The sequence below is a fragment of the Notamacropus eugenii genome, chromosome 7 (genome assembly GCF_028372415.1).
Source record: "Notamacropus eugenii isolate mMacEug1 chromosome 7, mMacEug1.pri_v2, whole genome shotgun sequence".
NCBI lineage: Eukaryota > Metazoa > Chordata > Mammalia > Diprotodontia > Macropodidae > Notamacropus > Notamacropus eugenii.
Window position 1 is genome coordinate 120109188 of NC_092878.1, and position 267493 is coordinate 120376680.

General features: G+C 38.6%; 1 protein-coding gene across 2 annotated transcripts; it reads left to right on the top strand.

The window, feature by feature from the left end:
• Positions 1–88295: 88295 nt before the first annotated feature.
• Positions 88296–243004, top strand: ELOVL6 (ELOVL fatty acid elongase 6). 2 transcript variants are annotated; one of them, XM_072623375.1, is made up of 4 exons: positions 88296–89005; positions 179522–179653; positions 233138–233289; positions 240550–243004. In XM_072623375.1, exons 1-4 carry the CDS (start codon positions 88917–88919, stop codon positions 240972–240974), a joined length of 798 nt encoding a protein of 265 aa, XP_072479476.1. In that variant the 5' UTR covers positions 88296–88916; the 3' UTR covers positions 240975–243004. The 2 variants fall into 2 exon arrangements, with proteins under 2 accessions (XP_072479476.1, XP_072479477.1); XM_072623376.1 differs by lacking the exon at positions 88296–89005 and adding an exon at positions 149669–149956.
• The last annotated feature ends 24489 nt before the right edge of the window (positions 243005–267493 follow it).

Below are 267493 nucleotides of genomic sequence, written 5' to 3' on the forward strand. Positions count from 1 at the left end.
TTTTCTCCATTTATTGAAATGATCATGTGGTTTGGGATGCTTTTATTTTTAATATGATTAATTATATCGGTTGTTTCCCTAATGTTGGACCATCGTTGTATTTCTGATCTAAATCCAGTTTGGTCAAAATGAATGATTTCTTACATGAAATACAGCAATCTGACCAGATTATATTTAAAATTTTTGGATTCACATCCACTAATTACATTGGTCTATGTTTCTTTCTTTGCTTTATAATTCCCTGGTTTGGGTGCGAGAACAATATTTGTTTTGCTGAGATTGGTACATTGGTAAATTACTTTCTTTTTCAACTTTTAAGAATAATTTGTGTAGCATTGACATTAATTATTCTTCATAGGCTTAAAGAATTCCCCTGTCCAAACTGAGAAGTTCGTTTATTTTTAATCTTTGGTGGTTCCTCTGTAGCTAAATTCTTCTTTTTCTGAGATAAGATTATTTAATATTTCTTACTTGGCCTTACTTTGGGTAATTTATATTTCTGAAGGAACCCAGTTTTCTTTTCAGCTTTCAGTTCACTGTGAATTTGATGAAAAGTAGTGTCATCACTGGCCTTCCCAAGCTACAAACTCTTGGTTTTTATCTAGTCAACAGAACTCAGACTTTGCTCTGGGTGGAGTTTCAGTAGATCATTCCCGGGCCCTGTCACCTAACTGAAAGGTTCTGTGGATTCAGTGTGACAATGCAACCTGCTCACCCTGTTCTTTTCTAGGAGCTGACTCTGCAAATCCCATTTCTTGAGTTAGTTCAACCATTCTGAGCACCCTAAGGCCACAGGATGAATGTACCATCTCTTCTCTAACTCAGAGGGACCAAGCTGTGACTATTTTCTGTGTCCTGCTACTGGGTCCCTGATCTCCTCCCTGAAAGCATCTCAACAATACTGTGGCCCTCTTTCCCCAGGGTCTGGTTCTTGTTCCACAGTTCCTGTCCTGGTTGTGATTGTACAGGAAAAATGACCTACTGTGGTTTCTCCTTAGATTTCTGAATCACTTATTTGGCCTGGTACTCTTCTTAGATTTTTGTTGAGCAGTTATGTCAAAAAATCAGGCTCTACTGTTTCCCTTACTCCACCATTTTGACTGATTTCATTTCTTTTAAAAAAATGTTTTATTGATGCCTTTTATTTTTCCATTTAAGCCACTGATGAATATACCCTCCCATCCTCTATACTTATGAGCTGTACAACCTTAGGCAAGTCACTTAATCTCTATTTGTCTCAGTTTCCTCATCTGTAAATGTAGATAATAGCACCTATCTCCCAGGGATATTGTGAGACCCAAATGAGATACTATTTTTACATACTTTGTGACCCTTAACCTACTATACAGATGCTTGTAATAATAAAAGCAATACTTACCATTATTATCATCTATTTTTTAGTATCAAGACTAGTCATTACGGTTACTCAGGGTTTGACTTCCTTTTAATATACTTTTTCTTATCATTATGTACCTCATATATTGTGTGTTTTAATTCTTTTCTCTTTCAGTTCATACAAGCTTGGCCCTTTGCAATTTGTACCCACTTCTCTTGATTCTATCCTCTGGGGCCAAAAGGATTCTCCCTGAGACAGCCTACCAAATTCTTAAATAAAAAAAAAAAGCTATCTCATCCTCACTCATTCTCTAGGCAAAAATATCCAGTTCTTTCTGCCGAATTTCAGATTACATGAAGTCATAACAAAATCCATGGGAGCTGTGTATTTTCTCCTGCTAAGAAGCCCTGATCACTAGATAGGCTTGTCATGTGGACTAAATTGAGCAAGGACTCTCTAGGGTGAACCAAAAGGGGCATGACTTTTATCCTCTATCCTCTGGCTTGTACTTCTGCCTCTGATAAGAACATGTAGTAACAACAACGTTCAAGACTTTGGCTATAATTTGGGTAGCAGGAAATCTTCCTGTCTTTATGTGGGTGTCAAGATTTGTGGGAAAATATAGACAACAATGAGACAGAATGTGAAGGCGTGAACGGACTGCAACCTTCATTAGTGGAAGGAGAAAAGTAGGCTCTGCTGAGGATACTGAGGGCTTATGGAGGACATGATGTAAAAATTGACAAAAGCAAAGAATACAATGAGATTTAGAATTTCTTATTCAAAACAATCAACAGCAAAGAAAGTGAAATTAGAACAGTATACAGATGAAATCATGTACACAGATGAAAAAGATATCAAAGGCAGGAAGACCAGAAGCAAAATACTGTTGCAATCACTTTTTCTACACATCCTTTTTTTGGTTATTTTAAATGGTTTAGAGACTAGATAGATTTTAACATTTTATTGGAATATTTTATTTTGTTGATTGTTATTGAAATTATTTCATAATAGGAGAGTAAAGGATGTCATCAGGAAAATGCATGACATAAAAAGAAGATGGACTTGCTATATAGAAGAAGGAAGGATTACAGGTAGAGAGTCTAGGTGCGACTGATATCCTCATGATGTTCAGAGAAATCTAAGAAGGAACCCTTCACCTTAGGAGGACCCCCTGGGGATGAACACGTAGGAGGACACAGAAAAAAATTGCTCAGAGTGGGCAGGTACAGGAGGGTGGTGGGCTTAAGCAGTCAGGAGACACTGGACTTAAAATCATGATAATCTGAGTTTAAATCCTGCCTCAGATATTTCATAGGTGTGTAATCATTGGCAAGTCAATTAACTTCACTCAGCCTCAGTTTCCTCATCTGTAAAATGAACGGGGTTGGACTTAATGGTCTCTAAATCCTTTTTGAGCTAGAACCCATGTTTGCAACTTGCATTGTTGGGGGAATATCCAGAAGGATGTGATGAAATATCTATGAGTATCAAGACTGTTATTGTCATTGCTTATAGAAAACGTTATCTTGATCTTATTTCTGACCACAGAAACCTATGGCAGTAAAGAATCTGTCTTTTCCAATGAAATAGGCATCTTTCAAAGGCTTTAATGGAATTGTGACATACCTGCAGGTGACTTTAGAAAACTGCAGATACAGACAGTCTTTACCAACGAACTACACAATAACAAGTTGTACCGACAGCAAGAGCTTACCTTTACTCTCTATACTGTATCAATGCAGCAAGAATAACCATTATTTATATCCTGTAGGTTGACTAGTGTCAGCACCTTAAACATAGAATATAAACTCCTTGAAGACAGAGACTTTTCATTTTTTTGTTGTCGTACCCTCTGCTCCAAGCACAGTGCCTGTTGAATACAAAGCATTGAATAAATGCTTATTGATTAAGCATTTGTCCATCATTCTTTCTGGAAATAGTACTCTATTTCTTTGCTGTTACTGTTTTCTGTCTGACTCTTTGTGACCTCATTTGGGGTTTCCTTGGAAAAGATATTAGAGTGGTTTTCCATTTCCTTCTCTAGCTCATGTTACAGGCAAGTGAGGCAAACAGAGTTAAGTGACTTGCCCAGGGTTACACAGTTATTAAGTGTCTAAACTCAGATTTGAACTCAGGTCCTCTTGACTCCAGGGATCACACTCTATCTACTGCCCACCTAGCTTCCAGTTCTACTTCTTAAAGATCTTAAATGTTTTACATTTACATGATTAAATGATTTACATGTTATATATTTACAAATTATACAAAGTACTTTCTCATACAGATAATCCTCTAGTCTACAATAATTCTATGAGATAAGAACAATCTGGATTTGATGCATGGTCAGATCACCTAAAATAGAGGAATTTACATGGTTGCAGAAGAACAACAAGGTTATGGGGTGGTATCTTGACTAGTGCATGAAGTGGATTTAAATGAGGCAGAGTTACACAAAGTCGTCAACTTCATTCTCTCTTCCACAGTCATCAAGGTCCAGGGGTAAGACACAAATCAAGATGGCTGCCAGTGGCCCAGGATATAGTGGGTAACCTTGGTATCTCTGATGTCTGATCAAGCTTTAACAACTCCAAGGCACTTGCTTCAGCCATCTTCACAGCCACTGGAACAAACTGTTCTCATCTTCCCCTTTCTCCAGAGTAAGTCTCCATGTGCTTGGAGTAGGCACCTTCCTAATTCACCTATCGGTCTGAGCCCTGTCAGTTACTCTAACCTGATTCAGCCCATCTACTGAGATGGTTTACTGGGGTGTGCCTGCTGTGAGTGATACAGCTTCTTGGTGACACAGGTGAGAACTGGGTAAAGATAGACACCAAAAGTGAATGAGTAACCCTGAAAAGGACTCAGCAAGCCCTCACATCAGGTGCCAGTCCTCCCTGAACACCCCATACATGCCACCTCTCTGATAGGCAAACATAGAATATCTTCTTCCAGAAGCAGGTTTCTGACATCTCCCATATGGGTGCATTTGTATTAAGTGAACTGAGCATACATTAAGGCCCAATTATATAAATCAAGTATTCCCACTAACTGCCCAATAATTTCCTAACCTGAACGAGGAGATGGATAAGTCCTACAATCTATTGTTTCCAAGAAGAGAGCCAAACCACTCAGATAAGTGAAACATATCGCTAGAAGTTGTAGCATTTAACCTAATTAGAACCCTCTTCCTTTCACCTTGTTTCTTTCATATCACCATGTTGTAATCCTTTCCTCCAGAGTCCTGATTTAGCCTGAGCCACTCCTGGATGTGATTCATTGCATCATGACTGAACCCTCACCTGATATATAACAATTTCCATATGAGCTCTGGTTGTTCTCTTAATGTGATTTGCCCAAGTCCTCTCCACCTGGAGAAGCAAAGGCAGTTAGGATCTTTACCCAGTATCCCTGGCATCTCACCCTGGGCAGAAGCAGGTGGCACAGGATAAGCATTCCTCTTTCATGGATGAGGAAGTAAGCTCAGAGTAGTCAAGTGACTACCAAAGGAGTTCATAAGCTGCAGAGACAGTCTTGGTCTTTTGACTCCAAGGCTTATTTCTATTATACTCAATGCTTTCCTGATCTTACTGATGTAGTTCATGTGATCTAGTAGAAAAAGTGACAGTATCAATGTAAAGGAGATACAAAACGCTTATAAAAATGTTTTTAATGAAAGCAATGGGCCAACAAAATAACTCAAAATGTCAGGACAAATGCTAGTGTTTTTTCTCCCAGAGCTTTAAAAAATAATAAATATACTTAGAATAAAAATAACAACAAAGAAACTATACCATAAAATCCAGATGGCGTTAGCTTGTAGCACATATTGAAGTGACCATTTTATTTGAAATGTGTGTTAACATGGCAAAGAATCAGCTATGGAGAAATATGTGCATATTTCAATCGGCCACATTTCTTTTTTTTCTTCCAATTTTTTAACATTTTTACTTAAAGTTTTGAGTTCCAAATTCTGTTTCTCCCTTCCTTCCTCCCTTCTCACTTCCCTGAGATGGGAATCAATCAGATACAGTTATACATGTGCAATTATGTAAAACATTTCCATATCAGTCATTTTGTACAAGAAGATTCGAATAAAAGAAAAAATGAAAAAAAATTAGTCTGTATCCAATCAATATCAGTTCTTTCTCTGGAGGTGGATAGTATGCTTCATGATTAGTCCTTTGGGCTTATCTGGGATCATTGTATTACTGAGAACAGCTAAGTCTTTCACACTTCATCATGTAATATTGGTGTCACTATGTAGAATATTCTTGTGGTTCTGCTCACTTCACTTTGCATCAGTTCATGTAAGTCTTTCCAGGTTTTTCTGAAATCATCCCGCTTGTCATTTCTTACAGCAAAATAACATTCCATCACAATCCTATACTACAGGTTTTTCAGCCATTCCCAGCTGACGGACATCCCTTTGATTTTCCAGTTGGCCACATTTCAGTCAGATATTTGGTAGCAGTGTTTACAAACTTGTGATAAAACCTGATTATAATTGAAGTAGTTTTCAGTTGCATCATCTACTGCAGCAATGTTGTCAACTGGAGGTATAGCAGGCATTCTGTAAAGTACACACACAGAAATGCCATGAGCATTCTCTGAGATACGAGATACAGCTGCTTTCCGAGACTTCCCGGAGGGAGCACCAGATGGGGGCAAAATGAACCAAGGAGAGAATTATTTGATAAGATAGCCTTTAATCAAAGATGTAAACAAAGGATTCAGGGGAATTACATTTTGTTGAATAACTTACACTCCTAAGTAAGAGAGCTCCCCTGGCGCAATTCTCTTCCCAGAAGATCCAATTTATTCTACCTCTTTCTTTTTTACTAGCCTTATTAAAAATTGTGAATATAGCTTTTAGGGTAAAATTTTATTTTCCTCATGATTTTAAAATGAAAAAGGGAAGAAATGACTACAATTTTTGGCTTGGAACTCCTAGCTTTCCTTATGAAATATGTTTCATTTCATTGGTCCCAACTTCCTTAATGTAATTTGGAATTCCTATGTGTTTAAATATAATAAGGAGCTAAACATAAATGCTTGTCAAACACTATTGGAGGAGGACAGATCATGGGAGAGAACAGAATAAATGAAAGGCAGGGTAGCACAGAGGGAAATGTGGTTAGTCTTTCACAGCATAACTATTATGGAAGTGTTTTGCATGGCTAGGTGTGACCTATATGGAAATGCTTGCTTTCTCAACAAAGGCAGGTGGAGGTGAGGAAGGGAGAGAATATGAAACTCAAAGCTTTAATAATGAAGGTTAAAAATTGTTTCAACATGTAACTGGAAAATAAAATGTACAGACAATGGGGTATAGAAATCTATTTTGCCCTACAGGAAAATAGAGGGGAGGGGGATGAAAGAAGAAGGGGGGGGTAACAGAAGGGAGGACAGACTGGAAGAAAGGGTTGATGAGGTAACATTGTCCTGGGGTGGGGGTGGCGGTGGGGAGAGATGGGGAGAAAATCTTGAATTCAAGTTCTTGTGGAAATGAATGTTGAGAAACTGAAAAATAAATTATATTTTTTAAAAATAATAAATGCTTGTTGAATGATTTATTGATTGATTTCTATCTTTCCTAGTATGACAATTCCATGCTATTTGATTCTCTAGTTTGACCTTTGCCCAGAATTCTGACTGCTCCATTGTTTCTCTGAGTTTTCACCCTTGACAAACAGCATCATTCCCTCAACCCCAACTTTCAATGCACCAGATGGCCACCTGTCTACTGGTGTTTGGTCATATAATCACTGTTTTGGGGGTTTTTGTTGTTGATGTTGTATAAAAAGTAAAATGAAAAGTTTCCAGCATTGCATGCCCCCCACCCAAAAGCACTACATTCCTTGCAAACTATTCCTTGTCTCACACTGACATTGAGAGATTAACAATTACTCTATAACATCCCTCAAAGACCTTTGCTCTTTTGAGATCATCCATGTGTTCCATTATTGTTGTTTTTCAGTCATTTTCAGTCACCTTTGTGACCCTATTTGGGGTTTTCTTGGCAAACATACTGCAGTGGTTTTCCATTTCCTTCTCCAGTTCTTTTTACAGATGCAGAAACGGAAGCAAAAGGGCTTAAGTTACTTTCCCAGGGTCCCATAGCTGGTAAGTATCTGAGGTAAGATTTGAACTCAGGAAGATGAATCTTCTGGACCACTAGGCCCAGTATGCTACTCACTGTGCCACCTAGCTGTCCCTCCATTATGACTACCTTCATCTTTATTGCTATAATATATCTTGAAGTCATTTGCCCAGCTTTCACAAAATTTTCAATTCCTGGTTCATGAGGTTCCTCTCCATTCTGCTTTCTGCCATCATCCTTGGGGACATTAGTATTACCGTGGACAATCCCATAGTCAACTAGACCATATAATTTCTCAAATTCCTCAACTACAACATACTCATTTCATTCTGCTTCAGCCTCATGCCATAATGGCCATACTTTATGCTCAACTTCTTTTCAAACTGTACTACCTCCAAGATCCTGAGTTTGGAAACTCACCCTCATCCTGGCCTTGCTCCATCCCTTATTCACCCGATATATCTCCTCCATTTATAGTTCACCATATGTAGCTTTGGCCATGCGATCTACCAATATAATGTTTCTTTACTTTCTACATCAGAATCCTTTGCTTCCCTGAACTTTTGCCATTCTGAAACTGCTAAGCCTCATCTCTTGGTAAACCCAATCTTCTGATTTTTTTAATTCCTGATCCAAGACTGCTTAGACACATAGAAAAAGTGACAAAAAATCAAGCTTATTTTACTCTTTTCAAATTTATGGTACACAAACTCAAACGGGTTCCTGATAATCCTTCTCTACCCTTAGTGACTTTTCTATCTCATTACTTTAAGTCAGTTTTCCAAATCTTTGCTTCTCTCCTGACAGCTCTCAACTGCACACCTGCCTGCCAAACTTACAATAGATGACCCAGCCGTTTATTAAGGCAATCTGTTTCCCTCAGATCTTCATCATCATCATCATCATCATCATCATCATCATCATCATCATCATCATCATCATCATCATCTATTCTTTCCTCTAATCACCAAAAAAGAGATATTTTTACTCCCAGTATGGTACAGAATTCTGGTTTTGGAGTTTTGGATGTAATTCCTGATCTTGTCACCTTTTATTTGGGTGATGTCACTTGACCTTCTTGATCCTCAGTTTATGCTCTTTAAAAGCCCTCATGGGATGGTTTCAGAAAAACCTGAGAAGACTTATATGAATTGATGCAAAGTGAAATGAGAAGAACCAGGACAACATTTTACACAGTAAGAGCTACAGTGTAACAATGATTACCTGTGAACAATTTAGCTATTCTCATCCATGACAGTTCCAAAGGACCTATAATGAAAAACGCCACCCATCTCTAGAGAAAGAAATAATGATGAAGCTGTTTTTACTGTTTTTAATGATACCATTTTTAACTTTATTTTTCTTGCTTTTTTTTGCAACATGGCTAACGCAGAAATGTTTTGCATAATTTTACATGAAAAAGCCCCTCACAAGCATAAATATATAATTTTATGAGCTTAATCCCATTCCTTTGATTCTATTTTCTCACACCTTCTCCAAAACCCTGTTCTCTTTCATATATTTGCAATCTCTCCCTGACCAAATAGCTCCTTCCTACATGCTTAAAAATATCCTCATGCCACTTAATTCTAGATGTAGGTGAAGTCATTTTAATCACCATGGTTGAACTGAAATTTCACCTTTTTCCAGGCTGTAGAGCCCCTTCACTCTTATAAATTGTATCACCTAAACTAACCTACGTGGTTTCCACATTAGTGTTTTTACTTGCTTGCTTTGATAAATATGTTTGTTCACAATTTGTATTTGTCTTTGTGTAATAGGTGCTCTATAGGAGGAAAAGCTAAATTTACTGAGATTAAACTGCCACTCTCCAGGTCTGAGACAGGTACAATTGCTTTTCCCTGTGTTCACTCTCTAGATGATCTGTGCTGCAGTTAGACCACAGAACTGGATTATACCAGTCCTAGGAGATCCTGAGGTTGGGAAAGCATCTACAGGAACCATGGTCATGAAGCCCTGCTTGAACAGACTTCTTGTCTCCAGGCAAACGTGCCACATTATGGCCATTCTTTGTCCTGCCTCATCTATATGTATCAGGGCTTAGCCTCACTGCTTTGAGTCTCTTCAGTCCTAGACCAGACCCCATCACACATGTCTAATTTTCCCTCCTCCAATGAGATAATCATATAACTTTGCATATAACTCTGTGAGCTCTTTAGTATTTTACTTTTTCAGATTAATATCTCTTACTCAACATTTATCTTCACCTCTTTTTCTCTTCCCTCCTTTTTCAGAGCAAGACATATCCCTTCCTCTTATAAATGTAAATCCCTCCATGCCTTCCCCTTCCTCTGCTGGAACTTCATGCATTTATAATTATTCTCAATTTTCTCTTCTTTCTACCTACAAATTTGCCTGAACTTTGTGAATGAATGAACAAAAACAATTCATTAAATGTTTGTTATGTGTCAGAAAGTGTGTGTGAGGTACTAGGGATGCAAAGATTAAAAAAAAATTGGATAGTCTCTTTCCTTAAGGAACTTATATTCTAATAAGAGGAAGCAACACACAGAGAAGAGTGGTGTCCAGGGAAGGATGTTCTGGGAGTCCCAGGGATGGTGAGTGACATATTGGGGCTCCTCTTTGCCATAGCAATGATTATATGGATTTGATTGCTGTCCTCAGAACAGGAGCAAAAGGTTCCCAGAATATATATACTGGCAGGGCAGATGGCAAGATGTCTTCATTGGTTAGACTCTAGTTTCATCTAGATGGTTATTACAAGATGTGAAGCCTAGTTTGTGGCCAGCTAGATATAATGGTTTGGGCGAATTTTAACTGACTTACCATTCAATACAGCTCAACTCCAAGGCTTCAGAATGCCTATGTAATTTTAGACCCAATTAATTGTACATTTGTAGTGTTTCATTTAAAATATATAAGAATGGAATGGATAAACTCTATACATTCCACTTAACTTTATGTCACAGTCTAGACAAGAGACATTCTTAATCTACTTGGTTTTTCATTTATAGAATAATTTCTTGCATTTGTATAATAAAAATGTTTTTCTTATCTCCATAATTGAGATAATTATATTTTTTAATTATGATTTTGTTTTAACTCTAGAAGAATTAGACATATCAATATCCACAAAAGATATCAGAATTTTACTTTGAAACAAAAATATTCATTCCCTTCTCTTTTTCTTTTTTTGCCTTATGGATAAAAAAATGCACTATCTTAATTGATACAAGTTGGTATTTTAAGATATTCTTAAGTACCTCAAGTGATTCCTAGTTCCCTCTAGTGATCCAAGTAAAATTTATTATAGTTTGTTTTATAATGTGAAGAAGTAAACATATATATGTTTATATATACATATTATACATATATAATACAACTGCACTACTTTTCGAATAGCATTTATTCAGCAATATTCCATTCTTTAGTGGCTTTTTTAAGTCTTTGCCTTATCAAATTCTAGTTTCTAGTTTACTTGCTATCTTGGTAAACCCAGTTCAGCTCCACTGGCCTCTTTTTTCTATTGTTGATCCAGTTTCCATAATTCCTACTGATGATAATATGCTTTGAAATCTTGCATGGTAACACTCCCTCTAGCAATTCTCTTTTTTCAGCCTTCACCTGGCTAATCTCTGCTGACTACTTGGCTATGTGAATTTCATTTTTGCTCTATCTAATACCAGAAAGTAGCCTAGGTACTTGGTTTGGTATTGCATTAAATCTATGTTAATTTGGTAAATAGGAATATTTTATATTTAATTCATCTTAAACTATATGTAGATTTTAAAAAATCAAAAAAGAGAGTAAGACTTGGAACCTGAAAATATGATTTCAGATCCTGGTTCTATTATTTACTGCCTATGTAGAATCCTTATGCCTCCCCTCCTTAAGGATCAGTTTTCCCATCTGTAAAATGAGGAGGTTGGAATAGATGAATGGATGAGTCACTGAGTTTCAAATAGAAACATCCCTACAGACCAAATATTGACTTATAAAATCACAAATTAACAGTATTTTTTTTTTTGGTTAGACATATTCCAGTTTACATTTTAATCTAGTTCCTGCACATACTCATTTTTTATGCTCCTCTAGATTAAGTGACCTCTGAGATCTCTTCCAATTCTTACTCTACGATCCTATTATATTATTATCCTATATGAGCCTATTAATCCCATAACTCCATAGTTGGAGGGGACCTGAGAGGGATCCTAGTCCACCTATACTTTAACAGGAAAGCCATCAACCATATATGCAAGTGGTCAGTGTTGCTTTGAGACTGTTAATTAGTGGGAATCCACTATTTCCCAAGGTAACTCATTTCACTTTTGGATAGCTATAATTTGGGGGGAGATTTTCCATACATCAGCTTTGACATGTTGTTCCTAGCTCTTTACTAAATGCTCAAGCAAACAAAATTAATTCCTCTTCCGTATAATAGCCCTTCAAAAATAAAAAGAGATATACCTAGTGCTAGTCATTCATCTCAAAGACATCAAAGATGAGGGGAGAAAGTGCATAACACATATAGATTTTTTTTGTAGTAGCAAAGTGATTAAACAATGTAATGGAATAGTACTACACCATAGGAAATGATAACTATGAAAATTTAAAGGAAGCATGTGTGGACTTTTATGATCTAAAGAAATTGATATAAGCAAAAATTTTTTACACATAGATTTTGGAGGGGGGAGCAGAGCCAAGATGGTGGAGTAGAAACAGGGACCTGCTTGAGCTCTCCCCCCAATCCCCTCAAAATACCTGTAAAAAATGACTCTACACAAATTCTAGAGCACCAGAATCCATGCAACGATGGACCATCTGAAAGGCTGATGGGGAGGGTCTATTGCACTGGGCTCAGAGCAGAGCACAGCCCAACATGGACCATGCTGGCAAAGACCTCAGGGTGCTGAATCACTGGAGGCTGAGACATTTTCCAGATTTCAAACCCACAAACACTAAAGACAGCTTCAAAGGTCAGTGGGAAAGGTCTGTCACCTGGGTGAAAGAGGAACCTGGTCCATCCCCAGCCTCAGCCCCAGCCCCATGGGAGCAGGTGGCTTCTTCTAGAGCTCTTGGTCTACAGACAGTGGGCAAATCAAGAGGCTGATCTGGATAGCAGTCACGTGTGGCAGTCCTGGGGTGAGGAGGAGTGCTGGTGTGGCAGAGCTAGTAGTGGCTGTGGAGAGGGAATCCTACTTGCAGTTCCAAGGCAGAAAAGAGTGCTTGTGGTTCTTCACAGACCAGCAGGCAGGCCAGAAGAGGAGTAAACACCTCTCCTTTGATCATACTACTTTGGAGGAACTTTGAAGTTAGAGGTCCCTAATCTCTAAAAAAGCTACACAAAACCCTGGAAACTTGGGGCAGTACACCCTCCACTTAACAAAGAGCTCAAAAGTCAAATAATTATTTGGGGAAATGACCAAAAGAGGGAAAATAAGACTATAGAAGGTTAATTTCTTGATGAATAGGTATTTTGTTATGATGAGGAAGATCAAAGAATACAACTGGAGGAAGATCAAAGCATACAACCAGAGGAAGACAGCAAGGCCAAGGCAACTACATCTAAAGCCTCCAAGAAAAATATGAAATGGTCTCAGGCCATGAAAGAGCTCAAAAATAATTTTGAAAATCAAGTAAGAGAAGTAGAACAAAAATGGGGAAGAAAAATGAGAGCAATACAAGAAAATCATGAAAAACAAGTCAAGAGTTTGCTAAAGGAGACCCAAAAAATGCTGAAGAAAATAACACCTTGAAAAATAGACTAACCCAAATGGCAAAAAAGATCCAAAAAGCCAATGAGGAGAAGAATGCCCTAAAAAGCAGAACTGGCCAGATGGAAAAGGAAGTCCAAAAGCTCACTAAAGAAAAAAATTCCTTAAAGATTAGAATGGAAAGATGGAAGCTAATGACTTTATGAGAAATCAACAAATTATAAAACAAAACCAAAAGGATGAAAAAATAGAAGACAATGTGGAATATATCACTGGAAAAACAACTGACCTGGAAAATATATCAAGGAGAGATAATTTAAAAATTATTAGTCTACCTGAAAACTATGATCAAAAAAAGAGCCTAGACATCATCTCTCAGGAAATTATCAAGGAAAATTGCCCTGATGTTCTAAAACCAGCAGGTAAAATAGAAATGGAAATGAAAAGAATCCACCAATCCACTTCCTGAAAGAGATCCCAAAAGAAAAACTCCTAGGAATACTGTAACCAAATTTCAGAGTTCCCAGGTCAAGGAGAAAATATTACAAGCAACCAGAAAGAAACAATTCAAGTATTGTGGAAACACAACCAAGATAACACAGGATTTAGCAGCTTCTACACTAAGGGATCTAAAGGCTTTAAATATGATATTTCAGACATCAAAGGAGCTAGAATTAAAACCAAGAATCACCTACCCAGCAAAATTGGGCATAATACTTTCAGGGGAACAAATGGAATTTCAAATAAAGTACTTTCAAGCATTCCTGTTGAAAAGACTAGAGCTGAATAGAAAATCTGACTTTCAAATACAAGAATCAAGAGAAACATGAAGAGGTAAACAGGAAAGAGAAGCTATAAGGGGCGCATTAAAGTTGAACTTTTTATATTCCTACGTGGAAAGATGATATTTGTAACTCATGAGACCTTTCTCAGTATTAGGATAGTTATATATAATGCAAATACACAAATATGTGTTTGTATTTCATATATATATATGTAGGTATATGTATATGCATGTATATATATGCATAAATATACATGTATGTATGTGTGTATATACATGTACATATATATATACACACATATGTAGACAGATGGCACAGGGTGAGCTGAATATGAGGGGAGGGTACCTAAAAAATAAAAATAAGTGTTGAAAGGAATGTACTGGGAGAAGGAGAAAGGGAGAGGTAGAACGTAGTAAATCACCTCACATAAAAGAGGCAAGAAAGAGCTTTTACAACAGATGTGAACAGGGGAGACATGAGAGGGAATAAGCGAGCCTTACTCTCATTAGATTTGGCTTAAGGAGGGAATAGCACACACTCAGTTGGGTACGGAAATCTATCTTACCCTGCAGGAAGGCAGCTGGGAAGTGGATAGGAGAGAGAGGATAATAGAAGGGATGGCAGATTGGGGGAAGGGGTGATTAGAAACAAACACTACTGTGGTGGAACAGGTCAAGGAAGAGAATGGAATAAGTGGAAGGCAAGACAGAGTAGAGGGAAATGTGGTTACTCTTTTGCAACATGACTGTTATGGAAGTGTTTTGTATCACTACACATGTATGACCTATATCGAACTGCTTGCTTTTTTCAGTGAAGATGGGTGGGGAGGGAGGAAGGGAAAGAATGTGAAACTCAAAGCTTTAAAAATGAATGTTAAAAATTGGTTTTGCATGCAACTGGGAAATAAGTTGTGCAGGCAATGGGGTATAGAAATTTATCTTGCCCTACAGGAAAATAGAGGGGAGAGGGATGGGAGAAGAGAGGTGGTGATAGGAGGGAGGGCAGACTGGGGAAAGGGCATGGTTGGGGTGCATGCTGTCCTGGGGTGGGGGAGGGGACAGATGGGGAGAAAACTTGGAATTCAAAGTCTTGTGGAAATGAATGTTGAAACTGAAAATAAATAAATTATACATACATATATATTATATATGTATAATGTGTGTGTATATATATGTATATATACACACAAAGACTAAAATTATAAGTGGAAAGAATAACAACTGCTAAACTAATCTAAAAGCTATGTAACTATAATAACCAAAATTATTCCCAGAGAAGAGAAGAGAATGCAACTCCCTCCTCTCTCAGCTGAAGTGTGAGGGGATTCTTTCATGTGGATCATTGCATACACATATTTGACTAGTGTATTGGCTAGCTTTTCCTGAATTTCTTTTTTATTCTTTGTTATAAGGATATTTACTGAAAAGTTATAGAAAGACCCAAAGTACAAACACTTCCAAAACTAGAGGCGTCCTCACCCTTCTTCACACCCCTCAGTCTCTGGAGGGATGGGAGGTAAACGCAAACTATAAGTCATTTCTACATGGGTTGACAGCAGGCATAACACAGTGAGCATTCTCTGCAAATTGGGCCACCATTGGCCAGTCCCCTGTTACATTTCCCCAATTAATCAGTCTAATAATGGAATTTTTCTGGCTTATCTGCTATTGGTAAAGGCACACCAGTTCTATGATCACTGCTTCCTATTTTCAACTCTAATCATCTTTTAAAATGTACGTTCTCAAATATTGCCAGGAACCTATGTCAACTATACTCATTCATACTTGCAGATTCTACTTTTTACAATTCTTCTGAAAATTGAAACAAAATTCCCCCCTCTACAGCACTTTCTCCCATTGTCTATGATCTATCAGTGATGATGGAGAGTGGCTTAATAACACCATCATCCACATTCTTTTGGTACTGAAAGCTATGTTTTGTTCCTTAATTTCATACCATTTATTTGATTCAACGTTAATAATTACAAAGCAAATAAAATTAGATGTATTGATTTTCAATATTTTAGTCTATAATCAATCATTTGAACTTTTAAAGATATTATATATGTGTGTGTGTATATATATGTGTGTATGTACACCTCAGAGTAAAGTGAGCACAATAAGTAGAACAAGGTACACAATGACGACAGTAATATAAAGAAAAACCACTTGGAAAGATAAGAACTCTTTTCAATGTAATGACTGATCATGACTCCAGAAGACTGATGGTGAATCATTTTTCTGACCTCAGGTGTAATATAGGACATGTAATTTCAGACATGACCAATGTGTGAACTTCTTTTGCTTGATAATTCAAGGAAGAGGAGAGTACTATAAGGTGAGGAAAAATTGGATGGAAGGGTAAGAATATATTTTTACCTTTTACTACATACTGCCAAACTAATCTCGAAAAAAATCAACAAGTTTGTAATTCCACCAGGAATGAATGAGTCAGTGATGGTGAGAAGGAGAAGAAAGAGGAGGAGGAGGAAGAAGAAGAGGAAGAAAAAGAAGGAAAAGGAGGAGAAGGAGGAGAAGGTGGAGAGGAGAAAGGAAAGGGGAGGGAAGAAGGGAGGAAAGAGACCTAGTGAAACATTATTTTAAATACACAAAAATGAGAAGAAACTTCAAAAAGGAACACAGAAAAGCAGTGCCATATTATAATCAAGTTAAATTTAATATATACTTCAAAATTATTTAATCAAATCATGATTTCATATACAAACCTTTTTTTTGTTCTTCTTTGTATATTGAAATACCTATATTTGCTAGTTTATAAAAAAAACAGAGATTTCTTTTAAAAGGTACATCACCAGAAGTACAGACAACAGGATTGTTTGATTCAATTTGACTCTGTAAAGCTCTGACCTTTTCTTATTACGGGGTACCTTGTTTGATAAGAAGGTTAATTCATGTGCCAACATCAACATCAAAATTCCTTTTGCCTGAATATTTTTGAGAAGTTATGGGAATGGATATTCTTCCTGTGAATCCATCTATTAAGAATGATCTCCCCTTTTAAAGAAGCTAGAAAGGATTTATCCTTCTCCCTTGATTTGGTCCAAGCCCTCCTACATAACTTTATTTTTTCCCTTTTTAGCTAACATATTAGTCTAGCAACAATTTTTGGTATAGGAACAAAATTTTCTATCATTTTCTGTTCTATGAGATAGAGGTAAAAATATGATGATTCCTAGAACACAACATCCTGTCCATGTTTCAGTTAGAAAGGGACATGGCCAATTATTCCACATTCTTTTCCACTTAGTACATGAGTTCCTTTTTCTAAATTCTAAATTCTACATTTATCCCTCAATAGCAGCCCTAAATATTGTACATGTTGAAATTTTTGTCTGGAAAACATTTTTTCCCAAATGGTTTATTATATTGCCTTAATATTCCTAAGGAGCTATTTAGAGAATAAGACTTATCAAAGCAAGAAGAAGGCTGATACAACATCTATACCACTCACAATGGGTTTTTTCCCATTTCCACCACTTCCAGAAGAAACAAGTCAATTTATAAAAGAACAAACTGAGATTGAGATATTAAGTTACTTGCTCAAAAAGAGGCATTTTAACCCATCAAATGTCCTTTCCCTTTCACAAGATGGATTCTCTGAGATAGATATTAGGTAGATAGATAGATAGATAGATAGATAGATAGATAGATAGATAGATAGACAGAAATATAGATATATATGTGTATTGTATACACACATATGTATACGCACACACATAAGGTGAAGGCTACTTTCCACCTTTGGTGTCCACTGGATCAACCCAATTCTCACCTGCAGCTCTAAGGAGCTATAGCAAACACAGTGGCCCCCTCCCGGTAAACCATTTTGGCAGAAAGGCTAAACCAAGATGAGATAACTAAGGGGTTTCAAACCCTCCAGTGAGTTAGATGGGTGTCTACACCAAACATGGGAAGACTTCCCACAGTACAATGGGTGGATAAGAATAACTTGTTCCAACAGGCCATGAAGGTAGCTGAAGCAGGTGCTGTGGACTGCTTAAAGCTTGGTCAGACATCAAAGAGTCATCCACGGCATCCTGATCCATCGACCATCATCTTGACTTTGTCTTGCCATTATCTGGACTTTGATGGCTCTGGAAGACAGTGAGGCTAATGATTTTATGTAACTCTGCCTCACCTAAATCTAAATTATGCATAAATCAAAAGACATCACCCATACTATTTTTACCTATCGCAAAGTCCTATGGCAACAAGCAAGTGACAAAGAAGCAAGTGCAGATACACTGGAAGCTGCAGTCACAATCATACACAAAGGTAGCCCAGGCCATAGGGTCATCTTCTCACTGGAAGATGCAGTGGAATTTGGCAATTCCCTGGATGTCTGAGAAGCCTTCTTTGAGGGTCACACTTCTCCTGGTGTGAGGAGGTGGCTAGAAAAGGTGCTCTAAAAATTGTCTGGTTCCCTAAACCATGGTCTGCTTACCATGGCAAGGAGATATCCCATGCTCTGGTCAAAAGTGCACCCATACACACACACATGCACATGCACACATGCATACACACAATGTACAAACACTTCTGCAAAGATAATTCCATTTACCATCAGTACATTTAATGTGTGCACACTTATGCACAACAAAATATCTCATAGACCTGAAACAGAAAACGCTCTTGCTGTGAGGGACCTCATCAGATACTTCATCTAAATAGCAGCCTTGACTGAGACAAGGTTGGCAAATGAAGGCCAGTTTACTGAAGTTGGAGGTAGATACACATTTTTTTGGAGTGGCCACAGTAAAGGGGAGCTCTGTGAAACTGGTATAGATTTAGCAATGAAAACTAATCTAGTTAACAAGTTTGTATGTCTCCCCCCAAAGAATGAGTAACAGGCTCATGACAATGTGACTGCTGCTTGCAGGAAGCACCATGCCACCATAGCCAGTGCATATGCTCTCACCATGATGAATCCTGATAAGGTCAAAGAAAAATTTTGTGAAGACCTAGAGAACTCATCATCAGTGTTCCAAAAGAGAACAAGCTTGTAACTCTGGGTGACTTTAACACCAGAGCAGGCACAGACTATCAGACATGGCAGAGAATCGTTGGGAAAAACTGAGTCAGAAACAGCAACAGCAATGGTCACTTATTACTGAAGACTTGTGTATCTCATCACCAACACTGTCTTCTATTTACCTAAATGCAATAAAACTTTATGGATCCACCCTCATAGAAAACATTGGCATTTAATAGGCTATGTGATTGTAAGGAGAAGAGACAGACAGGATGTGAGAGATGAAGAAAATATGTGAGGCAGAATACTGGACTTATCATAGACAATCTCTCCAAGCTAAAAATTTGTATTCAACAAAAATGGCAGCCCCAAGACAAGATGACTACCAAAAGATTGAATGTCTACTGGTTAGAGTGCTTCTCCCAGCAGAAAGTTTGTTGCTAACTTGGAGGAAAAGAAGAGCCAAAACATAGTTGGCAACAACCAACGAGTGGGCAGCTTCCAGAGATTTGATGTATAGCACCACATTTATTCATCTGGGTTGGAATGCTCACAAACATTAAGACTGGTTTGATGAAAATAATGGGGAAATTCAGAAGCTACTAAATGAAAAACAAGAACTCACTGTTTACCAGCAGGATAGTTCATCTGTCTCTAAGAAGACAGAATTTAATTCCATCAAAAGTACAGTGAAAGTGAAGATTAGAGAGATGCAGGATCTTGGCTCAGTAAGAAGGCAGATGAAATTCAGTTTTACTCTGACAGTTAGGCGAATGATATCTTGAAGATTATTTATGGACCAAAGACCCATGGTGCATCTCAACCATTCAGTGCTGATGGAGCCACATGGATTAGTGATAATGACATGACCCCAGAGAGATGGGCTGAACACTTCCATTGGGTTCTCAACAGACCCTCATCAATCAATGCTGAAGCCATTGACCATATACCTCAGGTTAAAGTCAGTCCCTAGCTAGCCAAACTTCCAACTGAAGAAGAGGTTTTGAATGCCATTAGGCTCCTATCATATGGCAAAATGCCTGGTGCTGATTTTCTTCCAGCTGAGATTTACAAGGCAGGGGCTCCACTGCTCACATAAAAGCTGAATGGAATTTTCCAGGTTATATGACAAGAGGAGGTTATCCCCCAAGAGTTCAAGGATGCCTCCATTGTCTCTCTCTATAAAGGGAAAGGAAATATACTGTTCTGTGAATTTCACAGGGGGATGGGGATGGGTGGGAGGGGGTTGTCTCTCTTTTGGTCATTGCTAGTAAGATTCTTGCCAGAGTCTCCCTAATAGGTTAATCCTTCATCTGGAAAATAAGCCTTCAGAAAGGGCTGAGGAATGGTCAGTGTGGCATTTGCTACTCAACAACTGGGGGAGAAATGCCAGGAATAGAACAGAGATCTGTATCCAACATTCATCTATCTGACCAAGGCCTTTGGTACTGCCAATTGTTAAGGCTTATGGAAAGCCATAGAAAAATTTGGTTGCCCAGAGAAGTTTCTCAGTATATCATTTTCATGACAGCATGCTTGCCCAGGTTCTAGATAATGGATTGATGCTCTCTCACTTTCCCAGTCACTAATGGAGTGAAATAAGGCTGTGGGCTTGTTCCCATGCTTTTTAGCATGATGTTCTCATACTAAAGTTGTTCAGCAGTGTTGTCAGATACTTCCTTTTCTCTTTTTATCTACTTAATAGTACTTTATTTTTCCAATTACAAGTAAAGTTAGATTTCAACCTTCAATTTTATAAGACTTTGAGTTCCAAATTTTTTTCTCCACCCTCCTCTCCCCCTTCCCCAAGATGGCAAGCAATCTGATAGAGGCTATACATGTACAATCATATGAAACATATACTCATTTGAAAGAAAAGTCACATGTTTTCAGTGAGGAAGAAAATCACATCAGGATCAGCTACCATACAAATGAATTATTTAACATGAAAAGTCTACAAACCAAACCTAAAGTGGAGGGAGAGTGGGTGCATGATTTTTGGTTCACATATGAGTGTGCACTCAGTATAGCCTCTGAGGCTGAGATGCAACAAACTATGGATCAGTTCTCTGCCACTTGTGCTCATTTTGACCTGACAATTAACACCAAGAAAACTGAGGTTCCCTACCAGCCAGCACCACCCCATCTACACATGGAACCACTGGTTAGAGAGAATGGAGAAATTCTGAATGCTTTGGATAAGTTCACTTACCTTGGAAGTATACTTTCCAGTGATGTACACATAGATGATGACGTTGACATGCACATTGCCAGAGCTAGCTCAGTGTTTGGGAGGCTTCAAAGGAAAGTGTGAGAGAGAAGAGGTATTAGACTGCCTACAAACTGAAGGTCTACAAAGCCATTGTGCTGACCTCATTATTGTATGACTGAGAAACCTGGACAATAAACCAGTGCCATGCCAGGAAACTGGATTGCTTCCATTTGAATTGTTTTAGGAAGATGCTGAAGATCACCTTGCATGATATGGTTCATCACTGAACCCTGAGGTTTTTTCTTGAGCTAAACTAAGAAGCATTCAAATGCTGCACCAGAGAGGGCAACTCTGATGGACTGCTCACACTGTGTGGCAAACGTACATTTTCCTAAGACTATTTTATGGATAACTCAGTGGAGGCAAGCAGAAATGATAGAAGGAGACGTTCAAGGTCCCTCTGAAGAACTCTGTGATCAATTGCACAACACGGGAGACGCTAGCAGAGGACTTCCCAGCACGGTGTGCCCACATCAAAGAAGGTGCTGTGCTCTATGAGCAAAGCAGTTTTAGTAGCTCAAAAGAAATGTGATATGCACAAATTTAGCAACATCTCCGCTCCAAATGTTCATATGAACTACTCATGCCTGACCTGTGGTAGAGCCTTCCAAGCTCCTATTACAAGATCATCCAAGTTCTGGTCAACCACAATTGTGCACACTGTACCTTGACTCCAACAGAGTGATGTCATCTTGGTCCTCTTCTAGAACGAAGGATAACCACCAGCCAACTATATGTATGTGTGTGCGTGCATGCATGCGTGTGTGTGTATGTGTGTATATACACATATAGACACTACCGCAAATCATCAATATGTGTAATGGTTTTTCTTTAGATCACTTAAGTGATGCCTTACCTCCCATTGATCTATCAACAAGAAAGTTTAGATTTTTTTAGAAATATATTAAATTTATTTAGAAAAATTTAGAAATCAAAGTAGAAATCACATTTTGTCATGTCCCTCTCGTAATCCAAATGAATCAAACAGAACTGAAAAATACCTAAGAAACCATTACATGTAGGCCTATCATTTTACAGATGAGGAAAGAGGATAAGTGAGTTTAACTAAGATCACAGCATTAGTCAATAGCAGACGTGGGGGTGGAATCCCACTCTCTTGGCTCCTAGTGAGTCATTTACTGCATTGCAAAATGAGACATTTAGATGTTATGACCTCTGAGGTCTCTCCAGTCCCTGTATCTATGATACTACATCTGTAAGACATGACTCTTGGTAAGAGCCACTTACCTGCCTATCTCTAGAGGAATCCTTACAAATAACTGAAGCACATATTTCCAGAATATGATCTCCTGAGGTCCAGCTTAGATGTCACCATCCCTCAAAACATTGGTATACCAAAAGTGTGGACCCTAGAATTTTTGACAGAAAGTCCTTACCACCGTGGTTGGTTGTAGCTTGGGTTAGTTGTAAAGAAGGAAATAAGACAGCATCATCTGTTGTCAATCCAATGATTTTACTAGTCCAATTTGTACTTGAGGCCTTCAGTCAGTTTTTCGTTTACACTTTGTTCTCTCCCAGAGTTGGGATATTATCCCAGAGGCTATTACACAGTACATTTTCCCTGAGAACTTAATCACCTAATTCACCTTTGCAACTATGTTCTAAGAACATGGTTACTGCCCTTCTGCAGTTGCTGAAAGATATGAAATAAAGTAGGAAAGACCCAATAGACCAGCTCAGTATATATAAAGCTCTGTCTTTGTGTGTGTGACAGAGTTTGCCAGTGATCACGAGATGCTTGGTTTGGCAGTCTTAACCTGGCAGAAATGAGACAAGTGAAGCTTGTAGGAAAAGCCTGTGTGAATTTTTGTTTGTCTCTTGGAGACCATCTTTGTGTTTGTTTAAATTTCAAAAGCAAAATAACAACAACCTTGCTCCCTAAAATTATCCAGTTGGCTCGTTTAAGAAGAATTAAGTAAAAAAAAAAATAGTTTCTAAAAACTCTAATTGTTGCTGATTCATGACTTACTTAGGGAATTTACTAGAGAATCAGCATAGATACCAATTGAGATAAGCAATAACTTTAGGAAAGGTACAAGCTATAAAATAAGCCCACAAAATTCAATAGCATTTGCATAGAATAATAACAAAATCAAAGAGCCAATAATAGAAAGGGAAATCTTATTCCAAATAATCACAAAATATATAAAATATGTGGGCATCAATTAACCAATACATGCAAAGTGCTCCTAAATGAAATGAATAACTTAAATAGCTAGATGAATAAATGGTGCTCATGGCTGGGTTGTGCCAATGTAATGAAAATGGCAATACTAACAAAGCTTATGAACAAATTTAATGGTATGGTAATGAACAACTACTAAAGGAATTCTTTACAGAATTCAGTAAAATAATAACAAAATTCTTTGGGGGGAATAAAAGAACTTGAATATCTTGGAAAATATTGGGGAAAAAAATAGGAATGAAAGCGGAAAAACAATTATAGATCTCAAACTACATTCTAAATCAGCAGTCACCAAAACAATTTGGTATTGGTTAAAAAAAATAGAGAAGTAAATCAATGGAACAGGCAGGACAAGGGAGAATCAGAAATAATGGAACTCAGAAATCCGGTGTTAAAAAACCTAAATCTAAAAACATAAATTACCTTGAAAAGAGTTTCCTATTTGATAAAAACTGCTGGTAAAACTAGAAAGCAATCTGGCAAATTAGGCTTAGATAAACACCTTGCACCACAAACCAGAATAAATTCAAGAATAAATAAAAATATATGTTTCAAAAAACCTGATGTGTTTGGTATCCAAGGAACAACTAACAGGTATACATTTGTATACACACACACACACACACACACACACACACACACACATCCATATATAACCAAAAACCATTCCCCAGATAAATAACTGGTCATAGAATACATTTTGCTACAGAGTTTCTACTGCTAGGTATGTACTCCAAAGAGGTCCTTACTTTAAAAAAAAAAAAAGTGTTTATATACACCAAAGCATTTATCAATCACATTTTGTGGTGGCAAAAAATAAATTGATATGGCAATGGCTAGCTAAATTATGGTTCAGTAATGTAATGGAATACTACCGTGGTAGAAGAAATGACCAATAAGTCAAATACAGAGTAATCATGGAAAGACTTGAATGAACTGTTACAAAGGGAAATAAGCAGAGTAAAGAAAACAATAAATACAATGACTACAAACATGTAAATGTAGAAATAGACAACCACAAGACAATCAAATGTTACAAAATTACAAAGAAGAGATGTCAAAAGATCTCACTCCACTCTTTCGCAGAGGTAGGGGCAGGGAGGGAAAGACATCAAACACTATGAGCACTGTCACCTCTTTAAAGAAATTTATTGATCAGTTTAGCTGGTTTTTTTCTTATTCCTCTCTTTTTTCATTTAAAAATATATTATTTGTTATACGGAATAGACTGAATAGCTGTCTGGAAGGAAGAGAAAGGATATGAGGAAATGCAGATGGTGTAAAACTAACAAATATCAATGAACTTCATTTGTTAAAGAATGAAGTTAATTGTCTAGTTCAATGGTTCCCAAAAACCGTACCAGATGCCTGACCTAAGTTTAGGCTAGATGTGTGACAGATTGTTGAGAATTCATACTTGCAATCATATGAACAAGTGAAGTATCCCAACTCTCCCACAGTAAACCCCAATTCCTCACGACAAAAAAATAGTAGTGTGCCAGGAGCAAAAAATGATATTGAGAATCACTGATCTCGGCCTCAATTTAAATACAGAAGTAAAGAGCAAAAAGAAAGCTGTCACCTACAATGTTGAGATGGGGTTTTTCTGAGCACACACACAAATAAATAACAAATTCCAGTGGATTGTGGGCTCCTTGAGAGCAGGGACTGTCTTTTGCCTCTTTTTGTATCCCCTGTGCTTAACACAGTGCCTGACATACAAGGAGTGCCTAATAAATGTTGATTGAACAACGTCCTTTGTTTAGAATTATCCCCGGATAAGTTTTTCCATTGATATTAAATAATTCATTTGGGAAAAGGAGATAGTGTTCTTTGGGGTCTGTGCTTTCATCAGTATAGGTAAACACCTGGTAAGAAAATTCCTCCAAACTATGGCCAAAGGGCTACAAAAATGTGCATACCCTTTGACCCAGCAATATCGCTTCTAGGACTGTATCCCCAAGAGATCATAAAAAATGGGAAAGGGTCCCACATGTACAAAAATATTTATAGCAGCACTCTTTGTAGTTGCCAAAAACTGGAAGTCAATGGGATGCCCATCAATTGGGGAATGGCTGAATAAATTATGGTATATGAATATAATGGAGTACTATTGTGCCATAAGAAATGATGAACAAGACTTCAGAGAGGCCTGGAAGGACTTATATGATCTGATGCTGAGTGAAAGGAGCAGAACCAGGAGAACTTTGTGCACAGCAACGACCACAGTGTGCGAGAGTCTTTTCTGGTAGACTTGGAATTTCGTAATAACACAAGAACTTATTAAAAAAAAAATCCTAATGGTGGCTTTCTAAGGCAAAATGCCTTCCACACTCAGAGAAAGAAATATGGAAGTCATTCGCAGAGTGTAGCAGATCATGTTTGTGTGTGTGTGTGTTTTTGTGTATCATGTTTTGATTTGTTATATGATTTTTTCCATTTATTTTAGTTCGACTACATAGCATGACTATAGTGAAAATGTACTCAATAGGAAAGTATATGTAGAACCTATACAGAATTGTATGCGGTCGTCGGGGGGGAGGGGGGTAGTGGGGGATAGGTGTGGGGGGGATAAAATCTTAATTTTATGGCAGTGATTATAAAACATTAAAAAATAATAATAATAACATAAAATTTTAAAAAAAAAAAAGCAGATCTAAGAACCTGCACAGCAGTCCCTCCTGTGTATCCCAGAGTCCTTGCTGTTATGCCTCCTACTACCACCAATGCCAATGTGCATTGGAAATCATAACATTTAAAATGATGTTTTCCTTGAACATGCTAATAATAAAGTCATGGAGAGTGGTTCTAAAAAAAAGAAAAAGAAAAAAAAGAAAATTCCTCCAAGCATGCAGATGAGCACCTTACAACATCAGCAACTCAACTCTGACTTACAGTGTTAGGAAGTTGCCCGGAGCACGGAGAGTTCTGGCACTTGTTCTTACTTGTTCATCTGGGCAATATGAGCCCCATCAAGATTAAAACCAGCCCTTCCAGCCTCCGCAATCAGCAGACCTCTGTGGCAGCACATTCTCTCAAGCCCAGAAGTTACCGAATGCATTTCCCTTTGCTTTCAACGCTGGAAAATCAACACTAAATTTAGTTTTCGATTGCAATCCATGTTTCACATAATTTAAATCTAATGATATTAGAAATTACTCATCCCCCTAAACTGAAAAAAACTTTTATATCATTTTTAATATCAAAGGAAAAGTTAAAAAAACTTTGATATTTTCAAACAAAAAAACCAAGGATATTATTTCAGTTTGGATGCTCTCTCTCCCCAGTAATAGACTGAACACCTTTGCTGATTCCCTCATTCAGCTGTTACGTTCCTTGGGAGCAGGCACTACTTCCCCTTCTCTCTTCTGTATCACCCAGGCTTAGCACAGTGTCACTTAGGAATGCTCATTAATTTGACTCAATCAATTAATTAGGAACTATTCATTGAGTATCTGCTCATTCCTGGCATGGTGCTAGGCAGAGGAGATACAAAGAAGAAAAGGCAATCAACAGTCCTCAGAAGTGTTGTGTCCAAAAAAGGAATTCCCCCTGCTGCCAACCTGGTGATAAGGCTATATGACCTTCCCCAGTCAGTTCCTCAACCTTACCCATCACCAAGCCTTCATTCAATGACTTTCTGCCTTGGGGAAGTCCATTCAGAGCATGTTTTCCACTGAGGCAGCTTTGGAAAATGAAGTCAACAAAACGTGCTAGTAGAGGATTAGTACAGTGCTTTTAATAAAGTGTGTACATGTGAAGGGAGGGGGAGACAAATGCCCAGTGGTTGTTACAATTTATCCTTTCTTCTTGAAGAGGACCATGACTTCAGGAAGGTGATGCCATGACTTCCAAGTGAATTAGATTTAAGTGAGGGAGGGGCAAGTGAAGTCCTCAGCCTCTCTTTCTCCTCTGGAGCCATATGGGTTCAAATCCTGTTTTTGACACATTCTGATTGTAGAACTGTAGTAATTTAGACAACTGATAAATCACTTGTAAATAGTTAAGACTGCCTATATGACTTTTTCAGGAAAAGCAGCATCCATCCAGGGTTTTTTGTCCCAACTCCAAATAATTAAGAAATTAATAGTACCATAGTACCATAACTTTAATGGTAGAAGGGATCTTGGGAGTAAATCTAAACTAATCCTCCCATTTTACTGATGAAGAATCCAAAGCCAAGGGTCACACAGGCAGAGCTAGTGTCTAACTAAACCCAGTTCTGACTCCCAACCCAGACAACTAGGTAGCACATTGGATAAAGCACCAGGCCTGGAGTCAAGAAGTCTTGAGTTTAAATCTAGCCTCAGATACTAGCTTGGCCACCCTGGGCAAGTCACTTAATCCTGCCTGCCTCAGTTCCAAGTCAAACACAAATTGCAAGAGCAATGCGGGTAGGTGGGTGGGTGTTCTATTTGCAATCATAAAAGTTTTTGCTTGAGTTCTTTCCGCATTTTTCCTTCTGAGTCTTTTATTTCTAAAGAGGGCCTTGAGCAGAGGTATTTGCAATATAAGGTTACAAAATATCAGTCATCCATGATCTCTTCAGTGGGAATCCACTAACAAGATCATGGAGCAATCCAAGTACTTAGCAGTTCTCTAGTCCAGATCACAAATCATGCGTATTTCCTTACTTTGTGTGAATCTTGTTCAAATTTTGCCACATATATCCCATAAAACTCTACTCAATATGCTGGGTACCATTCTCTTAACCTTTTAGTATTTCATGAAAACCAGTACAAAACTGGGATTATCTATTACCTTTCTCATTCGGTTCATGAATGACCCACCTGCTTTTCTGTATAAACATATTATGAAGGCAAAAATTTTGTACATGCCATCGTTAATTCGTACACTATTGTGGCCCTTTCTGTTGCCCTTTAGATAACCTGGGATTTCTTTTCTTGTCACCTTGTGGCATTGCCTGACTTATAGCCATAGACAAGGCCCTAGTGGAAAGAAAGTTGACTTCAGAGCTAGGGAAGTCTGGGTTCAAAGTCTGCAACCAGCACAAACTAGTTGTATGATTCATTATACCTCTGAGTGCCCACAAATTATTTCTAAGACTACATTATTCAAAGTAGGAGCAGATCTGCTTTGCAATAAAGTAGTTCTCTATACCAATGAAATTACAGGTCCATTCCAAAAAGAAAGAACACACTGAAATTTTGGCTGTTTTAAAAAACAGTGCATTGGTACAGGGAGCAGCATGCCATCTGTGACAGAACCATTTACCAGCATTTTTCTTTCTCCTCTAGCCATAACACAACAAGGTCCAGGCCCCTCTTCCTTCCCCAAATCCCTAAGAATTACCTTTCCCTAAAAGCAGACAAAGCTGCTGCTGGGACCTGATTGACCCTAACTTTCTTTGATACAGCTTCTTTCTCCTAACTTCCAATATGGTACAAGCTCAAGCCCTTCCTTAGAATGAGATTAGTTTTTCCTAAAAGCAGACAAAGCTCTCCTGGGACCTGACTGGCCTCAACTGTGCTGATGGATCTTCTTTGTTACCAAAAGACATAAAAAAATCCCTCAAACAGGAAAGTCTAGGCCTTTTAGACTTGGAAGGTGTCTGAGACCACAAAAGTTATCACATCCTTCACATTCTGTCCTGATAATCAGATGCATTTCCATATGGACTCAAGGGTAGCCTCATCCAGAGAAGCTAAGGGTCATTATATCCCTGTTGAATATCCTTGCTACGTTTGGGCAAAGTAAACCTCTTTTTGTTAACTATTATTTCATGGCTTTAGAGTACTTCATTTTGTCCCAACATTGCACCTGGACTAGGAGAGTACTGACATTACAACTATCTCCAATAGCACCACTGAAAGTATTGCACAAATAAATCAGGTTAAAAACCAGCCTTTTACACACCACAATAATCTCCAAAAAGATATGTGACCCAAATAGAAAGGATCACCTCATTTAAAAAGAGAGAGAGAAGAGAAGGAAAGGATGTGTCTCTTGCAACTATTGCTAGGGGAAACATTCTTAAACCAACAAGAGATTATAGAGAAAATCACAAACAAAAAAAAAAAATAAAAAAGAGACCATTTTGATTACATATAAACAAAAGTTTTCACATTGATAAAATCAATTCAGTAAGTATAAACTATCACAAACTATCAATTAGGAATTCTTCTTTGCCCCAAATATCTGATACTAATCTGTTATCTCAGATGAACAGAAAACTGAAATCCATTCCCATAAGATAAATGACCAAAGGAGAGGAACAAAGGTGTTGAAAACATAATTGCAAATTATCAGTGATCAGGTGGAAAGGAGACTGCTTGAAAAGCATTATTAGCTGCTTACTTTGTGCCAAGCACTGTGCTAAGTATTTTGGGTAAAAATAGAAAAGTGAGAGGACTCCACTCCTCTCAAGGAGCTCCATTCTAATCAGGTAAGATAATTGTTCCAAAAGGGTTCAGCACCAGGGGTGAGTAAAGAGGGCCAGAAGGACTTGGAACCAATAGTATCAGCAGCCATGTCCCTGACTAGGTAGGGAGCCCCAGGATTGGAAGGAAGTAGGACTCTAAGTTATCTCTAGTCACAGTGGGAATGGAGGGCATCAGTATCCAGCCAATAGCGGGTATCCAGTGCCTGGTGGGACCTGGGTAATGGAGGCAGGGTAGTAAGGGAAAGATTCATTACAGCCTGCTCTTTCTAGGCTCTACAGCCTATATGAAAAAAAAAGTTTCCAAGCCCCAATAATAATCATCACAAATAAAAGAAGTAAATAAATAAAGCAACTCATTTCATTCCAAACACTTCACATTTGAGAACATGATAAAAGACAGAAACAATCAAGATAAGACAAGACTATAGAAATACAGGCATGCTAAAATGTTGTTGGTTTATTAATGTCTACCAATACAATAGCAGAGACCATTTAGTATTTCAGTATTCCCAGCACATAGTAGACACCTGCTAAACGTTGATTGATTGATGGATAGAAGGAGCTATGAATTTAACCCATCCACTCTGGATAAACATTTCTTATTATTCAAGGATGTTGGCCAAACTATACATACCCTTTGACCCTGTAATTCCTCTACTTTGCTACGCATATGTACTCAAAGAGGTCAAAGACAGAAAGGCTCTCTATATACCCAAATAGGCAATAGCATCAAGTTTCTTTTTGTAATATAAAAAAAAAAAACCTCAGGGGAAGGAGTGGGGGGAGAGAGAGAGTACCCACTGAATAAATACTGGCTGAAGAAATTGGGGTATATGAATGCAAAAGGATATTATTATGGAGTAAAATAAAAATGATCAGACTAATGAAGGAAGAATTCAGAGAAATACAGGAAGACATATGAACTGATGCAAAGTCAGCAAAGCCAGAACAAGATACACAGTGATGACAATAAAGTAAACAAAAGAACACTAAAGGGCAAATCAACTCAGATTAATCATAAAGTTTATTCTCACACCTAGAAAGTAGATCATTAAACTCACAAGCCCTTTTCACAGAAAAGAAGTAGAGGATTACAGATACAAAATATAATGTCAGATGAGGTCACTATTGGTTGGCTTTGCATAGCTGTTTTTCTTCTTTGAAAAAGGGATGGATTAATAGGAGGAATGGTCATAAGGAAATTACTATGGCGGAAATACAAGAGGCAAAAATATTGTTTTATGGTGCCCTATGATTCCTTAGGAGAGAATTCAGTACAGCTAGATTATTAAATTAGATTATTCAAATTAGATTAGATTAGTTGTAGTTGCATTTTGTTTGAGACTGGGTCTCCTTAGTGTGGAAGTATAGCAACCACTCACAGGCCTGATGCCACTGCTGATCAGTAAGGGTGCTTTGATTGGGCTGGTTCATCCCACCTTGTGCAGCCTGATGGTCCTCTGTTCCCCAGGGCCCTTCATATGGGGTGCCAGCTTTAGTGTGGATGCCTGATTGGTATTAATCCATTGCTGTTGCTTAATCATGTCCGACTCTCCATGACCCTTCTTGGCAAAGATGCTCGAGTGATTTGCCATTGCCTTCTCCAGATCATTTTACAGATGAGGAAACTGAGGCAAATAGAATTAAGTGATTTACCCAGGGTCACACAGCTATTAAGTGTCTGAGGCTGGATTTGAACTCAGGTCTTCCTGACTCCAGGCCCAGTACTCTATCCACTGTGCCACTAGCTCACTGCAGCTTAAAACTCCTGAGCTCAAGGGATCCACCAATCTCATCCAACTCAATAGCAGAGGATTGCAGGCATGATCCACCATGCCTGGCAGCTCCACTGAATTTATATGGCTATCAGAGAGTGAATTATATATTTGAAAAATGTCTGAACCTATAGTGAGTACAAAGGGGTGGCTTTAGAAACCTACTTCACTTTTGCAAAGTTAATGATTCCAACATACCATGCTGCAAATAAAACTACCTTTCCCTTTTACTATCCTGCTTTTACAAATTAGTATTCCTCCCTATTCTTCAGCATGTTTGCACATCACCTAAAGCAAATAAAGGTATCAGGACACTAAGCATGTTTACTTAGTCTCCAGGCAATCACTGACCCAGAAGTTGGTTTTCAGTTTCAAGTTTTCTTTTTTACTGAGAGATTCAGATTCACATCACTTAGGATCACAAATTACAAGATCACAAAATCATTGATTGAAAAGTCATCTAGTCCTACCTGGTTACATTGACAGCTGAGGAAACTGAGATTAAAGCAGCTTGTTCATTATCACACTTGTAGTAAGATATAGTACCTTCGTAGCTAGGTAGCACAGTGGATAAATTGTAGGGCCTGGTATAAGGAGAACTTCAGTTCAAATCTGACCTCAGACACTAGCTGTGTGACCCTGGGCAAGTTTCTTCACCTTAGTTCCCTCATCTATAAAATAGGGATAATAATAACCCCTATGTCCCAGAATTGTTGTGAGGATCAAATGAGATAACAGTTGTAAAGCTGGAATATAGTAAATGCTATATAAATCTTAGCTACTATTATTATTAGAGTCAAGGTTTGAACCTTGATCTTACAATCAGTTCAACTCTAGGACTTCCAAAAGAAACCACTCTTACTAGAAGTAGCTCCAATCATCAATATGGCAAATTGACTTTGAATCTATTACATTAGCAATCATTTATTAAGCACTACTCGATCCCAGGGACTTTGCTAAGAAGCAGTGAGGATACAAATGCAAAGAATGAAAAAAAATTCCTGCTCTCAAAAAAGGGCATAGTGACAAAAGCACTTACCCTGCAATCAGGAAGAAATGAGATCAAATCCTGCCTCAGTCATTTGCTGGCTATATAAGCATAGCATGTCATTTTGACTCTGTGTCTCAATTTCTTCTTCTGTAAAATGAAGTAGGACTTGATGACCCTGGTGGGTTTTTCTAAATCTATAATTATACAAATGTTAAAAATTGCTTTCACATGCAACTGGAAAATAAGACACACAGGTAATGGCGTATAGAAATCTATCTTGCACTACAAGAAAAGAGAGGGGAATGAGGATAAGAGAAGGGAGAAGTGTGATAAAAGGGAGGGCAGATTGGGGGAAGTGGTAATCAGAATGCACACTGTCTTGGGGTGGGTGGAGGGGAGAGATGGGGAGAAAATTTAAACTCAAAATCTTGTGGAAGTGTCTGTTGAAAACTAAAATTAAATTAATTAAAAAAATAAATCTATGATTATATATGTGAACGTATATACATATACATAATAGAAAGAATCAACACAAAATAGTTAACAAGATTAAGTATTCATCTATGAATGCAGTCTATTTCCCTCATGACTCAAAGTTTTAGCCATCTTTGAATGGACTGCCATCAATCAATTTCTGAAATATGAAGACTGAGAAATTCAAAGGAGGCCTTCTATTCTTCTTTCATTTATGTAGTTTCCATATTTTCCAGAATGCTGGCAAAAGTACTTTGTCCAGAAAAAAAAAATCACACTGGACCTTTGGGAGATTAGCCAAGTAGCTTGGTAGGTTTTGAATAACAATTCAGAGGAAGCAGCTGTCTTTGGAGAAGTATGTATAGTAGCTCCCACTCTATAAGAATGACAGTTTCCTTGGCAGGGATGGAGCGTACCTAACAAAGGCTGGGAGGAGTCTATATGTCTGGTATCATGAAAATCTAATCAAAAGACTGATTGCACCCATTCACTCATCCACAAACTGCATCAAAGTGTCTATTTTTCATACAACCATTCCAGCATTTATCATTTTCCTTTTTTGTCATCTTTGCCAATCTAATAGGTGTGAAGTGGCATCTAAGAATTGCTTTAATTTGCATTTCTCTAATTAGTAGTGATTTAGAACAGATTTTCATATAATTATAAATAGGCTGGGTTTCTTTCTTTGATAACTCTCTGTGCATATCCTTAAACCATTTATCAATTGAGAAGGGGCTATTATTCTTATAAATTTGAATCCCTTCCTTTTTTTCTTAGAGACTTTATCAAAGAAATTGGCTGAAAAGATTTTTTCTCAGTTAATTGCTTCTCTTTTAACCCTGGCTTTTATTATATTTGTTCCTGCAAAAATTTTTTTCATCGTATGTAATTAAAATTATCCATTTTCTCTTCTGTGATCCTTTCTGTACCTTGCTTAATTATGAAACTTTCTTCAGAACACAGATGATAGGTAATAGGTAATTCCCTAATTTATTCATGAGGTGACCCTTTATTTCGAGGTCACATCTTCATTTAGAGCAGGGCTTCTTAAACTTTTTCCAATCTCGATCCCTTTTCATGTTTTGGCAGTGTTGGTTGGTGTTGCATGGCGTGAGAGTACGTGCAGTACAAAGTGCGCGTGCTTTTGTGCTCAGAACCAAGGCTGTAGCGAAGTTGTGATGCAACACAGGCAAGCACTGCCAGAAACACTTTGGATTAACTGCGCTTTTAATTTTTAATTAATTTTTGGTCATTGAGTATTCAAAAACCCTTTACTGTTGCCAAATTTTTCGCAACCCCACGTAGGGTCATCACCCACAATTTAAGAAGCATTGGCTTAGAGTTCATCTTGGTACAAGGAGTGATATGTTGGTCTAAATTTAATCTCTTCCATACTGCTGCCCAATTTTCCCAGTATTTTTTATCAAGTACTGAGTCCTTACCCCCAGTAAGTGGGATCTTATCAAATACTAGGCTATTAGATACATTGACTTCTTTCCGTATGTCTTGTATCTAATCTGTTCCACTTATCAAACTCTCTATTTTTTTAAGCAGTACCAAACTGTTTTGAGAAGTTTTGGTTACCTCTCTGTCAGGAAGTGGCCAGTATGTTTCATCACTGATCCTTTGCAATCACAGATGACCATTGTATTGATCATAGTTTTTATAGCTTTCAAAGCTATTTGTCTTTACAATGACGTTGTTGCTCCTCAAAAGACAGCCAAAAGATAGGAATATCTTTCGTAGGAAGAAATCTAAACTAAGAATATAGCCATATTAAAAATGACCTGAATTACTAATAATTTTAAAAATTGCAAATTAAAACAACTCTGTGATACTACATCAGACCCATCAGATTGGCAAAGTTCAAAGAAAAGAAAAATGACAAATACAGAGCCTGTGGGAAAACAGGAATTGTTGATAGAGTGAGAAACTCTATTTGTAAATTTCAAATAGCCATTCTAGAAAGAAATTTGGAACTATGTCCACAAAGCTACTAAACTGTGCAAACTCTTAGACCCAATGATACAATCACAACATCTATATACTAAAGAGATCAAAGAAGGAGGAAAATATATGTACAAAGCATATTTGTAGCAGCTCCTTTGTGATGACAAAGAATTGGAAATTGAGTAGAATTAGAGATTGGCTGAACAAGTTATGTGGTAGAATACTCCAGTGCTATGCAAAACAACGAAGTGAATGATTTCAGGGGAGACACGTCTGAAAAGATGGAAGTTGAAGTAAGAACCAAAAAGCCGAGCTATATAATAACAGTGATACTGTAAAAGCAATTAACTTTGCCAGACTCATCACAGTGATGAACAGAATAACCACAAGTCCAAGCCTCATGATGAAACATGCTACCCACCTTCAGATAGAGAGTTGATGAACTCAGAGTGCAGACTGAGGCATCTTTTTTTTTGTGGGGAGGAGGGAGGAGGAATGATGTGGTTAATGCAGAAATTTGTTTTGCTTGGCTATGCATGTTTGTACACATCTATTTCTTTCTTAATGGGGAGAGGGTTGGTAGGAGGGAAGAATTCAGAGCTGAAAACAAAATAGATACTTTCCCATTTATTTATGTCTGTCTTTATTTCTGTAGTTAAATTTACATAGATCTTGTAGCTATCTTGAGAGATTCCCAAGTATCTTACATATTTTGTTGTTATTTTAAATGGAATTTCTCTGTCTCTTCCTGCTGTTACATAGAAATGCCACTTAAAACCATTATCTAAAACCATTTGGAATCATACACAAAACGTTACTAAACAGAGCATGCTCTGTGATACAAGTATTCCACTGCTAGACCAAAAGAGGTAAAAGAAATAGTAAAAGGTCCTATATGTACAAAAATAATGACAGTAGTTCTTGGGACGGCAAAAAGTCTGGAAACTAAAGGGAGGCTCATCAATTAAGGCATGGCTGAATAAGGTGTGGTATATGAATGTGATGGAATACTATCATGCTATAAGAAATGAAGAAATAGACTATATTAAAGATAATGTTAAGGCTTATATGAATTCATGCAGAGTAATATAAGCAGAATCAGAAAAATGATTTATACTAGAACTCAATATTATAAAAAGGAACATTTTGAACACTTGAGTAAACTTGTGAAGAACAAAATGAGCAAAAATTGAACAATTTATACAATGACAACAAGAAGATCATTGCAAAGACAAAAACTTTGAAAGCTATAAAAACTCTGATCAACACAATGGTCACCCATGATTCCAAAGGGTCACTGATGAAACGTACTAGGCACTTCCTGAGAGAGAAGTAACAAACTGAACATACGTACATACATATACACATTTATCACAGCCAATGAGAGATTTCATTTTAACTATGAATATTTATTACAAGGAATTTGCTTTTCTTTTTTCCTTTTTTTATAAAAATGGGATGAGGTAGATAGTAGAGAAAGTAGATTTATGTTAATTAAAACAATTTTAAATAGAGAGGTTCAAGGGGTACTGCCAAAGGAGAAGGTGGAATGTGTTTTCAGATGAGCTCATTGCTTATTTTTTTTTTTTTTTGCTTTGGTACAAGAGGCCTCTCAGGGTGTGGAAGCAATCTGCAAATGTTTGTAATATAAAAATAAACCACATCAATAACACATAAGAAAAAAAACAAATCTAATCGAATGAGCATTAAATTTTACAAGGGAAGGGGGTTAAGGGAGAAGACAACTTAATCATCTCTACCATGTTAAAGGGAGACTACCTAATCATCTCTACTAGGTTAAAGGGAGAAGACTACCTAACCATCTCTAAGAGATTAAACACCACAGAATGAAGCTACTCTACAATGTAGGATGTATTGAGGCACTTAAGCTAATCAGAGGCAAAACTCAAGAGAGAAGATAGTAGTAGATTGATACCAATCCCCCAAACTGAATCAATGAGCAAGATAAACTAAAGGTCTTGATGAAAGACATTTTTGAACTCACAGGTGTCACCATGATTTGGTGAGATGTTCCTGGCCATTACTTTGATTCCTGCATGTCCCAGAAAGCTCCAGGGTTTGAAGTCATCACGGAATAAGGCACCATTGATTCTATCCTCTTCCATCGCTCTCCCTCATGGCTTCTTTGCAGAAGTCCCTTCCAAAGCTGCCAGAAACAGGAAGGAATTGCTGTGGGTTTCTGTTTTCTCTGCATGCTCTAGATAGTGGCCCTGCCTCCTCTACAGGACAGCATCTCTTGGACAGGTTATACTGACATCAGAGAAAAGGCTTAGCCACTTTTAAATTTAGCTTCTGTTTTCTCTGCAGAGGACAATGACCTTTAAAGAAATGGAAAGAAAGAACAAAAAATGACTCTCTATCTTATCAATGACCTTTCTAAAATATGGTGCCCAGAACCAAACACAATAATCCAGGAGTGCCAGACCAGGACAAAGTGCAACAAGACTATCTCCTCCTCATTCCTGCAAACCTTTCATGGAGGCCCAAGGTAGCATTAGCTTTTTGACTAATAGACCATATTGTTGGTTCATGTTGACCTTTCAATCTAACAAAACCTTTCCTTATTGGGACTTAAAACCTAAGATAAGTATGGAGATAGATAGTAAGGGCACACTTAGCTGTTCTCGATCAATTCAAGTCACCCAACCCAGATAACCTACATCTTCTGATATCTGAAAGATCACAGAAAACAGGATATCCCAGAAGTGAAGAAGGGGGAGGTACTCGAAATGTAGGGGTTGGAGGAGGGAAGGGGAAACAAAGAAAAATCTCTTGTAGAAGACAAGATTTGAGCTAAGTCTTAAAGGAAGCCAGAATGTAGAGGTAAGGTGGGAGAGCATTTCAGATATGGGGAACTTTCTGGGTTTCCAAACCAATCCTCCTCTATTCCTGGATTTTCTGGAACTTTCCTCAGTGCCTCAGGCCTCCTTGCCTTCTGTTGTTCAGTCGTTTCAATTGCTTCTGGCTCTTCGTGGCCCCATCTGACCAAAAATGATGGAGTGGTTGTCATTACCTTCTCCAGCTCATTTTACAGATGAGGAAACTGAATCAGAGTTAAGTGACTTTCCCAGGGTCACACAGCTAGTGTTTGAGCCTGGATTTGAAATCAGGAGTTCCTGATATTTCCCCTGAGCCATCCAACTGGCCCCTACCACCAGCTTGCATAGTCTGGAATATTCCTCCACAAGGTCTGCCTCCACCCCTCTCCCACAGCAAGTTCCTCCTGGCGTCTCTACTTTCTAAACGGGCTAATTGGCCTTCATTCTCATTAGGGTCCTGTACTATGCTCCCTAGGTGCTTTCAATTCCCACACTCCCCACAGAACTCACCCCTCCATTTTTGGCTCTCTTTTGTGTCCCTATCATGTACAGTGTAAGCATTTAATAAATTCTTATTTTCTTCCTTTCTTCTGCCTAAGAAACAGCAAGCAGGCTAATGTCACTGGATTGTAGAGTATTCATAGTGGAGTACCCTCTGAGACTGGAAGGGGTGAGACTATAAAATATAACCTTGGGAAGGCAGGAGGAAGTTATAAAGGGCTTTAAAAGGCACATACAGAATTTTACATGTGATCCTGAAGGTAGGTGGGAGCTACTGGAGTTTATAGAATGAAGAGTGGCATGATCAGACCTGAATTTTAAGGTTACTTTGGCATTTGAGTAGTGGATAGATAGGAGTAGGAAGAAGACTTGAGGCAAAGAGACCAACCAGAAAGATACTGCAATATCCAGAAATAATGTGACTGGGGCTAGGCCTGGTTGGGGATAGTGGGAGTGCACCGAAAGGGACATATATGAAAGATGTCATGAAGGCAGAAAATGACAAGCTTTGGCAACAGACTGGATAGAGAGTGAGCATGAGAGAGGAAGCTCGTCAGATCTGCAGATGACACAAAACAAGGAGGGATGGATTAACACAGTGGAAGGTAGTTAAGAGGCAAAGAGATCTTGATGATCTAGAATGGACTGAATCTAGTCAAAGGTAATTCAACAGGAATAAATATGAATATATAAGTAAATATATCAGGTCTAAGAAATCAACTTCAAATATACAACAAAGGGAAATTGCGGTTAGATCGCAGTTTATCTGAAGATCAGTAGGTTTTGTTGGACTGAACAGTCAATACAATCCATCAGCATGATAATTCTAGCTCTGAAAAGCCAATGCAATCCTGGGCTGCATTGAGGGACATAGCTTCCAGGAGTAAAGGAAGGACTGTTGTGCTGAACTTTGCCCTTCTCAGACCACACTACATTCTGGGTACCACTTTTTTAAGAAAGGTCATTGATAAAAAAGAAAGGAACTGGGGATATTTAATCTGAAGAAAAGAATTCTGAAGGAGGACAAGATAGCTGTCTTTAAGATACTGTCATTCAGAGGAGGTATTCAACTTATTCAGTTTGGCTTCAAAAAATAGAACTATAAGAAATAGGTGGGAGTCACAAAAAGCAAATTTAGAGCTGATGACAACTTTCTACAATGAGAGCTATCACAGACATGAATGGACTACTTTGACAGGTATGGTTGCCCCTCACTGGAGATCTTCTGACAGATACTATATGACTACTTTGGGGGTATTTTGTAATCAGGATTTCTTTGCCAGAATGGATGAGACTTAGAAAGTCATTCAGATCCATCCCAGTCCTGAAAGTCTATGATTTTGTGATTTTGATTCTGGTTCTGTCACTACCAAAGAAAGCATTTCTCCAGTGAGTTATCCTTTGACATTTTGTTTGGGGGCTAAGAATAATCTTTACTTAATTTTGTTTACCTTTATGTGACAATTCCTCTGTGACATCTACTACTCTCCTTACTAACTGGAGTTCCTTTTAGATCTATTAACTTGAGTTTCTTTTGATGTTCCCATGAAGCTTTTCCATTAGAGAATGATGTGTCACCCATCCTTGCTAACATGATCTCCTACCTATTTTGAATTAGGATAACTAATAAACAAGAACTGTCCAATTGTATGCAGTTCCTTGTAGTTCATTTATCTGAAGCTTTTAAAGTATTACAGGATTTAATAACTTAAAACTACACTAAGACTTTAGGAACAACCTGCTATGTAGTCATATTTTTTCAAAAGAAAAATAAAGTGGTCACCCTAACAAAGACAATTTTATGAAGGAAAGTTTTGTTGTTCATTTCAGTCGCAATTCAGGACACATTCAGACATCACTCATACTAGACAGGAAGAGCACCTCTCCCACCTCCAAAATTAACAAAGAAAGTTTTTTTCAGATATATTCTCTCAGCTTACATAAAATGACCCACAAAGAGGAGCACTGCAGTGGAAAGTCCTTCTTAAATGAGACTTTACTATTTGTAAAGCATATGCCTGGCATATAGTAGGGCAGTATATAAAGGTTTATTTCCTTACCTCTCCTCTTTGCTAAGCTCAGGTATAACTGCCAACTACCTCAATGACTCTGAGTAAAGGTTCTAACCATTTATTTGGTTGACATCACAAGCAAGACTTAAGTGCCTACATGCACTCTATACATTTTTCATTCTATGTCTATCTGTAAATTCTCTATTGACGATCTACTAGGGGAACTTACTCTGGTTCTTTTAACATCTTGGTAGTAACAACATAGAATTCAAGTTATGTATCTTCTCTCTCTTACTCTTCTTCTATGACCACCTACTTTTCCAGTCATATGTTTCCTTAAGGCTGCACTTTATGCCACTTCTCATTCTAAAGTTGAGCTGTTACTATGCTACAGCCTACTGACATTCCCTCTGTATCTTTCTATTGCCCTTTGGGTCACTTACAATTTTGATTCTTCTGAGAATATGATGCCTACCATGATTTTCAGTCATCTAGCATCACTGAGAGAATATTGATTTTAAGGAGATGGAATTTGGCAGTAGGGAACCACTTTGGATGAATGAAAACACTACCTAAGTTCTTAATTAGCCCCATCTTCTTGATATCAAGTCCAGGCCACCTGTAACGCTGGAAGGGAGGCGAGGAGGAATTAGTATGCTTCAGTCAGATAATACCAGTTCTTTCTCTAGAATGTTTCATCATGGATCCTTTGAGATTGTCTTGGATCATTGTATTTCTAAGAATAGCTAAGTCATTCACAATTCATCATACAACATGTTGTTACTGTGTACAATGTTCTCCTTGTTCAGTTCATTTTACTTTGTATCAGTTCACGTAATTCACCCTGCTTAACATTTCTTATAGCACAATAACATTCCATCACAATCATATGCTACAATTTACTGAGTCATTTTCCAATTGATGGCCATCTCTGCAATTTCTGATTCTTAGTCACCACAAAAAGAGCTGCTATAAATATTTTTGTGCAGATAGGTCCTGTTTTAATTTGTAGTTCTCTAATCAATAGTGATTTAGAGCATTTTTTTCATATTAACTACAGATAATTTTAATTTTGTTTGTCTGAAAACTACCTGTTCATTCCTTTGACCATTTATCAATTGGAGAATGACTTGTATTCTTATAAACTTGACTCACTTCTCTATATATTTTAGAAATGAGGCCTTAATCAGAAACATTGGCTATAAAAATTGCTTCCCATCTTCCTGCTTTTCTTCTAATCTTGGTTGCATTGGTTTTGACTGTGCAAAACCTTTTTAATTTTATATAATCAAAATTACCTGTTTTATATTTTGTAATGCTCTCTATATCTTGCTTGGTCCTAAATTCTTTCTTTATCCATAGATCTGACAGGTAAACTATTCTATGCTCTCCTAATTTACTTATGGTATCACCCCTTATGTGTAAATCATGTACCTATTTTGAATTTATCTTGGTATATGTAGGTGTGACATGTTGGTTTATACTTAGTTTCTGCTATATAGTTTTACGGTTCTCCCAGTAGTTTTTGTCCCAAAATGGTTTATCATACACTAGATTACTATGATCATTTACTATATTGTGTACTTAATCTATTCCACTGATCTACCACCCTAATTCATAGTCAGTACCTAAACTTAGAACCTATCTTCATAATTACTGATTTATAATACAATTTGAGATCTGGTCTGGTTAGACCACCTTCCTTCATATTTTTTTCATTGATTCCCTTGATATCTTTGATCTTTTTTTCAGATGAATTTTGTTATTATTTTTTTCTAGCTCTATAACACAATTTTTGGTCATTTCATAGGTATGGCACCAAATAAATAGATTAATTTAGATAGAACTGTCATTCTTATTATGTTGTCTTGGCCTACCCCTGAGCAATTAAGATTTTTCCAAGACTTTGGATTTGACTACATCTCTTTATTTACTGGCTCCTTCCCTTTTCTCTACAAATATGCTCAGGTTTCTCACATTCTTAAAAAATATTCTCACTTTTAAGATGATTTTGAAGGATCTAGAAAAGTCTATGAAGGCTTACACAAACTGATGCTAAGGGAAGTAGCAAAACCAAAAAAGCAACATTCACTGCATATATAACTATATAAATGAAAAGAATAGCAGTAAAAAAATTAGTAGCTTAAAATTGCACTAAGACTTTTGGGACAGCACTTTTTATGATACTAAAGAATTTCAAACAAAGTAGATGCTTATCAATTGGGGTACTGTTAAACAAATTGTGGTCTATGAATATAATGGAACATTACTTTAAGAAAAATATATATATACACATATGATGGCTACAGAGAAGCATGGAAAGGCTTGCACTAACATAATGTGCAGTAAACAATCAAAAAAACAATATACACATTGAATTCAACAACACACATAGGAAAAACAACTATAAAGCAATGGATAAATAAATGTTGCAAAATTACAAAGAGTAAGTTTCCTAGGAGCAGATTTGGGAAGACATTTGCCCCCATCCTTTGTAGCAACGGAGAGTCCACAGGTATGAAACATTGCATGTAATGTCAATTTTTTAAAGAACTGTTCAGTTTTGCTGAATTTTTATCTTTTTCTTTTAAAAATTTTTATTTTTTTAATTTAAATTTCTTTAAATCCTTTTTTTTTTCTTTTGGAGAGAGGAAGGCAAGGCAATTGGGGTTAAGTGACTTGCCCAAGATCACAAAGCTGGTGAGGGTAAAGTGTCTGAGAACTGATTTGAACTCAGGTCCTCCTTATTCCAGCACTGGTAATTCTTTAAATCTTTTTTAAAAATTAAAATTCTTTTAAAGAATTAAATATTAAATTTGAATACGCATATATGTAGGAATATGTACATATGTATAGAAACACACATAGACTAGCTCTTTGGAAAGTAGAGAAAAGCTAGCATATGGAGATATCAGGAAAAGCCATGTAGGAGGGGGCATTTTATCCGAGCCTTAAAGAAAATTAGGGATTTCAAGAGAAAATGGGAAGGAGAGAGTACATTCTAGACATTGTGGAAGAGCCAGGTCAAAGGCAAAGAGGTCAGAAATAAAGGGGTATGTATCAGACATAACAAGAAAACCAACATGCCTGAATTTCAGTGTGCCTAGAGGTGGGAGTTAAGGGTAATAACACCAGAAAATTATGTTGTAACCACATTGTAAAGCCTTTTAAACCAAAAAGAACAACTACAACACAGACAATTGTCATTTCCCAAGGAAATCTAACCTATGTACATGAGGAGGAAATATAGGCTAGGGATAAGCTTAGCCACAAAACACTTGGTATCTTCACTGACAGGAGAAATAAGGCAGCCCAGGTCATTAGGTCATTAGGTATTTGAAACATAAACATGTTTGTAAATTTTTATGCAGGAGATTGATGAAAGATTATAAATAGTATTGCCTCATAAATCAGTGAAGGAAAAGGTAACGTCATAGGACTTAACCGTATCATTCTGATGTTATTTAAGGATGAAAATGGAAGTAGGAGAATGAAAAGATTAAAAAGTATAAGAAATGCATAGTTTTCTTTAAGCATTTATTAAGGACTTGCTATAAGCCAGGAATTGTGCCAAGCCCTGGGATACAAACACAAACAAAAGGAAAGATGGTCCCTGGATTCTAATTCAAGAAGAGAACAAGTAAAAAGGAACTGAAAAGCAGTGATATTGGGAAGAAGGCTCCTGTATGAGGCATAGAGATAAAAATCTAAAGAGTTATGAAAGAGAGCTGAGAAATTAAGGGTGGCCACCTGGGTCACTTACTCAAAATAGAGGTAAAGGGGAAGAATTCACCAATGAGGGGAAAAATAGCTGAGGCATGGTGGTGAATTCTGGAGACTCAAAAGTAGAGCCCCCCCCCCCAAAAAATAAAAAGCAACTCTTTTCTCCATCAATGACCTTGGCAGCACCTTAACTGGATTCTAACATCAGTTCTTGAAATACAACACGAGGAAATATAAAGGTGACAAATAAAATAAGATGAAAAGAGTAGCTGAACCAGGCTAGGTATAAACAGAGAAGGTTTGCACTAAAGAGAATTCTAGGGTTTCAAGGGATCAGTTCTTAAGATATATTAACAAAGAAAGATACCAAATGCTCCAGAAAAAAAAATCATGGACATAAATTCTACCTAAAAAAGGAGTCAAGAAAATAGCAAAAATTACTAATCCATTTTCCATTTATGAAAAATCTTTGTGAGAATAATTTGCTCATTAAATGAAGGCATTCTGATCAAGTATAAGAGGTAGGAATAGGCAAGCTTTCAAAGATATCAAACGCTGATACTCAAACCTAAACTAGATTAAAATATAATTAGGAAGTGTTTAACAAAATGAATAAAAACACAATACAATTTAGATGATAATGTTAATATGTGGTTTTCTAAGTCAATATGTAGCTCACAGGAATCTTTATGTAAGTTTCTATTTGAATTTGACATCAGTGCTGTATAATAAGCCATAGTCACATAACTAACTATAAAGGATAGAGAATACAATATGCCATATAATTATTTTTGTTATTTTTTAAGTACCTTATTTTTCTACATTTTTGAAAAGCATTTTATTGAAAAAATTTCATTTTCTCAATTGTATATTAATTCAATTAACTCAATTCAACAAATGCTTATTAACAACTGAGAACATTAGGAAAGACTAGCTGGAAGGAATGGTATGTGAACCGAACCTTGAAGAAATCTGGGAATTCAAAGAGACAGAGGTGGAGTACATTCGAGGCATGGAGAAGACAAATGCCAAGAAACAGCAAATAGGTTCCTTTTGATGCAATGTAGAACTTCTCAAGGGGAACACTGTGAAATAAATCCATAAAGGCAGGCTGAAGTCAGATTATCATGGATGTGAAATGCCTAGATGAGGAGACTGTATTTTATTCTTGAGGAAATAGGGACTCACTGAAGATTATTGAGTGAGAGAGAGACATTAGGTATTCTTGTGCTTTGGGAAAATTATTTTGACTACTCTTGAAAAGACTAATGTTGCTATTTAATTGTGTCTGACTCTTTGTGAGACCATTTGGGGTTTTCTTGGCAAAGATACTGGAGTGGTTTGCCATTTCCTTCTCTAGCTCATTTTACAGATGAGGAAACTGAGGCAAACAGAGTTAAGTGACTTGTCCAGGATCCATAGCTAGTAAGTGTCTGAGGTAAGATTTGAACTCAGGGAAATGAGTCTTCTTGACTGCAGGCCCTGCATTCTATCCACTGAGCTACCTTAGTTGCCTGAAAAAGTGGATAGGAGGAGGAAAAACTGAAAGCCAGGAGTTTATTAGTATGCTGTTGCAACAGCATAGGTAGGTAAGGCAGATGTTGTTATTGGCAGATGACAAACTACACAAAAGCCAAGAGACGTTAAGGGCCTTGCTAAAACAGAACAGTTAAGTAAATGACTGAGATAACATTAAAACTGTTTTTCAGCTTACTGCCCAGCTGTCTTTCCATTACACCATACTACTGCATATCCTCATCAGTTAGTAAGGGTGACATTCCCTAACATTTGAAAAATAGGTCTTGGTCATCCTGTAGGGACTAAGGTGTACTGAAGCATTTAAGATAACACTAAATATTCCTGAAATTAAAAAATAAGAGGTCAGATTCAGGAAACATCTCATAAACAGGAAAAAAAAATATTGGGAGATCATGTTATCAAAGGAGATAATGGAAAAGTCAATATGCATGGTCTGATTAAGTAGGTCACTTTTGGTCTCTCAGTGTTGTGGGTTACCAGGAGTCACCATGGATATGATAGACAATGATTCTGAGAAAGCTTGTCAAAGAATTCATTCTCTGATAGACAAGACAGGAGAGTTTATTCTTTTTGTGAGAATGAGCTGAGAGTCTACTGTAGAAATTTACCCATAGTTTCTTAACTTCTTCAGGCTAAAGTATGCCTCCTCCCTAGCCTAAAAATATACTGAAGATTGATTATCAGTAAAATAAACCAGTAAAACTACTCTGGTAGCATATACATTAGACAAGAAATTCTGGATCTGTTTACATAAATCTGTGAAACAGATGGATGGAGGCCCTTTGTAACCTATGCGTGTACTTCACTTAATTCCTTGTCTTTTCTTCTCTCTTCTCTCCTCACTTCTCTTTTCTCTTTATCTCACCTTTTCTCTTCTCAGCTCTTCTCACCTTTCAACTCTTTTTACATCTTCTCACTTATCTCCCTGCTGCAGCAATGCTCTCCTTAGCTTGTCTATCACCCCATCCCTCTTCCCTCCTCCCCCTTCCTCTTTTTTTCTCCCTCTTCATCTCCTTACCTCTCAGCTTGAGCTGGAAAATATGTCAAAGATCACCTTGTCTAGCCACATCATTTACAGATGAGGAGGCTTTGCCCAAGGGAGTTAAAATAACTTGCCCAAAGTCAGACAGGTTATACTGAAAGAAGAAATGCTGGAAATCACTCTTTCATCTGCCCAAAATGTTTTCCCAGGGAACTCTAAATATCCTCTTATTAAATTAACAGGACCTGAGGGTGCATAGGTTTTCATCTGAGTTGGTAAATTTTGAATAACATGAAAAAGGTCATTGAACAAATTAAGAAGCATCACCTCACAGACTCTTTTGAAACAATACTTTTATTTATTTTTTAAATTTATTTATTTAACTTTTAACATTCATTTCCACAAAATTTTGGGTTCCAAATTTTCTCCCCATTTGTCCCTTCCCCCCACCCCAAAATGCCGAGAATTCTAATTGCCACTATCACCAATCTGACCTCTCTTCTAACATCCCTCCCTTCCCTTATCTCCATCTTCTCTTTTGTCCTGTAGGACAAGATAACTTTCTATACCCCAATACCTGTATTTCTTATTTCCTAGTAGCAAGAACACTACTCTATAGTTGTTCCTAAAACTTTGAGTTCCAACTTCTCTTCATCCCTCCCTCCCCACCCATTCCCTTTGGGAAGGCAAGCAATTCAATATAGGCCATATCTGTGTAATTTTGCAAATGACTTCCATGACAGTCATGTTGTATAAGACTAACTATACTTCCCTCCATTCTATCCTGCCCCCCATTGCTTCTATTCTCTCTTTTGATCCTGTCCCTCCCCAAGAGTGTTGACTTCAAATCGCTCCCTCCTCTCATTGCCCTCCCTTCCATCATCCCCACCACCCTGCTTATCCCCTTCTCCCCCACTGTCCTGTATTGTAAGATAGGTTTTCATACCAAAATGAGTGTGCATTTTATTCCTTCCTTTAGTGGAATGTGATGAGAGTAAACTTCATGTTTTTCTCTCACCTCCCCTCTTTTTCCCTCCATTAAAAAGTCTTTTGCCTGCCTCTTTTATGAGAGAGAATTTGCCCCATTCCATTTCTCCCTTTCTCCTCCCAATATATTTCTCTCTCACCGCTTAATTTCATTTTTTTAAGATATGATCCCATCCTATTCCATTCACTTTATGCTCTCTGTGTCTGTGTGTGCATGTGTGTGTGTGTGTGTGTGTGTGTGTGTGTATGTAATCCCACCAACTACCCAGATACTGAAAAGTTTCAAGACTTACCAATATTGTCTTTCCATGTAGGAATGTACACAGTTCAACTTTAGTAAAGTCCTTTATGACATCTCTTTGCTGTTTACCTTTTCATGCTTCTCTTCATTCTTGTGTTTCAAAGTCAAATTTTCCTTTCAGCTCTGGTCTTTTCATCAAGAATGCTTGAAAGTCCTTGATTTCATTAAAAGACCATTTTTTCCCCTGAAGTATTATACTCAGTTTTGCTGGGTAGGTGATTCTTGGTTTTAGTCCTAGTTCCTTTGACTTCTGGAATATCATACTCCACACCCTTTGATCACTTAATGTAGAAGCTGCTAGATCTTGTGTTATCCTGATTGTATTTCCACAATACTTGAATTGTTTCTTTCTAGCTGCTTGCAATATTTTCTTCTTGACCAGGGAACTCTGGAATTTGGCCACTATGTTCCTAGGAGTTTCTCTTTTTGGATCTCTTTCAGGCAGTGATTGGTGCATTCCTTGAATACTTATTTTGCCCTCTGGTTCTAGAATCTCAGGGCAGTTTTCCTTGATAATTTCATGAAAGATGATATCTAGGCTCTTTTTTTGATCATGGCTTTCAGGTAGACCCATAATTTTTAAATTGTCTCTCCTGGATCTATTTTCCAGGTCAGTTGTTTTTCCAATGAGATATTTCACATTATCTTCCATTTTTTCATTCTTTGGGTTTTGTTTTGTGATTTCTTGGTTTCTCATAAAGTCATTAGCCTCCATCTGCTCCATTCTAATTTTGAAAGAACTATTTTCTTCAGTGAGCTTTTGAAGCTCCTTTTCCATTTGGCTAATTCTGCTTTTGAAAGCATTCTTTTCCTCATTGGCTTTTTGAACCTCTTTTGCCAATTGAGTTAGCCTATTTTTCAAGGTGTTATTTTCTTCAGCATTTTTTTGGGTCTCCTTTAGCAAGGTGTTGACCTGCTTTTCATGCTTTTCTTGCATCTCTCTCATTTCTCTTCCCAGTTTTTCCTCCACCTCTCTAACTTGATTTTCAAAATCCTTTTTGAACTCTTCCATGGCCTGAGCCCACTGAATATTTATTTTGGATGTTTGGGATACAGAAGCCTTGAATTCTATGTATTTCCCTGATGATAAGCATTGTTCTTCCTCATCAGAAAGGATGGGAGGAGTTATCTGTTCACCAAGAAAGTAGCCTTCTGTGGTCTTATTTTTTTTCCCTTTTCTGGGCATTTTCCCAGCCAGTGACTTGACTTCTGAGTGTCCTCTCCACCCCCACCTCGCCTCCAGATCCACCCAGCTAGTGCTTGGGGGCTGAGAATCAAATGCTGCTCCCCAGCCTCAGGGCTTGGGGTGGGGGCAAGGCTGCTATTCAGTGTGAGATTAAGTTCAGGTGCTCAGGTGGGGGCAGGGCCACCACTCAGGGCTTAGTTCCCTCCAGGGGTTTATGTGGAGACCTTCAACAACAGATCCGAGCTCCTGCCTGCTTTGGGAGCCCTTGTCTGCTGCTGCCTCTGCTGCTGCTTCCTGAGGGGGCCTGAGTTATGGGGACATCCCGCTCCCCTCTCAGCGAGCTGAAAAGACCCTCTCACTGACCTTTGGTGCCTGTGGGTGGAGGGACCTGCGCTGCTGCTGGAGATTCTGTCCCTGAAGCCTACTCGGATCTGCTCCTCAAGGCAGGGCTGGGCTCTGCTCCCAGTCCAGTGTGCGATGGACCTTTGGTGTCAGTTTTTCAGGTCTCTCTGGAACAGAAATCTCCTCCACTCCATTGTTCTGTGGCTTCTGCTGCTCCAGAATTTGTAGGGGTTTTTCTTTACAGGTATTTTATGGGCTGTGGGTTCGGAGCTAGCATATGTGTATCTTTCTGCTCCACCATCTTGGCTCCTCCCTGAAACAATACTTTTAAATTCTATATCAATAAGAGATACTGGCATTTAACTTTATAATTTTATAATAAATCAGGCAATAATTATTATATTAAATAGAATGGATGCAAAATGAAAGGTTTTTGTGTCATTATTTTGAAAACAATCATTTCTAAATGTTTATTACCAGTCATTAAAGTAATAATAGAATGATTTAGAAAAGACAGAGCATTTAAAGATAAAGAGAAACTCCCCTCCCATACTCCAGCATGAATGAATGCTCTGTTTTCTGGCTTTCTTACATTTCACAATGCACTCATATCCTCAGCTTCTTTGGTTTCATCAGTTCACCCTTGCCTTCCCACTCTTTCTCATCCATGGAGGTATTTGTTCATGAGCCATACAATCATTTCACATTTTATTGCAGGATTTTCTAGACAGACAGGTTCCCCTAAACAATATCAGCCTCTTAAATTAGTAACACAGAAAGTCATTTGTTGACCATAGCCTCAAATTTAAACTCACCCCTTCAGACCTTAGAATACCATTGTTTCTCAGTTCTCTCTGATATTTCTTGTAGTTCCCACATTCTCTTTCAGGGGAGATTTTCTCTTCATCTTCCCATGAGTTAGAAGACATAGGTACAAGTCCTTTCTTTTACCATTTACCTAGGAAGAAATTCTTACTATCACAACTTGATACAACGGACAGAAAGCTGGATTTGGAGTCAGATGAACTAGGTTCCACTCTCAGATCTGCCAGTTGCTACTTCTGTGATGAGGAACAAGTAAGTCATTGACCCTCTCTGAGACTCAGTTTCCCTTCTATGAAATACAACATTTGGAAAAAATCTATGATCCTCTGACTAATGGACTTCACTTATCTGAATCTTAATTTTTAAATTTAATTTCTTAACATAACATCATAAGTAAAAATAATGAAATAAAATTTAAAATTTCTTAATAAATTCTTAATTTAATAGGGACTTTGTATTATAATGAGAAATTCCACTACCTACTTGGTTGAGTTATAAAGAAGCTGTGCTATAAACTAAAGTCCTATATAAAGGTGAGCTACTATTACTTTTGAATGGAAATAAACTCAAAAATACCAAAACTACTTTTGCTGCCTGTTACTGTTTTCTCTTTCCCAAAGCTTTTTTCATCCTTCTTTCTCTCCATTTTTTTTTTTCATCTTGACTCTCTTTCTGGGTCACATTGAGAAGACAAGTGTAGGGATGGTCAACTGTGACAAGACCAGTGTGTTCCCATCAATATTCAGCAGCATTTAGTTGAGGAGAGTTCTCAGGAAGGTAATTTGCCTTCATGTACATAGAATGGGACAATGAACAAGAAAGGACATTTAACGTGAATAGTTGTATTCCGGTAGAATAGCAAAGGGAAAATGTCTGGTGGAACTATTGACATATTAAGGAATAAAGTTTCCTACCAAAGGTCAGAGGGTCATAGGTCAAATTCATATCATTTTAGAATTGGAAAGGATATCAAAAGTCATACATTCCAACTTCTCACCAATTGTATCATGGCTCTGCATCTATTCTTTTCAAAAATAACAGTAGCTAACCATTATATGACGTTTTAAGGTTTGTAAAGCAGTCTATGAATATTATCTCATTTGATCCTCACAATAAGCCTGGGGCGTAGGCGCTATTATTAGTCCCAAAGTGAGGCACACAAATGTTAGCTGACTTGTCTAGGATCACACAGCTAGTAAATGTCTGAAGCTGGATTCAATCTCGGATCTTCCTGACTCTAGGCCTGGCACTTTATTCACTGCAATACCTTGGAGTCCAGGTTTAGTAAACCTAGAAGTTTGTCCTTTGACAAAGGGGATGAAAATATACCTCCCTACCTTCTTTTCAGAGAAAAGGGCACTATGGGTATGGAATACTACATGTATGTACATATATATATGTGTGTGTGTACACACACATATGCTGTCAGAATTAATGTATTTGATAGGTGTTTTTCCTCTTTGTTTTTAGATAATTTTATTGATATATTCACTTCTCATTATATCTACTTTTAATCTGTTCCTCCCCTCCCCCCTATCGAGCAGGCCATTCTTAGTGGAATATAATTAAAAAGAGCAGGGAAAAGCTTAGCAAAACTAACCAATACTCATGGAACGTTCATACGTTTTTTCTTTTTCTTACTTGATCATTGTCATGAGAGATGACTCACTGGGTCAGGCAGATGTTGAATGTTTTCAGAAACTGAAGTGATATAAAAACAAAAACTTACAAAAAATTTAAAAGTACCGAAGCAAACGTGAGTACTTGGAAACCTCAGGATAAATTGCCAATGAAGCCAGGACATGAACAAGAAGAGTAATTTCTGGCATTTGATATATTGCTCATTTCATTTTATCCTTACTGAAATGCAGGACTATGAAACAGATCCTACAGGTATTACTGTTCCCATTTCAAAGATGAGGAAACTGAGGCTAAGAGAGAGACAGTGATTTGCCCATGGTCACACACAATGTAAATATTGAAGCCCAAGTTTGTCTTGCCTTTAGATCCAATATACCTTTCAAAATACTGCTGCCTCTCAAGCACTTTTTCTTCTTAAAACACAATATAATAGAGAAGGGGGCTAGGAGATGGAAGAACTGTCTGTATCTGGGAATAAGGAATCTCTGAATTCAGAGTCCTGCCTCTGATAGATACTATCTATATGACCCTGGGTAAGTCATTTTACTTCTTAGAAGGCAAGGTATTTCTCCAAGACTTTAAATTACTGAGAAATTGCCAATCACTATAGTGGAATGGATTTCAACACTAGAGAGTTCCCATCACACAATAAAATCAAGAGTAAGGACTTTAAAAAAATATTAAACTATATAATTAGACCCTGTACTATTAGAATGAGCTGGGTTCAAACTTTACTGAGTCGTTAAAAAAGAAAGAAATTATAAGTAATGTCAAAGGATACAGACTTCTATTTCAAAAAACTTAAAGAAAAAAATGAGTGGTTTGATGTCCAATCTGCTCCATTTCCTAACAATGGCTATTTCAATTCATTCAGCTTCCACGATTTATAACTTGTGACACCAAGAAGTTTGCAGGAATTAACAAAAAGTTTTGAAAACAAATTATGCATACTGCTTGGAAATGTAATTTTCCAGAATGGTTACATTTGAGAATAATACGCTTAACTATAAGATACAGTATTGTGTGCATATCTTTATATAAGCTTTATGTACATATATTCATGTGTACATACATGTATATATAAAGAGGCGGTGTCATGGACAGACCACTAGACCCGGAGTCCAAATCTGACCTCAGACACTTCCTAGCTATGTGACCTTGGATAAGTCAAATAACCTCTCCTTGCTTCAGTTTCCTCATCTGTAAAATGGGACTAATAATGGTATTTACCTCCCAGAGCTGTGAGAATCAAATAAGATAATAACTGTGAAGTGCTGAGGCCAGCATCTGACACATAACAAGTACTTTTTAAATGTTAGCTATCATATGCTTTATTGTGCATATATGCAAATACACATACATATACATGGACTATCTATAGTATACAGATACATGCAGACAGATAATTAGATAGATGATAGAAAGATGATAGATGACGTTGTTCAACCTTCATTTTCAGAGAGGACCAACGACATCCCAGAGCAATGCCTTGACCTGCATGTGAATTAGATGTGTTACAGAATTGTACAAAGTCATCAGCCTCACTCTCACTTCCAGATTCATGTGGCAGGACAAAAGTCTGATAACTGGCTATAGCCCAGGATACAGTGGATGACCTTGGCATCTTCAATGTCTGACCAAGCTCTAAGCTCTCCACAGCACTTATTTCAGCTACCTTCCTGGCCCTTGGGACAAACTGTTCTCATCTGCCCATTCTGCCAGGGGAATGGATATCCCCATAACTCACCAACAGGCTTGTGGTCCATCAGATACCCTCAATCTGGTTTAGTTCATGTGCCAAGCTGGTTTACCAGGGTGTGGCCACTGTGCATGCTACAGCTTCTTGGGGCCACAGGTGAGAGTTGGGTGACAGGTGGTCACCAAAGTAGCCCTAGAAAGGGATCAGAAAGCCCTCCTATCTGAGGTACTAGTCCTCCTTGAACACCCCCACACCCCAGATAGATGATATAGACAAATAGATAAACAGATAGCAACTAGACCAGGACTAGGCAACCTGTGGCCTTGAGGTCACATGTGGCCCTCTAGGCCCTCAAGTGCAGCCCTTTGATTGAATCCAAACTTTACAGAACAAATCTCCAAAAGGATTCCAGCTTGGAGAGAATTTACACTCATAAAGAGCTGCCCTGTAGTCTTGAGAACTATGTGACCTGTCTACAGAGGTAAGACTTGTATCCAGGTTTCCTGATTTTAATCAATGCTGGCTCTCTATTCACTAAATCACACTGCCATTGGGTACAGAAATGTTATCTCCAAAGCAGAATGACAATTATCTACAGTCTAGTCCTGGCTACAGATGGGAAGATGTATCTTCCACAAAACTATCACACACCCCAAGGAAATACCTTGTACTATGCCATCTCAGGATCCCTAGTACTGACTAAGGAGCAGCTTCGTGGCACAGCAGATAGAGCTCTGGGCCTATGAATTAAAATCCAGCCTTGCTAGTTGTGTGACCCTGGGCAAGTCACTTAACCCAATTTACCTCTGTTTCCTCATCTGTAAAATGAGTTGGAGAAGGAAATGGCAGACCAGTATCTCTGCCAAGAAAACACCAAGTGGGATCACTAAGAGTCAGACAAGCCTGACAACCACAATAATAAAGTACTTACTAAAGCCTTTTTGAATTGGTGTAGTAGGGTGGTGGTTCAGGAGAGATATTCCTGAAAAGGCTGTGGGGTGAGGGTAGGGACCCTGTCATAGTACAAGTAAGCAGAAGTTCATTGCAAGACACAGGACTTAGACCAAAGGACCAGTTAGTAATAATGCTTGAACTGTATGCCAACCTGTTCAATAGTTTTTGAGCTAAGTACACTTAAAACAAAGAGGACCCCAAAGTACAAAGGGGCTTGAGAAAGTTGAGGTTCAGGGTTCAGGAATAAAAGGTACTGTATTGACTGCATAACAATAGTGTTGGGCTAAACAAAGAAAATTCTGATTTGATGTGTTTTCCATTTTACAGATGCAGAAGGATAGTAAAGACCACCCATAGAGGGTCAAACCTGTCCCTTCCTTCCAGCTTTAGGTGGACATTCCTATAGCTATTGCCCTCATTATCATCTTCCATAGAGACTATGGACTTTATGGACAAGAATGGATTAACAGATTAAAGTATGGAATCTGCCAGAAACACTGACTTCACTGAATAATTTCATGTTCTTCAATCAATCAAAAAGTATTTATTAAACTCTTACTCTATGCCAGGAATCATGTTAGGAACTGAGGATTGATTGGTTGATTGGTTGACCTTTGTCCTCAAAGAGGACCAAAATAACATCACTATGTTGGGTTCAAGGTACAGTGTGTCCAACTGTGGCTGATCAGACCAATATGAGCTTAGAAGTCTCTACCACAGACTGGGCACAAATAGTCCATATGAACATTTAGAATGGAGATGTGTCTAAATTTGTTCATTTCACATTTCTTTTGAGTTACTGTAATTCTGCTTTGTCAATAGAGCAAATTGCCTTCCTTGATGCAGACACACCTTGCTGGGCAGCCCCATGCCAGTGTCTCCCATGTTTTATAATCAATTCCAAAGTTCTTCAGGGAGACCTTGAAAGGATCATTGTGTTGCCTCTTCTTTTGCTTTTTGTGAGTTCTCCATAAAATAATTTTTTAGGCATACATATATTTGACATTCAAACAACATGGCCAGCCCACCAGCCCTGTGCTCTCTGCAGTAGGGTTGGAATGCTTGGCAGTTCACATCAAGAAAGGACCTCAGAGTCTAGTTATCTTTTCAGGTGATCTTCAGAATCTTCCTAAAACAATTCAAATGGAAGTGATTTAGTTTCCTGTCCAGGTTTCAGAAGCATACAACAATGTAGTCTGCACAATGACTATGTAGACATTGAATCTGATAATCCCTCTTCTCTCCCATACTTTCCTTCAGAGAGTCCCAAACACTGACCTAGCTCTGGCAATGTGTGTGCCAACCTCATCATCTATGTGTACATCCCTGACAAAGTAAGTGAATTTATCCACAGAGTTCAAAATTTCTTCATTTGCTGTTCCCTATATGGGTGGTGTAGTGCTGGCTTGTACAGAATCTTGGTTTTCTTGGCGTTAATTGTCAGGCCAAGATTCACCCAGGTGACAGAGAATCAACCCATACTCTGTTGCATCTCAGCCTCAGAGGCTGCAATGAATGCACAAACATCTTCAAAGAAAAAGCTATGCACCAACTCTCCCTCCACTTTGGTCTTGGCTTATAGTCTTTTCAAATTAACTTACCATCAGTGTGGTAGCTGACTTTGAGGCAGTTCTCTGCTCTCACTGAAGGTATCTGACAACATGCCTCAAAAATATCATGCTAAAAAGCTTGGGAACAAGCACACAGCCTTGCTTCACTCCACTGATGACTAGGAAAGTGTGAGAGCATCACCTACCATCTAAAACCTATGCAAGCATACCATCATGAATCTGACATACTGATGAACATCTCTAGGCAACCAAATTTTGCCATGATATTTCACAAGTCCCCACCCACCATCCATCCACTCCATACCTGTGATTGTCAGTGGACAATCTATTTCTTTTACCTTTATAGAGATGGACAATGAAGGCATCCTTGAACTCCCGGGGGCATAACCTCCTCTTGCCAGACAATCCAAAAAATTGTAGTCAAATTTTATAAGACCAGTGCCTTGTAAATCTCCCTACCTTGTAAATCTCAACTGGAATAGAATCTGTAGCACTAGGCATTTTGCCACATTGAGAGGAGTCTAATGGCACTCCAAACCTCTTCAGCTGGAAGTTTAGATAGAGAGGGATTGGCTTAGACTTGAAGTGTATGATCAATGGCTTCAGCATTGATTGATGAAGTTCTGTTGAGAACACTATAAACGTGTTCAGCCCATTTCTCTGGATCACATCCCTATCATTAATCAATGTGAATCCATCAGCTCTCAGTAGTTGAGATGTGCCACAGCTCTTTGACCTATAAATAGCCTTCAGAGTTTCATAAAAGTATTTTGGATTGTTACTATTGGAGTAAAACTGAATTTCATCTGCCTTCTTACTCGGCCAAGTGAAGTTCTCTAAACTTCACTTGCACTTGGCCTTTGATAGAATGAAAAATTGGCTTCTTAGAGATGGATGAACTATCCTGCTAGTAAACCCTGTGCAGCTCTTGTTTTTCACTGAGCAACTTTTGAATTTCCCCATCATTTTTCTAAAACCAATCTTGATGTTTGCATGTATTCTGGTCATTTGAGTAACTGTAGTGCTGTACATCAAATCTCTGTAATCTGTCCACTCTTTTTCTGCTCCATTGTTGCCAACCACATCTTGGCTCAGCTTTCCCTCCAAGTTAGCAATAAACTGTTCACCCTTAGAGAAGCACTCTACTCTGTTAACATTGAGTCTTTTGGTAATCATCTTGCCTTGGGGTTGCCATTTTTGTTGAATACACATTTTTAGCTTGGACAGGATAAGTCTATGATCAGTCCAGCACTTTACACTACACACCACCTTCATCACTCTCACCCATCTCTTCTTCTTACAAAGACATAATCTATTAAATGCCAATATTTGCTGCAAGGATGTATCTACAAAGCTTTACAGCATTTAGGTAGATGAAAGATAGTGCTGGTGATAAGAAGATCATGAGGCACACAAGTCTTCAGTAATAAGTGATCATTGCTGTTGCTGTTTCTGACTCTTTTTCTCCCAAGCACTCCCTTCCATGTCTGATAGTCTGTGCCTACTCTGGTGTTAAAGTCACCCAGAATTAGAAGCTTGTCTTCTTTTGGAACATTGATGATGGGGGTTAAGATCTTAATAAAATTTTTCTTTCACTTCATCAAGGTTCATTGTGATGGGAGAATATGCATTAATGATGGTGGTATGGTGCTTCCTGCAAGTGGCAATCACATTGTCACGAACCTGCCATTCAATTTTGGTAGGTGTACAAGCTAGTTGCCTAGATTAGTTTTGATTGCAAAACCTATGCAAGCTTCACAGAGCTCCCCATCACTGCAGCTACTCCAGAAAAACATGTATCCGCTCTGACTTTGATAAGCTGGTCTAAAATTGGCCAGCCTTGTTTCACTTAGGACAGCTATTTGGATCCTAAAATTGTTGAGTTCTCTTGCAGCAAGTGATGTTGCCTTTCAGGGCTACTGAATTTTGTGTTGTTCATAAATGTGTGTGCATTCCATTTATTGATGTTAAGTATAATCTCTTCACAATAATTTTTGTACACTGTGTGTGTGTGCGTATGTGTGTGTGTGTGTGTGTGTGTGTGTGTGTGTGTGTGCATGTTTCAACCACAGAGTCAAAGTCCTACCTGCCACGGTACGCAGGCCAGGGCTAAGATTGATGAAGTAGAATTTTCTTTTTCCAAATTTATTAATTTATTTGCTTTCAGTTTTCAAAAATCACTTCCATAGTTCCAAATTTTCTCCCTCTTCCTTTCCCCTCCCTCCCTAAGATGGCATGTAATATTATATGGGTTCTACACATACATTCCTATTAAACGCATTTTCAAATTAGTCATGTTGCATAGAAGAATTAAAATGAATGGGAGAAATCATGAGAAAAACAAGACATAATAAAGGAGAAAATAGTCTGCTTCATTCTGTATTCCAATTCCATAGTTCTTTCTCTGGATGTGGATATCATTTTGCATCATGAGTCCTTTGGAAATGTTTTAGGTCTTCGCATTATTATAAAAGACTAAGTTTATCAAAAACAGTCCTCACACACTGTGGCTATTACTATGTATAATGTTCTCCTGGCTTTGCTCACTTCATCAGTTCATATAAGTCTTTCCAGGCTTTTCTAAAGTCTTCCTGTCTGTTATTTCTTCCAGCACAATAGTATTCCATTACATTCACATACCACAACTTGTTCAGCCATTCCCCATTTGATGGGCATCCCCTCGATTTCCAGCTCTTGGCTACCACAAAAAGAACTGCTATAAATATTTTTGTACATGTGGTCCTTTTCCCATTGTTATGATCTCTTTGGAATGCAGCTCTAGAAGAGTTATTGAAGCAGAAATTTTTAGAGTGCCTTTTCTAACCTCTTCCCCACTCCAGGAAGTGAGTGGTGCAATCCTTAAAAAAGGCTGCTTCAGTCCATAGAGTTATGCCCAAAGAGTGATAAAACTTTATATATCCTTTGACCCAGCAATATCACTATTAGGTCTGTTTCCCAAGGTGATAAGGGAAAAAGAAAAAGAGCCAATATGTTATAAAATATTTACAGCAGCTCTCTTTGTGCTTACAAAGAATTAGAAATTGAAGGGATGCCCATCAACTGGGAAATGGCTGAACAAGTTGTGACATATGAATGTGATGGAATACTACTGTGTTATAAGAAATGATGAGCAAGTTGACTTTAGAATGCTATGGAAAGACCTGCATGAAATAACAAAGAGTGAAATGAGCAAAACCAAGAGAACATTATAGACAGTAACAACAATATTGTTCCAAGAACTACCGTGAGCAACTAAATTATCCTGAATATTGTAAATACTCAAATCAATTACAAAGAACCTATGAAGGAAGATGCTATTAACCTAGAGAAAAAAGAACTGATAAATAGAAGTGTGGATAGTATGGTTTTACATAGATATACACGTGTGTGTGTGTGTGTGTGTGTGTGTGTGAAATGGTGGCCTTCTCTAGTGCAAAGTAAGCAAGCAGGGAGGAAGACAATTTGGAACTTAAAAATGTAACAAAAAATAAATTAAATTAAAATTTTAAAATAATAATAACAATGACAGCAATCAGTTGGTCTTTATGGTTACGGAGCCTGATTCAGTTAAATGGGAATGCAGAATTATAATGTACCTTGGATCCCTATCTTCATAAAGGACAGGCCCCCTTCAATGGGTCTACAAAAAGCAAGAGAACATCAACCAATCAATCAATGAATGAGCATTTATTTAATTACTTGCTATGTGCTGGGCACTGTACTAAACACTAAGGATACAAAATGAGGCAAAAGACAGTCCTTATCCTCAAGAAATATTTTTTTTAAAAAGAAAAGCAAAAGCTAAAAAAAAAAAAAAAAAAAGAACCAAACAGAAGAAGTGACTACATGAAGTTATTAATCCATTTGCAGTAAACCAGTGTTGCCAAGTTCCTGGAAGGTGTGGGCAGCAAACTGTAGGTCTCCATTGAAAGGAAGCTGGGGATAAAAGTCCCTGATGTTAAAAAACCTGCTTTTCCTTATAAGCACTAATGGCTTCCATCAGCAACTTTCCTTTGTTTCATTCTTTCTATCTTATGGCCACTTCATTTGTTCTATTTCAGCTTAGTTTGTACCTCAGTTTCCATTCCTACCTAAGCCATTAGCCTTGATATCTCCTTGACTTTCACTCTGTTCCATCTTTCTTTACACCTCAACAAAGATAGAAGTATTTAATTCAAAAAAGCCATCACATAGTACAGTCAGTAAAGCTTATTTCTATCACCAGTCATAAGAAAAATCAAATGCTAAACCATGAACTGGTAGAAAGCTGATACTCATTTCAGCTCTATTGAAAATAAGCCCCTTGAGTAATTCTATAGGATAGAATTTCTGCCCTGAATCCTGCTAAATTCAAGATTTAACCCGGATCAGGTATAAACCAAAGTATTACATTTTAAATGCATGGGAAAATACCTGATTGTTAATTATACTGAATTATATTGAAAATTTGTACAAAAGTAGAAAGGAATTAGGATGAGAAGGATTCACTTGGTTATGGCTTTTTTTAAAGAAAGAGTAGAATAACCTTCTTCCTTGATTGTACTCTTGGAGAAAGTATAAGAAGAAATTTTAAGTATAAAGTATACAACCCTTTTTAATCTTCTCTGTAGAATTCTAAAATTGAATTGATGGTAAATATTTTCTGAGCATAACCCTAGAGTTGACTCAGTACTGGGTAACTCTAATCCTTAAGCACCTGTTTTGTTTTCCTTATGCCCCTAGGTTCCATTTTTTTCCCTCAAGTTTGGCACTGATAACACTGTAGGTAGTCATATAGGTACTAAAATTTCCTTAAATTGCTATTGTATTTGCTGGTGTGAAAAGGAGGGATGATCTAATCCCAGGCACCGGCAGCCTAAACCAAGGCCAGCAGGTTTGGGGTATTCCTTCCTTTGTTTTCATCTACTTCTTCCTAAACATAAGAATAAATGCTTTGGGCCCCTAATCAGGCCCTGCTCTTGATGAAATTTTACCTGGAGGGCACTAACTTTGATATGAGATTTTTACCTGTAGCTGTGAACAAAGAGGTAATTCTAAGAAATCAAAGAGGCTAAAAAAGAAGTTGAGGCAGGGTGCCAGGGAAGGTAGCAAGTTGGACTCAACTAAGAAGGCTCCAGGTCAAGCCAGGACTCGGTAGCATATTGGCAACAAATTACTTCAAGGGGTGTGAAACCTGTGGCCTCGAGGCCACATGTGGTCTTCTAGGTCCTTGGGTGTGGCCTTTTGACTGAGTCCCAAGTTTTACAGAACAAATCCTTTTATTAAAAGGATTTGTTCTGTGAAGTTTGGATTCAGTCAAAAGACCTAGAGGGTCACATGTTGCCTCGAGGCCCACAGGTTCCCCATCCCTGACTTAACCTGTTAGCACCTGCAGACAGCGTTTAAGATTATAAATTGCAGAACACGTGTCAATCTGAATTGATACAGGGAGTCCTTTACTCATACCAAAGGAATCATGTGTCCGGATGAGAGAAAGTGACAGAGATAGACAAAAGGACAGACCAACGGAAGGAGAGCCATGGACAACAACAGACTGGTTAGTTTCAATCATCAGTTCTGCCACGTCTTTTCCAAAAATAAAATGTCTAGCTTCTGTCAAGATTTAACTCAAGTGACATCTCCTCGCAGAGACCAAGCCTACCTTGATAGCCTCTATTACTTCTATTCTCCTCCCCATCTGAAAATTATTCTGTTTGTGGTGTGTATTTATTTGTTTACACAATATTTTTGCCCAGTAGATGATAAGCTCTCTAAGGACAAGTATTCTTTTTATTTTTTATCTTGGTATCCCTGGTGCCTGGCATTTTGTGAACACTTAACAAATGCCTATGGAACCGATAAATATAGAAATCTTTTTGTAACCTTGTCTTTGACTTTTCTGTATGCACTTGAAACAGTTACAGGTTCCCTTGGTTTCAGTGAAATTTTACTCTTCTAGTTCTCAGTTTTTATTGACTTGTTTTCTTCTTTCTATCCAATACATGTAAGAATTTTCCCAGGTCTTGTCTCCCAAGATCTTCAGAAATTCAATAGGCAATTGAATAACTGCCTAACGTGGGCAAGATAAAGGCCAGTTAGGTGGCACTGTGGATAGATTGCCAGGCCTGAAGCCAGGAAGACTCATTTTCCAGAATTCAAATCTGGCCTCAGACACTTACTAGCTATGTGACTCTGGGCAAGTCACTTAACCCTGTTTACCTTAGTTTTCTCATCTGCAAAATGAGCTAGAAGAGGAAGTGGCAAACCACTCCAAGAAAACCCCAAACAGGGTCACAAAGAGTTGGAAACAACTGAACAACAATAACTATTAGGCAGGGCGCTGTCTAATGTGTTTAGGATATAACATTCTTTCCTCTACCTAGGCTCTCTCTAGACAATCTCGTAGATTTCAAGGTCCGTAGCTTTCAACTACTATTCCCTGTGATTCCAAAAAGCTCTACCAAGTGCAGCGGCTCCACCCCAGTTACCTTCTCAGCCAACAGGCTAAACCAGGCTGAGGGTAACTGACAGATCCCCAAACCTGCTGATGAGTTAGGGGGATGTCTACCACAAGTATATGAAGATTTTCCCAGGCAGAAGGGTGGATGAGAACAATTTGTTCCAATGGCTGTGACGGTTGCTGATGTTGATACTATGGAGCACTTAGAGCCTGGTCAAGTATTGAGGATGCCAAGGTCATCCACTGCGTCCTGGGTCATTGCTAGCCATCTTGACTTTTGTCCTGCCACTGAACTTGGGTGACTCAGGGAGAGAGAGTGAGGCTAACAACTTGGTGCAAGTCTGCCTTACTTAAATTCAATTCACAGGCAAGCCAAGCCATCATGATGTTACCAATCTTGAAAAGCGAACAATGAATAACAACAATAGATGTAGATGACTTAAATTTAGACCTCTGTCCACTGACTAGTGCTCTACAGAGCAATCCCAAATCATCGTTGGTTGCAAGGGAAAATGACGAGGTAAGAATGTGTAGCTGAATGAAACCCACTCCTCCTACTATGATACAATCCATATTTGCTGCCCTATAGATGGTGCTAGCTAGTATCATCTTCCTAAATGATGATGCACAGAGTATTTAAAATATTTTTGTATAATAACCAATAGGATCGCAAAAGAAGAGAAACAGCAGCAGAAATGGTAGAAGCCAGGGGAGAAGAGGACTCCAGAGTTTTTCTTTGCTTTGTTTTTGTTTGTTTTCTTTTATATTATACTAGACTTAAAAGTCTGGAGAACTCTAGAAATTGTTCCACTTGAAGAGCGGCTGGTCTGATGACATCCTCCTTAACGCTTAGGTAAATTGTTTAGTTATTTGGGGGTACCAAGAAAAATTTAGTTGATGTAGCATAGTCACCCCCACAAGCAAATCAAATGAGCATAAGTGGGGGTTCAACTAACAAGCATATTGATCTTCTTGATAAGCAGACAGTGACCAAAAAAATAACATCAGTTTAAAGGATTAGTTCAATCAAGAAATATTAAACAGTGAAAGAAGTTAAGATTCTATACAACAAGCCTAGAGGAAAATTTCTATATAATTTGGGTGAGTCAGATGACCTGAAAAGCATTTCTAGATCAAGCTGGATGGTGAATGGTAAATACATATGAAATATAACAGATTTGCTGATGTTTGTATAGTCATATTTTTCTATTGGCAACTATAGTGGCACTATCACATTGGGAGTCTATCATCTTAGTACCCAATGGAATGTATGAGTAACCCAGCCTGGTGCATTTGCATAAGACTCTTCTCCTTGAGGGAGAAAATGACTTTCATGCTGATGTAAGGGGCAGAGTTAGTGAGAGATTGGAAGAGAAGAATTATTCTTGCTTTTCAGTTCAAGAGAAAACATCCTTGGTCTCTTGAGAAAGAGACCACTGGATAGAGAGAAAGACTGTGAAGATGCAACCATAACGAAGAGCTCCCAGAGACAAAGCTGTTGACTATTCTCTCCATCAAGAAGGAGATTCTTACTCAAATATACCATGTTTGAATCCCTGCTTATGTAAGGAAGCAAAAATAGAAATTTAGAAGATGAAGTTAGGAGAGATGGCTGAATCTGACCAAACATATACAGAAGAAACATGTATTGTATTTTAAAGGCACTAATGAATCAGTGCTCAAGATCTCAAAGAATGGAGAATTCAGAACTTACTTAAATCTAAGTATACATATCTCACTGTCAGAGTTTCCAGAATCCTGATCTTCATGGTACTTCCATTCTCCAAGTTTCTTCTCAAGCTGAAAGAATACCTCCAAAATCCTTGGGATATAACTTAAAACATCTATGCTTAATGACTAAATTTGGACTTAGGGAGGAGCAGAGGAAATTCACTTTTCTGCACTCATTGAAGAAATGGGGGGTTGGGTGGTATAGACATGGAATATTTCATATTCTGTCAGTGATGGTCAAAGTGTTGTTTGGTTTTTCTGAATTGTTCCTTTTTTCTTTTCCTTTTTAAATTGTTGTTTTGAGGAATACTTGCCAGGCAGGGGCAAGGGAAAAGATATATGTGGAACTGAATATATGAAAGCAAAGGGAATCAATAAAAATTAATTTTTTAAAAGAAAAAAATCTATGTCTCCTTCTTTGAAAACATGGAAATAGATTTAGGTTCAATGGCTCTCAGAAATCTAAATTAACTCTTTACAGATGAATGGCTCAGCAAACAGCTATTACACTGTTCAAAAAAATGAGAATCAACTATATTTGAGTTGTCACAGAGATTTTTGCCTTAAATATGGAAAAATCAACACTGTGATTTTCCCCAAAATTCATTTCTCTATCTCAAGAGCAGGATGGGAAGACATTTTACTGGAATTTTTAAAAAATGAAATGGCAAGTTAATATAACCAAGGTGCTGGGTTATTGAGAACATTATATTTTCTAGGTGTCCTTTCTTAAAGGAGAAATGGAGAGAATCACAATCTTTGATAATCTCTTTAGGAGCTGTTCTGTTTAGTGACCACCAGACTATCTCAATCAGATTATCTCAATCTACTTCCATTTCCGCCATCTAAAAGGGCCAGGATCTCCCACTGTATCGTTGGCTGTCTCCAGTCATCCTGATAAATATCTGGCCACTGGACCCAGATGGTGCTGGAGGAGAAAATGAGGCTAGTGTCTTTGGACAACCCTCCCTCACTCAAATCAAAGTCAATTGCAAGTCATGTCATCATCTCCCTGATGTCATAGTCCTCTTCGAAAATGAAGGACAAACACAACAACACAAAGACTAATCAATTCCTCCCTCTGGGGGGCCACACTCTTCCAGAAACATAATGACAAAGTATATCTGCCCTGCATCAGCTTGTCTGTCGGTCAACAAGCATTTATTCAGTACTTACAATGTGTCAGGCACTGTACTAAAGGGCAGGGGGGATACAAGAAAGTCAGAAAATATTCCCTGTCCTCAAGGAGCTCACAATATAATGGGAGGGACATCATGTAAATAACTAGGAATATACAAGATATATGCAGAGAAAATAAGAATAATCTGAAAGCAAAAAAGAAAAATTAGCAATTGAGGGGAAGGAGGAAGACCCCCTGAAGAAGGTGGGATTTGAACTAAGTTGTAGGAAGCCAAACTAGCTAAGACGGCGAGAGGAAAAAGGAGAAAGAGCATTCCAGGCTTGAGGGATATTGAGTGAAAACACCCAGAGATGAAAAGTGGAGTGTCATGTTCAAGAAAATGCTAGTAAAACCAGAACACAGATTAAGGTGTAAGTAGACTGGAAAGAAAAGAAAAGGTCAGGTTATAAAGAACTCTGACTCTCAGGCAGATATAAACTTGAGAAGAAATATGGTCATGGAAACAGTCCACAGACATTTATAAAGTGCTTGCCTTGTGCCAGACACTATATCAAGCAATGAGAAAACAAAGAAAGGCAATAAATGGACCTTGCCCTCAAAAAGCTCACAATTGAATGGGAAACACAGGACAATGGAATTTCAGGGTGAAGAAATGAGAGAGGGTAGTGAGAAAGGGCTCCAGCAGAAGGTGAGGTTTGAGCTGAGCCTAAATAAAGGCCAAGGAAGTCAGAAAGCAGAAGAGAGATGGGAAAACATTCTATGCATGGGGGGCAGCCCCTACCACGGCACAGAAATGGAGTATCGTGCAAAGAAGAGTGAGAAAACTGTGTTGGTGGAATGTAGAGTACATAGAGTGGAGCCAAGGGTAAGAAGATCAGAAAGATGGAAAAGGACTTTAAATGCCAAACGCAGGATTTTATATTTGATCCTTGAGGTACGAGGAAGCCACTGGAGTTTATTGAGTATGAGGGTGACATGGTCAGTCCTGTATTTCAGGGAGATTACATTGGCACTGAACGGAGAATGGATTCCAATAGGCAAACCAACGAGCAGTTTAGTGCAATGGTCTGGTCACCAGGTGATGAGGGCCTGTACCAAGGTAATGTTTAGGTGACTGAAGAAAAGGAGAGGTGTTGTTGTAAGGTAGAAACAACCCTTAGCAACAGTGAGGTAAGACAGGAGTTGAAGATAACTCTGAAGTAGTGAAATGGGATGTAACTGGGAGAATGGTAGAATCCTCGATGGGAATTTTGAGGAAAAGATAATGTGTTCTAATTTAGACATGTTGAGTTTGAAATGCTTATGGGAAATTCAGGAAAATCAGTTGGTGATGCAAGGCTAGAGTTCAGGAGAGAATGAACAATGTTAGGAGAGGGCTTGACACCAGCTCCTATTAGCTCAAGTTCAATATTGTTATAAAAAGAAGTACTTGTAAGTCACTGAACAGTTAACAAAAGGAAGTTTACTTAGCCCTAATATAGCAAGGATACACATAGGTATGCACACATATCTGAACAGACAAGCAAACATATCAGCCTGGCAAGTTGTAGTTACTCTTGTACTCTTCTAGTATGTACCAAGTCTGAAGGATACCTCGTATGAGTGGGACCTTTTATGCCCATTGGTGACCAGCAAGCAATAATATGCCAGAGCCAGCTTAGGGCAGCTCAGAAAATGATCATTAAATTTTCAGTGTAAGCATTTATGCTGTGGGAATTGGCAATGCCAATAAATCATGGGTCATTTAGACTTAAGAAAGGGATGGAGAAAAATGTTAATAATTTAGATTAAATTTAAATTGTCCAGTATATATTTTGGAAGGAGAGTCAGTGGTTAAACATATCACTCCACCCCCATCAAGAAGCTATCTCAGCACAGCCAAAGTCAATCAAGAATCTGCATCAAGAAGGCACAGCTTGACCCTACCCCCAGGACAATCAGGTGTCAGCTTTGTCACCTTTTAAGGAAAATCTAACCTAACCCAAGTGGGAAAGGGAACAGGAAGGGAAGGGAAAAAACTCTGGTCCTATCATAGTCTAGATAAGTAGATCTGAGAATTATCTGCCTAGAGATGATAACTATCCATGGAGTTGATGAGATTACCAACAGAGATCCTATGAAGGGAAAAGAGAACAAGGCCCAAGAAAGTACCCTGCAGGATAAGCTTAATTAACGGACATGACCTGGAAGAAGAATCAGACTGGAAACTGGGAGAGAGGTTAGGGCTGACTACATAAATCCAGGAATAATCTTCAGAGAGATGATAGACTGAATAGAGTATGGTGTAATAGAAAGACTACTGCTTATTCAAGTGACTAGTAGGCATAACTTCAAATGAGTCCACCTTGTCCCCTGCCCTCCTATGTCTCCCAGATTCATTGCTGTGGAGCCATTTCTATAGTCAGCTAAATGAAGCCTGAGCCTTTGGCAGTTAGATGTCTTTTTGTTTTAATATGCATTTCAGCACTATAGTTTTATGGAAGTAGGAAAGAAGTTGGCCTGAGGCCACGTAAAACAGTATCTTTCTATATCATTCAGCCAATTCACAAGCACTATGATGCATTTTCATAGATATGTCTGTTTCCCCAAGGGAAACGTTTCCAGGTCCTTCAACCTATCTTCATCTGGTATGTTCTCTAGTGCTCCTACCCTCTGGCTCACCCACTTCTGTATACACTTGTTTATATACTTAGAAAAGTGTTCCAAGAACTGAATACAGTACTACAAAAAGAGCCAGAGTGCAGTAGGATTTAGTAAGATGACTTCTCCACTAATTCTCCATTTGACTCTTTCATTAGAGCCTAGACTATAGAACACTAGTATAGCTCTGATGGCAGAAAATGAAGAACTCAGAAGTGTCTTGATGAGGGTGAAAAAAGGAGAATGTAAAAGCTGGCTTGAAGTTTAACATCAAAAAACCTATGATCTTGGCAACTGGTCACATCATTTCTTGGCAAATACAAAGAGAAGAAATGGAAATGTTGTCAAATTTTATATTCTTGGCTCAAAGATCACTACAGATGATAACTGTAGCCTTGAAATTAAAAGATGCTTGCTCCCTGGAAGGAAATCTATGGTAAACCTGGACAGCATACTAAAAAACTCACCAACAAAGTTCTGTATTCTCAAAGCTATGGTTTTTCCAGTAGCAACATATGTCTGTGAAAGTTGGACTATATAAGGAAAGCTTTCGAAATTGTGTTGATTGACTCTTGAGAGTCCTGTGGACAAGACAAGAAGATCAAATGAGTCAACAATTAAAGAAATTATTTCAGCCTACTCACTGAAGGTCAGATACTGAAGCTGAAGTTTAAAGTCTCTGGTCGCATAATGAGAAGATAGGACTCATTGGAAAAGACCCTGATGTTGGGAAAGATTGAAGGCAAAAGGAGAAGGGGGTGGCAGAGGATAAGATGAATAGATAGTGTCATGAAAACAACAAACAGACTTCATGTGATAATGAAGGATAGAAGGACTTGGCATCCTACGTTCCAGGGGATCACGAAAAGTCCAACACATCTGAATGACTGAAGAACAAAGGTTATAAGGATAAACTTTGGGGACTGTCATGCTTTTGACTCATACTGAACACAGAGTCTATTACAATCCCTAGTTATTTTTCTCATTTTTTAGCTACACCTTCCCCAGCCTATATCTGTGACACTGATATTTTGGGATTCAAGTGTAGAACTTTATACTTATTCCTATTAAGTTTTATCAAATTCTGTTTGACCAATTGTTCTATCTTGTTCATATTTTTTTGGATGTGTTTGCCATCTCTCCTAGATTTATGTCATCTGAAAAATTGATAAGTATGCCATTATACATTAACTGAAGGCACCAATAATAACGTTAAACAGCACTTGGCCAAGGAGAGATCCCTGGGACATTCCATTAGAAACTACCTTTGAAATTCACTACTCACATCATCACTCTGATACTCTAGTTATTCAAACAGCTCCAACTCTGCTATCACATAGCCTCTATCTCACCATTTTATCCACAAGTGTAACACAAAAGACTATGTTAAATGGTTTGCTGAAATTTAAGCACACAGTGTCTACAATTATGCCCCTTATCTATCTGTCTAGTTACCCTGCCAAGAAAAGAAATGAGCTAAAGGATCAGTAATATTGAAGGGCTTGACATTCTGGAAGGCAAAAGAGCTTGGATTACAATCAAGAATCAACTCCCTAGCAAAACTGAGCATAATCTTTCAAGGGAAAAGATGGACAGTCAATGAAACAGGGGACTTTCAAACTTTCCTGATAAAAAGAACAGAACTAAACAGAAAATCTGATCTTCAAATATAAGACTCAAGAGAAGTATAAAAAGGTAAGCAGGAAAGGGGGGGAAAACCATGGTATTCAATAAGGTTAAACTGTTTACATCCCTACATGGGAAGATGATACTTGTAACTCTTAAAAACTGTATCTCTATTAGGGCACTTAGAAAGCATATACTCACACAAAAAGTGTGAGTATAACTTGACTCTAATGTGATAAAAATAATAATTGAAGGGTGAAAAAAAGATTGTCCTGGGGAAAGGGGAAAGAGGGAGGCAGAATGGGGTAAACTACATCATATGAAGAGGCATGAAAGACCTATTACAGTAGAGGGAAAGAAGGGAAGGGGTGAGCATTGTTTGAACCTTACTCTCATTGTATTTGGCTCAAAGAGGAAATAACATACATAACCAGCTGGGTAGAGAAATCTATCTTATTCTATAGGGAAGTAGGAGGGAAAAGGGAAAAGAAAAGGGAGGGGGACAGATAGAAGGGAGGGCAGATGTAGGACGAGGAAAGGGAAAGAAAATAAAGGGGGGTGCTGAGAGAAGAGGGGGAAGATTAGGGGAAGTGGCGGGTAAAAGCAAAACACTGGTGAGAATGGAAAGGGTAAGAGAGAGAGAAAAGTATAAATGGGGGAAAATAGGATGGAGGGAAATACACAGTAATTATATCTGTGGATTTGAATGGGATGAACTCTCCCATAAAATGGAAGTGAATAGCAGAGTATATGAAAAACCAGGATCCATATGTTGTTTACAAGAAACACACTTAAAGCAGAGAGATTTTCAAAGAATAAAGGAAAAAGACTGGAGCAGAACGTATTATGCTTCAGCTGATATATATATAAAAAAAGCAAGGGTAGCAATTCTGATCTCCAGCAAAGCAAAAGCAAGAACAGATCTAATTGAAAGAAACAAGATATGAAGCTACATTTTGCTAAAAGGTACCATAGACAATGAAGTTATATCAATATTAAACATGTATGCACATAGCATCCACATTTTTAGAGAAGAAGGTAAGTTACAAGAAGAAATAGACAACAAAACTATATTAGTGGGGGACCTCAACCTCCCTCTCTCAGAACTAGATAAATCTAACCACAAAATAAATAAGAAAGAAATTAAGGAGATGAACAGAATTTTAGAAAAGTTAGATATGAAGGACCTCAGGAGAAAACTGAGTGGGGATAGAAAGGAATATACTTTTTCCTCAGCATTATATGACACCTACACAAAAAATTGATCATGAATCCTCACAATCAAATGCAGAAAGGCAGAAATATCCAATGCTTCCTTTTCAGATCACGATGCAATAAAAATTACATTTAATAAAGGACCATGCAAAATAGATTAAAAATTAATTGGAAACTAAATAATCTAATCCTAAATAATGAATGGGTCAAACAACAAATCACAGAAAAAACCAATAATGTCATCAAAGAGAATAATGAAATAACATATCAAAATTTATGGAATGCAGTCAAAGCAGCACTGTGGGGAAATTTTATATCTCTAAATGCTTACATAAATAAAATAGAGAAAGAACAGCTCAATGAGTTAGATGTGCAATTTAAAAAGCTAGAAAAAGAACAAATTAAAAATCCCTAATTAAGTGCCAAATTAGAAGTTCTGAAAATCAAAGAAGAGATTAACAAAACTGAAAGTAAGAAAATTTTCAATAAATCAATAGAACTAAGAGCTAGTATTGTGAAAAAAAACAATAAAATAGATAAACCTTTGGTTAACTTGATTTAAAAAAAGAAAGAAGAAAACAAAATTACCAGTATCAAAAATTAAAAGGGTGAATTCACCACAAATGAAGAAGAAGTTAGAGTAATAACTAGGAGCTATTTTTGCCCAACTGTATGCCAATAAATCTGACAATCTAAGTGAAATGGATGAATATTTTACAAAAATATAAATTGCCCAGATTAACAGAAGAGGAAATAAAATATTTAAATAACTCCATTTTAGAAAAAGAAATTTAACAAGCCCATCAATGAACTCCCTAAAAAAAAATCTCCAGCATCAGATGGATTTACAAGTGAATTCTACCAAACATTTAAAGAATAATTAATTCCAATACTATATAAACTATTTGGGAAAATAGGTGAAGAACTTCTACCAAATTCCTTTAATGACATAAATATGGTGCTAATACTTCAACCAGAAAGAGTCAAAACAGAGAAAGAAAATTATAGACCGATTTCCCTAATGAATATTGATGCAATAATTTTAAATAAAACATTAGCAAAGAGATTACAGCAATTTATCTCAAGGATTATACTCTATGGCCAGGTGGGATTTATACCAGGAATGCAAGACTGGTTCAATATTGGGAAAACTACCGGTATAATTGACCATATCAATAAGAAAAATGAACAGAAATCATATGATTATCTCAACAGATGCAGGAAAAGCTTTTGACAAAATATAGCACCCATTTCTATTAAAAAAAACACTAGAGAGTATAGGAATAAATGGAGCTTTCCTTAACATGATAAGCAATATCTCTCTAACATCATCAGCAGGCATTATCTGTAATGGGGGCAAGCTAGAAGCCTTCCAAATAAAACTGAGGTGAAATAAGAATACCCATTATCACTACTATTGTTCAGTGTCATACTAGAAATGTTAACTTTAGCAATAAGAGAAGAAAGAAATTGAAGGAATTAGAATAGGCAATGAGGAAACAAAACTATCACTCTTTGCAGATGATAAGATAGTATACTTACAGAAATCTAGAGAATCAACTAAAAAACTGCACAAAATAGTTAGCAAAATTGTATAATATAAAATATACCCCCACACATATTACAGAGTTCAGAAAAAAACAGATAAAAAGAAATTCCATCTAAAATAACCACAGACAAAATAAAACATTTGGGAACCTATTTGTCAAGACAAACCCAGGAATTTTACGAACACATTTATAAGACACTTTTCACACAAATAAAGTCAAATCTAAACAATTAGGAAAATATTAATTGCTCATAGGCAACCTCAGCTAATATAATAAAAATGACAATTCTACCTAAATTAATTTACTTATTCAGTGCCATATCAAACTACAAAAAAATTATTTTATAGAGCTATAAAAATAATAACAAAATTCATCCAGAAGAACAAAAGGTCAAGCATACAAAAGGGATTAATGAAAAACATGCAAAGGATGGTGATCTAGCTATACTATGTCTAAAACTATATTATAAAGCAGTAATCATCAAAACTGTTTGGTACTGGCTAAGAAATAGAGTGGCGGATCAGTGCAATAGATTAGGTACACAAAACACAGTAGTTTCATGAGTTGTTTATTTGTTTATTAGTAGTTGTTTGATAAATCCAAAGACTGTTGCTTCTGAGATAAGCACTCAATATTTGAGGAAAACTGCTGGTTTAACTGGAAAATAGCATGGCAAAAACTAGGCATAAAACAATATCTTACACCATATAGTAAGAAAAGGTCAAAATGGATACATTATTTAGTCATAAAGGATGATACCATAAGCAAATGAGGAGCGCAGGGAATAGTTTACCTGTTAGATCTATGAAGAAGTGAAAGAGTTCATGACCAAACAAGAGACAAAGAACTTTATGAAAGGCAAAATGGGTAATTTTGATTACATTAAGTAATTTTTGCTCAAACAAAACCAATGTAACCAAAATAGGAAGGAAAGCAGAAAGACAGGAAACAATTTTAACAGTCTTTGTTTCTGATAAAGGTCTCATTTCTAAAATATATAGAGAACTGAATCAAATTTATAAGAATACAAGTCATTCCCCACTTGATAAATTGTCAAAGAATTTGAACAGTCATTTTTCAGATGAAGAAATTAAAGTTATCTACAGTCATATGAAAAATGCTCTAAATCACTATTGATTAGAGAAATGTAATTAAAACATTTCTGAAGTACTGCCTCACACCTATCAGACTGGCTAATATGACAGAAAAGGAAAATGATAAATGTTGGAGAAAATGTGGGGAAATTGGAACACTAATGCATAGTGGGTGAAGTTGTGAACTGATCCAACCATTCTGGAGAACAATTTGGAACAAAGCCCAACGGGCAATCAAACTGTGCATACCCTTTGATCCAGCAGTACCACTACTAGATCTGCATACCAAAGAGATCACTAAAAAGGGAAAAAAAACCTACAAGCACAAAGATATCTATAACAGTTCTTTTTGTGGTGGCAATGAATTAGAAATTGAGGGAATACCCATTAATTGGGGAATGGCTGGACAAGTTGTGGTATGTGAATGTAATGTGGTATAAGAAATGATGAGTAGGTAGATTTCAGAAAAACCTGGAAAGACTTAAACGAACTGATGATATGTGAAGTGAGCAGAACCAGGAGAACGTTGTAACAGTAACTTTGTGCAATGACTTAGCTCTTCTCAGCAATACAATGATCCAATACAATTTTTTTAATTCAATAAATGCATTTATATTCCACTCCCATGACAATAAGGGGAGGGCATTAAAAAGAAATATTTTATTTTATCCATCAGTGACCTTAAAGCACAGTGTAATAACAGCATTAGATAAATGCGGGAAGTCATTATCCAAATGATACGATTGTTTCTATGAACTTCTTTAATTACAAATAGCACTTTCATGACTTATAAAAGTTCAATGTAACTTTAACCTTGACATACACACTCGAACATCCCCATAATTTGATAGTTTATGGATAACAATATGGAAGAGATGTATTTTTAATGCTCTCTCATTTTACTGAACTAAAGTGAAAAATAAATCAATAATGGATAAGATTTCCAAGGCTCAGCAAGATATTTTCTAGAGAGATACAAAGTGAAGACTGCAAAACATTTTGAGATTTCTAAGAATCATCTTCCATGTCCACACCCAAAAGATTCATGATGGAAAATGCTATCCACAGCCTGGGAAAGATCTGAATGTAGATGGAAGCATACTGTTCTCACTTTTTTTGTGTGTAGTTTTTCCCTTTTTTTTCCCTTTCTTCTTTCACAACATGACTAATGTGGAAATATGATTGCACATGTATGTTCTATATTGGGTTGCTTGCTATCTTAGGAAGTGGGGAATGAGAGGGAGGAAGAAAAATTTGAAACTCAAAATCTTATTTAAAAAATGAATTTCGAAAACTATCTTTACATGTAATTGGAAAAAAATACTATTTACAAAAAAAAATTTAAAGAAAGGAAATTAGCTCAATGTGGTACAGCCTATTCTTGATTAAGTCACTATGTCCTCTCCTAAATGCTTATAATACATTACCTTAATAGTGTTTGTTTCTAGAATTTTTCCAGGAGTCCAAGCGCATTGATCATTATTAGTTTGCACACTCCATCCTCTTTCCTTCATTGAAAACTAGGGGTATTTGATAATACCATTGCATAGGTCCAATGCTTAGAACAAATTACTGTCCAATAGAAGCCTTGAACTCATAGCTTAGACTACTCTTATACCTTATTTATTATCAATTACTACATATAAGTGTTATTTTAATCTATATTATAGTATACAACAATGAAGCTGGTAATAAAGTATGTCTACACATCTATACATAAAGTGCATGCACATATATGTATGTGTGTCTGTGTCTCAGACTCTAACTGCTGTATTACCCTGGCCAAAGTACTTAACCACTGTCTATTTCTGTTTCCTTATGTGTAAAATGGAAATAATAATAGCACATACCCCACAGGTAACCCCACAGAATTATCATGAGGACAAAATGAGGTAATACTCATGAGGCATTTAGCATTTGCACTCTGGATAAGCTTGAAAATGTGTTCCTTATTCTATATACACACACGGCAGCTAAAGTGGTGAAGTGGATAGGATACCAGTTCTAGAGTCAGGAAAACTCATCTTCCTGAGTTCAAATATGGCCTCAAATACTTACTTGCTGTGTAACCCCAGGCAAGTCACTTGTACAACACCTATTTACTTTAGTTCCACATCTATAAAAGGATCTGGAGAACAAAATGGCAAACCACTCCAATATCTTTGCCAAAAAAATCCCAAATGGGGTCACAAAGAGTTGGACACGATTCAAATGATTGAATAACAACAGTCCACCACGTCATTCTTGAATGGAAGAATAATTAACCATTAAATCAACTAGAGTTATGATTGGTCACAGCAATTTCCAATGCTCAAAAGTCTTTCAATAGGTTAAATTTTCAAGCAGTCCTGGATTGCTTTATCTCAGCTGAATCTTTTGGGACTCCTTGAGATGAAATAGGGAGCAAAGGAATTAATCATGGGTTGATCTTTGGGGTATATGCCTTATAATATTTATTAAAAAAAAAAAATCATGCCTACATGCTAATTTTCTTCCTCAGGCAATGGAGAGTTTCCAAAGATAAACTTATCTGGATCCATCCCCAAGGTGCAAAGTTTCAGTCATTCAAAGTCCCTCTGCCAACAAGGTTTTTGGGGAATTTCTTCCCACATCATGACTCATCAGGGTGTTCAGCTCCTGAGCCCTAAGATGGCCCATATTTTGAAAACCACAGAGTTGGTCATAATCCATGATGAAACACAGGGAACTTTTTCTGAATCTGTACATGGGGGGATAGGAGGAGTGAGGAATTAAACATTTATATAGTACCTACTGTGTGCCAGGCACCATGCTAAGAACTTTACAAATATTATCTCAATTGATCCATCACATAACAGGGCTGTGGTGTCCATGATTACCCTAGGAAACTACAAATGTACCATAACATAACCCAAATATGAATCTTTACTGCTAAGTTCACCAATATTTAACCACTATAGAAGTTGTAGAAAAATATGTTCCAATTATTCTCATTTAAAATTACACAAATGCTTAGTTGATGCTCTTTTCCCCCCACATTGCTATTATTACTTTCAGTGACTATCCCCTAACATCCTTCCCTATAACAAATCAGTATTCACCATGTCTGACCATGTATGTCTCATGCTGAGCTTCTAGCCCAGGGCTTCTTACACTTTTTCCACTCACGACCCTTTCAGCACTTCTTAAACTCTGGGTCATGACTACTGCATCTAGTCCATCACCTCTCTACCAAAACGTGGAAAGTATACTTCACTATCTTTCTCTAAAGTCACAATTAATCACTGCATTACTAAAAGTTGCTAGTTTCAATGTTGTTTTCCATCAAATTATTGTGGTGTCTATGTAAATTGTACTCTGCTCTGTATCAATTCACAAAACCTCCCAAATTTAAATACTGAAGACTTTTAAATAATGAATTAAATCATACTCCTATCTCTTTGGTTTATGTCTCCACCCAGGGTTTCCCTTGGGAATATCTGAATCTGGCTCATGGTATTACTCCCCTAGGAGTACTAGACTCTAGACTTCCAAAGTTGTTTGTTTGTTTGTTTTTAACACAGACTTGTGTTCACACAGCAAATTCATTTTGTGACATTCACAATAAAAAGAAGGGACTAGTATCTTACCACCCTCAAACACAGGAGGGAGTCTTAGATTTAAGGAAAAAATGTCTAATAGCCTTAGGAGAGTGATATCATGAGTTGCATTCTGATGGGTGGTGTCCTAGAAAGAAATAAGGAAGTCAGGATCATATAACTAGAACCAGAGGAAACTTTAAAAGCCACCTAGTCCAAACTCTTCATTGTACATATAAGGAAACTGAGGTCCATCAAAATTAAGGGACTTACCCAAAGTCACAAGCAGAGTAGCAGAGCAGGGATTTGAACTGAGGTTCAATGACTCTATGTAGAGAGAAAGGAAGGAAAGCATTCATTAGGCTCCTATGGTGTGCCAGGCACTGTGTGTACTAGGTGCTTTACAATTACTACATTTGATCCCCACAACAATGGTGAGAGGTAAGTGTCATTGTAACTGTTTAGTCATTTCAGTCATGTCTGACTCTCCATGACCCCATTTGGGGTTTTCTTGGCAAAGATAATGAAGTGGTTTACCATTTCCTTCTCCAGCTCATTTTACAGATGAGGAAGCCGAGACAAATAGGATTAAGTGACTTGCACAAGGTCATTCAGCTAGTAAGTGTCTGAGGCCATATTTGAACTCAAGAAGATGAGTATTTCTGACTCCAGGTCTGTCCTTCTACTTACTGTACTACCATGCTGCTCCTAGATGCTATTATTTTCCCCATTTTACAGTTGAGGAAACTGAGGCAAACAGAGGTTGTGACTGGTTCTGAGCTACCTAGTTAGTAATTAGCTATTAAAAGGTGCCATCAGGGCAAAAGAAAGACTCAACCCAAGGAAAATGATGAGTCTTATTTTTTTAGATTAACAGTAATTGTCTGAGGCCACATTTGAACTTGTCTTCTTGACTCCAGACTCTATTTACTGTAATAGTACTATTTCTACTCAATCTCAGTGCCTTCCTAAGGATAGGAACAGGGAATGAGATTTTAGGGGTAATGGCTTTGGTTTTTGTACCTTCTATTCAAAACTCTTCATAATCTAGCCTGCATGACCACCACCACCTCCCACCACCACCTTTCCAATATTCTTATACCTTCCTTACATTTATAGTGGTAATTTAAGGCTAACAGAGGGAGTAGGGAGCGGAAAGTTAAAGATCTTCCCCACCCATTAATAGGCCTCAATACCTTTTGTTAATTTCTATTGAGGCATTAGTCCAGCTTTGAAAAGTGGATAAATATTCTAAGATAAGGTTTTACTTTGTTGCAGCATCTCAATCAGTCAATCAATAAATATTTATTAAGTGCCAACTATGTGTCAGGAAAAGTGATTGTTGACCCCTCAAAAGTTACTTTCCTTTTAGAAAAGCAGATCTAAGAACCTGTACAGCAGTCCTTCCTGCAACTCTATCCCATACTTTTGATGCTGGTCTCCTTACTGTTTCCTCAACAAGATACTCCACCTCTCAGCTCCAGATGTTTTTTGGGGGGGCTGTCCTCTATGTCTGAAATCTTCTCCTTCCTCCTCTCTCTACCTCCTTGACTCCTTCCTTCAGGTGTCAACTAAAATCCCTCCTTCTACAGAAAGTCTTTCCTAAACCCTCTTAATTCTAATGCTTTTTGTAAATTATTTGCTGTTTATCCTAGATATAACTTGTTTATACATATCTGTTTACTTGGTTGTCTTCCCTGGTAGACTGTGAGCATTTTGAGATCAGGGACTGTCTTTTGCCCTAATTTTTATCTGCAGTACTTGGCACATTTCCTGGACTGACTGACTGACTGAGATGTTGCAACAAACATTAATCAAGTACGTAGGATGTGCTAGCTATTATGCTGGTGATACAAAGATTAAAAATGAAAACAATCTACCTTCAAAAAGATTATATTATATGATCCATACTAATTGTAGCATATTAGTGTTATCATTGAGTTGTTTCAGTCATGTCTGACAATCCATGACCCCAGTTGAGGTTTTCTTAGCAAAGTTACTGGAATGGTTTGCCATTTTCTTCTACAGCTCATTCTATAAATGAGGAAATTGAGGCAAACAGCATTAAGTGATTTGCCCAGAGTCACACAGCTAGTAAATGTCTGAGACCAGATTTGAACTCAGGAAGATGAGTCTTTCTGACTCCATGCCGGGCACTCTATCCACTGTGCCACCCAGTTGACCTGTAGATATACGTATCTATGTATTATACACAGTATGCATACTTGTTATAGTACATGTTATATTAGCATATATTAAACTGTATATAGTATATATGTTATAGTATGTTAATAAATAGCATATATTACATATAGTATATAACAGATACTGTACACAATAGATACAATATGTATATACTTCTACAATATGTATATACAATATTACATATAATAACAAGCATACAACATGTATAATAACATATGTAATAATCACAAAGTACATTTAGTGGAGAAGAAATAACACTTGGAAAACCCAGAAAAGGTTTCATGTAGGAAGCAATATTTAGCTGAGCTTCTAATGGAGCTGGGGATTTCAAGATGAAGAAGTCAGGGAACATTCCAAGTACATACAGCCTAGGCAAAGACAAGGAGTCAGGAGATGGAACATCTTATGTTATTATTGTAAACCTGACTATTAAAGGGGCCATATCCTTTCAGCCTAACTATTGATTCCATGGTCACTATAATCACCATAACCACCTTTATATAGAAAATGAAACAGTACAAAGACAAAATATTACCCCAAGAGGTAGGGATAGTTACATGGAAACCAGGATACCACTTTTCCTTACCTCACTTATTTAGACAGATGCTAAATGTTTTCATTTTTAACCTCTACAATATCCATCTCATTTGTCCCTTTACTCATGTAACTACCACCCTAGTTTGGGTCTTAACCAAGTCTCACCTGAATCCTGATTGGTTTCACTGCCTTAAGGCTCTCTCTTTTTCCAATCCATCTTTTATTCAGCTGCCAAAGTAACGTTCTCTAACCACAGGTCTGGCCCTATTTCTCCAGTAATCAATAAACTTCAATGGGTCCTTATTATTTCCAGGGGCAAACACAAATTCCTCTGTTTGGCATTAAGGCCCTTTACAACCTGGCTCCAATCTACCTTTCTAGGCTCATTCTACATTAAACCCTTTTATAAACTTTAGGATCCAGCCAAATTGGTTCTCTTGCTTTTTCTCATAAATGGTGCTCCATCTTTCACCTCTGTGACTTTGTTGTTTCCATAGATTTATAGATACCTCTCTTAATTATACAAAGTTTTTGATGACTATACATATATACATATACATATACACATACAACATTCAAGGTATATTGTTTTGTTTTGTTTTTCTGCCTAAGACAGTAATGTGTAGACCACTGAGGTTTTGGTTAGCAACATCTTGTGCCAAAAATAGTATTGTACAGAACAAGGAAAAAAAAAATTTCTTATCTTAATCCTCAACAAATTTTCAACTCCAGTGGTGAGTTTTTTTTTTAAATCTTCAGTAAACCAAAGCATTTGCTCCATAAATTGCTCTCAGGGGCAAAAGATTTAACATATTCTCTGTACTGCCACACTTTGCAGATGAGATCAGTAAGAAAATCCAGTTATTTGCTATACTAGACCTCAAAAAGTGAAATACACTGTCCATGGATGTCCTTTGCCCGGACCAAAGGCAAACATGATGACATGAGAGTAAATAAAAAAACTATTGTTTAGATGACTGACGTGCTAATTTAGTCAACAAAGGTAGAATGAACTTTAATACTAGATATCATGGTTTACTTAAATAGCACATTTTCAGTTTGGAAGTCTCCAGGTCACATGGAAATAGACTTGGTCCATCCTGGGGTGATTCAAAGGTTTTATTCAAACTTGGCAGTGACCCACTGTAGTATTAGTTTAGGCCAGAGCGTACTGGATGTTAAAGGTAGACTAGCACCAGTGTGTGGGCTTGCCGAGCCTTTTTCAGGGCTGCTCTTCTATCTTTAGTGTCTAACTGATCACACAACTCTCACCTATGGCTCCAAGAAGATGCAGTATGCACAGTGGCCATATCCTGGTAGATTCATCTCAACAGATGGGCTAAACAAGTCTAAGGATAACTGACAGGTTTCATACCTGATGATGAGTCAGAGGGACATTTACCCTAAACATGAAAAGACTTTCCCTAGTGGAATAGATGGTTGAGAACAATTTGCTTCAATGGCCATGAAGATGGCTGAAGCAGGAACTGTGGAGTATTTAGAGCTTGGTGCCAAGGCCATCTACTGCATCCCAAGTCATGGCTGGTCATCATGACTCTGGCAGAGAGAATGAGGCTGCCAACTATGTCACTCTGCCTCACTTAAATCCAAATTCTCAGGCAAGTCAAGGCATGACCCATCATCCCCTATTTCACTCCAACATGGTGACATCATTGGTCCTCTTTGAAAACAAAGGATGAAGGATAACAACAGTTCAGATCTGAAGACACAAAGAACTCTTAGACAATGGTCTCCATATGGTAGGAACCCATTAAAAGCTTAGTGCTGCTGTTGCTTCTGATTTAAGTTTCCTCAATTTGTCATATATAGAAACATGTTTTAAGAGTGATTCATAAAATGAACCTGAACATCATATAATTGTACTGACCAAGAGTGGCCCAAAAGAAGATATTAGAAAATAGACTTTCCCCTCTTCCTTGCAGAGGCAGGGAACTATTAGCGCGCTATGTTGTAGACTGTCAGAGTCCACTGATGTGCTTTTTAGTTTTTCTCCCCTGCTTTTCCCTTTCTTTTTTATTCTGTGTTACAAGGGATAGCTTCTAGAGAGCAGAAGAATATGTGTGGGAATATATAAAGATATAAAAACAAATGATGTTAATTTTTTTGAGGACATCATTTTCTTTGAAGTAAGTCTTTCTTTTACTCAGATAGCAGCCTTTGATATTTCAACTATGAAGTCAGAAAAACAAATTGTATTTAAACTTCTGAAGTAATCCCTAAACACAGCAGTATGCAACAAAGGAATTCATACAGAATGATTGACCTAAGTATTTCTGTAAATCTCAAGGCCACAAAGCTGGAAGAAACCTTAAAGCGCCTACTTCAGCCACTTTTCATTCTTTTAAAGTCATAGGACCTCTTCTGCATCAAATCTCACTCCACTCCACTCCTGGACTCCACACCGACATCAGTCAAATGAAGGGCGTGGATGAGGTGATCTCTAATGTTCCTTTGCAGCTCTAAATCTATGATTCCAGATGCACTGTATATGCACATTCTAGAACCAAAGTACCAGATGGAACTTGAGTGCTCGATCTTTGAACCCCCCTGACTTTATTATGATGAGAAAACTGAGGCCCAGAGAGGAGAAACAAGATGTTCAAGGTCACACAGTCATTAAGTTGACAGAACTGTGACTCGTATTCAAGTCTGGACTCCAAGGCTAAGGCTTCCTCCATCAGAGCACACTGTTTTCTAATAATACCTCTCCTTCACACATTTTAGTCTGATAGAACACAAACAAATTAAGCATATGCACCATTTATTTCCAGCTCCGGGATCGGCTTTAGAATCCTAAGGACCTAATTTGAAAAACCATTTCCTTACCTACCTTCCCCTCCCCCACCCAACCCCCACTCTCCAAAGCTAAACATCCTCAATCATCCTGTGATCATAGGATCACAGATTTAGAGTAGAGTCTATCTTGTTTTAGGGAGATATAGATTACATATACCTTTAAACCCACTGGTTTTTTCCAACTGTTAGTCATTTTCAAAGAGTAACATCTTAGATTTTATCTCAAAACAAAACCTAAACACTTGGGATAGCGTTAAGGTAGATGAGAAAGGAAGCAGAATATAGAGAGAATCTGAGATATAGGTTCAAAAGAGGGAGAAGGGGAAAAGTGTTGAATGTAAAAAAACAGAGAATGAATGTAAAGGGCAGAAAGAAAGAAGGGAGAGAATGGGATGATACGGAAGTGTGTGTGGGTAGAGAGGCAGACAGACACTAAGTCTGGTGGGGGGAGAAGACAAAGAAGAAGAAGCAGGAGAAGAAGAAGAAGAAGAAGAAGAAGAAGAAGAAGAAGAAGAAGAAGAAGAAGAAGAAGAAGAAGAAGAAGAAGAAGAAGAAGAAGAAAAGATAGCTTCCCAGAAACTACAAAAAGATACACCAACCACCCAGTGTCAGTTGTTGTTCAGTCCTTTTTCAGTCATGCCTGACTCTTTGTGACCGGGTTTTCTTGGCAAAGACACTAGAGTGGTTTGCCATTTCCTTCCCCAGCTCATTTTTTACAGATGAGGAAACTGAGACAAACAAGGTTAAATAACTTGCCCAAGGTCCCACAGATAATAAGCATGGATTTGAACCATGAAGACAAGTCTTCCTGACTCCAGGCCTTTAGCCACTGACTCCAGTGCTTTAGCCACTGAGTAACCTAGCTGTTTCCCACAAAGTGTTACTGCTCTCCTATGTCCTTGTTGATAGGGGATACAAAGGAGAAGAAAACATTCCCATCCCATTAAGGAGACAGCAATGGAAAGATTGCTGGAATTGAGTAAGAAAGGCTGGAGTTCCAATCCCACCTCTAACACATGACCATGAGTGAGTCTCTTAACCTCTGCTGACCCTGAGCTATCTTCTCTATTAAAAAAAAAGTGATCATAAATGCCCGGAAGCTCTTCTCTCCCAGGGTTGCTGAGAAGATTCAATAAGAAAAGTCGTACAAAAGATAACATTTATGTAAATAACTCCAGTACAAGGCAGAATTCAGTAAGTCTGCGGAGCAAATAATGAGGCTAGAGTTCATTGCCTGGCCAGAGAGCATTCGAACTACCTTTGAAGTGATAATAGGATTACAGCAGAGACAAGAGGGTTAGGTATTTCATTACTTGCACTTATATGATACTTAAAAGTATGCATTTGATCCCCACAACAACCACACGAGGTAGGTGCTCTTGTTATCTCCGTTTTATAGATAAGGAAACTGAGGCAGACAAAAATTAAGTGACTTGCCCATACTCCCAGGGCTAGTCATTATCAGGAGGCTGGATCAAAACCTAGATTTTTCTGACAAGTACAGGTCTCTGGTTAGTCACTATACTACACTGCATCATGGAGTTCAATGAAGTCTGAAATGGTAGACTGGGGCCAGCTAGTGGTGAGTCTTAGAAAAGAGAACATATTTTAAGATATTTGAAAATAATTTCATAGGTTTGTAGAGATGTAAGGGACAGCCAAGGTTATCTAATTCAATCCCTACATTTGTCAACAGTTTTAAAGGAAGGCCCAGGGAAGTTAGATGATCATTTGGAATATAGGTTTCAAATGTACCACCAGTGATCTCCCTGAGTGAAGCCAGAACTAAATTAAAATGAAATTAGGAAGTTTTTTAAATAAATAAATAAATATGCAACAGAACATAGATAATAATGACATGTAGTTTTCTAAGTCATCATATAGACCCAGGAATCCTTAAGTGAAGCATAGTGGACATTTTTCTATTTGAGATTGACATCACTGATTTAGAAAATGCAACATTTTTTGAGGGGGACGAATTATCTACTTGAGAAAAATCTAATCAATTCATCGATTTTTCATATTACTCTGATTCGTGGGGAAGTTTTACAAAGTGGAAATGAGGGGCTATTAGGGTCTTATTTTTTCTAGATTCAAGTTCTTATTCACCTCCAGAGTCATATGTGGTCCCTAAACCACAGAAGCTCAGTGCTCCAAGAGACCTTAGCAACCAACCTGTCCACGAACTTTGTTCATTTTATACATTAGAAACCTGAGTTGCAGAAGGTTTCCCTAAGGTCACACAAGAACAAATCTAAATTAGAGCCCAGGAATTCTGTTGTCCAATCTAGAGTTTTTTCTACTAGATACTTCTCCAGAGATATATTGAGAAGTGGGCTGAGTTCAAGTCCAGCCTCTAAAACATGACTATGTGACCCTGCACAAGTCACTTAATCTTGAAGCTCTCTACACCATTTCCCTAAGACTAAATTACAGAGAAGGTGCTGATCTACATTAGCAGAGGGCGTTTCTTCATCTGAAAGTTCCCCATAGGGAGTTCTCCTCATAGGGAGAAAACCACCATCCAGTCCTTACACCACTCAAACAACCACTCCTTTATGGTCTGGCTAACAATAATGTTTATGATTAAAAACTAACATTTAATGATTTTTATATAACAGCAATTTATACTCAACATTTAGTACTTATTTTCTTATAACTTAGAAAATTATATAGTATCTTTCCTTATAAGGTCGAAGGATGTCTGTTCAAAGCCTTCTTTTATTTTTACTTTTACTAGGCCATCTACCCACCTACATACATAAATACATATACACGTAATATATATAAGCATATACAGTATAAATATATAAAAATATAGAGTATATAGAATTATACAAACATATAGTCTACAGTATATACAGTATCGAAGCCTATATAGTCTTTATATAAAATATAGTTCTATATAGTATGTATAAATATATAAACATACGCAGTATATATAAATGTATATGGTATATAGGATAGATAGATAGATAGACAGACAGACAGACACTTGCTGCTTCTGCAGATTGTCCTTCATTCTCAAAGAGGACCGTGACATCAGAGATGCGATGCCGTGACGTGCAAGTGAATTGGATTTAAGCGAGGTAGGGCTGTGCAAAGTCACCAGCCTCACTTTCCCCTCCATAGCCATCTGGGTCCAGTGGCCAGACATAGATCAGGACTGGAGACAGCCCAGGATGCAGTGGGGACCTTGGCCTTTTCAAGTGAAGGTCTTTAACAGGTGTCAATGTGAGTGAGGCAGAATTCATTCAGTGATTAAGGCCTACACATGCAGTATGTATATAGAAATATACACAGTGTGTATATATATAGAGAGAGAGAGAGAGCACATAAATAGATACAGTATACAAACGTGTATACACATAAAAAAGTATAAATCTGTGGATAGAGAGTAACAATAATAGCTTGTACTTACAAAGCACTTTAACAGTTATGCTTTACAAATAATACCTTATTTGATCCTCACAACAACCTTGGGAGGTAGATACTATTATTATCCCCATTTTACAGATGAGGAAGTAGAACAGACTAAAGTTAAGTGACTGACCTGGGCTCACACAGCTAGGAACTATCTGAGGCAGTATTTGAACTCAGGTCTTTCTGACTCTCCAGACCCAGCTTTCTATCCACTGCACCATCGAAGAGAGGAAATTAGATGATGATATATGCTAAGATATGAGGGAATATAAAGAACTTCATGCGGCATAATAACAAGGCTAATTCAAACCATTCTAAAGATCAAGAAATAAGGATTCATTTCTTATTCTGTAGAAGTCTTTACTTAGAAAAAAATAGTTCTAGACCTCTGATTTTATCAGGGTTCAGAATTTCCAAGACTGAGAACTGTTTCTATCAGTGGATGCAACTCACCTGTCCCTTAGACCTATAGTTAACTGAAAGGTTAATCCACTTGCCCTGCATCAAACAGCCCATACAGGATTCTGGTAGCATTTGAATTCTGACTTTAAGGTCAGTCCTCCCTCCCTGCTCTATCTCACAATTCATATACTAATCAGAGATGTCACTATTTAACCACAAAATTAGCTGATAATTGCAGATCTTATTATAGTAAAGAATGTGGAAACCAAAGTCTCTTGTATGGTTACTTTAAAACTAACTCATTGCCAATATAAATGCCTCAAAGCACTTATAAATATTTTTAAATGACATTTTCCTTAACATAAAGTCATTAATTTCCTACTTGGTAACCCAGCGGATGTGGTTGGTGCTAGACCTAGTCAGGAAGACCTGAGCTGAAATTCTGCCTCAAACACTTCCTAGCTAGCTGTTCAACCTTGAGCAAGTCTCTTAAATCTCAGTCTGCCTCAGTTTCTTCATTGGTAACATTGAGATGGTAACAGTATTAGCTCCCTAGGGTCGTCATGAGGATAAAATTAGAAAACATTTGTAAAGTACTTCACAAAACTTAGAGCATTATGTAAGTAATTTTTATGATTACTTATACACCCACGCTACTTTTATTTGCTGAGCTCTTACACACCTCTCCCCATCAGTCTACATAGGTATCTTGGCCTGGGCCTGATAATCATTTCATGCTTTTAGATTGTCTTATAGTTATGCAGATTATAGAGATCAGAAGAACCTTTAACTTCAATCTCTAAAACTGGCAAGACAGAAATGGCATTGCTAAACATCCTTTCTCCTGACCCTTTGATCTATAAAACCACCCCTAGTTATTTTCTTTGCCTTATGTTTCTCAATTGCCATGTTTGCTTTCCATTTCTCAGATTTTTTTTTTAATACTGGATCATTTTTATCCCCTCTCACTCCCTTCCCCCACTCCCACCCCCATCTAATTTCACAAGTTAGTGGTAGGCGCTATTTTGATAAGCAAACCTGTTTTCTTGGGTTGGGGTGGGGGTGCTGGAGGAGAGATGTGGGATTGTGAGGGGAAGAGCTAGTTCTTCCTGGTCCTAATGCCCATCAACTTCTCAAAGCAAGACTCCCCTCATATTTGTTCATACTGTCATTTATCTATCTCTCTATCTATCTGTCTGTCTGTCTGTCCATCTGTCTATTTATTTGAGTTTATTTATTTAAAGTTCACAAACATCTACTGAGTCCCTTGTTTAGGTGTTCTCAAAACTCCCTGGAATTTATGGATAAATAGCTGAAAATATGGTGAAAGGCAGTGTGCTGAGTAGAACGAGTTTAAACTTAACCTTGGTGTAGGGGGGTGAGGTAGGGGTGGGAGTACTTCGAACATTATTCTGTCCCTCCCACACATATAACTCAAAATTATACACACACACTCACTCGGTTTTTCCCCCACTGGACCAGTTGTTCCAGTTCCCTTGCCATCCCCCTTTGTCTTAAGTCATTAACCTTCGCGCCCCCCTCCAGCCCCATCTTAATCACACTAAATTCCCAGAGCTCTTTCCCCTCCTCGATTCGCCCTACACTTACAAAACTTAACATGAGCTTCTGATCCAAATTCTCGGCTCAGCATCCCCCAGTCAGTCCTCAAGCTCCTGATAGCTGCAGGTAGTCAGTTTCTCCCAGCCTAGTAAGTCATGCTTCAATCGCGAGCACCCGAGTGGCGGGAGTGGGGGTGGGGTAGGAGCGAGTGGTAAAGACATAGTCAGAAATATAAGTCTTCGCGTCTTATCTAAGAGAAAAATGTGCATTTAGCTTTCCTTTGGCCAGAGGGCTAGCAGGTTTGAGTGCTCCAAGAATGAGAACGCGGTGGGCTAACAGAACTTCATTCAAAAGATAACTAGGGAAGGGCGCTGTGACTCCATGCCAGACTAGAGAGGGCCAATATCAAGGGTGATCAAACAGTGAACTCGAGTTCACTTATACAAAATTTTTTTTAATTCCCCTCCAGGCCTTATGTTTAACTGTAAACAAAATAGTCCGAGGGAGGAGGTCTCTCTCGATCCTCGCACGGGGTTTATTTTCCAATCACACGAGGGGGAGGAGATTTCCTCGTAGACAAGTGAAGGGTGATGGATAAACGTGCGGGCACTAAGACCGCAAGGCATTCGTTTCCTCCTACGGTTGATGCAGAAGCTAAGAGAGGAGGAGAACCCCAGACTCGGGAGAAGGAGAATCGAAAGAGCAGGAAAAAGCAATGCTATATCCAGGATACAACTGAGAGAGACACAGAGGCTGCACAGGGAGGGGGAGAAATAGGGGGGAGGGTGGGGGAAGGACCGCAGAGAGTACTAGAAAGGGGGGAAAACGCTTTTTTGCAGACAGTTTCCCTATTTTTTATATAGAATAGGCAGGGACTCAGAGAAGCAGTTCCAATGAACATGTCAGTGTTGACTTTGCAAGAATATGAATTTGAAAAGCAGTTCAACGAGAATGAAGCCATCCAGTGGATGCAGGAGAACTGGTAGGTGACGTTTTGATGTCTATGTATGTCTAGGTACTCTGAGTGCCTTTTTGATGTGCTTTAATGTGAATATTTCTCTGCTAAGATTTGAGATACGAATTGTACAAACACTAAGCGAATTTGTGTTAAGTTCTGGTATATCTTGTGTATATACAGCTTACGCTGTGTAAGTGCACCTAGGAAAAGATGTAATTCGTGTGAATGTGCACTATATATTATATAACAAAATAGAACACATGAACACATGTGTTTATTGTATAGAAAGATGTGTGTGTGGCGGAGGAAGGGGGGGTGAGGCTTAGCTTCGGAATTCTAAAATGTAAAACCTCCTAGTTTCTGTAAGAATTTACAATTTCTTTTTTCATAATGCATGGCCTGACATATTTGGGATGGAAAAGCAGTCAGAATGTGAAAATTAACCCACCTCCATCTCCTGATCACTCAACCCCTTTTCCTTTCCCCCCCCCCCCACCTCATTCGGGTACACTCCCCACACCCTTTCACCATCTCCTATATGCCCTTGCTTTCTCCTTGCAAGCCTTTCCCATACTACTGCCCCTCGTTCAGCCCCCAATCCTTCCTTTCTAAGGATCTTTTTCCCTTTTTGATCTGATCCCCTTTCCGGTTACAGGAAAGGGTGGGAGGGAAGAAACAACAATAATAAAAAATGAATGAACCCCGGCATGCGTAGAGACACGCACCATTATTAACTTTTTGCTTTTAAATGAAAACGCCCCCCCGGCTCTCCCTAACAATTTGCTAGGTGTTGGAAGATTTTAATACAAGTTATTTGAATACTAGAGCCAAAAACAGTTGGGGCCTCCTAGCTCGGGGGTGGAAGGGGGGGGCGGCGGCGTGGAGTGAGGGGCTCCTACTCTGAAAAAAGTTCTAACCCAAGGAAGCATCAGTGTTGTTTACTATGTACGTTCCCTTCTCCAGCCCCGCAGAAAATCCCAGTGCTAGGTGATCCAGTGTCACCTTGCAATATTTATCAGGAGCATGTAATGGACTAATCCCTGTAGTCAAATACAGGGGCAGGATTGTATTTTTCTTTTTCAACTGGGAGCTTTGCAAAGTCCCCCAAAACACGAAGGCTCCATCAGGCAGCAGTTTTCAACCCCAGGTGAACCCAGACTGCTTGTAGGGGGCTGCCTGAGCCATCCAGAGGCTCGCTGAGGTTCCTTCTTTTTACACGCACGCTCTCCGAGCTGCAGCCCCACGCGTGCGCGCACACAGACACAGACACACACACACCCTCAATCCCATCAATGAGAAACCAGTTGGTGCTGGCAGGAAGCGAAATCGGGCTGGCGAATCGGGGGAGTAAGGGAGGAGGAAAGGTGGTGGTGCAGTGGGGTGCCCGAGAAGGGAGGTTCAACTCGCCCCCTCTCTTGGCCCATCTCCAGTCTCCAGGGCTGCCCGCTCCCGCACCCCACAAGGAGGGAAGGAGAGCGTGCGCCTTGGGACTCAAGGGGCAGAGACGCCATCAGCTCCGGCCCAGGGGCGCACACCCTCACGCACACGTGTACTGGGAAGCCCGGCCGGCTCCTTCTTCCCCTCTCCCACCATCCCCCCCTTCCGACCACTTCCTCCCCAGGCGGGACCTGGCCAGGATTTCCTTTTCGCCAATGCATTTAACCCTTTCTTTCCCTCTCCCTATGTTTCCCCACCCCTGGGGCTGAGCTTGCTTGCTCTCCAGAGGAGGCCGGGGGTGCACTGGAGAGACGGGAGACGGGGCCTGCTCAGAGGTGGGAGGCGGGGCTCGTCGCGTTTGCACTGGCTGCAGTGGTGCTGGGGAGAGAGAATGCAGAGGGAGCAGTGGTGTGATGTGGGCTGAGCGCGCGCTTGTGTGTATGATGTGCGCAGGGGAGGGAGGGAGAGTGTAAGAGACTGAGGATCTGGAAGTGTGTTCCACGCAGAGGTGGAAGGGCGTGCTCTGTAAGCGCAGAGGAGAGTGGCGACGGCGGCAGACTGGCACACACCCAGCGGTGGTGGTGGAGGCGGCGGCGGTGCATGCAGGTTGACCACTGGGAGGAGGCCAGGAACTCCTGTTGAGCTCCCTCAGCCAGTAGAAAATTAAATCTTTAAAATCCCTGCTTGATCCCCTCTGAACCGTACACCTCTCTTTTCACCCCCGCCCCTCGGCATCCTTCTTGGTCAATTTCTAGAAATGCCTCCTCCTTAGTGGCAGTGGTGGAGAGATGGAAACTGGGGATTCCTTAGTAATCCCGGGCTAGGGTAGCTGGCCACGTTTTGCTGCATTAGCCTTGTATTACACATACTCTTTCCTATTGCGTCCCGCTTTAATGAGCATCATCTCCCGTTCCTTTTGTTTCATGTAGTCTTTGTTGGACTTTCTCCAATAGCTGCCTGATCTCCAACTTCCTGTACCCACTATCAACCTGTGTGTCCCGTTCTTCCTTTAGTGAGTTGGTCCTGTTAACGGCACATTTGCCCCCAGTAGCGGTAAGCCATAGTCCATGTCATCTTTAATTAAAAGAAAATGCTCAGTCCCTTCTCTGCCCTTTCATGGGTGGACACGTCCTGTGCCTTTTCTGCCAGCTCCCATCCCATTGCACTTTCTGTAATCTGTATTTTTTTTCTTGCCAACATCTTTCTTCTCATTCGGGTTGGGTTAACCTGGCAGATTCTACTTACCACAGCTTCAGTACCACATCTCATTACCTGCCATTTTAAACCTGTCATATTCTACACGGGTTCTAACACCCATTTCTTCCATCACTACTCACCAGGATTAGGCCTGAGCCTTTGTCTTTTTAAAATTAAATTTTTTTCAGTTAATAGGATTTACTTTCTTTCCTACCTACCTTTTTCCTCCCCTTTTGTATGTAGATGTGTGTATATAGATATACATATGTACACACACATGTATACATATATAGGTGGATATGGTTAAATTTATATATATGCACACTTCTGTAAATGTGTCTATGTATAATTTAGCTACGCCTTTCATTCTAGTGTTCTCACTTTTCCCCTTTGCTTGATTATATTCATTCTTTTCACTCTCATTTTCCTTCCTTCTAGGCCTGCACAAAGCAATCTGTGAAACCTGTTTGCCAGCTCACTGGGGCTTCCCTCCTTACTTCATTATGTTTTACTTGTATCAAACACACTCTCAAAGCATTTCCCTTAACAGTTTCACCTCCAACCTCAAAGGGAGAGTAAAACAAAAACACCACCCCCACAAAGGACTTAATAAGATAGGCATTGTCAGAAATTCTCCTGCCATTTTCCCCTCCCCCTCATGAATGAAGGAATGAACTAGCTGCTTGTGGCCCTAGACACCTGTGGAGGTGGTGGAAGTGATGGGTTACTTTGAGGATTCATGTATTTCTAGGGAACGTAAAATATTTCATTTCAACCACCATTAGTTATATATTTCCTTGCAGGAGGGATGGATAAGTTTCTGAGGAATGAAAGGTAGTGGATTTTTCTTTCATCGCTATCCCCCATAATGTTCGCAGTCTATAAGCCTTTTGTCAATTTGACTTATTTTCTTAGACTTGTTTTTAGTTCAGTTCTGCATCTTGTTCTTCCTGATAAATTGGAGAGAGAGTGCTTATGCTTAGATTTTTTTTGGAGATAGCCAGGTAAACCACCTACTTGGAAAATTATCTGATGAACTCATGTTGACACCTTCAAGTTGCTGATGTAAGGAGAAGCTTTCCTCTTTGTGAAAGAGTAAAAGTAAAATGTACCTAGGTTTTCACTTTCCCAAGTCCAGGCATATGTTTGAAAAACAAACTGTGTATTCTTGCCTCCAGAACCACTTTGTGTTAGAGCTGGAAGGGACCTTTTGAAATCATCTAGACTGGCCCCCCTCCTTTCCAGGTGGGGAAACTGAGGCTGCAAGTAATTAGTTAAGTAACTTGACCAAGGTCACATAGCTAATTAGCAGCCTGGTGACTGACTCTAGAGTCATTTGAATTTCAGAATAGTGAAAAAACAAAAACAAAAAACCACACCTATCTGCCTTTCCTCCCTTGCTTTTGAGAGATCGATTACATTCTGTGTCTTTCAGTCTTTTGTTCAGTTTTGACTAAACTCTAGTATAATGTTGATTAGATGAGGTCTTTTTTTAAATGATTTAGTCTTAAATTGTGTAAGGCAGTGGTAAATGCTACCCCACCCCTTTTCAGAGAAATGTTTTAAATCTGCTAGGAAAAAGAAAAAGATGTTAAAATTAAATAGAACTTCACCCAATTGAAATCTTTTGAAAATGACTTTTGCATTTGTTACTAAATAGCCCTCCTAAGTACAGTCTTAGAGGAAGTATCTATTAAAATTTTAAAATTGCACCAATGTAGCTTATTTCTCTATAGCCTGAATACCTTTAAAGATGACACTTCCAAAAATCTTCTAGGAAAGGAAAGAAAGGTAAATGATCTTTTTCTGCATCTGGATTTCTAACATGATTGTCTAGACCAAGGGTGGGGAACCACATGTGGCCTCCACGTTCTCAGGGTCAACCCTTTGACTAAACCCAAACTTTATGGAACAAATGTGTTCTGGTTTAGACCACCATCATCTACCTTTGCTGTTCAACAGATATTTTGTTCTATAGATTATATAACTAAGTAGGATCCCTTTGAAGGATGAATTTTGCTAAACTGATGTAAAGTTGTTTCACTGGAAGTATGTGAGGGATGGATTTATAGGGGCTCCTTAAGATTCCATGATTCTAGGGACAGCTAGGTGATAGTGGATAGAATATTGTCCTGGGATCAGGAAGACCTAAGTTCAAATCCAGTAACCCTGGGCAAGTAAGTCACTTAACTCTGATTGCCTCCAAAAAAAAAATTACATGTAGAGAAATATTTTAGTAGGATAAGCAGACATTAATAGAATAAAGTTGGTTCTTTTTTTCTTGTAAGACTTTGTGAAACAGAAAAGAGTTCCAGTAAAGGTCTGTTTGTCAAATTTTGTATTTTCTCAGTTCAGAAGATTAGGGATTAATAAAGGCATGAAATGAGTGCCATGCCCATTTTAAATTTTAGTAGGTATTTTGTCCATAATAGAGTAGAACAGCATGAAAAGCAAAGAAATGTATTCTGGAGGGGAACAAATACCATAGACCATAGTAATTTGAAGTAAAAATATTTCTGGGTAATAAAACAATTTTTATCTGGTCGATGGCAGTTTAATTCTCAAATTACAGGAAAAGCTTTACGTGCTGTTAAGGATGTTTAAAGTATGGCAGTTTTTAGACGAATGTGTTTGACTTAATTTTACCAGGCATTTATTAAGCACCTACTGTGTGCTACTCAGAGTTGCTTTACAGAAAGAGAAAGAGGGGCAATTGTGTGGTTTTCCTTCCTTGCAAGAGCTTTGCTCTGCCTTCATTTATTACTGCTGCCAGCATGAGGGCAAAACTGCCTCGGGAGTGCAACATGGGCACAAAATTCACTGTGGGAGCAGAAAAGCTGTCTCCACCCACCCCAACCCCACACTGTGCCCCTTCTCTTGCTTTAGCTCCCAGACACCCGGCTCTGTGCTAACAGCAGCGGATGACAGTCCCTCCAGTTGTAATTGTCTGGCCAATGATAATTATCTTCTGATGTCTGCTGACACGGTGTTCACCAATAGGAAAGCGGGAGGCCTGTGCTGACTGCTCTAACATTATGTATGTAAGATGACGTCATGAAAGGGCTTGCCTCAGGTCTCTCTGACAGCCTCCCCCCTCCCCCCTGCGCTGTAGCATCCCCAGGAGCTACTTGCGGCAGTTCAGCCAACCTTCTCTGATCAAAGTTTTCCTTTTTTTCTTTTTTCTAATTCATAGCGGGGAGGTGGTTTATTGCCCTTTTTGCTTCTCGTGTTTATTTTCCAACGTAGGATTTCTGAAAGTTCACAAGCAATCTTATTTTTAATCACAAATATCATTTACAACTTCTTTTTGTTTATTTTTAAATCAAAAGAAATAATGATTAAAGTAAAGTGGGTATTTATATTCTCTGGTCCAACCTATTGTGTTAACGTGACTGTGTTCTCCTTAGAAGTTCAGCCTTGTGATGTACAGTTTAAATACCAGAGGAAAAGCCAAACAATAAACGCGGAATAGATGTAAGCAAGGGTTGGGGAACTTTAGGCCTTGAGGCCACAGGTGGCCCTTTAGGTCCTCAAGGGCGGCCCTTCGACTGAATCCTTTGAATCCCCAGAATTTGTTCTGTGAAGTTTGGGTTTAGTTTGGCCTCCAGGCTAAAGGTTCCCCAATCCTCAGCTAAGCCTTCTACCTGGTGTAGAAAGAGCACTGGCTGGGATCCGACCATATCAGATACTTACTACTTACAAGATATTGGGCTTCATGTCCTCATCTGGAAAATGAGGGGGTTTGGACTATATGGCCTCTGAGGTCCCTTCCTGCTCTAAATCTATGAAAATAGAATCATGGTACTATTTTTCTAGTAATATTTGGTTTCCAGTAGGGTTAGCTGACAGTTTCACACAGAAGCAACAAGTTTAATAAATCACATTAATTGAATAATTCATCAAACATTTATTAAAGACTTCCTGTATTCTGAGAATACAAAGACAAAAACAGAAACTAGTTCCTCCCCTCAAAAAACTTCTATGTATTGGAATATTGAAGATGTTACTAAGTAAGGAAACGCAAGATTCTTCATACCCTGGCTGTCATGCACATAGCAAGTGTTTAGAAAATGTTTGGGGCATCGAAGTGATGCCTTAGTGCACACAATGCTAGGCCTGGAATCAGGAAGACTCATCTTCCCTGGTTCATATCTGTCCTCAGACACTCACTGGCTGTATGACCCTGGGCAAATCACTTAATGCAATTTGCCTCAGTTTCCTCAACTGTAAAATGAGCCAGAGAAGGAAATGGCAAACCACTCCAGTATCTTTGCCAAGAAAGGGGTCATGGAGCGCTGGACACATCTAGTGTGCTTTCTCTGCACACACACAGACACACAAACAAATGTGAAACTGATTTATGCTCCATAGTGCCTAACTCCTATTCCAGTATTCCTTCCACCAAGCTTCTGAAGGTGTCAGGGCACAACTGGTTTTTAATCCAGATCAAATGGACCTCCTTCAAAGAGACAGGATACAACTAAGAGGGATTCTTCCAGACTAGTTGGAGACTAGAAGATAGAGACTAAAGAGGATGTAAACACATTTTACCAAAGGAACAAATGAGACAAGTAAACCCCACAGAGAAAAGTGGAGAACTGTGGCAGTTAGCTCACACCATTCAAGTGTGAGGATCTGTGAGGCCAAACTATTTTAATAATAATCCTGAGACATTTTCATTTTTAATACAGTAAATATATTGTAGCTATAACTCACATTAAAAAAAAAAAGTTATTTGGAATCCTCAGTAATTTTTAGCAATGTAAAGGAGTCCTGATGACAAAAAATATGAGATGAGAACTGCTGTGTTAAAATAAAATTTGAAAATGCAAAGAAATACATAGCCACTAAAATTTATCTAGCATGGAAGTATAAAATGCTACGGATATTATATTATTTTTAACAGTGAAGAGATCAAGTCTTTAAAAAGGTTCATTGACTTATCCAATGTCACATATCAAGGAAGGGTTCAGAGGTGGCATTTGAACATAGTTATCTTGAGAGTTATATACATTCTTTTTCACTATACCACAGTTTTATGATGATACACAGTATATTACATGTTTCTTGGAAAACATATACTGTGTAACATAATAGAACCATCCATTCACTTAAGACATTTCATGAGAAGGGAACAAGTGTTTAGCTGCGAAGTGAAGAGTTTAGTTTAAGTACATAGACTTGAGAGTTATAAGGTCATCTAATTAAATAGAGGTCATCTAATATAAACTTATCATTTCATATGAGGAAAGTGATTTCTCAAAGGTCACACAGCAGAAGCAGGACTTACATCCATATCCACTGACCCCAAATGCGTTGCCTTTTCTTTATAATTTACATTATTTTAATGGAAAAAGCATTTTTTTCCTCTAGCTCCAGCCCCATTGAAAAAGGGGAGAAATGAAAAACCAAACTCACGTAACAATTGTGACAAATACCCATAGCCAGGCAAAACAAATTCCCCAATTGGCCATGTCCAGAAATGTCACATTTTTCATATTGAGTCTGTCACCTTCTCTGTAAGGAGCTGGTTACGACGCATCATTGTGATCAGTCACTGTATTGATCAGAGTTCTCAAAAATATTTTCAAGTCGTTTGTCTTAACAATGTATTTGTATAATTTGTTTCCTTGGTTCTGGTCACTTCTCTGCATATCAGGCCATACAAGTCTTCCCAGGTTTCTGTGAATCTGTCCTTTTTATCATTTCTTCCCACTCGGTAATATTCTATCATATCTATGTTCTCTATTTGTTCAGACTTTTCCTCAACTGATGAGCACGCCCTTCCTTTCAAGTTCTTTGCCGGTATAAACAAATTTGTCAATATGGATTCTTTCCCTTTTTTTGATCGCTTTGGCCTCTAGGCCTTGTTCACAGCTGCCTCTAATTTGCAGAGAACGTTTAAAATAATATTAAAGGTGTTTCAAAACTATGCCAGTGATACATGTATACCCTTCAGCACCACACTAAGCCAGCACAGTGAAAATCCCTTAAAACCTAGCCAAAAGGAAACATAGGCTTTCTGACAATTTATGGAGTGTTGCTCAGTTCCTTTTAGGTATAATTTGATTACTTTTAAACCTTTCTGTGCATGAGTATGTACAGATTTATATAACTGGCATAGTTTAGACCTTCTGCAAAATGTTCATCTGGTGTAACATTACAACTAGCTGCCAATAACTTTAATTTAAAAGCATGGATAAAAGGGGGCAGGGGAACCATGTTGAGCTAGGCTAAAATGTAAATTTATGTATGCAGTTTAAGTTGGTTGTTCCCTTTGTACTCTCCAGATACCTTAGACATAAGGTCAATATTAATAAAAAATAAATTTCACAAACATAAAAAGGCTTGTTATGCTGAGTGAATAGCTTTGAAGTCTGCACTGTGGGTGGAGCTCCCATGTTGCCAAGTTCACAGGTCCATGGAAGTATCCAAGTATGTTTCACATTTATAATTAATAATGATATACATTATCTTTAATTTTAGGTTTGCCTTTCAGTCAGTCAGAAAACACTTACTAAGCACCTGCATTATACCAGGCACCTTGCTAAGTGCTGGGGATACAAAAAAAGGCAAAGGCAAAGATCCTGCTCTTGAGGAGCTTATGGTCCAAAGTGGGAGACAACATGGAAACAACTGTGTATAAATACGTATAGACAAGGTAAATAGGAAATAGTTAATACAGGCAAGGCTTTAGAGTTAAGGGGGATCCAGTAACCTTCCTCTAGAAGTTGGGATTTTAGCTGAGTCATGGAACAAGTGGTGGAGATGAGAAGGGAGAGCATTCCAGGCATCAGGTACAACCAGTAAAAATGCCTGGAGTCAGAAGATTTAGTGTCTTCTTGGAAAAACAATCTCTGTCATTGTCCAGGATGACAGAATATGTACTAGGGCATGTGAGGTGTAAGAAGACAGGAAAGGTTGGGGGTTGAGGGTGGCTAGTTCTAAGTGATTTTCTTCAGGAATCATTTTTTACTTTTAGTTGCCATCAACCCACTTACCTTGATACCTACCTTTGCTGAAAAGTCTGCCAATAAAACACATTTACATAAAGGGGTCTCCATAATATTAACTTTGTGTTGCTATTGACAAGGGCAGATGTATACTGATTAGAAGCACCTCTAACAATCTTCCAGGGAAGCAAATGCTTGAAGAATTTCCTTAGACTCTTTCCTCATTTTTTCAAGATGGCAATTTTTTTTATTTGAAAGATTTTTTTTTTTTTTTTAGTGTTTATGGTTACCTAATTATAGCATGGTTAGAAAGAGCAGAATATGTTAAAATGTGATATCTATGTTTGTCCAGCTATTTAATCAGATTTATAAGCAAATATCTCTTACATTAACAAAATATATTTGGAAGACCTTTTTTCCTTAATATTATCCTAATCTGTCTCTCAGTTTTGTGAAGATTTATCATGAAATTGAATTTAACAAGCTGTTTTTCGCTCTTAAGTACGAGGAACTTAAAGTCAAAAATAGTAAGCAATTCCTTCTTTTAAGGATATTATTTTTTTAGGAATTATATAAATCTCTCACTTGAATTGTTTGACCTTGCTCCAAATTGACAATCATTTACAATTTCATTCATTTTGTAATGCTAGAACTGATGAGAAAAAAAGTACAAAGAGAAATATTAGTGACAAAATATTTTATAAATGAAAATCCACTATAAAATTAAGTGATTTTTAGGTATGGACAGGCCTAACCCTGACCCAGACTACAATCCTTTGTAAATTTCAGTGTGAATTTTAGAACATTCTCTAACTGACCATCTTAAATATGAGTTCCAAAGAATTCTCTCTGATCATTTAAAATCAGTGTACATATACAGATACATTTATAAATAACATTAATTTCAGATGACAGGCAAAAGTAGAAAGCGTATAAAGAATGTCATCAGAAAAGACAGTGAACCAGTCATACATAGCAAGAGAAAGGGACAATGTCTGTGGACAACCTTAGTCTTCTTGTTATATCCATGCAATGTGGGGAGAACATGAGCAAGGCATCCCCAAGGATAGACCCCTTGGCCTCCTGTTTATTGGGAGGGTAAGAGAGAATGAATATCACGAGTGCCTATGTGGATTAGATAACAGATCCATTGGAGGCATAGAGTATAATGTTAATAAGCATAAAAATCATAAAACATTAGTATTTAGTAATACCACCAAGAAAATGAACTTGCCCACTACTGACTAATTTATCTTTAAAATGCCATTATCGATGATGCCCTCTGGTTTTTTAGGATGCTGGGGCTTAGGTCCAGTGGCAACCCTTCCATTCATGTGTGCAAAGTTAATTAAAATGTAAATGAATTTAAACAGCATGACCTCCCTAAAAGGGGTTAATTAACATTTTTAAAAGAAATTAGTTCAGTGTTCTTGTTTGCTTTGAAGTTGGGAGCATTTGGATCTTCCCAGAAGGAGGCTAAATGAAAGAAAACTTGAGCAAAGGCTTAATGAAAGGGCTTCATCTTGAAATCCTTCTTTTTGTGGGTACCTCCTATTGAAGTCAGTGAGAGTTACAAGATGTTAATAAATTGAGCTGAATTAGGTTGTTATTACTTCAGGAAGAGGAGAGACATTGTGGTGATATAGGGAGGAAGGAAGTACTATGTTTTAATAGTTTTGATAGCTATGAGGAAATGTTATTTAAAAAAAAAATGGATCCCTGAATTTCAGAGATGTCACGTTTATAATTCCAAGATATAAAACCCTTTCTAGATGTCTTCAAAAGTTAAAACAGATGCAGAGCATCGTACGTTTAGAACTGAAAGGGACCTTAAAGCCATCTAGTCTAACTCTTTCATTTTACAGGGTAAGCAAACTGAGGTCCAAGGAAGTTAAGTGATTTATCTAAAGTCTCAAAAATAGTAAATCCTTTGACTCCAAATCTGGCCTATGTTCCACTGAACCATCCCAATTCAGTTGTTTAGTGCAGCATGGTGTAGTGAGTCAAGAAGTCCTGGATTGGTCATCAAATAGAACCGGCCCAGCTCTTTCTGGAACTCAGTGTGCTCATCTGTAAAAATGAGGAGGTTGAAGAAGACATCCTCCATTTTATGATCCTAGGAATCCATTGAAGTGTTTTAAAAATACCAGTTATTTGATGTTCATTAAGAGTTACAATAATGGAGGGTTAGTGATGCTACTCAATTATCAAAGTTCCCTCTGTATAGTTTTGACTTTTTTGTTGAGAGTGACGAACTTGGACATGCCAGACAGATTGTGCACCTCAGTTTTCTCATCTGTAAAATGAGATGAGGGATTTGGAATAGATGACCTCTGAGGTTCCTTCCAGCTCAAAAATACTATGGAGAGGTACTCTCACAGTAGTGCTGAAGAAATTTCTTTTCTTTTTTATTTTTTTTCCACTTAACAGTTATTTTATTTTTTCCAATTACATGTAAAGATAGTTTTCAACATTCACTTTTATAAAATTTTGAGTTCCAGATTTTTTCTTCCTCCCCAAGAGAGCAATCAGTCTAATATGTCTGTATATGTACAATCATTTTAAACATATTTCCACATCAGCCATGTTGCAAAAGAAGAATCAGAACAAAAGGTAAAAACCACAAGTAAGAAAGAAAACAGGGAAAGTAGTTATGTTTCAGTCTGCATTCAGGCTCTATAGTTCTTTCTCTGAATATGGATAGCATTTTCCATCATGAGTCTTTTGGAGTTCTTGAAGTAATTTTTCAATAAAGCTATCTGTGATCTTGTTTGGATTACATCTCAGCTACCAATTTTATAGCTTAGATTACAGATCTTATTAATAGATTAAACCTCTTCTGAAAATGTTAATAATTTTTCACAATAATCAATATAGTCTGTCTGCTACACTTAAATAATACAAGCATTAAGCTAACAGCAAGTTTCTTAGACATAGGGTCCTAAAAGATGAATACCCCTCCACAGTATTCTTCTTTTCTCCTTAGTCACCAAACTGAAAATACCATAACTTTATCATTTCCAAAATGAGTAAAGCAAAAATCACCTCCCTTCCCAGGATTCCTGTTGTTTCATATCCTTCCTAGGACAGTGCTTAGTGATAGCTAGGAAAATAGTGGAGAAATGGACATTGTAATATACAGACATCTGTCAGAGGAGTCCAGACTGAAGCAATTTGAGAACGTCAGCCTCTTTCCACCCCATGCACCATGACAAATTTATGGGGAAATTAACAAAAACAGTTCCATAAAAGTGAATTTTAGTCTTTGGGCTTTCCCACAACATATTCTGCTGAAATGGCAAAGCACTTCAGTATCTTTGTCAAGAAAACCCCAAAAGACATCAAGAAGAGTCAGACATGAGTGAAAAATGACTAAACAACAACAAAATCTAGACAGACCTATAATGATAACAAAGAACAAAGGGCGGTATGACTCTTCCCATCAGGACGGATGGTCTGGAACTATTGATTTCAAATATCCTAGAGAAGAACCTCTCCCCTGACTCCCCACTCCTATGCAACCTACAGTCTTTGAGCGTTACCATAGGCACCAGGAGGCAGGTCAATTACCAGTTTACTCCCCCATCTCATTGGCCCTACTCAGAACTCTTTCCTGTTATATATTCCATGCTGGAGGTAGAAAAAAATTTTTTCACTTAAGTCTCCTAGATAGTTTTGGGGGAATTAATGCCTAGGAGTTAGTAGAAAGAGTTTCCATTTCTTATACTTATATAGTTAATCTAAGGATAGATTTTTTACTCCGAAGAGGTGCTACTAATCTGTTTGCTAAATGCGTAAGTGCTGATTTAATGTCATTTTTGAAGATAGAAGAATGCAGGTGCACTATTATCTAAGGAAACTCAATATGTAAAAATCAAAATTTGCAAAATAGATAAATCATCTCAATGTAAGATTTTCTATTTTTGCCTGTTGTATTATTCTTATTTTGGTTTTGGCCCACATTTTCTGCCTTTTGGGAAATATTAAGTGCTGATTCTGTCATCCCTCATGTTAGCTATTTCTCCCATCTCAGTGTTATCTGAAAAGTTAACAAGTCTTCTGTGTTTGAGTCCAAGTCAGATATAAAGATGTTGACCTAGGGCAGAGCTAAAGAGCCAAAGTCTTGTGAAACACAATCAAAGATCTTCCAAGTTGACATGAATCTATTAATAATGCCTCTGTGATAAGGGTGTGTTGAGTGAATCCTATATGAACCTTCCATTCCATCCCTAGCCAAGAAGCCAACCTTTGGCCCTATATGTCCTTAATGAGATCATGCTGGCTCCCTAGGTGAGGATTTTTCTCCAAGTGTTCTCAAACCTTCCAGTCAAATCAAGATGTCATGACATTTAAGTAACATGGAATTAAGACTTGTGTGCCTAAGAATGGTAATTTTTGTCTGTAAAGGGAATGTGGACATTGCTTTCTCTCAAAATATCTTCCCTGGCCTGTTCAGAATTGATCAAGATACACCAAGAAGGAATAGGGATTGTCTCATTCTTTTTCCTTGTACCCTAAGTGCTTAAAATATAGTAGATGCTGAATAAGTGCTTCTTGATTGAGGTGAGTGAGCATTAAGAAGAAACAATATAAGTCAGAAGAAAATAATTATTCGTAATTATTAATAATTCAGAAAGCACTTGCTTCCTGAAGAGTAGTAAGCAATCATGAGTTAAGGCAGTGGTGGCAAATTCAGATAGAAACAGGAGCCACTAATCCACACAGAAGGATCCCACAGGCCATGTATTGACTTAGTTTTAAAATATAATATTATCTGTTTTTATATTGATGTTTATTTTGTTAAATATTTCCCACTTACATTTTAATCTGGCTAAGGCAACACTCAGAAATACTGTGGGTCTCATCTGGCCAGAATGTGTTTGACTCCTGGGTCAAGTGACTGATAATACCTTTGATGACCCAATGAATCGTCCTGCTCTGTCTCCAGATGGTATTGGGCAATTCTGATTCATTATAAAGAGAGTGGATCATGTTGCTTTAGATAAGATAATAAAATAGGATATTTTGTGTTTCTTTAGAGTATATGCTTTATAATACAATCTCCTGGGGCATTGCAGCTCTTATATATACAGCCTTAAGGAATGTCCACTGGGGCAGAAGGTCCCTAGGGACAATAATCATCTAATCTAATAGAGATACAGGAGAAAACACAAATAAGTCTCTGGAGAGAAAATGAATACCTGTAGAATTAATTAAATGAGGTAACAGTGTGGCATCTGGAAATTGTACAGCACACACACCTACCTCATTTACAGTATTGAAATGTCTGTCCAACATTGCAAAATCCCTGGGAGATTGCGTTCCCTATAGGACTGCAGTGAGGATTTTCTCTGATTCTGGCACAGCCCTAGAAAAAGGGTTTGTTTTACTAGAATCAGCTTTGAGGAATCTGGAAGATATTAACCTACCTGAGCTATTCTGTCTTTCTAGATCTCACTTGTCTTCCATAAAAAGAAAATATCAAAGCTTTCCATTCATTCTACAAGCTATTAGGAATAAGGAAAAGACCACAGGTCATTTGTATAGTGTATCGGGTTAAAAGGCAGTGCAACCTATCAAATAAAGAGTTGAGCTTGGCATCAGAAAGATATAGGTTCAAATTCTGCCTTAGACACTTACTAGCAGTATGACCATAGGCAAATTACACAAGTAGGTGGCTCAGTGGGGAGTCAAAAAGAACTAATTTCAAATTGGCCTCAGACACTTACTAGCTGTATGACTGGGTAAGTCACTAATTCTCTGTATAAGGTTCCTGCAATGTAAAATGGGGAAAAAATAGTACTACTTCCCAGTGCTTTGGGAAGAATAAAATAAGATAATGGTTTTTTTTGTTTTTTTTGTTTTTTGTTTTTTTTTTTATTTAACTTTTAACATTTATTTTCACAAAATTTTGGGTTACAAATGTTCTCCCCTTTTATTCCCTCCCCCCCCCCCAAACCCAAGCATTCTAGTTGCCCCTGTGACCAATCTGCTCTCTCCTCTATCCTCCCTCCCTGCCCTTGTCTCCATCTTCTCTTTTGTCCTGTAGGGCCAGATAGCTTTCTTGACCCCTTAACCTGTATTTCTTGTTACCCAGTGGTAAGAACATTACATTTGGTCCTAACACTTTTAGAGTTCCAACTTCTTTAGCTCCCTCCCTCTCCACCCCTTCCCCTTGGAAGACAAGCAATTCAATATAGGCCAAATCTGTGTAGTTTTGCAAATGATTTCCATACTAGTTGTGTTGTATAGGACTAACTATATTTCCCTCCATCCTATCCTGTCCCCCATTACTTCTATTCTCTTTTGATCCTTTCCCTCCCCATGAGTGTCGACCTCGGATTGCATTCTCCTCCCCATGCCCTCCCCTCCATCCTCCCCCCTACCCTGCTTGTGCCCCTGTCCCCCACTCTCCTGTATTATGAGATAGGTTTTCCTATCAAATTGAGTGTGCATTTTATTCTTTCCTTTCGTGGAATGTGATGAGAGTAGACCTCATGTTTTTCTCTCGCCTCCCCTCTTTATCCCTCCACTAATAAGTCTTTTGCTTCCTCTTTTATGAGAGATAATTTGCCCCATTCAACTTCTCCCTTTGTCCTCCCAATATTTCTCTCTCACTGCTTGATTTCATTTATTTTTTTAAGATATGATCCCATCCTCTTCAATTCACTCTGTGCACTCTGTCTCTATGTATGTGTGCTTGTGTGCATGTGTGTGTGTGTGTGTACTCCCACCCAGTACCCAGATACTGAAATGTTTCAAGAGTTACAAATATTGTCTTTCCATGTAGGAATGTAAACAGTTCAACTTTAGTAAGTCCCTTATGACTTCTCTTTGCTGTTCACCTTTTCATGGTTCTCTTCATTCTTGTGTTAGAAAGTCAAATTTTCTTTCCAGCTCTGGTCTTTTCATCAAGAAAATTTGAAAATCCTCCATTTCATTGAAAGACCATTTTTTCTCCTGAAGTATTATACTCAGTTTTGCTGGGTAGGTGATTCTTGGTTTTAGTCCTAGTTCCTTTGACTTCTGGAATATCCTATTCCATTCCCTTCGATCCCTTAATGTAGAGGGTGCTAGATCTTGTGTTATCCTGATTGTATTTCCACAGTACTTGAATTGTTTCTTTCTAGCTGCTTGCAATATTTGCTCTTTCACCTGGGAATTCTGGAATTTGGCCACAATGTTCCTAGGAGTTTCTCTTTTTGGATCTCTTTCATGCGGTGTTCTGTGGATTCCTTGAATATTTATTTTGCCCTCTGGTTCTAGAATCTCAGGGCAGTTTTCCTTGATAATTTCATGGAAGATGATGTCTAGGCTCTTCTTTTGATCATGGTTTTCAGGTAGTCCCAGAATTTTTACATTGTCTCTCCTGATTCTATTTTCCAGGTCAGTTGTTTTTCCAATAAGATATTTCACATTATCTTCCATTTTTCGAATCTTCTCGCTATGTTCTGTGATATCTGTCTTTCTCATAAAGTCCTTAGCATCCATCTGTGCCATTCCAGTTTTGAAAGATCTATTTTCTTCAGTGAGCTTTTGAATCTCCTTTTCCATTTGGCTAATTCTGTTTCTGAAAGCATTCTTCTCCTCATTGGCCTTTTGAACCTCTTTTGCCAATTGAGTTAGGCTAGTTTTCAAAGTGTTAATTTCTTCAGCATTTTTTTGGTTCTCCTTTAGCAGGGAGCTGATCTGCTTTTCATGCTTCTCTTTCATCCCTCTCATTCCTCTTCCCAGTTTTTCCTCCACCTCTTTAACTTGATTTTCGAAATTCTTTTTGAGCTCTTCCATGGCCTGAGCCCATTGGGTGGGCTGGGGCACAGAATCCTTGATTTCTGTGTCTTTGCCTGATGGTAAGCATTGTTCTTCCTCATCAGAAAGGAAGGGAGGAAGTGTCTTTTCTCCGAGAAAGTACCCTTCAATAGTTTTATTTCTTTTTCCTTTTCTGGGCATTCTCCCCAGCCAGTGGCTTGACCTCTGAATATTCTCCTCACACCCACCTTGCCTCCTGGTCCTCCCAGCCAGCATTTGGGGACTGAGATTCAAATGCTGCTTCCTGCCTTAGGGCTTTTGGCGGGGGCAGGGCTGCTATTCAGTGTGAGAATTAAGTTTAGATGTTCAGGTCGGGGCAGGGCCGCCTCTCAGGTACAGTTCCCTCAGGGGGTTTATGCACAGACCTTCCACAATGGATCCAGGCTCCCACCCGCTTGGGGAGCCCCTGTCTGCAGCTGCCTCTCAGCTTCTATCTCCCGGGGGGGCCCGAGCCATGGGGGCACCCCACTCCCCTCTCGACCCGCCAAAGAGACTCTCTCACCGACCCTCGTCACCTGTGGGGGGGGGGGGGGGGGCTTGTGCCGCCGCTGGAGATCCCGTCTCCGTAGCCCGCTAGGATCTTTTCCTCACGGTGTCGCGGCCGCTGCAGGGCTGCACTCAGCTCCCAGTCCCGGCGCCCAGTCCACAGCGCGAAGGACCCCCCGTGAGAGGTTTGCAGGTCTCTCCGGAACAGAAATCTCCCTCGCTCCAATATTCCGTGGCCTCTGGGTGCAGAATTCATCGTGAGTTGGTCCCCTCTAGCCGTTCTGTAGGTTGTGGGTTCGGAGCTATGTGTATGTGCGTCTTTCTACTCCGCCATCTTGGCTCCGCCCCCCAAGATAATGTTTTAAAAGTGTTTTGTAAACCTCAAAGCACAAAAGAATTTTATCATTAAAAAAAAGAAAACGTCAAATTCTGTTCTGTGAGACTCTCATTTACTTAAACAGTAACCTGGGAGTGTTGATTGCTCTGATGGTTTCTGCAACCAGAAAGAATATATTCAGTTCAACGCCCCAGTCCTGCAAGCATTTTATTAAATACGCACTGTGTAAGGGTTAGAATAGGGAACTAGGATGAACTTGCGATTTCATTGGCATAGAGTGGGAAGAACTCCCAGATGAGTAAATTCCTTCACCAGTGTAAGTCTGTCCTTTCTCTTTAACTTAGGGTGTTTTAGAGTAACCAGTGCTTCTTAAACTGTGAGGTCAAGACCTATAATTTAAGAAGCACTGAAGGGATTATGAGTGAAAAAAGTTTAAGAAGCCTTGTTTTAGACAATTTCAGAAAGGACGAAGGATTGTGACTTGCCTTGGATCGTAGGTCAGTTAATTTCAGAGGCAGGACTTGAACTCAGGTCTTCCTGGCTTCCATCTCATAAGCCTAGATGCCTCTCTGGTACTTGAGAGACAAAGACAAAACCAAAACAATTCTTCGTGGACTTCCTTTCTGTTGGAATAAATCAGATATGTCAGGCCTGCCTCTAAGTTTCAGAAATCCCTGAAGTTTCTCCGACCTCTAAAAAAATTGTGCGTAGATGGTAGTGGGTTTAGCGTATTGCTTTGTAGGTGGGGTTAAGAGTGTTGATCACCTGTTACATCTCTTCTGTAACTGTAGCCTCAGTTTAGAGTGGGTTTTGGCAAAAGGAAATCCATACTCTAAAGACTCATGCCCTTTGAGTTCCTGAAGTTTAACCTATGCCTTTTTATTTTTTTGTATATGTGTGTATCTGTATATACACACATATACTATATGTGAAACATGGAAGGAGGGTGGCCGCATGAATCATAGTACATGTGGTTCAGAAATAGTGTAGGATTCTAAACAATTCAAAAATGATTCACACTATGCTGGATTTTTCTGCTTAATTCCCCTTTTATATACTACAGTAATGTCCCTCTCAAGTTATCTCTCTCCCTTATTTAACCTTATTTTATTGGTCTTTGTTTTTATTTCACCTTCATATCTGGATATATCCCTAACCCTCTTCCCTCTCCTACCCAATGAACCATCTCTTCTAACAAACATTCAGAAAAGAAAGGAATTTGGGAACATCCAGCCAATATATATTTCAATCTCTGCAAAGAATTTCTCCTTTATTTTTATTTAATTTTTCCCATTCTTTTTCCATGGTTACCACATGGAATGCTTAAAGTCATCATTTATGTATTTAGGGTCAGACATACTTTTTAGATTCATAAAAATATAGCTTTTAGTCATTTTAAGATGATGCACAAAATTAACAAAAGGTTTCTAGGTTATGCCTACAACTAGGATCCATAGTGAGGGCGTAATAGACCAAAAGGCTTTTGAGATGAATGCAAGGGAGTCATTAGAAATCAAGGGAAAAAGAAATAAGGAACCCTGCTGTTGACAGACCGTTCAAATGGCTGGTAAGAAGCTGTGAACTTGATTCACAGTGCAGAGGCAATTTAGAAGCAAATCTGAAGTAATAATCCCATTTGGAAAAAAAAACCAAAGGATGTTTGTAAAATGAAGCTTGTGGTTTAATACATTTCATCCTCATTTTTAAAAGCAAGATTTGTTTTTTAATGATAAATTAAGCACAGTGATGATTGACCCAGAGAATATGTTATCAATAGACAAGGACAAACTTTTATGACATAAAGAGAAATCAACTTCCTTGTTTGCTGTATAATCATTCCTTGGACATGAAAGGAACCACACTACCTTGGACGCAATCTCTATGACACAGTTCTTAGTCAGAACTTTGTCAATATTTTGCTAAACCTGCCACCAAAAGTGTAACTCAGATTTCCTGCTAGCCGTCTACCCACTGAGGGTGTAGGAGCTGAGGATTGATTATCGTTCTTCTGATATCACTAATAGGAAAAAAAGGTAACTGGATACAAACTGATAGTTATCATGCAGTAGGGGGGAAACGGTTTGGTGGAAAGAGAACAAGATTTGGAGTCAGAGGACAAGTTCAAAGTTTACCTTTTTCACTTAACACTTCTGTGACTTTGGAGAGGACTCTCTCTAGCGTAACCTCCCTGGGCCTTAGTTTTCTTATGTTGTTGGACCAGATGATCCACATACAGTTGATCTAAAGGTCTATGTTAATTAAGTAATCTCATACATCCAAAACATTCAAATATATAAAATGTTTGGATCATGTCCATGTCTTGCTTATGGAAATTTCCCTTTTTGATTTGCAGGTTATTCTCATATATAGTTATCCAATAATAAATACTTCAGAGATCTGTAATTTGGCCCTCCCATCACCAGTGGAGCTTAGAGAGTTACTGTGGCCAAAATGTACATGGTGATGAACCTTTCTGAAATTAGCAACGATGTTACTTGGGCAGGAAACGTACATCCCATGGCTAAACCCTTTCCTGATCTCTAAAGTGTGCCACAAATTCAGCTCCACTACCAGAATATGAACAGAGAGAATCCAGAGTAAGCCTTGACTGAGTTGTTGACTTAGACACCTCGAAACTACTTTTGCATTTCTAGCTAACTAACACAACATTGAAGTTGGTTTATGTTGTTTTTGATAGCTTCTCCATTGTGCATTATTCCATTAATAATCTAAAGCAGCATATTAGAATGTAAATGAAGCAAGTACAATCTGAGGTAACAGACATTAAGCAGCCATGAAGAAAACAGAGGTGTAGGTGGTACACATACAAAGTCTGCTAATTACAAGAGATAATCACAGTTATATTGTTCATTTAACTGTATTAAATATCTACAGTATCTTTCCATGCATGGAAAACCAAAATAAAATGTCATTGTATGTCTTTATAGCAACTGCTTTTCAGATTGATGGTCAGATTCTTTGCTGGTTGGGGGAGGAGGGAGCAGAGTTAAATGATAAATAGTTATCAAGTATATACTGTAAAAAAAAATGTGATGGACTTAATGATAACCATGCAAAAAAGTATGGCATATCCTGGCCTCAAAGTCAGCAAGTCCTGGGCTAAAGGACAGCCGTTGACACATATTGGCTATATGACCCTGGATGTAGCACTTAATCTCTCATTGTCTTGTGCTGAGTTGTTGCAGTTTCAATACCAGAGTGACTTGCCATTTCTTTCTCCAGTGCATTTTACAGATGAGGAAACTGAGGCAAACAGGGTTCAGTGACTTGCCCAAAGTCACACAGCTAATAAGTGTCTGAGGCCAGATTTGAACGCAGGAAAAAGGAGTTTTCCCGACTCTAGGCCCAGGACTCTATCCATCACACCACTGAAATTCAGTGTGTTAAGTAGCCCTCCAATCTCTGAAGAGAACATGCCAGGCTACATGGATTGTTAGAGGGAGTTTCATCATCTGGATGATCCCTATACCATTAAAGTCACAAAATGTAGCCCCTATCCCTGTCTGTATTACTACTCGTTACTTCTAAGATTTCTGGTACAAAGAGATAATTTGTTAACATCTATAGTAGATGTAAACATTCTAAACACCATGCACGTATTATGGTATTGCGTTATGGGAACACACTGAATCAACATAAATTTAAGTAGTGGAAGAGAGAAATATAATAAATAAGACCTTTTATATTTTCTGAATTTTTTTTTTTTTTAGATTGATTCTCCCTATTTACTCACAACTGTTTAAGGACTGGGTCCTAATACTAATCAGCCCAGAAGTTTGAATCTGCTCTGTTTTTCTGATTTGGAATGATTCTCTCTACCTTAGATAGCCTAGTATCACTCTACTAGTGCTGGACTCAGTGAGAATACCCATTAGTGTTAGCACTGCTATACCTCAGAGCTCCCACCCTCCAGGAGTTGCATATTAGTGGTTGACCACTGATTTAATTTCAAAAGCAACATCTTTCATCCTTTGTGAATTTCAAAGTAAAGATGACAGTCCTATTCATATGATCAATGACATTGATATTCATGGATCTACATATGACTTGTTACTCTAACCTCAGAACTTAAGAATTTTTCAAATTGAAATTAAAATGACATGCAAATAAAACAACTAATTCATTAGTGTGCTGGTATTATTAAGGCATGTTGTAAAGTGAGGTTTGGGTTTTGTTTTATTTTTTACAGTGGGTTGATTTTGTGTGTTTGTTTTGTTTTGCTGGCATAAACCTGAGATTCATCAGTATGAGGAATGCTCAATATGGAAACCTCACTATCTGTGTCACCCTGAACAAGTCCTCAGTTTCATCAGCTGTAAAATGGGTCTAATTATAGTACCTTCCTCACAGGGTTGTTGCAGTTATTAAATAAGATAATATTTCTAATGCCCTTAGCACAATTCCTGGCATAGAAGCTTATTCCTTATTTCTTACCTCTGCTGAGGTAAGCCCAGAATCTCATCTTTAAGTTATATTTTTGCTGAGTTACCTCAGGCGCTGACAGGTTAAATAGTATCTTTGTCATCACCTACCTAGTATGTGCCAGTGACAAGACCTGAACCCATATGTTCCTTCCTCCACGCCTGGGTGCTGTCTCTCCTATCCTATATTGGCTTTCAGGCACAATCTTCATAACTGGAATTGTCCAGCCTCAGTTTATTATGTACACATGAAAAGCTAGAAAGCAGATAAATGAGTAAAGAAACCAATTATAATCAGCTCTATTCGATGTAGGTAATGGGTCAACAGTCTTAGGAAATGAGTCGTCAGGTTTGGCTTGTCTTACCTGTAGGATTCTTTCGATTGGGAACTTCCTGGTTGTATATCCCAGCAAAGGTACTTTTGGTAACATAGCACACTGCTCAGAAAGCAGATTGATTGGTCAGTTGTGACCAGTTTTGGTCTGTACCAAACCACTTCTTGTGCCCCTAGTGAGGACTGGTTACCTTCTTTGATAAAGTAGGTGAGTTCTTTGCAAATACACAGATTAAATACATTAAATTTTATACACAACCCCATTTGACATGTGCTGTTTTGTCAGGCTTCTTAAACACGTAAAGTGATAGCTCATAAAACTAGCACTAGGAAAAACCACAAGTAGACCAACCTCTCATTTTACAGATGAGCAAAATGAAGTGTCGAAAAGCCAAGTGACTTGCCTAAGAAGACAGTCAGGTATTAGAGCCAGGACCTATGTCCTCAGACTCCACAGCTAAGAAAAGTGAGTATTTCTCCCTCTACCAAGTCTATCTACACAAGAGAAAGGAAAGGGGAAAGTCAGTAATGGAATTTGAAAGGAGTGGAGAACCAGTTGCTGCCTGAATGCCACATTTCTTCACTAATCTGGGTCATCCAGGGCAAAGCAGGTTTGACAAACAAGTCTAACAAACAAGCATAAAAATTAGAAGTCATGTCCCTCATGGAGACACACAGTCATTACATCTCAGTGACAAACTATGCTGGCATGTTGCTAAGTCCACTATGTTAGCAAGAATCCCAAATATTTTAGTATTTCAGGCTAAGTCAGGTAAGGCAGAGAAATAACTTCTTTTTCTTCCTGATGGAAAACTTTTTATGTCATTAGCCCTCAGCTACAAACACGGCATGCTCTTCAAAACAGATTTCATTTGCTCTGAAGAAGTTAATGTCAGAGTTTGGCAGTAGGGTTCTTACAGAATGTGCGTAGGATCTAGGCGAGTCCAGAAACTCAAGCACACATACATTACATTTTATTATCCATTTGTAACCCAGATTTTGGTGCCATCTTTTGCTTGAAGTGTACTACAGCTGTTGGAGATGCTTAGTCTTAACGTGGATAATTCAAGTTTCTGTTCTCAGTTTAGAAAATTCTTGTCTCTTAAAATCTTATCTCAAAAACATGTTATTAAAACTGTGAAAGTTAATCATTGTTCTGTTAATTTAATCAATTTTTGAAAACCAAAACAATTTAAGGCAAAAAATCCTATTGTTTTATTTCTGTTGGGGAATAAAAAAAAAATTTGCATTTGGGGGAAGAGGTGATAGTTTGAGGCCATTTGGGGACTTAATTATCCCAACTGTCATATCTGAAGGAGCCAATATTCACAACTTGACCAATTTCTATTTGACTTTCATGCTCTTATTCTGCATATTACCAGAAAAATAAATTTAGCATCTTTGGTATATTCGACAACATCATATCTTTAGGAGAATTGAGTCTAGGTGGTACAGTAGACAGAGTGCTGGGCCTGGAGTCAAGGAAGACTCATCTTCCTGAGTTCAAATATGGCCTCATACACTTACTAACTGTGTGACCCTGGGCAGGTCACTTAACCCTGTTTGCCTCAATTTCCTCATCTGTCAAATGAGTTGGAGAAGGAAATGGTAAACCACTCCAGTATCTCTGCCAAGAAAATCTCAAATGGGATCACAAAGGGTCAGACATGATTCAACAACAATGAAGCATATTTGCGCCATATCCCAGGTGGCTTTAGCCACAGTTAGCTAGATGACTAGATGACTGCAGTTACTTTATTAGACTGTGGGTTTCTTTTGTAGGCATTGATGTGTTATTAGACTCCATATTTTCTGGGGGAAATGAAAGACTCCTCATGCAAAGGCTGCCTCAGAAGAAAATGAAAATAAATGGCTTACTTTGTAAAAAGAAGAAAGTCCAAACCAAAGGGAGTCTATTATGTGGCTTAGCAGTTTCAGATTGCTTATCTGATTGTATATATTGACTTTGACTAGAACTCTCATAATCTCCACCAACTCACATATTGTCAAACTAAAATATTGCTAACAAAAAAGCTGACTCACTGTGGAAATACTGCTTCCTTTCCCTTTTCCCTGAATATTCTGCTTTCTCTGTTTTTTGTATTTGTTTTTAACCATAAATGGACATGATGCATAGATTTGTTATGAATATGTGAAGAAGGGGAAATATGGGGACAAATTTTTCTTAATATTAAATTAATCATATTGACAAATTTCGTCCTTTTCCCTAAGCAGCTCCTCAAAGAATGATAGCACTGTGCCAACTGCCTGGGACTGGAAATCCAAAACTTGTGTTGTTACGCTATTAATCAGCTCCATTTAAGGAGCTGTTCAGGGCAGCTAGGTGGTGCAGTGGAGAGAGCACTGAGAATCAGGAAGACTCATCTTGGTGAGTTCAAATCCAGCCTCAGATACTTCCTAGGTATATAACTCTAGCAAGTCACTTAACCCAGTCTGCCTCACTTTTCTTATCTATAAAATGACCTGGAAAAGGAAATGGTAAACTGCTCTGGTATCTTTGCCAAGAAAACTCAGATGGGGTCACAAAGAGTCAAACACAACTGAAATGACTCAACAGCAACGGTAAATGCTGCTTACGATCCCTTGTAAACCCTTAAGATTGCCTAGAAGGTTGGTTAATGTCAGTATTCAGTATTCCCCTGTGCTCATAGTTAGCATCTACACAGTTCATAGGAGATACAGCTTCTCTTCTCCCTTCATCATTATGTACTAGACAAGCATTCATTGCCAGAGTGCTTTGTGTTTGGTCCAGGTTCTGAACTCTGTCAAGATGTAAAGGATCTTTTTTAACAGGTCTTGAAGTCCTTTGCCACACACATCCCAAAGTGATTTGCAGGGACTACACTATCAGAAATCATTTTCTTCCCATCCCCCACCTCCCCAAGAGTCTTACTGTTGTACTGCTATGATCATTGCTGGTGACAGATGCAATAGAATTCCAATATAAAATACACAGGTGGTACTCAGGTCGGCTCACTAAATAGAGTAGGTGATTGATACTGGGGAGGGAGAATAAGAGGAGGTAGATGAGGGTGATCCTATTAGTGGAGGATCTTGACTGCCACGTAATGGAGGTACAAATAAATAGAAGGTGGTACCATGCATTCAGTAGGTGTTGTTTAATTAAATTAGAACCACCTTGATGGGGGCTAAAGTATGGAAAAACAATATTGTGCTGTTTATAATGCTCTTAAGAGCTTAACATACTTTGTAAGCATAGGTATACATTTTTCTTGTTTCAGTTATATCTGGCTCTCTGTGACCCCATTTTGGGGTTTTATTGGCAAAGATACTGGAATCGTTTGCCATTTTCTTCCCCGGCTCATTTTACAGATGAGAAAACTGAGGCAAACAGGGTAAAGTGCCTTCTCAGGGTCACACAGCTAGTAAGTGTCTTGGGCCAGATTTAAACTTGTGAAGATGAAACTTCCTGATTCCACATGTGCCACCCCCCCCCAGCTGCCCAGAGGCATGCATCCAGGACATTAAGTTGTACCCCAGACTGATATGGAAAAGCAAAAGGTCATAGAGGTGGAATACGTTTAAGGAGATGAGACTTGAGGCAGTTGATAGAAAGGAAATAAAGTATGAGCAAAAGCTCAGAGGTGGGAGAAACTTGGCAGTGAGGAGACTGACTGCAGTAGATGGATACTGGGGAGCAGAAATAAGCTAGGTGAGGGTCTTCTCTTGATGCAGGGCCTTGAATGCCAGACTATGAGGTCCTTGTTCTGGATCCTTTTGGAAGTTATTCATTCCTAGTCATGACGGAAGGGTTGGCTTCCTTCAGAGCAGATAATGCAATTTCCCTATTGTCTTACTGCCCAATAAATGAGCACTTAACTCAGATCTAATTGGTTTAAACTTTGTTCTGTTGGGGAGAAAAAAACTGATTCAAAATTTGCAGCTAACTAGCTTTTCAACAAAGTAAGTAGTACACAATAGTAGAAAGTCTATTCTGCTCACAGTCAAACCCATAAGATCTGGCATACTCCTTGTAACCATAGTGGTGTTGCTGTCCAACCTCAAGCCCTTGTAAGTTGATTTCTCCCTCAAACAAGCCCCAGGAACCAAGTCAGGAAAGAATACTATGTCACCCCTGCCCCCAATTCAGTAATCTCCAATGGCTCCCCATTACTTGTAGGATCGAACATAAAGGTCTTTGTTTGGTGTTTAAAGCTGTTTACAACATGGTGCCTTCTTATTTTTTTGGTCTTGTAACTTGACTACCCTCCATGCAATTTATAATCCAGCTATGTTGGTCCATCCCCAGACACCATGACTTCTCCCTCCTCACTGAATCCCTAGTTTCTGTTAAAGTTTAGCTCTGATGCCACCTTCTCCTTGGAGACTTTCCTGGTGGTGGTCCCTACCCCACCTCAGCCCTGGCTTCTAAGTTTCCCTTCTACCTACTCTGGCTATATCTTGTGCATACCTATTATCTATCTATTGTCTCTGCTCCTGGGAGACAGGACACATTTCTACCCCTTGTATCCCTCTGCTTAGCATAGTGTCTGCCACACAGAGGGCTCCTGATAAATGCTTATTGACCACCTGACTTTTATAGTTGTATAAACTGGAAAGCAAATAATCCTTTAATCATTTGTCCATGTGTCAACTTTTCTTTCTTTTTTTTTTTATTTAACTTTTAACATTTATTTTCACAAAATTTTGGGTTACAAATTTTCTCCCCTTTTATTCCCTCCCCCCCCCAAACCCAAGCATTCTAGTTGCCCCTGTGACCAATCTGCTCTCTCCTCTATCCTCCCTCCCTGCCCTTGTCTCCGTCTTCTCTTTTGTCCTGTAGGGCCAGATAGCTTTCTTAACCCCTTAACCTGTATTTCTTATTTCCCAGTGGTAAGAACATTACATTTGATCCTAACACTTTGAGTTCCAACTTCTTTAGCTCCCTCCCTCTCCACCCCTTCCCCTTGGAAGACAAGCAATTCAATATAGGCCAAATCTGTGTAGTTTTGCAAATGATTTCCATACTAGTTGTGTTGTATAGGACTAACTATATTTCCCTCCATCCTATCCTGTCCCCCATTACTTCTATTCTCTTTTGATCCTTTCCCTCCCCATGAGTGTCGACCTCGGATTGCATTCTCCTCCCCATGCCCTCCCCTCCATCCTCCCTATGCCCTCCCCTCCATCCTCCCCCCCACCCTGCTTGTGCCCCTGTCCCCCACTCTCCTGTATTATGAGATAGGTTTTCCTATCAAATTGAGTGTGCATTTTATTCTTTCCTTTCGTGGAATGTGATGAGAGTAGACCTCATGTTTTTCTCTCGCCTCCCCTCTTTATCCCTCCACTAATAAGTCTTTTGCTTGCCTCTTTTATGAGAGATAATTTGCCCCATTCAACTTCTCCCTTTGTCCTCCCAATATTTCTCTCTCACTGCTTGATTTCATTTATTTTTTTAAGATATGATCCCATCCTCTTCAATTCACTCTGTGCACTCTGTCTCTATGTATGTATGCTTGTGTGCATGTGTGTGTATGTACTCCCAACCAGTACCCAGATACTGAAATGTTTCAAGAGTTACAAATATTGTCTTTCCATGTAGGAATGTAAACAGTTCAACTTTAGTAAGTCCCTTATGACTTCTCTTTGCTGTTCACCTTTTCATGGTTCTCTTCATTCTTGTGTTACAAAGTCAAATTTTCTTTTCAGCTCTGGTCTTTTCATCAAGAAAATTTGAAAATCCTCTATTTCATTGAAAGACCATTTTTTCTCCTGAAGTATTATACTCAGTTTTGCTGGGTAGGTGATTCTTGGTTTTAGTCCTAGTTCCTTTGACTTCTGGAATATCCTATTCCATTCCCTTCGATCCCTTAATGTAGAGGGTGCTAGATCTTGTGTTATCCTGATTGTATTTCCACAGTACTTGAATTGTTTCTTTCTAGCTGCTTGCAATATTTGCTCTTTCACCTGGGAATTCTGGAATTTGGCCACAATGTTCCTAGGAGTTTCTCTTTTTGGATCTCTTTCATGCGGTGTTCTGTGGATTCCTTGAATATTTATTTTGCCCTCTGGTTCTAGAATCTCAGGGCAGTTTTCCTTGATAATTTCATGGAAGATGATGTCTAGGCTCTTCTTTTGATCATGGTTTTCAGGTAGTCCCAGAATTTTTACATTGTCTCTCCTGATTCTATTTTCCAGGTCAGTTGTTTTTCCAATAAGATATTTCACATTATCTTCCATTTTTCGAATCTTCTCGCTATGTTCTGTGATATCTGTCTTTCTCATAAAGTCCTTAGCATCCATCTGTGCCATTCCAGTTTTGAAAGATCTATTTTCTTCAGTGAGCTTTTGAATCTCCTTTTCCATTTGGCTAATTCTGTTTCTGAAAGCATTCTTCTCCTCATTGGCCTTTTGAACCTCTTTTGCCAATTGAGTTAGGCTAGTTTTCAAGGTGTTAATTTCTTCAACATTTTTTTGGTTCTCCTTTAGCAGGGAGCTGATCTGCTTTTCATGCTTCTCTTTCATCCCTCTCATTTCTCTTCCCAGTTTTTCCTCCACCTCTCTAACTTGATTTTCAAAATTCTTTTTGAGCTCTTCCATGGCCTGAGCCCATTGGGTGGGCTGGGACACAGAAGCCTTGATTTCTGTGTCTTTACCTGATGGTAAGCATTGTTCTTCCTCATCAGAAAGGAAGGGAGGAAGTGTCTTTTCTCCGAGAAAGTACCCTTCAATAGTTTTATTTCTTTTCCCTTTTCTGGGCATTCTCCCCAGCCAGTGGCTTGACCTCTGAATATTCTCCTCACACCCACCTCGCCTCCTGGTCCTCCCAGCCAGCCTTTGGGGACTGAGATTCAAATGCTGCTTCCTGCCTTAGGGCTTTTGGCGGGGGCAGGGCTGCTATTCAGTGTGAGAATTAAGTTCAGATGGTCAGGTCGGGGCAGGGCTGCCTCTCAGGCACAGTTCCCTCAGGGGGTTTATGCACAGACCTTCCACAATGGATCCAGGCTCCCACCCGCTTGGGGAGCCCCTGTCTGCAGCCGCCTCTCAGCTTCTATCTCCCGGGGGGGCCCGAGCCATGGGGGCACCCCACTCCCCTCTCGACCCGCCAAAGAGACTCTCTCACTGACTCTCGTCGCCTGTGGGTGGGGGGGCTTGTGCGGCCGCTGGAGATCCCGTCTCTGAAGCCTGCTCGGATCTGTACCTCTTGGAGCCGCGGCCGCCGCAGGGCTGGGCTCCGCGTCTGCAGCGCGACGGACCTTTTGTGAGAGGTTTGCAGGTTCCTCTGTGGGTGGAGGGACCCACGTGGCCGCTGGAGATCCCGTCCCCGTAGCCCGCTAGGATCTTTTCCTCACAGTGTCGCGGCCGCTGCAGGGCTGCACTCAGCTCCCAGTCCCGGTGCCCAGTCCACAGCGCGAAGGACCCCCCGTGAGAGGTTTGCAGGTCTCTCCGGAACAGAAATCTCCCTCGCTCCAATATTCCGTGGCCTCTGGGTGCAGAATTCACCGTGAGTTGGTCCCCTCTAGCCGTTCTGTGGGTTGTGGGTTCGGAGCTATGTGTATGTGCGTCTTTCTACTCCGCCATCTTGGCTCTCAATTCTCAACTTTTCTTTCTTTCTTTCTTTCCTTCTTTCTTTCTTTCTTTCTTTCTTTCTTTCTTTCTTTCTTTCTTTCTTTCTTTCTTTTTCTGTCTTCCCTTCCTCCCTTCCTTCCTTCCTTTCTTTTTTTCTTTCTTATATATGACCTTAAGTAACTTGAGAGGAGGCATTTTTTGTTTTACAGAAATCATGTTTCCATGACAAGTGACATGATTGCACAAAGAATGAAATAAAGGCAGTAAAGATTCAGATCATACCTCCTGATACTTGCTGTGAATACAACATTGGGAAATTATTATTATTGATAACTAAAATTTGCATAGCACTTACTTTGCCACGCCCCGTGTGAAATGCTCTATAGTTATCTCATTTGAGCCTCATGCGACTCTGAGAAGCAGGTGCTATTATTATCCCTATTTTATAATAGAGGAAACTAAGGCAAACAGAGGTTAAGTGACTTGCCCAGGGTCCCACAGCGTGTAAGTGCCTGAGACTGAATTTAAATTCAGGTCTTCCTGATTCTAGGTACAGCATTCTATTTTCTGTGCCACCCAGCTACTTCCACCTTACTTAGGCGACATATATCCTCTTTTAGCCTTATTTAGCCTAATCTGAAGAGTTTGGACTTGGTGAACTTCAAGGTCCCTTCTAGTTATAGGATCTATGTTCTCTTATGTATTAAGTTGCTACTGTTTTCTACCATATCTCTGGCAACAGAAGTAAGACTCAGCAGAGTCTTTCCTTGGGAGTCCTTTGTAGAAGTGAGTCAAAATCAAGAAACTTCATTAAGAAAATAAAAATTTGTTTAAAGAAAAAAATTAATTACTCCGAACTTAGGAAGATGCTAAAAATTACCAGTATCACTTAAGAGGTATCTTCAGATTCACTAATACACATATCTGCTGAGTAAGACTGAATCATGTATATGAAGGAGGCATCTTGAAGACTTTGGAAATATTTAGCACTATAGAGAATTCAGTAAAAATTTTAATGACTTCTCCAAATCAAGTGGTTTCTTTCTTTTCATTAATTTTAGAGGTTGTTAATACAAGGTCCAGGAGCTTTAAAAAATTAACACCTGTTTTTCAGTATAATTGGTTTCCCTTGTAATCCTGCCTCCTCTCTTTTGTACATTTAAACATTATTCTGAGAAAAGAGTAATGTTAAAAGCATTATTCTGTAAGTATCACCAGACTGTCGAAAGGGTGCATCACATTTGATTGCATCATGGATCCCGTCAAAACTCTGGTGATGCCTATAGAATCTCCGCCCCAGTAAATTTGAAATTACACTGAGAATAGTGAAACTTATATTTCTCTGTGCTCTTCCTCATTTATCTTGTTGATTAAAATCCATTTCATCTCCCTGAACCTTCATTTTCTCATCACTAAAAGGAGAGGTTAGATTAGATGACCTCTGATCCTCTGTAGAGTAGAATAATGGTGGCCTCATAACCACTTGAGATATATTTTTAGTAGTCACCAAGGACTCTACCTAGGGTTTTGTTGTTTTTTTTAAATAAGAAGCACTTCTTACTAAAGATACTGGTGAGACGCTTTATCCTATATGTCCATTTTGCTTACATCACCAAATTTATTAAAGATCTTTTATTAATTTTCAGGTAACTAAGGTCATGAGATTGTCTACTATATGGAAAAGAAACTGGTGACACCCCATGGGAAACCAATGTGTGGGATAAAGTGAGCATTCCTATGTAAGCTCTTTATCATGTGTCATACAGATTCTTTTATGTCCCTTCAAAGCTCATTGCTGAACATGCTTTATGTTTCACATGAGCTATTTGGTAATTCCCTTTGCACTTTTTTATTCTACCAAAAATAGAAATATTAAAAATCTTCCACGTACATTTGAACAGCAGACTTGACCACCGTGATTTTGTTACAAGCCTTAGTGGCATTAGTTTAAGTGAGAGAGGATGATAGCTTTAAAGATTCTGTACTACTGTAATAGGGTGGTCTGAGCTACAAAATTGTGGAATGGTAGGCAATTTGGGAGATCATTTTTAGATTCTACTTTTAAAAACTGGTCGACCAAATTAACAGATTCCATGTCACTTACCTCACAGGGTTGCTGATAAAGTGCTTTGTAAGGCCTTAACTTAAAATATCTATCTATCTATATCTGTCTATATCTGTATATGTATGTACATATGTATGTATATGTACACACGTGTGTATAATATATACACACGTGTGTATATTTATATGTGATATATCAATAGATATCCATATATCTATATACACACATATATGCTGTTCTTTATGGAGAATTATCAATTGATTTGAAAGAATTATGGAGAATTATCAATTGCTTTGCAGCAGTACCTAACAATAGGTGACAATGGAACATTTCTATTTTTCTAATGGAAAAAAAAGAGTTGACATTTTACTTAAGAATTTTCATTTAGAAGCCATTTGAAGTTAACAGAAATCTTTGTCAAAAACAAGCCATTCATTTTCATTGGCCTCATCAATTCTAATTAGGAGCAACTTTTTTTTAGCAGACTTTTTGCAATGTGGTCATTAGTAAAGGGTCACCATGCTATGAGGGACTTCATGATTGTCTCCATTTTACGGAGTGGGTAATTGGATGACTGAAAAAACAAAATTTCGTGCTCAGAGTCACAAAGTGAATTCAGTAAAAGAGCTAAATCCCAGATATCATCGGTCTAGATTCTTTGTTTAGCTCATTGGGCTATATAGAGCCTCTGTGTGCCTAATTAGATACTCAGTCTTAGCAACACTTTGTCTTGGCATCTAGGTGATGATGATCATGTTTCTTCTTTATCTTCTGATTATCTTTCCTCCTCAATATCTCACTCATTTCCCCTGTCTCCATGTAAAAGTTAACAAACAAAGCTTTACTTGACAAGATTTGTGTTCCTGGCTTTAACATAACTACTACAGTCAGAAGAATTGTATGTGTGGACCGCATGCAAAACACATCAAATGTCAAATATAATTGAGAATTCAAATGAGAAAGTATGGTCAATATGAGAATTAATTTAATTTTGAATATTTCCCTTAACATAAAACATATCAATACCATCACATTCCTGCCCAAAGTATATTATCTAATTTTTTTAAAGTAGAGTTTTGTTTTTAAACTAATCTAACACAACAATTATTTTCACAGCAGATTTCTTCTGGCCATGGTCTTTTTTGGTGTCTGGCTAACAGGATTTCTGGTCAACAAAAGGACCTAAAATCTAAATGGTTTGAATGGCTGTGCATTGACTATGAAGAGAATTCTTGAAAAATGACCCCCTTCCCTTTGGCGAGTTTCTCTGCCTTCTTGGTACCAAGAAGAAATGTATTTGAAGTGAGGACAAGTAAATCATTATTATAGGCTATTCTTCCTCTTCTTTATGTGTTTGTTTCAGAGGCTAGAGAGTTTTGTCTCTGGAGTCAGACCATTGGGATTCAAATGCCCCTCCCTACCATCACCCTTATTACCTAGGGGACTTTGGTTAAGTCACTTAACCTTCATGGGCCTCTGTTTCCTCATCCCTAAAATGAGGAGTTTGGACTAAGTGGCCTCTGAGATTCCTTTCAGCTCTTCGCTTATGGTCCTATTTGTCTGAATGAAATATGCATAATTAAGGATTAGGCCAGAGTTACACCAGAGCATTCACTACCAAGCATCCTTTACTTGTCAAAGAGGGAGGGAGGGAGGGAGAAAGACAGACCAGGAAGGAAAGAGAAGGGAGACAGATGGAGAAAGACAAAGAGGGGGAGAGATAGAAAGAGGAAGGGAAGGACAGACAGATAGAGGTGGTAGAGAAAGAAAGAGAGAAGGAGGGAGGGAGAGGGAACAAGCAAGAAAAGAGAGAAAAGAAAAGAGAACGTCTCTGTTGGGGCACAGTGTGGAAGCCCAGTTCCTGATAAAGAGAAAATCAAAGGCTTGTTATAATACTAATGAGAGTTAAAGATCTTCCTCACCCATTAATAGGCCAAACTTCCCATTAAGAGAAGTTTGATTATGGGAGATTTGTTTTCTAGGAAGGTCCACACCTTTTGTTAATTTCTAATGAGGCACTTGTTCCCTAGGGTTTGGCTCTGAAAAATGTATAAATACTCTGAGATGAGGTTTTATTTTGGGGCTTACCCTTTGGAAATGTTTATTTGGCCAGAGGAGACTCTGGGCCACAGACTAAGAACCCCCTTCCCCTTTGAAAACCCAGATGTTGGTGCTTCTCTGTCTGATAAATATGTATGTAGGTGTGTGTGTATGTATGTAATGGTCAGATAGTTGGATCTGTCTGTTGACCTGTGGTGTATGTGTTGCTTATGGTCAGACAGTTGGAAGCCCTGTCTGTTGATCTTTGTTTCTCTGTATTTTCTCTGAAGTTCAGGATGCTGACTCTTTCCCCTGAACTAAGTCAATGCTCTATGTGCTTGATTAAAGTAGATTGTTGACTCCCCAAAAGTTGCTTTCCTTTTAGAAAAGCAGATCTAAGAACCTGTACAGCAAGCCCTCCTGTGTATGCTGGGGTCCTTGTTGTTACAAGGCTCATCTAAAAAGGGCAGGGTGCAGGGGTAGATTCCAACTTTCCACTGTGGTGAAGGTGGCCAGACAGTGGGGCCATGGTGAGGAGACTCCAGGAAGCAATGGTGCAAATGGAAACTATCACCATCATCAGTATTATAACATTCTATAATCATGACTGCACAAGTGAAGAAATGTATTTTAAAAGTTAACTTGGATTATACATTTAGGACCTCTACCATGACTCCAGGCTATTTTTCCAGGCCTATTATAGATTGGGATTGGACCCTTCATACCTTTTATGATGAAACCCAACTGACCTTACTATTCCTACCAGATGATATTCTATCTCCTACCTCTGTGTGCCTTTGTACAGGCTGTCTGCCATGTCTGGAATTCACTCTTGCTTCTCTACCTCTTAGATTCCTCCATATCTCAGCTCGAATACCACCTTCTACATGATACCCCAACTGCTAGTGACTCCCTCGCCCCCAAATTAACCTTGCATTTGCTTGAAATATCTTTTGCATATATATGCAAATGTATATATATGCGTAGTTGTATATGTATGTATATACATAAGTGTACATATACATACATACATACCTATACATATATATATTTGTGTATATCTGTATAGATAGATAGATAGATAGATAGATAGATAGATAGATAGATAGATAGATCTGTTGTTCCCCTACCACCATCAATATAACACAAGCTTCTTGAGGTCAGTGATTGTGTCCTGTTTTGTATTTATATCCGCAGTGCCTAGTACAATGTTTGGCTTATGAAAGTAGGTGCATAATAAATGCTTGTTGACCGTATGAATTATTTTTGAAACTTGTAAGCTCACTATGTGCCAAGCACTGTGGATACAAATAAAAACGTGAATACAGTCCCTGTCCCAAAGGATCTTCTTACATTCTAAAATATGGAGAGACAAGACTTAAAGGGAAGGGGTATCTAGGGAAAGGTATTTTGTTTTGGAAAGTTACAAGGATGATGGATGGATGAAGAGGAGTAGATTGACAGCCTAGATTTGATGGTAGTTCAGAAACTGGAAAGCTGTCTATGGAGGGAAGGAGGGAGGGATGTAAGCCCATGGTCGTAAGGGAACTATTGAGAATGGCGTAAAATACTGCTGGATCCAAGCCTAGATGTAGTGGGCAACTGAAGCAGTCACTCATTAAGACGGTGGTAGGAATTTTCAACATTAACAGAATAGAGTCCTCCAGGGAATGGTTTGTGGCCCAGGTGGAATGGCAGTTGGTGGGTGGGACAAAGCCCAGCAAGTGAAGCATGGCCAGATCTGGGCCTAGATGTTGTGGGTCTGCCACTAGCAGGGCCTCAGGCCAAAAGTTTGTGGTAGGATAAAATCCTTCAGGTCATGATTTGTGGTCTGGGTGTCAAGGCAGCTGGTGAGAAGAAGGCTGTCTCTTATGGTCACTATCTTTAAACCTTGATTTCATGAAAGATGATCTTTGGGGCAGAGCCTCTTATTTGGCAGGTGGGCTGAGGGAAGTGTAGTTTTTCATAGCCACAAGAAGGGACTGTAGGATTATGGGAGTGGAAGGTTCTTGGATGGGGGGAACCTTGTTGCTGCACACTAACCATAAGCAAGAGTACTTGTAGCCTTGTCTAGCTCATTGACCCTTTTAAGAAGTGATCTTCCTGTACAAAATTTGCTGCTACACTGAGACCTGATGAATTTATCACCTTGTCCTGTACCTCACCAATGCCTGGCAAACTGACAATACTTACCTCAGGAGTTTCCTGCTGTCTTTAAGTCTTACTTATTTGATATCTGTACTTTTATGAGCTTTGTCTCCTAATAAAATTAAGCCAATTTTTTTTGGTCATTGTTGCATTTGTAAGTTTGCTAAAAATGAATGAACCACTTTATAAGGAGAAACAAAGGGAAATCCCTAGACCAGAATCCCTGAACAACCATGAACTTGTAGTGTCTACCTCTGTCTCTCTCTCCTTCTCCCTTTTCCTCTCCCTCTTCCTCTCTCCCTCTCTCCCTCTCTCTCTGTAGAAAGGCATTTTTTAGCTTGAAAAATTGGCACAGTCTGCAGTTAGCTTAGTGGAGAGAAGCTAAGCTATACAAAGCTGCTTACCTTGCATTAACAAAAACCTATAAAGTAAAAAGAGGATCATTATTTAATGTCTAGAGTTATCTTAGAAATATTACTGAAATGTTTAGAAGATGCTGCTCTAAATAAATACCAGTTAGTATGATAAATGTCTGCCCTATTCATGTAATAATAGTAATAATATATTAGCAATAATTTAAAATACTCTAACCAACTCTAATGGAGGCAAATGCTCTCTTACCATCTGGCTTATTTCTTTACTTTAGAATTTTTTAAATCTTTTTTTTTATACATTTCTCCTCAGTAAAGTGGCAGAGCTAGAATTTGAGCCTAGGTTTGTTGTCTCTAAATTCTGTGCTCTTTCCACCATACCACACAGCCTTCCTTAAAATAACTGCTTCCACCAATTTGGAAAACTAAACTGTAAAAGGACCAAATGTTCATTTTTTAAAACTGGGTTTCTAGGACAGTGCAGTAGGATTTCTTATTCCTACATCTAAATTTTCCTGAAGTATTTTTAGAATTCCAACTTATATGTGCACCATATCCATAGTGGCCTAGTTGTCTAAACCTCAGGAGGGGCCTAAGATGTACTGTGCCTGAGGAAGGACTCCAAGGCTCCAGATATATAGTCTTGGATCAGGGGGTGGTAGACAGATGGGTCATGGGCAGGTAAATATGACACCTTTTAAACACTGTGGTCATGGCACTTCTAAATATTATGTCTGTGAATAACCATTCTTATAGACAAAGTGTTTTGTCAATGGCCAGTTTCTCAGTGATGAATAATCAAGTTAATGTTCTATAAATTGGGCTTGAAATAATATAGACTTTACCTTTTCAACAGCCTCAATAGAAAAAAATCATTGTTGTGATAATGTGAACCGATCAAACCTATAGGGAAAGAAACTAGACCTATGATTTTATTGATTTAGGGAACTTTTCAGATGAAGAAATCACTCCACTAATGCTGGCCGGTACTTTCTCTGTAACTTAAAAGTCTTAGAGCAGGTCTGCACAGCATACAGACCTGCTGGCTGCTTGTGGCCTGCCAAAGTGGGCCATGGGAGGTATGTTATACATGCCTATTTTACATCCTCTACACTTTTTGTGAGCCATCTGAAATCCTTTGGCAGACCACAAGTAGTGGGGCGGGGGTAGAGGAGGTGGGGAGTTGTTGCATGTCATGCAGGCCTGTCAACTCTGTCAACACAGAGAAGACAGCCCAATGACCTCACAGTTACGTAGACTCTACATGCCATCCTTTGACTTTGTGAGGTTTTCAATCCCAGTTTTTAAAAAAAGCTAGTTTCAGTAACACCAGGCATTCTGCACTGCTGCTCCTACAGCTCTGTAAATAGGAATGTCTTTATGCAATTGTCTTGTACATTTATGTATTACCCTAGAGCTACAAGTTTTGCTCGCAGTGAGACAGGTATCAGGCTCAAATCCCAGGATCACTATCCTAATTATTAGAAAAAAATACCTTAGAGAATATTTAAGGCTAAACTGCAGTGCCTTTGGTCTTATGACACATCTCATATTATTACTTGGCCTTTCATTCTGTGACATAGTAATTAAATGTAGTAATTGGTAGAGAAACTCCTCAAAGGCTCTGAATCATAGGCTAATTGTGCAGTTAAGAGCCAGCAAACTTCTTCCCCTATTGATAGGACCACATGACCAGAAGCATTATTACTATCGCTGATTATGTTATTTGGAGAATACTTTCTCATTTTCTTTTTTTGCATTCTGGTCATTCAGAAGTAGGAGGTATAAAACTGCAGAAGAAAGCGCATAGACAGTAACAAAAAAAGGAAAAATGGAATTTTATAAATTGGAAATTCTACCAAATGGGAGTAGGATGGCATAGAGGTGGGGCCTGTTCGTTGATGTGAGGAATGTCTGAAGAATTTTCACCACCAGTGCAGAGGAATTCCCACCACTTGTTCTGCAACTTCAGGTTGGGGGATTTGCCAATGGAAGACATGAAGATCAGGGGAATCTAGTGACAAGACAAGTGACTTGCAGAGGGCTGTAGAGTCAGTCTGCATTAGCGCCATATTGCCTCCAAGCCTACATCTTCCTGCCATTGAGATGGCTTCTCTACCCGCTATGAAATACTACCTTCTACCAAAGTGAAAAAGCTGTAGAAATATAAAAGAATAAACAAAGCAAACATGAACTTATTTATTTGTAACCCTGGGAGCATGAACTGATGCTATATTTAGTGAGTAAATTATCATTGCATTTTGGTTTGAATGAACAACTGAGCATTAATGATGTGTTATCATAGCCATGTAGTGTTTGTTTAAACCGCTAAAGAGAAGCACCCCATGAAAATTAGCAAGATGGTTTTTCTGTCATTTTAGCATCAACTAGAATTATATCAAGCATCATTTGTCTTTGAGAAAGTGTCTAAGAATTCTCATTTATCCATTTGGAAATAGATATGACTGTTACCATCTTAAGTGACCATCTTTTATTGATAATGATCATAAATAAAGAATTGGAAGAGACTTCAGAGGCCAGTGAGTCCAAGCTTTGATTTTTCAGATGTGGAGACTAAGGAATAAGGTTTGCTGACTTGCCCAGAGCCACACTGCTACTAAGTGTCTGAGGCAGAATTTGATCCCAGGTCTTATTGACTGCTGAGTCTAGTAGTGACATCCATTATCATGACGTAAAGATGACCTTGACTTCTCAAAGACTATACCAGTGAAGAACAAGCTTAGACAGGTTCTGTTGAATTAAATTCAAGTATGGGCCTGGTAACAGGCTGTATGAATGTATGTCTTTTTGATGAGGGCTGGAAAGGGGGTGTGAGACCCCGACAAAGACTGGGGTACCAGGGGCAGGTCATCTGGAGAAGAGTTCATGAACTCAAGCATTATTGAAGTCAAGGTAAAGATTTATTATGCTTTTCAGCGGGCAAGAGTTCTTAGGGAACCTGCAACCTTAAAGGGGTACAGGGAAAGTCTATATGGGATATTCTACAGTATAGCATGTGCCAAATATGCTAACTAGGTGTTTTGGTGTGGGATTAGGGAGTGGTTAAGGAGTGGTCAGTTCTTAAAGGAATATGCACTTTTGGTATCTACTGCGCAGGTATTTTACCCAAAATTCAATGGGAAATAGCCCAAGTGGGGGCTACCTGGAGGTGTAGTTTTAGGCCTGAAATGTCACTAAGTCAACCAATGGTAAGGGCTGACCAGGAAAAACCAGGCTTCTCTTGTCAGTGTCTTGTTAGACAAGATTAATGTAAGGGAATATAGGTATGTCTAAGTCTAAAATACATACAATTGGTCATTGAGTAGTAAATATCATTATGATCCAGCATCACAGTCAGTTCAGGACACAGCTGGTTCAAACTAATGAGTTCTACAGGTGCAGCTGGCTACTGGAGCAGGAAGGGAGATAACAGTTGTTGCTAGGGCAGGCTGTGTCCTTGAGGGAGAAACTGTCTGGGATAGGATTTTGGGGCTAGGGAGAAATGTGATTTTTAAAGAGACATGTGATTTTAGAATTGGGGCCCAAGTACACGCACCCACGCACCCCATCACTTTGACTTAGGACAATAACTACCTTAATTCAGAAAAGTTCCTCAGTAGGTTTGCCATAAAGTGATGAATTTTTGCATCAATAGCTTCAAAAGACCAGCTGTTAAAGTGCAAAAGACATTGATAGAAGCCTTGATAAAAGGAGTATTCACATCTGCAAAGTCAATGATCCTTGAAGTATTGAACTGTAAGCCAGTATTTTTAATCAGTGGGTCAGAATGATTCAGACCTGAAACTAGACTAGAATGTTTTCTGAAACCTAAGGAAATGATTCTGGATTTGCATCTTTCCAAGCTCCATTTTGCTTCTGCTAAATCATATAAGCGACAGCAAAATTAATAAATGCATACATGTATATACTTACATACATACAACAAAGATTATTACTTTAATTTCTGAGATATTCTTGTATATATTCATTAAGTGATCTTAGAGGGTTATACAACCTCCTTGGCTTTTTTAACTCTTTTGCAAAATTAAACTATGCAATGTACTAACCAACTACTGATTTCAGAGCCATTTGGTAGGAAGCTGGAAGCCAGTGATCAGATATGGTATTCTTATTATACGCTATGCTTTGCCCAATGAAGACAACATATAATCCTGCCAAAGACTAATAGTCACATTGTTTAAAAAAAATAGCCATGAATTTGTTTAAATTATTAATTAGTGATCTGTTGGAATACTTACCTGGGAAACTTTCAAAAGCAGAATTTGCTAAAATGTATAGTCAAAGAACATACGTTTTCATGTAATTAAATGACACAAAATTTTCGTGGTGAAATGCTACTTGTATATCTGTAGCAAGTTGCACCAGTTCAGGTAATCAGGGTACAAAACAAGAGTCATTTAAAGATCTTTTTAGTGGCATTTTAGATGGATTTTATGTTGTCTTCATTGGGCAAAACAGTGTAGAATGAGAACACCATATGTGATCATGGGTTTCCTGCTTTCTACCAACTGACTATAACTTTCTGACCTTAAGCCCAAGGTATAATTGTTGACATTAAGTGCATAAAGAAATTAAAAACCCAACCAGGATCTTCATGGGGAAAGAAAAGATGATCTAATGGATTTAGCCATCAAAACCTGTTCTTCATTTTACTGTTTCCTATAATGACTTGGTCATGATTCCAAAATATGTTTGTGTATCTTAACCTCAGAAAGAAATGCAAAACTCAGCTGGGAACTGGATGGGGAAAAAAAACCACTAAAATTGTAAAAGTCAATGAGCTAGTCCATAACCATTTTATTAAACACCTGCTACACAGTTGCTGTGAAATAGTATGGGATGGTGGTGAGAAAGTAGCCTCTGCCCAAAAGACCTGTGTTTGAGTTCCACTTTTTTCTACTTATTAGCAGTATGACACTAAGAACTCTCTGGTAAATTAAAGACTAATTGCTCATCTGCATAGGTTTTTGGATTTTTCTCAACTGAGAGTTCCGTAAAGCAATGTATGTATTCCAGACTCTTCCCCACTATTCAATTCACAATAAATCCTTTCCTCCCTTCACCCACTATTCAAGTAGATGAGGCAGCTAGGTAGCTAAATGGATAGAGCCCTAGTCTGGAGTCAGGGAGACCTGAGTTTAATTATGACCTTAGATGCTTAGAAGCCTAGGAGATGGCAAACCACTCCAGTAACATTGCCAAAAATGCCCCATCGGACAGTATTGGCATGCTGTGGTCCATGGGATTGAATGACTGAACAACATTCAAGCAAATATTTTAACAGTTTGTTGAAGATCATAGTAAGAAAAAAATAACCATAGTAAGGACTCACTGCTTTGACAATATTCTAAAGACCATGAGGAGATAACTCAGATTTAATCTGGAGGAAATTTGTGCCATACTATTTTGAATAAAGACAGAAAATATCATTGTGCCCTCCCTTCCTATAACAGTCATAGCCCTTAGTAAAATATCTGCGTTACTGATTTTCAGTGGTAGACCCAGAAAGACCCCATTACAATTTATCAAAGGATCCATGTAAAATCTGGAAATAAAAGAGAACATAAGCCAAAGAAGTGATATGACTGATGAAATATTATTCAACACAAAAAGTGTGTATGAAAGGGCAAGGAAGATTTTACCTTACAAAGGGGTGTGTCTCTTAGAATACATAAGTTACCTCAAGAGTGATCTCAGCTAGATATGTACAGGAAAAGTAGCATAGAAGATATTTTCAAGAACATGTATGACCAGAAAAGGAGGCAGAGCATCAGTTATCTGAAGAAGAAGAGGTAACAGACAAAACCCAACTAGACATTGGGTTGTTTTTGTTCAGTTGTTTTTAGTCATGTGCCCTTTGGGTTTTCTTGACAAAGCCACTGGACTGGTTTTCCATTTCCCTCTTTTATAGATGAGGAAACTGAGACAAACAGTTAAGTGATTTGCCCAGGGTCACAAAGCTAATAGGTATCTAAGGCCAGGTTTGAACTCGGAGAGATGAGTCTTCCTGATTCCAGACCTGGCACTCTTAACCACTCACCATATAGCTGCCCACTGAGTAAAGGTGTCCATTTCTGATGATCATTTATCCATCAGAAACACTGGAAACCATGCCTCTTAGGGCTTGCTTGGTAGAGAGAGCATTTGCATCAATCAGCTCCATCTCGGGTGCAGAATTTTGTATTGGGTATTAACAGAAGAGAAGGCTGAATCGTGTGAATTGTGATAAGAAACACTATGCTAGGGTGCTGTACTCCTCAGCAAAAGAACAGGGAAGAAAAAGAAGTCATTAGTGACAGATGCGTTAGTTTATACTCATTGGTGATTCAGTAGTGAAGATTTATGATAATGTGAAAGTACCTTGAAGAAAGTATAACTTCATAAGACCATCTAGAATGATGGGATATTGAGAAACAGATCACTTGAGTCTTATCTTTGTGGGAGGGAGAATTCAGATACCATCTCTTGACATGTTTGTATTTATTTGGGGGAGGCTAAGGCATGAGATGAATCTTTGGACCATAGGGTGAGCCCTTGAATGAACATCAGAGACCATCTCATCCAACCTCTTTATGTCACAGATGAGCAAACTGAGAGCTAAGCAGGTTACTTGCCCGAGGTTACTTAGGCACAGCTGAGAATTCACAGCGGCAATGAAATATGGAATCTCCTTCATTCTCTGGATAGTAGTGTTATCTGCCATAATTTTTCATTGGATTTGCCTGTGTTGCTTACGCTTCTGAAGGAAAGTCACATGATGCTGATTAGCTTAGGCAGGCAGGTGGCATGGTGAATGGAGTCTTGTTCTGAAGTCAGTAAGACCCAAGTTCAAATGTGGCCTCAGACTGCGAACCTGGTTAAGCCACTTTAACCTCTGTCTGCCTCAGTTTCCTCAGGTGTAAAATGGGGATAATAATAGCACCTACCTTCCAGGTTTATTATGAGGGTCAGATGAGATAATGTTTTAAAAGTGCTTAGTTCATGGCATAAAGTAGGCGCTTGATGAATGCTCATAATCATTGTTGCTGTCATTATTATTGATAAAGACTTAGTGTCATTCTGTAGGGTTGGTTGTGGGTAGAGGGAAGGCATAGAGGGAAACTGGCTGGCAATCAGGAAAATTTGAGTTCAAATCCTTCTCCCAACACTTACTAGCTGTTTTACTCTAGGCAAATTATCTACAACTCCACTTCTGTTCCCTCATCTGTACAATGATGGGATGAGATTTTATGTCTTCTAAGGTCCTTTCCCATTCTGAATTAGTGATCCTATAACCTGTCTTATCTTTTGTTAATTACGATTGGTGGTTTAGTAAACCTTGGCTAGGTAGTTGGTGTTTAGGGACACTGTAAGGGGAGGAGGTGGCAAGTACCTTCATCACCAGCCCTGGTAGACGAGCTAGCTCATTTTCGGACCTTGCCTATGCAGAAATGAGTCCTGAAGTCAGAAGAAATAGAAGCTGAGATGGCCAGGTCACAGCCAGGCATGTGTCAGTGATATATTTATTTCCTTATATCCTTATTTCCATATCAATAAATTATTATTAGTTTGACACTGAGTATGAGCTGTGTGTTTCCCTTGAGCCTGTAAATAATCTATTGCATCACTTAAGCAAAAGCAGAAAGAATACCATGTAGTGCATCAGAGGAGCAAAGCCTGAACGATGAAATGATGAAAGAGAGCAAGACTGAACCTCTGGTCATTTTTTTCCTGAATACAGAGAGTTCTGTTAGTTTTCCTCAGATGCCTTACTGCAATGCTTTTGGAGAAAGTTAACCTGGGGGAGCCTCAGCAGGCAGAACAGTGTCACCAGGGCATTCAGCTAACTCCCTAATATAAGAGAGTCTGTCTCCCATTGTTTCCACTAGAAATATAGAAAGTGTATTTCCCAGTTGTGCGTGTGTGATCATAAATTTATAAATCATATATTTGTATCATGGGATCATTCATTTAGAGCTGAAAGAGACCTTAGAAGCTATCTAAGCCAATCCCCTCATTTTTACAGATGAAATTGAGACCCAGAAAGATTTATTACCTGCATAAGGTCACACAGAGGTGCAAGTTGGTTGCCAGTACCCCAAAGAGGTGGAGTTGAGAGTCATTTACCTGCCTCCAAGATAGGAAAATCCAGTTCATTGTAACAGGAAATCACAACCAGAGATAGAGTGGTAGGACAAGTAGCAGTTTTGAACCTCCACAGATTGGGAGACAGAGAAAGTGGGATAATTGCAATTTCTGTTTAGCATTGGCTTAGGAAGCACTGTTTGCTGGGCAAGATATGTTCCCTGGAAGGGAGCAGTCTGAGAAACTTGAAAATTTGAAAAAGAATGAATGATTAAGTTGAAATACTGTAAAGCCAATGGAAAAATACACACACGTACTCTCATATCAACACAGGCAGCCTCACTCTTACTGAAGGTTCGTAACTGGGGAGACACAGCAAAACCCCAGAATAACCCAAGTTTATAACATAGCAGGAGCAGAGCATCAGAAAAAAACATCTAGGGTAGCATATGTATTCTGGTCTCTATAATTAAATAATTTCAAGTACTAGAATTTGAATATACAAAAACATGATCCTTGGCAGGCATGCTTTCCTGAGTTTTTGCAGCTCCTGTTTGGAATTAGTTTAATGCCTCCAAGAAAGAAAAGCAGGTTTGAAGAAGCCAGGTGAGGACTGGTTTGTTTTGTTGTTTTTTTCAATTGGGAATGTCATTACCAAAATGAAACTATCACTTCATGTCATGAATAAGCAGAAAAACAAACACCTCCAGAGTATCAGCAATCAACTTGCCCCCTGTGTCACCTTCAGCAGGTTAACTTCACCTCTCTGGGCCTCAGTTTCCTCATCTGTAAAAGTGAGGGGATTGGATTAGATAGTCTCCAAGATTCCTCTCAGATCTAAATTTAGGATCCCGCCACTTCTACTAACAAACAAAAAACAAATCTCTCAGGTTTTGCTTCTGAAGTTAAGAACACAGGAATGGAACATTTGAAAATGCTTGGGGAAACATTTACTACTCCTGTCATACAGCACGCAAAAGCTCTTATCCATCTTGGGAGCCTTTGCTGTCTAAGTAACAAATAAATTTTGTTCTCATTGAAAACTAGAAAACTTTATTTAATGTTAGTAACAATTTGTTTTGTATTTGTTAATCTCATTTTGTTGAATTCATTAAGCAGTCACATACCTGAGCTCCATTTGGCAAAATCCCTTTAAAAAATAAGTAAATAAAGCCAAAACAATAAATAATTAGTTGAAATGGAAAAAAAATACATCTGAGGGTAATTTGGATGATTTCTTACTCTCATGCCGTTAGGCTGCCACAAAAATATGGTGAGTCATTGCTAGAAATAGTGATGTCTGAAAAGAAGTTAATATAGTCTCATTAAGCATAGGTTTCAGTGATTCATTTGCATGTATGTATAATATATGTATGCATGTGTATATTGTGTATGTATACACATTTGTTTAAGTATATATAAACCCACGTTTGTTTGAATGCAAATATATTTGGTATATATACACACTCATTTGTTTAGGCTATGTTTATGTGTGTGTGTATACATATATAATTATATATGCATATATATAAAATATCTATATACTTAAACCAAACAAATACATATGCAAACCAAAAAATGCACGTGTGCATTTATATGTACACACATCTATATGTGTACATACACCTGTGCGTATATATACACATAAACACACACTTAAACCAAACAAATAATTTCTGGCATTTATACAGCACTTTACCATTTACCAAGTACTTTTTTCATAACTCTGTATGTGCAAGTATTTTTTCTCTCACAGCTTTCTGAAACAGTTTCGGATAGATTAGGGAGGATCTTATAAGCATTTATAGTGTACCTATTGTGTGCCAGGCAACGTACTAAGGGCTGCAAGTATTATCTCAGTTGATCATCACAGCAGCCCTGAAAGATGTGTTATTATTATTATGCCCATTTTATAGTTGAGGAAACTGAGGTTAAGTGACTCGCCTAGGGTCACACATCTAATAAGACCAGATTTGAACTTGGGCCTTCCTTATTCTAGGTCCAGTATGCTACTACTGCTACTTACTTACCCAAGGTCACATAGCAAGAAAGTGACAGAAACAGGAGGAAAACCCATGTATTCTGACTCCAAGACCAGCATTCTTCTCAAAATATGCTCTTTTTGGAAACATAACATCTATTCACATTGCTAAGGCTCCCAGGAGCTCAATTAACTTAAGTAATGGAAGACATGTACTTGGAAATATACTGAGGATTGCTGAAAGATTATATAACAGTAAATAGAAAGAACATAGCCACCATTGCATTATTATAAGTAATAAGTACCTACAACTCGCCAGCTCTAGTTACCACAGACTATTTTTTAAGCACTGTTAGAGTGGACAGCTCCATAAAACAAAAGGAAAGGACATCAGTGAGTTAAGAGATGGGGAATATAAAATGTGTTCATCCTTCATGGCCGAAGAAGACCATGCCATCAGAGAAATAATGACATGACTTGCACTTGACTTTGTTTTGAGGAAGGGAGGGCTGTACAGGTCCCTAGCCTCACTTCTCCTCCAGAGCCATCTGAATCCAGTGATCAGATATTCATCAGGACAACTGGAGATGACCCAGGATGAGGCAATTGGGGTTAAGTGACTTGCCCAAGGTCACACAGCTAGTGAGTGCCAAGTGTCTAAGGTGAGATTTGAACTCAGGTCCTCCTGACTCCTGCACTGGTGCTCTGTCCGCTCCACCACCTAGCTGCCCTGGGGAATATGGAAGCTACTGTATGAAGGACATAAGGGAATGGTTTCCCCCCAAAAGCCTCCAGTTTTATTTTCTTTGATGTTCAGGGAACTAGATAGATTTGAAAAATAATTGCACAAATGATCAATGACTGTACCACATGGTGGTAGCTAGCTAAATCAAGCAATCAAAGAACTGGCAAAATGTACTGAATGAAGAAATCTGTGATCTCTATAAAGAACACAAAAGAAAGAATAATTTAGTTACCATGAGGATCCTTATTTTGTGTTAGTGGTGTTTGAATTTGAGTACACTTAGTGCCTATTAATTCATTTAAATATTTGACTATACCACCATTCCAGGTCAGTGCTTTCTTACAATGGAGAAGAAATTGGTAAGAGAGATTTCAGACTATTTATCGATGGAGATAATTTTACGGGTCACTCAAGCATAAATGGAGATCCACCCAAATAATCTTTATTCTTCTAAAAGCTGAAAAGAGATAGAGCTTGTCAGTCAGTTCGTTGCCCCTATACACTTTTCTGCCTCTATTAAATATGGAAGGCTGCTCAGTAAACCATTTTGCCTTTGGCTTTAGGGCCTGTCAGATCTTGGCAAATAGAGAAATAAGAATGTTATCATTCATTGTACATGTTATATTGCTGCCCCTACTTTCTCATAGATTACTCATTTCTTGAGGACAAGGGACTACAACATTTTTTACAGATCTAGAGCTAGACAGTCCGTCAGAGGCCATCTAGTTCAACTCTTTCATTTGATAAATAAGAAATTGACTCACAAAGGATAGAAGTGACTAACTTGTCCAGTGTCAACACAGGAGATTGGGAGTAGAGGTGGAATTTGAACCCAACTTCTGACTCCAGAGCCAGAACTTTCCCCATTCTACCAAACTGCCTCCCAGATCCTTGAGATCTACCGTAGTTTCATTTATATATAATAGATTATTATTAATTTTCCTAAAATTGAATTGAAAAAGCACTACTGATTTCCTGGTCTATTCCTCTAGTCTGAGAATCAGTAGAGCTCCCTTAGAGATAATCTCTATGAACAGATGTGCAGGGAAAAGAGATTTTATTATTCAGAGAAAAAATTGTGTGTAATATTCTTAAATTAATATCCTTAAATTTCAGAAAAAAGAATATGTAATCAAAATAGAAAAGCATTCAAAAGTACATATCTTTTTTGAATCAGAACTTTGACTAGTATTATTAGCTGAGCTACATTTATTAAAAATTGCAGTTCAATTTACAAATTATTTTTGTGAGTTAGCCTAGAAGCCTAACATTGTTTCTAAGAGAAATTTTATTATAATCATCTTATAAATTTTTATTATTATATGATTGTGTATTTACAATCATAGAATGTTATTTTACAGATGAGAAAACTGAGACCCAGAGGGCAAAAAAATGACTTGACCTAGGTAACACTGCTAGTACCTGTGAGAATCTAGGTATTCAATTGTTGTTTTTTTTGAGAATTCATTTATAACTTTTTCCCTGAGATTGAGTTATTTAAATGATCATTTCTTTTTGTGTTAATTGGGGCATTTTTATATTCTTTTAAATCCAAGTTTTCATTTGGTAGGGCATGTAATTGGGCAGAATTTTTCTGATAGTTTCCTTTATTTCTGTCAATCATTGTGAATTTTCCTTTTTTCATTTCTGATATGAATAATTTGGATTTTCTTTTTTTTATAAATCGGAACAGCTCAGTTTGTTTTATAGATTGTTTTCTTAAAAAAAAAAAAAAACTCCTAGTTTTAGATTTCAGTTCAGTGGAATTTTTTGCCTTCAGTTTCGTTAATTGCTTGTTTGATTTTTTCAGAATTTCTACTTTGGTATTTAGTTGTCTTTTTTTACTTGTTGATTTTTTTGGTTGTATTTAGTTGTATGTTCAATTCATTGTTTCTTATTTATCTCTTTTATTGATGAGAGCATTTAGACACATAAATTTTCATCAAAGGATTTCTCTAGCTGCCTCCTGTAAGTTTTTGTATACTGTCATCTTGTTCCCATATTCTCTGAAATTTCTATCTTTTCCTGTGATTTGTTTTTTGACCCTCCAATTTTTCAGCGTTGTAATTTAGTCTCCAATTAGTTTTTAATTTTTTTAAAAAAATTTAATTTTTAAAATTTTAATTCTTTACTCATAAGCCTCTAACTGAATAAAATTTTATTGCATTGTGTCCAGTAAAGAATATGTTTGGTTCTCCTATATTGGTTTACAATTTTTTTTGCCCCAATGTATGGTCAGTTTTTATGAAGATGCCATGTACCGCTGAGAAATAAAATCATGTCCATTCCTATTCATTCCCTTCCCTAATTTTGCAAAAATTATATCCAGGTCCTTACCTTCTTTCTTATTTCCCTTTTGTTCAGTTACTCTGTGATTGAATGGGTTGTAGTGAGGTTACCCATTATTATAGTTTTAATATTTCTTTTTCTAATTCCATTAACTTTACGTATTTAGATGCTAAAACTCAACTACTTTTCACATTAAGCCAATCTTAGACCATCAAATCTAATATTCGCCAATTGAGTATTGTTTCCACCATGCCATCCTCCTCTCAATTTCTAAAATTGAAACTACCAACTTTTAAAAGTAAGGTGTAGTCCATTTGTATATTGTCTTTTGTTGAGACAATAATCAAAAAGAGTTATGTAAAGAAATAAAGTTTTTATGTATGATTTTCCTGTCATTACTAATTTTAACTAGGTATATCTTTAATAGGATCTAAAAGATTGTCTGATGTGGCATAAAGGAACCTAGTTAGTATTTTTTTCAGGACCTTGTTATATAGTCTTGGGTACTTACTGATTCCTTATGGATATATCCATCAGCATACAAAGAAGAGATACTTAGAAGGGAAGCAGACAAGTTAGGCAAGTATCAGCTGTGCCAGATGGAGTCAAGACAGTGAAAGTTGTTATTCACAAAGCGCTACTTCACTACAATAGTCTTAGCACTGTGTGAGATTCTGTAGGGGACATAAGACTAGCTCCCAAAACAATAACAATGTACAGGCTGTATCTCCAAACTCTTAGTACAATGTTAAGCTTTAATAGCTTTTTTGGTAGTTTTTAAATTTTAATACCTTAAAATCCAAGTGGTATGTTGTATGGTGCAAGTAATCCTTTGGACCCAATAACAGAAAATATTCTTTGGGGCTTTTCAGCTTCCTAAGTTTAAATAAAGAGGCAGTATAGAAATCAGGCTGGGATAGAATCCAGTTTCACGATCTTCTTCTGACACATATTTAGCTGTATGACCATGAGCAAATCACTTTTGCTGTTGGTACCCCAGGTCACTGTCTGAAACTAAGTCACATACCTGTCCATGTAATGTTTCCTCACCTAATTGGACAGTTACTTTCTCAGGCTACCATACTGCTGCCGCTCTGATACTCTGTGGATAGGGTCCTAGACTTAATGGAGACAAGGATTCAAATCTCATTACTCTCAATTGGCTGTATAACCCTGTCAGGTCACCTGATTTCTCTGTGCCTCTGTTTTTTCAACTGCCTAAATTCTGGAGGCACATTTGACTAGTTCACCTTCAAAACTTCTGTGCAAATATGGTGCCATGGAATTGAATAATGGGTTATATAGGGAGAGTTACAGTCTGGGGACTGGCAAGGTTGTTTATTCAGTGTAATGTTTACAGATAAACTTGGCCATCTTTTGGGCTTTTAATCCAAGGAGGAGCTCAAGGAGTCTCTGTAGTATGTATCCTTGGGGGGCTCCTGATAATCACATATATCATGTACCTTATTATTACATATTTTAGAGTTACAGGGCTCTAGGCAGAAAATCCTGCAAAATGTGCCTCCAGTTACAGTTGTACCTTACTTGTAGAAAAAAAATCAAACTTTCAAAACAACTAAAATTCGTGGATTATTATTTTGGTTAACAAAAGGATTAATCATGAGTTTGTTTTAAATATTAAGGTTCCACAAGTGGGCTGAAGGTACTTACTTTGACATAGTTTTATTGATTGTAAAAATTGTATTATTTCTCTAGAGAGGCAGCATGTCAGAGTGCCATCATGTTCGCAAAGACGATAAAAAAAGAAAAATGGCAATTGTTGGATGGGACTGTTGGAAGACAGGTACATTAATGTAATTTATTGAACTGGCTGGCACTTAATAAATGCTTGTCACTTGATTGATTGGTGGAGCTATAAATGGGTCCCAACTATTCTGGAAAACAATTTGAAACTATACCCAGAAAATCATAATCAGTGAAGAGTCTTTAACCTAGTGAAATCCTTACTAGGTAGATGGCTGAAAGAAGTCAAAAGAGAACAAAGAGCTCATATACAAAAACTATTTTTTGCAGCACTTCTTAAAGTCCCACTATGACTGCTACTAACGTAACCCTGGGCAAGTCACTTTACCCCCAGTTCCAAGGAAATTTTCCAAAACTGTACCTTGGAGAACAGGGATGAATCTGTGTTGGTAGTATTTTGAATGAATGAACATGTATTATGCATGTAGAAAAAAAAATCTATTGCATCAATCCAGGTACTACTTCCAGTTTTTTTTCCTAGTCACTATGGCTCTGAATATAATTCTCTGATGACTTAATGTATACATTCATCTATTCAGATTTTTCTGGCTGGAACACTGAGAAATCAAGTGGGTTCTCAGTGAGCTGAGAGGATTCCTTTTCAGACTAAGTCTTGCTAACCTGGAAGTCAGATGATAAGTGGGTTTCTTGATTAGTCCTGAACCCCATTTTTTCCTTGCAGGGAGTTGTGAGGAAATGGCAGCTATGTGAATTTCATTTCCTGGAAAGACATAAGAAACATAACAGCAAGTGAGAAAATGTGGTGCTTTCTCTTGTTAGACTAAACTTTGAATGAAAATTGGACGTTGGACAGCCCCAGTTTACAGAACCACACATACATCTCTTAATATGAAATACGAGGCTGGAACAGCTGTCCCAATGGATGATTACTGGCGTGCTCTTTACCAGGCTGTTATTGCTATTAGGGATGTGCCTTCTCCTTCTGTAGCTATAGATTTAGCTGCTAGTGACTTTTATCACAACTGTCTAGTGCTACTCCAATGCCAGGGCTGGTCTTTTTAGAATTCCCAGCCTCACTGTATTCTCAGACTTTTTTCTCATTCCTTTATCAGCCTTCCTTTCACAGCCCTGCTCACACTCTAGTTCAGGGGTAGGGAAGCGATGACTTCAAGGCTTCATGCGGTCCTCTAGGTCCTTGGGAATGGCCTTTCGATTGAGTCAAAGTTTTACAGAACAAATCCTTTTATTAAGGGAATTTGTTCTGTGAAGTTTGGATTTAGTAGCTACTCTAAGCTGTGACAAATGCCTCAAGGTAGTTTGCATCTGGAGTTCTGAAGTGTTATTGACAGAATCGTGGAATTTCATAGTTGGAAGGTATGGATTTATGAAGTAATGAAAGCAGTAAGGAGAAATTACTCTTTCTAGTAGGTTGTGTTTGTTTTTGGTTTTGTTTTTTAGATACAGGGTTTAGCCCAAGAGAGTAATATAGAGGCAAGTGAAGCCAAAATGTAGGTACCAGAGTCACCAATGAGGAGTTAGGGGATCTGAGTTGACAAAGAAGACCAAGAAAGGTGTGGATTGGAGTAGGGAAGGTGCAAAATTGTGCTGAGAAAGGGAAGTCTTGGAAATGCCCAAATTGGGAAGTCCCCAAATCTTGGAAGATGGGGAAATTTCAAGGAGCTAGCCTAGTATAGACATTAATGGAGTTGAGAACATAGAGAAATCAATTCCAGTGTGTTAGAAACACTATCATCATTAGTACTGAAGTTGCAGATTGTGAGCCAGGTGGGTAGGTCATTAGGTAAAGTGAGCAAATATTGTGGAGTTCAGCAGATGACTGCCATGAGGATGGGGGAAATAATATTAATCATTGAACAGGAATTTATTAAGCCCCTTTCATCTGCCTGGTGTCAGAGATATAAAAATAACAAATGAAAGTCTTTACTTGCAAATAGATTACATGCTAATACAGAAGACAAGTACGCATGCACACACACACACACAAGTTGTCAAGCCTTTTTTTACTACTTAAAAGCTCTATGCCTTCACATTGACTCAGGGTGTTTTTTATTCTGTTAAATCTTCAGCAGCCTCCTTAGTACTACTAATACTACTTAAGCAAGAATATTAGATGACTCTCATTACCAGAATACAATTGGCTTTTCAAAAGTTGATGAACAGGCAAACTACTCAATTTTTTATAATGAAATTAGCATTCCACAATACAGCGCTATCTGCAAAAGAACAATTAATCCTCCTGATAGGAAGGAACACTCATTATCCTAGCTAATTACTTGTGAAATAAAGATATAGATGCCATTTTTCGATTTCTTTTCCATTAAAAGTTGATCTGCTGTCATGAATAATGAAATATGAATGACTAACAGAGGCATTGAGATGATTTTATTGTACTTTCTCCTCAAATCAGGAAGTATTAAAAATCCATTATGACAGAACTGTGATCTATTGGTTGACAATTCTGTTTGTCACAGACTCACAGTGCATGCATACTGCCCAAGCCATTTACAGATACACATAATCCAGGGCAAATACCACATCTAATTTGCTAACATAGATGTTATTCCATCTTTTCTCTGCTAAACTCATATATCAGTTCTCAAAATACCCACTTTTGATGTGATGTTTGAAATTATTTGACTTCTGTTGCAAATATGGATCCTTTATTTTTACTTTTAGACAGTTGTTGATTTTTCTTTTCTCTGTGGTTATGTTGGTGTTTTGGGTTGGTTTTTTTTTAAGAATGGTATAGTGAAACCTAGGCAGGCTGATTGATAATCATTATCAACTTAAAAGAAAGATCATGACATGGAAAACATGAGCCATATATGTGGGGAGGGACTTGAGCTTTAAAGGGACCAGCAACATCTTGAAGCCAGTATGGGGAACTAGCGTAGAATGTACAATCATTCAGGATTTTATTCTCCCCACATATTTTTATCAAAAGGTCTCCTGATACTTTCGAAGGGGCAAAACCAGAGCCTTTCAGCTGCCTTTCGTTCCTACTTATGCATGTAACCTACCAGTTAGTATTTAAAACAGTAATTAGATTGCCTTAGTTATAAAATTAGTAATAAAAGATTGGCAACAGCTCATGTCTTCTGAAATTTTTTTTTAACCATTCCCTTCCTTCCCATTCCCTTGTTTGGAGCTCATCTTTTGCCTGCAGAACTCACTTTAATATCAATTACAATGTGAAGAATGGAACAGAAAAAGAATTGAAGGGTAGGGAATGGGCAGGAGAAAAGTAGAGGGAGACTCCCTCTACTCCCTTCCTTGGCCACCCCTGTCATATAGTTATTTTTATCTCCATATTAGAACTGAATCTCCTGGAGGACAGGGATTCATAGTTACTTAGCATATATATATACATATATATATAGTGCCTGGCACATAACATAGTAAGTGTGTTGACTGAAATGAGAACTAGCTTTACCTAGTTAAGATTATCTTCTACTTAACTACTTTGTATATATTTGTACATATATATATTCATATTTATTTATTCTATACAAATCTCTGTTTCTTGTATTTGTCTCCTCAGTGCCTTGCACAATGCCTGGTACATAGTAAGTAATAATGATAAATAATAACAAATGATTCTTGATTAATTGATACTAGATATTCTGATGCCCCAGTGGAGCTGTGATCCATTTTCTGTGAGTACTCTCCCAGCAGTGTAGATCATACCCTATCCATGCCAACCTGTCCTGTGTGACTCTTGCCCATGTCCTCAGGCATTATTGCAATGGAGGTCTGTCCCATAACTTTCCCTTTATTCTCAGCATTATGTGGTTTCCATGTAAGGAAAGTATCCCTAGTAGCATTGTTAGGTTGACAGTAATCTTGCTTCAGTCCCACACATGATACCTTGGTATATCATACATGGGAAGTCTACAAGGAACCTAAGCAGTACCTATCACTCTTTATGTAACTGGACAACTTCATCGTGAGCTTTTAAATAATTTTCTTTACATTTTTTTTACGGAGTTGTGATCGCCCCATAACTGCAACATTTTACCGTTGAATATTTAATCTCTGTCTCATTTTCCTCATCTGTAAAATGGGAATGATAATCTCATCTACCTGTTAGTGTTGTGAGAATAAGAGGGGTTCATATCTGTATACATATATTTAGGAAATAACACATGAAAATCATTTTTCAAACCTCATACTTCTTTCCCATGTTTGTTTTTTTGCTGCCTACTGAAATAGAGGAGAATTAGAAATGGAATGTGACTGCTTTGCCTTGGTCACACAGCATTATACAGTTTCTGCCACTTGGACCCCAAAACAGGGGTACAGTACATTGCAGTACATTTCTCTTGTCTATACCTCAGTTGATAGAATGTAAAGACCAATACTTACCAAGAATTTCTAATACATTCACATTTGGTTTTATGAGGACTGATGACAAGAGTACCAAGCTCTTTGCTTAGTGTGATGTAAAAATGTCTCTAGTGTTGAGGGAATTATTTTTAAATTCAAAACTTTAATATCACCTTGGTGTATGTTTCCACTATGCCCTCAGAAAGAAACTGATAGATTTCATGCAAAAGAAACAGGATGTTTTTAAAAAACCTTTATTTCTTTCAAAGGCTACCTTCCATTCTAGGCTGTAAATATTCCCCCAAAGGTTTTGGTCACACCTAAAAAATAAAAATGCTTTCCATATTTTCTATATTCTCTACATAGTTTCACATCTCACTTTCATTCTAAATATGTGACTATGCCAAAAAAATTGTGCCTTTTCTGAAATTGTAACATCAGTCATATCTGTTCATGTACGTCTTGAGTGTTTATTATGGGCACATAATAAAGACAGGCAGAAATGTGGCCCCTATCAATAAGGACATTCTGATGGGATGAGACAATGTAATTAACTAGATATGTATATACAAGATACTGAGTAGATGGCAAGTCATCTCCAAGGGGAAGGCCCTAGCAGTCGAGGGGATTATGATAGATTTCCTGTAGTTGAGGGGATTATAATAGGTTTCCTGCAGTTGAGACTCAACATTTTGCTTTAAATATATTCATTCTGAGGAAGATACTTAATGAAAATCATTTTTCAAACTCCTATCTTCCCCTTGTGTTTGATTTCTGTTGATGTGAGAAAAAAAAACTAGAGAAGAATTAATAATGGAATATGACTGTTTGGCCTTTGTCTGAAAAGCCATACCTTCTCTTGCTGTGAATCAATGAAAGAAAGATGAGTGATCATTCAGCTATAGAGCTGCTTCCACCACTGAAGTCACCTTACATAACTTGTCAGGGTTTGTAGGCAACCGCGATTCTCAAACGTAGTAGAAGGTGTAGTGTTACCTCTGGCAAATCATACTATGTAGGAAATAACAACAATAATTGATAATTAGTAATCATAAGAAGAAAAAGAGAATACAGCTAAATCCTGATTAGTGCAAATAATGAAACCTCCAATGTGATTGCATGTTTTCAAATTTCAACATTCAAAGTTATAATTATGTAAAATATGATCATTGGTTCCAGCCCAATGAAAATATGTAGTTTGAATTCAAACTAATTTGAATTTAGTTGCAATAATTAATAATAATAGTCACACCTAATGTTTGCATCAGGTGCTTTTATTGTCCCTATTTTTTGTTGTTCGGTTGTTTCTGACTCTTTGTAACCACATATGATATTTTTTTGGCAAAGATTCTGGAGTGGTTTGCTATTTGCTTCTCCAGCTCATTTTAGAGGTGAGAAAACTGAGGCAAACAGGGCTTGCCCAGGGTCACATAGCTAGTAAATGTCTGAGGTCAGATTTGAACTTAGGAAGATGAAACTTCCAGAGTCTAGGCCCAGTACTCTGTGCACAGTGGCACCCCTTGGCTGCTATCCCTATTGTACCAAGAGGTCAATGACTTTTTCAGGGTCACTCAACTACTAAGTGCCAGAAGATGAATTCTTGCCTGACTCTAAATCTAAGACTTTATTTACTATGCCTCTTGACTTTGAGTATGAGCCAGGAAGAGAGTATGTCTAGGTTCAGAGGTTATCCCCAGAGAATTGCCCACCCTCTGATGTTACTTTCCAGTCACTAGAGCCTATGAGGGCTGCAAGTTCAAGAAAGGTGTAGAGAGGAATTTGAACTGTGTTAGTAAAACCAAAGAAATTATTACAGGGGGAAGAATGCTGAAGGGAGAGTCAAACCCTAACTGTACTCTCCAATGTAGGTCATTTTTAGGGTAACATTTGATAGATTACTTTTCCACTATACCTAACCAGCCAAGCCAGGACTTCAGTTCAGGATTTTTTTCAGAAATTTTCTTCATAGGCTTTGGGATTCCTCAGAGCAGCTTTGTTAGAGAGCGTGACTTAAAGAACCAAAGAACAAATTGTTTGATAATTAAAAGAGAGGTACAACATTTGCAAGGCCAGCTGAATGCATTGTACTCATCCACCTAGGTCACAAGGGCCCACATGACTGATAATAATATTGAGATTTTTCCATCCTTTTCAGGACTTCAGCTGCTCTAGACTTCTGGGTGTGACTTGCTTTGAAATAGTTCATGTGAAAGATACAAAGGAGATGTGTGGTTGAAGGCTATGGCTTGCAATCACATATTGCATTAGATAAGGAGGTCAACTATTGTCATACCAGGGCAAAAAATGTACTTCAGGTCAGGTAACTTGTGAATGTTTATCTATAAATAGTCATGTTCCCAAAATATCAAATGGCTTCAAATTGAATCAAATGCGCTGAATTTTTGTTTCCCAAAAAAAAAAAAATCAGGTGATCATCATAGGATCATATATTTAAAATTGGAAGACTCTTCAGAGGGCTACTCCCTAATTATAAAAATGAGGAAACTGAGACCCAAAAAGTTTAAGTGGCTTGCCCTGGGGTCACATAGCTAGAAAGTATCTGAGATAAGATCAGAACTTGGTTCTTCATAACAAGTGCAACACTGTCCAGTCTTCCATCTTAGTTTGCCTTGGGCTGTAGTAGCAAGAGACACTTCACATCTGAAAATCTTTGAGTGCTTTTTGTATCAGATAATCAGTTGTTTATCTCTTCCCATAGTATAGTACAAAGAATGCTATGGATTCATAAGAACTGGCTTAATTCCTACCTGTGATGTTATAGCTTTTATGACCTTAGGCAAGGTTATCTCCCTAGTCCTCAGCTTCCTCATCTGTAAAGATGAGATTAGCTGGCCTCAGAGGGCCCTTCTGGCTTTAGGGCTATGATTCTATGATCCCCAGAACAAGGCCAACCCCAAGGTGTTGATTGGATATCTCTGATCTCCAGGACATCCTGTCTTACATCAAGAATCATCCCTTCCCTTTCATTTTTCCTTTTGACTGAATCTTTCTAAAATTCTCAAAATCTTCTCTGCTTCACTGCCAAACTCCTAGAATTTTCTTTCCTTGCTGACTCCAGTCAGTAAGCATCTGTTAAGCACCTACTATATGCCAGGGACTTTTCTAAGTGCTGCAAATACAAAGAAAGGCAAAAGACAGTCTAATGAGAGAGATAACATGAAAACAACTGTACAAACAAGATACAAATGGAATAACTTCAAGTTATACAATGGAAGGAAAGCACTTGGATTAAGGGGGATGCAAAAAGGCTTCTTCTAGAAGGTGAGATTTTAGCTAGGACTTGTAGGAAGCCAGGAGACAAGAGATGAGGAAGGAAAACAGAGCAGGTATTTCTGGAAATAGTGTATTTTTTTTTTTGTAGTAACAGCAGGGAGCAGTTAGATGGCTTAGTGGATAGAGCTCTAGGCCTGGAGCAGGAAGACTTGTGTTCAAATCTAACCTCAGACACATACTAGCTATGTGACCTTGGAAAAGTAACTTAACCTCTGTTTGCCTTAATTCATTGGAGAAGGAAATGGCAAACCACTCCAATATCTTTGAGAAGAAAACCCCAAATGAAGTCACAAAGGGTAGGACGCAACTGAGTAACTAAACGACAACCATTCGGGAAGGCAGTATCACTGGATCTCAAAGTATGCAGTGGGAAATAAGAAGGGTAGGAGAGGTCCAGCTTGTGAAGGGCTTTGATTGCCAGATGATCTAACATTTACATCCTGAAGGTGATAGGAACCCACTGGAGCTTATTGAGTCAGGAGGGTGACATGGTCAGACCTCCACATGAGGAAGATCACTTTGACAGCTGAGTGGACAATGAGCTAGAGTAGGCAGAGAGCCAACCAGCAGGCTATTGCAGTCATCCAAGTGTGAGGTGTACAAAGGTAGTGGCAGTATCAGAGGAAAGAAGGAGGAATACACAAGAGATGTCACAAAGGTAAAATCTACAGGCCTTAGCATATTGGATGAGCATAGACTGAGGAGTTAAGGATAACTAGGTTGCAAACCTGGGTGATTGAGAGGGGTGTACCTTCAACAGTAAGAGGAAATTAGAAAGAGGGTTACCTGGGGTCAGGGAGAGAGGAGAGATAATGCATTTTAAACAGTGAGCTTCAGGTGTCTACAAGATATCCAGTATGAGTTGTCTGTCCAGTAGACAGTTAGAGATTCTTCTCTGGAGTTTAGGAGAGAGATTCGTATGTGTATCTGAGAATTATCAGCAGAGACATCGTCATTGTTACCATGGCAGCTGAGAGGGGAGAGAGAAAAAGAGAGTAAGTGAGCACACCTGTTGTTGACTAACTAAAGGCTGAGAGCAGGCACAGTATTCAGGTGCAAACTATGCGGCGGGAGACCTTAAGTAGGGTCAGGAAAGCTTGAAGACGCTCTTCGTGCTGAGGGGCCCTTAGAGGGCAGAAGGTCCCTCCCCTCTCCCACTCCCACTCTCTTGCTGTACGATCTTTGCCTCCTTGGGAGGAGGAGGATTCCTCTCTCCTGAGGAAGAATTCACCCTGCACATGTAACCAAGACCCTGAATAAAGCCTAACCCTTGTTCGACTCTGGAAAGTCTCTTCTCTCAATACGTTTATCTGGTTTGGCCGCCAAAGACCTGCGCCAGGTAAGGTAAGACTCGGGTAGCCCATCGGCCTCAAGGCCGAACATACAGGAGTTTACATTCTAGCCTGAGGAGACAACATCGAAAAACCTAAGTTTTATTCAGAAGAAAAATCTTTTGGTGATGGGGAGGAAGCTGAAGAAGCTGAGGAAGCTGAGGCAACCGAGGGAACAAACAGGAAAGGGTTGGACTAGAACATGCCTCTGGAGCTTAGGTTCTAAAGGCAAACTAGGGATTCTAAAGGTGGAGGTGAAGGGGCTAGGCCAAAGGTGGGGAACCTGTGGCCTTGAGGCCATAGGTGGCCCTCTAGGTCCTCAAGTGTGGCCTTTGGACTAAATCCAAAAAGAGCCCCACTTGAGAACCTAGAGGGCCACCTGTGGCCTCGTGACCTCAGATTCCCCACCCCTGAAGCAAGTACAAAAAGTCAGAGGTGACAGATGAAGTGCAGATAAGACCAATGGTTAAGAAGGTCAGTCTGGTGACATTATCACACTGGGAAAGTCATAATAACAGCTCTAAAAAAAAGAGTTGCAAAACAATGTGCTGCTGTCTGATAAAATGCTACAAAGATCTCACAGAAAGGCAGCTAGGGTTTTGTGGAGACCTCTTTGTAGTGGGAGAAAATTTAAGGTCTCTTTTTAAAGCCACCTAATTACCTATTAGGATGCAAAGGGAACCAGACTCAACAACATACTTGATTTACTCCAGCATTATAATGTTTACGAAATGTTAATAATACGAACACAACTTACAATAATGATAATAATGTATATGGCTTTTCCCCATTTTGGAGTTTACAATGCTTGTTAACATTGAGACTTTTTAATTACAGAGAAGCTTCAGCATCTATAGTAATGTCAGCTTGGCAATGCCAGAGTGCAAGTGTGTACATAATGATACACACCGTGTTACTTTATGGTGAAGTTGCTGCGTCTACCAAGGGCTGTAAAGGGTCCCTAGCAAACCTAGTCCCAAGACTAGAGCTGGATCTGACACAACAATCAAATTTGATTTAATTCAGTTCAACAAACAGTAAGCAGCCACAGTGTAGACAAAACCTAAACAGTCCCTAACCTCAAGGAGAGAATACCTTTTACTGTAGGAGATAAAACTTTGTAAATAGATAAGGGAGGGGGGAGGCTTGGCTTAGGGGCCTCACCTGAGCTGGGATTTTAAGAAAGAAAATTGACCACACCTGATGAGTAATTAAATGTAAAGAAGTAAAGGCCAGTGCCTTGGATAGAAATAAGCAAATTTAGAGGAGTGAAATACATTTAAGGGTAGAGATGCTAAATCCTGCTTTGGATGTGGCTCAGTCTGAGCTTCTGATGGAAGGCTGAGAGTAGAGCTCAGAGGAGAGAGATTTAGATGGAAGAAATGGTCATGGAACTGAAGAAAACTGATGAGATCTCTAAGAGAGAGTGACTGACTACATCCTAAGAGGGTAATGCCTTGAGAAATAGCCAGTCTTAGAGAGTAAGAGAAGATGGATGACAAACCAGCAAAAAAGACTAACAATGAACAGCAAATAAGAGAACATTTGTGTATAAAAAGAATGAGAAGAAAGTAATGTCCAGTAATGACTGGAGCCCATCCAGATGGGCTAATCTCAAGGGTGGGATGCTCTCCCCAGCAAGTTTCCCACAGAGAAGAGGTGGAAATGCACGAGATAGCCCGGGTCTCACGCCTCAATTCCCAGCTGTTCCCTGGGGGGCCTCCTGAGAACTCTGAGATTTAGAAGTCCTCACTTTTACCTGCCCGAGACTGTCCACGTGAAACTGAGCTTACACCCCCAACACCCATAAATCAAGATGGTTTCTTTTTGTATTCTTTGGGCTTAACACTGTGCCTGTTCCCTAACAGGCATTAAATAAATGTTTGCTGAGGTACTGACTGATTGACTGACTAATTAGTTAGTCCTTTTAACCACATTTCATGAGTGACTTAGTTGAGAAATTAGAGACCTGTATTATGAGCACCCAGGGCCACACAGGTCAACCTTTCTCCATATTCCAGTATTATTCTTTTTATTCAGATATTTAAATATTAAGTTGATCTTTTAGATTGGTTGAAAACAGGGATCATTTCTATTCAGCTTCTTTTTTGATTTGTATTTTGATTCCTCAGTGGATCTGTAATCTCACTGTTGGAGGCCTTTCCTCCAATGGTGCAGGTAGAAACTTATCCATACTTCCTCATAGGAGTCTGATCTGTATCAACCCCCACAATCTCTCCAGGTAGTCCATGTAACATGGTAGGCACTTTCCTCCAAGACTTTTAATTACAGTCAGGTCAACTCAGTACATGGGCTGTCTGTCTACTGACCTGTTATCATTATATAATAGGCTATCGTTTCTATCTTTTCCAGTCATCTCTTTGGCAGTACATCTTACATACAGTTTCCCATTGGTAGTAATCTGTCACCTATTTAAGTACACTACAAAACTCCATTTGCCCTTGGGTGACTCACAATTTTGCTTCTTTAGAGTATAATCTCGTGTCAAATAAAGCAAATTTCCCATACCATTTTTCATACTAGCTTCCTACAGGCCAGATATCTTTTTTAAGAATAAATTTATGCATATAATGACTCAAGTTAAATCAAATATCCCTCTTAATATATATTATACTTAAAATTCCCCAAATTTTGTAAATAAGAAAACTTATCTATAAACCAAAAAAGTTTAGTGAATCACGCAAGGTCATTGTCATGATGGAAATAAAAAGTAGACTGAGTCAGCAAAGATTCCAGTGTAATCAGCTTATTAGCTAGACTAACAGTTCCCAGTAAATGGGGTTAATGACCCCTCAGTAGTCAAAGACCCCAAGTGATGGAGGGCAGGTTCTTTTATGGTGATTAACAGGATGACAGAACAAATCCTTAAGTAACGTAAGTGTGCCTTCTTCTCATTGGCTAAAAAGTACATTATTTGAACCTCCCCTTCAAAAACTCCATAAACCATAAACAGGGAGGCTAGATGGTACAGTATAGGAAAGAGTGCCAGGCCAGGGTCAGGAAGACTCATTTTTCTGAGTTCAAATTCTATGTGACCCTGGGCAAGTCACTTAACCCTGTTTGCCTCAGTTTCCTCATCTGTGAAACAAGCTTGAGAAGGAAGTGGTAAACTACTCCTGATCCCAAATGGGGTCAAGAAGAGTGGGATAAAACTGAACCATTACAACTAACCATAAATAAAACCTTTGATTCCACAAATTTGGGCGTGGCTATACAACAGCTTCCACTGAATTATCTTGATCTTTAGCTAAGCTTGTTTCTTAGGAATGTAGGTGAGGGGTGAAGTTATTATGATGGAAGTCACATCAAAAGACCAGGGTGGAGATATGAGTCTCAAGAATAAAATCTAGACCCAAGTGACCTTAGGTAACTTAAGTAAACTTGCAAAAGTGAGGAAGAGCCAGATGGATTATTAAATCTAGCTTGATTAAATGCTAACAAAATAAAATTAAAAATCAGTATTCCATTTCACAGTCATATAATAATGAGAAAAGCTAGAACCCAAGTACTGTGACTCCATATCTGACCTTCTTTCTCCTATATTACTGAAATGAATGAACCTGTTTCTAATATTACTTTCAAGTAATAAAGTACTTGGCTGAACACATGGAGGGATTGGTACTGGGTAGTATAAATGTTGCTACTAACTGTGTGACCCTGAATCTAATCTATGTGGAGTACGATTGTCAGGCTGAGTAGCCATTAGACCGTTCTTTCTTGAGATTTGTACTTCTCGGATTGATTCACAAGATGATTCTGCTGAGTGGAAACAAGATAGCAGCTAAAGACATTGGATTTTATTTAATTTTATTTTTGCTTAGTCATTTCAGTCACGTCTGACTCTTTGTCATCCCATTTGGGGTTTTCTTCAAAGATACTGTAGTGGTTTGCTATTTCCTTCTCCAGCTCATTTTACACACAAAGAAACTGAGGCAAGCAGGATTAAGTGGCTTGCCCAGAGTCACACACCTAGTAAGTGCTTGAAGCCAGATTTGAACTTAGGTCTTCCTGGCTCCAGTCCTACTTCTCTATCCACTGTGCCACCTAGCTGCCTATAGCACATTGGGATAGTAGTCTTCTAAGGTTGTTTACCCCAGCAGAACACCAGACATCAAATCTCAGTGCTGTAGCAGGCATGGCATGCCTTAGTCTCATAGAATGTGGTTTCCTAGATGGAATGAATAGCCTGAGCGTCTAAAAGTCAGATTATTTTATGTGACCTTGCACTCACTGGGGAAGTCAGAAATACTCATTAGAAAGACATCATGGCATAATTGTGTTTGAATTGTTTAAATCAGTTGCAGAATCAGTAGGTCATAAAGAGTCATAAACATACCTGTTGGCATTACTTACCATGTTTTTTTAGTGTTTGTCAAGTCACTAAGCATCCATTAAGTACCTCCTACCAGCTAGGCATTGTGCTGAGTCCTAGGAGATTCAACAACAAAAAATCAAGCTGTGCCTGCCCTCAAGGATCTCACCATCTGACAAGGGAGATGACATAGAAACAAATATATACAAACAAAATGTATCCAGGAGAAATTGGAGGTATTCCCAAGGGAAGATACTAAGAGTAGGGGTGACCAGGAATGGCTTTTTTAAGGAAGCCAGGAGGGGTGGATGAGGAGAGACAGCATTACCTCCCCCTCGCCCTTCTCTTTCTAATAAACTCAGACTAAAATCTTATCCTTTTTCAGAGTGCAGTATATGGAACCTTTAAACCACCTTCTGATTTTGGGTGTTTTGGATGCCGTTCACATATAAAAATGCCAAGATATATGACACACTGAGAGATCATTGTTATAATCTAACCTATTCTTGTAACCTTGTTTTCTTTGGCGTGTGTCCATTTGGAAGCCATGGAGTTAGGCTAGACTAAGCAAGATGAAAAGATATTGATATTGCTTCATCTTTTCATTCTGTTTATATCATAGAGAATCTTATCCTATCCTACTCCATGGGCATTACCCTTGCCAATGCAGTGGCCTGACACTGGATGATTCTGACCACAGGAATGAGGTTTAAAGTCATTCCAGCTTGGCTGATACATCATAGATGAATTCAAGGAATACCTTCTCACTGTGGACCCAGAAATGAATAGCCCTTCCCCACATTACATCAGTGTCAGTAACATGAAATATCAGCATTTAATTACCTTCAGAATGAATCAATGATCTAACTACCTTGTCCCCTACCACTAAAATATACTAATATGCTCTTGCCCTTGACCTGAATGTGATGTTAAATACTTTCACATTTACATTCTTTTATATGTCTTTCCAGTCCCTGTCAATTCCAATCAGTTTCCCTTTCCTATGTTTTCAACTCCTAGAGAAGGTTCTTTTAACCTTGGGTTGGTGAACTTTAAAAGGTATTTTGAAAATGGAATTTCAGTATAATTGGCTTTCCTTTTGTTTGTTTATGCATTCAAAGACATGATCCTAAGAAGGTTCTCTAGGCTTCATCAGACTGCCAAAAGGGTCCAGAGCACAAAACAGGTCAAGAAGCCCTGATGCACAGGCAGGAACATTATGTCTATAGGAACAACTGCACCATGAATCAGTAAAAGGAGCTCCATGCCAAAGGGAACTAATGACACTATCATGCTAGAGGTCTCCCAATACGACAGTCTATTATGAACCTGAAGAAATGTATACGTCAGGGTCTGAACTAGGGAGACTATATCCCTGGTACTGTCCAGTCTTTAACATGGCAAAGAACAACTTCCTTACAAATTGTGAAAGTACCCAGCTCTTCCGAGCCCCAGAGTCACAGCATGACAAGGGGCACTGTTCTTACTGATTTGTTTTCTCTGTGAATCAGTTGAAGAGTTTAGTTTGGGTTAGAGAAGAGTTACGGCTAAAAAAGAAACAAAGAGAGATCCTGCCCCCTCCCTCATTCAGCAAAAGAAAATCTTTTAAGTCCAAGCTCTTACCTAAAATAGCTGATTATTAGAAGATTTTTTAAAAAGATAGGGAAATGTTTCTAAGCTCCTATTATCGAAGGATCACCTGAGACAAGGATTCATTTCTCCCATCTTCTTGCAAGAGGCAGAAATTTAGTGAGAAGAGTGTCAGGCAAAGGGGGCTGCCAAGAGGCATGTTGTCCTATAACAAAGATCACCGGGTCCTCGATTTAGAGCCTGGAAGGGACCTTGGAAGCCTGATCCAAGGACTCAGCCATTTCTGTGCTATGGGGCTATTTGACAGTGTGGTGAAGCCTGTGGACTCGCTTCTCAGAGTGGTGTATTTAAATGACTAAAGTAAAATATAGAAAATTGCAAAGGAAACCAATTATATTAAAATACAGTAATCAAAAGTCTTTTTTGTAAGCTCAGGGTTGTAGTCTGATGTAGTCTGACCTCTCATTTTACAGAGGAGTAAACCAAGGCCCAGAAGTTTAAGTCCTTTACCCAAGATCACACAGCTAATGAGTAACTGAGACAGGATTTGACCTGGGATCCTATGCAGGGTTCTTTCTACCATGTGATATTGCCTCTTACTTCTCCCTCTAATATCCTGGATGTGTCATTTACCTCCTCTCCCCACCCTCAAACCCCAACTACTCCATTTGCAAAATAAGAACCAGTAGGCCTTTAGGGACTTAACATACTGACATTTAAATTTGAAACAAATTTTATTTAAATATTTCCATTGATTTATGGTCTTATTAGGGTAGAGTACTCCATTTACTAGTGCATGTCACCATCTGTTAATGCTTTCTCACTCACTGTTATTTTAAATCCATGTAAATCCATGTATTTTAATGTCTTCTCTAGGTTTACCAGTTCTCTGCAGGTTTTCCTCTGGTTCTTTTGCAACACCAAAGTTGTCAAATTATTATCTCTTATTCTTGCTACATGACTGTACTACCCACTTTTCCAGTATCAGATGTTCTCAGCGATATTATCTGTGCCAGTCTTCCCGCCTGAGTCAGAGAATCACCAAAAGTCAGAGCTGTAAGGTACCTTGGAGGCCTTGTAGTGCAATTATATTTGACCTGAATTTCCTCATCTGGAAAATGAAGGTTACTACTTTCTTAAAGACTTTTAGTGAGGGAGGAACCACTGCTTCCTAACACAACCCATTTCACTGTGGCTTAGCTCTAATGCTTAGGAATGTTGGCTTCAATTCAGGGATGAATTGTCTTCCACACATTGCCCCTGGTCCTCCCCTTCGGGACCATGAAAAACAAGGCTTGTCCCTATTCCACATAACAACCCTTCAAATCCTTGAAACCTTTTTATAGTATTCTACACAAAGTTGTGCTTGGCAAATAATCCTGGCTACTAGTTGTATTCTTATTTTTTTCTTTTACCAAAGAACATATTTTCTATTTTGTTTTGCATGCACAATCACCAAAATTATGAGATACCTTCCCCTATTTCCACCTACCACTATGTTGAAGTTACCAAGGTATAAATTACATTGGAGGCTCCTGGTCAGTTCTTTGTAGGATTTCTCTACTTCATACACTGCTACAGACATTATGGAACAACCACCGTAACAACAAAACTGCAGCAACATTATATAACACACATGTAACTGTGTGCTCTTTGTAATCCTCATTATTAGAAAGCATATGTGTGTCTATATTTTTTTTGTTCAGTTGTGTCTGACTTTTTGTGACCCCATTTGAGATTTTCTTGGCAATAGTTTGCTGTTTCCTTCTCTAGCTTATCTTACATATAAAGAAACTGAGGCAAACAGGGTTAAGTGGCTTGTCCAGGGTCACATAGCTAGTAAGTGTCTGAAGTCAGATTTGAACTCAGTCCCAGTCAGTCTTCTTGACTCCAAGCCTGGTACTGTATTCACTGTGCCACCAAGCTGCCAAATAGATGGAGAGAGAGAGAGAGAGAGAGAAAGATACAGATGAGTGGATGGATAGGTAGGTAGATAGATGGATGGGTGGGTGGATGGATGGATGGATAGATGGATAGACAGATCTATATGTAGATATAATATGTTGATGTCTCTTCACTTGCTTTTTTGTGGATGTAATGATAACTATGATATTGTCCATACATTTGATAATGCCAGCTGTTCCTCCTGACTTTATCGTCTTACACATTGTTACCAGATCGTCATATAGTATGTAATTACTGAGGTGTTGGAGTCCAGATGTGGTTTTATTATGACTATTTTATCACTGAACAGAAGTCATAAAAAACACCAACATATCTCTGCTGTTTCATATTTTCCTTCTAATGTTCTTGGGATGTTCCTGATTATATTCTGGGTATTATCTTGATTATCCATGTAGCACATGAAACTTTCTTTAGGTTTCTTTTCTCTACTGCTTTTAGATGTTTTCCCTCTTGAGGCAATATTCTTGTGATACTTTCTCCTTCACTTCTGTTTTGCAAATTACTTTTAACTTCGTGTCACCCTTGGCCACATCCACTTAAGGAGAAGATCAAATATCTGCTGGCCAACACAATTTGGTGGTTCCTTATCCTGCTCTTTTCTGGCAGCTGTTTTTTCAATGTTTAAACTTCACTTAAGACTCTTAAGTCAATGTCTTTGGATTTCTCCTTTTTCTATAGTTGGAAACTTCTAAGAACAGGTTTAGTTGGAGTTGCTATAAATGCACTTAGTGTTCGTTCATTCTTTTAGCTTTTCAATTTGCCATCTATTTCACTCGATCTGGCATTGATTTTTTGACATTACCATAGTCAGTGGACCATATGATCATAGAGACTGTATAGACAAATAGCCAATCAGTTTTGAAATGATATCCCCATTAGTAACAAGTCTTTTTCTGTCTACTATGATACAGTAGATTTCATTTTTATGATGTTTGCTTCTTATCCATATCCAGCCTCTTCTGAGTTTTTTCTTGAAATATTAATGTTGTACGTGTGTGAATTTTATGAAGACTCTATAGTCCTTGGACAACTTTCATATTCTTAATTTCGATCTATATTTATCAGTGTGTTTTTCACCATCTTCCCCTATTCCCACCTACCACTACATTGAATTTGCCAATATATAAATTACCTTAGAGGATCCTGGCCAGTCCTTTGTAGGATTTCGCTACTCATACACTGCTACACACATTATGTAGCAACCACCATAACAGCAAATCCGCAGCAATATTATAGAGCACGAATATAACAATCATGTGCTCTTTGGTAATCCTCATTAAAAAATACTTCAAGGGGAAGTGACTAAGTGTGTTATTTAATTATCTTTATGTTGCCTTTGTTTACACACTGAAACCAGTTGCTTCAGTACTTTTTTTTTTTTAGTCTCCCTGAAGAAAACCTATAAACCATCCTTCAGTTTAAGTATCTTTCTGATTTCATTTCTGGCAAGAATATCATTGCACATGCAGTTCAGATGCTCTAATGAGGTCACTGGACAGAGATCTCCCATTTAGAGAAGTACCACTGAGAGATTCTAAAAGCCCTCGGCTCCCTTTTCCATGACTGTGCTATTTCCATTGTTTTATCTATTTCATGGGTCCAGTAGCCAGCCTTTTCATGCTGTCTTAGCCTTCCCTATGTAACTGGGCTGGTCTACTCAGACAGTAGGCAGATAGTTGTTGGAATCATGCTCAGCTTGCTAGAACCAGCCAAAATCTAGGAGCATAACCTTTGAAAACCCAGGGTCACCTCCTTATTTCTGTGAGGAAATGGTTTATTTTAAAAGGAAAAAAAATGGACGGAGGGAGTGGATTCTGGACCTGAGATTTCATGAGTATAGAAAACTATGGGAATACAGATCCCTTTTTGTCAGTGCAAATTGGCGCCAACTTTGTTTATGAAAGCCATAGAGAAATTGTCTGGGTCGTTTTAAGGTTCAGTGACTTTTCCAGGTTCACCCCCAAATAGATTGTGTCCAACAGCCCAGGTATTCCAGACTCCAGGCCAGCACTATCTCCACTATCCCATGTTCCCTCTTTATTTAAGTAATAAAATTATATGTTTTTCTAAGTTAGTTTTCTGAGATTTATATTTGGTCTTTTTTATAAACATCACTGTGCTTCTCCCTCCACTCCAGTGCAATCCACAATTCAGCGCATTACAACTATAATATTACAACTTGGGACACCAGCATTTCTCAAGACATGGTCCACAATTGATTTTGGTGCATAGTATATTCATTAAGATCTTTTCATATCAAATCTTACATGGGAAACTTTTCTAGACAAATTGATTTAGGGAAGAAATTTTGCCCCTTACCAAATTTCTGTGTGTAGTATTCACCTTGGGGGGGTGTGTTAAGGCAGATAAATAAGAAAAATGGTTTATAAATCAGAGGGGAAAAAAGCCAGAAAGCTAAACAACCAAAAGAAACAACAGTTGACTGAACTTTAAAATCATTGATTTCCTTTGTAATCCTATGTATTTTATTTTACGCATTTAAACACTATATTCTGAGAAGGGGTCCATACGCTTCAGCTGACTACCAAAGAGGTTCATAACATAAAAATGGTTAAGAATTCTGACTCTTTTTTGTTGTGTCCACAAGGACACAATTCTTTTGTGTTTCCTTAAAGAAAGACAATTTCCACGAAACCTTGCCCCGAGATATTTTACCAATCCTCCAAAACTTATGTCTAATAGGAAGATAAGATGCCATACCCCATTCAGATGCCTACAGTCAGGCTTCTAGGCTGCCTCAAAAAGACATTTTTTTAATGGTTGTATGGTATTGTCAGGGTTTTTAACAGATGTGCCCTTTGCTTTACTCTTACCGACCTCTGTTTTCTCCACCAAAGTCATATTCTGCACTCTACCTCTAGATTCACCTGATGATGAAGGAAGAATGCTTTCCAAGGTCACACATCAGTGATATATAAAGCCTTTGAAAACATTCTGAAAACAAAAACTTTCTGAGACAATCAGAATGACCTTTTCCTTGTGCTTTTTGATGCCTTGTACTTTTTTTGGTTTTAATTGATGTTAAATTTATTGAAGATTCTTCTAGATACTCCTCTCTCCCTTTTTTTCCCCTTGCTCTGAACCAACACATTTGGAAACTTAATGGGAAACCAAAGTAAAAATGTATGTGTACGACCATGCAAGTAGATGCCAGAGATAAAAGGCCACCAAACCAGCTAGAGGCAAGGGGGAGGAATGCCTGACTGTAGCTTTGCTCCAGTTGCATCAATGATTGACAACACATACAGGAAAGGGAACAGATTCTTGCTTCACTTGTGTAATTCAGTGCACAAGTTAAAGCCTTCTGGGGAATCAGAGCACTACAAACAATTGTAGTAAAACTTGTAACAGAAATGAGTGGAGTCCAGGCTAATGTAATACAGTAAATACAGTGCTAAACCTGGAATCCAGAAGCTCCAGGTTCAAAGCCTGCCTCAGAGACTAGTTGTATGACCCTGGGCAAGTCACATAACCAACTGTTGGTCTCAGTTTCCTCATCTGTAAAATGAAGAAAATAATCACATCCTACTCCCTAGGGTTGTTACAAGGATCAAATGAGATGATATTTGGAAAACTCAATATATAAGTGAAAATTGTTGTTATTAACGAACTCTGCTATACTGAACATGATCTTGAAAATGGTTGGATAGCTTCAATTATTGTTCATCTAACATATATCAAAACTTCAAATTATGCAACAAATTCTATAAGCATAGATACAAGTTTGTAGAGATAGACACCATTGGTCTGGGGAATGGGAAGAAGTAAAAGATCTTAAGTCAGCTGAAACTCTAACCAAGAATAAAGTTGATCAGATATGCAGATGTGCTAACAGGCTAATCTGTTTAGAGATTTGATGCATTGACAAAACCTGGGGGAAAAAACATTTTTAATCTCTTGAACTAGATCAAAGGATGAGACAACTAAAACTAGAAGGTATTTCAGAGACTACAGTAAAAACAAGGACCCCAGCATACACACAAAGTCCTGCTGTACAGATTCTTAGATCTGCCCTTCTACAAGGAAAGCAACTTTTGAGGGGTCAGCAATCTACTTTAATCAAGCACATATATTATTCACTTAGTTCAGGGGGAAAAGTTAGCACCCTGAACTTCAGAGAAAATACAGAGAAATAAAGACCAGCACGCAGGACTTCCAGCTGTCTGACCATAAGCAATACATACATAGTTACCAGAGAGACAACCACCAACATCTGGGTTTTCAAAGCCAGGGGACTCTTTAGGGGCTATGCAGAGTCTCATCTGGCCAAACAAAACACTTCTAATGAGTAAGCCCCAAAACAAAACATCACTTCAGCGTATATATACACTTTTCAGAGCCAGAAGGCATCACAACCCTTAAGAACCAATGCCTCATTAGAAATTAACCAAAAGTGTGAGCCTTCCTGGAAAACAAATCTCCCTTAATCAAACTTCCCTTAATGGGCAGGCCATTAATGGGTGGGAAAGATCTTTAATTCTCAATAACATAATTAGTATTACTACTACCTCTTCACTTTTCAGGTGAGGAAATTGAGGCACAGAATGGATTCAGTGACTTACCCAAGATACAACATTTCTTAAGAAAATATCTTCTTTTTTACTTTATTTAATCATTGTCTATGATAACCCAATGAACATCAATACATGTCTTTGTCTGACTGATTATACTCAACAGTAACCATCTTCTTGAATTATCTTGCCCTATGATTTAACGATACATATTTGTTTTTTTAAAAAAGATTTTTTTTCCCATTGGAATAGGAGAGTGAAAGAGAGAAAATTGACTTCTGTAATTTTTTTTTGATAGAGATTAGGAGTGGGTACTTTCTTTAGATTTGGGGTGTTATATTCCCTTTCAGATGAGGTCACCATACTTTTATTGGTTTTCTTTGTTACAAGAAAGTCTCCCATAGTGTGGGGGTTATTTGCAAATGTTTGTGATATAAAAAACAAAACAATCCAGCAAAATTTTAAAAAATAAAAATTATCTTGTCCTGCAGGGACTGACCTGCTGAAAGATATCTCAGAACAAGAGGATGATTTTAATATCTGGCAGGACTCATCTGTGTTGGCTTACTGGGTTGCCTATAACCTAGATTCTTACTTGCCCTGTTACTGATCTCTCTGATGAGGTCATGTTTGAAGGAGCCATTATTGAAGGCTAGGAAAAAAAATATTTCAACAGATGCCGTGTTTATGTGAATTTGATCATCTTTGGTGAGGCATTACCTTATTAAACAGTAATGCTAAGATAATAAAAGGCCCATCAGTACTAGTGTAGTGGCACACCCACATTCAAACAGTTTTCTGTGGTTTGCCCTGATAATAAATCTGTTTCACTGAACTGTAAATTTAGAAAAGAAGTTAAGAAATTAGTTTCACTGAACTTTATTTTTCCCATGACTAAGATCACATAGCATCTATCAGTCTTAGAGCATACAAAGTATGATCAGTGTCTTTCTGTCCAATGAACAGATATCTAAGGCTGAATCTCTTCATGTAAAAGTGTTAGTGACACAGTCATCCTTTTTGTTTTAAACGTCAATACAGATTTTTATATGATATATTCATCAACAGCCACAATAACTATTAGCCATACTATACTTTAATTCAGTCTTTATGTAGATACCACTTGAGTCAAAAATACTCAGATGAAAAAAACAAAAATAAACGTGAATGTCTTTTGCCTTCATAACTATTTTATCTTTGAAAGGAAATGAGCTTTGTGGTCTTTAGCTATGGTCTAGAGTACCACCACTTTCTTGGGCTATTTTAGATTTTTATAATATCTTAGTACTGACTTCTTAGTAAAGAATATTTAAGTGAAATATTTAATATTAATTATTATTTATCATATTTAATAGCTAAATAATAACATGAAGGGATTGCAAAAATTTATTTCTATTGGACAAAATTCTGAATTTTTAATAAATTCCACATATATATAGGAATTTGGAATTAGTAGTCTAGCCTGTCTAGAAAGACAGGAGCTTATCTACATCCAGAGAAAGAACTATGGAATTTAAATTCAGATCAAAGTATACTATTTTCACTTTTTTTTGTTGTTTTTTTCTTTCTCATAGTTTTCCCCTTTTATTCTGATCTTCTTTCACAACATGGCTAATACAGAAATGTGTTTAACATGATCATACATATATAACCTATATCAGATTGCTTGCTGTTTTGGGGAGAGGGGGAGGGAGGAAGAAAAATTTGGAACTCAAAATCTTACAAAAATACATGTTTGAAAACTATGTTACATGTAATTAGAAAAAATAAAATACTATTAAGAGAAAAAAATTGAAAAGACAGCTTTTCAAAAAGTTACATAAACTCCCTTCCAGAAAGTTTTTTGAAAGATTTTGTGTTTTCCACAGTCCTGAAAATGTACACAGCATTCTATCCAAGAAGTCCATTATCCCCTTCCTAACACTTTAGTACCTTCAAAATTCACAGTGAAAAAAATCAATGTTATTACTAAACAGCCTGCAACAGAGATGACTAGGATAAATGTAATATTCTAAGTTCAAAGGATCATAGAATCATACATTTAGAAGTGGAATGAAACAGACATGGGTGGGGCAGTGGACAGAGTGCTGGGCCTGGAGTCAGGAAAACTCATCTTCATGAGTTCAAATCTGGCCTCAGACACTTACTAGCTTTGTGACCCTGGGCAAGTCACTTCACCCTGTTTCCCTCAATTTCTTCTTCTGTAAAATGAACTAGAGAATGCAATGGCAGACCTTTGGCAAAAATGGCAGTACCTTTGCCAAGAAGGTCCAAAAAGTTGTGTCCTCTGGCTAATTGTTAATGGAAGCACACTAATGGGGGCTTATAAACTATATAATATTAGGAATGGGTAACCACAGGAAGCCTGCCTTTTGAAACTTGAGGTATCAGTATCCCCCTGCAGATATATCCTATAAGTATATGTACAAATTGGGGGAGTATCCTCTAAGGGTATATGCTATGTATACAAAGTACAGACAGGATATTTTGTTTAGTAGGTAAGGTACTAGTAGTTGAGAGTATCAGGAAAGACCTCTTATAGGAGTTATCCCCTGAAATCAGCTTTGGAAATGACTACGAGCTCTGAGAGATGGAAATTAGGAGGGGCCATATTTCCAGGCATTAGTGATAACCTTTGTAAAATAACAGAGATATAGGAGCTGGAATGCCAGTTACAACAAAAAACTGTCAGTTTGGCTGGAACATAAAGTATTTAAAAGGTAGTAATGCCCAGGAACCTTTAAAAGATGGGCCAAGGCCAAATTGTGAAAGGCTTTAAATGCTAAACAATGGAGTTAGTGTATATTCTAAAACAGTATTACAGCCAAAATTGCAACAACAATATTACAGATTCTAAAACAATCTAACAGCCAAAGGGCTGTTAGATGGTGCAGTGGATAGAGTGCTGAGCCTAGAGTCAGGCAGATCTTGAGTTTAAACCCAGCCTCATGTACTTTCTAGCTGTGTGATCCTGAGCAAGTCACTTAACCCTGTTTCCCTCAGTTTCCTCATCTGTAAAATGGGGACCATAATACCACCTACCTCAAGTGTTGTTTTGAGAATAAAATACAATAGTAATTGTAAATGCTTAGCACAACGCCTCGCACGTAGTAAGTAAGCACTATAAAAATGATAACTGTCATCGTCATCTTTCATCTAGGCAAATAAATCAAAATGTTATAGACCAAAGTGCTTTATAAAGTTTTTATTTTGAATTTATGGAATAAAAGAAGCATTTCCATAACGTAGTATAATTAAAAAGGTGATTGCATATAACACTGCAAATCCATTATGTACAACTTGCTCTTCCTTTTAAGTATATTAAAATTATGTAAATTTTTTCCCTTTTTTCTTCCCTTCCTTCCCTTCCTTGTCCTAGAGAGGGCTACTATTAGACACAAACATATATGGGAAATCTGTTTATCAGTTCTTTCTCTGGTTGCAGATACCATCTTCCTTCATTTGTCCTTTGTAGTTAATTTGAGTACTTATAATAGTCAAAATGATTGCAATATTGCTGTTACTGTATACAACAATCTTTTGCTTCTGTTCATTTCATGCAAGTGTATGTATGTTTTTCAAAAATCGTCAAGCTCATCATTTCTTATACAACAGTAGTATTCCATCACAATCTTATACCACATAGTCATTCTGCAACTGACAGGCATCCTTGTAATTTTCAGTTCTTTGCCACCACAAAGAGAGCTACTATAAACATTGTAGCACATATAGGTTCTTTTTCCTTTTTTCCTAATCATCTTTGGAAATAGACCTAGGTAGTGGTATTGCTGGGTCAAAGGGTATAGGCAGTTTGATCACTGTTTGAGAGTAATTCCAGGTTGCTCTCTTGAATGGTTGGATCAGTTCACAATTCCACCAACAATGTGTTAGTGTCCCATTTGTTAACATTTGTTACTTTCCCCTTCAATCATTTTAGCCAGTCTGATAGGTGTAAAATTATATCTCAAGGTTGTTTTTATTTGGACAAAGGTTCTTTTATGGCTGTTTTGGTCATCCTCTTACAGTAGTTGCTTGATCTAGTGATACTCATCAATTAATCATTCAAACTTCTGTTTGAAATGATTGCACCTGTGTCCTCTCTTCTATCCATATCCCATTTTTACCTTTAAAAACTAGTTTAAATAAATAAGAATGCAGTTGTTTTACTCATGCCAATCTTTTTTCACATTTTTTTATCCTTCTTACACTGGCCATTTTAGAAATCAACTCTTAAAAGTTGACTTTTGGTATCTAGTGACTTACTAACTGACAAAAAGACATAATCACAAAATTGGAAATTCAGAGATCTCTCCCAACTCATACACGAGTAGTCTTTGTTTCTGGGTTAGTGACAATGGTTAGTCAACTTCATTGGAAGACCTGTAAGGATGGGAAACACATGGAAAAGCTTATTTCTTTTGGATAATTCTAACTATTAGAAGTTGTTCCTTTCATCCAGTGTTTATCCAGAATATTCTGATCAGAACAAAATAATTTCATCCTACCAGCAAGAGAAGAGATACAGCGAGCTAATCCAAAAGATCAGGCAATAAAATCTGTAAATAGGGCTTTTGGTAAATCTGTCTATGAAATAAAATCACTCATAATTTTCTTGCCTTTCCCCTCAGTGTTAATGCCTTGCCTCATGCCTTTCAAGAATTTAGGAAACTGAGACTTTATATAAATGGTGTCAGAATGAGGGAAGAAATTTTTTTTCTTTTTATTTCTTATTTGTCACTATCATAATCTTTAACTCCCTCCCTGAAACTGACCACCTCAACTTAGTTTTTTTTTTCATTTATTTCTATCACTTCATACATACATATAAATAGCAGCACATTTTCCCTTTCCTAGTTTTTCCATGGCAGCCTTTAAGTTCAGATCTCACGACAGATTTAAAAGTAAGCATTTCTTTTGTGTTACTCGTGGGAAGTCAGGGCACCAGGGCTAGATTCCCAACATTTTATCCAAATGAGCATTCTGAAAAGCAGAATTTATATTCATCCTTGAAGTACTGAGTCACTTCCTTCCTCCACAACTTGTAATGAAACCTTTCAGTAGGCCACAAGATTGAATTTACAGTGGTGTCACTTGAGAAAGGACTCCCACCTGTTACACTCCCTTGTTGAAATTAGTTTAAAACCATTTGGACTCCCAGTGTTTTTCATTCCCATAGAGTCTCTTTTATACTGAATTCAAATCCTCATTCGCCACTTGTTACCAGTATGACTTCAGGAAAGTTATTTTGCCTCCCCAGGCATGTCTCTTCATCTGCAAAATGATGGAGTTGGATTGGATGTGGTAATATGGTTGATCTCCTCCCATGGACTCATGCCGTTGCCCTCACATGCCTGTGTTCATATGCCCTGAGCAAATCCCTTAGCTCCTCAGTCTCAATTGCTTTATCTATAGAATGTAGGCATTGTGACTCACAAACTGCCTAGCAGAAAGAAAATGCCTTTTCAGTTCAGAAACAGAATACAAACATGAGTTTTTATCATTATTATAATTGCTAAATTCAATAAAGGGAGAAATTTAAAACTGACCCACTTCATGTTGTCATTGAGTTTAATCTTGTGCTTACAAAGTCCAGAAGTTCTTTTGAATGTAGATACACCCTTGTCAGCAACTCTTAATGTTAAAAAACCATTCCAAGTCCAAATGTTAGATTATGTTGTATTTAGAGGGACAAGTTAGATCGCACAAACTTTGTAATTTAAAATTAGGCCCACTAGACGGGAGATTTTATATCATTTGGGAGCCTTTTTTTCTCTTCAGAAAATATTTCCAATTGTACAAGAGGACCATAGATTTAAAGATAGATGGAATCTAAGAGAGCATCTAGTCCAGGGGTGTGAGACCCAAGGTCTCAAAGTGGCATGTGGCCCTTTAGGTCCTCAAGTGCAGTCCTTTGAACCCAAGTTTGGGTTTATGGTTTGAGTTCAGTCAAAGGGCCGCACTTGACAACCTAGAGGGCCGTGTATGGCCTTGAGGCCGCAGATTCCCCACCCCTGAATCTAATCCACTCATTTTACAGATGAGGAAACTGAGTTGCAAAGTATTTGATTCACTTGTCCAGGGTCACAACAAGTAAATAACTTAGAAATTGTACCCAGCTCCCACATAATCCCTAATCTAGTGTTCTTTATGCTGAACTATGCTGCCTCTCAGAAATGTCAGTAGGATAGTAGAATTTAAAATACTGGTACAAATTCAACATACCACCCAGGATAACTAGTTGGCACAGTGGATTAAACTCTGGACCTGCATTCAGAAAGACATGAATTCAAATCTAGCCTCAAATAGTTATTGGCTGTGTGACTCTGGGCAAGTCACTTAACTTCTGTTTGCCTCAGTTTCCTCATTTGTAAAATGGAGACAATAATGGTGCCTGTCCCCCACGGTTGTGAGGATAATATTTGTGAGCTTTTGGCATATAGTAGGCATCAAAGATTGCACTGGACAATTTTCAGCAGCATATTTCTTTTGTGAAGTGAAGGACACTTTTCTAAAGGAGAATGATAAATCAATGTAAGTATAGTATTTCACTGAAACTATCAGGCTAAAAATAACCCTGCTTCAAAGACCTGCTTCAGAGTTAGATTGAATGACAATGAATGATTTCCTAACTCTCTTTGTTTTAAATAAAGAGGAAGTAGAGTCTCTAAATTAGTATCTGAGGGGAAAAAAATGTGACTGAAAAAAAAAGTTGTTTATAAATGAAAGAATCTCCAAAATCACACACAGTTTGGTTTCTTGGACCAAATATAGATTAAATTAGAATTCAGCATCTATTCTTACTATGAACCTTGCTTTATCTCAGTCTTGTTCAGAATTCATATTGGCTTATAAAACTGAAATATTTTTGCCCCTCAGTAGACTAACAATCTTTTGATTTTTAAATCTTTTAATTTTTATTGAGTTTTTTTGATGTTTTTTAATATCATTTTTGTTTTCATATTCAGCCCATCCATATGAGCTATCCATTTTAACAAAGAAAATTTTTTTAAATAATTTGAAAAAAAACAACAAATCAGTCAAATCTTACGGCGAATATAGTGGTCCACACTTATAGTCTCCTATCTCTTTAAAGAAGGGAGGTCCATTTTATCATTTCTTTTCTGGGCCCACTGTAATTGGTTACTATAATTACATAATGCTCTGTTTCTGTCTTCTTGTTGTTCTTCGCATTTTTGTTGTTGAAATTAATTTTGTAGGGCCATCTCCAGATCCTGATCTACATCTCACAACTGGAGGAAAAAATGAGGCTAGTGACTTTGCACAGCCCTGCCTCACTTAAATCCAATTCATTTACAAGTCATGGCATCACCCTTCTGATGTCAAGATCCTCAGAAGGAAGGACAAACGACAACAATGTAATTGTTTAGTTGCTTCTGTTGTGTCAAATTCTTTCTGGCCCCATTTGGGGTTTTCTTGTTAAAGATACTGGAGCAATCTGCCATTTCCTTCTCCAGCATTGAGTTAATACATAGTTGCTTTTGCATCTGTTCATTGTGAATCTTCACATCCTTCTCTGAATTCTTCATATTCATTGTTTCTTACCTCGCGTTGGTATTATATTACATTCCTGTATGACAAATTGTTTAGCCATCCCTCAATCCTTATCTGCTTTGTAACAGTTACTCTTTACTGCTACAAAGAGTGCTTCTATGACTGTTTTTGCCTATGTGGTGTCTTTCTTTCCTTGGCTTTTTTTCTTTCCTTTTCTTTTTTTACTGAGAGTGAGATTTCTACATCAAAGACAATTTTGGACACCATTAGTCTAATTTCCAGATTGTTTTCCAGAATGGTTGGACCAACTCACAGTTCCACCAACAATGATTCCTATCTGTCTTTCCACATCCATTCTACCATTGATTATGGCCATCTTTTACCATCTTGGTCTCTTTGTTATGCATAGGGTGAAATCTACAAGTTGTTTTAATTTATATTTCTCTCATAAGCACTGATTTAAGAGCAGTGTTTCTCTTGGTTGCTAATAGCTTTTAATCATTATTTGGGGAACTATTTCACAATCTGTTATTAATGATAGATGTGAATTCATAAATATGTATTTGAATGATATGGTGGGTGACATTGCACTGATCATGTGAAGCCCTGGAATATTGCAAAGCCTCACGTAACTCAAGTTCAGCCTAAACTTCCATATAAAAAAACTAAGTGGATGAAGTATTGATGTTAATACATATGATATTTAATGGGATGACAAATGGAGCAGCTGGTCTATTATTCCGTAAATATATATGTGTGTGTGTGTGTATGTATATGTATATATGTATGTGTATGTGTGTATATGTGTGTGTGTATCACAGTTCACTGGAGGAAGATGTAGGATTGAAGTAGACTAGATTTCACTTAAATTGCTGCCTTCAAACTTCACCAAAACAAAAATTCATCTTTTTTTTGATGAGTAGTGCTTTCTTGTGGTGCCATATGTTTGCAAGGGGTAGCTAGGTGGTACAGTAGATAGAGCACCAGTGCAGGAGTCAGGATGACCTGAGTTCAAATCTCACCTCCGTAACCCCAACTGCCTCATCCTAGGTCATCTCCAGTCATCCTGATGAATATCTGGTCACTGGATTCAGATGGCTCTGGAGAAGTGAGGCTGGTGACCTGCACAGCCCTCCCTCACTCAAAACAAAGTCAAGTGCAAGTCATGTCATTATTTCTTCAATGGCAAGGTTTTCTTTGCCAACAAAGGATGAACATACTAGTAATAAGTTTACAAATCTTTGAGTGCCACAGTCTCTAAGGAATCAAAATTTTGGGTCAGTCAAAAAATCAAAGGGAAATTTCATGGTGCGTATAAATAAGCTGTAGGAAGTTGTTGATTTCTCAGAAAGGCAAAGTAAGTGATAACATCAAAGAACCGAATAACAGTGAAAGGAAGTAGGCTGGCCACTTGACAAGAGTAAGAGATAATAGACAGACAAAATACTCTGAGAGTTCAGATCTTGAGGAAGATCTAAGAGTGACAAAGGATGGTAGTATCAATGGGTGACAATGTACATCATTGTAAATCTATTAGATGAAATTACTGAGCCCCTGAACAAGTTACCTTGCTGGCATATTAGAAAATGCTCACTTTGTTAGCTGAAGGAACACATATTAGGTATGAATTCTCAACTATTCGTCATCACACTGTTCAGACCCCATAAGAATTATGAGAGCAAATGTTCCTTCATAGTCTTAGGACCTTAGGATCAAAGCTTTTGAACTCGGAGAGACCTCAGAAGCCAGCTAGTCCAACACTTTCATTTTCCAAAGAAGGAAACTTGGGCCCAGAGAAATGTAATAACTGGGATCCCCCACAGGTTGTAAATGGTAGAGATGGAATTTGAACCCAGACCTCCTGACTCAAAATTTGGTATTCTTTCCACTGCACCATATTGCCTCTTGAGTGAGCATGAATGTATACAACATTCCTTAGTTATTCAGCTCCCCAGCTCACTTAGTGCCATAAAAATCAGTTTCAGAACCTTGAATTAAATAATCCCCACACTGCATAAGTAGCTAAGATAAGGCATGTCTTTTGCAGGTAAAGTGGTCACATTTTTTAGTCCTTCTGCTCATTAGTGCTCTACCTCCTTTAGGTACTGCATTAATTTTGTCCTCTCTATGTATCCCAGGGAGACATCTTATTTTAATTCACCCAAATAAAAATCTAAGAGACTGGTTAATGCTGTGTTCTCAGTGGAGTTAAGGGCCCCTTACCCTTTCGTCCTCACAAACTTCCAGCAATCTGAATTTCATATTCACAGCTCTTTTCATTTTCCACATGTTCAAAAGCCTTAATCAGGCCACTTGAATTTACAGTGTGGACTTCATGGTGTTAGTGCCTAGGTTAGGCACAAAGGTGTTTAGAAATAATTACTTTGTGTTGAAATCCTGCCAACATAAAAGATTCCTCACCCTAAAATAAGGAGGTCAGCTTTGACAGTTTTGAAAATAGGATCTGCCAGATGGTAGGAGCACAGGGGACAGTAAGCACAGATATTTGAAGATGGCACAGAGAATCTCACAAGTAAAGTCTCACTGAAATCCTCCAACTGAGAAATATGCAGTAGGATACAATGGTATGATTTTGCTTAGTGGCTTTCATTCAAACCCCAAAGCAAGGCTTCTACAGAATTCAGTAGCAACACAAGCAGAAGCAGGAGATGTTCAGTAGTTCAATCAAAATTAGAAGAGATTCCCAGGAAAGATTTGGAACGAGGCAGATTCATCAAGAAGAGACAGAACTCCAGCAGATGAATGAGGAGTCATGAATGAGAAGCCAGGCCAAGATAAGCTTAGCAAAGAAACCCAAAGCATGGCATCATTTCATTGTGGAGATGTTTTGTTTGTTACTAGGGATGCTATCTTTAATCATCTAAGAATTAATCATCTAAGAATGTATTTATTGTACACTCGCATGCTGCCAGCATTGGGACAGCAAGGTGGGATGAGAGATAGACTGAGCATAAGGAAGAACTAAGTTCAAATCCTGCCCCAGATCCTTATGAGCTGTTTTACCCTGGACCCAGGTGATTACCTGACCTTCCTCAGCTCCAGTTTCATCATTTATAAAACGAGGATAATACTAGCATCTCCCAAGGTTGATATGACAATCAAGTGAGAGCATGTAAAGCACTTTGCAAACTTCGCGTGGTAGTTTTTATTATCACTGTAATTATGTTGCTCTCCTATTATCTAAGAAAATATACCCCATCTTCCAGAAATGCGCCTTTGTTCCATTTATTCAGTAAGAAAATAGTCAAATGTTGCCAATGAGATTAGCAATCATTGGTTTTTTCCTTAAACCCTGAATATACCAGGACAGAGTGTGTAGATAGGCAGGCAGGCAGGCAGACAGACAGACAGATAAATAGATAGATAGAGCTAGAGATATATAGATATCCATCATCCATAAGAATCCTATTCCAAAGCCTTATCACAGCCTGGATTTCTAGGTGCCCAAAGGCCATGCCATTAGAGTGCAGGTTCTGGGTGGGTCCTACCAAGCTTGGTAGACTTCAGGCAAGCCAGAAGTCAGCTATGTACTTGTTGCTCAAAAACATTGAAGAGGTTGGGCACCAGATGATAAATCCTCAGATTATGGCAAGAACTCGTAGAGATCAGTTACAAGGTGTGGAGTGATGAATATCATTAGCTGTCCTTTACATAACACTTTTGTGATTTGAAAAACATTTTATGGGTGTTAATGTGCTCGACAGCCCTGTGAGATAGGTACTACTATTAGATATTATTATTATTATCTGCAGAAACTGCGGTTCATAAAAGGTAACTGACTTGTCCAAGTTCTCATGGAAAGTGTCTAGGGCACAATTTAAACTCACGTCTTCCAGATACCAAATCCAGCATCCCATCCACTGAGCCACCTAATTATAATGTGTGTGGTAGAATGGAGTTCCTATAGAGATGAGATCATGTTGACATATCAATAATTACACTGTGCCATGAGAATGGGGTGGAGGGGACAGGTCTTCTGCTCATCCTCCCATTCCTCTGGGAGAAGTCTTCACATGCTTAGGGTAGACACCCCCCTAACAACCAGAAGACCAGCATCATTGCCTGCCAGGTCATGAAAGTGGCTAAAGGCAGCTGCTTTGAAGCACTTAGAGCTTGGTCATATATCCAACTCCCCAAGGTCTTCCACTCCACTGCAGTCCTCTTGACTTTTGCCTTGCCACTGGACTTGGAATTCTCTGGAAGAGAGAGTGAGGCTGATGACTTTGCACAACTTTGCCTCACTTAAATCTAACTCATGCACAACGTCATACCCATGACATCACTAGTCCTCTTCAAAACTGAAGGGTGAACAACAGAGGTGACAGGTCTGGAGTTGGAAGTGACCCTATGCTGTCTAGTCCGGCATTCTTATAGGAAGGGAGGGCAACAGTGAAAAGAGAGCTGACTCTAAAGTCATAGAACCTGGGTTCAGATTCTCCCTCTTAGGCTTGCTAATTGTGTTGCCTTCAAAAAGTCACAGCTTCTCTGGGACATAGTTTCCTCATATGTGGAAGGAGAGGGAGTTAAACCAGATGGCATCTGAGGTCCCTTCCAACTCTGAATTCCTGATTTTATGACTTGGGCTCCGATCTTTGCTGTCTTACTTGTTGTTTATATTTTCTCTAAACAGATCACCCTCTTTAGGTATCAGATCTGCTTGTGAAAAATGACTTTTCCATACCAGAAATCCCCAATCCTATGACAGAAGAAACTAAGGTGTCTCGAAATACCCAAATAGTTCTAACAGAAGAATGTTTAGGGTTATTTTGTTTGGCCTGAAGGGACAGAACTGAAAGCAAGTGGGTACATGTTGAAAAGATGAAAATGTAGGCTTGGGGAAATAATAATAATTAGAATAGTTTAACAGTGGAATGAGCTACTCTGGAGGTCACAGGTTCACTCTCACTGTGGGTCATTCAGTGAAGGTTGTTTGACCATTTGTTAGCTCTGTTGTCATTAAGTTAATAAGCATTTGTTAAGTACCTACTGTGTGTCAAGTGCCATGATAAGACCTGTGGTGTGCTGATAAATGTTTAATGGCAAGCTCTATGAAGGAGGGGGAGGCAGAGAAGGGAGGGAATGTCCCTTAAGTCTAGATGATTGTCATTCAATCATGTCCTACTCTTTGTGACTCTGTGTGGGGTTTTCTTAGCAAAGATACTGGAGTGATTTGCCATATCTTTCTCCAGTGGATTAAGGTAAACAAAGGCCAAGTGACTTATCCAGGGTCATGTAGCTAGTGAGGGTCTGAGGCCAGATTGGAACAAAGGTCTTTCTGACTCCAGTGCTCGAGCCACCTAGCTGCCTCCTCTAGATGGCTGACAAAATAACAAGTCAAGTCCTGATTTGCAGCTTCTGCCAGTTTCCAAGATTTAAATGCTCACTGGACATTTAACAGTTGGCTCCCAGGAGCATATAAGAGCTAGCTCCAGCGGACCCCTGGCGAAGACCAACTTCCAGTGTTGGCTTCAGAGTAGACTCAGTAGACTTGAGCAATTAGAATAGGAAAATAGTAGAAGCTACCCCCTCTTAACAGTTTATTATTTATGGAGATCACTAACGCTTGGCTTACAAGGGATCATCAAACAGGTCATGTGTCTAATAGCCATAGAACTATGCAGAAGACAGTCTGTGAAGCTGTCAGATGGGTGGGGGAAAACCCTAGCTTAAGCCAGTTCTGGGGATACAGAGAAAGATTGTTGGCCACTTTCCAGTTCCCTGAATACTGTGCCCTAAAGCCATAAGGGAAGAATCACTGCCCCTTAATACTTAATAGTATAGTGAAACAAATCCTGAATTCGGAGTCAGGAGACCCAGTTTCAGGTTCTTACACTAACCTTATTAACTATGTGACTGAGCAAGTCATACATGGCTGGGGTACAGTGGGAGGTAATTTGTTTTTGTTACATGCCTTCGTAATCTTTCTGAGCCTCCATTTTCTCATTTGTGAAATGGAAATAATAGCTTAGCTTTATATGGCATTTTATGGTTTACAAAGACATGCATATCTCATTTGATCTTTACAGTAACCCTGGGAAGTAGGTGTTGTTGTCATCCCTATTTTATACATAAGGGAACTGAGGCCCAGAACCTTATATCAGGGTCCCTCACAGCTAATATAATGTGACATCTGAGCTGCAATTTGAACCTAAGTTTTTCTGAAGCCAAGTTCAAGGCTCTATCCATGATGCTACATCTTATGGGTTTGTTGGAAGGAAAACACTTTTTGAACCAAATTTTGAACCATAAAGTGTGTGTGTGTGTGTGTGTGTGTGTGTGTGTGTGTGTGTGTGTATGAGATTTTATTGGCATAAGAAATTCCTACTGAGGTAATCCCTGTACCAACACAGAACAGTACTAGATTCACTACTTAGAAAAGGATTAGAGAGTTGTCTAGGGGGTTGAAATCACACAGCCTAGATGTGCCAGAGAAAGGACTTGAATCCCAGGTTTTCATAATGCGGAAGAACAGTAGAACAGCATGCGTGCTCTCTCTTTCTCTCTCTCTCTCTCTCTCTCTCTCACTCTCACTGTCTCTCTCTCTCTCTCTCTCTCTCTCTCTCACACACACACACACACACACACACACACACACACTTTATATAGTAATGATATTAGTTTGAAAGTATGTCTCTAATCCAATGACACCTGAAATCTGAACCAAAATGGATAAACTCTGAAATTGAATGGGACAGATGGGTAGTAGAAATTCTTACTCTACAGTGACTAGAACCAGTTGTGATTAATTAGAAAGGGCTTTTAGAGGAAAATGAGTTGTCATTATTTGGTATCATCTGGCATCATTTGGAATACATTTGACAGAGAAGTAAGAGCCATTAAAAAAGCAGAGAAAATGTTGGGAAAACTTTTTTCAATTTGCTTTTGGCTAAGAGAAATAGAAAAGCTTTTTCTGCCATAGGTTAGAGGGAAGAATTGGGCTTAACCGAATCACATAATACTCTGGAGAATATTATCTCATTGAATCTATTTCCTTTCATTCTACTCTTACTACAAGCACAAGAGATTCAGAGTCACTACTTGGCATTTAAGGTTATATCTTAGCAAAGGCAAGATTTTTAGCAATGACTATTTAATTCATACCTTCAAATACCTCATCCTAGATATATCTAAATAGTTGCCTTTTCCAGATAATTTCCCTAATTCTCCCCTTCTCTTTCCATATTTAGTAATAGCCTGAGTCTCCCCGAAATCATTTTTAAAAAGCTACTACCACCACATGATATTAAAAGTCTATTTTCTGTAGTTATTATAATTAGAACTTGCAGTTATTGGGGAAAATGAATTATTCTTGCCATTAAAATTATGCTAGTTTTTCAGATGACAAGATATCAGATTGGCCAGAGGAGCTTTTGGGAAACATCAGTGAGATGTATTATTAAGCTTTCACCTAGGAGCAGACTCTCCTATTGTTTTTACTTTACATTAATTTAAATAGGAAAGCTTTCTATGTAAATAAGATAGAAGCCAATCCTTTATGAGTCAGCAATATATGCCAGCAGTTAGAAAATATAGGAAGACTTGTAGATAATGTGTTTCATATTAACCTGTAACCTACTGTTAATGGGTTAATATGGCCCAGGAACTTGTCTCTTTTTTTGGAAGTGGGTTAAGTTGGATTATTTCAAAAATCTCTGTTAGATCCATATGCAGAAGACTGACTTTTTTCCATCAGTTTGTATTTTTTTTCTAACGTAATCTTTGAGGGGGTTTTCACCATTACTATCACCATTTTACTCTGTAATGCTTTTTACTTTCAATTTCTACTATGATAGACAAGTTGAGGAAGATTTTTCAAGTTTCAAGGAAGACACCCAACAAAAATGTGTTACCAAAGCATTTGTCCGTGATCTTGTCACCATGACAGAAAACATGGGGGGGATGAATTACTAATGAACTTAGTACTTAAGATGCTACTTTCTTGAAATGAAAACAATTTCCTCATCTTCCCCCACACAACAATATCTTGTAAAATCATTTATTTCAAATACAAATTTTCTCTGTGAAGGAAATTTTCTAGGCCAAATCTGATCAACAAGTTATCCCGGTCAGATGTGTACCCTGCCATGTCTTAAACACTCAGCTTAGCTCTATGTAAGTAAGGCCAATTCCTCATCTGTCAAATAAATGGGTTACACTAAATGGCCCCTGAAGGGTTCTACTGGCTCAAAAATCCATGAGGCTGGTTAATGATTTATCTTTAACATTCTTCTCAGCTTTATATAAGCTAGCAACATTGGTATATTTGGTAAAAATACCAGAAGTTGGACTACATCTTTTAACACTGTTGTTTTTAGTTGCGTCCAACTCTTCATTACCCCTTTTGAGATTTTCTGGGCAAAGAAACTGGAATGGTTTGCCATTTTTTTTTCTCCAGCTCATTTTATACATCAGGAAACTGAGGCAAACAACAAATGACCATATTTGAACTTAGGTCTTCCTGACTCCAGACATAGCACTCTATCTACTTTACCAGGCTATGGTTTTAATTGCCCTCCTGCCCCAAGATGGATACCCAGTTACCAGGTGTCTAATCTCCATGAAAATCTAAGTATCCATTGTCAGCCAACTTTCAAAATAAAACCTTCTACCAAGGCAGCTAGGTGGCACAGTGGAGGGACTGTTGGACTTAGAGTTAAGAAGAACTCAGTTCAAATCTAGCCTCAGACATTTACTATGTGAGCCTACACATGTAGTTTAACTTCTGTCTGCCTCAGTCTTCTCATCTACAAAACATGGGTAATAATAGCACCTACGTTCAAGGATTATTGTGAGGATTAAGGGAGACAATATTTGTAAAAGCATTTGGCAAACCTTAAAGTGCTGTGTAAATTTTAAATACTATTAAGTGACATTCTCCCTTTTATCTCCTTTGTCTTCAGTGGCAATCTTTTAAATATATATATATGTATATAAATACCATATACACATATTTACTTTAGGAAATCATAATTATTAGTCATGATAGAAAATCATAATTATAGTAGACAGCTAAGAGGTGCAGTAGAGAGAGCCTTGGGCCTGGAGTCAGGAAAATCTGAGTTCAAATCCAGCCTCAGATACTTACTAGCTGTGTGACCCTGTGCGAATCTCCTTAAACCCTATTTACTTTAGGTTCTCATATGTAAAATAGGTACATATTGTAGAAGGAAATGGCAGAGACCACTCCAATTCTTTGCCAAGAAAACCCAATGAACAAGTCCATGGGGTCATGAAGAGTTGGACATGACAATTTTAGGTCACCTAAAAAGAAAAATCTAGAGCTCTAAAGGAAAGCCCCATGCTTGGCACCAAGTTCAAATGTGTTGGGTGTAATCTGTGGAATGACCTTGCTTATGAAGAAAGAAACTGAAGATAGTCCAATTAGCCAAATAGGCAGCTGAGCTCCTCTGTCCTCAGTGAAGAAGGACATTCTCTGGCACAGGAAAGATCACTGTGTCTTGCATCACCAGCTTCCAGTGATTTCAGTTAGCAGGAGTGGTATGAAATGTGATTTAATTTCAAGGGAGGAAACTGCCGCATAGGGATGAATCCGGATATCAGCTTTGAATGACTAATGGGAGACTCATGACAATTTTTTTTCTGGTTTGTTTTCTTTACAGGAAGAAATCATTCTTATTTTCAGCTCTGTATGCTGCCTTTATATTCGGTGGTCGGCACCTAATGAACAAACGAGCGAAGTTTGAGCTGAGGAAGCCGCTTGTGCTATGGTCTCTGAGCCTTGCAGTCTTCAGGTAGGCTCTCTTTACTTCACTGCCAAAATATAGCCAGTGCACTGCAATGAGGTTGACATGGGGAAGTTTTGTTTTTATTGGTATTTAGAGTTTTTTCCTTAATTGGACATTTTGATTATAAATTTGATGCCTCTGTGCTATAAAACCGTGATTTAAGAAAGTTCACATAGCAGTTTATCATTCTGCTTGAGTGGGGAGAGAAGAAGAAGGGGTTGGTATGGACAGGAAGCCAGGTGCAAGTAGTGGACAGAGCTCAAGATTTGAGTCAGAAAGATCTGAATTCAAATCTTGCCTCTTGCCACTCACTAGCCATATGAACCTGGGCAAATTGCTTGATCTCTCACTGTTTCTCTAGTACCTGTCTCCCAGGGAGGATCAAATGAGATACTAACGTGAAGTTCTTTGGAAACCATAAAGCACATAGGCTAGCTACTGTTATTACCGAGCAGCTTGCCTTTCAGTGATTCAGTTCTCTTAGTGAGGGGGGAGAGAGGTAATACTTTTTGAAGCAGACTACCTATTTCCTTTGTTTAGAGAAAGAGAGAGAGCAGAACAGAAGTTGACTGAAGTGGATATTTTAAAGTCACAGTGCTAGAATAGGCTTCAGTTTTACTAGTGTGTTCCTTGTGGCTGTGACTCTTGGTTCAGCAACGAGACTCTGACAGTTTTGACCATCTTAAGCATCCACTTCTGTCCCTGCATCCAGAGATCCCCAGAGCCAGAGGATGCCTTAGCCCTGGCCGCTGACATACCCTCTACCTTCTGACTGATTCTGATGTGACTACCTGTTACCTGGCAAAGAAGCAAAGCGAGCATCTCCAAATCAGCTTCAATCTCTGTCCGTACCACCTGTCACTTAACAGACAGACATATTCTTGGAGCCAGATAATGCACTTCCAGCTTTGGAATACCAGCCGTAGGCAGGCCCCAGACCATCAGCAGACAGCTGGTGTTGGAGCAGGTGGCCTGTTTGTCCAGGGACGCAGCAGGGACTCCCGTTGGGTCTGTGCTTTGTCAGCTAACTCGCCAATTGGCACATAGACTTCTTTCTCTCTCCACTCATTAATTTACCTCCACCCTAATCAAACCAATCAATCAGTATTTATTACAAACCTACCTTGTGCCTAACACTTACTGATTTACAGTGAAGTTAGAAATCTAGGTTGGAGCCAAATAGTGAAGAGCCTTAAAAACTAAACAGGTTTATATTTTCTCCTGGAGAATTAGGGGGCTTATTAAATAGAGGAGTGACATGGTCAGATCTTCCCTTAAGAAAAATTACTTTTGCAGATATGTGGGCTGCAGTGGGAAGAGATTTGAGGCAGAAAGACCACTTAGGGGAGGTGTTCGTAAGTATTTAGGCCAGGGGTGGGGAACCTGCAGCCTGGAGGCCACATGTGACCCTCTAGGTCCATGGGTACAACCTTTTGACTAAGTCCAAATTTTACGAGCAAATCCTTTTATTAAAGATGAAAGTAAGGTGACAGACAGCAAGGGTCTGAACTAGAGTGGCAGAGTGAGGGTCTGGATGTAAGAGATGCTGCGTAGATAGAAAGAGACAGGTTTGGCAGCTCATTGAATATGCAGAGTGGTTAGTCCAGGATAACACCTAAGGACCTGGGAGAATGAATAATGGGTTGCCCCTGAAAGAAACAGGGAAGTTTAGAAGAGGGGTGGGGGTGGGGGGTTACATTCTATTTTTGAAATATTGAGTTGTAGATGTCTGCAGGACAGACATAGAGATCTGTGAGTCATCACTGTGGAGTGATAATTAAAGTCATGGGAGCTGATGAGGTTGATGAAAGAGAACATAGAGAAAGATGAAGCCGAGGCCTAAGAATGAGCTTTGGGGAGCCCCTCAGGGAGGGGAGGAGCTAGATGATGAAGCAGCAGAGGAGGCTGATCTGACAGATAGGAGACTAGCCAGGAAAGAGTTGTGTTGCATAAGCTCAGAAAGGAGAGACTGGTCAGCATACGGCAGAGAGAGCTGAAAGAAGGAAGACTGGGGGGGAAAAATTCAAAACTAGAGATTTGCTAAGTAAGAGATCTGGACCACATCCACCGTGAGAGAGCCAGGTCTGGAGTCAGGAAGACTAGCTTTGTGCATTCAAATTTGGCCTCAGACACTCACTGTATGACCCTGAGCAAGTCACTTAACCCTGTTTGCCTGAGTTTCCTCATGTGTCAAATGAGCTGGAGAAGGAAATGACAAACTACTCCAGTATCTTTGCTGAGAAAACCCCAAATGGGGTCACAAAGAGTCAGATATGGCTAAAACAGCTCAACAACAAATGAAGAGAGTGGTGGTGACTTGGAGAGAGTAGTTTTAGTCACATCCTAAAATATGCTGAAGTTCTAAGAAATGACCTCTAGTCTCTTCCGATTCTAAAGCCTGTGATCACTGAAAGTCACACCCCAGGGAATAAGAAAAGTATCAAAGAGCTTCCATTTAACAATTTAATGTGAGACCATTCACATTTACAATCAATACTAACCATTGGTGTGATACCCAGTTTATATTAACTGAGTGCTGTGCAAAGTGGTACTTCCTTTTGGAAGTCCTTTTTTTTCAAGCCTCCCAAAGTGAAACTGTCATTTTGTGGCATGCAGTGAAGAAGTCAGTGTTCATCCTGCCTTTCACTATTGTACAGACTTTTATGGTGTTTCCACCTTTCCAGATTAGAGTCCAAATTTTTTTTGATTTTTTTTCCTTATTGATGAGTCCCTCTACTTCCTTGATGTCTTTAGAATGACTAAAACCAGAGCCAAATGAGACTTCACACAAATCAGTCCAACCCTTTCATTTTAAAAATGAGGAAATCAAGGTCTAAAAAAAGTTTAGTGAGATGTTCAAGGCCCCACAGGTTAAACAGCAGAATCAGGATTCGTTCAGGTCCCATGCCTTGGGATTCAGTACTCTGTGTTTATCAGTCTTCCATGGAACTGCACTCTGCTTCTCTTTCATGACCTTCTCCAGAGAGGTATTTTATTAAGGGAGAAGATCAGAATTGCACACAAAACTCCGAATGAGGCCAACGAAGGTATTGTGTGATAAAAGCCACCAGGAATTTTCAAAAACCTAGTTTATTTCCTAATCTACATTTTTCATTTAGATAATTCTGTAATTTTATTCACATTGAATATAATTCTGATTGCATGCATTTCAAGGAAACGTTTGGACATACAGTATCAAAATTTTTAAAATACTTCCCATGATAAAAGAATTGTATCTGATGGTCTAAAATTACCTGAGTTAGAAGACCTCATCCCAAAGAACCTGCTGCCATTTTTTCACTTGGGTATCCAGTATATTTTCTTTTTTCTATGGGTTAAGTGATTTGCCCAGGGGTCACACAGCAAGTAAGTTTCTGAGGCCAGATTTGACCTCAGATCTTCCTGACCTTATTGCTGGTGCTTTATCCACTGTGCCACCTAGCTGCCCCAGGTGTATACATCTATTTTAAGAACAATATTGACACAAATGTCTTCAGAAATATATCTATTTTTTACCTTGCCAGTTGTTTATATAGCTAAAAGCAGAAATATTGGCAAATTTTAATTAAGAATTCACTCATTTCATCAAGTAATTTCATTATTATCAGTTGCCAATTCTCTTTTCATAGGGAAAGCTGAATAGATTTGCCTTTCCAAAACTGAATAATTTCACAATTGTTCTGTATAAATACATGGATATTGATACCTCTATCCAGGAGATCTGTATATGTCTAGGCACCTAGATATAGATGTCATCTCCATATCTATATCAAAATGAAGTGGGCATTATCCAGACTGTGTTTTAGTTTGGAGACACTCTCCTTATAGAATATTCCCTCTATCAGGAATCCCAGAGGTTATATAATTTGCCCACGGTCAAAATGCTAAGATGTATAAGAGATAGGACTTAAAACCAAGTTCTCCTGACCCCCAAAAGATTGACTTTCTAGTCATTATGCCACATGGCCTTCTTTTATGTATATGAGTCTATCCATGGACAAAACAATTTTTAAAATTGTTTTATACAATGTTTTAAATTAAGAGAATGCTTTTGTCCTTTATTTTGATCAAAAATACAAAAAAAACCTTAAACAATATTTAAAAGTATTTTTCCTCTTTAAAAAAAAAGTGAAAATATTTTTTACCTCATTCACTGTTGATAGGAACTTTCTCCCTACCAATTTTTATAGTTCAACTGTTAGTTTCTTTGAGTAGCAAAAGAGTGATTCTTGTCTTAGGCTGGGTTTGCTTATGAACAAGAATGGGAGAAAATTTAAGTATTTCATACCATAAACCAAATACTTTATCAGTTATCTAGATATTTAAAAAGGGGGAGTATTTTTTGCCTGAATTATCTGTATAGTGTTCTTATTTTTCATTTCATTTTAGTATGTACACATACTCAGTCTTTGTCTGTAAGTGCACACTTAAAAATAATCTTTATTGATATTTTCCTTTTATATCACCTTCATTTCCAAATATATTTCTTCCCCTTTCTCTCCTCAGAGAGCCATCCCTTGTATTAAAAGAGATGAAGAAAAAATAATACTTCATCAAAATTAGCCAACCTATCAGCTGAGTCTGACAGTATATGTGATGGTTGTGATGGTCTATACCCATAGGTCCCCTTTCCCTTAGCAAGGAAAGGAGAGAGGTGCATTTTTTCATGGCTACCTTGGGGCCAAGCTTTATTACCATAGTAACATGGTGTTCAGTTATTGTTGGTGGTGGTGCAGTTCTCTTATTTGCATTGTTGTATTCGTTGGGAATATTATATTACTAGTTCTGCTTACTTTAGATGAGCTCGTATCAGTCTTCCAATATTCCTCTATATTTATCTTAATCTTCTCTTACAATGCAGTGATATTCTATTACATTAATGTATCACAATTTGTTTAGTCATTTCCCAATTGATGAGCATCTGGTTTGTTTCCTGTTTTTTGATACTAGAAAAAGGGCTACCGTAAATATCCTGCCACATATGAGAACTTTCTTTGAACTTCTTGGGGTATTTGCCTTCCAGCAGAATTTCTGTGTCAAAGGATATGGACAACAATTTAGTTAAATTTAATATGGACAAAAATTTAATTGGGGTTAAGAGCTAGGATAGAATTCCCCCACCTGTGATGGATTACGTTCTGTTTGGTGTCATTCACATCTACCCCAATTTTTTAAGAAAGAGGTTCTTAATCTTTTTTGCGTCATGATTCCTTATGACAATCTGATGAAACCTTTGGACCCTCTCTCAAAATAAAGCTTTTAAATAAGATACAGAGTATTACAAAAGAAACCCATTCTATTGAAATATAATTCTCAATTGCATATTTTTAAAAGTTCACAGATCCCACATTAAGAACTTGAACTGTAAGCTTCCAGTATCAATCATTTTTTTTTTCCATCCCATAGAACCAAGCACAGACGATCTGTGATTTGCCTAAGTGACTACATGACTTTTGGTCACCAATGCCTGAGCGTCTCCATAAACTAGTGACTGAGATAACAGGTCATTTGAATCTCCAGGTCTTTTAGATAATATAATTCCACAGCAGTAAGTCCAAGTTGGGGTCCCCTTTGATAGTAACCTACTTCTCAGTAAGAGAAAATCAAACATGTCACGCTGCTATCTCTGTAACCTCATTAATCTGTCACAAGCTCTCCTCAGAAGGACCCTAAATCATTCATTTCTCTTACTGTTCAATCTCAGTAGGGTTACCATAATTCATTTTTAATGGCACTTCCAAAATGTTTAATTAATAAACTTCATTCCCTCCACAGTGCAACAGCTGTGCTTTAAAAAAAATTGTCCGGTACTGCTGGACTGGGGGCTTTCTGAGAGTAAACATGGAGGCATCTGCTAGACAAGTGGTTATTTCATTTCAATCCTGAAATTTTAATGAAATTAATTTTATGTTTAATTTTAATGAATTAATTTTAATGAAAAATCTACTACGTGCTAGGCACTATACTAGGCATTGGGGATACAAATGCAAAAAATGAAGCCATCCCTATTCAAAAGGAGCTAATATTCTGATGGGTCAGACAAATGTGTGTATACATAGATACACTCACATATATATATGTGTGTATATTCATATATGCATGTGTTTTTATATACATGCTATATATATAGTAATACCTGCATGCATATATGCAAACATGTATGGAAGGAAGGAAGGAAAGAAGGAAGAAAAAGAAAATCAGTGCAAATTAGTTCAATACAAGGTAGTTTGGGAGGGAGAACGCTAGCAGTTGAGAATATCAGGAAAGCTTCCTGCAGTCGTTTTTGAGCTGTGTGTTGAAGAAAGAGACAAAAGCATGGAGAGGGACCTAGACTATCATGATGCATCAAAAAGGCTAAGTTGTCCGTGTCGTAGCACGTTAGAGGGGATGGATGGTAAATGAGGTTGGCACCAGGTTTTTACAAACTTAAAAACTGAAGTGTGTATTATAGCCTAGGAGGCAACAGGGAGTCACTGGAGTGTACTGAGTAAGGGGGTGACATGGTAGGATCTGCACCTTCGATAAATCTTCTTGTCAGCAGCGTGAAGGGTGGACTGAACTGGGGAGAGAGCTGAAGCAAGAAGATCAATTGGGAGTCTTTTGGAGTATTTTGGACTAAAGAGGATAAGGTCCTAAACTAAGCTTGAAATAGCTAAATAGAGAGAAGGGGCCATATTGGAGAGTTATTGTGGAGGTAGAGGTCGCAAGATCTGACAGCTGATTGGAAATATGAGATAAAGGAGAGTCACGTGTTAAAGATAACTTCAGGGTTATGAACTTAGGAAAATGGAAGGATGGTCAACCCTTTGACAGAAATAGTAGAGGATAGATCAGAGTGTTTGGGAGAATGATGATGAGTTCAGTTTTCAACAACTTTGCGCAATGGCAATCAAGATCATTTACTGACACTCTGGAATTTGAAATGCCTAGTTGATGGCTAGTGCTGAAGGACCAAAACTCCAGGGAGAGACTACGGCTGGGTATGTAGATCTGAGACTCATCTGCCTAGAGTTGATTATTAATATTAAGTCCATGGGAGCTGTTGAGGGTACCGAGAGAGAATATAAAGAGAGAAGAGAGTAGGGTGAAGGACAGAGACGACACCTGAACCAGGCTTGGCAGCTCAGCTAATCTGCGTACAGCCTGAATATCAGATAGCCAGGTCCTTCCTTCTATCTTACCTGACAATGATCATTCCACTAATTATCAGAATAGTGATTCCAAGGCCTTTACATGAACCAGATTCTCATTCATTTAGCCAACAACTGTTCTGTGTCTTACTTTTGTCCAAGGTACCATGCTAACACACACACACACAAAAAAATTCCTTTTTTGAAGGGGTAGGGGGGCCTGTGGGAATGACGTTGTTAAGTAAGTTGCAGTTCCTTTTCTCTAAAGAGGAAGGAGGATATTAAAGCAAGGCAGAAAAGCCACCAAGAAAATGAATTTTGTAATATAAATACAAGGAATTGATATCTATCTCCCAAAGCTATGAGAATCTCCTAGTACTCATAGGGTGACATGGAAACTGAAAGAGAAAAGGAAGCGACCTTGGATGAAAAAAATCACTTTGCTTTTACATCATTCAGAGCCCATGCAGTCATGAACTGGAAATCTTCTTTTTGCTGAGTCATTTCAGTCATGCCTGACTCTTCATGACCCCATTTGGGGTTTTCTTGGAAGAGATACTGGAGTGGTTTGCCAGTTCCTTTTCCAGCTCATTTTACATAAGAGGAAACTGAGGCAAATAGGGTTAAGTGACTTGCCCAGGGTCATGTTAGCTATTTTGAAGTCAGGTCCTCCTGATTTCCAGGGCTAGCACCCTATCCACTATGCCACCTTGCTGCCCAGAAGGTGCCTTAGAGATCATCTGTCCCAGTGTAGTCATTTTTATAGCTGAAGAACCGAACCCTGACTTTGTTCTCAGCTGCCTTCGTGAACCTTGCCAAGTCATCTACCCTCCATGAACCTCAGTTTCTGTATCTGTAAAATAAAGGAGCTGAACTAAGTTATTTTTTTAAAAGCCCCTTCAGTGTTAAATCCTCTAAATCTATTGTGATTTTTTTTTCAAGATCAGGATTAATAAATTTAAGAAATAAAGTAATTCTCCAATTATCTTAAGCACAGACCAGATACTTGCTGTTTCAAGTTCTGGGCCACACAATTCAAAAACACATGGAGAACTTGGAACTGTGCAAGTTTCCTCTGAAATCTGCCTCCCCTCCCTAGGTGTGTTAATGACACCCTTGTCACCACCATGCTTGAAGCTGTTTCTCTCTTCCCTACTTCTCACAGGCACATGATTCCTCCTCGTACCTATTCTTTTTGTGATATGCTCACCTAGGCCATCTCTCTGCCTGCTAGCCAGTCCCTCCTACTCCACTCTCCCTCCTTTCGCTTCTTATTCAGCCCTCATGTGACTGCCAGATTTGTTGAATCATTCATAATAAAGATTTCAGTCCTCACCATAGAATGGAGATTCTCAAATTAATCTCCAAGGCTATACCAAGAGGTCACAAGCCCCAGAAGCTCCCATGGAGTTGGAAAGGCTTTTGAGACAGACCTTGGGTTGGACTCCAGGTTGTCTAAGGACTCGCCTAGCTAAATTTTCAGACTGCTATGGGATGATAGATGTTGTGTCAACAGTTCCCGAATTTCATCTTTGTTGTTGTTCATTTCCTTTTCAGTTGTATCTGACTCTTCTTGGACCCATTTGGGGTTTCCTTGTCAAAGATAATAGGATGGTTTGCCATTTCCTTCTCCAGATCATTTTACAGATGAGGAAGCAGAGACACAGTTAAATGACTAGCCCAGCATTACACAGCTAGTACATGTCTAAGGCTGGATTTGAACTCAGGTCTTCCTGACTCCAGATCTGATGCTATTGTGCCACCTCACTGCCCAAAGGCCATCTATTAAAGTATGAAGAGCTTGCAGTCTGGATCACTGAAACAAATCATAAGCCAGCAAAACTGGAAATTTTCAAATCATCCATAGCTTCCTGACATCCCTCCTTGATTCATTTGGTTCTCCTCTCTACCTCTGGTGCCTACTGAGGTTCCCAGCCTTCTCAGGATGACAATCAAGGCCCAGTGCAGTCTAACTCAAGCTGCTTTTTCTAGTTTGATTTCTTACTATTTTCCTTCAAGTACTCCATGTTTTCATTAATTGACTTAAATTATTCACTCCTTTCAAGAATCATTTCTTAAGTGCCTGTTGTTTACCATACTAAATAAACAATCTACTCTTTTCAGAGACATTGAATGCTTTGCTGGATTCACTATTTCCAAGACCTTATGAGTGCTCTACCCCTTTCTAGCCCTCTTCTCTTTCTCTTGGAATCCATGACCTCCACCAAAGCTCAGTCCAAATGCTACCTCCTCCATGAAGCCAGAAATCTAAGCTGGAAAGCACTTCAGAGATCACATGGTCCAACCTCCTCATTTTAAAGGTGAGGAAACTGAGGCTCACAAAAGTGTCTTAGCCAAAATTACATTGGAAGAAACCATCAGAGATAGAATTTGTACTAATGCTCAAAAAGTCTCTTTCCGCTGTGCCGTCCTACTTCCTGCTATCTAAAAGTGATCATCCCCTTCCTTTGAAGGAAGGACTCTTGACCAGTTTTTGTGCCATGCACCCTATTTGTAGAGCAGCCAGGTGGCACAGGATAAAGGAGAGCTGGGTCTAGAGTCAGAAAGACTCATCTTTCTGAGTTCAAAATGGCCTCAGACACTTATTTGTTGTATGACCCTAGGCAAGTCACTTAATCCTCATCTATAAAATGATCTAGAGAAGGAAATGGCAAACCAGTTCAGTATCTTTGCCAGGAAAACCCCAAATAGGGTCACAAAGAATAAGAAATGACTAAAAACAACTGAATAGCAATCCATTCGGTAGTTTGATGAAGCCAGTGGACCCCTTCTCAGAATGCTGTTTTTAAATACATAAAATAGATAGGATGACAAAAGATGCCAATTATTTTTGAACAGTTATAAAAATATTTTTTTTAAAAGAGCTCATAGACAGGTTAAGAACCCCTGCCAACCTCTCCTTGCTACTTTGGGTGTAGCTGCCTTATGTGCTGATTAGAGTTTGTTTTTACTGTAGCTCTGTGTGTGTGTACATATCTTAATTCCTCTACTGAGGAGGCTTTCCTGAATAGCACAACCAAATACTGCTGGATCTCATCATTCCTATACTCAGCATTTTCCAGTGCCTTTTCTTAGAGCAGTGGTCTCTAAAGGGGGTTATGTGTACTCCAGAGACTTCATGACATAATCCAGGAGGGTCTGTCTTGGAGGACTAAATAATCTGAAGATGGGATGCATCTGAGCCTTACTGCTACAACACTCGCTTACCATCTGCTTCACTGGGGGAGTCCACAAGATGATCTTGGGGACAGTGTGTGCTTATGTTGGGAGGTAGGAGGGAGGATTTTCCCAGTGGAGCCCGCACAACTGCAGGGGGGATCCAGGTTGAGTTTACAATCTCTCCAAGTGACTGAGATCTGATATATCTCTTTGGGGATTAAACCACCCATCCTCATGCTCCCATCTTAACCCCAAGCAAGTTCTAGGTTGAAGTGATTTCATTTCTAGGTCCTCAGCAAAAGAGAAATGCAGCCATGGAGAAAGCCAGCCTTGTCGGAGTCCTTTTCCCGCCAGCTCGCCACTGGGCCACTGATGCCAGCATATGATAACCCATCGGGGCAGTGGCGGCAGGCGGGGGGCAGGATCCTTGGAAGACGAAGGCTGTGAAGGACTGAAGCCCAGCACCCCTCCTAATGCAGGAGGGAAGGTATGACTACAGGATTTCTGTCTGATTCAGTGAAAAATGTTTATTTGAGCAAACTGGTAAACACCCCCACCGCCCTCAGCTGCCTTGACAGATGTCTCAGTCGTAAGCAATGAGGCAGTGGGGGAAACCATCCTCTTTATTGTTATATTAGAAATCAGCATCAAACCTAGCAGAGGAGATGAAAAGCTGCAAGGCAACCCTGTCATCCTGTTTGCTACTGGCATTATACCGAGGATGTTTCTGGTGAGCCTTCATAGGACAGGCTTACGTCCTGATATTTTTATTCAACTACAAAAAGCAATTGTTAATGTGTACCTGTGAAGCAGTCTGTAGGACATTCATTAGAAAAGATAATGAGTAGTCCCAGGACCATTTCTAGTTAATAAAAAATGAGTGAGCTGATTGTGGTGATATTGTGTGGGAATGTATGTCTCTGTGTGAGTGAAGACGAGTCTAAGAGACATCCGTGGAAATAAGTGAATGTTGACCCCGTGGGTAGGGGGGAATGTCACTGATGTACTAATGAGGGGGAGTGAGGGGTACATCTTCCCCTCATAATCAGAGTATGGATAACCAAGAGGCTATCCCATGTGCCAATCTGGTTTCTTAGGTTTGAGGGAATGTATTTATGTATTTTCTTACCCTTTGCAAAAATTATTTTTGAAAGACAAAGTATTTCTGCCTATATCTATCTACCTGTACATTTAAGTAGTCTGTCTGTCAGACAAATTACTTACATATAAGTTACAGCAGAAGCTCTTGGCTTTTGTTACCAATACCCTGGCAGAGAGGCATCTCTCCCCACCATCGGTCAGCACACAGCTAAATAGGTAGACGCTTCTCACTTCAGGTCAAGTTTCTTAGCAATGAATGTATAACCCAGCCTTCAAATAACTATCGCCAAGTGCCAACCACAATTGTGAAAAAATAATGAAATATATTCAAGAACATTGCTCTCTATCTCTCACACACACACATACACACACATACACTCTCACTCTCTCTCTATATATATGTATAAATATACACATGTATTGTTATATGTATATATATGCATGTGTGTATATACATAGATTGTATGTATGTATACACATATGTATGTGTATTGTGTCCATATATACATATGTATATATATATTACATATTGTATATGTATTTGTAAACACATGACTATACCTATATTAATGTTTTTGCACTGTTAAAATTTAAAAATTACTTTTAAATGCTGTTCATTTTGACATTATTTTTCTAAGTTCTATTTTGTATATGTTTTAGAATGAACTTAATATGCAGTGCTATATGCATATAATTTATAAATAATACACACCGATATTTTACTGATTTGATTTTTTAAAAAGTTTGGAGACCACTTTTATACAATCCCTGAAGGCCAGCCCTGTTTGCATTCTCCACGGTGTTTAGCATAGTTGCCAGTGGTATTCCATAAATATTCAGTGAATGAATGGAACATGGCTTCCAGCTGCTCCCAGGAGTAAAGACCATTCTTCTAATTCACCGCAGGACACATACACATTCAGGTGATGTTTGTAGTCAGTTCTCTTTTTTAGCCTTTATGGCAACCAGAAACACCTAGATCAGCAGTCTGACAGCTCTGTAAACACAAGCAACTCCCCTTTTCAGTTGTTTTTTCACTTGGCACCAGTGAGGATTCCACCTGGAAAGGTGGAGGAAGATCCCAGCATCACTTTGCAATCAGTGGCACTGTAGACTGAGTGAGTCATCCAGAGGGATGGTGTAGTAATGACCAGCTTTGGTTTCTAAGAGGAAAAGGATACAGTCTCTTCTTTGCCTAATGAATTCAGGAAGCTGGCTTCAGTCTATGTGCCCCAAGGAAAGCAGTTAGGTATTTTTTGTGTTTGTGTAGGGAAAAGGAGTGAGATGTGCACACAGAAGTTAAATGAAAGCCTCTTCTTGGTGAGCAGTGAAGACCTGAGTATATCTGAAAGGGATTTAATTAATTCACAAAAGGCTGGTCCTTTCGAGGGGGCATTTCTGGGACCTAGCTAGCCTAAGTAAATAGGCCCTCTCCTGTCTCCATTTGAATGACATGCCTGAGTGCCAAGCAATGACCTGCTATGGCCTGTATAACTCTGAAACCTTCATTTCTGTATGTATTGACTGCCAAATCAGGCCCCCAGAGATTCCTGCAATCAAAGCTAATTAGAACAAAATGCTTACATTTTGAAAATGGGTTCTACCTCATCAGAAGCAGCATTTGGTTTGCTGTGTATTTAATAGGCTCCCTTTGGGGCTCCAATCCAAACACAAGACAGGCCTGATGCAAGTGAACATCAAACAGTTTGCTAGATTCAGGAGTAGAGAGCGATCCAGTGGTTTTCCTTTTCTCCATCTCTCCATCTAGAGATCCAGTGACACTGCCATCCCTGTTATTGACCAAACAAGACACTCCCCTCTTCTGACGTTGGGCATTCTCTGGTTATTCCTCATACTTGGAATTCCTTCATCTCTAACTCCTGGGTTCTCTATCTTCTTCAAGTCCCAGCTAGAATTCCACCTTTGATGAAGAACCCTTCCCTGATCATTCTTAATTCTAATGTCTTGCTTCTGTTGATTATGTCCAGTTTATCCTATATGTAGCTTGTTTGTGTGTATGGTTATTTATATGTCATCTCACATGTTAGACTGAGCTCCAAGAGATCTGTTTGGTTTTTGCCTTTCTTTGTATCCCCAGCACAGAGTAGGTACTTAATAAATGTTCATCAATTGACTGTCTGTGCTTCCTTGATTCCTAATCAATGGCTTTTTCCATCACAGTGTCACCTTCCCAGACATTTACCAAAACCTAAGTCTGGTAAACTCATTAAACAAAAAAAAAATGGCTTGTACAGAATTCATTCTGAATTAAGGGGTCCATAGCCAAGGCTCTATGAACTTTTTTTAAGTCTGTTTTGATATAATTGACTTCCTTTGTAATGATGAGTATTATATTTTATGCATTCACATTTTTTTTTCTGAAAAGGGATCTATGGGCATCACCAGACTGCCAAAGGGATCCATGACACAAAATAGGCTGTAACTGCTTCTGTCCACACACTTGAATAATATCCATGTGTTTGCAGTTAACAGTAACAGTCCTGTAAGGTGCTTTAATTTATTTCGCAGAAATATGACTTTCTCCTTGAATTGCTATTTAGAAATCCGGAGTAGTTCAAGTTTACTTTGCCAAATGACATGGGTACCTCAGGACAGAGTCTGTAGTGATTTAGGAAGCATTTGTTAAGGATTACCTCTGACTTTATGGCATGCTTACTAATTCCTCTTGGGCCACTTTACAAATCCTTAAGCGGGTTCTTAATTCTTAGAAGATTTTTTTTTTTTTTGTTATCACATGTAAGGCAGAAGCTCAAAACTGAATCCTTTTAATAATGGCCCTCTTAGCTATAGTCCAAACCTATTAGAATTAATTCTTTATGACACTATGCCTAATTACATATTCTGGACTATAGCTTGAATATTGTTGGCACTTGTTAAATAGTGGTACTTCCTGCAGTAATAAGATAGTAGCAGAAGATGTGAATGTGATTCTCATGGGTGTAAAGTACTAAGTGCAGCTATCCATTCAGGAGACATAGAGACAGGAAGGGGAGAGGATTATCTGGGGAGTAATCTATTACTTACAGTGCTCCCGCTTATGCACTCTATATTCCAGCTAAATTGACCTATTAGCTTTCAATATTCCCAACCTTCCCAGGAGCTATCCACCCTTCCCAGAAGGTTTTCCCTTTTTACTTGTACCTCTTATGTCAAGGCTCAGGCTTGTGAGCTAACTCCTATCCTACTTCAAGACTTCCTTAATTGCTCTAGTTGTTGATGAACTTTTTTTTCCTGAAAACACCTTATATTTCTTTATCTTTATACATGGTATGCAGGTACTATATGTAACTCTTTTCACACTCTAGTAGAAGGTAAAGACCTTGTGTAATGGAAAGAGCATTGGATTTGGAGTCAGGAAGACTCTTTACTGGCTGTTTGCCACGAGGTCAATCACTTAACCACTCTGAGACTGAACTTCCTCATCTGTAAAATTTCAGTTATGTGAAATTGAATTGCTTTTCCACAAACAAAATCAATGCAACCAATATGAAAAGGAAAGTCATCACGGGGAGGAGTATCTTTATCAAATATATCTGACAAGGGTCTGATACTCAAAATACATAAGGAACTAAATCAAATAAATAAAAACTGGAGTCACTCTTCAGTGGATAAATGACTAAAGAATACAAACAGTTCTCGAAAGAATTGCCTCGTATCAACAATCACATGAAAGATTTCTCTAAGTCAGAATGCAAACCAAAACAACTCTTAGGTTGCATCTCACCCTCAGCAAATTGGTAAAGATGGCAAAAGATGTTTGTTTTATAGTCTCTTTATTCTGTATTTTTTTTTATTCGTGTACAACTCTGAGACCCCTTTAGGGTTTTCTTGGCAAAGATATTGGAGTGGTTTGCTGTTTGCTTTTCCAGCTCGTTTTACAGATGAGGAAACTGAAGCATACAGGGTTAAATGTCTGAGGCTGGATTTGAGCTCAAGAAAAGGAGTCAAGGCATAGTCCTCTATGTACTGTATCAAAAGAAAGAAAGAGGAAGGAAGGAAGGGAAAGAAAGAATTGATATTGGAGGGGAACTGTGGAAAGATCAGCACACTTCCTTCTTTGTGGAGCTATGAATTGGTACAACCATTCTTGAATGCAGTTTGAAATTATGCCAAGAAAATTACTAAAGTGACTACACCCTTTTACCTAGAGATCCTGCTACTAGGCATATAGTTCAAGGAGGTCAGTTATGGAAATAAAGACCTCACTCATTGCAACATTTTATGATACCATAAAACTGAAAATGGAGTAGATGCTCCTCGATTGGGGAATAGCTAAACCAATTGTGGTCCATGAACATATGTATTGGAATGTTAATATGCTCCAAGAAATAATGAATTTGCAAAATTCTGAGAGGCTTGAGAAGAGAGGCATGAGTTACAGTAAAGTAAGCCAGAAGAAAACAACCATTGTGATAATGCTCGTGGGAAAAAACAACCACCAAAAGAAATAAAACCCTTGAAACTGAACATTATGTAATTATAAAGACCAAGCTTGGCCTCACCCATAAAATAAAAAAAGAGAGAGAGAAAATGTACCTCCCTCCCTTCTGTGAGAAGGTGGGAGAGTAAGGGTGTGAAACATTGCTTCCATTGTCCAACAGCTGGTGTCTGGTTAGCTCTGCCAAGTGGCTTGCTTGCTTGCTTTCTTTTTTTTAAAATTTTTGTTATGGATGGATGTGGAGGCAGCTTGGAGTAGTAAAGGGCTTGTCTTGTTTTAAAAAAATTGATTGGGACAGATTAATTAATAAGAATACCAGTGCACATGTATATATCATTCTAACGTTTACAAACACTTTACAAATACGATATGATTCCATCATCATGATGAAAAGAGCTAAGCTGACCTCTTTGCTTCTGACGCACGCTAGCCATAAATCTATGCAAGTATTACTGAGTGTCTCAGAGCTTTCAGCAATTCTCCAAAACTGTATTGCAGAGAAAATGTTGACCTGCGTTGGTGAAGGGTGTTTCCTTACGTGCCTGTTTCCTGTGTCAATGAAATCCCAGAGCTAGTCTCCATCACTAGCATGAAACTTTTTTTGTCATGTTTGGTTTTTGATTAAAGACTATATTTAGAAATCAAAGTGATGTAAAAATAAACACTAATACTAAAATTAATTTTTTAAATGTGTTTTAGACCATGGTGACAAAGGAATTTTGAATGTCTCAGGACTTACTTGTGCACTACTTTTTGAAGTTTCCTAGTTATTTGGACCTGAATAACAAATCTTTCTGATTGAATAAAGTTGGTTGAGGGATTTCTTCATTGATAATAGTAATAATCACTTTAATAATGTATATAGCACTTTTAGGTTTACAGAACCCTTTAAAAATATTATGTCATTTCATCCTCACAACAATCCTAGGAATTAGATACTGTTCTTATCCCTAATTTATTGATAAGGAAACTGAGGTTGAGGGAGGTTTAAGTGACTTGTCCAGGGTCTCACAGCTAGTAAGTGACTAAGTCAGGATTCAAACTCAAGTCTTCCTAGCTAATCTAGCATTCTATGTACTGTGCCACGTAGCTAAGATAGAACTAGCCATTTACTTTAATAATGATATCTTGTGAGTATTGTCTTCTTCTAGCAGATAATACTCCTAAGTGCTGTGGACTTTAGGGAGCAAAGATAGGCATTATTAGTGTGTTCCTGCAGAGCCGTGGATGAACATCTGCCAAGCTTGTTTATCTGATGTGTTTCAAGTAGCCAGGAGAGAGTGATCAACTAGATATATTAGATTTGCTATATACTGTCAGGCCTAGAGGCCTAAGGGCTACCTGAGTCTTTCCTTACCTGTCGCAGGTCTTCAGCTGGCCAAACCAGATAAACATATGAGAGAAGAGACTTTCCAGAGTCAAACAAGGGTTAGGCTTTATTCAGGGTCTTGGTTACATGTGCAGGGTGAATTCTTCCTTAGGAGAGAAGAATCTCCCAAGGAGGCAAAGATCTTACAGTAAGAGAATAGAAGCGGGAGAGGGAGAAGGGAGAGGGAAGAGAGAAGAGAGGAGAGAGGGAAGAGGGGCCTTCTGTCCTCTAAGGGCCCCTCAGCGCTAAGAGCACCTTCAGGCTTTCCTGACCCTACTTAAGCTCTCCCGCCACATAGTTTGCACGTGAATACTGGGCATGCTCCAGCCTTTTGTTAGTCAACAACAGGTGTGCTCAGACCCTGGGGCCAATCTCGAGAGCGGGATGCTCTCCCCAGCACGTATCCCACAGAGAAGAGGCGGAGATAGCCCGGGTCTCACTCCTCAATTCCCAGCTGTTCCCTGGGGGGCCTCATGAGAACTCTGAGGTTAGAAGTCCTCACTTTTACCTGCCCGAGACTGTCCACATGGAACTGAGCTTACACCCCCAACAATATACCATATTATTAATATATAATATAGTAATTATGTAATCAGTATATTAATGGCATATATTATATATAATTATGTTATAATATATATAAATAGTAGCATTTCGGTAGACTTAAGACACAGAGCCATTGTTTTTAGTGTAGATTGAATGAAGTTGTTTGTCATTAAGAGCCACCATACTGTTTCGATTTCACTCATGCAAGGTGGAAGAACTTGGGTTGTATGAAAGAGGTGGCTTTTAGTTGGCATTATTAGTTACTCTTTGCAAAGAGCAGACCAGTCATCCCTTTATATTCATATGAAACATGATAAGACCTAATAAATATCTTTAGGTTGAAATGAGGGGTGGGGAGTAGGGGACAAGGAAGTTTCTGAGGACATGAATCTTGTGGCAAATATGTGAGGACTGGCTTTATACCTTTAATCAATGTGGTAGTTGTTCTAGAAATGAATACAGGCAAGAAATTAAGTACTCCCTGTGTGCTGGGGATACAAATACAAAAATGAGACAGTTCATGCTCCCAAGTAGTTTATATATTCTTCTAAGAATATTCATGATAACAGATCAAGATATCCAGGATATATGATTCTACAGTGAGTTGTTGGATGGGGGTGGGAAACTAAAGACTGGGGCCATGAAGAAAGACCCTCATGAAAATAGCCCTGGAGCTAAGCCTTGAAGGAAACTTGAAGGCTCCGCCAGGCAAAGATGAACAGGGATGGCACTCTAACCATGGCGGGACATACTATGCAAAGCCACTGAGGTAGGCAAGGAAGTGTCTTAGACTGAGAACATCACTCAGACAAGTGTAGAAAGAGTGTCACCCAGATGAGGAGGATTTCTATGGAACCATCCTAGAGAAATGGGCTGGTCACTCACTACCAAGAGTTTTTGGTGCCAGACGTGGGAGCTTCTATTTTAACCCCTCCCTTTAATAGATGGGAGTCTTGTCTAGTGGCACAGCATTTGAGGGAAAGTACTGTCCCAACCCATAACTCTCAAAAGACACTTTTGCAAAGGCTTTATGTACATGATCTCATTTGAGCCTCAACAATACCATGAGCTAAGTACTTAAGGTTTTATTATTCACTTCATAGAAGAAGAAACTGAGGCTCTGAAAGGTTCAATGACTTGCCCAGGCTCATACAGTTTATAAGTCTTAGGAACAGAATTCAAACTCAGGTCTTCTTGACTCCAAAGTCAAACACTTGCCTTCCTAGACTTCCTTCAAGACAGCTGAAAGCTCACCTCCTTTAAAAGGTCTTTCCATAGATAGATAGGTAGATAGGTAAGTAGGTGGGTAAGTAGATGTATATAGAAATGTATACATGTATAAATATATAGATACATGTGTAGATGGATAGACAGAAATTTTTAAAAGCCTTTCCTGTCCTTGCCACCACCACCATGTCCCTGTTCCAACCAGGTCCTAGCACCTTTGCCTCTGAGATTACTTTCCATTTGTTCTGTGTGTATCTTATGTACCTAATCATTTATGTGTTATTTCCCCATCAGAAGTTGTAAGCTTCTTTGGCTATCCCCGTTTCTTCTCGTAGCGTCTGAGTTGAGTTGGTTCAGTTGTATCTGACTCTTCGTGATTTCTTTTGGGATTTCCTTGGCAAAGACACGGAATGGTTTGCCATTTCCTTCTCCAAGTCACTTTATAGATGAGGAACTGAGGCATTTATCACGAAGAGTAATAAGGTAGTACGCCCCTCATATAGAAGGAGTATCTCAATGTTACCCTGCCCTTTGCTATTTACCCCACCACCACCACCTCCTCCACTAATTTCTAGGACAGAATTGGGTCCTAAGTGCTGTCCCCTCTCCCTGGCAAGGCCTTTTCAAAGCAAGAAAAGTTTTTAGGAGTGAATTTCATCAACGATGAAATCAGGGATTTGACATTAACGTCTCTGAAACTGCTGTTATGTTTTAAAAATGTTTTTTCATTGATAATCTTTTGTTTTTACATCACTTGAACATCTCCTGGCATCCCCCTTTCTCCTCTCTCCTAGAGAGCCATCCCATTTGACAAGATATTTTTTGAAAGAGAAAGAAAAGAAAAATTGGCAAAATGTGAATATCAAAAAAAGTCTCAATATATTCAGTGTTCCCCGTCTGTGGCCTTCCTACCTGTACTGAGGGAGAGTGAGGAGGGGTATTCTCTTTCTTCTCTGGGGCTTTACTTGTGCTTTTTAATTCATCATTAGTCATCTTTCAACATTTGTGGCTCTTGGTCTTCCATTTCCATTACTGCGCCTTTGTATTGTTTTCTTGGCTCTGCTTACTTTGGATCTGCACCAATGCGGGTAAGCATTCCCATATTCTCTTTATTCATCATAGTCGTTATTTCTTCCAGCACTGTAATATTACAGTACATTCATGTACAGTTTGTTTAACTATTCCACAATCAATGGACATCTACTTTTTGAAACTTATTTTTAAAAATTTATTCCAAGTATGTTAGCTGCACATTTTCACATATTTCCATGTATTTCCTGTACATATACATAAACATACGTATATTAGAGAGAGAAAGAAGGAAAGAGAGTATTTTAAATTGCCCTAAGACTTTTAGGACATCTTGCATACACACATATACACATCATGCATGTGTGTATATGTTTACATTAAAATAATTTCAGACAGGGAGTCACATGACCTATTTGAAGGGAAGGTTCTACTGCTGTTTCATTTGAACTTGTAGCTCATCTTTCCTGATTTAATTAAAGCATTTTGCCAAGAATCAAAACATATGGTTCTCACCTGAATTTGTCATCAGAGTCCTCTTTGTTATGAAAGAAAAAAGAAACAAAAATAACCTCAGTTTAAAGTGTGGGTTGGTTTTATTTTTAGATAGCATGAAGCCAAATTCTGGAACTTCAGGCAAAAGTCTAAATCACATAACTCTCATTTTATAATTGCTAAGACTCAGAAATTAACTTGTTCACCTGGAACACAAGCAGTGCCCTTTGATAGAAATCAATAGCTGTCCCTAGTTGTACTCCCAGATGAAATAAAAAGCTGCAGTCACTTTCACCCAGCATGATTCACTGACTTGTAAGTCATGAGACACCAGGCTCAGAATCCTCTAGCACATACACCTTTGAACACAGTGAACTCTCAAGGGTAATCTGCTTTTTGGTTGACAGGTCCTGTTGTGTAACTTCATGTCAGCCATCTAATTAATTTTTCAGTTAATCAGCAAGCATTTACTAAATGCTTACTACGTGCCAGGCCTGCGCTGAGCTCTGGAGATACAAAGAAAGGCAAAAATTCTGAAAGGGTCAATGTGGACTAGGAAATAAGAATGCTGGACTTGGGGTCAGCAAAACCTGGATTTAGATCCTGATTCATTCAGTTGAAGTAGCTAATTGTGTGTGACCCTGGGCAAGTCACCTCATCTAAAAAATAGGGGGTTGGACTTGATGACTTCGAGGTCCCTACTAGTTGTAAAGACACAATCTTGCGTTTTTTGCTAAAGCTAAGCAAATTTTAGTAAATAAAAATAAGTAGAAAAAAACTTATTCCCCAGCTCACCACCAGTCAGATGATTAAGAAAAGAGAGCAGATCAGGAAGCAACTAGATAAAGTCCTATAATGGCACATTTCAGTCATTGGAGCGTGGATTTTTCAAGCTAGAAAGGACTTTAGAAGCCAGCCTCCTCATCTCAGAATCTCAGGCATGCAGGAGGGAAGAGAATGGAATGAGTTCTTATTAAGTGCCTATACTGTGTACCAGGTACTGTGCTAAGTACTTTACCAATATTACTGCATCCACATAGGTAGAAAAAACCAGGATTTAAGCCCAAATCCTCTGACTGCCAAGAAACACTGTACTCCTCTCCTCTTTTTCATTCTTGAGTAATATGTCAATCCCAAATTAAGTTTGCATTCAGTACAGAATGTACCTGACATTACAGATAGATGTTTCTTAAAGCACTTCTTAAAACTATGAGCAAGTTTTCCATTCCCAAACTACATACCTATTCTTCAGGGAAAAAAAATGTCTTTGTAGTTTGAACTAATTTGTCCTTACAAGATTCCTTCTAAAACATTAATGACTGGTTCTTGTGAAGAAACTTGAACAGTTAATTTAGTAGAATGAAACTGAAGGGTACTGTGGATGAGCTGGTTCCCCAGGTCCTGTGGGAAGTCTTTTGTGGTTTCTAGGGCAAGGCAAAGTCCATGAGGGAGATAGCAGATGGTACTGCCAAGTTTTTAGTACCTGTGGAAATGACAGTTGGGATTGTGTTGAGATACAAATGTAGATGAACAGGAACTAGGAAATCATCTGGGAAAATGGTTTTGCCAGAAATTATCACAGCTAAAATTTTTGACTGTACTTTCCTGTGACCCAAACAGTGAGACAAGTCAGTCAGATCAATTCAGGATGATAGTTCATGTAAGATCAGTTCCAATATTGCAAAGTTGAAATGCATCACAGTACCCTAAAAGTTATGTTTTCTGAGGTAAGTGAGCTTGATATTAGGTGGATTACCACCATCACAAAGAATAGATCTAGATAAAGTGGTGTAAGAAATTTGAAAGGGGAGAGGAGCAAATTTCATTTGGGAGTAACAGGTGAACTTTCACGGAAGAGACTGAATCTGGCCTTTTTGAAAAAGGAAGTTGTGGAGGGATGAGGGTTAACCTGGTACATCCTGTTCCACATCCTACACACGCCTCTAATGCTTCCCTCAACTGCATGTTTGTTTACAAAGTTCCTTACCCGTTAGAATACATCTCCCTTTAATCACCAGCTTAATGGCTACCCATTCTTTGAAGTCTGCCTAAATGCTACCTCCTTCAGGAAGTTTTCCCTGATTTATGCACTTGGCAATGATCCCCCTTGGACTCTTCCAAAGTTAATTGATTTCATTATTATTTGTGTCATTGTTTGTCTTTCATACTTGTAGAGGACCAAAATAACATCACAATGTCAGGGTCAATGTACAGTGTGTCTAGCTGTGGCTTATCATACCAATACTGGCTCAGAAGGTTCTACCACAAGCTGGCCATAAATAGTCAGTATGACCATTTGGGAGGGAGATGTCTCCATATGGACAAAATCGTCCTACTGTGCCAAAGGCAGATATCTAAACTTTGCATCTCCTCCAGCGTTCAGCTGGATGCTTCATATACAGTTGATGCTTAATAAATGCTGGCTCAATCAAATTCTATTTTTTCTTTGAAAAAAATTTCTCTCTATGGATTTTTCTTAACAAGGATTGAAATTTCCAAATTCGTTAAAAAAAAAACCTACTACCTATTGTGCACAAAGCAATATCTAGGGGGCACAGTGGATAGAGCACTAGACTTGGAGTCAAGAAGACCTAAGTACAAATCTGGCCTCAAACACTTCCTAGCTGTAGGACTCTGGCCAAGTCACTCAACCCTGTTTATCTCAGTTGACTCATCTGTAAAAGAAGCTGGAGAAAGAAATGGCAAACCAATTCAGTATCTTTGCCAAGAAAACCCCAAAAGGGGTCACAAAGAGTCACACATAACTGGAAAGAAAAACAATTAAAAAAAAGAGGCAGGAACAAATCATTTGGGCACCGGACCAGTCAGTTTGCTGTTCCTTTGTCATATTGCAATATTTGGGACACTTCCCTCTCTCCCTGTCCCCCTCCTCATATAGAATAACTAGTTCAGGGCACTTTGTTGACCCACATCCACTCAAATCAATAAGTTATGAGCCCCCACCAATGTGTTTAGTTCTCATGCCAGCCACATGACATAGTCTAAAGCAAAAGCATTTAACGAAATGGCAGAATAGGAAGATTGTGAGAAAACTTCCCTCATCCCTACCAGTGTGTTTTGGTTTTTCTCTGGTCATCCAGAGGACACAGTTCATTCAAACCAAAAGTATTTGATGAAAGAACACAGTAAGAATGTAATACAACATTCTTCCATGTGCCATAAAATTTACCTGGTTTGTGAAATTTAAATCATTTCCTATAAATATTTTACAAAATAGAGGACCAGAATGAATCAGGGCTAATAGACAGAGAGTTGGGAATTATTTTTTGAGTAAGATATGACACAGAATTGCATCACTAAGTAAAGTAACTCACGGATCTAGTGATAGTGACCTAAACCCCTCATTCTAACTTCCAGTGTATTTTATTCTTAAGATGAACTTTTAGTCCAGAAAACAAAATTCAAGGAAGACATTATCAATCTTTAACTTAAGTTATAAGTTACCTATCCAGAACTCAGTATGTATAGGACAGAAAGGTCTACCTTTAAAAGCTAGACAAGAAGTATATAAGAAGCCTCTTCATTTCAAGATCCAAACAGTGATTTTTTTTTCATATGGAAGAATAAAATTAATCTGTACAGGGTTACCATACAGCAACTCAGTTTCTGGCAGACCTTTGGCATACTCTGTGTCTAGTCATGCATTTTATTAAGCCAAAGGTTTTACACCCATTTCCTAGTATAGTGAATTATAAACTCAGTGCCTACATCCTGAGATGATATCAATGTGTATATACAGGATAAATTTTCCCTTGGGGTATTACAACCTTTATTGTTGCTGCCTAGTTGAGTGCAGTCCCAGTGTGCCATATATTTTTCTTTCTTGAGCTGGGTAATATAAAGAGGAGAAGTAGCAATCTGTGAGATCAATGACTTCTGCTTTTAGGTTTCTTTGGGAGTGCCTTTATTTGAATGTGCAAAAATAAAATCAATATTTGAAAACATATGCAACAACTTTATAGGGTTTGAACCAGCATCAAGTGAAGAATGCAGGAAATTATCTACAAAATTCCACCTTCTCCCCCCCCAAAAATAAAAACAGCTTTTGCCCACTTAAAGACTCCCAAATTCCTCTCTGTCTCGAGGTTGGTTTCTTGACTTTCACTTTTAAAAACAATTTCTTTTCATTTTGAAATTGACAAGCTTGAACAGATATGAACATGTCAACATACAAATGCTTCCTTCGTGTTCTTTCATTTGTTCTTTGCTTACATCACTATCACTACCCACCAAATCCCTCCATCTATACATAGACACTCTCCTTGAAATAAATAAGTAGAAATCCTGGATCATCTCTAGTCGTCCTGATGAATATCTGGTCACTGGACTCAGATGGCTCAGGAGGAGAAAGTGAGGCTGGTGACCTTGTACAGCCCTCCCTCACTCAAAACAAAGTCAAGTGCAAGTCATGTCATCATTTCTCTGGACGAACACAGCAACAAGTAACATAGGGGGAGCTAGGTGGTGCAGTGGATAGAGCAGTGGCCCTGGAGTCAGGAGGACCTGAGTTCAAATCCAGCCTCAGGTACTTCACATTTACTACTTTTGTGATCCCTGGGGCAAGTATAAGTCAGCTAATTGGCCGTAGCTGAAAATATACAATTTGATCTTAAATTTGCCCTATCTAAAAATCAGCCTTATTATCATTTTTCCCTACAAAAAGAGGAGTTCTTTGTTCCTGGGGGGAGGGGAAAGGAATCCCCATTCTCTGAATCACTCCTAGTGCTTGAAACAAAGTGCTTCACATACTTTATTTCATGTTCCTCTTTACATTAGACCCTATAGGCATTTTTATAGCCATTTTATACTTAAAGAAACAGACTGAGAATACTGTGATCACCCAGCTCTGTGTAACGTATGGAAACTGGACCTCGGTCTAGGGAGTTCCTGGGTGAAGAAAGTCTTCCTGCCAAAGCAAGGACTAAGTTACATAGTCACACAGGCAGGGAAACAGAACCAGTAAGTATCAGATGTGATACATGAACTTTTATCATCCTAGATTCAAGGCAGCTTTCTATCTCTATCCCTAGTATCCTTCATAACCCAACTCAAAACCCACCTCTTTTTTTTTTTGGTTTATAAATGAATTGATATTTTTAGTTTTCAACATTCACTTTAAGTTTTAAATTTTCTCCTCTTCCCTCCCCACTTCTTCCCCAAGACAGCTTGTAATCCAATATAGGCTCTATATATGTTACTATTAAACATATTTTCACATTAGTCATAGTGTATAGAAGAATTAGAACAAATGGGAGAAACCATGGGAAAGAAAAAACAAAACAAAAAAGAGAGGGAGAAAATAGTATGCTTGGATCTGCATTCAGACTCCATATTTCTTTCTCTGGATGTGGATGGCATTTTCCATCATGAGTCTTTTGGAATTGTTTTAAAACCCACCTGGTGCTGGAGGCCTTTTTCAGTTCCAACTTCCAGCTTTCTCCTAGAATAGGGTTGGGGAACCTGCAGCCTGGAGACCACATGTGGCCTTCTAGATTCTTGAGTGTGGCCTTTTGACTGAGTCCAAGTTTTATAGAATAAATCCTTTTATTAAGGAGATTTGTTCTGTAAAGTTTGGATTTAGTCGAAGGGCTGCACTTGAGGACCAAGAGGACCACATGCAGCCTCTCAAGGCGGCAAGTTCCCTATCCCTCTTCTAGACATTCCTTTGTAAGTAGATTAGTTTCTCTGTGTTCTCACCTTCTCTACACCTGATATAAAAGCACCTTAAGAGCAGAGGATCACTTTCCTTCCCTTTGTAGGCCCAGTGTCTAACACACCTAGCACCAGACACAAAGACCTGGCACATAGGTGGTGCTTAATGGGTGCCTTTTGAAGAATGGGTTCATTGAAACAAAACTCCTCTTGTTTAAAGCTTTATGGAGCAGGTTGACTTTTCAGCTAGAGTTTGAATACAACCGTCATATTCTTTCTCCTTTCCTTCAACCAATTAAACCAATCAATCATCATTGTCTTCTACTGTATTCTTGCAGCTTCTCTCATCGTCTGATAGTAACAAAACTACTTTCAGGAAATTTTCTTTGAAAGCTACTTTGGTCTAAGGGGGATTTATGAAACCACATTTTAAAAGATCCCAGAGCAAGCAGTGCTTTAGGGACCAACCAAGGCATAATGCCCATTAAGATGTTTCCAGAAGGTCATGACTTCCCATGACTAAGAAGTGGGTCCAGATGTTAAACCACCGTGAAGATTTTACACTGACCACCATGTAAGATACCTTGCTGGAGTCCTCTTACTGTTTAAAAAGAAATGTACAGTATATGGTTGGGTAAACTCCTGAAGCACTTTCACCCTCTAGTTGCCTTAGCTGATGGTGCTTGGTTGTTTCATGTTTTAAGAGTGGAATGATCTGAGTGCTGTTTTTAACCTCTGTAGCTGAACAAGACCCCTTCGTGAGACACATAGTCAGGTTAGCCAGGAATAAAAAAATGCAAGGCCACCAATTCCTTCAACTGGGGAACTTATTGTTCCTACCAAAGAGAACTGGGCAGCTACCTTCACAGTTTGATACTGCTTTGTAATTCTTTCTGCCTTTGGTCAGTGGCACTCAATCATGAAATGCCTTGGTTTTGAGACTATATTGTGCCAGATGGTTCTAGAAGGAAGGAAGGATTCCATAATCCTACTGTTTTGTTTTCATTTGGCATTATGTTTTCAAGGCAAGGAAACTAGGAGGAAAGAAAGGCTGCAGCAGCGGACCCAGAAGGTAAAGCGGGTTGGTTTTACCTCATTTGTACACTTCACCAATCACAGAGAATATAAATGTTGGAAGGGATCCTGGCTGCCATCTTGTCTAAACCATTCACCAAGGAATCTTAAAGCAACTCATTCTACTTTTAGATAGCTCTAATTGTTAAAAAGTTTTTCCATAAATCAAATGTCAATTTGTTTCTTTATAGCTTTTACCCATTGCTCCTAGTTCTATCCTCTGCGTCCAAGCAGAAGAGCCCTTCAGAACTTGAACGCAGGTCCCATATCCTCCCTGAGTCTTCCTTTCTTCATGATAAATATCTTCTGTCCTTTCAACCAATCAGACTATTCAATCAGTCTTCATTACTTCTGAGGCATCTTTACAGCTGCTCTCATGTTCTGATTACACAGCATAAGAAATACTAATGAAGCCACTTTTAGGATGTGTTCCCTTCCTTTCTTTCCTGTGCTTTATGTTTTCCAGATATATCTTTAAATGAAAGGAAATCTTTCAACTATATAATTAAATAATTATATTTCATCTCTGGTATTTCTTCTTTACCCAATACCCCAAAGATCTATGATTTAAGTCAGTGTGGGTACTCTGTCCCTGACCCAGACAGAAACCCATCCAAAACTTAATATGTAATTTAGTAGAGTTTCTATGGCCAAATGTTTTCATTATCCCTCAACCAGCCAGAAGATGAACGTTATCATCAGAATCGCCATTAGCATTTATATAGATTTAACAAATATTATCTCATTTGATCTTCATTAGAATCTTGTGAGGTAGGTATCGTCCCCTTTTTTACAGATGAGGAAACTGAGTCTGAGAGAAGTTAAGTGACTTGCCCAGGGTCCCACAACTGATAAGTGTCTGAAGTGAGACTGGAACTTAGCTTGATTCCCAAGCCTAGTGATCCACTGTACCACTTTGTATATGTAATAGTAATCATTTCAATTACTCAAGAATTCAGCAGACACTCCCTACTGTGTAGCTAACATTATTCTAGGTGCTAAGGGTTCTGGACAGTAGCGAAAAGGTCCATGTCCTTGGAGACCTTACATTCTATGAGCCTTTCCCAAATCTCTTACTCTGGGAGCCAAGGTCTTTATCAAAGCTTCCTTGTCTGTGCTTTTGGGACTGTAAGGTGGCTATCAAAGTGAATTGCTCCCCTACTAAAACTCCTGTTTAACAGTTTCTTGAGATAAGATTTCTTCCAAGTATTCCTAGCTCAATGCTCTAGGGCAACTTCTAAGCAGGCGTTTCCAACTTCTGTTTGGAACTACTTCCATCTGATCTATGGATTCCTAACATCTCTAGTTTCCTTTAATTCCTTTCATATCCAGTCTTTTACTGATCATCTACTTGCTAAGAAGCTCTCCTATCTTAGGTTACAGAAATACTCCATCATACCTTGGAGGTGCCATGTCACTTGGTTGGGTTGGAAGGGGTCTCTATCCCTTCACACTATTTTGTGCCAAAGCTTTCCAAGTAATATCACAAGGTAAGACCAGAAATGGATGTGTTGTTGTTTATTCTTGAGATAGCTCTTTTGAATTTCTTGGGGAGCTGTTTCTCTCTCCATTCTCTTTGGTCATGTGTCCAGAAGAGAATACATCCCTAGCCATCATTCCATTCTCTGGGTACCTCCCCTAAAACACAGCTCCCTTTCCTGCTATCCCCCAAAAATTTACCTATCACCACCACCAATATAACATTCTCTTGACACACACACACACACACACACACACACACACACACACACACACACACAATTAAGCAAAGCAAATTAAAACATTGTTAATGTCTGAAGAGATATGCTTCAGTTTCCCATTTCCTGTCTACTGCCTCTCTGCCAAAAGGAAGGTATAAATGATCACTGCGGTGATCTGGCTTCTGACAACTTTCAGTGAGCTTTCAATAGATTCTTTACAGCTCATAGTAACCAACATTTATATAGCACTTTTAAAGTTAGCAGGATGCTTCACATGATTACCCTAACTGAGCTGTACTTGCTGCAAATGTTAATACCTCCATTTTACAGATGAGGAAACTGAGATTCAAAGAGATGAAGTGATTTACTCATGGTCACACAATTAATATGGGAGACAGCACTTAAACGCAGAGCATCTTTCTGACCCTATATCTAGTACTCTATATATGACACCAAGCTGCTTCTCATAATACGAAACAGAAAAATCAGATGGCTGACTTCCCTGTGATGGCTTATGGGATTACTTCTAATGGAGTTTGCTCTCACTAATCAGTTGGTAATATTCCAAAAGAGATTAAGAGTTTTCACAAATAAAGACTTCTTTTTGTAGCTAGACAAACTGACTATTGTGAAATCTCAGTGGACAGAGCATCATAATCACTCCATTGCCATGTCTGTCCACATGAGACGAGTCTGCTGGGGCAATGGATAGGGTATCAGGACTGTATTCAAGAAGGTCTGAGTTCAAATCAACCTCAGACACATGTCCTGATCAAGTCCCTTAACCTTGTTTGCCTCAGTTCCTCATTTATAAAGCAAGACAGAGAAGGCAGTGGCCAACCAGTCTGGTATCTTGGCCAAGAAAACCCCAAAAGGGTCACAAAGAGTCAGGTGCAACTGACAGAAGCAACTAACAAAAAAGATCTGTCTGTACTTATACCCACAACTACCTCTTCTACTCTTTTTTCCATTTTTATTCGTTATTCTACATAATGACTAGAGGTGACAATGGTTCTTTTCTCTACTTTTATTGTGACTCAGCAGCAACCAGTACCATGCCCTTTTGACTGACTTGTTTCTCTGAAAAGCGACTGAAATATAGTTGCCTGCAAGTTTCTATAAGAAAGTGTCTTATCAGCTATTAAGTGGTGAAGATTGTGTGAAAATATGCACCTACATCAGGACATAATTTGAGATGTAATAGGAGATAACTTAGTGGATAGTGGAAAGATACTGGATATGGAGACAAGAGACCTGAGTTCAACCCCTGCTTATTTTATTGTCTCTAGGCAAGCCATTTGGTTCCTGTAAGCCTTGGTTTTCTCATTTGTAAAACGGCAATAGTAAAATAACTTTTATACTACCTACATTATAGAATTGTTGAAAGAATGGAGTGAAATGACTGTAAATCTCTTTGTAAAATGAAAAACGTGACTCGAATGTGAATTATTCTATTTGCACAAAAAGGTATGAATTCAGAGAAAGAGTCATAGATACCAGGGAGGCCATTGGAAATAAAGCTTCAGGTTCCCTAATAAAATCCTTGAACTAGGACAAAAGTTGTGATACTTAGGTCACCTTCTGGACTGCATGGGAGAGAGAGGTGGACATTGACGTTGTTATACCCATAACCTTGTTTGACCTTGCTACATGAGTCCGTTCTTCTTTCTCTCTGGTAGACTTTTACTTGGGTTCTTTTGCAGCATGGAAACATATATAATTTCCTTCACAGAACAAATTTCCCCCAATTAGTTTTTCAGAATGAGAATAATAAGCACTCTCAACCATCGTTCGCCTATCCCCCAGAGATGGCATGCTGATGGGGGCCAGGAAGACCTGGGTTTAAGTTTTGTCTTTGATACATAGTTATTGTGTGTGCTTGGATAAGTAGCTCAACTCTACAATGGGATAGATAGATAGATAGATAGATAGATAGATAGATAGATAGATAGATAGATAGATAGATAGAGTGATTGATTGAGTGACTGATTGAGTGACTGATTGAGTGAGTGAGTGATCACTACCCTTTGGTTTCCTTTATAATCCATTACATATTACTGAATTAAATTATTATGAAAAGGGGACCATAGGCTTCACCAGACTGCCAAATGGGTCCATGACACAAAAATTGCTTGATTGTACATACAAGGTATCTGCTCTAAGACCATGGGTTGCAGAGAAAGTGCTGAACTGTCTTGGTAGAAGGAATTCTACACTAAGCACTCTTTACTAGGGATTCTGAAAGGGAACATGAATGGCTAGGTGACACTGATAACACTGATACACATCAGGAAGATCTGATTTGAATCCAGTCCCAGACATTTACTAGCTATGTGACCCTTAGCAAGTCACTTCTCTGCTCCTCAATTTCTTTATCTATAACAATGAGGATAATAATAGCACTTACCTTCCAGGGTTGTATAAATATAAAATGACATGACACAGTGCTGTATGAAGAGTAAGCTATTGTTATTCCAGGCTAGAGGGATGGGTTGTACCAAGACATGGAGAACAGAAATGGTATGTGAAAAATGATAAAGCCATTTAGCCTGGACCAGAGAGTGATGAAATAGTTAACATTATTAGAAACCTGCAAAGGTAGGTTAGGGAAGGATTGTAAAGGATGTTAAATACCAAGCAGAAGAGATTATATTTGATCAAAAATTTCCTAACACTTTGGAGATTTTCTTTGTCTGAGTATCACTATGCCTTCTTTCTTGCTAGGGTAAACTCAGCTTTTCCCTGTCGTTGTCTTTTGTTCGTGATCAACTTCTTGGCAGATACTGGAGTGGTTTGCTAGTTCCTTCGCTAATGTGTCTATATTTACAGATGAGGGAACTGAGGCAAATGGGGGTGTTAAGTAACTTGCCCAGGATCACACAGCTAGCAAGTTGAGTCCAGCTTGGAAGTCAGATCTTCAGACTCCAAGCCCAATGCGCTATTCACTGCACTATCTAGCAGCCCACCTGGTTGAGCCTTGGAAGGATACAAAATTCCTACCTTCACACAGAGTCTTGGAGCTGAACGCAGAAGGGAGCTAAGTTTTCTGTCAATGCCAAGCAAATTAAGGGAACAAAGAAATGGGTACCTCTGAGCAATCCGCTCTAGAAAACACTCTATTTGAACATCTGCTCGAAGCAGATGTACTCTCCCTTATCAAGAGGATTAGTGGCTAATGGAAGTACCTCTGCATCCCTGCTGAATAATGCCTATGCTGTGTCTGAATGTCTAAATAAATGTCTGAATGAATCAAGTGCATTCACCTGAAGTGCCCCCTGCTTATTTTAACTATCCCTTCAAGGCCCAGCTCTAGCCTCGTAGCCTATATGAAGACTCTTCTGACCCCACTAGCCCCCAGTGGTCTCCTCTATGGCTAGAGCACTTAATTTAGCACTAAACTGCTCTTGTTCAATATTCTTTCATGTTAATCTTGCCTTTTGAACTCAATTGTAAAACTTAATTAAGTTTTAAGACCACACCCAGTCTTCTTCTAGCATAGTACCTAGTATATATACAATATTGAAATAGGTTGACATCTGCGTTCTCTCTGTCCTACCTATACTATGAGTTTTATTAATTATCTTTGTGTTCCTATCGTACCCTTTAAATATCACTGTTGAATAAAATATTATGTTGCCAATAAATAGCATTTATAGGATTACAGTTCTAGAGTTGGAAAGTATTTTAAGGGCCATCTAGTGCCAAGTATCCCTCATTTTTACAAATAGGGAAATTGAGACTCAGGGAGAAAAGAAATTTAACCAAGGTCACATGGGTAGTAAACATCCAAGACATAATATAATCCCAGGATTTCTCCATTGTATTATATTGCTTCCCATGAGAAATTTTATTATTTTTCCCAAGCTCATATAGCAAATGGCAGAATTTGAACCCAAATTTTCCTCCTCTCCTCTCTGTCATATTGTTGATTGAATATGCATTTAATTGAATATGCTCTTAGAGCAGGTCCTCAAATGAATTTTCTATGAGTAGTTTCATATCTGTGTATATTTGTTTTTACAGTGGCATGCTGGTAAATGTTTTAACTGCAGGCTCTTAGAAAAAGACACTTTTTAAATTTAGTCTACATTATTAATATTTTCTCCATCACTTTCTTAAGTTTAGACAGTCAACAGAACAATATGTGAAGCCCTGATTTATAGTACTTACTGACTAAAGGTGTAAAAATTCCCTCTGAAAATTTAACAATCAACTCTGACTTGGTTGCTGTACATTCCTGGTTTTAAGTTTTGTTAAAGCTTTTTGTATTCACATCACAGTCATTTGGTTGCTCTCTGTCCCCACTCAAATCTTCCATTGTTTCTTGTCTTAAGGTAACATGCTAAAGAGAAAATCTTGACCAAAAGAAAATTGTCAGAAGCATTGTGACCAGTCAGATCTAACGGAGAAATCCATCTACAAAGTGGGACATCAGTAGAAAACCAAACGTGATTCAAATACTTTATATTCTTGGATTTGACCAAAAGTTCAGACTGACGTTGTTCTCAGAATTATTTAGTTACATATGTGTAGACTTCTACAGCTTGAACCAATGAGGTTAATTCCCTGCCTGACTTAAAATAAACTTCCCTACTTTTGTTAAGCAGAGCAAAATGGAAGAGAACGTTTGTGGGCACTTATCACTTCTGGCTTTAAACATATAGACCCAGCCCTCTGGCCTAATTTGAGAACTATAAGATTGGTATTTATAATTGCTCAGTATTGCTGACTTTCAGTGATGCCATTTGGGGTTTTCTTGGCAAAGATACCAGAGTAGTTTGCCATTTCCTTCTCCAGCTTCTTTGACAAATGAGATAACTGAGGCAAACAGGGTTAAGTGACTTGCCTAGGCTCACACAGCTAAGAAGTGTCTGAATTCAGGTCTGAACTCAGGTCCTCCTGACTCCTGGCCCAGTGTTCTATCTACTGCACTACCTCATTCTACATCTTAAAGAACTTAAATGTTTTTGGATTTACATGTACAAAACCCCAAATAAGGTCATGGAGAGTTGGACATAACTGAAAAACTGAATACTGAAACTGAACAGCATTCTACACATAGTCTCATCATATAGAGGAGATAACAGTTTCTGTTCATTCATTTTTCAGTTGTGTCCAACTCCTTGTGATTCCCTTTGGGATTTTCTTGATAAAGATACTTGATTGATTTGCCATTTCCTTCTCTAACTCATTTGACAGATGAGGAAACTGAGCAAACAGGGTTATGCAACTTATCTGAGGTCACACACCTAGTAAGTGTCTGAGGGCAGATTTGAATTCCTGAAGATGAATCTTCCTGATTCCGAGCCCAATGCTTATCTATTGTGTCACCTAGCTGTCCTATATCAGATTGTTAATTCAATTTAATCACAGAATTTGGGAGTTGGAAGAGAACTCGGCCACTGTTTAGTCTAACCCGTAGATGACATGTTCAGGTGGTCATTCTGCTTCAGCTTATGCCAGAGGTTACGACTGTCTAGTGAAAGCTGCAGCATGAATGTCTCTAAGGAGGGAGAGCCTGTATCACCTCTCTAGCCAACATATTCCATTTGGGGACAGCTCCAATTATCAAGACTTTTTCTCAACATTCAGCCTAAATTTGCATCTTTATACTATCCAGCCATTGCTTGTGATTCTGCCATCTGTGGTCAAATGAAACAAGTCTGGTCCCTCCTGAATAGGACAATCCTTCAGACATTTAAAGACAACTCTAGTTTTCATGGAGTCATCCTCTTCTCCATGCTAAACATGACTCAGTTCCATGACCCAATCGTCATATGTCATGGCTCTAAGCCTTTACCATCCTCTTGGCTTTCTACTGGATACTTTCCAGTTTATCCACATCCTTCTTAAACCATGATGTCTCAGAATTGAACAAGTACTCCAAACGAGATCTGATAAGGGACCTATTACCTTCTTATTCCTGGAAGCTAGCGTGCATTTAAAGCTGTCCAAGATAACACTGACTTCTTTGTCTATCACATCACTCTGCTGAGCTTACGTGAGACAATTAAAACTCCTAAGTCTTTTTTCAGAGAAACTAATGACTCCCCCATCTTATACTTGTGAAGTTGATTTAATGCCATTATATAAGGTAAAAAGTAGCACTGCTTGGTATTACATATTATTTTTAGAGTAAGGAAAAGACCATCAAAAATAACTAACACAAGCTAGGGTGGGAATGGGGGGTGTTGCACAGAAGAAAAGGAGATTCAGAGGGCAATCCAGACAAGTGAGGCAGCTTTGGGACAGATATACTGAACTGAGTTGTTGGATGTTTTTTTTTTTCCTCAGTCAGTCAATAAGCATTTATTAAGTCCTTACTATGTGCCAGGATAGGTGGCTCAGGAGATATGCTAATTGTAAAGTCAGGAGGACCTGAGTTCAAATATGGTTCAGTCATTTACTAGTTGTGTGACCCTGGGCAAGTCACTTAACCCTCTTTGCCTCAATTTTCTCATCTGTAAAATGAGCTAGAGAAGGAAAGGGCAAACCATGCCAGTGTTTTTTCCAAGAAAACCCAAAACAGGAGTCACAAAGAGTCAGTCACAACTGAAAAATAACAATGTGCCAGACACTGCAGCTTCAACCCTCTTTTTCTGTTCTTTGTAGGTGGAAATGTTCATGTTTGTTGCTGTTTGTAAAGTTCAGAACAATAAAATAAAATCAGAAAACTAAAAGAAAAAAATTTATGAAAACAAAGGACTATGGTCAGGCATGACATAGTGAACAGAAAACTGGATTTTAAATCATAAAATCCTGGCTATGCTGTGCACTATCTACTAGTGTAAACTTGGGCAAGTGATTGGAATATGGTATTCCTGGGCCTAAAGGTGTGCAGTTTTGTGACTTTGGGGTTGTAGTTCTGAATTCCTTTCAAGCAGTTCACAGTTCCAACCACAGTGCATTAGTGTGTCCATCCTCTCATGTCTCCTCCAACAACCTTCATTTTTATCATCTTTGTGGCCGTCATGGGTGTGAGGTGGAACCTCAGAGTCGTTTTGTGTTTTTTATAATTATTGATTAAAATCATTTATATATGGTTGATGATAGCCCAATTTTTTTTAGTCTTCCATATCCTTTGATCACTCATCTTTCGGGGAATGCCTCTTGTTCTTTTATATTTAGATCAGTTCCGTGTGTGTGTGTGTGTGTGTGTGTGTGTGTGTGTGTGTAATATGAGACCTTTCTCAGACAAACTTGGTACAAAAAAAATTTGCCCAAATGACAGTTTTCCTTCTAATTTTAGCTACATTGATTTTGCTTGGGTCAAAGCTATTCAGTTTTATATATTCAAAATTATAACTTCCTCTATCCCTTGTTTGAACAACAACTCTTTCCCTTTCCCACTGTTGTGAAAGGTATCTCCTTCTCTGTTCTTTTAATTTGTTTATTATGTGACCTTTTAAATCTAGGTCATGTATCAATTGGGAGATTTCATGTATGATGTGACCCTAATGTGACCTTTTAAATCTAAGTAATGTATCAGCTGGGAGATTTCATATATGATGTGAAATATTAGCTTAACCCTAATTTCTGCCCTTCTGTTTTCAAGTTTTTCCAACAGTTTTGCAGAATATCAAATCCTTACCCCAAATGTTGGGGTCTTAAGTTTTCTAAAATACGACGCTGCTATATTCCTTTCCTTCCAGATCTTATGTTGCTAATCTCTCCTAATAATAAACTTCTGTTTTTTCAACCAGTAGCAGACCAGTTTATTTTCACTAAATTACTCCCTAAACCCTTCTGTCTTTGGAACTTCCCTATTACTACCAAGGGTGGTATCACCATCATCCCAGTCACCCAGGTCAGTCACTGCCCAGCCGCCATCCTCAATGTCTTGCTCTCACTTCTAGTACATTATACTCGTTTCTTCAATATCATTCCCAGAAAATGATTAAAAGGCCAGAATACTGATTCTGAGAGCTCAACAATGTTACCTGCTGTATATCTGGCAGATTTTGAGAGAATGGAAGGTCTAATATAGCTGAAATATAAGAGGTTTTAAATTATTTCAATATGCATTCCAGCAGACATCATGGAAAGAGCACTGAGTCTGGAGTCAGCTGACTGGCTGTAAATCTGGGTTTTGCCATTTAATAGCTTAACCCCTTTGGGCCTCCTTTCCTCATCTGTTAAATGAAGGGAAATGGAGTAGGTGGCCTCTAACATCCCTTCCAGTGATCTTATGACCAGTCTTAGGGATGTTTACTTTTTATTGGTTTATTACATCATTTTTTTTAAACTGAGGCTCCAAGGCTCTTATCTCTTTGAAAAAAAAAAATGACAAAAAAGAAAGAAAACCATGGAAACAACAATAGGGTAGAAGGAGGTCTGGATCTGGGACCAGAAAATATGGGTTCAAAGCCTGCTTCTGTTATTTACTACGTAAGTGATTTTGACTAAGTTCTTTAACCCTCCTGGCCTCTGTTTCCTCAGTTATAAAGTGAGAGAGAGCAACGGACTAGACCCCTTCTCCTTCCTGTGATTTTTTTTTTCCAAAGAGAAAAGGTGCAAGCAATTCTCATGAATTGCATAAGGAAATTATTTTATGATGCCTGTGTTACATAATGAGAAGTTGTTAGTGGGTTAAGTCAGGTGCCTTTTAACAGTCAGCCAACCTCAGCAGAAACTTCTAAACCTGAGAAAGGCCACATCCATCATCAAAATAGGAAAACTTGGCCTGCTGAGTCTTTGTTTTGGATACTGACAGTTTTCAGAGTGCAAAGAAAAGAGTGTTCTCTGAATTCATTAAAATACATTAAAACAGATGAGAAGTAGCCCATGACACATTTAGGCCTGGAAGGTAATATGAGAGAAAGATCAGAAAATGGATGATCATGGTAGCTCTAATGATAATACCCTGAAGTCTTCGTGTCTTTATAATGCGTTAACCAGATTTCTCAAACTTTCCTTACCGTGCCTAATGAGGTTCTTTGCCAGAATAACCGTGCTTAATGTTTAGCCTCTGTGAGAAACGTTTTTGCTGACTCATTGTTTGTTTAATCTTCCTGGATCACATAAGATGTAATAGACCATAAGAGTGGTAGATTTGGAATCCAGAGGTTCAAGTCCTGACGATAACAATTACTAGATGTGTGGCGATGGGCAAAAATCACTCAGCTTCTCAGAGTCTCAGTTTGCTCATCTGAAAGATGGGGAGAATACTTACCTACACCTTAAAAGGCTATTGGGAGGAAGATACAAGATACTTAGCAAGTTTTAAAGAAGAAGGAGGTGTGTGTAAATATATGTGTGTATATCCATATATACACATATGTACATATACATGTGTACATACATATATAGATAGATAGCACTCTGTAAACTTTCAGAGACTATCTACATGGTTATTACTATCATGGCCATAATGACTAGGTGGTTTTTTTGAACTGTGTTATGAGACCAATTTTTAAAAATAAGGAAGAAGATGGTCTATACCAAAGAATTTGAGCAGATCCCTGATTCAGGAGAGTTTAGAAGCCTGGGATCCAGCCAACTCTGAGGATTTCCCTAGAGCTTCAGTTGGAATCACTTCACGATGCTGACCCACCAGAGATTTCTTATGGTAAACACCCAGACTGAGAACATTGCCCCATTTTCCCCTGAAAGTCAGGACTGACCCTTTAAGACTGAGCCAGCCCCAGTAAAGTGGAATTATTTGTCATAGGTGGCCCTTCCTTCAAGAAATTTGAGTTGGCAGCAAGCTGTTGTTGGTGCAATTTGTCAAGTTCCTGTTGTCACCAATCCAACAAGTTTCTTCTGTCTTTCTAGTCTTGAAAGTCTTGCTAACTTCTGGAATGTTCCCCTACTTCTGTTCTGCTTACTTCTCATTGGACCTTCTCTGATTTTGTCACCCATTTGTCTGACTGGGATCTCCTGTAGAACCCAAAGCCCTATGACTTAGCCAAGTAAGCCCCACCTAAGTAGTTATCTGGAATTAGGGCAGTGACTGTGTGTGTTAATCAGGTTTTGTAGGATGATAGAACCTTAGAGATAAAACCTCAGAGATATGCTGCTGTTCAGACATTTCAGTGATGACTCTTCGTGACCCGCTCTGGGGTTTTCTTATCAAAGATATTGGAGTGGTTTACCATTTCTTTCTCCAGTTCATTTTATAGATGAGTCCTCATCAGTAAATAAATATAAATACCATTTATCATTATCATTACTATTATCATACATTTTCTGAGGCAAACAGGGTTGTGACTTTGCCCAGGGTCACACAGCTAGTAAGTGTCTGAGGCCATATTTGAACTCACGTCTTCCTGACTCCAGGCCTGACACTGTACCACCTTAGAGATGTGCCCCTCAGAGATAACTCGCTCCAAACCTCTCATTTTATAGTTAAACCAAGGCCTTGGTGTTTACTCAAGGTCACAGAGAGAGTAAGAAAAAGAGAAAGAATTTCAACTCAGGCCCTTTGACTCCACCCAAAACTAGTGTTTCTTCTACTGGAACCTCATCCAGAGTATGAATCCCCTCTAGTCTTCCCAGAAAATGATTGTCTGACCTTGCCTGTAACATCCAGTGACAATAGATTTTCCTCTTCAGTATGTAGGTAGTCTGTTCTACTTCATGTCATCTCAATTTCTAATCATTAGAAAGTACATCTGTCACTGCTTATAGTTCAGAACAACTCTGAATTCTTTTTCCATGGGGCAGCCATTCAGATGTTTGTAGGCGTCTGTTAATCAATCAGTCATTCAATAAACAAACACTGAAGATACAAAGGTAAAAATCAAACAATCACTACCCTCAAAGAGCTTATGTTTTATTGGGGAGTATAATGTGTGTGTATATAAAGTCCTTTCTGCCCCCAAACTAGACATTGTCTCCTATGTTCTCATCTGTGCTCCCCAATTTACAAAATGCTTAGCATCCATGGATCCTAATCCCTGTTTCTTCTCTCTGTTCCATGTCATATTCCTTGACAAGGGATCATAGTTCTCTACCACTCCCCACACATTTAACTCCTCTCTGTACTTCCCCCCCTCCCCTGAGTAAATGATGATCCTGATGGACCAACTAGAGGCCAATGTTTGCCCCCAGACTTCTCTTGCCCTTACAACCTTTAGGAATCCCCATTTTTTTGGTGGTCAGATCAAGGCTTTTTATCTGTTGAATATGCATGTCTGAGAATCAGCAAAGAAAGTCATCAATATCCGTGCCCTAGCATAAAGTAAGGCCCAGTGACAAAAGCAGTGGCCAAAGCCCAGCATCCGCATTGACTACAACTATGTAAGTCAACACACCATTAAGCAGAACTCAAATCAAATGTAGTCATGGCTGTTAACTTATTAAAAATAAAGCCCAAGGCTATTTTTTTATTTTAATTTATTTGTTTTCAGTTTTCTACAATCACTTCCACACATCTTAGATTTTATCCCTCTCCCTCCCCAAGACAGCATGCAATCTTATATAGGTTCTACACTTACATTCTTATTAAATACATTTTCACATTAGTCATGAATGGGAGAAACCATGAGAAAAAACAAAACAAAAGAAAATAGTCTGTTTCATTCTTATATCTATTTTCATAGTTCTTTCTCTGGATGTGGAAGGCATTTTTCCTCAAGAGTCCATTGGGAATGTTTTAGGTCTTTGCATTGCTGTGAAGGGCTAAGTCTATCAGAAAAATTCCTCGCACGCTATGGTTGTTGCTGTGTACAAAGTTCTCCTGGTTCTGCGCCTTTCACTCAGCATCAGTTCATATAAGTCCTTCCAGGCCTCTCTATAGTCTTCCTGTTTGTCATTTCTTACAGCACAATACTATTCCATTCCATTCATATACCACAACTTGTTCAGCCATTCCCCAGTTGATGGACATCCCCTTGATTTCCAGTTCTTGGCCACCACAAAGAGAGCTGCTGTAAACATTTTTTACATGTGGGACCCTTTCCCATTTTTATGATGTCTTTGGGATACAGTCCTAGAAGCGATATTGCTGGGTCAGAAGGTATGCACATTTTTGTGGCAGTTTTTTAAAGCAAATTTTAAAATTACAGAAGTGCAAGATTACATGTACCACCAAATTATAATTGCTCTATCTATTCAGGGATATGGGGAAAGGGGGGAAACACATTGGTGGTAGTAATTCAGACATATCACTACTATATCAGATTAATATTGTAACTTTTGACTACAACATTCTTCCATGCATGATTTTTCTGTTTCTTATGGTAAGAAGGAATATTGTAGGTGTGTCATATGACCTCATTGAACCATAGAGTTTACATGCCATAGGTTTCAGTGAAGATTTGGCCCTTTCCCCTTCCAGAAGTGCTGCCCAATAGACCACTAAGCCAATGTCCAAATACTCCCAAAACCTTTGTTGCCATACCTGGAATTTAAGTCAAATCAGCAAACGTTTGTTGAACTGAATTGATACAGTGTGGATAGCAGAGGCATTCCAAGTCTCCTCCATAGTTAAACAGCAGCCATGAAAGTCAAGACATATACAGAGTACCTCCATTTTAAATGAAAACTCCTTAGCCCTGATCCCATTGATCTCTGGGTAGCAGGTAGGAATTGTATGTCCTAGTAAGTAAGGCATCACTGCATTTTCGTGCACCAATAATAAATCCCTTATGATATAATCAGAGCTTTCTGTGAGGCACTTCAGCTGGCTAGACTTAGTAAGCACAGTCTGGTCTTTAAGTTTCATTCCTTAAGTTACACACGCTCATTACATTTAAATGTTCCTATCCAGGAGACTGCGACAGCCATTCTTTTTCCCCAAAGTTGATTATGAAGACCCCACAAGTATGGTAGAATTTGAACAAGTGCATTTGGCTTTAAAAGATAGATTTAGGGATCTGAGTGAGGTCAGTGGTCCAAGTCCCAGGTGAAAAAATATGAATTATCCATCATAAGAAGAAACATAAGAAAAATATGGGCCCAGAAAGGATTGGCTTAGTACAATAATACTAACAGAGCACAATCACTGTGTGCAGTAAGACTTTGGAGAATAGGTTGATGGCAATGGGTACAGAAATCCTTCACTCTGTCTCAGCAGAGTTGGCTATGAAGTGAATCATGCTCACCAGGCTAATTAGTTCATGAGGAAAGGGTAGGATGTTCTTAGTTAAATGGTTTATTTCCCCTGGTACTTGTCATAGTGCTTGAAAACACCTTCTACTTCCTAAATACTTATTTGATTTGTTGAATGAATATTTTCTCATTTACTTTCACAGCTATTTGGAAATGTTTCCCCACAAAAGGAAAACTAACCACAGCAAACTAAGTTGAAAGTTTCTTGTTGACAAAGGAACTGTCCAGTGGTGGCTTGCTTTCTAGCAGCTTACTTTCCCTTTGCATACTTTGCCACCCATCATATGGCTTTTCTCCACTCTGGAATCTCCCCATCACCTTCAGGAACCTTTCTGTACCTTTCAGAGGAAAAGAAATTTCTCTCATAGGTGACATGTCCCCCAAGCTCTCTATGTAATTCCCAGAGTTTTGATCCCTGATACTTCCTTCTGTTTGATTATTTGCTTTCATGTTTTACAATAAAAACAGCACATTTTGCTCCAGCTTGGAAATTCCTTAAACTTAAATCTGTTTTCTATGTAAAATGACTATTTCATACTTATTGTTCTCTAGATACTATATATTGAATTTATTTAGAACAATGAATACATCTGTAAAACAGTAAAGCAGTTAACCAAGAAAAATCTGTTCAGACTTGTTTACCTACTATGCGCCAAGCACTGTGCTAAAAGCAGAAAAGAAAGAAGCATTTATACTTACTTATTCAATTATATAGGCAGCTTGGTGGTGCAGAGTGCTGAGCCTGGAGTCAGAAAGACTCATCTAAGTAAGTTCAAATCTGTATGACCTTGGGCAAGTCACTTAACCCTGTTTGCCTCAGTTTCCTCATTTATAAGATGAGCTGGAGAAAGGAAATGGCAAACCAGTCCAGGATCTTTGCCAAGAAAACCCCAAATAGGGTTATAAAGGGTCAGATATGACTGATATGAATGACAAATTCACTTATATGCTTCTTCCCAATCTCTTTCCCCTTCACTATTTAGCCCTTGTGACTGACTGAGGCATATAGATGTGGAAAACGTCAGTATCCTTCTCAGACAGGCACTTTGCACTCCCATGAGTACATTGAAACATTATGTAGGTACCCTTATCCCTACTCCTACTCTGCCCAACTCTGAAATGGATTCAGATCCACTTTGTCATCCATTTATCAATTTCAAACAAACGTGTCCTAGGAACATGAGAAACACCCATGAAGTATATGGACATGTGTTATTATAACACTGAGGACCTCTTACTCTGCATCTTTAAAAAGTATTTTACGACCTGCTTTGTAGCATACAAAATAAGAATTTTTCTTTTTTTTTAATTAGTTTATTTAATTTTAGTTTTCAACATTCACTTCCATAAGTTTTAAATTTTCTCCCCTTTCCTCCCCACGACGGCATATAATCTGATATAGGCTCTGCACGTACATTCCTATTAAACACACAAAATAAGGATCTTTCTGTATGAAAAGTCATAGTTAATAAATCCACCATTGTAAAATTAAGGTGGTGGAATGCAGTGGAAAATGTACAGGATTTGGAAACAGAAAACCTGGGTTAGCAAATTCTAGCTCTGCCTCTTAATCCCAAATCACTTAATCGTCTCTGGGCCTCAGTTTCCTCATCTGTAACAGAGTTAGACAAGATGGTCTTTGTGGCCCCTTTGAGCTCTGACTCTGTGGTCCATCCTGTGTGACCTCCCTGGACTTCAGTCTCCTCATTTGGAGAGTGAAAAGATTGGAATAAATGACCTCAAATATGCCTTCCAGCTCTGGAGCTATGAGTCTGAGATCCCATGTACTCCAAAAGGGATCCAAGCAAATCCCCTCTGCCTCTGAGCAAGCCTTGTGTCTTCCTGCTTGGAATGTATCTCCTAGACCTGGGTACCTTTTCAGGGTAGCGATGAAGAAAACCAGGCCAGTCACAGGGTACAAGGCTTGAAATCTAGAGCAGGGCTTGACAAGCCTGTATCCTTTGCGAATTCTACTTTACCTCTGAAGTGTCTTGCTTCACCTGCAGCCAGGGGAAAAGACCATCACTGCTTCTGCTGATCTGTCTGCTGCTCCAGAAGCTAATGGCCATCCTAGTCAAGACTGGGCCTTGGCAGAGAAAGGGAGATGCATATTTAGAGGAAGGTGATATGAAATGGCAGCTAGGGAAAACTGATGTCAGTCAAGGGCATAAGACATAGGACAGTGTTGGCGAGACATGTCCAAACTTCTTTTCCCAGTGTGTGGGTTTTCAATGAGAATAGTAGGCCAGATATTGAACCCAGACTCCACACAAAGGAAAGAACAACAGTTTTCTACCTAGGATCATAACTCTGGAGTAGGAATCTTTATCATGACCTTTTTTTAATTTAACTTTTTTTTGTTACATTTTAAGTTCTGAGCTGTCTCCCCTCCCTCCCTTTCCCACCCTGCACTAGAGAGCATCATTTTAGATAGATATATATATACACACATACATACATACATTTGTAAAGCCATACTCTGCATACTTCTATCTAGGGTAGAGTGCATCTTCCTTCTTAGGTCCTTTGTAGCTGATCTGAAAGTTTATAATACTTAGAATAGTTTAGTTATTCAGTTATTCTTCAAACAATATCGCTGCTACTGTATTCAACATTCTCTTGGTTTTGCTCATTTTACTCATCATTATTTTGTGCAAGCCTTTCCATGTTTTTAGAAAATCAACCATGAACTTTTTTTAAAAAATATTTTTCAGATACTTCAATTTTATTATAATTAATTTCTTTTGTAATCTCATGTATTTTATTTTATGGGCAGCTGAGCGATTCAATAGATAAAGTGCTAGACTTCGCTTGAGTTAGGAAGGCCAGTGTGAATTCTATCTTGAATATCTGCTAGCTGTGCAAACCTGTGCAAGTGACTTAACCTCAGTCTGCCTCAGTTTCCTCATCTGTAAAATGAAGATAATAATAAACCTACTTCCCAGGGTTGTAATAAGGATGAAATGATGCAAACCTCAGGGTGCTATATATACCATTAATATTATACATTTTAAAACATCATTATGAAATGTCTAGACTTCATCACAAAGAGGTGCATGACACAGAAAAGGTGAAGAAACCCTGCTCCAGAGCTAGAAGGAACATTGGAGGCCTACCCGCCTCTTTTTATAGATGAGGAGACTGAGAAGGCTAGGGAGGTAAGTGACTTGACCAAAGTCACTCACATAATACTCATCAGAGATGGACTATTGATTTAGAGCTGAAAGAGATCTCAGAGGCCCTCAAGTCTCTCTCATTTTACAGATGAGGAAACTAAGGCCTAAAGACAATTAATTGAGTGACTTGCTTAAGGAATCACAGTAGCAGAGCTGGAATTTGAAAACCCACCAAATCTACTGTACCCCCCTGCCTTGATGGTGGATTTATTAACTATTACTTTACATATATTAAAATTAAAATCTTCATTTTTTAAAATTAAATCACTCATTTTTGATGGGTGGGTGGGTACAGGAGTTTCTTAAGGATATATTAATATTTGTCTGTGTATCTCATGTGCTGATATATCCAAGGAGCTTTTATATATGTGTATACATGCATACATACATGTGTGGGTGTGTATACACACATCCATGTATCTCATGGGTATTTCCTAGGTTCCTGTGAGATCTTCTTGTCATCTTTGACTTAATAGGAATCTGAATAAGATGGTAGCATAGACTTTAGTTAGAATTCTCAAAAAAAAAAGAAAAACCGAAAAAATAGGCTATCCTCTAATAGAATTACATAGTAAGCTCAATTCTAGTAAGTCAGAGCTTGAGAGTTGGAAGGGATTTAAACATGTAAATTTTGATTTAGAGGAGGTTATCCAGGCTGATACCTCCCTCAGTTGCCTGGCAGATAAAGACTCAGAAAGATGTCATACTGGTCATAAGTAACAGAGCTGGGACTTTAACCCAGGCCCTCTAACTTCAAACCCAACTTCAGTTACATTATGTTTTGCTGCATCTGCCCAGATAGAAGGACAGATCAAAGAATGTCTTCATGATCCCTCCATGACTTTCTGGTCTTGACCTTTCCGTTGACTTCACTGTGTCATCCTGAACAATAATCCACTTAACCTTATGTGTTGAATTCTTTATAAAATAACTCAATAGGGTTTTAGAAAATGAAATAAGTGCTTAGGAAAGTTAGCTTTATCCATATTATCTGGATAAAGTGGATAGAGTACTGGACCTGGAGTCAGGAAGACTCATCTTCCTGAGTTCAAATCTGGCCTCAAACATTTATTAGCTGTGTGACCTTGGGCAAGTCACTTAACCCTGTTTGCCTCAGTTTCCTCATCTGTAAAACGAACTGGAGAAGGAAATGGCAAACCACTCCAGTGTCTTTCCAAGAAAACCACGAATGGGGTCATGAAGAGTCAAATGTGACTGGAAAAACTTGACTGAACAATCATCATAATATACTTATAATATACACATTTTATTATCATTTTTGTTGATGTTGTTTGGGGACAAGGGATGTTTCCTGCCCAATATGTAAGGAGGCAGGCAGTTTAGCACAATAGAAAGAATACTATCTAGGGATTCAGAGGACCCGGGTTCAAATCCTATTTCTCATGCTTACTTCCTGTTTGACTTTGGATAAATCATTCAACTTCCCTAGACCTCAGTTTCCCCGTATGTAAAATGAGAGCATTAGTACTAGATAACTTTTGAAGTCTCTTCTTGCTTTTGATCTATGCTCCTAAGTAACCTTGGGCAAAAATATCACAATACCGGGGCATTATACCTGACTTTAGTAAAAGCCATCTCATTGCAAAGGTTGGGATATAGGGAGAAGGCGACTCATTGATATATACAAGGAGGGACTCCCCCATCCATCCCAGCTATACTGCACTGGCCTGGGGTAGCACGGTTACATCCTTTACAATACTCCTTTAACCAGGAGACACACAGCCCCAGCTGCTGGCACGACTAGTCTTGTTCAACAGTCCTACTGTCCTTGTTCTGAGATGAGTCCATTGTGCCCAGCCAGAGAGTGAGTTTTATATTCAGCTATTTGATGACAATATAAAATAGGTGTCAGAAAGACCATAAACCTCCATAATTCTAATCTATCAGCATCAATTCTTGAATCTATAATAAGGCTAAAACAAATCAGATATATTTAGCCCCATGCAACTTGTAAGGTCTGGGAGAAGAATTTGTTCAAGGGATCAGAACAGATTCACTTACCCCTAGTATCCCTAGGTCTTTGATTTTCCTTGGTCTGACTACTACTTTCCAAGTCACTACTTTACCACTGGGGATTGTGAAAAGAGGAGAGCCCTTAGCAGGCCTGGCAAGGATGTGAGTTAGCAGAGAAATGGAGTTCAGACATCTTCTAGTCCAACCCCTTGATGTGTTTTCAGGTAAAGAACTGGGACTTAAAAGATGGTCACTTCGCCAAGGTTATGTGGCTGATAAGTGGCAGAGCAGAGATTTGAATTCAGGTTATAGGATGATAAGATTATAGATTTAGAGCCAGAAGGATGCTCAGAGGTCAACCCCATTATTTTACAAATGAGAAACTTGAGACCCAAATACCTCGTACATTACAGCTATTATATAAATGGTAGCTCTAATATTAAGTGACTTATCCAAAGTCACTCATGTCAAAATGCAGGTGGCAGGAATTTCAGCCTCGTTCTTTTTACTCTGAACCCAGTTTTGTTTAAAACATGAAGATAACAATGATGATGAAAAAATCTTTTTTTGAAGCACTATTAAATATAAAGTACTGCATAAGGATATAAATAGTAAAGCAGAGACAGTTCCCCCATTCTCAAAGAGCTCACAATTCTAATATTAGGGAACTACAACACATGTAGAATTTCAGTTACAAGTCAGATGGAAAGGCCCACATCCTCAGCAAAGCAGATGGTGATGTAACTTCTTGAATGCCATTTCCATTAATAATAGCTAATGTAAATAGATACATGGGGTACAGTGGATAGAGCTCTGGACCTGGAATCAGGGAGAAGACTCATCTTCCTGAGTTCAAGTCCAGGCTCAGACCCTTTCTAGCTGTGTGACCTTGGGCAAGTCACTTAACCCTGTTTGCCTCAGTTTCCTCATCTGTAAAATAAGTTGGAGAAGTGTAGCAGTAAGTACTCCACCATGCACAGAATTCTTACATCTGCTTTTCTAAAAGGAAAGCAACTTTTGAGGGGTCAACAATCACTTTAATCAAACACATATGTCAGGCAGGATCAACAGACAGGGCTTCCAACTGTCTGACCATAGGTAATATGTACATCACTACTGGAGACGGAAGCACCAACATCTGGGCTTTCAAAGTGGGGGGGTTGGGGTGGGGCTTCTTAAAATGGTTGCCCAGAATCTCATCTGGCACATGAACCTTCTTCCAAAAACAGCCCCAAAGTAAAATGTCACCTCAGTATATTGATGCTCTTTTCAAGGCTGGAGGGCACAACTCTTGCCTCACTAGAAATTAGCCAAAGGTATCTGAGGCCTAGTAATGGGCGGGGAAGATCTTTAACTCTTCCCCCCACCCACCATTAACCTTACATTAACCTTATAAGAAGGAAATGGCAAAGCACTCCAGTATCTTGGCCAAGAACACTCCAAATGAGGTTACAGAGTTCAAAACGACTGAAACAACTGAACAACAAACAGATATGTGTATATTTGTGTGAGTAAAATATAAGTAAGTAATTATAACCATATGTACATTACATATATAAACTTATATGAGCACTGTAACAAGCTGTGAGGTAGTCGCTAGTTAGTCGCGCTCTTTTTTAGAGTTTGAAACTTTGTAGACTGGGAGAGATGAAGCTCATTATTCTAAAGCACAGCTAGTGTTTTAGTGTTCAAAGGAGGATTTGAACTTGAGGCTTCACTCTGAGTCTTCTAGTCTACCCATTACTGTAAATGGTACCACAGGTCCAGAATCCTTTCTTAACCTCCCAGAATTTAATCTACATAACTGTGGCTGAGGGCTTGGCATCTTGCCTTTCCGTTTCTGAAAATCTGTCACCCCAGGGTTGGTTTGTGTGTATGCCTCGGACAGACCCCTACATTGTGATGTATGCAAATCTGATGACTGCCGTATTGAGTGGCTCACCCGCCTGGACAGCCAACCCAGTGTGTTTTCATACCCCCAGAGGGACCCTTAGCCACAGAATGTTGAGCAGTATTCACCAGCCTGACAGTCTGAGCCCTGTCTGCTCAGTAGGCTGGGCCAACGACTCTGCCAACACACTTCCTGCAACAGTAGAGGCTGTAAAAGCTGCTTCTTTTGAGTGTGGAGACAGATTTTCTCATCCTAAGGCAATTCATCAGTAAGTGGGAAAGCAAAAACTAAAGTGTTTTTGTGAATTTAACACGGACAAAATGCCACTACCTGGCTCCACTCTTGAAGTCCTGCCTTCCTTGAGGTCAGAGAAGGACATAGTTGTCTGGTTAAGATAAGGACCTGAATGTCAACTCTCCTGGGCACAATTTTTTGCCTTAAATTATCTAGGTCAAGTATCTTAATAGTCTCAGGTTTTTTTTTCTGCTGAGTACTTATATTTTTATTTTTCGAAAAGGTTTTATTGATGGTTTTTATTTTTAAGGTAGTGTCATTTACCAGTAATTTCATCCTTTATAAGAAAGAATAACTTTTAAGATACATTTTAATAACATATATGTGATAGTAGAGGGTCTCTGAGGCACCTTCCAACTCTCAGAAGCTGTGGTTCTGTGATACTGAAAAAGTCTAATGATAATGTGATGGCCCCTCATGATCCCCTACCTCTGCAAAGAAGTATCCAGGAACGTATCTTTTTATATCTCTTCTTTAAGGCCAAGCTTGGTCATGTTAATTTCCCACCTTTCAATTTCACTTGTTTTATTGTTGCGCTTTCCAGTAACATTGTGTATATTATTTTCCCAGCTCCATTTCCTTCATTTTGCGTCAGTCCATATAAATCTTTCCATGCTTCTCTGCATTTTCCGTATTTATTGTTTTTGAAACATTGTAAATCATCTATGATTATTCATCTGCTATAATGTATTTGTCCATTTGCTAAATCAGTGAGTATTTATTTTGAAAATCTCTTGTTTTTACATCTGTTCTCTGACTCTCTCTCTCTCTTGTCTCTCTCTCATTCTCTTTCTCTCTCTTTTCTTGAGACTCATATCTCCTTGTCTCTTCTCCAAGGTCATTTATGAGTTAGACCCTCAGCATGAAGTCGTTAATCTTTGTCTCTGACCTGGGCTGGTTCACTCTCCTTAGGCAGGCTGGTGGTTCATCTGCTCCCAAGGGCTTAACATATTGGTGCAAGACTGTTGAAGCTCTGAAATTCTGACCTCAAGTGATCCATCAGACTCAGTCTCCCCAGTAACAGGGACTACCAGGCCCAGCATCTTCATTTCCACATTAATCCCTCTCCCTGCTTTATAACAAAGGATACAAAAAGAACAAGGAGAAGAAAGAGTTCAGCAAAACCACCTAGCATGTCAACTAAGCATGATAGTATATGCAATAAAAGCTTCTCTTATGACAAAGAAAAAAGGTTATCCAAAATAAGTTGATAAACGTCGATCACTAACACATGTACCAAAATCTATGACTTTGGTCATAGATCTATCATCTCTCCATTGTGAACTGGTAATGTGTTTCACAAAGATACGATGATGACGGTAAAATATAAATGAGTTCTCTGGATCCAAGATTAGACATGTCTACTCTGAGTTGTGATACTTTTTAATGGTGTTTTCCTTTAGACCATTAGGGTTATCATGCATATTATTGCTTCTGTTTTTTTAATCCTATGTCAGCTCATTCATGTCTTCCTGTTCTCCGAATTTCCCATTCCTTTTCTTTTTTTATAGCATTTCTATAAAACATAGTCATTTCTGGAGAAAAAGGCACCCCCTCCCCCAAAAGATCCTTTCACCATCTAATGGGACCCTTCTTTGTAACAGCGAGAAGCAACAACATCCAAGACGGTGACATCGTCTGACCATGTATTGTTTGTCTTGGGGGGACCTCTTTTCTATGCCACATAGAAGGAGAAAGGTTTCTTTATCTTTCCTCTGAAGCTTTCATTGTTTTTTCAGTTTCTACATAATTCAGCTGCCATTAAGTGATCTTTTCATTTATATTTTGTTGTAAGTCATCCTCTCTTTGTCATGTTTATACCGTAACAATATCCTGTAACATTTATATACCCCAGTGGAACCAGCTGTTCCCAATCAATGGGTACCCATTTCCTTATAGTTCCAGTTTAATAGCTAATGATCAGTTCTGTACTTTGGTGCTGGCTGGAACAACAGATGAGAAACTGCACAGTATAATAGATAGAGAGCTAGTCTTGAAGCCAGGAACATCTGGAAAAAGCTGCCTCTGACATATATTGGCTCTGTGACCCTGTTCAAGTCACTTAACCGTCAGGACTCTTGGCAGCTCTCTAAAACTGTTAGTTACAGAAAAGGTGGCAACCTGCCTTGTGGGTTTTCCTCAAACAGGAGTTCCCTATATCAATTTAAAAAAAAAAACAACTCACTGGTATAGGGTGTTTTAAAATGATTAGAGGCCTTAGGTTAGAATAATTTAGAGGGTCCTGAACTCAGAGGACATAGGTTTGAGTCTAGATACTAGCACTTAGCTGTGTGATTTTGGAATTCACATCCGAATCGCAATATTATTCACATTACCTGACTCATAAGGCTGTTCAATAGGAAAGTGCTTTCTAAACTGTAGATTATTCATAAGTATGTGCTGATCTTATTCTCCAGCAAACATCTCATTAGATGCTACGAGACACTGAAGCAAAAGATGCTATGCAGAAGAGTTTCCCTCTTAATTGTACTGCAGTAATTAACACATAATCCATCATTTACTGTGCTGAGAAGCAGCTAAGTGACTCAGTAAAGAGAGCACTGAACCTGGAGTCAGGAAGCCCTGAGTTCAAATCCAGCCTCAGACACTTAACTAGCTGTGTGATCCTGGGCAAATCACTTAATGTCTATCTACCTCGGTTTCCTTCAAGTATAAAATGGCAATAATAATAGCTCTTAATCTCTCAGGATTGTTGGAAGATCAAATGAGATAATATTTAGCACGGTGTCTGGCACATAGTAGGTATTTAATAAATGTCTATTCCCTTTCCTCATGATCTTCATTATAAGCTGAGCATATACTGGATAGAACTGAAATTGCCAAAAAAGCAAAAACCAACCAAGCTTCATTCCCCAAGTGGGCATCCATCTGGCTGACTGTGCAATTCAGCAGTTCTTCCCTGGGGCTTTTAATGTTCTAGAATCCCAACTGATGCTGTTCCCTGGACAGACTGCTGTGGTCAGCAGTAGCAGTGTTCACTTGAACATCTTAAAATGTTTCTAGCAGCACAAAGAGGACTAATTAGCTAGGCAAGCTCTGGCATCTCCTTTTGGCATGTCATTTCTCAGCCCAATGATAAACTGGCTCCCCATGGCCCAGCATGACCCAAATGCCACCATCACCCCAAGTGCTGAGAAGACTGAAGACTTCTCCAAGCATTTAGGAGGCAGCAATTCCTCAGACCAATCAGTTTCTCTCACTAGCTGTTTCAGCACCCACATTTTTAGGCCTGATGCACCTTGAATGTGTACTTAAGTCCTGGAAGGCATTTCTGCCAACCCTCAGGTCCTTTTCTGCTTTGAGATATACCAGTAGAACTGGCATGGAAATATCCTCATGTCTCTGAGAACCCCTGAACAACTCCCATTACTAAATGGTGTCTTTTTCCTCAATCAGCCAGTCAACAAGCAGACTCTGTTAGGAATATACAAGACAAAAGTAAAAAACAGCCCCTGCCTTCACGTTCTAGCCCGGGAAGACAAAATGTCCCTATCTAGATGTATACAAAAAGGAGATAATGCCAACAACTGAGCACAATCAAGAGGGGTCATATAGGATATGACACTTAGAAGAAATCAGGGGTCTTCAGAGACATGAGGATATTTCCATGCCAGTGCAAAGACACAGGAGAAGGATGGAGGACCAGGGATTGAGATTGTCAAATGTGAACATTTAAGTAAAGTGTCTGGAATATCTTAAAACACTATTGACATTGCTAGCTATTAATACTAGCAGTTACTTAATTACAGGGTAAAAGGCAACCTCTGACAGCTTCCAACCACAGGTACTAAGTAACTAGCTAGTAAGTTAGTCAAAAGTTCTCTTGAGTTTAAGTCTAGTCCTGGCTATTATTTCTTGAGAAACCAATATAACTTCAGTATACGACCCCTCCGAGGCATTCAGAAGTCTGTATGTTCTTCCAGAACAGCACTGGGGACTCATTTGTGAAGTACTTTGAGATCCTTCTCCGAGGTCTTGGGGCATTCCATGTACCATTGGCTGGTTTTTCAAGTAGTGCTGTGCTTTGGTGTATATGATTGTTGTAAGAAGGAAATCATAATTCTAGACCTATGTTTCTTTTCTCTTTTTATTATGAAGTATATTCGGTGCTCTTCGAACTGGTGCTTATATGGTGTACATTTTGATGACCAAAGGCCTGAAGCAATCAGTTTGTGATCAGAGTTTTTACATTGGACCTGTCAGCAAATTTTGGGCTTATGCATTTGTGTTAAGCAAAGCACCTGAACTTGGTAAGTACACACACACTCTCTCTCTCTTTCTCTCTCTCTCTCTCTCTCTCTCTCTCTTTCTCTCTTTCTCTCTCTCTCTCTCTCTCTCACTTTCTCTCTTCTGCTGTTATTTGCCCTTCTATCATGCTCTTTTCCAGAACAATTGCATATCATTATGTCTGTAAACAAAAATGTTTACATGCAACATATGCAGAATTCACATGTACATATGCAGAATGTAGAGACAGCGTTATGTAGTGAATGGGACAGTGGCCTCTGAATCAAGACAAGCTAGACTCAAGTCTTGCCTCTGATATGTTGTGTGACCCTGGACAAGTAACCTCTGAGTATTCCCAGCCAACTCTCTCAGACTATAAATTTCAGAGTAGGTACTAACCCACATTGGTAAAATGAATCTCCCCAATGGAAGTCCTTTATACCAGTGGTGTCAAGGTCAGATAGAAACAAGGGCCACTAAACAGTACACACGGATCTCAGGAGGCCCCATATTGACTTAGAAAACTACACATTTATACATTTCTTTTTTAATTATTATGCCAACACATTAAAATAAGATAGGAACTACACTTTAATCTGGTTTGGGGCCCCTCTTGCAAGAGTTGTGGGTCACAGGTAACCTACAGGCCATGGAGCTGACAATTCTGCCCCTATGCCAATGAAATATCTTAGGTTAAGTCAAAAAGAATGCAAAATCTGATGCTGCAAAAAAATGATGTTTTGAGGGGCTTGTAGAACATATAGCCTCCACCCTCTGAGGGCCTTTAGCAGCTGTTCTAATATTAGAACAAGGAAAACATGAAAAAACAAACCTGTTTCCAAGACCCACATCTAAACCTATTTCCATCTCAGGAGTTTTGATTCAGGTTAGGGGATTAAGTTTTCCATTTGGGTACTCCCGTGTGCTCATTAACAAATGCTAAGTTTGGTCTCTGGTGTGTTCAACGTTAGGCACCAAAAATCCATGCCTTGGGTAAAAGGGGACAGTTTATCTTTTAGAAACTGCTAAGTTGTCTTTGTTATTCCCCCCAATTTTTTTTTAACACTTTAATGTGTTGAAATGGATGTTTGATGTTTAATCCAAGCAGGGGAAAATAAAATTCAGTTGATTTGATATAGTTTGAGGTGACACAGTTACCCAACTTTCTTCCACAAAGTAGAAAACAAAACTCAATTAAATTCCAGTGAAAAACTATCTAACTGGTAGCTTGACGCAAATTAAGCAAAACTTGAATGAAGAGAATCTGGGCACTTTAGTAGACCACAAGCTCAGTAGGATTCAACATGATGACATAGCAACTTTCCCATAGTCGTATGCGTTCCTTCCAATAAAAGTAAATCAGGCTCTCGCAGAGCCTGTGGATGAGAAGACTTCTTAAAAACTGGAAGCTGTAATCCACAAGGAGGACCAATCATTAAAAGCCACATATGGAGCCCTGTATAACATGAATGTTGTGGTCTTAGCAAGTGATAGTCAATCGATGTCATTCATAGATATGTGCCAGTCATTAAAAACAAATATGCAAAATGGCCCGAAAAAAATCTCAGTGCCCTTTAACATCTTAAAACTGCACTAAAACTTTTGGAACACTGTGTATATCTGTATTTAGGCATTTCAGTTGAATTTGATGGGGCTTTCTTGACTAAAGTACAGGAATGGTCAGGAATTTCTTCATTCCCCAGCTCCACAAAAGTTCACTTAGATCAATGCAGTAAGAACATAATGTCCAGATAATTCCTGAAGGACAAGGCTGTGTGGTGGTGGTGGTGGTGGTGGTGGAAGAGGACAATAAGCTAATGGGGAGGGCAGGGTAGGGTAGGGTAAGAGAACACCTTTGCCAAACTTTACTTTGGTGGTAGTGTTGGTGGCGGTCATTTCAGTTGTATCTGACTTTGAGTGATCCCATTTGGGATTTTCTTGTCAGAGATATTTTCTCCAGCTCATTTTACAGATGAGGAAACTGAAGCAACTAAGTGACTTGCCCTGGGTCACCCTACCAGTAAGTGCCTGAGGCCATATTTGAAAAAATGAATCTACTCCAGGAATAGTATTCTATCTACTTCGCCACCTAGCTATGTTATACATATGCATATATAAATATATATATACGTACATATACACATACACATATGTGTGTATATATACACAAATACATAGACCCATACATGTGTGTATACATATAAACATGCATGTATGCATATGCACATACATATACACGCGCACACACATATAATGTAGAAAGAGCTGACCTTGGAATACAGGAGACTTGGATCCAACTTCCCCCTCTGATACATCCTGGATAGCTGACCCTGGACACTAAGCTACTTGACCTCTCTGTGCTTCCAAGCAATTTTTGCAGAAAAGATGCCGTTGGCAGAAAGAGTTGCCTACATAATGGAATCATAGCCGCAGCTTCCAAAGAGAGTCTACACAACATATACACATATATGCATACACATACACAATGCTCTGTACACAGTAGATGCTTCATTGAATCGATTATATAGCTGTAAATAAGAAAAACATGATCTGTGTTCCTAGAAATGATCCTATCGATGTTGACATTTTCAATGTGCTTAAGATCTATGCCTAAAGGGCATTACGTGTATCCAGTATCATTTCCTTTGGTCCTCAAGGCAGCCCTGAGACAAGTGCTACAGATCTTATTATCATTCCCATTTCACAGATAAAGAACTGTAGGTTGGAAAAGTTAAATGCTTTGCCCATGGTTATAAAACGTTTCTTTGTATCAGAGTGATGACGTATATCTATATGCATACATAGTGTATGTGTGTATATATATATAAAGATACAGGAAAGGAATCTCATTGATACTGCAGTCAGAAGACCCAGTTTCAGATCCTGCTTCTGATGTTTCTGGCCTGTCTTGGGTAAACATTTAACTTCCATTACCTCAGTTTCTTTCCTCTTCTGTTGAAAAAAAATGTGGAACAGAATTGGATTGCATGATCTCTGAAGTCCCCCATTCACAGATGAAGATCATCTGTGAACACATACACATGTGTGTGATCTGCTAAGACAGCTATGGGATACGTTTCCCCCATATGAACATCAGCCAAATGACAAAATGCAAGCCAGTCTTCAGCTCAGTGTTTCATTGTTTAGTTAGTGAGTACAAAAATATATATTGGTCCTCAGTAATAATCTGATGTCACACTAGGAAAGAAGGTAAGATTCCAGAGAGCCTGTTATCTGACCAGATTTGGTAATAGGTAATGACACCAGCCTTACTATTCACTGCAAAATGCTTTCTTCGTGCTCCCCATTCCCATCACTTATCACCACACGCACAAAGTCACTATAGGCTTGAATCTCCATTTAAATCCAAAGTTCACTCCTGCCTATAGAGTTTTAATTCCCCAAGGCCACACTTCCCTCAGATCTGTTTCTCAGGAGCAGTCATAGTGAGCACAGAGTTGACAGATGTCTTCACAGTTAAATGAAAGTGTCATAGTGTGTTCAGTGTACTCCATTTGAATGCAAGAAGGCTGAAGGAGTCCAAGCACCTCTTGTGATAGTCACATTTATACAGTGATACTACAAAGATACTCACAAATTGTCATTGAGCTTCACATTTGTTATTTACATCAGGGTTTATTTTTTTTTTAATTGTACTGGGAGCCTATTAAGATTCTTCCCAGGTACTTAGAGGGATAGGGTGGTAGACCAAAACAAAAAAACAAAAACAAAAAACTGCAGAATCTGGAGTACAGGCTTGGTTCAAATCCTGCCTTTGCTCATGTACTGTCTGTAGGACCAGACCTCTGAAAAATCATTTCATCTCTCTGGGACTTCATTGAAAAAGAAGGGAATAGAATAGATGTTATCGATGTAAGTCCTCTCAGCTCTAAATTTTGTAAATTATCATTAAGACAAATATTTTGTTGGTATATTACATAGTACAGTAGTTTTCAAACTTTTTGGTCTTAGGATCCCTTGACACTCTCGAAAATTATTGAGAACCCCAAAGATCCTTAATTTATGTGGGTTATCTCTGTCAATATTTAATGCATTAAAAATTAAAATAGATAATTTTAAAATATTCATTCATTTAAAAATAATAAAACATTTTAACAAAAATTAATTCTGGTTTTCAAAACAAAAAAATCAGTGAGAATAGTAGCATGTTTTAGATTTTTGTGGTGAGTATCTTTAATTTTGTCTGGCATAATAGAAAACCACTAGATTCTCCTGTCTGCTTCTGCATTCAATCTGTTCTAATAGGTTCTTTTGGTTGAAGTCTATGAAGGTAATTCAGGCTCTCACAGATCTGTCGTTAGAAAAGCAAAGAGTATTTTAATGGACAGATAACATCTTAGCACTTTCATGAAAAGAACTTTGATTTTCTAAACCCCTTGAGAGAACTTTGGAGAACCTCAGTGCATATACTTTGAGGACTGGTGTTTTTGTGTAAGGGTTAGACAAGATGGCGGCTAAGAGTATCTTCCAGTTTTCAGATTCTAAAATTCTTTGATTTCCTTCCAGATTCAAACTGGTGATTCAAAAATGGAGGAGGGAAGGGAACTGGTTGTGTTATAAAAGAATAAAATAATATTCTTAGAATCATAGATTTTAGAGATGTAAGGAATCATATCCCACCTCCTTGTTTTTATAGAAAAGGTAGGCAGTAGATGGCCCAGCCAGGTTTCCAAATATGACTCCAAATCCGTTTCTAGTGTACCATGCTGTTCCCAAGATCCCAAACCTATCTTCTAAAGGACAGGAATATTTCTCTCATGAGTGATATTGAAATTAATTTTTTTGTGCCAACTTTCCTTTTGTCAACTTTCAGATTCTCCTTTTAAACAAAAATTTCTCCATTTGGGACACTTATTCTTTTTAGATCTTCAAAGGTAGTATTTTCCTTAATCGAAGACTTTTGTCCCTACATTATAAGCTGCATTGTTTCTTTCATCAGAAAGATCATTTATTTAGAGGGGGGAAAAAAAGAATTCAGCCATTCTGCCATATTAATTTCTAGGACTACACTTCCCTTAAAAGCCCATGCACCTGCCACTTCTAGTAAATATTCTTCATAGCAAGAAAAACTTTCTTTTTCAGCCATAAAACAGTGAGCTTATTTCAGTGATAGTGGTTTCAGGTTATAGTTGATCAGAATGGAACAAGTGAGAGGAGGAGAGCCGTTAACCTAGTTTTGTGCATCCAGATCTGCCAGTTGCCTACTGTTTGAATTGAACCACAAATATGCTGAGACTAAGTTTTGCGAAAACTTGGAAACATCTGTTGTGAGTGAAGCTGTCGCTCAAAGTTGAGTTCACCATTGTTTTTTTAAACTGACTCAGCTTTGCTCTAGCCAATTTTGCCCATGGTAGCTCAGTGGTCCATGTGCACAGAAAGGAAGGGCCTCTGTTTCTCTTGTACAGAAGCAGATAAAGTTTGGTTTTCCAAGGGCTTGCACCACAGAAGATGCAGAACATATCTAAGTTTCTCAGACACAATAATGGCAAGAAATACAGTATTATAGGATGATAACTATAATAACACCATCGGAACATAAGGGTCAAATCTAAGTTGGGTTTCCTCTTGCAGTTCAGCCAGAATTCATGCAGAACTTTCTGATTCTGATGATCCTATGTTTTCGTTCTACCATTCTTAACACTACTCAAAGTATAGCAATGCTGTTAAATGCTCTTATAGGGTTTCCCTTCAGAGACTTTCTTGATCTGATGTTATGTGTATGTGTATTATTTTTGAATTTCCCTTTGACAGAAATGAATTCTCCCTGGAATGAAAAAGTTTATGATCATGGAATTTTATCTTTTTTTATTTTTATTTTTTATCATATTTTTATATAATATTATAATATATTACAAAAGATATATCTTTTTTTCCCTTTATCATATTTTATATGTAATATTATAATATATTACAAAAGATATTATATCTTTTTTTCCCATAAATATACCATGGTGCCAAAATCCCCCATCTAGCTTCACAGAAAATTAAAGCCAGAAGCTAGCAAGAACTTAAAATGTACTTTAATTCAACATCCTCATTCTATAAAAAAGGAAACTGAGTTCTAAAGAAAGTCACATGACCAGGGGTTGCTAATGACTGAATCAGAACTCAAATGCAGAACTTTTGACTTCACGCATAATTCTCATTTCAAAGATTCACTTCAGATCTTTAAGAGCCTTCCACTTAGAATATAATTCCTGCTTCTGAATTCTCTGTAGCAGGAGCAATGGATTTTTCCCCTGGAGAAACATATTGCTATTGGACCTGATTAAGGTTTCTTTTGATGAAATCCAGCAGGGCTAACATGCCATATTCCATCATATGACTGCTTATCAATTCTAGGCAAATCATTGAATATTAGAGCAGGAAGAGACTTTATGGACCATTTTAATTAAGCCCCCTCACTTTTCAACATATGTTTGGCAACCCCTTGATAATCAATATCTCTGTTCCTAGCATGAAGTCAGCATTGGAATGTGGAGAGTGGGAAGGAAGGTAGGAAGGAAGGAAGGAAAGGTTTAAAAAGCACCTACTATGAGCCAGGCACCGTGCTAATAAGCCTTTTACAAATATCTTGTTGGATTCTCACAACAGCCTTAGGAGATAGGTGCTATTTTTATCCACCTTGTACAGTTGAAGAAACTGAGACAAGCAGAAGTTAAGTGACTTATCCATTGTCTTTATCCATCATTATCCATTGTCCATTGACTTGAGGCCCAGGGTTTTGTCCACCTTGCTACCTAGGAGACAGCATGGTGTAACGGGAAGTCCAGTGACTGGGGGTTTGAAGATCCAGATAGTGATCCTGGCCCATTATTTTAATTTGCGGTACAAGCTAAGTCACGTCGGCCAAGTCATTTCATTTCTCTAAACATGTATCTTCATTGGCAATGATAATGGCAACACTATCCATCGTTTATATGGTGCCTTAAGATTTAGAAAACATTTTCAATGTACCAAATCATTTTGATCCTTAGAACCTAGTAACATAGTGTCATTTTTCCTTCCATTTGATTGGGAGGCTGAGAAGTTGTGACTGCCCAAGGCCACACTGCTAGTTAGTATCTGAAGTAGGATCTGAACTCAAGACTTCCTGACTCCAGGTTCCTCATTCTATCCACTGCACCATCTTGGACTAGATGACCTCAAAGATCTTCTCCAGGTGCAAAATAAATAGGCTTTTCATGTGTTCAAAGGAGGCTTCAGTTAAAAAAGGCTGTTCTCATGCCAGTGCACTCATGTGTCCTTTTCTTGTTTTTCAGGAGATACAATATTCATTATTCTTCGGAAACAGAAACTCATCTTCCTGCATTGGTATCACCATATCACTGTGCTGCTTTATTCTTGGTACTCTTATAAGGACATGGTTGCCGGAGGTGGTTGGTTCATGACCATGAACTATGGAGTGCATGCAGTAATGTATTCCTACTATGCCTTGCGGGCAGCGGGCTTCCGGGTCTCGCGGAAGTTCGCCATGTTCATCACCTTGTCCCAGATCACACAGATGTTAATGGGTTGTATAATTAACTATCTGGTCTTCTCCTGGATGCAGCAAGACCAGTGCCACTCCCATGTTCAGAACATCATCTGGTCCTCACTCATGTACCTCAGTTACTTTGTGCTCTTCTGTCATTTTTTCTTCGAGGCCTACATCGGCAAAATGAGAAAAACAAGGAAGGCTGAATAGTGTTGGAACTGAGAAGGAAGCCATAGCTCAGGGTCATCAAGAAAAAAAAAAACAGACAAAAGAAAATGGCACAAGGAATCATATATATGGTGCAGCTAAAAATAATAAAAATAATTAAAAACAAAACTTGGCAGCTTAGGGGTAACTAGGTTGATCTAACCCAGTAAGTTTATGATCCTTTTATGGTGAGGACTCACTGAATTCAACTCCATCTCAAAGGACTGCTGCTGAGAGACACCATCCCTCTCGTACCTGTCAATTCTAGGAGAAAAAAATGAAAGAAAGAAAGAAAAGGCAAATGAAGGTTATTAACAAATTTTATGAAAAAAAATATTTATTAAGTGTCATATTTCCCTAAGGACAGAAGACTTTTACTAAAAACAAAACAAAAAACCATATTTCTATATCCTTTCTAATCTTTTTTTGACACTAAACTTGAGCCAACAGGAAAAAGACAAAAATGGTGGAGGTGCAGGGGGTGTGCCTGTAGAACCAGCGCTTTGGCAGAAATGAAAACCTTCCTTGGGAAAGGCTGGAAGTTTTAGGCTAAATGGAAAAGGTATCTAGAAGGTTTCTTTAAGTGGCCATGAGCCACAACTTGAGTAAGAGAAAAGCTTAATGTTTCCCACTGGGGTCTAGAAATTGTGTGCAGCCCTTTGGCTAGTGAGTGTGCAAAAACCAGCTGGGGGATGATACTTTGACCAGGTTTAAAAAATGAGGAACAAAACATGACTTCCCAGTTCCAAATGAGAGAGAATTTGTCCAAGTGCATTTCTGATGGAAGTACAGCAAGTTCAGTTATTGCACAGGATAAAAGAGAATTCATCTTTGTAAAGAGAATTCATCTTTGTTCTCTTACCTGGGATTTTTAAAAAGAACCTTGGGAGGGGAGGGGAAAAGGGACTAAAAAAAAGGAAGAAGACAAAACCACAACCAAATAATAAGAAAATTAGTTCTACTGGCTAGAAAATATTCAGTTCCACTGAGGGTGGGGCAGGAGAGAGGGATTCTGGGAAAGAGAAAGACAAACTAAAACATGATTCCATAAACAGAGGCAATATGTATATTTCTCTATATATTCACATGCACGCACATACTTGTGCACACATGGACACACAGACACGCACACAGCTTTCAATGTAAAAACCTGTGATACAGTACACATTTTATATTTCCTGTGACTTTCAAGAAAAATAAAAAACTGCGAACTACATGCAGTATTGAGTTAACACTGTGTTTCTACACCTGCCACACCTGCTTTTCCAGCAGTGTAGAGGTGTTTAAAGTGCCCTCTTCTGGTCAAGTGGAGCGATTACAAGGGAACCAATTTGGCCATGACAGTTGAGAATCCAAGGCCCCTAAAGACTTAACCCCTCGAGTTTTGAAACCCATTAAAAAAAAACAAAAAAACGACCCATTGACCCCATACAGGTTAGCTTCAGAAGTCAAACCAAGTCATCCACTCTGGAACTCAGAGAATCAGTCCTTATGAGCCATATTCTTTAAAGGCAAAGTTAGATTACATTCTCTGTAATGTTTCAGTCCTTTACAAGCCAAATAAATGTGTACAAGTTCTTAGTAATTCAAGAAGCAATCATGTAAAGTCATTGTTTCATGTGATACCGTAGTACTCTAAATTGTATCAGTCAAGTAGCTTAAAAATTAGAGCTAGATAAACAGATTAGGGGCTTCTAAACCGCATAGACTATACACATCTGACCACACATATATATGCACACTGTGTGGGTTACACAGAACTGAACTGCAAAGCCCAGCTGAGTAGACACACATTTTTCTGGCTATTAGAAAAGATTGTCACTTACCTTTCTTGCTTTATTTGAGAGTGTACAGTACAAGGGATTTTTTCAAATTATTTTTGTATTATTTTAGCTTTAATTGTGCTGTCAGTCATGAAATGGAGCCGCTCTGGTTTTCTGTCAAAGATAACAAGGGCTTTGTGTGTGTGTGTGTGTGTGGAATTAAAAAAAAAAAGAATAAAGTTACATTCCATTCTGTGTGAATGGTTTTTACCAATTAACAAGGAGTCCTTGTAAACCAAGTTATAAGAATAGGGGGCTAGGGAGTGTTACCTTTGTGTAAAAATATTCTGAGTATTCTATGATGTTTGTTTATATGAGCCAAAATGATAGAATTGTATTGGGGAAAAGATAGATTTTTATAAGATGTGTGAACAGTGTTATCTTCAGCTTTGGGAGTTAACAAACATTGTGCAATAAGCCTTCCCCCCCAAAAGGTAACAGTAGCTTAGTATAGGCAAATGAATGAAAAGAAGGGTGTGCAGGGGAAAGGGTGCAAAATGAAAGCTGACTTTGCTTTGTTTGAAGGACGGATGAGCAGCTCCCCTTGCTGCCAAACATAGCTTAAACCATGTCTTCTATCACTAATTATTTGCTCCTCAGTCAAAATCAGTAAAAGATTCAGAGGTTTCCAGGCTGGCATTTCCTAGAGCTTTTATTAAGGTATGGAGTAGCATTCATATTCATTTGAAATTCTTTGGAGTTTTTTCTTTATTGTTCCATGTCCAACAAATAATTTACAAATGGGCTCCCTGTCTTGAAGTAGATCGCCAAATGGCATCAAAAACAACCTACTTTTGCTCAATTTCCAATACTGCAGGTTCCATCGTTTCATACAGTAGTGCAGTATTTTACAGTGTTAACTGGATTATCCAGTCCATAAGAAAATCCCCCAAACCTTCCAGAAAATTGACTGCCATCTTAATAATTCTGCTCTCAGTTGACATTCCAGAAAGCCTTGGGCAGGCACGTTTTTGTAGATGCCCCACTATGCTGCAATAGATTCTCTTTCTGTTGAAGTTTTGTCATTGCATTCTAGTCTGATAACCCCAGCATGAAGGAAGCATCCCCAGAGGAAGAAACACAGAGTACTACCCCAGGAAAGCTCAATGTTCAAATTGTTGAACATCGTCTGAAATCAACAAGACTCTGGAAAAAGTTTCCACTGAATGGTTTGTTCTTTAACAGAGTAGAGAAAAATAACGCCTCCTACAGATGTTTGCTTCCAGTAGCAAGTCTATATCAACAAGGTCACCCAGAATTGAGCTAGTTTATTCCAATAATTCTGTTACCCCAAAAACTTTTTTTTGCCTTATCTAGATATTTAGGGAGAGAATTCCTTTCCCCCCTCCATCTGGGGGAATGGGGGAAAAAAGGAATGAAAGATCAGAATTTTCTAGATGTCTCAATTCTCCACTTCACTTGGTTAGGGTAGACTTTGACCAAGAGTCAAATACTTGATTAGTGGAGGATCTCCTGGGATCGAATGTAAAAATTACTATTTTCCTAAGAGAGCACTTTCAGGAAATGAGCCAAGAGTTTCACTAAGAAAATTAGATGGATCTCTGTGACAAGATAAAACCCTATTTAGTACACAAGGGGAGCAAACGTACTGGAAGAGTCATTCACACTGTAGAAGAAACAATCTCACAGTCTGATCCTTTGTCCCAGGTTACTAAATTAACAAGATAAGACCCAGTGGACAGAGGGCTACTTATCTCTTTGTGGCCAGAGACCAGAGATGTATCACAACTCAGCCACAAGGTAAATGTAAACATTCTTTCCCCATTCAATTAACCAGTCCACTTCCAAAGAATTGGTTGGCTTGCTTGTGAGGTGATCCTAAATCAGCAATTCATTCAGCTGGCTGAAAAGATTAAATAATGCCAGAGCTGTAGAGACATGACCCAGGACTTCTCTCCCACTTGAAAGCCTCCTTCATGTGGAATGGAGATGTTGGGCCACTGTCTCACTGAAAAGATCTCGACCTTAATGAGAATTCTTACATCAGAATACCTTGACAACTTGTAGCTTTTCAATGAGGGAGGGGAGAAATGAATTCTCAGCTTTCTTTCTGTTTGTGATGATGAATATGATTGCCATTCTGGACCAAAAGGTACTGCCTCCATTAATGCTGTCTGCAGCCTTAACCTAGAGGCCATCTGCTCTTTAGAATTTATGTTGCTTGTCCAAAGAAGCTGGACTCTTGTGCTTCAGGCCAAAATATCCATTTAAAAACGAGACCAATTAAGAACTGCTGGTTCTGGACTTCCCCATGTATGGGAACCTAAGCTAGGATAAGGGCTGAGAATATGAACACAATTCTTTATACATGGTAGACAATCAGCTCTGGAGTCTTTCTAAGTGGAGGTCAGGGACTGTAAGGGGATTGGAAGCATCAAAGCAGACAAAGTGTTTTCTTTCAGGCCATTACTTGAGGTACCACTTGTAACAGACTCCAGATGTTCAGCATGCTTGGGGCATATGGTAGAACTCATAGGTAAGATGGCAAGATGATGTGCATCTATAGGAAGGCTGGTGAGGGACCACAAGCCCCAGTGTGAGTTTGCCTTGCTGCTTTCCTCTTGTCCATATGCCTTTCAATGGCCAAGATTCATGGAGAAGAATAAAAAAAATCCAGAGTTCTCATTTCTCCCTGTCACATTCTTTAATGGGATGATAAAATTAGACCATGTATTCACCAATCAAGGAAAACCAAGCAGATACAATGAAAACACATTTGTAGTGTGTGTTTGGGGAGGCATCAGTAAAAAGTTGATAGTTTATAAAAAATTATGTTACTGGGCCAAGGTTCAGGTGTAGGAAGATGATTCTCCCTATGCTATAGTTCTAAATCCAAATCCATGGTGTCAGGGACCACGTTGTAGTGGGCTTTTTCTGAAGTATCATTCAAAGAAATTAGTTATTTAAATGTGATAGGCTCTGCTGGCTAGGACTAGGGAGTGGGTCCTCACTAGCAGGCTGATTACTATAATAAATTGTTTTCCTACTTCTTTGTATCACTTTGGTCTTTCCCTAGTAGATAAAAAGTGGGGTAACCCTAATGAAAAGCTGAGGGGCCTTAGCAAGAGGTCCTACTCTTCCATAGGCTCTGTCTGCTTTATATGGGCCAGGCTGTCACGGGATGCTTCCAGCTGCTTTCTTGAAAACCACTGGAAGACATAGGCTTTTAGGAAGTCTGTAATCTATGCTCAGCCATCCATGTAAGCCTAATAGAACAAACCAGAGCGATGTTAGGATTGTTACCATTTTCAAGTGCATATTTCATGACATAAAAGAACTATTTTTTTCTGGTGTATTAATATTCAAAATAAAATCATAACTTTTGATTTAAAATGAAAAACATTTTCGTGGTTTCCTTTTCTTCCATTATACATACTACCTCAAAGGACAATCAAACATGAATTGGCAAAGTCACTCAATGTAGATATCCACATCTCTTGATCTCCCTGGGACATACAAGCATAAATAAACTATGCAAGGATACCAGCCCTTTATTAGGTGTACTGCGTTATAGGAATCCCAGAAACAAATTCGAAGTAACAGTTGATCCTAAGACCTAGAAAAGCACTAGGTAGATTGTGCTGCATAATTTATACTACCAAAAACATTTCATCTCTTTGGTGTTGGAATTATTTCAGCTCTGTCCTAAATGAATATTTTGTATGTGTATAAGATATGGAGATGTGTATACAACTTTCTTCAGATTTAAAACTCAGGTATTTTATATATATATATATATATACATCTTACTGGCTGTGTGACCTTGAGCAATCTTATTTGCCTCAGTTTCCTCATCCGTAAAATGAGGTGGAGAAGAGAACAGCAAGTGACTGCAATATCTCTGCCAAGAAAACCCCAAATGGGGTCATAGAAAGACTGAAAAACAACAATATATAACATACACACGTACTTATGTACATATATAACTTCATATATGGACACACATGAAAATGTCAGGTACATAGGCACATTTCAAACTTGGCCTGACAACCACACTACTTATACATCATGACTAAACCCCAACTTACTAAGAACTTTATGCACATGTAGCCTTTACTGCAAAGTAGTGAGTTAAGTTGGAACTTTTTTATTTGCTTCATTCCCTTTAAAAACCATTAAATTTTTAGGATCATGTCAACTTTATGATGAGGGGTGAGATAGGAAGGGGGGGAAATATAACGTGTTCATGCCTATTTTTTTTGAAATACTTTTAAGGCAGCTAGGTGGTGCAACGGAGTCGTGGAATCAGGAGGACTTGAATTCAAATTCGACCTCAAAAACTTAATGCTTACTAGCTTGTGACCCTGGCCAAGTCTCTTAACCCTTGCCTCCCACTCCCCCCCAAAAAACCAAACTTTTTAAGACTTACATGTTCAGCCTCCAAGTTATTTAGATTGCCATCTAGTCACTCTATTCTGCTGGTGACTTTGAAGCAACTCCAGTAAATATGGATGTGTAGCCAATGTCACTTCTACATGTGGTGGAGAGTAGTGCTACAAACCCCAATCCACTCAGGACTAAAACACTCAGCCTTCCCAAGCCTAATTTGTTAGTGATCATAAGATTTCTAAATCATCAAACACCAAAAATTGTTCTTCTTCAGTAAAATACCTTGACAGAAAAATCCTATAATAGTAGTAGTTGTAGCAGTAGCAGTAGTGGTGATGGTGGTATAGTAGTAGTAGTAGCAGTAGTAGTAGTGGTGATGGTGGTGGTGGTAGTAGTAGTAGTGGTGATGGTGATGGTGGTGGTAATAGTAGTAGCAGTAGTAGTAGTGGTGATGGTGGTGGTGGCAGTAGTAGCAGTAGTAGTAGTGGTGATGGTGGTGGTGGTGGTAGTAGTAGCAGTAGTAGTAGTGGTGATGGTGGTGGTGGTAGTAGTGGTGATGGTGGTGGTGGCAGCAGAAGTAGTGGTGATGGTGGTGGTGGCAGTAGTAGCAGTAGTAGTAGTGGTGATGGTGGTGATGGCAGTAGTAGCAGTAGTAATAGTGGTGATGGTGGTAGTGGTAGTAGAAGTGGTGATGGTGATGGTGGTGGTAGTAGTAGTAGCAGTAGTAGTAGTGGTGATGGTGGTGGTGGTGGTAGTAGTAGTAGCAGTAGTAGTAGTGGTGATGGTGGTGGTGGCAGTAGTAGTGGTGATGGTGATGGTGGTGGTAGTAGTAGCAGTAGTAGTAGTGGTGATGGTGGTGGTGGTAGTAGTGGTGGTGATGGTGGTGGTAGTAGTGATGGTGGTGGTGGTAGTAGTAGTGGTGGTGATGGTGGTGGTAGTAGTGATGGTGGTGGTGGTAGTAGTAGTGGTGGTGATGGTGGTGGTAGTAGTAGTAGCAGTAGTAGTAGTGGTGATGGTGGTGGTAGCAGTAGTAGTAGTGGTGGTGATGGTGGTGGTGGTGATGGCAGTGGTGGTGGTAGTAGTGGTGGTGATGGTAGTAGTAGTGGTGATGGTGATGGTGGTGGTAGTAGTAGTAGCAGTAGTAGTAGTGATGGTGGTGGTGGTGGTGGTGATGGCGGTGGTGGTGGTAGTAGTGGTGGTGATGGTGGTGGTAGTAGTGGTGATGGTGGTGGTGGCAGTAGCAGTAGTAGTAGTAGTGGTGGTGGTGGTGGTGGTGGTAGTAGTTGTGGTGGTGATGGTGGTGGTGGTAGTAGTAGTGGTGGTGGTGGCAGTAGCAGTAGTAGTAGTGGTGGTGATGGTGGTGGTGGCAGTAGCAGTAGTAGTAGTAGTGGTGGTGGTGGTGGTGGTGGTGGTGGTGGTAGTAGTTACCATTGCTGTCATTATCAACATCATTATGGTAACCAGAGTAACAACAGTCCATCAATCAACAAAGCGACAACAAACGATAAGTGATTTCTGTATGCCTACTATATACCAGACACTAAGCTAGGGTCCAGAGATGCAAAGACAAAAAATGAAACCATGCCTATTCTCAAATACCTTTCATTTCTATCAGGGCAGATGATATGCACTCATAGAGGTCTGTGAAGTCCTTTCCAGTTCTAAGTCTGGTGTGGAGTCTATATTTGTATGAATATTATTATTTTCCTTCCATATTTTTCCTTCTATATTTTAATGTATATATGAGATATTATGAGTACTCATCCACACATCCAAGTACAGATGTATCTAATTAATCATCTCCAGCAGTCTAAGAGTTAAATAAATTTTAAAAATGCGTCTCCTGGCCCCGTTGTACTGGATTAGAGAATCAACATAAGAATTCGGTAATTTCTGATACTTTTTAGACATCTGGCTTGAAAATTTTCTGCAACTCAGTGTTTTTTCAATACACAAGTCATTTTTCTATTGACTGTACAAATTCCATTCATATCAGAGTGAAAATCTTTCCCTGTGAGGTTTCTGTTACTGTATTTTTTTTTTTTGTAAATACATTTGTGGGGAATTTCTAGTTTCTCTTTGTGAAACTGTAATTGTGTTTGCTTTATTCCTCTCCATTTCATATTTGCTAGAGTCTCACCAAAGGATCAGAGATTTAGAAAGGATCTTAGAGGCCACCTATGTATGCCATTTTGCAGATGAGACATTGACTTGAAAGGTTAAGTAACTTTAGCCCAAGGTCAGGTTGTTAGTGACAGAGCAAGGGTTTAAACCCACGATCACAGTTTTAGAGTTGGCAAAGGTCTCCCAGATCAACTAACCCTACCCTCTCCTTTCACAGATGAGAAAATAGAGACCCAGCCGATATGACCAAAGTCATGAAAATGATGCAGAGCTGAGATTTTAACCCACATCCTCTGATTTCCAAATCAGGGCAGTTTTCACTGTTTCTCATGGCCTTAAAATATTAAAATCATCTGTAAAAAAAATTGACATTTCTCCAGGTTAGGGATTATTCATCCCAAACAATAGGGGATTCTTATTCAATTTTAGAAGTCATTATATAATAAAATCACATGGCAGCAAGGTAGTGCAGTGGATAGAGTACCAACCTAGAGTCAGGAAGACTCTTCTTCTTGAGATCAAATCTGACCCCAAAGACTTGCTAGATAATATTTGTAAAGTGTTACGCAAGCCTTAAAAGCGTTCTATGAATGGTAACTGCAAGGAAGGAGAAACTAGGGGATGTGGTGATCAGAATGCTGGGCCTAGAGTTAGGAAGACCTGAGATTAAAGCTGGCCTCAGATATTTACTATCTGTGTGATCCTGGGCATATCATTTAACTCTGTTTGCCTTAGTTTCCTCATCTGTAAAAATGAGCTGGAGAAGGAAATGTCAAACCACTCCAGTAACTCCACCAAGAAAATCCCAAATGGGGTCACAGAGAGTTGGACATGATTGCACAGCAGCAACGTAATAGAATCAATTCACAGGTAAACATCTGGTCATTCTAACAATATGGTACTCAAGTTTGTTGCTGTTGGAGTTGGCCAAGTTATTCACACGGTTCTAATCATGCTTGCTGTTTTCCCAGTTCTGCTTACTATACCCTGTATCTGTTAATGTAAATCTTCACACAATACTCTGAATTCATTGTCATCATTTCAGCACAGTAGCATTCTATTACTTCCATATACCACAACTTTTATCCAGTTCTCCATTTGATTGGCATCTACCAGCTAGCCCCATGATGTAATTTGAAGTAGCCAGAATTACAAATCCAGTGACTAGAAATGGGGAAGGGGAAGGGAATGAGCATTTATTAAGCCCCTAATATATGTGTCAGGCATTGTGCTAAACCCTTTACAATTTTATTTGATCATCACAACCACTCTGGGAAGTAGGTGTTATTATTATCCCCATTGTACAATTGAGGAAACTGAGGCAAAAGGGTGCTGTGATTTGTCCAGGGTCATACGGCTAGTAAGTACCTGAGACTGGATTTGAACTCAGATCTTTCTGACTCTAGGTAGATAGTGATATTAATGGGTTTTCTTGCTGAAATTAATAGCTCAATTCATTTTTAAAAGTATCTCCTTATTGGTGAAGATTGACTACTCAACATTCCACCCTTTACCAGAAACTCCATGCATTGAGTTATCAATCTCTACCAACGAAGAGATTCTTATAAATAGAGTATTGAGTAATCCATCTCCACCACTGGGAGAGTCTTAAGGAAATGGATTATGAGCTCTAGCTACAAGTATGACTACATGGAAATTATTAAGACTACCTAGCCCTCTGGGAGGTACAAAGTGTGTTCATGAGGACTATCTGAGGAAGGTAGTGTGGTTATTATCCACTACATTTTACACTGAGGAAACTCAGAGGTTCAGTGACTTTTCCATGGCCACACACTTAGTTTGAGTCAGAAGCAGAATTTAAAATTCAGATCTCCTACGTCCAAGTCCATTAGCCTTTCAACTGTCTGTTATTTCTATTAGGAAATGAAATGCTGATTCCTGGAACATGAGTAGCTCCAGCACTGTAGAGAGGTAATAAATCCTCTAAAATCCAGAGCTTTGCATATGTACTGTCCAGCCAAATAATTAAATATAATTTGACAGAAGATAATCAAATGTCAATCCTGAGACACGGAAGCAAACTCAGAAGCTAGCTAGTCCCCCACTTTGTAGATCAAGAAACTGAGGTCCAGATCGACTTGCCCAGGGTTGCCCAGGTAATAACAGAGCTCAGATTTTAACCCAGTTCTTCTTACTTAAGATCAAATATTCTTTCCCACAGCAGAAGGGTCATTTATCTTACAAATGCATAATTCAAACCCAGCCATTTTGTATGCCACAATGGAAAGAGCCCTGAGTTTGGAGTCAAAAGACCTCAGTTCAAATCTCAACTCTGATACGTTGGCTATCTTTGTGACATTGAGCATGTCGCTCTTTGAGCCTGTTTACTCAACTATAAAATGAGAGTGTTGGCCCACTGACCTCTAAGCCCTTTCCAATCCTAAATGTATGATCCCATTACCTTTAAGCAGACAAGTAAGCCTTTTTTAATTGAATTCAAATTATTCATCTAATATTAAAATTAAGAAAAGACAGTATGGCATAGTGGATAGAGAACTGGCCTTGAAGTCAGGGAGATCCTACTGACTCCGTGACCATGGACAGCTCTTTCTACATCCTAGGCCAGGCGTATCAAACTTAAATAGAAATAGGGGCCACTAAACCATACATAAGGTTCCCTACAGGTTGCAGATTGATGTAGAAAACCATTTGGTTGTTTTTGTTTGTTGTTTAGTCATATCAGTCATGTCTGACTCTTTGTGACCCCTTTGGAGGTTTTCTTGGCAAAGATACTCAAGCTCATTTGACAGATGAGGAAACACAGAAACAAGGTTAAGTGACTTGCCCAAGGTCACACAGTCAAAAAGTGTCGGAGGTCAAAATTGATCCCAGGTCTTCCTGATTCCAAGCCCAGCATTCTACCCACTGCATTACCTAGCTGCTAGAAAACCATCCATGTTTTATATTCATATACATATATATATATTTACATGTATACATATAATTTTTATTAATACACTAACATATGAAAATCATAAAGGAACTACATTTCATTCTGGTTCAGAGTGCTGTGAGCCTTCATGAAGGTGCATGGGCACCATGTTTAGCACTGCTGCTCTAGGCAACTCTCTAAGACAAAAAAGGAGTTGGCCAATCACATCATGGGGTAATGTCTTGACATGTGTGAATTAGATTTAAGTGAGGCAGAGTTGCACAAAGTCATCAGCCTCACTCTCTTCCAGACTTATCTAAGTCCAGTGGCATGACAAAAGTCAAGATGACTGGCAATGACCCAGGATGCAGTGGATGATCTTGGCATCTTCAATATCTGACCAAGCTCTAAGCACTCCAAAATGCCTGCTTCAACCACCTTCATGGCTGGTGGAACAAATTGTTCTCATCTGCCCATTCTGCCAAGGCAGATCTTCAGCTACTTGGAGAAGACACCCCTCACCAACAATTTTTAGACCTGTTGGTTACCCTCAATCTGGTTTAACCTTTCTTCTGAGACAGTTATACCAGGGTGTGGCCACTGCTAATGCTACAGGTTCTGGGAGCCACAGGTCAGAGTTGGATGACTAATGGGACACCCGATGGTGGACAAGCAGCCCTGACAAAAGCTCAGCAAGCCCTCACACCAGAGGTTCTAGTCCTCCCTGAGCACTCCATGCACTCTTTGAGTGAGGTAGCATATAATAAGCATTTAATAAATGTTAATTGAATTTAATTTGACTGAACTGAACTACAAGAAAAATTAATGACTAATGATAATCACAACAGTAGCTAGTATCGGTATGGCACTTTAAGGTTTACAAAGCACTTTATCATCCCATTTGATCATTCTAGGAGACAGGGGGCACGAGAGGTCCTCGGCAATCCTGGATTCCTATCCCAAATGCTTACTTAATAATTTTGTTGGCATCCAGTTGTTTCAAACCTTTCTGATTCTTCATGAGCCCAGGTAAGGTTTTCTTGGCAAAGATACTGGAGTGGTTTGCCATTTCCTTCTCCAGTTCATTTTACAGATGAAGAAATGGAGGCAAACAGTGTTAAGTAACTTGTTGGTGCCTATGTAGCTAATAAGGGTCTAAGGCCAGATTCGAACTCAAAAAAATGAGTCTTCCTAACTCCAAGGCTGGCACTCTATCCACTGCACCACCTAGCTGCCCTGCTTCTTAAACAAAGGTTTAAATGTCCAGAGGATCATAACTCAAGAACTAGAAGAGATTCAGTCAACCTAGTTTAACCCCTTCATTTTACAGATAAGGCAAAGGAGACCCAGGGAGTGACTTGCCCAAGGTCACATAGGTAATAAATACTAGGGACAGGATTTGAGCCTAGGATCTCAGACTACAGAACCAGTGTTGTTTCCACATTCCATATTGTCACCTTTTGTGGGAAAATGTGGAATAATGTCTCTCCTTTTCTCAGCCCTGAGTTTGACTCTTATCATCCCCTTCATGGGTTCTACATATGAGTAAGTATATGTATGTGTATGTTGAGGAGGTCCACATGAATGTAAAAATATATTTTCATAGGGTACAATACTCTAAGGGGCCTTTAAGATCACCAGGAGAATCTTCTCATTTACTGATGCACAGATGCAAGATAATTGACCAAAATCCATATGGGTGGTAGAAACTAAGATTAAAACCCAGAATAGTTGTATTACTAAACTAGATGAACTAAGGATCTGGGAGCTCTGGATTATGGCTATTTGCCTCACATCTGGAAAGGAAATAAAGATCTCTTCATGTCTCTAGAAGATCTCTGTCCTCCATTTTTAGTTCAATGCCTAAATTGTTCATTTGTTTCCCCTTGCAACTCATTTAGATAATGGCATTTTAAATAGTTACACATTCCTTTTTTTTTAATTTTATAAGCATATTATTATTCTGAACTCAACAAACACCCATAAAATGAACATTTCCATATACAAGTGGAATAGAAACAGAGGATTGTACACGAAATCATGAGTTACCTATTATTTTGTGTTTCCTTTTATGTATGTAATAATTTCAACATAAACTTTCAAAGCTGTCCTGCTTGTCTGAATTTAAGGAATTTTGTTCATTTTTTAAAAATTCTTCAATGATCTTTTTTTTGACAACTTGATCCCTATTTTCCCCAACCCCCACATCCCTCTTTCCAAAATTGTGGGTAGAGAGGAGAAAGAAAAAGAAAACCTCATAAAAATTATTCATAGCCAAACAAAACAAATTTCTATATTGGCCATACCTTATTCTGGACTTTGGGTTCAGCTTCTCTTGGTCAGGAGATAAGTAGCAATCATTATCAATGGACCTCTGGAATCATGATCGATTGCTGCATTGATCAAAGTTATTAAAACATTGTGTCATTTTTCTTTACAGTTATTGTTATTATTGTATTAATTGTTCTTGTTCCACATACTACTATTCATATAAGTCTTTCAAACAATCCCTTCCATTATTTTTTAAGAGGTTCAATAATTATATTATCTTCACAGAGCATACTTTGTTCAGCCTTTCCCCAACTGATGGACATTCCTCCACCCCCTTAGTTTCCATTTCTTTCCCACTACAAAAAGAGCTGCCATAAAAATTGTTGTGCTTATGTGTTCTGTTTTGCTTTCTTTGATCTTTTTGAGGTACAGACTTGGTAGTGGTCCCTTTGAGTCACAGGGTATCCATAGTTTAATGACTTTTGAGGCAAGTTCTAAATTGCTTTCCAAGATGGCTGGAAGCTACAAGTTTCTTTCCAAATCACACCCCTTGCTCCCCCAAAGCCTTGATCTGGTACCCAGCCTTGATGGAGAAATAAACTGTGTGCCCTCCAAGAAGAATGAGCAGGAAGCTACTTATCTTCTTGTTAAATTCATTTCAGGATAGTTGTTTTACAACACAATATACTATCACATATCAAGAACTTATAGTAAACCCCAAATGCCCAGCATTTTCTTTACTCATACATACCTTTAAGTACATTATAGAATGAACAGACATTGACCATTGGTTACACTTTCTGGAAAGCTCAGGCAGCCTAATCAATAGCTAGTTTTATTTTGCCTAAGAACTGTTTATTTTTTTCCCTTACTCTTACTGTCAACTGTCTTCAGTTAATGTTAAATTGAAGTTAAAAATAAATTCCTGACAAAGACTAGATGCCAAATTTTCTGACACTCCCTACCTCAACTCTAGTATATTACACCAAATGAGGAAATAATTCACGTTTATGGCATGCTGTAAAACCTGAGAATGATCTTTTTCAACATCCTTATAAGGTGGGGGATACAGATATAATTTTCTCCATTTTATAGAGGAGAAAACTCAAGGTACAAGAAGCTATTGATTCAATAGCATTTATTAAAGAATGACTAAGTACCAGGCCATGTGATAGGTTCTGGGAATATAAGACCAAACTTGTCTCCTTAATGTTGGGGGCATTCCCATTTCACATCTCCATCAGTCAATCAACAAGCATTTGCTAAGACCTTGCACAACCCTCCCTCACTCAAAAGAAAGTCAAGTGCAAGTTATGTCATCATTTCTCTGATGTCATGGTCTTCTTCGAAAGCAAAGGATGAACACAACAAGTACCTATTATGTATCTGCCTGCCAGACGCTGTTGGAGGACACAAAGACAAAAATGAAACAGTCTCTGCCCTCAGAGCACTTATATTCTTTCAGGGAAGGTGATGTGTACACATTGAAGAGTATAACAGAGACCTGGTCAATGGAAAGCCCATTCTCAGGTCATGCATAGTAGGTTCTCCCATTGTCAGTTCATGTGGAAGAGGCTGAGGAGTCTGATTCCAGAAAAGCATGATGCTGTTTCATTAAAAGCCTTGTTCAACACTTTGGAGCAGGTACAGATGTTCTGTGACTGGTTTGGGTTCATTGACTACATGGTCAAGATAAAAGCTGAGTTGAGCCAGAAAAACGTGCTTCTGGGTTGTTGGGGTTTTTTTTTGGGGGGGGGGGAGTGTTGTTTTTGCCTCTTTGCATTTCTTTGTTTTTGCTTTAGGTAAAAGGGTAAAGCTATACCTTTAAAACACACAGAAAGCCAAGCCTTCAGAGATCCAGAACCTGGAGATTTTGATAGATTTTGCAACCAGTCATGAGGAGTCCAGAAAGACCTATTTGACCCAGCATATATCAAAGAAAACTAATTCATAAATCAGCTATTGGATGAATTTATCACATTCAGAAGTGAAGTGAGTGGGTGAACTTGGTTTCTAGTAAATTCCATTAATTTTAAACTCATTTTTCCCAAGGACTAAGGTGGTATATGAGAGAGTGTGCCTCTCTCCAAGTGTTAAGGAGAAATATTTAATTTCTCTTCTTGCTCTTTCTTCTCAGTAAACATCCTTTTGTAATAGTTGATTGGTGCCAATTGGTTATACAAAAGTAGGGTGTTAACCACTGGTGATTAATATTGGGAGAAACACTAGAATGAGAGTTTAAGCTGAAAGCATTAAAAAAAGACACTTCCAACCCCTCAGGGGTACCCCTAGACATCCGAGGGGAGATGTAGCCACCCTGGCTCTGAGAACCTAAATTACTAATGTATAAGTGGTTTAGCAGTGCAAGTCTGGAGTCTTGCTACATAAATATGGAAAAAATAAATGCAAGAAGACTGGAAGTTAGAAAGATCAAGAAACAACATGGCTGTCCACAAGCTCTCCTCTATCTTGACGTGAATTTGCTCCTTATCTCCACCTCTAAAAATCCCTAGCTTCTTTCCAAGCTCACATGCTGCTTCCTTTGAGACCTTTCCTGATTTTCCAATTTGTGATTTCCCCCATCCCCAAACCACTTAGTATCAGATTTCTAAATATTTTGTATTTATTTATCTTTTGTGTTGTTTCCTCCAAGTAGAATATAAATATCTTGATCGTGAGTCTCGTTCCTTCATTCCCTCTTTTCCTCTTTCTTTTCTTCATTCCTTCTTCCCTCCCTTCCTCCTTCTCTCCCTTTCTTCCTTCTTCCTTTCTTCTTAAAAAAAAAAAACTTCACTTAGGTCAAGCAAAGTGCTGGCACATAGTCGATGCTAATAAATGCATGTTGAATCAAATTGAACTGAACTGAACCAAAAAAGTTCTTGCCCTCAAAAAACTTATATTCTCTTGGAAGTAAGTGACTTTCTGAGATCACATAGCTTGTGTCAGAACTAAGGTGGAAGGCAGATGATCTTCTCATGCTAACAAATGTACTTCCCATTACTGCCTCATACCCCTCAAAGATTTAAGGTATACTCATGAGTGCTCAAAATCTCTCTGGAAGTATAATAGGAGACAAAGACCATCCCTATTTAACTGGATCTTAGTAGGAAAGTAGAAAATTACTTGAACCTTAATGCTGATGTATTAAAGCCTTAGGGCATCGTTCGAGTTAATTCACAACCTAATCAAGGCTAAAAAACATTCCTGGCAAAACTGGTCATGAACGCATTATGAAAATGACGCCTTTCAATTAAGTAAAAGGTACTTAATTAACAGAGAAATAAAAGGAGTCATTTTGATGCAGGAACATAATCTGCATTTCCTATTTAATACTTAGGGACTCCAGTTAGGAGAGAAAGGTCTTAGCTGCCTGCCAGAGCTTCAGTAACCCAACTCCAAGGGCAACTGGAGAAGATGAATACAACTCGGTCATTTGAGTCAAATGGCCACAGAAGAGTAACTTGCTGAGTGAATAAAAATTCACTGTAATTAAACCATTTCCACTGCCTACTAGACCAATATATAGCATTGGTCACTGGAAAGGATCTCATGATCATGTTTTGAAAAACTCAGAGACATCAAAGACATAATTGGCTATGGTTTTGTGTGTGTGTGTGTGTCGTGTGTCTGTGTGTCTGTGTGTGTCTGTGTGTGTGTATGATGCTGTGCGTGTGTCTGTGTTTGATGCTACGTCTGTCTGTCTGTGGGGGTGGGGGAGAGGTTGCCCTCATTTGACTATAAGGATCTTCAGATGCTATCCCCCTTGTCTTTCATCCTGATTTGCTGCCATGAATTTACTTTGAGCTTTTTGTTTTCGTGCCAATTTGTGATTCTGCCCTCAAAGGCAGCTGCAGTAACCTTATTGGAGTGCATCGTGTGTAGGAGAGTAAACTTGGCCCTGAAGGGAGGTATTGGAGGGGCAGATGGAGGCAAAGATCCTGATGTGATTTCATGGTTGGATTTTTGTCTCTTCATCCAATTAGTAAGCATTTTGTTATGTTAGAAGTTAGATTACTTTTTAAGGGTTGCACACTATCAGATCTCAACACCCAGAAGGAATCTTAGAATTCTAGCACATCTTTTCATTCTAAACGGGAAAAAACAGTCCAAGAAAAGTTAAATGACTTGCCCAAGGTCACACAACTAGTTAGTGGCTGAGCCAGTGGGGGTAAGTGGGAGGAGAGAGAATAGAGATCTCTTTAATCCAGTCCAAAGTTCTTTCTACAATATCATGAAGCTTCTCTTTTAAATTGGCAGGCTGCCCCATCCCATCCTTTCCCAAAAGAAGCAATATAAATCTCTCTGAAATTTGCACTCTACAAATCTATACTGACTGATGAATTGGATGCAGTCAAATAATTCAGGAAGAGCCCCACTTCTTATACTGACTATATGGTCTTGGGCAAGTCACTTTTAAACTCTAAGTTTCACTTTCTTCATCTATTAAATGGGTATAATAATACTTTCTCTTCCCGTCTCACAGCGTTGCTTTAACAAGTGGGGTGTAAACCTAAAAGGGCCAGAGTAATGTGACTTAATGTTATTTGAGCAAGATTTATGTTGACTCAATGCCAAGCACCTTATTTGCATACAGTAGGTGTACCGGGAACTTCTTTTTTGGATATGAATCGAGAGCTCTCTACCTTCATCACAGAGGTGGAAAGTCTATGGATGTGGGATATTTCACATACAGACATAGAATATGCATTTGGTTGTTTTGCTAAACTAATTATTTTCCTCTATCTTTAAATCTCGGTTTCAAAGGATTACTCATTGGGTTGAGGGATGGGAGAGAATTATTCACTAATGAGATCATAGACCTCGAGCTAGAAGAGACCTCAGAGGAAATCTAGTTCAATTTCTCCCCAGTTTTACAGATGAGAAAACTGAGGCTCAGAGATGTTTATCAACGAGGTCAAAAGAGAGTGTTGGAGGCAGGATTTGAATACAGGTCCTCTGACTTCAGATCACGATTTCTATTACATTACTACAATACAACATCAAGAAAATTTGTATCAATAGCCTGTTATAGGGGAATTTTTTTTTAAGTGTTGGATCTAAACCAAATAGGATACCTCACTTGTGTACTTTATTGTGCCTACAATTTATTTCCCTGAAGTGAGTACTCCCCGCAAGGTTGCAGATCCCACCTCATTCTCAGTTTCTCAGCCTCAGCCAGTCTTAGAGACTCCACAGAGGCCACTTGAGACATTTTTTGCTCTTACCCTGACACCTTTTTCTCCCCACAGACTCAGACCTGAGAGCTTGAGCCTGGGCTCTGTGGGTGATACCCCTTCTAACCTGGCCTTATTTCTTAATATGTCCTTACCTGCCTGGATGGATATATCTCCATCAAACCCTTTCTATGTAACCTGATAATATTTAATATAAACTTTAGACTTTAATAAGGTCCAAAGTTTGAATTAAGAAGAGTCTGGACCTAATAGTCTCCTTTGTTTAGAGGATGCCTACACCTTGGGTTGTGAATAAACAATTCAAAGGCCTGTTTAGGACAGGATGTCTGCAGTCTGGGTGATGGGACTTTTCCTTACCTTGAATCACAAAGGCATGCTACGGAAGGAAGATGCCCATAGCCTGGGATCACAAAACCCAATTACAATGTGTTTACAATGTGAGAACTCCTTTCTCGTGGCAAAATGTACTTACGACAGTCAATTTCTGTACTAAGTCAGCCAGTTCTGATCCTGGCTCCATAGCGCTATGTAACTGTTTTCTTTATGGGGAATTGCTTAATTAATTAAATCATAAAATGTATGCATTTAGCCTGTTGCCTTTTCTCTAACCAAGTTTTTAGGTCAACAAACCTATAATAATCTACTGTAATCTACAGTAAATTCATGTGTAAGTTATTTGTACATAATGGCAAATCTTAGGATTCATCATTTTCTTGAACTATTCAGGCATTTTTTTTAAAGGAACTTAGGCATCCCAGTTTCTTTGGCTTTGTAAACATTAAACATGAATTTGCAAGTTAAAAAAAAAAAATCTCAATGTGTGCTACTCCTGAGTGTGTGAGCGTACAGATGATCTTCTGTAAAATGCAATTTGTCAATGCCTGTCCACCTCCCCTTCCAGTCCCACATATTGGAAATGATGCTTTTTTTTTTTTTTTTTTTTTTTACCATTTTTATGCCCATACTGTCTTGTGTAACCTGACCCATTTATATTTTGGTAACATTTTTTGATTTCCTTTGGCTTTCATGACAAGTACATCTGACATCCCTGATATTCTATGAAGGCTCTAATTTAGCCTACATGACAACTTTCACTTTTGGCTTTTTCTTTTTTATTGATGCTTCCAGCCCCAAGTCTACGACTTTATTACCTTCTGCCAAGATCGTAGTAACTGATCTTCTGCATCCTCTCCTGCATTTTGTCTACCCTTGCCGTAACTGATCTTCTGCATCCTCTCCTGCATTTTATCTACGCTTTCCAGAAGAATGGTACTAGACTCATGATTTCATTGGCATAGGGAACTCCCATGGAACAAATTCCAGATTGGCATCTTCTTTGTAGGTGCCAAATTAATTTTCCTAAAATGCCATTTTCTGGTATTAAAAACTCCAAAAAGCACTGGGCTTGGAATCAGCAAGACTCATTTCCATCAGTTCAAATCTGGCCTAAGACACTTACTGTCTGTGGAACCCTGGGCAAATCACTTAATCCTATTTTCCTCAGTTTCTCATCTGTAAAATGAACTGGAGAAGGGAATGGCAAACTCTACTATCTTTACCAAGAAAACCCAAAAGTGTGACCACAAAGAGTTGGATACAACTGAAATGACTGAACAACAAAGCAACCAACTTCCACCCTATCCTCATACCCACCTATGCATATGACTATGGGAATAAAGGACAAATTGCTTACCTGGATTCCAGCTTTATCTCCCATTATTCCTTTCCATGAACCCTTGTTTTTTCCTCAGTATCCCCCAAGCATACCATGCCCATTCGGGCTTCCTCAGCTTTGCTCACACCATGCCCTCCACCTAGAATACCTTTCCTGCCACTCTATCTATCCAGGTCCCACCCAGTCTTCATGAAGAAACTCCATTCTACATCCAAGATGTAACCTTCTTAGACCAATCCAAAAAATGGTGACTGACTGAATATGGCTAGTAAAGAAAGAGGTAAGAGATTTTCCTCTCAGAAAAGTCAAAAGGAAGACAGATACTAAAAATTCAAGGGCACTCAGTTACTTGGTTTGTTTCTTATGAGGAGATAGCATGGTAGGCTGTGGGGTACCCAAAGTATTGACTCTAGAGTCCTAGGAGCCAAATTCAAATCCTGCCTTGGATGCTTATGGCCCATGTGAACTTGCCTCATTTTTCTCATCTGGGGTCACTTGCAGCTGTAGATATATGGCCCTATGAAAATATTATAACTGTAGTTCATTCAGGAAGACTCCAGGCTCTGAAGGCTCTGGGTGAAGGTGGGAGGGCTATTGGGTATTTCCTCACAATAACTACAATTCCTACAGGAAATATACCAAGGATTATAGATTTAGAGCTTACACGAACCTTGGAAGTCATCTAGTCTAACCTCTTTCATTTACAATTGAGGAAAATAAGGCCCAGGGAAATATCAAAGCTAAGAATTTAATCCAGATCCTCTCAGTCAATATTCTCTCCCCCAGGTCCCTAATAGCACTAGCAACTTATAGGGGTCGTAGACTTCTCTAGAGTCCTTAGTGAAGCTTGACTATCTAACCAAAAATACTTGCCATCTATGATCAACATTTCTCTATATGGTGCCATATTTTCTGAAACTTGAAGGAAACATTTCCCATAAAATAAACCCCTTCTAAAGCATAGGAACAGTCAGTTCTTTCCTGTGTTCATTAAATCAGACCTTTGAGTATCAAAACACAGAGTTTTAGGCAAGGCAATATTGGGAAGGATAAACTGAAGGAGAGAGAGAGAGAGAGAGAGAGAGAGACAGACAGACAGACAGACAGACAGACAGATAGAAACACAGAGAGACAGAGATAGACACAGAGACAGATAGAAAGACAGAAACAGAGAGAGGCAGAGAGAGAGTGCTTATTCAGGGTTGCTCACATGCACTCAGGTGTAAACTTACTCAAAAACAACGTTTACTGTCAAAAACTGGAATTTTGGAAGGTAGGGTGACAGAGGGAAAACTAATAGCCTTGTTCTAGTAGCTTTTCAGGATTATGAATCAGATTTCTTTCTGAAATTCATGGGCCCAGGTGGCATTTGTTGTTCAATCATCTCAGCTGTGTCTTACTCTTCGTGACCCCATTTGGAATTTACTTGGCAAAGATAACGGAATGGTTTATCATTTCCTTCTCCAGCTCATTTTACCGATGAGGAAACAGAGGCAAACAGGATTAAGTGATTTGCCCAGTGTTACACAGCTAGTAAGTTCAATACCAGATTTGAACTCAGAAAGATGAGTCTTCCTGATTCCAGGCCTGGCACTCTAACCACTGAACCACCTAGCTGCCCAACTGGCAATAGTGAGTCAACTTGACTTCTAATCTTTTCTCATTACTACATTTCCTTGTGCAAGTTACTTCTTTTTCTAGATCTTAGTTTCCTTACTGGTAAATTAGGGATGAGTCTCCCCATATGTCTACCTCCCAGTTAGATTTTGAAAGTTGATGAGAAAAAAAGACAAAAAAATCCCCAAAGAATCAGAAATTCTTTCCTTCAGTGCCAGGTAGAAGCATATTTAAGAACATAAAATCATAATAATAACCATATACTGTCAAATCCTTTGTTCAGCATTCTAAGTCTCATGAAAGCTCTAAGAGAATCCTTGTGAAAATAATAATAACAGATCTTGAAGGTTTGCAAGGACTTGGCATATGTTATGCCATTCAATTCTCATGGAGACATCTAATCCTCTGAGTTTTTATTATCAATTTACAGATAATGAAACATGAGCCCATGGACATACAGATGGTTAAATGTCAGAGGCAGGATTGAAGCCTAAATCTTCCTGACTCCAGGGAGAGTACTGTAGCCTTTACACCATATTGCTTCTATGTGGTAAATGCTTTTTGGATGTAATTCTCTAACCTTTTATACATTTTTCAACACCTGAAAATATTGGATTCTTCCTATAGTTAGCAGCTACGTGGCCCAGTAAATAGAATGCTGGGGACTGGAGTCAGCCAATCCTTGAGTTAAATACTGCTTTTGACATTTACAAGCTATGTGACCCTGGACAGGTCACTAAACCTCTATCTGACTCAGGTTTCTCATCTGTAGGATGAGTGTACTAATAGCACCTACCTCCCAGGGTTAATGTAAAGATCAAATGACATAACATTTGCAAAATGCTTTGCAAACCTTCTATTTTATATATATATATAGCTATTATTATCATCAATGGGTCCTAGTTTGGTTCAAGGTAGGGCACAAAGCAGTGACATAATACCTGAAGGTAGCAGTAGTTTCCATGTTGCTAGCAACTAAGAACAAAATTTTTCTTGAGATTTCTGGATCAATCTGCATGCTAAAGGATTTCTTACCCAGAATAGCCTTCAAAATTGGGACATTTACTAAATGGGAACTTCTGCGTCTAATTATTAAGAAAAGTGTGGTTTGTTGATGGTGTCCCATTATGTCATTTCTGGGCATTTGTCTTATTTGAGGATCATCACTATTCAAATTTCTGGTCTAAGCCCCTTGTAAGACTCTTCCTTTGAGTCTATCACCAGCTCATACAAAGAGGGCATAGGACTCAAAGTTAGGGAGACACTATTTGTGTGTCTGCAGGTTCACATTTCCCCTGCCTTGTGATCTTTCAAAGTTCACAACATCACAGCCTACTGCAATATTCCTTCCTAAGAATAGGAAAGAGCAGAGATCCATATTCAGAGGTCATATGTTGACCTGGTTCAGGAGGGCCCAATGCAGGTACCCTCAAGGCCACATGTGGAAATCTAGGTCTATTGACTGAATCTAAATCTCACAGAACAAATCCCCTTAATAAAAGGATTGTTCTGTAAAACTTGGACTTAATTATCTAAGAGAATCCTTGTGAAAATAATAATAACAGATCTTGAAGGTTTGCAAGGCCATTCAATTCTCATGGGAACATGAGAATTGTTCTCTAGGTCTCTTGTTCAAATGTTCTCTAGCTCTTGTTTCTTTATATATTATTCTCCTATACATGAGTCTGATAGCTATATGTTCCATGTTCTGATTTTCTTTTAATATCTCCCTTTATACATAGATCATCTATTCCTTCTCACATTATCTTGCCACATGGTTTAAGATATTGTCTATGATCAATTTCTGCCAGACTGCTTTCCAATTTTCTCAATAATTTTAATCAGATAATGAATTATTCCCAAAACTGAAATCTTTACATTTGTCAAGCACAAGATTACTATAGTCCAGGGGTGAGAAACCTGTGACCTCGAGGCCACATGTGGCCTTTAGGTACTCAAGTGCAGCCCTTTGAACCCAAAAGAAACTTCACAGAACAAATCTCCTCAATCACAAGGCCACACCCAAGAACCTAGAAGGCCACATACGGCCTCAAGGCTACAGTTTCCCTACCCCTGCTATAGTCCTTTACTACTGTGAATTGTATGTCTACTCTATACTACTGATCTATCGACCTCTCTATTTCTTAGCCAGTATCAGATAGCTTTTGTGTTGGGTGTGATGCTGCTGAATCTCCATCCTTTCCAATTTATTCATTTTTTTGAAATTCTTAACCTTTTGTTCTTTTAAATGAATTTTGTTATTATTTTTTCTAACTCAGTAAAATAATTTCCCCATAGTAGCTATGTCTATATTTCTTCTTTTCTTACTCATTTTTTATTTTTATCTTGTTTTACTTAATTTTTAGTAGCATATTATTATAATCAGGTTCTAGCCCCAAAGTGTGGAGAATGGTGCCTCAGGCCTCAGGTCCTTCTTACTGTTATTTTCTGAGCTCTGTCTGGAGAGTCAACCTTGAGCACTTTTCTCTACCCCTAAGCCACGTCTAGGGCCCCCAGTCACACTGTCCTACAAATGCACTTGCTCCTGAAAGTCCCTCCCAAGGGTATAAACTTCAGCTCTCTTCTCTGCCCTGAAACAAATCCAGACAAGTGCCCACAGCCAGCGGGGTCCCAGCCCCTCACTCACTAGGCATATGCTACTTCCCTTTCACCCACAGCCCAGGACCATGACTGATCAGCACAGCTGAGCCCTGGAACAGCTGAGGGTCCTTCAGTCTTCTACTCAGCCATCCCAAATCCTATACCATTCCTAATGTGGAGGTGTCTGAGGCCTAGGCTGCCTCTCAAGCCTTATTTATTGATTCTGGGAAGTCTGCCTGGAGACGTTTGCACTTCACTCAGGTCAAACCTTCCATCCTGGATGGGCCCTTTCCTGAGGTCCTCTCAAGTTGTCTTAGAGGAACAACTGCACTTCTGTTTGTTTCTGCTGTTCCACATTCACTCTGAGATGATGCTCCATCTCTTTTTGTGGAGGAAATTTGTAAAGCCTGGAGTTTTCTGACCTACCCCATTATCTTCCCAGAATCTTCTCCGTATTCATCTTTCTACCCCCTTCTAATCCCGTTTTCAAATATCAAGCTCACCCTTCCATAACTATTTTTAATACATAGATTGGCTTTAACTGCTTTATTTCCACGTCCACATCACAGGATTATAGATTTAGAGCTAGAGCCAGTCAGAGGTCACTGAATCCAGCTCCCTCTTTTTTTAATGAAAAGATTGAAGGTAAGAGAAGTTACATGACTTAGCCACGGCCAAACAGCTAGTTAATGCCAGAGGCAGGATTCGAAATCAGAAGGATTCTCGGGGAAACTGCTTCCAGGTATGTGTAATGGAGGGCCCTACCTTCGACTTCAAAGCAGGCCCCTAAGTAGGTTACCCAAGCAACCACACAGTTGGCAGTATATTATACATGCTTCTGGGCCTGCCACCTTGTTGGCCAGTCCCCCATGTACATTCCTCCTTACTGCAGCTTGGGGGTGGGATGTGAGAAGGGGGATAATGGGTGTGGGTGTGTCTGCTTGAATAGGTAGTTATCCTTTCTGTAGCTCCTCTAAAGGACAAGGGCATGGAGAGAGGGAAGCCAGGGGACAGTGCCTTCTGGAGAAAGCCAAGCCTCTTTTCCAGAACTGCTTAAGCGTTGAGGGATCTCACAGTCTTTCAGAGAGCATACTAACCAGAGTACATTTTGTTTGACTCTGAATTTGAAAGAGGTTGCTGGCTTAAAAAAAAAAAAGCCAAGAGGGGAGCAAGCGAGCATGAAGTGACAGAGTGAGACCTTGCGGAAAGATAATAGTGGAGGTTGGAAAGGGGACCAGCATCCCAGCTGAGACTATCTGAAACGCAGCCAATCAGGTTTGAATGGGCTGAGCTGAGTACTGTTCCTCATCAGCGCACAGTAGGAGCAGAGGCAGGCACTGAGGAGCCAGGGACAGCACCCCAGAACCAGCCACAGACCATCCAAATGCAGGATCAGGACGGTGGGGAAGCTGCCTTGCATCGACTTTCCTCCCCATGCTTTCCTGGGAATAAGTGGCCTTCCACCTGTCAGCCTCTCCTATCCCTAATGGAAAACCAAGCCTGCTGTTTCCCACTCCCCTCCCTTCCCCCACCTGCAGCAGCAGCAGACAGTGGTTCCTTGGAAAACTACAATTTCTGCAAACCATCGGTATTATTTTAAATATGTTTGCAGTTCCTGTGTGCTTATGTATTAAAGTTTTGCATGGCCATTCAAATCGGTGCCACTTCTGCTTATTTGAATGCTAACAGGGAGATTGGGGATGGAATAAAGACAAAATCTTCTAAGAGGAAAGTATATTTAAATTATTGGGGTTTATCCCTATACAATCCAAGATAACACTGCCTGGTCTAGATTAAGGGAGGGGAAAGGGGGGAGTAGGGAGACTGTGGAGGGGAGGGGCAGGGTTCCAATGATCTAAGCAATAAGACAGAGAGAAAGAAGAGGAGAGGAAAGGAGAGACGAAAAGAGAGGCACAGAGAGACAGAAAGAACAAACTTCAGCACCAGATATTCACATCACCTGTGATCCTGAT

Bases quoted from the DNA above. Each gene is read 5' to 3' on its own strand.
- ELOVL6 (XM_072623375.1), top strand. From the start codon at position 88,917: ATGAACATGTCAGTGTTGACTTTGCAAGAATATGAATTTGAAAAGCAG. The intron at 89,006-179,521 runs GTAGGTGACGTT...TTTTCTTTACAG, and splicing joins CAGTGGATGCAGGAGAACTG to GAAGAAATCATTCTTATTTT. The intron at 179,654-233,137 runs GTAGGCTCTCTT...TTTATTATGAAG, and splicing joins CTGAGCCTTGCAGTCTTCAG to TATATTCGGTGCTCTTCGAA.